This window comes from Panthera onca, chromosome B4 (assembly GCF_046562875.1).
Source record: "Panthera onca isolate mPanOnc1 chromosome B4, mPanOnc1 haplotype 2, whole genome shotgun sequence".
Classification (NCBI taxonomy): domain Eukaryota; kingdom Metazoa; phylum Chordata; class Mammalia; order Carnivora; family Felidae; genus Panthera; species Panthera onca.
In genome coordinates, this window is record NC_138345.1 from 68,799,315 (window position 1) to 69,087,672 (window position 288,358).

The window sequence follows — 288,358 nt, forward strand, 5'->3', positions numbered from 1 at the left end:
CAATGTTTAGCAGAGTTCTTTATTGCAGCACTTCTCAGAGTTTTCACTGTGCTAAAATGAACTGTGAGTATATCTCTGGTGTTGTTTTCTACCAAACAAACCCTCCACCCACTCCAGAACTCGTGTTTTTCTTCGCTTCCAAACTTGTGCCTTCCCACTTCAGCGCATTTTCTCTCAAAATCTCCATGGTCTAAAATACCATTCGATCTTCACAAAAACCTAGTTAAGAGTTCCCTATCCTGTAAAGCCCAGTTAAATACATACTTTTCTAAGAACTCATCAGAAACCACTCCTGCCCCTGTTAACCTATCTTTCCTCTAAGCAGCAGCTACATTAATTGTCTTCATCAAGGCTCTGATACATAAGATAGACTATGCTTTGTTTTTTTCTGTTTGGCAGCATGTATCTCCTCTACTTAAGAGCTCTGCCTTTTAACTCAGTGCCTTCTTCATAAAGAAAACTCATATCAGTGATTTTCATGATAAAATAAGTTGGAAACCTAAATGTGTATGACCAAAGATTCTGAGAGGTGAATGGTCAGAAGTGACCACTGGTGTACGTGAGGTTTTAGAATAGCACAATTTTCCCAGCAAGCAGGTGTACAAGAGAGTTTTTGTCGCTCTGGAAATTAAGACTTTCAAAATAAGAAAGAGGACAAAACCTTCGAGAAGGGGAAAGAAAACCCTACCTGCAGGGTAGAAAGCACCCTCTCAGGAAGAAAATGTATGCCAAGACATCTTAATCACACCTTAGCAGTTTTTAAGTCAAAGACTATAACACAGAGTAGAGTCACATAACCAACTCTTGCTGCGGTCCAGTCTGCTTCTCCTGGGGATTTAGTATATGTTGTTTTAAACAGAGTCAAAAGCTGAAAAAGTACCTTCTGGAGTCTTGCAAAGGCCATACAGTCAAAGAATGTTTGCCAGAGCTCTCGCAAAATCAGGAAAAAAATCTCCTTTTACCTGCAAGATTTCAGGGATCTAGGCAAAACAAAACATCTGGGGGCTACGAGTGACGAATAAGAATGGAGGACTACTGCCAAAGTGTGTCTCTTCAAGATCCATGTAAAGGACAGCCAGGGAGAGAACAGGGGGGCGTGGATGGGGAGGGCTCCGGGAGAGCTGGTACCCTAGGAACAACCTGAAGACCATCTGGACCAAGCGTTGTAAGTGAAGCCCTTATTGTTTTTTCTCAGCGCTGGTATATCCTGGGGAAAGCAGGTTACACTAGAAAGCAGAACTTCATTTCCCAATGAAGTAAATGTGGGAGAGGCAACAAATTTATTTTGCTTACAGTTTGATTTCCTGGCCTGCTAATTTCTCAGAAAGTAGAAAAGGAATTTGAAAGTGAGAAATATTTACTTATGTGGGAATAAATATGCATGAAAATGCTAAACAAAAGTGCAAAACCAGTATTTATGCCCATTTGCCTGAATTTAAAAGCAATATGAATCAAGAAAGCTCTAACATCATCATTCTGACTCTCCGTAATGGGACAGAGAGTAAAGTAATATATACATTTAAAATTTATTCTATGTATGAATAGATGCACATTATGTGGATGAATTTCTTTATGAAATAATTGACTATTTTTTTCTTGTAAACCTAATAAAAACAGTTTGAGATCATCAAAATTAAGAGATCGAGCTAGTGCATAACAAAGTGAAACATTCTAATCTGTATATGTAAATGAGGTAACTGCAACACATTTAGCATCTGTTAAACTCACAGTATATAATATTCATTCCATGAGGCTTGAAATATAGGCAGGAGTGTTACGAAGGAGAATACCTGCCTGAGAGAACCCTATGTGACATTTGTCATCTCTTATTTACACTCAGCTATATGTGCAAATAAGCAGGTATTTTAATATCTGTACCAAATGAAAAAATATATTGCACTAGTTTGAGTTTTGATGCACATGGTTTAGATACATGGTTTAATTTTGAAGAAGAAAATGATGGAGAGCCTGGAGATTTTCAGTTGTACCTAGAAAAATGAGAAATTATCACCTTAGCCACCTTTCCCATTGAATAGAAGCCCATCTGGAAATGCATCCATTTTTTATATCAACAGAAGACATTCCATTGCCTGGTAAATAGTTACATATTGTAAAATGTGGATTCTCTCTAATTAACAAAAAGAAAGACATTGCTTTTCAAAGTCTGGGAATGTTATTTTGTGATTTTGCCATAAATGATCTTTATTTAATTGTTCCATTCTGAGGATTATTTGTCTTGCTTTCACCTCTTTGATCGCCTCCTTCCAGTGCCATGTAAATCGGAATCACTATTAGCAACATCACTAATTTCCCCTAAAGATCATGTGAGCTTTCAAGCCGAAACATTGCACTCCATTTTATTTTTCATAAAATTGAAATGGTTTTAGATGGCTAATATTATCATCTTTAATTCAAGCCTCAAAGGTAGCCAATTTTTTTTTTACGAATAAGTAATTGCTTGGACTGAAAATCTTAACTGCAATATTTCAAAGGAAAGATAGTGTTGAGATGGTGTTGGTTATAATAATTAAACCCTTTGTTCAATCAAAAATAGACTCTTTAGCTAAAGGGCAGTAAACTTCAAGAGGTATATAACAAACCATGTTTCAATTTATTGAACACAGATTTTTTTTCCTTCCCCATGTTTAGTATTTGTCGTTTAGATACATAAATAGAGAATTAGATTCTGAATAAATTAAGCATAGCGATAATTTGTAACAGCTCTGATAAATCACACATATATGCACTGTGATTACATGAAATGAGAGGGGCCATCACATATAAAGCTGATAGATTGCTCTCAGTCCACAAAGGGTTTGATCTGCAGACCAGCTCTCTCTTCTTTCTCACTCAGGCAACAACATTAACTGTTGAACTAGAAAAGCTTTACCTAATATTTCAAATGAATTTTATAGTATCACCTGAGTTAGGTGATGTTCAATTACTAGCATTAAACCACAGCAAGATAACAAATATTATTCAAAAAACAGAAGTGAGAACTAAAGGTATCTGACACATTTCACTGAGAAGCAGGAGAGAGACTTACCTGGCTGCAGTGGACGGGAAATGATAGGTATAAAGGTTGATAAAATCAGAACAGAAAGCTGTGGCCATGGTGTGAAGGGGGAGGATGAAGTATCTAATCCATAAGCAGTGGGGGGGCTGCCTTAGTCAGTTTGGACTGCTATAATAAAGCACCATAGATGGGTGGCTTATAAATAACAAAAATTTGTTTCTCAGTCCTAGAGGCTGGAAGTCTGAGATCAGGATGCCAGAGTGATAAGATTCTGGTGAGAACCCTCTTCTGGACTGCAGACTGCCAACTTATTATATCCTCCTGTGGCACAGAGCAGAGAGAGGAAGCAAGAACTCTCCTGACTTTTTTTTTAAGTTTATTTATTTATTTTGAGAGAGACAGCGCGAGAAGGGGAAGGGCAGAGAGAGGGAGAGAGAGAGCATCTCAAGGAGGCTCCATGCCACCAGTGCAGAGCCCCAACTCACAAAACCCAAGAACATGGCCTGATCCGATATCGGGCGCTTAACCGACCGAGCCACCAGGTGCCCCAGCTCTCCCTTGACTCTTGTAAGGATCCTAATGCCATTCAGGAGGTTCTCACCCTCACGCCCTTGTCTAATCCTAATTGTCTTCCAAAGTCTCCACCTCCTAAAACCATCACATTTGAAGGGCAGAGGAGTAGGGTTTCAACATATGAATTTTGGTAGAGGGGGGTGGGGAGACACAAATGTTCAGGCCATAGCATACCACATTGGATTCTGTGTAGGGCAGCATTTTCTGAAGAGTGATCTAGCACCTGTTGGCAGGGGAAACTGTACAGAGAAGGGTCTGAGTGTAGCAGCACACTTCAAGAATAAATGTAGTAGCTCAAGAGTAAAATGAGAAGTTGCTGAACATAGATGTTGGCCATGGTAATTGCTAGGAAAGGATATTTTGAGAAATATTGTGAAGGAAACACGAGCAGGCCTTTCTACCTAGTATATAAGAATGCTTGAGATGATTCTAGCATTAACCAGGGAGGTGGATTTGAGGACAAGAAAGTCTATTTCTGCATATTGAGATCCTCTAAATTGTGCTACAGTAATGGAGTCACAAATCTCCTATGCTTGAAATACCAAAGTTGTTTTTGTTGTTACCACCATTGGTACAGTTGTTTTTGTCATTACTGTTTGCTTGTATTTCCTACTCACACTACGTGCCCATCGTGGTGAGCTGGGTCCCTGATCCTCGTTGTCAGCCTCCCTCAGGGACACGCAATGCTGCTGACAACTGACTGCTGCCAAAGGAAAAGAGAATTTGTCTCCTAAGACATGTTGTCTCTTAAAGTTTCCACTGGAAAGGGCACACGGGACCTCCTGTCACATTTCATTCGTCAAAGTAAGTCACATGGCTCTGCCTGAGTTCAAGGGGATGGATATTGGAGATTAGTGGTACAATCTACCACTTTCTCTTTTTGTAACCAACTGGGCATTTGATGTGTAAGAATATTTTATTCAGACTACGTTCTATAAAACATGAAATGCAAAGCTATTTTCTTCTCTTTGATGACAAATAAATAATTTCACATGGACCAATGTGGAAGGAAATAAAAATGTAATTAAATACTAAAAAATGTCCCTAGCTACGTACAGTTGGTTTCATAAATACCCAATCTCCAAAATATGTGGTTTGCCATGTAATAGGGCTTTCTACAAATCAGTTTCTTATGGGTGCTACAACAAATTTCCACAAACCTGGTGGCTTAAAATAACAACATCTCTTCTCTTACAGTTCTGGATGTCGGAAGTTCAAAATCAGTTTTAATGGGCCAAATTCAAGGGGTCAACAGAGCCATACTCCCTTGGGGAAGGCTCTAGGGGAGAACAGGTTACTTGCCTCTACCAGCTTCCAGTGGCGGCCAGCATCCCTTGGATCTTGGTTGCATCACTCCAGGCCCTATTTGTATGGTCACATTGCCTTTTCTTCCTGTAAATTATCCCTCTGCTTCCCTCTTACAAGAATTCTTCTGATACACTGGATTACACCACCCAGATAATCTAAGTCCCCACCTCAGGATCCTTAACCTAATACCTCTGCAAAGTCGCCTTTACCATGTCAGGTAGTATTCGCAGGTTCCAGGGATTAAGACTTCCATATCTTTGGTGGCTATTATTCAGCCTGCCATGCTTATCATGGCACAGTGCATTAGTACCTCTTGTGGCCCCCATTGTGTTTAGATGAGCACATGAAAGAAAATCGACCGAAGCACTATTACCATAAACCTGTATTCAAAAATGTCAGGCATGAAAATACTCTGAAGGGAAGGAGGGTGTAACTTTGTGTAGGACTTATGGAGGAAACAATCAGTCAACTGAAGTTCACTTGGCTTTGGAAATTTGTTGGTCAAAATGGTTCTTCAAAGAGAGAGGATTGCTCCTACAGATTAGCAGCCATTATTTGCATAGTACGGCCTCTACCTGAATGGATGGAAACACAGTCAGGAACTAAACTCTTGTGCAAGATCAACTCGCAGATGAAAGAAAGCTGCAGGTCAATAGGCCAGGTGTGAGGGCCACAGTGAAAAATTCTCAGGTTTTCTTTCTTTTACAAATAGAGCAGGGATAAAAAATTAATCTGTATTTGTTCATAGACTTTCCAATTGCAGAAGAACCATTGTCTAGGGAATGGAGTGGCTTCCTCTACTATCCAGGAAGTTTCTGTGTAAGCTTGACTCTTTGCTTTCTGAGTCTTTTATCATATTGATCTGAGGAGAAATAAAGAACCCAGAAAAGCCAGGCATCCACATGTTAGAAAACATAAAGGGCTTTCCATGTAAGAAAATAATAAAGCAGAAAGTAAAAGGAAGAGTTAGGACAGGTTAAAGAATAAGTGGGAGAAATGGGCACAGATAAATTTAAATAATCTTTCTTTCTGTTAAGGATGTAATTTTTATTTACTCCTCTTCTAAAGACTTCAAAAAATATATAAATTGCCAAGACTAGATGCAAACTCTCTGCAGAGAAACTTTCCTCTGATTATCTGCACTTAACGCACTAAAATCTGTGGAATGATGTATGTTCCAAACTCTAGCAACTCTTCTCTTGAATATTTTTACGTGACATATTGGAGGTTATATTCTTCCTCACTGGGCAAGTGTTTTCCAATTATAATCTTACCTTTCTTCACATGTAGAAACCCGTTAATGTTTGTGTATGAAACCATTTGAAGCATTTAGACATATCTGAATGACCTAGTCAGAATAATCAAGCAAGGATCTTAATGATTACTCAGCAAGTAGCCATCATGAAGCAAAAACTCAAATCATAAATTTGTTCATTTAAATAGACAAAATGTATGATTTCATTTGTTCTTGGACATCATATCGGTCCTGAATTCAAAGGATGCTAATGAATAGTACATTCCAATTATATTCTTAAACAATCTCTCAGTCCCCCTAATTCATCAAATAAAATACTGTGTGTGGAGTAAAGGTGATAAGACTCTGCCTAGGTTTGGAGGTAAAGTTTACTCTGGAAAGTAACCAGATCACGGAGATCCTTGATGATATATGATAACATATATTATATTTTTGGGTTTTTCTGGAAATTTGTTTACAGCCCTTGATATTTGTTATCTTATTTGGAGCTCGCTAAATCCCCAGGAGTTAGTCTGATATTTGTTATCTTATTTGGAGCTCACTAAATCCCCAGGAGTTAGTCTGAGTAGCCAATGCACTCTGTTTGGTAAAGGCACAGTATCAGAAAAGTGATGTCACTTTTGCAGAGCAAGTTCAAGAACCCAGGTGTCCTACTGTTCCAACACTGACTCATAACTAACTCTCCAAAAAATAAGCATTGTCTTTTCTGACTGGCAAATAGCTCATTCTTACAAGTCCCAAGGGCGTACCTCAATTTCACAGTCCACACAACCCCAAAAATTCAGCTGAAAATTGGTCTCAGAATACAAAGGCAGTGCTGGTCAGAAGTAAATTCTAGGCTGGTAGGCCACAGAAATCCAGGCTCATTTCCTATGCATAAGACCCTTATGCTGTATGATTTTCTGTACAACTCAAGTGCATATTCTTACCACTCAGATTCTGAATATGAACAAAACCCAAGAAAAATGCACAGTCTTTCCCAATGGCTAGTTATGGGAGCCTGTTCATAAGTCACAGAAACCCTTTAACAGATAATTCTAAATTTATTACGTATTTTTAAGAAAATGGCAACTTAAAATTTACTTATTTTTTCCTTATTTAAGAAAATCTCTATTTGATGTAAGTTTGCATTGGGGCATGTCGTATTCTCAAGAACTTCCTTTTTTTATTTTTGGTCACTTTTTTACATTAAAGTCTTGAACTCTCCTGGTTGAACTGTGGGTATGAAAATAGCTATACATGTAAATAGTAAACAGCTGCAACTGGGTGACAACTTTAACATGAGGTGGACATTCATAATTACTTATTGACCTCCCGCTTACATACACACACACACCACACACATAATCTCCGCCTCATTCACTACTCTATTTATTGTGCAATATATTTTCTGCATCGATTATTATATACTAATGGGCTGTGTAATATCCTTTCCAGATTTCATTGTAGGTATTTTATAAAAATGAATAGATTCAATTATAGAAAAAAATCAAGTCCTTGCCTACTGCTGTTTATTTTAATTGTAAGTAGTTAAAAATTTACAATTTGTACTCTTTGGTTTGGATCTAAGCTATGCATGGGCTCCGACTCCCATTGTCGACTCTTTGTGCGTTACTTTTGTTTTTTAGGTAGGCTAGGATGTGAATTTCTGAGGTTATGTTGCACACATTCCATTCATAGCCCATTAATAAGCATCTGTCATCTTCAGATGTTGCGGTTGGAGAAAGGAAGTTTCATTTATTCATTCATCCATTCCACAAACATTTATTGCTTGCCTGCTACATGCTAGGCATTGTTTTAGGCACTGATGATAGATCAGTGGGGGAACAGCAACAACAAAAAAAAGAAAAATATCCCTGCTGTGATGAAGCATCCATTCTAATTGGGGAAGACAGACAATAAATAAACAAGTAAAACATATAATATGTCAGATGATGATATATACTAAAGAGGAAACAAAGGTCTAGAAAGAGCTGGGAGTTCCAAGGGTGGATAAGCTGTTAAAACTGGTAGTAAGTTGGTGGTATCATTTCTGAATAGACCCAAGGAAGATGAAGGAGCAGCCATACAAATACCTGCGGTACACTGAAGGCAGAGGAAATGATAAGAAGAAAGGTCCTGAAGAAAAAATGTACATGGTGTACTAAGGCTAGCCAGAGGCAGTATTCCAGTAAAGTGAGCAAAAAGAAAAATAATAAGAGTTAAGGATAAAGAGGAAACAGTGAAAATAATATAGGGTCTTTCAGGCTACTCTAAGAACTTTGGGTTTTACTGAGTAAATCACAAACACATGATTTGACTTACCTTCATTCAAAATTTGGTATAATTCCAGTGATGCTTCAGGTGGCTATCTTCTGCATGGTGATTCAGTGATCCAGGCTGCCTCTGCTTGTCACTTTATTATTTCAACACTCAGCTAACATCTTCACTGACAAGGGGAAAGTGAACTGGAAGGTCCACAGGGGACTTTTGCTTCTACTCACACTCCATTCCCAAGAACTAGCCAGAAGCCCCAGAAAATATAGTCCTCCCAGGAGGGAAAGAAACCTAATTTCAGCGAGCAGTCATAATGTTTACTACTGGGTGCAAATGCAAAAACAGCAAAGCCAGGTAAGAGAACACTGCAATTATCCAGAAAAAGAAATAACAGTTGCTTGAACCATGCTGGTAGCAGGAGTCAGATTCTGAGTGTATTTTGAAGGTAGGAATAATAAGATATATTGATGGGTTGAATGGGGATTTTAGAGAGGAGGTAAATTGGAAGAATGGAGTTGCCATTTACTGATCAGAGAAGACTTCAGAAGTAATATGTTCAAGGCACACTAGCAAGAGTTTGGTTGTGAAACACTAAATTTTTCATCTAACTTGAGATGTTGAATAGATAGTTGAGTATATGTGTCTGGAGTTAAGAGGGAGATAAATTTAGGAATCATCAACATCGTGATAGAGCTATCCGACACAAGAGAGATAGATACCTGAAGGGCTGGTGTAGTTAGAGAAGAGAAAAAGTCCAAGGGCTGAGGTAGGGAGTTCCAAGGGGCACTAGAGCTCTGGGGCACCCATCTTTGTAAGTTTGGTAAATTCCCAAGCTTCCCAAAGGAGCTTGGGAAGTAGCAGCTATGAATTAGGAGAAAAAACAGCAGTGTGTAGTGTTCCAGAAACTATGTGGAAAAGGTGTTGCAAGGAAAGAGTTGTCAGCACTGTCAAATTTTGCTGATAGACCAAACTAAATAAGGGCTAATAATTGACCTTTGGTTAGCAACATGGAGGACATTACTAACCTTGAACGGAGCCATTTTGTGGAATGGTGAGGTCAAAAGGCAATTGGAGTTCTTTAGGAGTAGAAAAATGGGGTGGGAGTTGGGGTAGGATGTGGGAGAAACTCAGCACAGCTCTATGCTGATGAGAATGATCTAGCAGCGTGAGAACGAAGGAACACACAGGAGAGGCAAGGGGGATCCCTGGGGTATTGTCTCAATCAGTGTAGAAGGAATAGGATCTGATATATTGGAGAGGGTGTTTGTCTCTGAGAGGCGTGTAGTGACTTCATCTATTGAAGTAGAAAGATGTCAGAGTGTGTGGGTACAAATGCAGGTAGGCAGGAAGGTATGCTGGTGTGGAATGTGCGGGACACGCTTCTGATTGGCTCTACTTTCTCAGTGAAATAGGGATGAAAAGCAACAACTGAAAGGAGAATGAAGGAGGTTTGAAGACAGAAAAGGTGATGACTTATCATCTAGAGTTGTAGATGAGTAAACATGATTTCCAGGCTGCTCTGAGGGACCCCTTAAAGTTGGAGCAGTCAGTGAACTTGCTTCACCCATGCCATCATGAACTGAGCAGGTACAGGGGCAAATGTGACATAGGAAGAATTCGGATTTTAAGGAGTCTTATTTTCATTGACCATGATCTTGCCATTAATATTCTTGATTGTTCTAATTGTCTCCTTTCTCACAGATGCTGTTGAGATTGGTCAATCACTAAATTTTTGCCTTTCACATTCTAGTCTAAATTCACTTGCTCTTACTCCTTTGGTTCCAAACCTATTGTCAACACCTGGTTCTCCCTTAGCACCCACCTCCTTCACCAAGGCTTTTTTTTTTTCCCCTTCTTGACCTGTGAAAGGCATGGTTCCAATTTTTCTCAAGGGCAAGCTCAGCGGCCTCTGCCCACTTCTCTGCCTCTCCCACTCTTCTCATGTTAAACCCCATCTGTAGCTCCCAGTCTGGGTTGTACTCTGATTCAGAATACAGACTTGAGCAAAGAGCCCTACCACAGACAGCTAGCCTCTGATAAAGTAGGAATGAACTGAACCACTGAAGGAAGAAGCAGGGGTTTCCAGGACCGCATCTCCCCCCTCCACTTTCTGAGCTTCGGCTGTTTTTCCAGAAGCCAGTTCAGAGGCAGTGAGGACCGTGAGTGCCATGGGAGGCCAGACCGCATCACAGAGTCTGTGCTTCTTACCTCAAATCGGACCAGTTCTTTCACAGTCCAGATGGTTAACACTGCTGCGAAGGCCTAGTCAACATGTTGAGTTTACCATCCCGGGTAACTTATTCCTGGGGAAATGGGAGAAATTGTTATCCAAACAAATAGGGGGTCAGCTTATTTGGTTTAAAAGAGAGAGAGAGAGAGAGAGAGAGAGAGAGAGAGAGAGAGACTCTCTACAGAAACATTTGGGCAGGTTTCAATTTAAGCAAAAAGCATTTCATTCATTTCATGTTAACGGTTTCTGTTGAATAAGCATGAAAAATGGTTTTCATTAGTCCTTCCTCCACATTAGGCCTGACAAGCAGGAGGAAAACATGAATTTTTCCTGTACTTAACAAATATTCTAGAGTAATATGGAGCAGCAGGAGAGATGCAAAAGGAATAGTAATTTTGCAAAATGAAAAGGCTTGGGCCAAAACAGATCATTTATTCCCAGGAAGGAGCAAGAATATGCTAGCACATGATAAAAATAAACTGATGAAATTTCTAATACTGGAGATTATGATTAAAGACAATTTATAATCGGTCTGGAAATGAAGTGGGGAGGAATGCTTCGTTTTCATTATTTGCTTCAACCTTATTTATTTTCTCACGCCCCATCCATTCAGCAGGGGACCTCCAACAGTCTCTCCATAGGTAGAACTTTTTGCTTCATGCCCTGGCTGATGCTTGCTACCACATAAATAGCTTATTTCCACAAGCTACGCTTCTTGCTGGGTCTAGGATTTTAACACTAATATGATTTTCCTTTCTTTTTAATGCTCTGAGATTAATTGTACTTGTGGAATATCTAGTTTTGAAATGTAAATGCCTTTGACATTTTACTTTAATTCCAATTTGGATGGTAATTTAAGGGTTTAATTAACAATAAAGATGAATCAACCTATAAAATGAATACATAAACAGGGAGCAGCGATTGACAAAACTGAAAGAAAATTTTTCTAACGCATTCTCCACAGACTCTTACTGGTGTGGGCGAGTGTAGTGTGTGTTTCTGCGTCTTGCCACACAACTAAGAGTAGAAAACACCCAGTGTGGAATGTTGCCTATTTGCCAAACAGTTTAGGCCAGTTTAGCGGTTGTGAACACCAGTAGTAATAAATGGGAAGAAGAGGCCTATTTTGAAGAAAGAGTGACTACAGTAAATAAGCAGTCAGAGTCTAAAAGGAAAGCCGGTCAAGTGTGCATAAACAAAAACAAGTAACTCAGTAAAGAATTTGTACAGTACGGAATTTGTTCTGTATTCTAACCGTAAGCCCAGGCATGTGCTAAATACTTTACTTGTCTTGCTCAGTAATCCTCATCCAATTCAATGAGATAGATCTTATTATTATTCCCAATTTGCAGATGAAGAGGCAGAAGCTCAGAGAGATCAAGCAACGTGCGCTAGATCACACAGCTGATAAGTGGCCCGGCCAGGATTTAAACTCAAGGTCGGTCTGACTCCAGATTTATTTTATACCAATAGATCATTTCTTAAAATCAATGTTTTTCTTGATTAAAAAAATCCTCTTAAAATGTATAGAATAGTTATTAAGTCTAGTATAAAATAGTATTAAGTCTGATCATGAAACTGCATGCATGCCCATTCAACGTCACATATATATTGGCACAATTTGTGCACAATTTGAAAAAAAATATTTCCCTGAGGTCACACTGCCCCTCCTAAACTTACTTGTACCACTTAACTTGTGCCTCTTAGAAGCTCACAGGAAAGCGTTAGCAGTGGGTACTAGCCTGCTTCGAAGACTGCAGTTTTCTCCCCAGAAAGTTGGAGTATTCACTCTGGGACTGAATCTCACCATGTGCACCACGGAAGCTGGCCTCATCGGTTCAGTGTGGGGCATGCACTCTCCAACTCCGCGGGAATGATCTGGTACAGTGTAGTCCACAGAGTTGTTCTGGTGAAGGGGAATTAGAGTAGCCGTTTCAGCTAACACAGGCAAAATTGCGTTTTTCTTTGCATCAACTGACATGTCAAGAAAAGATTCAAGTCTTTTTCCTTCGGAACGCAGGAGACAGAGGGTTTTTTTTTTAAAGAAATATAGAACATAAATAGGGAAAACCAAGCAGATAGCAAGTTATAAAGTATTCATAAGCTCTTACATTACTATAGCACTTGATAGTGTATACAGTGCTTTCAGATAAAATTCATGCATTTTGCTAATGATCCCTTGAGTTAGGCCAGGGCAGATGTAATCATGCTCATTAGTGGAAGAGACAGAGGCTCTAGAAGGTTAAGCTGTTTGTCCAAGGTTATGTGGATTTGACATGATAATATTGGGCTCCAACTCAGGTCTTATGGCTCTGTTAAGACTTCATATTGATAAGATGTTTATTTTCTGAAGGCTTCCATGGACAATTATTTCATTAAACAGAAAGCTCTCGGGGTTTTTCTTGAAGATCAATGCCTCTGCCTGCATAACTACTCATGTAGGCATTCGCAGTATGAAATTCTAATGATAGGACATCATCATCACCCTCATCTCCAGCTCACAACAAGTATTGATCAATGCCAATAATGGGGGTTCCTCTTCGTCAGACACTTTCAAATATTAACTTTTTCAGTCATCACAAAAACTCTAATGAGGTAGGTATCATTGTTATCCCATTTCCTACAGGAGAGGCTGGGGGAAGGAATTATCTTAAAAATGCTATTAGGTAGTATCAGTCAGGCAATGCTGTGGTTAAAATTAAAAACCAGTAATAATAAAAACAAACGATGAACCCTCTGTGGTTTTTAACTACATGGGTGCATTACTTGCAGGGTCTGCTTCCTGCCCCACTTATTCCAGGATCCAACTTGTCAATACATCCCTCTCTAGATCATTGCTGGTCTCATGCCAGAGACTGTAATGGACCACAGGGTTCTGCTCAGAAACTCATATCTGTTCCTCTCACAGCCCAAAGCAAGCCACCTGAGCAAGTGTGACATCAGTAGAAGGGAGATGTATTCTAGATGTTTTCTAGTAGAATGTGGGTCCCATACAGAAGGACCCAGAGAGAGGCAGCACATAGTTCGGACACTATTACATTTCATCAAAGTCTATAAGGGGGTACAGATATTAGGTTCTTTCTTTATTGGAGTCAACCCCAAAGTTTTATCTTAACATAAGACCAGACTGAAAGTCTAGGATTTTGTGATAGTCTCTATATCAGGTCTGGGTATGGCTCCCGTAGTTTTGAGACCCACGAGCAATCAATCAATCACAAATAAAAATATGTCAGTCTGCTTCAGGCACATACCAATGGTGTGCGGGAGCTGGCTTGGGTCTCCGTAAGAGAGTTTATTGTTACATTTTCAGGAATTTTGCAAATGTCACATTAGTAGCTTAAAGTTGCCCGTGGTTGGAATTATCTAACACAGAAATGGGCAAATGCTATAAATTGGGGCTTTTCCCCCAGATAGAGAGCTATTACATTTACCAACATATCACTGCACATCTGGCATATTTTGGTGGCACAGGAGCAGATTAATAGCAACAAATTCTCCTGTTTGGAAAGAATAAAGATGGAAACCACACAGCAGTCATTGACCAATAAAAACTCTGGAATATCACTGGGTACTTGTTGCAAAGAAGCCTCCTACCCCAGAGGTGGGGAACAGTCCTTTGTTAACTGCTTTTCTTCCCTAGAAGTAGTTCCCCAGACTACTGTTCTCAGTGACCTTGCCTCTGCCCTCTGGGTGATCCTTTGTTTTCCTATTTCTCCTTGGCTACACCTAAAATAAACATTGGACACTGCCCTCCTTAGAAGCCCTGTGACTATTGCAACCTGCTTCTTGCCTACAGAAGACTCACTCTGTATCTGTTTAAACAAATTCCACTCAGTTCCATATGCTGAAAGAGCGGACCTACGCCGGCCCACTCCATCTTGTTCTGTGTCCTCCACCTTGAGTGACTATGTCCCCGACATGGCCCCTTTCTGGGAAAATCGCAGAAACCTCAGACCACGCCTCCTCCCCTTGAGTAACCTCCCACTCACCTGTTGAAACTTCCCGATCAAAACACGCCCAGCGACCTGCCTAATGGGACTCCGACCCTTCCCCAGACAATCGCCAGAGGCCATAGCCATTACCTCACCAACTGCCCCTAGACCCCCTATAAAACCTTTGTGCTTTTGAAACTCGCTCTCTCTCCCAGGCATCTCACCGCTGTGTCGGTGCAGGTGGGGGATTGAGCTCGCGCTAGCTCGAATAAAGGCTCTTTTGCTTTTGCATCGGACTAGGCTCCCTGGTGATCTTTGGGGATCATGAATTCTGGGCATAACAATGCCAGTAGCCACACCTCCAGTTCTTTTCCAGATATGCCCCTCTTTAATTACTAATAATTCTAGCCATCAGGCTTCTGAGGGAGAGCCTGGAAGTCTCTTGCCCTGAGCGGTGTTTTCCATTTGAAAAGATTTTCTGGACACCAGTTGAATTGATTCAGATTTCAACAAAGAACATGGCAGCCATACCTCTGCATTGGTTTTTACCAAAAATCTGGGTTTAATCAGTCTTTGTAGTTCAAAGATTTTCTCAGTTTTATCATTTTTTTTTTAACACTAATACTAACTGGACTCTCTCCATTGCTTTTTACATCTTGCAAATCAATCGATTCTTTCCTAAGCACATCTCAGTAGCTTGTCAAATACAACTTACAGTGAACAATTTATGCTACAAACATTCTATTTTCCAATTCCTTCACCTAAAGCCACAAGTTAATTAAGTACATTACCTGCTTTCCAAGCTACTGTGGGCAACAGTGTTGCTAAATGTTTCACTACTGCATACAATGGCTTCCTGCCCACAATAACAGCATCTTTACCACCTTCTGGCCAGCCCCAAAACATTTTACTTATTTCAGGCTTTTTTTTTTAACAGCAGGGTACTCTACTTTCGGCACGATATCTATAACACTCTGAATAGGCTAGTTTGATAGTGAGTAAATCCCAAAATTTCAGTGGATTATACTTACAAAATTTATTTAAGTTTATTTCACTTATGTTAATATTGGCTACAGGGAGGTTGTTTCCCTGCTCCAAATTGCATTCACTCAGGGATTTGAGTTAAGGAGTGGCCTTTATCTGGGATATTGTTGGCCTCACAATAGAGGAAAAAGAGTCTGTGCAGCTGACCATAAAATGGATCTTAAAGTTCTGTCACGTTCACTCACCTTCCATTGATGAAGAAAGTAACATGGGTGATGGGCTTTGGATAGCCCCCATAGGGAGGGCCCATAAGGAAGAATCTGTAAGGAAGCAGATATTTTGGAACAATATACAGTGTTTCATGGTAATAGAGTCTATCTGACTCCAAAGCCTGTGTTCTTAACCACTATATGATACTATTGCCTCTCCGAAATATGGCTTGGCTTCATTTTGGTGGTAGACTAATGACAACGGTTCCAAGAATACTTTGTGACACAGAGCAAATACTGCTGGGCTTTAATTGCTACAGTTCTCCACATGACCCAAGGGCAGTAACAGTCAAGGCTACCAGTCATGACTGAATTTGTCTCAAACTAGCCTGAGACAAAATTCATTTTGACCAAAGAGATTTAAGGGAAGGCTATTTTCCCACAGTGATATAAGATGTCTTTTTGCACCTTCTTTAGAGCAATGAAAAATTTAAGTCATAAAAATTATGTTCTTAAATGATGTTTTTCATCTTGAGAGATTACTTGTAATTACTTATCATTAGCTATGATTTAAAGCAGTTAGAGAAATAAATACTTTATCCCTCCTATTTTATAAGTTGGAAAATGTAAACCAGGTCTGTCATTTATATTGGTACAATAAAGTAGGAGTTTAAAACAATTTTACAGATATGTTTCTTTGTACGCGTGTGTGTATGGATATGGTTATGGATATGGATATGGATATGGATATAGATAGATTATAGATAGACATAGATGATAGATATAGATATAGATATAGATATAGATATAGATATAGATATAGATATATAGATGATATAGATATAGATAGATATTTTTTTTCCTCCTCTTCATTTAGCAGGGACAAATCCAGCCCAAAGATCCGGAGTCTCAAAAGTACCTTTTAAAAGAAAGAAGTTTAGACTGTATGTTTGGAGCATTGGTTTTACTGAAACCTCGGTTTGGAAGCCAGAGCATCTCAAATTCTCTCCCTATTTTCAATACACCTTGGGTCTATAGAGTAATGTGTGACTTAACAGGGGCAACAGGTATGTAGGAGTCTGCATTGTGTGAATAGAGGTCTGAACTCTTGGATTCCTGAAGAAAGACACGAGGATCTGCGCATGAATAAAGACAGCCAGAAGGAAAGTAGCAAGCACAAAGCCATTTTTTTAATGTTTTATTTACTTTTGAGAGATAGGGCAAGTGGAGAAGGGGTAGAGAGAGGGGAAGACAGAGGACCTGAAGTAGGCTCTGTGCTGACAGCAGCGTGAGCCGGACGTGGGTCTTGAACTCATGAACTGCAAGATCATGACCTGAGCCGAGTTTATTAAGGACAGTACACACTTAAGGTGGGAGAGTGGGCAGGCCCAAGGGTGGCAAGTGCACCAGATCAGCGGTACTGTCTTTCTATGTCTGCAGAGGTTATGGGTAGCAGCCGGGGCGGGCTCCCACTGAGTTGTTTCCAATCACCTAACGGACTCCTCCTACCAGTTGGAAGTGAGGGATCAAAACCAGGTAAATACATTATAAGGGAGCTACAGGCTACCGTGTGGCAGAGGTGGAAGACAAGAGGGTATGTGCTCCGCAGGTGTCACTCTGTCTGTCAGCCCAGGAGTGTTGGAAGGCTGAAGCCAGGAGGTTAAAACCCACAGTCAGGATGTTGTGCACTCAGGCTTCTAATGTGTCACCCGTTTATCACCACCTTTGCCTCCAATTCCTGTCTAACTGCCTGTTCCATCAGGAGTTTCAGTGTCAACATTAGAGCTAATTACATGGGCAACAGGTTTAGTTCATAATTTTTATCATAATGAGAATGCACTTTTACACTTTTCTATAGCTACCAGGAGTTTGTCCAGGAAGTAAAGTCATATTTGGGCATTAGAGGCTTAGTGTCTCTCAAAAGGGTCTTCGACCATTTTTTTAAGCCCGTAAAATAAAGTCTGGGAAGGAAGTTGGTTTTGGCTTGGTGGGAGTACTGATGACCTAGAAACAAAATCAGCCTATCTGACCAACTAAGATCACTGGTTTGTTGGTCCCACCGTGCTCTCCTGAGTCCCACATTGGAGATAGTATTGACTTCCGATATTTCCTGCCACTTTCCTGGTACTGATCTGCCTGCAAAAACAGCTTGTCCCACAGGCAATTATGCAGCTATTTTGTTTAGTGATCTTTAATAATGGCTTCATTCTTATCTAAAACAGTTTCTAAACCATAATTAACTAACTCTAAATATATTTTCTACAAATGGAAAATAGATACTTGGAATTTGATATTCTCAATAGGCTATTTAAACCCCATACTAAGTACATTTACATCATAGATTGTACTAGTTTATTAGACACAAACAAGAGATATGTGAAAATAAATAAAAAATTACTACTTGGAAAATATCTCCTCCCTCTTAAAAGTCCTCCCTTAATATCATTCTAAATGGTCTAGCCTGGATCTAACTGGTCATTTAGGTGAATTCTGGCACCATGTTTTAGAGTCTTCCTAGATTAGTAATTCCCATGAATTAATACTTGTCTTTTGCTTTTTGTTTTCTGTCTTTTGTCTTTTCTTGTGTGAGTTTTTGTTTGTTGGTTTGTTTTTTGGCTTCTATGTAGGCTCATTATAAAGTAGAGATCTGAAGTAATTACCCAGAAATTTAAAACCCTCAGATATATTTTGATGAAAATATTTTCTTGTAGTGAAAGCATTAGCATAAAATGTAACTGAAATTTTTAATCAACAATAAGTTCATTATGTGGAAGCATTAAACACTGGCCTCACAAACCATTGGCCTCATGTTTTCCAAATATGTTCCAAATAAATTTCCAAGTATTTTTTTTAATTCTATTTATTTTGAGAGAGAGAGAGTGAGAAAGCAGGGGAGGGGTAGAGAGGGAGAGAGAATCACAAGCAGGCTCCATGCTGTCAGCACAGAGCCCGAAGTGGGGCTCAAACCCACAAACCATGAGATCATGACCTGAGCCAAAACCAAGAATTCGAGGCTTAACCAACTGAGTGACCCAGGTGCCCCACTATAGTATTTTTTTTTACATAATCTCTACACCCAACATGGGGCTTGAACCCACTTCCCCAAGATCAAGAGTCTCATGCTCCACTGACTGAGCTAGCCAGGCACCCTGGCTGTTTGGTGCTTTAAAGGTCACTCTGAACCTGAAAATATCCATCATGGCCATTTACAGCTTTGAGTAATGTCAATCATCAGACCACTCCTCTCTTACTATTGGCTGCTGAGCATTACAGGAAAAGTCACACAATCATGCCAGCTGCCGTTAAAACTAAGCCATGTTCTCCAACATCCACTGACCTATCACGACTGCTGGGCAATTATTTATCTCTAGTTGACTGTAACTACCTGCAAGTTTTGCCATACTACTTTCCTGGTCTCCCTACTCTCATAAAGTTCCCAAATCCATGTGCATCTCCTTCACTCTGCAAATGGGAGTCTTGCCTCCTCCTTGAGGAAATAGACTGTATGAATATGAATTGTCTCCTCAATTCAACCACCATTTCTATCACCCTTCCTTCTCTCTTACTTTTCTCTTGCCCCGGGGTTTTCCTCTTTCTCTCCCTCCCTGGTGATCTCATTCATTTCTACAAGAGGTAGTCTCACTTCTACATTTTCCTCCTATGCTGTCATTTGACCACTGGGTGTCCTCAACTAGATTATTTGCTTAAGCTTTAAACTCGGCACCTTTAAATGTTTTAAATTTCCTTCCAGTACTATAAAATGTTGTGGGTCCATAAAATTATCTGAGTGGTTGTCTTTATTCTCCAATTCATTTATTCTGGTCAAGACAGATAAAAAGTTCTTTTTTCCTATATCTGGCACAACAATTCCATAATCCTTTTATTGTGTAGAGCCTGATACCCTATGAAATTCTTCCTGCAGGACTTAGTCCCAGAATGCGTTCACTCTGGCCATCTCAATTATGAGCTTATTCCTACTCTAAAGTGAAGTTGAATTTTTCTGCTTCTCCAAATGACAAGCTAAATGAAAAATCCTTGCCAATAGATTTCTTAAATGATAACCTCAAGTTGCCAAAATACTCTCCTGAGAGATTCTCCCTTCACTCGGACAGGATCTAAGTCCAATAGGCATGAGCTCCCTGAAGGCCGTACCTGCCAGCTGTCACTGAATGCTTCCAGGTGGGCATCTCAGCTAATCGACAGTGCTGTTGGAGAAATTGGAATCCAATTACGGTGACTCACAGCAAAGGCAATTTACCTTTCTTTCAGGAATGGAAGGACAAAGTGCCAAACGCAGCAGGTTGCATATTTTTGCTCATAAAATACATAATTTGTCAAAATCATTTTTCTCTCAACACTTTAATGGAAATCCTTGGCAGGACTGCGTGCTAATGATTTCCATATTAATTTGGTACTCAGTTCCTCCATTTTATCCCAAACTCTCAGCATCTCTAAGGTAGGGCTATTATTCTTTTATTATAAATCACATAAGTAGACCATTTTCCAAGGAAGTCGGTATCTCTGTTGCATTTAAAAGTGCTATGTGTGGGGCGCCTGGGTGGCGCAGTCGGTTAAGCATCCGACTTCAGCCAGGTCACGATCTCGCGGTCTGTGAGTTCGAGCCCCGCGTCAGGCTCTGGGCTGATGGCTCGGAGCCTGGAGCCTGTTTCTGATTCTGTGTCTCCCTCTCTCTCTGCCCCTCCCCCGTTCATGCTCTGTCTCTCTCTGTCCCAAAAATAAATAAAAAACGTTGAAAAAAAAATTTAAAAAAAATAAAAATTAAAAAAAAAAAATAAAAGTGCTATGTGACTCTCCTTGGATGGCCTGTGCTGAAATTAGTAATAACAGACCAGACTGACTATGGAACAATTTTGAATGGCTTCTTGCATGTTGAATTATGTAGAGGCAGAATAATCGAAGAGAAGCATTACAAAGCAAAGGGAGTGGGGAAAGGGAGTTTTCAAAGTTATGAAATCTCTTTTGTCACATTTACTTTATTACAAGTGATTTGTACACTTTAAAAATATTGGAATTTCATTTTACAGATTTTCTCTAGATATTTAAAAAAAAATTTTTTTAATTAAAATGTTTACCTCGCCCTGTAATGGCAGGGGCAATTTTGTTGCCAAATTGATAAAATAATAGAGAGGAAGGGGAGATGTGCTTTAAGAGAAAAAAACAGTCATCTCCCATTATAGTAACAGACAAGGAAAGCAGGCTTGCGGGCTCCAAAGTCTATGTGAGCTACATTAACGGTCATATTAAAATTCATATCACATCATGGGTTTGTTTCTACTGAAAACTGCTCGGCTTGAACTAATATGTTATCAGTCAGATTTTAAGTAGCTCTCCTCTTACTTTTAAGAACGTGATAATGAGTCCTACTGAGCCATCAAACTAATTTTGTGTTTTGGTAAACCCTTCAAAATGTTCTTGCCAGAAGGGTAGGGATTCCGGGTGAAACGTGCTGGCCGCCCCCTCTTCAGGTATGCAGGATCTTCTAAATTTTCCTTGTCAAACACAAGCTATTCAAATTTCCCAGCCACAACAGCTTTCCTGCTCCTTTTCCCTCTTTGCCCTCAAGATAGTCTCAGAGGGGTTTTACTCAATGCCATAGGATGCTGGAGTTGTACAGGAGCGATATGGTAATTGCATGCGAACTACAGTTAAGGCCTAATGAACATTATGTTTATGAAGAATGTAGCTCTGATTTCTAAAAGCACTTTGGTAAATTATACAAATTAAATATTCATTACTTCGTACTTCATTAGTTCACATTTGGAACACTTTTTCTTCATTATAATAGCCTGGAGTAAAAGCTTTTTGTGATTTTTTAAAACATTTTATTCTGTTATTTTTCAGAAACTCCTTACTTACAATATTAGTGCAAAGTCGTATTTTTTTTTCCATGGGGACCATAATATTCAATTTTCTTTTAAAAAAAACTATGTATTTATTTCACACAAAGAAAGTGAAGATGTGTTTGTTTGCAGTTTTTATTTCAATCGTCAGCATGAAAATACGTAAACTTTTAACTCTGATTTTCACTCAAAGTTTACTAACTGCTCTTATTCCTATAAAAAAAATTGCTATTTCATTAAGGGAAAACCTTGGTGTTGAGTTAAAAGTGTTGCAGAGTTATAAAGAATGTTTATTTTCCATGTTGGAATAACTTTACAGTGATTTATTGGTCATCAGGTTCTGAGAAGTTAAACATCCTTTAAGTAGTAAGGTTGTTTGTCTGAGATAGGTGATAAATAGACAACCTTCCTCAGCACGTGGATATTAAAATAGAAAAAAGAATTATGATTGGAGCTACTCTTTTCCACTGCTAAATACCTAGTCAGCTAAAATGTATACTTTCCTCAATGCATTCAGCAAATGAGAGTGTGTACGAAATACTGAAATTAAGTAACTCCCAAGATTCTATCAATTGATAGTCTGTGGTAGGCAGTCAGGTAAACAATTGGAAGCAGGTGACTTAAAGATGTGATTTTAATCAAATTAAGTGTCTCTACATTTAGAGATCTTCAGATTTTTTTTAAGATTTCCATAAATGGCAATTAACAAGGGGTTTTTATTAAAAGATGCTGGTGAGAGAAATAAATTCTAAGAACACATTTCAAAAGATTACAGAGAAAATGGTCTGCATGAACTGGAATGAAATGATATTTAAATGTTAAGGAGCAGTGGGCCAGAAGACAGAAGACATGAATTTGAGTTCTGGATGCATCAGATAGTCTTGCAATTCTTCATAAAATCCCTTAATCTTTTTAAACACCAATGATTTAACCTGGTAAATGGGAATAATAACACTTGTTTTACCCACTCCTTTGGTTCACGGTGAATATACCATGAGGTTATGAAGCATTAAAAAAAGAAAAATCATGGGCACCTGGGTGGCTCAGTCGGTTAAGCATTCGGCCCAGGTCATGATCTCGCATTTATGCTGACAGCTCAGAGCCCAGAGCCTGCTTTGGATTCTATGTCTTCCTCTCTCTCTGCCCCTCCCCCACTTGCACTCTGTCTCTGTCTCTCTCTCTCTCTCAAAAGTCAATAAACATTAAAAAATAAATAATAAATAAATAAATAAGTTAAAAAATAAAATATTCTACAGGTTTATGACATTAAAAATCCAAGTCACAAACTCTGTAATTTCTACACACTAAGATATCAATAATAAAATCTCAACTCCATTTTTTTCATGTTTATTTAATTTTGAGAGAAAGAGAGAGATACGGAACATGAGTGGGGAAGGGGCAGAGTGAGAGGGAGACACAGAATCTGAAACAGGTTCCAAGCTCTGAGCTGTCAGCACAGAGCCCGATGTGGGCCTGGAACCCACAAACCATGAGATCATGACCTGAGCTGAATTCAGATGCTTAACCAACTGAGCCACCCAGGAGCCCCATCTCAACTCCGTTTTAAAGCACGCAGGGTGAAGAGAAAATTGTGGTCCAGGCAATTAATGATATGTTACCTTCTCTTGAGCACTAACCATATCACGTGCTCTCAGCAAGTTTCAGCAGGATGGTTGTTACATCTCTCACGTGAGAGCTCATTCATTATTCTATTTGCTTCTAGTATTTATTTTAACTGACTTTTCTTCCTTAGGGAATTTAAAGAAAATAATAGAATCATAAGAATGAGATTTCAGCAAGAATCTGAAAAAAAAAAAAAAGACAACAGGTGGCTTTGTAGGTATTCAGTCTGCCTATTTCAAAGTGAAAGAATCCTGAGAATGTCATGGATTGAGGAAAGGAAGAGTGTGATGACCCAAGAAGCTTGGAGAAGAAAACAAAATAGAACCTAGACTGGGAAAAAATGTTGACAATTTTTTTGTTGTTGTTTTTTCATGACGAGTCGGAAAAGAAGGTCTTGAAAGCAACTGAGAAAGAAAAACAAGTAAAAGTAAAGATTCTACATCAGAAAACTCGGAAAAATTTTGATTGGGATCGCTATATTTTGCATATATCAAAGAGAAGATTACTGAGTCTCAGAAGCCAGAAAAGCAATCTACAAATCGATTCTGACATGTTATAAAGAAACAACATCTGAATTTGTCAGCCGGATTCATTTGAGGAGAGAATGGTAATTGTAAAGAGTCAGAGATAATGGGGAAATTGGCCGTTAAAGTAATGGGATGGATAGGGAGTTTCCAAGAGGTAAGAATGACAGGCAAGGATAAATATTAGGACTAGCACAGAGTTCTACAATAATGCCTGTTCCTGTTCTTTATTGATCTATATTCATTCCTGACATTAAAACTTATTTAAAATTCCCATTATTCAATGACCCTCTTCAGAAAAATCACAGAACTCTGATAGCAAGATATTATAAGTAGTTCTTCCAGCCATTCACTCCTCAAATTCTTTCAACAGCTTTCCAGCCAATGGGAATTACATGTAAACACCTCCTGGGATGAGATAGTCACTATTTCCTGAAACAACATATGCCACATTTGGTGAACTTTGTATGCTAAAGAAGTCTTCCTTATGTTAAGCTGAAATCGGCATCTCCCCACTGGGCCCTATTCTTCCTTTTTAGGGTCACACAGCCCAACCACTATCTGTTCTGCCCAGTTCTGTATTTCTTTCTTTCTCAGACTAATATATTGAACAAATATTTACACCAATATTATGTACTATGCTATTAGTTTTAAAAAAATTTTTAATGTTTATTTATTTTTGGGAGAGAGAGCATGAGCGGGGGAAGAGCAGAAAGAGAGGCAGACACAGATTATGAAGCAGGCTCCAGGCTCTGAGATGTCAGCACAGAGCCCAGCGTGGGACTCAAACTCACAAGCTGTGAGATCATGACACAAGCTGAAGTCGGAAGCTTAACCTACTGAGCCACCTAGGCACCCTATACTCTCCCCTTTTATCCTTATAGTGGGAGCAGAACTCCCCTTCCCCCCTCCCCACCAAGGCCCATGTTTTAACATCACCACAAATCCAAGGTTCTGTGACAAATCCACATCTCAATTTCCCAAGAGGAAGGCAACTTACACATGATGTACCCTGTGATGTGCCAGGGATAGGATATAGACCACATCATTCAATCTCCTCATCAACCCTACAAAACAGGTACTGTTATCAGCCTCTTTAAACAGATACAGTAGTCAGTTTTATCCTTTTACACTTAGAGATTGACTATACTGTAGTTCTCTCTTTTCCATGGTTTCAATTCCTGCAGTTTCATTTACCTGTGGTCAGTCATAGTCCAGAAGCAAATCATCCTCCTTCTACCAAATTGTCGGAAGGTCAACAGTGGCCTAACACTACATCTCAATGCTACACCAGTCATCTCACTTCATCTCATCATGGGGGATTTTTATCTGCTCACATCATCACAAAAAGAAGGGTCAGTATACAGTACAGTAAGATATTTTGAGAGCCCACACACATAAGTTTTATTAAAGTGTATTGTTATAATTGCTCTATTTTATTATTTGTTATTGTTGTTAACATTTAACATGTCTAATTTATAGATTAAACTTTATCAGAGGTATGTATGTGTAGGAAAAATATATTATTATATAGGGTTCTGTATCTGTGCTTTCAGGCACCCACTGGGGGTCTTAGAATGTATCCCCTGTCGATAAGGGGGAGTCTACGGTATTATTACTTTCCTAGGAACTGATTTCTCTATGTGTGCTCTGAATTCTCTAATATATATTTTCTTTTAGTGTTTATATTTTTTATTATTTTTAATATTTGCTCTTCTAGAAGTGTTTTTCAATTCTTTCTCGAATGAGGCAAGATATAAATAAAATAGATGGTATTTTAAATTGACATTTCACAGATGGGGTGCTGAAACTCAAAGAGGTTGAATAACTTGACCAAGAGGTGATCAGACTCTGGAAAATGGATTCTCAGTAACTGAACTCTTGAGAATCTGATTTATAAACCCAAAATCTCGTTTACTACTTTTAATGGAAGGTCTCTGTGGAAGGATAACTGATGCCCATCGCTGCACAAAGCACTCAAAGACCAAGTCACAAATCAAATCACATATCAGAAGACTGCTTAGTTAGAGTCACTGGAAAAAGAGTCTATGATATCAAAATGATATTTACATAAATATAAAAGAGCTCAACTGTTAATCTTCTTTGTCCAGAGATATTTCAAACTAAAGGTTTTAATAAAAATACTCCTTAAAATTATAGCACCAGGTCTCTTAGACCTTTTTGAAGTGAGGCTACCTAGATTTTATTTCTCAATTTTTTTTCTCAATGTTACCAACTAGTTACCTACATTTGCAGGCACAAGACTTCTTAATGATGTCATTCCAAAACCCATATTAAATTTTAAAAAACTTACATTAAATTGAATATATTTTAAATATGTGTTTTTACTTAGGGAGAAAATGCTGCTAATATTTAAAAATACCACAGATGCCTGACTAGCTCAGTCGGTTAAGCATCTGACTCTTGATTTTGGCTCAGGTTATGATCTCACAGTTCATGGGTTTGAGCCCCACGTTGGGCTCTGCACTGACAGTGCAGAGCCTGCTTGTGATTCTCTCTCTGCCCCTCCCCAGCTTGCTCACGCGCACTCTCTCTCTCTCTCAAAAACAAATAAACTTAAAAATAATCTTTAATATACCATAAAGATACCACATCTATTTAGGTAGAACTTTTTGGGTTCCATTTCACGGAGCAATATTTTATGCCCTTATTCCTAAACAGTAGGGATAGGCTTTGTCAGAAACAAAGGCCTGGTAAGATCCTGTGAAAGGAGCAAAATAGCTTCCTCTGAAGAAAATGGATGTCACTATAAGATGGAAAAAGATCTGGAACCAGGGGCCACAGGACCGTGGAGTCCAGGGTTGGAGGAAGTGTTCAAAGAGGCCAGATTCCAGGGAATTAAAGAGACCACGCTCATACACCAACATACCCTGGGACTGTGGCAACTCTCACAGTAGAAGGGTCAAGGTAGATGAACTCAGGGAGTGCTGATTTCTCTCATCGAACTCTGAATTTTCATATTCTATTGTGTGACCATGTTACGGAATCCTCAAGTCTTCAGGGAAATTTTCTGAAAAGGTCTTTGCTTAAGTATTGTGTTTGGTGAATTTATGGGAAATACAAAGTTGGAGCTCCTTAGGAAGAAAGAAGGCAATAATGAAAATGCATAAGCAACTAACAGTATTTGCCTCGGAAGCTGAACCACAAGAACTACTGGGGGTGGGGGGGAAGCAGTGTTTCTCCTGATGGTATCTATAAATATTGTTTTGCATCTGAAGTTTTGACAGTCTCCATTGAATTTTTCAAATTATGATCATAATAAGCCAAGCTCCCAAATGGATATCTTATCAGCTGTGTAAAATCGGGAACACATCGTTTCAGAAAAAGAGATAAGTACTGCAATTTGTTATACTTACATTCATAAAACAATACAACTAATAGAAAGTATACTCCTGTTCTTGTTTTATAATTGTGAAAATGAATAATAAGAGAGCATAAAAGGGAACTTATAGCCATTTTAAATTCATTATAAAATGAGTTGTTGCATATTTTGAGATTTCTATTAAACTAAAGCATCTTTTATATTTGCAAATCAGGTTTTTAGTCTCTCAAAAATCAATAAAAATTCACATTTCCAAAATGTGCAAATTATGAAACTGATTTGGAATTTTTACATACTCTTCTGCTATTATACCACAGAAACACATAATAACATATTAACTTATGTTATCCTTTAACCTGTAGGAATTAGAAAATTAAAATTTTAAGTAGACTGAGTTCAATAGCATTTCAAAAGCTAATCACTGCTTTCAACTCTTTTATCTTTCTTAGTCCTGTCGTACAAATATATGTTATCAAGAATATTAAGGTCTCAGAGTTAAAATTCTGAGATGAATACAGATTTCTTGGGCTATGAACTCAAATGTGCAAATCATGTCGATTTAATTTTCTATAATTGCACTTACTTTTTATCTTGAATCTCCATTCTACCTGCCGATAGCAACTTAATTTTGGTCAATTCAGAGTAAAAAAAATAATAATTCAGAGTTTTCTCAGTCAATTTATCCTTTTTCTCAGTCAACTTTTATTTCCCTTGCAGCTCCTATGGTGGTGTACAAGTTGTGAGAAGAGTTCACATGGTTGAGTCTTACTTACTCATGCCAGCTCCTCCAGCTGCCCTTGAGCCTGGATGGTCTCCAGGTTTTGGAATCTGCAGGACATCTAATTTCTTATCCACTCTCCAATCGCAGACTGCAGGCATACTTGCTGCTGCATTATTCTCCTTAAAAAAAAAAAAATGCAATGCTACTCAATCTACAAGATCTTTCTCAATTGCTGCTATATCTCTCTCTGAAGCATGGGATATATTCAGATGCTCTCCCAAAGTCCTCTGGGTCCAAGAGAGCACACTGAGATATCTCCATCCTTCTTTGACCTGATACATGAAGATTCGCCATTTGACCTAGGTAAGGGCTCTTAGTGTGACTCCCTAGGAAGTCTGGGTAACTGACTCTGATCTTCTTCCACCAACACTGGTTCAGGAATGTGCTCACAGCAGGCTGCATTAGTGTGGGGAGTCTAAGTGATGGCTGAGAAGTATCAGCCCCCAGGACGCTGTGTACCATTCTTTAATAACCATAAGCCCATTGTATACTCAAGATTCCCATAACACAAGTCCAGGTGGATGGTTCATTTTCTTGTACCTAGGAAAACGCTGAGTTCTTCCTAGGTGTTCACTAGCATCTAAGCTCCCTCTTGCTCAAGATTTACCCCCCATAGTTTCTCTCTGGAATTTCCATCATCTTGAGGACAGGAGACATTGCATGACATCATGAACTTCTCTTAAAACAATGTTTATGGAAAAAACTCTTAGCCATAGGTGCTCCAGGGCCATGGATTTTGAGATCAAAAAGGAAAGACAGTGTAATCATTTCATAATGTATATGAATATCAAATCATCACATCGTAGACTTTAAATGTACACAATTATAAGTGTCAATTATTCCTCAATAAAATTGGGAGATGGGAAAGATGAAAGACATTGAGACTCAAAAACATCCTGTCAAACTTTTGTCTCTGCCAGAATTTCAAAAATCATTAGTTGATTCAAGGATTCATAATTATATTAAATTATATTAAATTATAATTTATATAATTGAGCATTTAAATTCAACCAATTTTGATATCCAATACTCTTAGCTTAGTAACCAGCAATTGTATAGATAATTTCCTCTGAATTATAAATAGTTTCAACTTACATATTAATTGTGCTTACTTGATGGAGAAAGAAAAAAATTGTGAAGTCTGTTTTCAAATTCTCTCAACATAACCTGTTTGCCAGTATTTAGAAGAAATTTCCTTTTTTTTTCATGGTAGAGAGTTTTAATTATAGAAATCAGTTTTATAACACAGCTTGGAAAATACTCTATGGAATCTAACTTTTAGACAATTTTCTTGCAATTTTCAGTTTCTCACATAGTTACATTTGCACCCTCACTGGTAGTGGGTTATTTCTAGTATTTTTGTATCACCCATGCTTGTATTTCTTCAAAGGTTTGGCTTTATTTTATGTCAGCCAACTACCCTACATAGAGAAGAACTGAGCCTAGCTTTTCCTACTTATTAAGACTGTGGATAAGATTTCTGTCCCATAATATAAAAACTACTTTCCTAGCCACTTTCTAGAATGTTAATCTTAGGTCATTCCTTAATAAATCAGCAGTAATTGCGGATTTACATTTCTCAAAGCGCTCTTCGCACAAATACTGCCCTCCCTGCAGAAAACAAAAACATGCAATTCTGATATATGTCAAAAAAGAGATTAAATGATTATGGACTATCAATACTTTCTGGGTGAAAATCACTGCTGTTGGGAATATCAAATGGTATGATTACTGGAATAAATAATTCAGCAGCATCTAGGAAAGTGAAAATGATTTTACCCAAAGACCCAGAAAACCCACGTGTAGGCAAATACCTTGAAGGGACTCACATATGTGCATGGGAGACACTTACAAGGATGACATCCCAGCATTATCCCAATGGTGACACCAGCTAGAGGGTGGTGTCAATAGAGGGATGAATAAATAAAAGATATCAATACTTAAGGCAGCTAAAAATGAACTTGATCTCTATAGACCTCAAAGACATAATGCTGAGTGGAAAAAGCGAATTGTAGCTTGGGATTAATACACAGAGTGATACAAATTGCATGCATTTAAAAATACACAGAAATAGAGGGGCCCTGGGTGGCTCAGTCAGTTAAGCTGTCCAACTCTTGATTTTGTCTCAGGTCCCAATCTCAGTTTGTGGGTTTGAGCCCTGCATTGGGTTCCATGCCGACAGCGCAGAGCCTGCTTGGGATTGTCTCTCCCTCTCTCTCTGCCCCTCCCCCACTCACACACAGGTTCTCTCTCTCTCTCTCAAAATAAATACATAAACTTAAAAAATACACAGAAAGAGGGGCGCCTGGGTGGCTCAGTCGGTTAAGCATCTGACTTCGGCTCAGGTCATGATCTCACAGTCCGTGAGTTCGAGCCCCGCGTCTGGCTCTGTGCTGACAGCTCAGAGCCTGGAGCCCGTTTCAGATTCTGTGTCTCCCTCTCTCTCTGCCCCTCCCCTGTTCATGCTCTGTCTCTCTCTGTCTCAAAAATAAATAAACATTATGGGGCGCCCGGGTGGCTCAGTTGGTTAAGCGGCCGACTTCGGCTCAGGTCATGATCTCACGGTCTGTGAGTTCAAGCCCCGCGTCGGGCTCTGTGCTGACCGCTCAGAGCCTGGAGCCTGTTTCCGATTCTGTGTCTCCCTCTCTCTGACCCTCTCCTGTTCATGCTCTGTCTCTCCCTGTCTCAAAAATAAATAAAACGTTAAAAAAATAATTTAAAAAATAAATAAATAAATAAATAAATAAATAAATAAACATTAAAAAAAATACACAGAAAGAAAAATAACATATTATTTGTGTGCACAAATACTTATATACTTACATAAAAATATATAGTTATATAAAATTGGATACACATTGGGGCACCTGGGTGGCTTAGTTGGTTAAGCTCTGACTTCAACTCAGGTCATGATCTCACACTTAGTGGGTTCAGGCCCCATGTCGGCCTCTGTGCTGACAGCTCAGAGCCTGGAGCCTGCCTCAGATTCTGTGTCTCTCTCTCTCACTCTGCTCCTCCCCTGCTCATACTCTGTCTCTCGAAAATAAGTAAACATTAAAAAAAATTTTTTAACAAAAAAAGATAAAATTGGATACACATAAAATTCTTCCTCTAAAATGTAAAATATTCTTGGTCAGAAATGTTTCTTCAAAAAAAAAAACTGATGTATTTCAAGCATCTAGAACTCTGCCTGACACATAGTAGGAGCTCACTAGATACTTACTGAAAAATGCATTCATGATAGTGGTTGCCTGGGAGTGTGAAATTGAGAAACAATTTTATCTGTAATATAATATTCCTCTTATTTAGAAAGAAGGAACAAAACAAAGAGGGGGTGGAGGAAAAAGTTAGGGAAGAAAAGACTCCCCCAAATTAAAAAAGTTACCAAGTTTCAGTAGTTAATCAGTTCATGCATGTCTTTTATAACCATCCCTATGCTTTTCTGTATTTAAAAAACAAAAAAACCAATTTCATGAACTGCAAACTGTATTTTAGAAGCCGTATGCCTTAAAAATTAATGAGAAATTTTAAAAGAAATTCCATGGGAACATTCTCACCCTTAATCCTAAACCCTTGCCACTTTTGTAATGATGTTCTTGCTCCGTGTATATTTATTTTGCTTTCTTCTTTAAATTGTGAGCAACTCATGGAGAACCTCTCAATCTTTAATTTGTCATGTTTCTCCTAATCTCCTGATTCAAAAGTCAGAATAGTTGGCTTCTAGCGGTCGTTCTACCTAAAACAATCTGTGTGACCTTCAAGTTGCTCAATCACTGTGGACTTTGCTTCCTCATTTGATAATTAGAGACATTACGAATGATCTCTCTTATTTAGGATTTAAGGACTTTATCATCTACATTTCCTTTTAGTTCTAAAATTTGATGCTGATTTTCTCACTAAATTCCTATTACAAAAGTTTTGTACTTTTGCTATTGCATCAAGCACACTCTCTCCTACGATGACTACGCAGTACCTGGTAGGACACAATAATATTTGCTGTTTTAAGATGAGTAAGTTCTGGAATGCTAATTTAAATTTTTGAAAGAATCAAATCCAATGTCAGTTTTGTATATTCATAAATGCTGCATTAATTCAAGCCACAAAGTTACAAAAGAATAGGCTATTCGTTGGATTGTTTGCTTATAGCGAATCAGCAGTGGGATGCACACTGTTTTCTTAATGTTGCAACATATTGATAGGAACATGCATATTGCCTACGTCTTTCCCTGTGCCTTTCAGTAATCATAGATCAAATGGCATGTAGTCCATGAACCTCTGCGTCTCTCCAACACGATCCTTTTGAAGCCAGTGCAAGTTAGACCTGTTTCGGTGTGACTTTTAAGTTCCATTTCGACAGCCCTGCTTGAAAATCCAGTTACTATGGTGATATGTACCACTGCAAATAATCTCCTTCTCAACAACTAAAGTTATACCCTACTCAGTAAAAGCAGTATCTATGGCTTAATGGTTCGGCAAAAGGCTGACAGATCTACAGTCTTATTTCCAACTGAGAGGTTTTTAATAAGTAGTTTGAGCTCCTGGAATCTGAGAAAATTGAACAAGCTCTGTCTAAATTTAGCAGGGTCAGTCTGTTGACACTTCCTCAACAGACCAAGTACTGTATAAATTGGAGTATGTTGCATTGGCATACCAATATTTGACTCTTTTTCGAGGTAATGGAAAGAGAGACTACCCCCTTTCTTTTCTTTTTTTAAATGTTTATTTTGGGAGAGAGAGCATGCGATTGCATGCAAGCGAGGAGCAGAGAGAGAGGAAAAGAAAGAATCCCAAGCAGGCTCCATGCTGTTGGCACAGAGCCTGACATGGGACTTGATCCCATGAACCATAAGATCATGACCTGAGCAGAAATCAAGAGTGGGGCACTTCACTGACTGAGCCACCCAGGTGACCCCCTCTACCTTTTTTTCAAAAGATAAGACAACTGATCTTAGTTGTCACTCCCTCCTTAGTGTCACTCCTTAGTGTCACAGGTCACTCCCTCTGTCAGGAGCCCTAACTCAGGCCAGTGCTCACCCAGCTGGACTCCCAGCAGCCTCTTGGAGCTATGCTTCTCCCTCTCTCCCGCTCTCAAAAGATGAGGGGAGTGGACAAAGGGCAAATTTTCTATTAACACAGAGAAATGATCTTCCTGGCATTCTGAGTGGCGTCTCTTGAGTGCATTTTCCTTAAATACATGTCATTTCACATAAGAATTAGATTCAGTAACAGCACATTTCATGCATTACATAGGATTGTGGCTGGCTTGTTGCATTAGCAACTTCTAGGTCTTAGTTATATGGCAAACTACATCCTTAGTTCCGAACAACTGCCTCAGGTGGAATTTTGAAAAAATATGTATTAGATAACTTTGTAAACTGCTACCCTAGGAATATCTCAGAGGTCAGAAACTGCCTTCTTCATCTTCACACACATCCGGCAATCAGCATATGTCTGATGAGCATAATGAAAGGCACATGGTGCTCAACAGTGTTTTGGGGTGAATAAGGTGAGTGGCTAAGACGTGAGTAAATTTAATCCAAAGTCTTCTGATATGGGAACCATCTTCAGAAATGTTCCATATGTTTATCACAGTTCATCTTTAGCTGTTCTCAGGACAGATTTTTCTAAAGCTCAGGTAAAACTACTGGTCAAATCCTAGAAACTACCAAATCCTCCTGTAAAGGGACCAGCAAATAAAGGAAGCAAACAAGCTATGTGTTCGTAAAATGAACCAATAAAAATTACGAGTATAATCACGGACTGCAAATTAACAGGGTCGCAGTCTGTAAATAAGAACATCTGATGACATAAGCATTAACATCTTAAATTAATATCTGCTCTGAGAGAACTACACAGCTTGAGGCAAAATGCAGGCTGCTGGCAATCCTCTAGCGTGCACTGTTGGCAATAAGGTCTGAATCAGCAGATATTTTTGTCATTAGATGATACCTCTACCTTGGAGACTATGGTGTTAATTGTTATCTCTGTTTATAATTACTAGTCAAAATGCTGTGGACTAAAAAAAAAAAAAATCTCTTAATCATGTGGCACTGTTATTTTACTTTGATAAAAGACTTGGGTCTTCTCTTTGTGTGTGTTTTTTCCAAGATTAGCTACACAGTTTCAGGAAGCCATGACTCCCTGTTTATTTGAAACCCTTCCTAGGTTGGTAAATTGTAAATAAGTCCAGATCACAGTGCTGAGAAACTTGTTACCTAAGCTCAGTGGCCATTTTCCCAGATCACCTCCCGATAATCACAGTTTCTTGGAATTGAACTTAAAACAAAACAAAAAAAGCTTCCTGGACACAAAACTCATGAATTGTATGATTTTGCATCAAATCATGTCGCAAAACATGTTTAAAACAGGTTTCTAAAGCATTCGGTTGATTTAGTTTCTATCCTTCCTTAGCTTCCCAAGGAACCCATAATCCTAATTTTTTTTCTCTCTTGCTGTGGTCCCTCTTCTTCCAGTTTCATTTATATAAGATTCATTTACTGTACTGTCCGGAACTCAATAATCCACATTTTTTTCCCTCTGCCATCTCATCAATTTCCCCACGTCTTCAATTATGCTATAGATGCCACTCCCTAAATTTTCATTCTAATCTAATCCCACATTTTCTTCAAACTCCAAATCTGCCATCTAGAAACCTTTATGAAAATAAGGTATCTGGAGTGCCGGAAGATGGCGGCGTAGGAGGACGCGGGGCTCACAGCGCGTCCTGCCGATCACTTAGATTCCACCTACACCTGCCTAAATAACCCAGAAAACCGCCAGAGGATTAGCAGAAGGGAGTCTCCGGAGTCAAGCGCAGACTAGAGGCCCACGGAAGAGGGTAGGAAGGGCGGCGAGGCGGTGCGCACTCCACGGACTGGCGGGAGGGAGCCGGGGCGGAGGGGCGGCTCGCCGGCCAAGCAGAGCCCCCGAGTCTGGCTGGCAAAAGCGGAGGGGCCGGACAGACTGTGTTCCCACAGCAAGCGCGACTTAGCGTCTGGGAGGTCATAAGTTAACAGCTCTGCGCGGAAAGCGGGAAGGCTGGAGGACAAAGGGAGGGAGAGCTGCTGAGCCCCCGGACGGCAGAGCTCAGCTTGGCGGGGAACAAAGGCGCCAGCGCCATCTCCCCCGCCCATCCCCCAGCCAAAATTCCCAAAGGGAACCAGTTCCTGCCAGGGAACTTGCTCGCTCAGCGCAAACACCCAACTCTGTGCTTCTGCGGACCAAACCTCCGGCAGCGGATCTGACTCCCTCCCGCTGCCACAGGGCTCCTCCTGAAGTGGATCACCTAAGGAGAAGCGAGCTAAGCCTGCCCCTCCAGCCCCCGTGCACCTTGCCTACCCACCCCAGCTAATACGCCAGATCCCCAGCAACACAAGCCTGGCAGTGTGCAAGTAGCCCAGACGGGACACGCCACCCCACAGTGAATCCCGCCCCTAGGAGAGGGGAAGAGAAGGCACACACCAGTCTGACTGTGGCCCCAGCAGTGGGCTGGGGGCAGACATCGGGTCGGACTGCGGCCCCGCCCACTAACTCCAGTTATACACCACAGCACAGGGGAAGTGCACTGCAGGTCCTCACCACGCCAGGGACTCTCCAAAATGACCAAACGGAAGAATTCCCCTCAGAAGAATCTCCAGGAAATAACAACAGCTAATGAACTGATCAAAAAGGATTTAAATAATATAACAGAAAGTGAATTTAGAATAATAGTCATAAAATTAATCGCTGGGCTTGAAAACAGTATACAGGACAGCAGAGAATCTCTTGCCACAAAGATCGAGGGACTAAGGAACAGTCACGAGGAGTTGAAAAACGCTTTAAACGAATTGCAAAACAAAATGGAATCCACGATGGCTCGGCTTGAAGAGGCAGAGGAGAGAATAGGTGAACTAGAAGATAAAGTTATGGAGAAAGAGGAAGCTGAAAGAAAGAGAGATAAAAAAATCCAGGAGTATGAGGGGAAAATTAGAGAACTAAGTGATACACTAAAAAAAAATAATATACGCATAATTGGTATCCCAGAGGAGGAAGAGAGAGGGAAGGGTGCTGAAGGGGTACTTGAACAAATTATAGCTGAGAACTTCCCTGAACTGGGGAAGGAAAAAGGCATTGAAATCCAAGAGGCACAGAGAACTCCCTTCAGACGTAACTTGAATCGATCTTCTGCACGACATATCATAGTGAAACTGGCAAAATACAAGGATAAAGAGAAAATTCTGAAAGCAGCAAGGGATAAACGTGCCCTCACATATAAAGGGAGACCTATAAGACTCGTGACTGATCTCTCCTTTGAAACTTGGCAGGCCAGAAAGTCTTGGCACGATATCTACAGTGTGCTAAACAGAAAAAATATGCAGCCGAGAATCCTTTATCCAGCAAGTCTGTCATTTAGAATAGAAGGAGAGATAAAGGTCTTCCCAAACAAACAAAAACTGAAGGAATTTGTCACCACGAAACCAGCCCTACAAGAGATCCTAAGGGGGATCCTGTGAGACAAAGTACCAGAGACATCACTACAAGCATAAAACATACAGACATCACAATGACTCTAAACCCATATCTTTCTATAATAACACTGAATGTAAATGGATTAAATGCGCCAACTAAAAGACATAGGGTATCAGAATGGATAAAAAAACAAGACCCATCTATTTGCTGTCTACAAGAGACTCATTTTAGATCTGAGGACACCTTTAGATTGAGAGTGAGGGGATGGAGAACTATTTATCATGCTCCTGGAAGCCAAAAGAAAGCTGGAGTAGCCATACTTATATCAGACAAACTAGACTTTAAATTAAAGCCTGTAACAAGAGATGAAGAAGGGCATTATATAATAATCACAGGGTCTATCCACCAGGAAGAGCTAACTATTATAAATGTCTATGCGCCAAATACCCGAGCCCCCAGATATATAAAACAATTACTCATAAACATAAGCAACCTCATTGATAAGAATGTGGTCATTGCAGGGGACTTTAACACCCCACTTACAGAAATGGATAGATCATCTAGACACACAGTCAGTCAATAAAGAAACAAGGGCCCTGAATGATACATTGGATCAGATGGACTTGACAGATATATTTAGAACTCTGCATCCCAAAGCAACAGAATATACTTTCTTCTCGAGTGCACATGGAACATTCTCCAAGATAGATCATATACTGGGTCACAAAACAGCCCTTCATAAGTTTACAAGAATTGAAATTATACCATGCATACTTTCAGACCACAATGCTATGAAGCTTGAAATCAACCACAGGAAAAAGTCTGGAAAACCTCCAAAAGCATGGAGGTTAAAGAACACCCTACTAACGAATGAGTGGGTCAACCAGGCAATTAGAGAAGAAATTAAAACATATATGGAAACAAACGAAAATGAAAATACAACAATCCAAACGCTCTGGGATGCAGCGAAGGCAGTCCTGAGAGGAAAATACATTGCAATCCAGGCCTATCTCAAGAAACAAGAAAAATCCCAAATACAAAATCTAACAGCACACCTAAAGGAAATAGAAGCAGAACAGCAAAGGCAGCCTAAACCCAGCAGAAGAAGAGAAATAATAAAGATCAGAGCAGAAATAAACAATATAGAATCTAAAAAAACTGTAGAGCAGATCAACGAAACCAAGAGTTGGTTTTTTGAAAAAATAAACAAAATTGACAAACCTCTAGCCAGGCTTCTCAAAAAGAAAAGGGAGATGACCCAAATAGATAAAATCATGAATGAAAATGGAATGATTACAACCAATCCCTCAGAGATACAAACAATTATCAGGGAATACTATGAAAAATTATATGCCAGCAAATTGGACAACCTGGAAGAAATGGACAAATTTCTAAACACCCACACTCTTCCAAAACTCAATCAGGAGGAAATAGAAAGCTTGAACAGACCCATAACCAGCGAAGAAATTGAATCGGTTATCAAAAATCTCCCAACAAATAAGAGTCCAGGACCAGATGGCTTCCCAGGGGAGTTCTACCAGACATTTAAAGCAGAGATAATACCTATCCTTCTCAAGCTATTCCAAGAAATAGAAAGGGAAGGAAAACTTCCAGACTCATTCTATGAAGCCAGTATTACTTTGATTCCTAAACCAGACAGAGACCCAGTAAAAAAAGAGAACTACAGGCCAATATCCCTGATGAATATGGATGCAAAAATTCTTAATAAGATACTAGCAAATCGAATTCAACAGCATATAAAAAGAATTATTCACCATGATCAAGTGGGATTCATTCCTGGGATGCAGGGCTGGTTCAACATTCGCAAATCGATCAACGTGATACATCACATTAACAAAAAAAAAGAGAAGAACCATATGATCCTGTCAATCGATGCAGAAAAGGCCTTTGACAAAATCCAGCACCCTTTCTTAATAAAAACCCTTGAGAAAGTCGGGATAGAAGGAACATACTTAAAGATCATAAAGGCCATTTATGAAAAGCCCACAGCTAACATCATCCTCAACGGGGAAAAACTGAGAGCTTTTTCCCTGAGATCAGGAACACGACAGGGATGCCCACTGTCACCGCTGCTGTTTAATATAGTGCTGGAAGTTCTAGCATCAGCAATCAGACAACAAAAGGAAATCAAAGGCATCAAAATTGGCAAAGATGAAGTCAAGCTTTCGCTTTTTGCAGATGACATGATATTATACATGGAAAATCCGATAGACTCCACCAAAAGTCTGCTAGAACTGATACATGAATTCAGCAAAGTTGCAGGATACAAAATCAATGTGCAGAAATCAGTTGCATTCTTATACACTAACAATGAAGCAACAGAAAGACAAATGAAGAAACTGATCCCATTCACAATTGCACCAAGAAGCATAAAATACCTAGGAATAAATCTAACCAAAGATGTAAAAGATCTGTATGCTGAAAACTATAGAAAGCTTATGCAGGTAATTGAAGAAGATATAAAGAAATGGAAAGACATTCCCTGCTCATGGCTTGGAAGAATAAATATTGTCAAAATGTCAATACTACCCAAAGCTATCTACACATTCAATGCAATCCCTATCAAAATTGCACCAGCATTCTTCTCGAAACTAGAACAAGCAATCCTAAAATTCATATGGAACCACAAAAGGCCCCGAATAGCCAAAGTAATTTTGAAGAAGAAGACCAAAGCAGGAGGCATCACAATCCCAGACTTTAGCCTCTACTACAAAGCTGTCATCATCAAGTCAGCATGGTATTGGCATAAAAACAGACACATAGACCAGTGGAATAGAATAGAAACCCCAGAACTAGACCCACAAACGTATGGCCAACTCATCTTTTTTTTTTTTTTTTTTTTTTTTATTTTTTTATTTTTTTTTTTTTTTAATTTTTTTTTTCAACGTGTTTTATTTATTTTTGGGACAGAGAGAGACAGAACATGAACGGGGGAGGGGCAGAGAGAGAGGGAGACACAGAATCGGAAACAGGCTCCAGGCTCCGAGCCATCAGCCCAGAGCCTGACGCGGGGCTCGAACTCACGGACCGCGAGATCGTGACCTGGCTGAAGTCGGATGCTTAACCAACTGCGCCACCCAGGCGCCCCCAACTCATCTTTGACAAAGCAGGAAAGAACATCCAATGGAAAAAAGACAGTCTATTTAACAAATGGTGCTGGGAGAACTGGACAGCAACATGCAGAAGGTTGAAACTAGACCACTTTCTCACACCATTCACAAAAATAAACTCAAAATGGATAAAGGACCTGAATGTGAGACAGGAAACCATCAAAACCTTAGAGGAGAAAGCAGGAAAAGACCTCTCTGACCTCAGCCGTAGCAATCTCTTACTCGGCACATCCCCAAAGGCAAGGGAATTAAAAGCAAAAGTGAATTACTGGGACCTTATGAAGATAAAAAGCTTCTGCACAGCAAAGGAAACAACCAACAAAACTAAAAGGCAACCAACGGAATGGGAAAAGATATTTGCAAATGACACATTGGACAAAGGGCTAGTATCCAAATTCTATAAAGAGCTCATCAAACTCCACACCCGAAAAACAAATAACCCAGTGAAGAAATGGGCAGAAAACATGAATAGACACTTCTCTAAAGAAGACATCCGGATGGCCAACAGGCACATGAAAAGATGCTCAACGTCGCTCCTTATCAGGGAAATACAAATCAAAACCACACTCAGATACCACCTCACGCCAGTCAGAGTGGCCAAAATGAAGAAATCAGGAGACTATAGATGCTGGAGAGGATGTGGAGAAACAGGAACCCTCTTGCACTGTTGGTGGGAATGCAAATTGGTGCAGCCGCTCTGGAAAGCAGTGTGGAGGTTCCTCAGAAAATTAAAAATAGACCTACCCTATGACCCAGCAATAGCACTGCTAGGAATTTATCCAAGGGATACAGGAGTACTGATGCATAGGGGCACCTGTACCCCAATGTTTATAGCGGCACTCTCAACAATAGCCAAATTATGGAAAGAGCCTAAATGTCCATCAACTGATGAATGGATAAAGAAATTGTGGTTTATATACACAATGGAATACTACGTGGCAATGAGAAAAAATGAAATATGGCCTTTTGTAGCAACATGGATGGAACTGGAGAGTGTGATGCTAAGTGAAATAAGCCATACAGAGAAAGACAGATACCATATGGTTTCACTCTTATGTGGATCCTGAGAAACATAACAGAAACCCATGGGGGAGGGGAAGGAAAAAAAAAAAAAAAAAAAAAAAAGAGGTTAGAGTGGGAGAGAGCCAAAGCATTAGAGACTGTTAAAAACTGAGAACAAACTGAGGGTTGATGGGGGGTGGGAGGGAGGGGAGGGTGGGTGATGGGTATTGAGGAGGGCACCTTTTGGGATGAGCACTGGGTGTTGTATGGAAACCAATTTGACAGTAAATTTCATATATTAAAAAATAAAATAAAATAAAATAAAAAAAATAATGTATCTGAACGATATATATCTTTCCCCCAAATTATCTCTTCTTGACATCTCTTGCATTATAAATGCCTTTTCTAGGGATGCCTGGGTGGCTCAATCAGTTAAGCAACAGCTCTCGGTTTCAGCTCAGGTCATGATCTCACAGTTTACAAGTTCAAGATCTGTACTGACAGCACGGAGCCTGCTTGGGATCCTCTTTCTCCCTCTCTGCTCCTCCCTGCTTGTGCTCTCTCTCTCTCAAAATAAATAAATAAGCTTTAAAAAATGAATAAATAAATACCTTTTCTAGGTACTACAGCCCCAAATCTCAGAATCACTGTTCATTCTTTCCCTTCCCTGACCCTCACATCAAATTAGTTCATCCTGAGGCTATGAATGCAGTCTCCTCTTTCTTTCTTCTTGATCATTTCTGGCCCAGCTGTCTTAGTTCAAATTCTCATTACCTTCCACAGATGCTCTTGCTGGTCATCTAACTGGTCCCTGGATTCTGTGCTCCAATTAGCTAAGCCAACGGTGCCTAAGGTAACTCAGGTACATAATATATAACATTATATAAAAAGTTGAATTTGGGGGTGCCTGGGTGGCTCAGTTGCTTAAGCATCAAACTTCGGCTCAGGTCATGATCTCATCGCTTGTGAGTTCGAGTCCCACATCAGGCAGGCTCTGTGCCGACAGCTCAGAGCCTGGAGCCTCTCTCTCTGCCCCTTCTCTGCTCATGCTCTTTCTCTCTCTCAAAAATAAATAAAAACATTAAAAATTTTTTAAGTTGAATTTTTAAATCATTCCCCCTGTTGTGGGTGAACCTCTACTTATAACATTTGGTTGCTTTCATGTCATTTGCTCTAACAACTGGAAGTGTTGAACACTGCTGGTGGAAATGTAAATTGGTACAATCACTCTGGAAAGCTGGAAGTTTCTTATAAAGTTAGATGTACACCTACCTACCCTATGTCTCAGCCATTCCCTTCTCAGGTATTCACCCAAGAGATATGATTTCAGTCATTTTGAAAATCACCCTAATGTATCAGATTAACCAGTTTTTAAAACAGTATTTTTCAACCTATAACAATGATGCACAAGTGCACTTTTGGAATGTTTCACAGCTTTTTAAATCAAGCATTTTAAAGTGCTTGCAAGAAACAGAACCCAAAGAACGGTATAATTGGGGGGGGGGGGGAATGTCGTATCCTCTTTAGTTACATTTTATAAAGCAGGCAAGGGGCGCCTGGGTGGCTCAGTCAGTTAAACGTCCTACTCTTGATTTCAGCTCGGGTCATGATCTTGCAGTTTGTCAGTTCCAGCCCCACGTCAGGCTCTGCACTGACAGAACAGAGCCTGCTTGGAATCCTCTCCCTCCCTCTCTCTCTATTCTCCCACACACACTCATTCTCTCTCTCCCTCCCTCCCTCTCTCTCTCTCAAAATAAATAAATTTAAAAAAAACACATAAATAAAAAACAGGCAGGAATATGGTGCTAACTTTATTATTTCTCCCCAAAGAAATTGAACCTGTCTTCAGTTTAATTGGCAGATTTGCTATATGTGAGTTTACTCACTAGCTCATTGATGTGACTGGCTGCCTTTACAGTACACAAAACTAATGAACACAGGGAAGGGGTGATAGTCGGGAAGTAGCAGACAGGACTTTTCAGTCATTAAACCTGTGTAAACTGTACCAAGCTCCTTTCTCTGAACACCTCAGAGTGTTTTACAACCACCATCTATTAAATCCATCCAAAGTCAATGCAAATCAGAAATAACGGCCGCACACTTCTTTTTTTAGAGTTAGGGGAAAAATACCTCTGGCCGAGAAAAAAGGAAGATACCTATCACTTATTACTGAATGAGCTAAGAACAGGGAACGCCCCAGAGCCTGTGCCAAGACCATGGCCTCCAAACCTCAGATGTCTAACGGTGACTTCAGTTAGGCCAGTTACATGGGACACAGGGAAGGGAGTTAGCTAACATTTGACCCAACCTTTTAGTTTTTCAATTATCATAGCTTTCTTCATATCTCCCAATATGTGGCACATGGTGGATACTCCTTTCTAAGGCGGCGGGGGTGGGGATTAACAGTTTTATTGAGGCATATGTGACATATCATAAAACTCACCCATTTAAAATACACAGAATGATTTTTAGTCAATTTACACAGAGACAAAACTATCATTGGATTCCAGAATTAGAACATTTGTATCATACCCCCAAATTCCACCATGTACATTTGTAATCAATTCCATTATCTCCCCTGGGCCCAGGCAAACACCGATCTGCTTTCTGCTCTTATAGTTCTGCATTTTCTAGAATTTTGTATAAATTGATTGATGCAATACATAATACTGTGTCTGCATTTTTTTCACTTAGTATGATTTTTAGGTTTATCCATGTTTTTGCATGTAAAAGTTTTCCTTCATTTTTATTAAGTAGTGTTTGATTGTACAAATATACCACATTTTGTTTATCCCTTTGCCAGTTGATGAACATTGAATTGTTTTCATTTTTTGTCTGTTTGGAATGCAATTCCTACGAACATTTGCATTACAAGTCTCTTGGGTATGTGTTTTTATTTCTCCAGAATGAAATCACTAGGTTGAACGTTAATTATATTTTTAACGCTTCATGAAACTGCCAAACTGTTTTCCAAAGCAACCATTTTGCACTACCACAAGCAACATATGAGGGTTCCAATTCCTACACGTTTTCTCCAACACTTAGTATTTTCATTCTTTTTGATTATAGTCTTTCTAGTGGGTATGTAATTGGATCTTATTGTGTGTACTTTACTAGTAGCTTTATAGAGATCTAATTAAGATACAATAAATTGAACATGTTTAAAGTATTATAATCAGTTAAGTTTTGACATATGTATACAACCCTAAAATAATCACCACAATCAAGATACTGAAGATATTCATCTCTAACAAAAGTTTCATTTTCCCTTATAATTCCTCCCTCCTGTGTTGCCATCCCTACTCCTTGCCCAGGAAAGCACTGACCTATTACTATTTCTATTACTATGAATTGGTGCTTTTTCTAGAATCTTATATAAAAAATTAAACCATACAATGTACTCTTTTTTGTCTGGCTTATTTCACTCAGCATAATTATTTTGAAATTTATCTTTGTTGTTGATTCTGTCATAGTTCAATCTTCTTTGTTGCTGAATGTTATTCCATTGTATGACTATCCCATGGCTTACCCGTTGACCTGTTGAGCACTTGGGGTTTTTCCCCCAATTTTTGGCTGTTGCAAATAAAGCTTCTATGGGGTGCCTGCCTGGCTCAGTCAGTAGAGCTTACGACTCCTGATCTCATGGTCATGAGTTTAAGCCCCACACTGGGCACAGAGCTACTTTAAAATAATAATAATAAAAATAAAGTTTCTATGACTATTAATGTATAAGGCTTTGTATGGACCTATGTTATCATTTCTCATGAGTAGATACCTAGCTGTGGAATGGCTGGGTCATGTGGTCTGTGTATGTTTAACTCTTTAAGAAACTAACAAGCTGCTTGCCAAAATGGCTACATCATTTTATGTTCTCACAAAAGGTATTAGATTTCCAGTTACATCATTCTTGCCAACACTTGGTACAGTCAATCTTTTTAATTTTAGGAGTCCCAATAAATGTGTAGTGGTATATCATCTGTGGTTTCATTCACATTTCTCTAATGACTAATGATGTTGGCCATATTTTCATATCCACTTAAAAAAACATTTGCAAATCAATATCTGAAGAATGTGAACTTTCAAAACCCAGTAATAAGAATACAATCCAATAAAAAATAAGCAAAATATTTGAAAGATGAAATACAGAGGACAAATAAGCCCAAGAAAAGACCTAGGCTCACTCATATAATCTCCTCACCTCAAGATCTTTAAGTTAATCACATCTACAAAGTCTTTTTTGCTGTGTGAGGTTCTGGGGATTAGGACATGGACATACCTGAGGAGGTGGCTATCCATACAATGAGAATCTTATAAATTATGATCTGTTATGTTTTCATGTTCATTCTATTCTAAATACTTTCTCATTTCCTTTTTGAGGTATTCTTTGGTCCAAGAATTACTTAGAACTTAGGTTACTTAGAAGTATGCAGTTATGCTCCAAATATTTGTGGACTACACAATATATATGTGTTATTGATTTATTTAATTCCCTGTTGTTAGAGAACATTCTTTGTATGATCTGAATCCTCTTAAAATTTTTTAAAGTTTATTTATTTATTTATTTATTTATTTATTTATTTATTTATTTATTTTGAGATAGAGAGAGAGAGAGAGCAGGGGAGGGGCAGAGAAAGAGGGAGACAGAGAGAGAATCCCAAGCAAGCTAGGCATAATTAGTGTGGAGCTTAACCAGGGCCTGAACCCATGAACCATGAGATCATGACCTGGGCTGAAATTAAGAGTCAGTCACTCAACCAACAGCCACCCAGGCTCCCCTCCTCTTCAATTTTTTGAGACTTGTTTTATGGTTTAGAATTCGTTCCAACTTTGTAAGCGTTATATGTGTGCTTGAAAAGTTCAGTATCTTATAAATGTCAATTAGATCAAGTTGGTTGATAGTATTGTTTAATTCTTCAATATTCTTACTGATTTCCTGTCTACGTGCTTGGTCATCTATTGATATTGGCTGTTGAAATCTCTAGCTATAAATGTAAACTTACCTATTTGTCCTTGCAGTTTTCACATCATATATTTTGAAGCTCTATTATTAGCTGCATAATATTTAGGATTGTTACATGGTCTTAATGAACTGGCCCTTTTATAATCTTCCAGAGACTCTCTTTATCTCTTATAACATATTTTTCTTGAGGGGTGCCTGGGTGGCTCAGTCAGTTAAGTGTTTAACTTCAGCTCAGGTTATGATCTCGCGGTTCATGAGTTCGAGACCTGCATTGGGCTCTGTGCTGACAACTCAGAGCCTGGAGCCTGCTTGATTCTGTGTCTCCCTCTCTCTCTGCCCCTCCCTCTCTCTCTCTCTCTCTCTTTCTCTCAAAAATAAATAAACAATAAAAATTTTTTTTTAATTTTTTTCTTGAAACTTATTTTGACTGATAGTAATCCATATTACCCTAGCTTTCTTTTGCTTCGTGTTACCATGGCATACCTATTTGTGTCTTTGTACTAAAGCATATTTCTTATAAGTATCACAGAGTTGGATATTCTGTTTTACTCACCTGACATTTTCTGCCTTTTTATTGGAATATTTACACATTTACATTCACTTTTGTTGTTCTGTAGCTTTATTTAAATCTGTCATCTTGATATTTTTCATTTGTCTCATGTTTTCTTCATTTTCTTTTTGCTATTTGCCTTTCTTTTGAATAAAGTATTTTTTATGATTTCATTTTATCTCTCTTTTTGCCTTATTATCTAGAACTCTTGTGTTGTTTTAATGGTGGCTTCAGGATTTATAATACATTTTTAACTTATTAAAGTCTACTGTCAGGTGATGTTATATTACTTCACATTTGGTGTAAAAACACTAAAACAATATTCTTACATTTTTATCTCCTGATTTTTGTGTTATTATTGTCATACATTTTATTTTTACACATGCTATAAATACTGTAGTATTATTGCTATTTTGGCTTTAAACGGTCCTCTCCTTTGTGTAGATCCATGTTTCTGACTGCTTACATTTTTCTTGTGCTTAAAGGACTCCATTAACATATCTTGAAGCATATGTCTGCCCTCAACCAATTCTTTTAGTTTCTGTGTGTCTAAAAAGATCTTTATTTCACCTTCATTTTTAAAAAAATTAATGTTTATTTATATTTGAGAGAGAGTGTGTGCAGGGGAGGGGCAGAGAAAGAGGGAGAGAGAGAGAATCCCAAGCAGGCTCCACACTCTCAGCGCAGAGCCCAACATGGGACTGAAACCCTGAGATCATGAGCTGAGCCTAAATCAAGAGTCAGATGCTTAACTAACTGAGGCACCCAGTCATTCCTCACCTTCATGTTTTAAACAGCTTTACTGAGGTATAAATTACATACCAAAAAAGTCACCCATCCTAGATATTCAGTACATTAATAAAATGGTGCCTTTGTTCTAAAATCCAGTTTTGAACTTTTCCATCATCCCCAAACTTCGATCACCCCCCTTTAAGCCCTGCTCTACTGTTCAGGCCCAGACAAACACCAATCTGCTTTATGGCTATAAGTTTGCCCCTTGTAGATATTTCATATAAATGGGATGCTACAATAAAGTATTTTATATCTGCCTACTTTCTTGTGGTGTAACGTTTTTTTTTGGTTCATCATTTGTGATATGTATAAGTAGTCCATGCCTTTTCATTGCTTAGTATTATTTCCTTATATGGATTTCACTTTCCATTCACCAGCTGATGAACATTTGGATTGTCTGCAGTTTCTGGTAATTATGAAGAACGTTCCTATGAACATTTGTATACCTGTCTTTGTGTTGACATATGTATTATTTCCCATAGGAGTGCTACCTTTCAAAATATGAAAGGTATTTTTACTGGGTAAAGATTCTAGTTTGATGGGTTGTTGGTGTTTGTTTTCATTAATTTCATGACATTGCACCATTGTCTTCTAGCTTGTCCTCTTTCCCATGAAAAATCTGCTCTCCTCCTGATCTTTGTTTCTGTCTAGATAAAGTGTCCCTTTTTCCCCACTCTGGCTGCTTCTGTGATTTTCTACCTATCACCAGTTTTAAGCAATTTGATTTTGAAGTATCAGTGTAACTTTTTCATGTTTCTTGTGCTTCAGGTTTGGTGAGCTTCCTTTATCTGTTGGTTTATACTTTTCATCAAATTTGGAAATTTTTTGCCGTTATTTCTTCAAATGTTTGAACAATAATCTCTCACTCTTTTCCTTCAGGTTCTCCAAATACATGGGTGTGTGGCTGCTGGGAAGTTCTCCCACAGTTCACTGATGCTCTGTTAATTCTGCTCCTTCCCTTTTCTTTATTTGTGTTTCATTTTGGATAGTTTCTATTGCCATTTCCTCGAGTTCACTAATCTTTTCCTATTGAATGTCTAATCTGCCATTCACCCCACTTGGTATGCATTTCATGTCAGATATTATTGGTTTCAGCTCTAAAATTTTGACCTATGTTCTCTCTGTCCTGTATCTCTACTGAACATATTCCATCTTTATGCTCAACCTTTCCTCTAGCTTCCCGAATGTATGAGGTTAGAACTCTTTTTAATAGTCTTGTGTACAGATTCTCATCGCTTTCATTTATTTTTAGATAAGTTTGATTGATTTTTCTCTTTACTATAGGTTATATTTTTTCTGCTTCTTTGCAAGCCTGATAACATTTTATTGGATTCCAGAAATAGTGAATTCTGTCTTTTTGGGATGTTCTGTAATGTCAAGGAATAAGTGCTTCCCATAACCCATTTACCTAGCACCCTTGGTAACTGATCATAAGGGCTAAAGTGTTTGTCTAAATAAAGATCATAAAAGAAAAGAATAAGGCTCGGTTACATAGCTATCATTTCATTCATTCTGGGGCAAAAATGCCAGCGTCATAATTCCCCTTAGGGATGGACCTATCTTCATTAACATTGATGATAAATGATGAGACTAACAAAGCATAAGTTAACAGGAAACAATGCAATAATAGAAACAGTGAAACTGCTTTCTATTATAAATGACCATGGAATTCAAGGGTGGATTTTGAAAGGAGAAAGATTAGAATAGGAGAGAATGGAGAGATGGGGTAACTAGGAGTGTAATAGTGTTTAAATAGTATTCAAGGTCAAGAATGACTGGCATTTAAGTTCTTTGCATTAATGAAAAGCAAATCTGCTGTTTCCCTAATCCTCAGTAAAGTCTGCTGCTTACCTGTCTCTTGAAAGTGTTTTGTTTGTTTCTTTTTCCAATGAAATGAATTAAAGACTAAGTCCTATATTTGACATAATGCCAAAACAGGGAGAAAGAAATAACCAGAAGGCATAGAAGAAAACAAGGATTCAGTGGAGGCAGATAACCAAAGCCAAATTGATCATGAGAATATCCTTTTTCCTCCTTCAGTAATTTTCAGTAATCTTGGGGAAAGAATGGAAATTTCTAAACAAAGGACTGAAGCAACCAAGTGGAAATATGAACGGAACATAGATCTCTCTACTAGGCTTCCTTACTTTCACCAAATAGAAATGTTCACTTCTACTACGAGTTGAAAGCAACCACAATCATTAATTTATCCACAGTACTAATTCTCAACAGTCCCAATGTACACTATTCCATTCCTCCTCATTTTCAGACACTGCCTTCTACTAACTAACCTCTCATCACAGACATTTATACCTACCAGATGGTGGTTTGTTCCTTTCCTTCTTTGCATTCACACTCCCTCCACTGTGCACTGCAGAAACATTGAGTGCAATAAACATTTCAGCTGTTCAAAAATTGTTCTAAAATGTATGGCAGAGTTAGCTCAATTTAGGAAAGGCAGCACAGACAAATCCATGTAATAAAAGAAATATTAAAATAAAAATACCAATTAACAGAGCTAAAGTTAGCAACATCACTTCATGTTTTATTTTCTGTACCTCCTCCCACCTTCATGTTAGTAGAAAAGACAAGGATGTTGGAAATATTATAAGATTATTAACCATGCTGGTTGTCATGAAAGATTGAGTTTTGGTTCACCCCAATGACTTCTTCAATGATAATAAGTGATACATTTTAAGAAAGAAAGTGAAATACTTTAACAGAGTACTTAACATACCAGAATGAGTAACTCCAGGCATGGACTTGTGTAAGATTTTCTTAAGGAAACTTCATGGGAGAGGTAACACTTGAATTGCATCATGAAGGAAGAATAAGAGTTTATCAGACAAGAAAGGGAATGACATTCTAGGCAGAGCAAACACTGCATTCAAGACTCAAGATTCAACAAAGAAAAGGACGAAGTGTCTTTTGTGAACAGTGAAAAGTTCAAAAATTCTGTAATACATGGAGAGATTATAAGGGCAAGTTGTTGAAGGACCTATTCCAAAAATGACTGTCTTCTTAAATCCCTTTTAGAAAGTTTGTTCAGTCTATGGTGTGCTAAAAATATTAAAACAAACAAAAATTAACACTGCAAGATTTGCATTCTGGGTCTGAAGTTTGTGCAAACTGACAGAAACTAATTGCCCACCACAGATCACTGTTCCAGGACTCAGGAAAGCCCAGACATTTACTACCACCTTCTTTCAGACTACCCTTTGTAGAGTGGGCAACCTGCTTGATCTGATGACTCGGCCTCATGCTGATCTCTCCTCAGAACTCGACTTCAGGTATATCCCTTCTGGTTCTTTATGCCCTCCTTTTACCACCTCACTCATCACACACACGCACACACACACACACACACATACACACACCACCTTGCCTGGGATTATGTAGCGGTTACTTACTGACTCTCCACCTCATCCAGTCTTCCTCATCAGAGAATGGAGTCAGGCAATTAGCAATAAAAAATCAAAGCATTTTCAAGGAAAGAAAAAGATGCGTTTGAATTATCAAGAGTATTAACACTCACTGGACATTTTTTCTTATTAAAAACAAAAGCAATAGCCATTAAATAGCTGGACTTCAAAGAAAGCCAGATAATGAAACTTTAGCATATTTTCTCAAGTGATAGGCCTATGAGTGGGAAGTTTTTACAAATTAATTGAAGGTATAAGAACACACTCAATAAAAATAGTAACCTGTTCTGATTTTTTCAGAATTAAATACTTGCCTAATATCCATCTTCTCCACCACCCCCTCCACCATCCATCTGTATGGATTTTATCAACCAAAATACAAGGAGAAGCTGAGGGAAAGAGCCAGAGAAGGAAGAGTGTGGTGGAAGATAACAGACATGAGTATTCATTATTAGAATGCAATGCAAAATAATATTAAAATTTAAATCCCCCTAGCATGAACTTAAAGAGATTTGCATGATATCAAGAAGTCATTTATTATTAGTTTTCTGCACTTACAGATAAATGAAGCCAAGAAAATCTCCATTTCCCAGCTGTGAGTTTTCTGACTATGGTGTAATATTAAGCTACTGAGTCGAAGAGTGTTGTCCGCTTTAACGACTAGTTTTGAATATAACATGAGTAATCAGCATGGAATAGTATTCTTAGACCCCTCATTGTAATCAGCATGTCATTGTTACAATATTATGGTACCCAAATAAAGTATTCTCCTCATTCTTAATTTTGGAATAAGTGTTTAAGGAATAAATTATAATAATTTCCAAACACATGAAGGACAGCATTGTAAGATTGCATCTTTCTCCTAAAAATGATAAGAAATTCACTAATGAGTCCATTAGACAGAGTCCATTAAAGGTGACAGGACAAAGATCTCTTGGAGACCTCGTCAAGCGGAGACAATATGCAGGATTAATGCAGTGTCCATCCAGCTTCCCTGTGCTCAGATGGAAAATGAGGTTTGAGTGACAATTTTATTTAGCGAGTCAAAGACTGCTGAAAATTTTATGAAGTGATGCAACTCACATGCAAAACAGAGCAGAGCTTTATTAGGAGAGTCTGATGTGATACTGTGAAAAATGGGAGTAATTCTCATTAGATATCAGTTAATAAAATGCATGAAATATAAATTAGCTGCAAGCTTGATCTGAATGAAGTTGACTTTGTGTTTGCAATAGTAGTCTTATCACTGTATGCTTATTAATAGAGATATCATTTATTGTCCTGTCTCCTTTTATATTCAACTCATTTGAAATCATAATGGTTCCTATTAGTTAGGCTTCATTTAAAAGTATCATTGATTGTTCAAACATCCATCCTTAGAAATTTATTTATAACTTCAATTTTTGGTGCTCGGAGATTTTGCTTCACTCAAGAACAAAATTTTTAAATTAACAAAATAAGCCTTATATATATAAATGTACAAAGGAAAGGTTACTGATACTTGGGCAAGTCAGAAGATTGAATTTTAAATTTTTAAAGGGTTAGTCCCATATAAAAGTTCATGAACCTGTAGGACCTAAAATATATTGGGGATAATAATGCACATGTGTAAAATTTTATGATAAAAATACAAATCTTATTATATTATATATTCTTTTATTATATATTATTATAGAAGAAAGTAAATTTTTAAGAAAGAATATAGAGACAAAACAAAACATTCACAGAATTATAAACATAAAACATAAAAAACATTTTACATTTTTAATGTCTCACCAACATGTAAGTTCAACAGATATTTTTATGTTTAAACATGTTTTGACAAAGTAATTGCTCTCCTATAACCATTTCTTAGCTTTCATTATGTTAACCAAAATAGCACTATTCAAAGAAGAAGAAGAAGAAGAAGAAGAAGAAGAAGAAGAAGAAGAAGAAGAAGAAGAAGAAGAAGAAGGAGGAGGAAGAGGAGGAGGAGGAGAAGAAGAGGAAGAAGAGGAAGAGGAAGAAGGAGAAGGAGGAGGAGGAGGAAACAATGATGTGGTTGGAGGATTCAGCATATGCTGTTTTTAAAAAAGGAAAGGCTTAATGTTAGGTCCATTTTGGAGTATTTTAGGTTCTTTGACCATTGGCAACCCATGCATTTTATATTCCAGTGTGTCCCAGAACATAAGTCCAAGATACGTAGACCTAGGAATTCCAATGAGATCATGTTCACACAGGTATTCCCATCCCTAACGCTCTGACCTCACACCTGTTTAGCCATCAGGAAGTTGACATCAGGCCAGTTGTTTGATGAATGTCCCATGGTCTAGATGCGATCAGTTGTTTGCTGTGATATCATTAACTAATTCATCTGGCCTCTATATCTTCCGTAAATAGTAGTGAACTTGAGTTAACTATGTTTGGCAAGAGTATTTCCTAAGGGATGTTGTGTACTTCATACTACGTGACACCAGGAGGGCCATGTTCGCTTTTCCCCAGCAATGCTGTAAGTTAGATCACTGGTGGGAACACGTGGATCTCTCCATTACCAAGGTAAGTTTTTCCTTTTGGTATTAGAAAGCCATCTAATAGTGTGATGCTTGGCATCATATGAAATCTTTTGCCTAATGGTTTAGCAACAAGTAATAATGCTTGTTTGAATCAAGTATTTTATTAGGGGTTAAAAATGATTTTTTTAATTGCATCATTACTTCTGCATCTTGGTTGGTGTTACTCTGTAATCTTCCTAAGAAAACTTCAGCTGAAGCTATTTGCTTACCATGAACTACAGCCCTAGCAAAATGGTAAGATAAATGCTTAATTCTTTCCTTTTAATTACCAACTTCCAAGCTAAGGAGTTAATTTAATCATACTTGCCAATGAGGACAAATGAGGGTTTAGTTTTCCGATATGTTGTTGTTTGTTAGTATCAATATGGACTCATGAAATTTTTTATATTCATTAACTTTCAGTTAATGATATTATTCACGATGATCAAATTTGATCAGCTGGAGTACTTTCAAATTGGTTCCCTTATCCTTTTTTAGTTGTTGTTATTCTCATATCCTTTTGATATAATTTATTTGCTTTCTTTCTTACTTCCTGCCATAAAATATCCTAAACCTGGAAACAGCTATTTTTCTAAGAATTTTTTAATACAAAAGGTGTTTAGAATCCGCCATTAAGATACCAAGAGTTTCATTGCTCCTGTGTTAGCAATGATTCTAGGCTTTCTCAGTGGATGGAGCTAGAAAATGTATACATTTTAACATCGCAAGTTCATACTGATGTTTCCCATTCAAACTGAACATGTCAGAGTTTTTCCTTCATTTCTTTAATCCTACACTTATATCTCGTTTCATTATACTAAAAATTTTGTTTCCTGTTAACCTTAATATTTTATGCTTGCTTTATCCTACATCAACAAAAATAGTTTCAAGATAACAATACCAATATTATTAATAGTAATAATAAAGTTGATGTCTAATATTTTTCACAGGTTTTAATGTCCTCAGAATATGAAGCAGGGCTCTAAAGTCATTTGAAATCTTTCCTTGGGGTTCAGTTATGTTTCCAGTGTGTCTCAGAGGAAGGTACATTCGTGTCACTTTGCATTCACTCTGAAGGCTTGTATTAGTTATGGCTACGAGCACCCCATATTGCGACCCATCTTTTGTTGTTGCAAACACTTTGCCTTTAATTCCAATGTCACAACACACCTAGGATATAATTACATCTATTTTAATGCTATAAAACTGAGGTTCACAGAAATTGAGCATTTTACCCCCGTCCATTGAGCTGCCAGAAGCCTGAATTTTACTGTTAATTTCTAAGTACAGTGTCTCCTCGGCATCCCCATCACCACCTTCATTGACCGTTTTCTGTACTCTATTGCTTCCAACCATCTTTGTGAACACGAACAAACAAATGAACAAAAGAAGAAAGAGCAAGTCTCCACTTGCATGTTGGGATCCAAACAGATGTGTGAAGAGGGCCTCAGTGAACTTACAGCCAGAACTACCTGCTGAACCTCCGCTCCTACCTAGCCACATCCTAACGCAGGAGATCGTTCATTACACACCCACGCATTTGCTTAACCAAAATGCCTATCTGGCTGCCAGAGAAGTGGAGTGTAATGTACGAATCTTTTGTGAGGAGGGATAACGATCATATTTGCTTTGGGATCAGTGCACAGAGTTGCACTGAAATACTACAGTTTTATCAAAATCTCCCTCTTTGATAGTGATATCAATAAAATACCTGATTTGAGTGTCAGTATAATATATGAAAAGACCGTGTATGATTAAGAATTGCTTTGTAAGTCCTAATGAATTTCCTGGCCATGGACTATTTTACACACGACAGGAATTAGACAGAACTTTGAAATGGCCACTAAGATGTTATTGTTTCAGAAACAGCAACAAAACCCCTCCCCGCTGTATGGCAGTGGCTTGCTTTCTTGTAGGCACACCCCTCATACAGGGTGAGGGAAGCATTCTGCAGAACTCTTTCCACTGATGCTTTTAGGATAGAGGCAGGGAGCTGATTGTTCCTCTGCATATAGAAATAAAAAAGAAACTCCTCTTAGCTTGAATTTATATTTAATTTTCATCAAGCTCACTTTGTCCTAGAAGACGTGTGTATTACAAAGTTTCACCTCTGGGACCCATGATGGGAATCCGTCTCCTTGTCACATCTAACGCTACACTTGGCAGAATTCTCCTGATTCCATGAACTACTTTTAAATGACATGCAGGAGAAGAAAGACACTGTAGTTAAATATATAAAAATAAATTTTCTTGGCTTACTGGGGTAGCAAACAAATATCTGTGAGTAATGCCCCTATATCGCCAGCTAGCAGGGCACTTAATAAAACCCAAACAACTGTCACACACAGGTTATAAGGTCATTTCTCACATATAAGATAAACTAGAAATCTATCCAAAGGATAGAACCAAGGAGACTGTTATGAAGTTTGCTGGAAAATAAAAAATGAGTTTCACATGTTATTTCATTTCCTAAGGGCACTTTGATAAGCATACACACATATTGTCAATGCATACTAGGACCCGAGTGTGTGTGGAGGACACAGAAACCAGCAAGTTCAAGACCATAAATGTCATTTAGTAACGAATTAAATATTTGCCACAGGTGACAGGAAAACAAATAAGTAAAATAAAGCTGTATTTTTTTTTGGCTGCCAACAATGTGGAAAAAGACAGAAATGTAAAATATGAAGACACTGTCCTTCAGGAAGGTAATGATAAGGTTTATATTTATAACACTTCCATTTAAAGTAGTCACAGAGGCTTGTCCCTGTCAATGTTTGTTGAATGAATGAATGAATGAATGGACAAAAACAAACCTTGTAGCAAAGTGAGTTTATATGGCTTATGAAGAAGAAATGGGAATTCATGGTTGTGGTTTCAGAATGGTTTAAGAAGCAATAACCATATTTCCAAATGAAGTCTAAAGTTAATGAAACCAAAAAAATAAATAAATAAAATCAATAAAACCGTTAGTCTTTAACACTTTCCAATACTGGGAATACTCACACAACTGAAAAATTCTAGCCTAGTTGTGTTTAAACTTTCGTGTGCATTAACATTCACTGGGGGGGTGCGGGGGTTGCTAAAAAAGTAGGTTCAGATCCAGGCCCAGGAATCAACACCTACATATTGCACATGATTCTGAAACAAAGTGGTCCAGAGATCGTATTTTGAGAAACACTTCTCTATACCAAGTGGCAGGACTGAGGAGAGGTTTGGTTTTCCCCTCTTCTTTTCTTTGTGGGTTTTCTCTGATAGCAGGTGTCTTTCTTTTGTTTTGTGTTGTTTTTTTAAGTCTGCACCACACCTCCATGCCCCATTACCATAGCTGAATTCAGCCTTCTTACATGGAAATACTATTTAGTAAGCTCAGAATTCATATTTGGAATAAATATTCAATTAAAATAATTCCCACAAAACCAATATGTAAATAGGGAAAATCAGTAGATCAAGAGTTTAAGTTCTATGGTAATTAAATGCAACGTGTAAGGTAAGGAAGGCAGAAGGAGGGAAGACTAGAAAGATACATTAAGGATTTTTGTTAAAGAAAGACACTGTAAAGAGACTAGAAAAACCTTAATACACAAAAAATATTCTTCTTTGTGTTAAAAGCAAATTAAAAGTAACTAAAATGCATATTAGGGTTGCCAGATACAATTCATGTGGCCAGTTATTTTGAATTTCAGGTAAACAATGAATAATTTTTTCATATAAATATCAAATTTCCCTGGGTGTCTTGTCTTTTTATTTGTTAAATCTGGTAACTCTAATATCATGTAAAACTAATGTTAAGAGTTACTTTTCTGAGTACCATAGAGTGAAGAGCATGGATTATGTATCTTTGAGTGGATCATTGACATAATTGAGGTTTGACTTCTTGAAGGAAATCTTGCAAGATGTTTCCCATGGCCTATGAACTGCCATTTGTATCAAACATCTGAGAAATTTCCCCAAAGACTATTTTACTCAATCAATGTGACAATTCTCTACCAGAGAGATCCTTTTAATACCCCACAGACTCTTTAATGAGAGATTGTAGAAGGCAGCTCAGTGCACATAACCATGTTCATTTTCTAAACATTTAAAATTACCTAATAACAATGTTGTATGTATTTTTCTTTTCTTTCCCATAGAAAACCCATTGGTGCCTTCCTGCTTGAAACAGTCTCAAATTCTGAGTAGTTTTGGTATGTCTCTGGTTTTCTCAAGGCATTCTATTTACTTCTTTACAATAAGAATTTTTTTTTTTTTCAGTTCAACCTGATTGACATTTTGGGCCACATAATCCTTTGTTATAGGGACTGTCCTATGTACTATAGAATGTTTAGATAGTACTAGGCATCTCTGCCTCTACCTACTCAGCAGCAGAAGCACTCCCTAGTAAGACAACCAAAAATACCCCCAGACTGCAAAATGTCTCCTGGAGGACATAATCACCCCTAGTTGGTCACTGCTCTACATAGGTTGTAATCCATTGCAGCTTTTTTTTCTTTCTTCTTCTTTGCTATTTTCTTCCTTCCTTCAATCTCTCTTGCTTGCTTGCTTTCAATGGGAAAGCATAGTATTCTACCTGGCTTCTTATAGGAAAATGAAAAAAATTCTTTTTAGAATTTCAACTTGTAAAGATACCACAGTTGAGGGAGGAACCAAGACAGCGGAATAGCATGGAAGTTTTTTGTGTGTCTTGCGTCCATGAAATACAGCCAGACCAACACTAAACCATCCTACACATCTAGAAAACTGACTGGAGGATTAATACAACAATCTGCACAACCTGAACTACAGAATTCAGCAGGTACTCAGTGTGAAGTGAACTTGGGGAGCGAGAGGCGCAGGAAGGCAGGTGCCTCTGCGAGTGGAGAGAGGATAGAGACTGGGGAGAGGGGAGAATACGGGAAAAGCACCCCTCCCCAAAAGCAGCTGGAGAGAAAGTGGAAAACTGGAAACAGCTGCAGGGTCTAAACTAAAAAGGGAGAAAGGAGAAAGGAGGGGGGTTAAATTCCATTAACTATAAACAGGGGGAGCGCAGTCTGCAACTCCACAGCTCCATACCTGAATGTGCTCTGGTGGGAAGGGCGAATCCTCAGGAGCAGAGTGGGGTCCAGGAGGGTTTCGGGCCACATGAAAGGACTGCGGCCACATGAAAGGACTGAAGCAGTTCCACTGCTGGGAGGACATTTGGTGGAGATGGTTGAAGCCATCTGGTCCCAGCAGACCCCAGAGAATGGCCACATTCGCTGATGCTGGAACAAGGTCGTTGAGGGTGAAGCCTGGCGCCAGATGTGTGTTGTGATTTTCCATAATTCCTGAAACTCTGCTGCTACACTATCTTGCGAACTTCTTCTGGGGCGGGCTGGCATCTGGCCGTAGTCTTGGGGCACCGGCAGCATCAGGGTCCAGCAAGCGTTCCTGGTTGCAGCCGGCATTCGGCCACTGTTTGTCCATTGCTTGGTGAGACCCTCCTGCAGAGGGGCTGAATGGGTCAAAGCCGCAGTCCTTCAGAAGTAATGGGCCAGGGAAAATAGCCGCATCTGAGACAAAACTCAGGAGAGAGGTACTGCCTGGGACCTGGTCACGTACAGTGAAAAAGCAGGGAGTGGACAAAAGCTGAAGACAGAGGACGGATACCCGATTGCTGTTCCAGGAGAATAGACTGGGTAGCTGGGTGGCACCATTTTGACCACTCCCTCACATGCACATATGCACCTACGAGCACAGCAACAATCAACCCCAGTAAGCTAGCAGCGCCCTCTAGTAGAGAGTGGAGCTGTTACACTGAGCCCCGCCCAACTGGGCCAACTTCGCTCTTCAAGAACACAAGTCTCACTGCCAGCTTAGTTTATGGACTATAAAGCGCTACATAGACTGACTTCTAGGGGAAAATGAAATAATTTCAGTCCTACTTCAATCTGTTAGCAGGTCCATCTATTCAATTTTATTTCCTTCTTTTTTTTCCCCTCTTTTACATTTCTTTTTCTTGAATACAGAAAAAGAAAAAACTCAATTTTTATTTTCAATTTTTATTAAAAATATTTTTCTTTAAATTTTATTACTATATTTTTTACTTTTGTGTAAATTTTTTCAAATGCTATTTTACTTCCATCATTTTATATTAGTCTACTTCAGTGTATTCATCTTTTCAAATTTTTAAACAATTGCTTTTTCTTTCTTCTTCCTTTTTCTTTTTTTCTCTTTTTCATTTCTTTTCTTTTTCTTGAATGAAAAGAAAAACTCCATTTTACCTTCAATTTCTATTAAAAATATTTTTCTTAAAATTTTAACGATTTTTTTGCTTTTATGTAAATTTTTTCAAATTCTATTTTACTCCCATCATTTTAGTTTAGTCTACAGTGTATTCACTTTTTCAAATTTTCAAACGATTTCCTTTTTTCCTTTCTTTTCTTTTTCTTTTTTCTCTTTTTTGTTTCTTTTCTTTTTCTTGAATATAGAAAAGGAAAAATTCATTTTTATATTTAATTTTTAATAAAAATATTTTCTTTAATATTTTTCTACTATACTCTTTATTTCTGTGTATATTTTTTCAAATTCTATTTTACCCCATCATATCGTTTTAGTCTACTTCAGTGTTTTCATTTTTTCAAATTCTCAAATTATTTCCTTTTTTTTTCTTTTCCCCTGCCCTTTTTTTCTCTAATCTGTCAAACCACTTTCAACACCCAGACAAAACACACCTAGAATCTAGCACCATTTATTTGATCTGTGTGTGTGTTTTTAATTTTTTAATTTTAATTTTTTAATTTTAATTTTTCAACCTCATTAATTCCTTTCTCCCTTCAAAATGACAAAAAGAAGGAATTCACCCCAAAAGAAAGAGCACAAAGAAACGACACCCAGGGATTTAACCAACACAGATACAAGCAAGATTTTTGAACCAGAATTTAGAATCACGATAATAAGAATACTAGCTGGAGTTGAAAATAGATTAGAATCCCTTTCTGAAGAGATAAAAGAAGTAAATGATAGCCAGAATGAAATTAAAAATGCTATAACTGAGCTGCAATCACGGATGGATGCAGCGGTGGCAAGGGTGGATAGAGAATAACGAAACAGAAAAAAAGACGAAAATTAAGGCAAAAGAGCATGATTTAAGAATGAGACATATCAGTGACTCATTAAAAAGGAACAACATCAGAATCATAGGGTCCCAGAAGAGGAAGAGAGAGAAATAGGGGTAGAAGGGTTATGTGAGCTAATCATAGCAGAAAACTTTACTAACCTGGGGAAAAACACAGACATCAAAATACAGGAAGCCAGAGGGCTCCCATTAGATTCAATAAAAACTGACCATCAATAAGGTATAGCATAGTCAAATTCACAAAATACTCAGGCAAGGAGGGAATCATGAAAGCAACAAGGGAAAAAAGTCCCTAAGCTACATGGGAAGACAGATCAGGTTTACACAGACCTATTCACAGAAACTTGGCAGACCAAAAGGAGTGGCAGGATATATTCAATGTGCTGAATCAGAAAAATATGCAGCCAAGAATTCTTTATCCACCAAGGCTGTCATTCAAAATAGAAGGAGACAGAAAAAGTTTCCCAGACAAACAAAAATTAAAGGAGTTTGTGACCACTGAACCAGCCCTACAAGAAATTTTAAGGGGGACTCTCTGAGATGAGAAAGATGGAAAAAATATATATATATATCTATATATATATATATATATATATAGATATATATATATAGCAAAAGCAACAAAGATTAGAAAGGACCAGAGAACACCACCAGAAACTCCAGCTCTACAAGCATCATAATGGCAATAAATTCAAATCTTTCAGTACTCACTCTAAACGTCAATGGACTCAATGCTCCATTCAAAAGACATAGGGTAACAGAATGGATGAGAAAACAAGATCCATCTATATACTGTTTACAAGAGACCCAATTTAGACCTAATGACACCATCAGATTGAAAATAAGGGGATGGAGAACCATCTGTCATGCTAATGGTCAACAAAAGAAAGCCAGAGTAGCCATATTTATATCAGACAATCTAGATTTTAAAATAAAGACTGTAACAAGAGATGCAGAAGGGCATTATATCATAATCAAGGGGCCTATCCACCAAGAAGACCTAACAATTGTAAACATTTATGCGCTAAATGTGAAACACTCAAATATATAAATCCATTAATCACAAACATAATGAAACTCACTGATAGTAATACCATAATAGTAGGAGACTTCAACACCCCACTAACAGCAATGGACAGATCATCTAATCAAAAAATGAAGAAGGAAACAATGGCTTTGAATGACACACTGGACCAGATGGACTTAACAGATATATTCAGAACATTTCATCCTAAAGCAGTGGAATATACATTCTTATCCAGTGCACATAGAACGTTCTCCAGAATAGACAACATACTGGGACACAAATCAGCCCTAAGTAAGTAAAAAAGATCGAGATCATACCATGCATATTTTCAGACCACAAGGCTATGAAACTCGAAATCAACCTCAAGAAAAAATTTGGAAAGGTAACAAATACTTGGAGACTGAATAAAATCCTACTAAAGAATGAATGGGTTAACCAAGCAGTTGAAGATAAAATTAAAAAGTATATGGAAGCCAATGAAAATGATAACAGCACAACCCAAAACCTCTGGGATGCAGCAAAGGTGGTCATAAGAGGAAAGTATATAGCAATCCAGGATTTCCTAAAGAAGGAAGAAAGATCTCAGATACACAATCTAACCGTACACCTTAAGGAGCTGGAAAAAGAACAGCAAATAAAACCCACAACCATCAGAAGACAGGAAATAATGAAGATTAGAGCAGAAATTAATGCTATCGAAAACCAAAAAAACCCAGAACAGATCAATGAAACCAGAAGTTGGTTCTTTGAAAGAATTAACAAAATTGATAAGCCACTAGCCAGTCTGATCAAAAAGAAAAAGGAAAGGACCCAAATAAATAAAATCAGGAATGAAAGAGGAGAGATCACAACCAACACAACAGAAATAAAAACAATAAAGAGACTATTATGAGCAATTATAAACCAATAAAGTGGGCAATCTGGAAGAAATGGACAAATTCCTTGAAACATATACACTACCAAAACTGAAACAGGAGGAAATAGAAAATTTGAACAGACCCATAACCAGGAAGGAAATCAAATTAGTAATCAAAAATCTGCCAAAAAACAAGAGTCCAGGGCCAGATGGCTTTCCAGGGGAATTCTACCAAACATTTAAGGAAGAGTTAATGCCCATTCTCTTGAAGCTGTTCCAAAAAATAGAAACGGGAGGAAAAGTTCCAAACTCTTTCTATGAAGCCAGCATTACCTTCATTCCAAATCCAGAGACCCCACTAAAAAGGACAAGTATAGACCAATTTCCCTGATGAACATGGATGCAAAAATCCTCAACAAGATATTAGCCAACCAGATCCAACAATACATTAAAAATATTATTCACCATCACCAAGTGGGATTTATCCCCGGGATGCAGGGCTGGTTCAATATCCATAAAACAATTAACATGATTCATCACATCAATAAAAGAAAGGACAAGAATCATATGATCCTCTCAATAGATGCAGAGAAAGCATTTGACAAAATACAACATCCTTTCTTGATAAAAGCCCTCAAAAAGTAGGGATAGAAGGAGCATACCTCGAGATCATAAAAACCATATATGAACAACCCAATGCTAATATCATCCTCAATGGGGAAAAACTGAGAGCTCTCCCCCTAAGGTCAGGAATGAAACAGGGATGTCCACTCTCACCACTGTTATCCAACATAATATTGGAAGTCTTAGCCTCTGCAATCAGACAACACAAAGAAACAAAAGGCATCCAAGTTGGCCAGGAGGAGGTCAAACGTTCACTCTTCACAGATGCCATGATAATCTAAATGGAAAACCCAAAATATTCCACAAAAAAACTGCTAGAATTGATTCATGAATTCAGCAAAGTTGCAGGATATAAAATCAATGCAAAGATATTGGTTGCATTCCTATACACCAACAATGAAGCAACAGAAAGAGAAATCAAGGAATCAATCCCATCTACAGTTGCACAAAAAACCATAAAATACCTAGGAATAAATCTAACCAAAGAGGTGAAAAATCTATATGCTGAAAAATATAGAAAGCTTATGAAAGAAATTGAAGAAGACACAAAAAAATGGAAAAAGATTCCATGCTCCTGGATAGGAAGAACATATTGCTAAAATGTCAACGCTACCCAAAGCAATCTACGTATTCAATGAAATCCCTATCAAAATAAAACTAGCATTCTTCACAGAGCTAGAACAAATAATCCTAAATTTGTATGGAACCAGAAAAGACCCCGAATAGCCAAAGCAATCTTGAAAAAGAAAACCAAAGCAGGAGGCATCACAATTCCAGACTTCAAGCTATACTACAAAGCTGTAATCATCAAGACGCTATGGTACTGGCACAAGAATAGACACTCAGATCAATGGAACAGAATAGAGATCCCAGAAATGGACCCACAAACATATGGCCAACTAATCTTTAACAAAGCAGGAAAGAACATCCAATGGAATAAACAATCTCTTCAGCAAGTGGTGCTGGAAAAACTGGGCAGCGACATGCAGAAGAATGAACCTGGACCACTTTCTTACACCATACACAAAAAGAAACTCAAAATGGATGAAAGACCTAAATGTAAGACAGGAAGCCAACAAAATCCTAGAGGAGAAAGCAGGCAAAAACCTCTTTGATCTTGGTTGCAGCAATTTCTTACTGAACACATCTCTGGGGGCAAAGGAAACAAAAGCAAAAATCAACTACCGGGACCTCCTCAAAATAAAAAGCTTCTGCACAGCGAAGGAAACAATCAGCACAACTAAAAGGCAACCAACAAAATGGAAGAAGATATTTGCAAATGACATAGCAGATAAAGGGTTAGTATCCAAAATCTATAAAGAACTTATCCAACTCAACACTGAAAAAACAAAGAATCCAGTGAAGAAATGGGCAAAAGACATGAATAGACACTTCTCCAAAGAAGACATCCAGAGGGCCAACTGACACATGAAAAAATTCACAACATCACTCATCATCAGGGAAATACAAATCAAAATCACAATGAGATACCACCTCACACCTGTCAGAATGGCTAACATGAACAACTCAGGCAACAACAGATGTTGGTGAGGATGCAGAGAAAGAGGATCTCTTTTGCATTGTTGGTGGCAATGCAAGCTGGTACAGCCACTCTGGAAAACAGTATGGAGATTCCTCAAAAAACTGAAAATAGAACTACCCTAGGACCCAACTGCACTACTAGGTATTTATCCACGGGATACATGTGTGCTGTTCTGAAGGGACACATGCACGCCCATGTTTATAGCAGTACTATCAACAATAGCTAAAGTATGGAAAGAGCCCAAATGCCCATCGATGGATGAGTGGATAAAGATGATACAATGGAGTATTACTTGGCAATCAAAGAGAATGAAATCTTGCCATTTTCAACTACGTGGATGGAACTGGAGGGTGTTATGCTAAGTGAAATTAGTCGGAGAAACACAAAAATCATATGACTTCACTCATATGAGGACTTTAAAGGACAAAACAGATGAACATAAGGGAAGGGAAACAAAAATAACATAAAAACAGGGAGGGGGACAAAACAGAAGAGACTTATAAATATGGAGAACAAACTGAGGGTTACTGGAAGGGGGGATGGGCTAAATGGGTAAGGGGCACTAAGGAATCTACTCCTGAAATCATTGTTGCACTATATGCTAACTAATTTGGATGTAATTTTTTTAAAAATTAAAAATAAAATTAAAAATAAATAAAATAAAAATAAAGATATCCACAGTCAATGACACCCAAAAAATGAGTTAGGGAAAAAAAACCAATGAATGATATTGGAAGATACTGATAAGTAATTTAAGAAAAAAAAGTTAGGCCACTAAATAAACTACGTACCTTTTAAATGATAAAATTTTTAGTCTAAAATGTATAAAAACTGGTTGAAAACAGCATTGGGTATTTGCCAGTATTACATATTAATAACTTGGCAAACTATTTGAGTGATAAATCATAAAGGAAAACACTGAAAGATTAAACTCTGAAGACATTAACTATCTACAGAGCATAATAAAAATGAAAACACTGCAAAAATACATCTGCTAATATACAAAAGGGTGTAGATATTATTTAATATATAATAGCAGCTCTCTTATCTGAGGCAATTGGGACTGTAGTTAGTTCATCAAAAAGTTCAGGTTCATATTATTCACAAGTACCTTAAATATTTCAATTTAATTTAAAACCTGTAGATGTAGTTACTCATCAATCTTTAATATAGAGTCACCTCTTTCAATTTGAATATCCGTCCATGGATAGGAGTTCCACATTCATTTTCTTGCAGAAACCACACCCATAAGGCATCTGCAATGATTTTCAAGGTATCTTCCTGTAAATAAGTTAGGATTCTTCTTTAAATAGGAGTGCAAACGTCTTTCTCAATGTTTATAATGTCGTTCCATATGTTGTAATTATGTATCTCACTCTAAAATTAAAAGCATTTGTCATTGAACAATTAATCTTCATTCTCTTTCTGATTCATATTTCACTATTTCCAATAAAACAAAATTGAACAATAATTACATGTTACAAATAGATGTTAAAAGGCATGATGAATGTGGAAAGGGCACACAGACCTCAGGTAAGAACACAAGCATACTTTAAATAGAACTGCACAATTTGTTAATCATTTTCTCTTTAGAGACCATGCTTTTGGGGTCACATTATGAAAAGCCATAAGATTTTTCTTCTATATTATCTTCAAGCTGTTTTTTCAGTCTTAATTTTTACACTTAGACCTATTGTCCATTTTGAGTTCATTTTTTTCTCCATAGTGCAAAGAATGGATTGGATTAAAATTTTCTACTATTCAAAATACACTGTTAAGAACATTGAAAGGACAAACTACCAACAGAGAAATGCCTTTTGCGTTTTCACTTTATTTTAAAAATAAGTTTGTCAAGGGCTACACAGGAAAAAAAAAACTTGAGATTTTGACTGGAATTGCATTCATTCTTTAGATCAGTGTGCAAAGAATTGATAGCCCTAATATATGGAATCCTCCAAACATTAAATGTTCAATTTATTTAAGATCCTTTATTTATCTCAAATAAAAAATAAAAAATATCCTTTATTTATATCAATAATGTTTTATAGCTTTCTGCATAGAGGTCTTACAAATATTTTGTAGTTGTAGTCGTAAGCATTTGATATTTATTAAATCTTGTTGGAAATAGCATATTTTAAATTCTTTTCTCTTTCTGTATATTTCTGTTAATTTTCTTATATATTTTCTATATGTTAACTTTCTTCTAATGCTGTGAATTATATTGATTTTTTTTGTGCTAAGCTTGAATTTTTTTAATAAACCCAACTTGGTCATGGTGTACTTTTCATGTAGATCTAGTTTCAATCTGACCGCATGTTGCTTAGAATTTTTACATCTATGTTTATGAATAAAATCGACCTGTAATTTCCTTTCTTATAATGTCCTTGTTAGGTTTTGATATCAAGAATACACTAGTCTTGGGGCACCTGGGTGGCTCAGTGGGCTGAGCGTCTGACTCTTGGTTTTGGCTCAGATCATGCATGATCCTAGGGTCCTGGGATGGAGCCCCATGACAGGCTCCACCCTGAACACTGAGCCTCCTTAATATTCTCTCTCTCTCCCTCTTCCCCTCTCCCCTGCTCATGTGCTTGCACTCTCTCCCTCTCTCTCTCTCTCTCTCTAAAAAAAAAAAAAAGGAAAAGAAAAGAGACAAAGAATATGCTAGTCTCATGATATAATTGGGGATTGTTCCTTCTTTCTATTCTCTGGGACCATTTACTTAGCATTGGTGTTATTTCTCCTTTAATGCTTATTAAAATTAGCCATTGAAACTGTCTCACAGATCGAATCCTTAATTATTAGAAGTGTATTCTAATCTTCTATTTTCCTTTGTACCAGTTTTAGTAAGTTGTATTTTTTAGAAATTTACTTTATCAAAATTTTCTGATTGGTATAAATTTGTTCATATCTAATTAGAATATTGATAATTTTTGCATATCTATGGTAATGTCCTTTTTGTTTTTTATTTCTGTTGCTATCAGTTCCATCACTGCTCTTTACTGATCAGTGTAGTAAAGGGTTACACATTTGCTTAGTTTCTTACACATTTGATTAGTTTCATACAAGAGCCAACTTTAAGTTGTAGTTTTCCTCTGTTGTGTATGTGTTGTCTATTCTAAAAATTTCTACATTTTTTAAAGTTTTATTTAAGTAATCTTTACATCCCACATGGAGCTCAAACTCATGACCCTGAGATCAAGAGTCCTCCTCCAACTGAGCTAGCCAGGTACCCTTAAAATTTCCACTTTGATCTTTTTTTCCTTTCTCTTCTACTGAATTTTCTTTCTCTTCTACTGAATTCTAATGAATTATGAGCTCATTACTTTTAGTCTCTTTTCCATATTTTTGGCTATATGTTTTTCTTTAAGAAGTTTTTATACACAGTATTTTTTTTCATTTTGTTAAAAATATTTTCAAATTTCCATTCTAATTTCTTCAACTCAAGAGTTATTTATGATTGTATTTCTTAATTTACAAAGAGTATGGGTTTTTTTCAATTTCTTTTATTAGTTGTTTCTAGTTTAGCATCATTGTGGTCAGAGAACACATTGTTTTTGTTATTAAGTGTTAAGTATATTTAAGTGTGATTTATAGCCCAAATCATAAGCATATTTTTATAAATGTTTTACTTATATTTACTTTATTTTTTATTTTTATTTGTATTTTTTTGAGAGAGGAAGCATATAAGCAGGGAGGGGTTAGAGAGAGAGAGAGAGAGAGAGAGAGAGAGAGAGAGAGAGAGAGAGAATCTTAAGCAGGCTCCATGCTTAAGGTAAAACCTGTCATGGGGCTCAGTCACACAACTGTGAGACCATGACCTGAGGCGAAGTCAAGACTTGGACACTTAACCAACTGAGCTACCCAGTTGCCCCTACATATACTTATTTTAAGAGAATGTGAAATCTTCACATTTTGTGAACATTGTTTTATGTATGTCAAGTTTTCTCATAATCTTATTCAGATATTTAGTACCCTTGCTAAGTTTTTATCTGACTATTCTGCTGTTTAGTGAGAGACCCACATATTTACCACATATTTATGTTGTTTTTTTACCATTGTTTCTACCACGCCAATCCTCCATCTAAAATTATTTTTATTCTGCCTGAACACTTTGTTACTTTTTGAAATGTGTATCTACTGTCAAATAATTGCTTTATTTTTATTTGTCTAAAAATGCCTTTATTTTGCCTTCTTTCTTAGAAAGTTCTTTTGTTTTGGGCTCGGTTGGTTGGGTGGATGATTGGTTTTTGGTATTTGGGGTGTTTTTGCAGACAGTTCTGTCAGCATTTGTAGACATCACTCCATTTTCTGCTTTCCATTGATTCTACTCAATGACAATTATTAATCTGAATGTCGTTCCACTAAAAATCTGTTTTGCTTTGTTTTGTGTTCCTTAACTGCTTTTAAAATTTTTGTATTTGTCAGTTTAGAGAAAACTGACATTATCTTTTTACATATTGCTTCCATTTAATTGCTTCTCTCCTCTCCTGTGGATCTCTAATCACAAGTGTACTAGACCTTATCACTCACTTATCCATGCTTCTTAATCTTTTCTCCTGTATTTTCAATTCCCCTATTTCTCATTACTTGATTGTTATATTCTTCTGACTCATCTTCCCATTCAATAAAATTCAGTTATATCTAATGTGCAGTTTTTCTCATATTTTGCTCTTAATTTTGATTATTACATTTCCCAGTATCAGAATTGACATTTAATATTTTCCCATGGTTTCCAAGTCTCTGATAAAATACTTGATCATTCATCTTTTCAATTATAATCATATATTTTTTAAAGTCTGTGTCCAATAACTTTATCCCTCCAATATCTGAAGCTCTTATTTGTCTCTCTCTATTATAGTTTGTTATTTCTACTGTGTTTGTTCTAGTGTGTATTGTCCTCTTGTGTGCCTGATTTTTTTTAACTGTATGCCGGACATTGTATTTGCAAAATTCTTCGTAAAATTAACTTGAGTCTAAAAATTATGCTATCCACTGGGTGTTGTATGGAAACCAATTTGACAGTAAATTTCATATATTAAAAAATAAAAAAAAATAAAAAAAATAAAAAAAAAATTAATCTGGAAAAAAAAAATAAAAAAATAAAAAAAATAAAATAAAAATTATGCTATCTTTCTCTAAAGAGAATATATGTTGTTTCTGTCAACTATTTGGGAACCTCACAATCTGGGACCACCTTCTTTTAGTTCAGAAATAAAAAAGATCTGCAGGAAATCCAGTCCTTCCCAGGGCTATTTCCTCTGGTCTGTCTTTACTCCTAGAGTGTAGCCCTATGGAGTATGAACCCAAGCCAGAGATTTTCACCAGAGCCCTCTCCCCTCTTTCCAGCCCTGAATTCAAATTCATATTTCCTTGTAAGGCCATCAAGACCAGTGGTCAGGCTCTCAGCCCCTTATTTCTTTTCTCCAGAACCAACAACCTACCTCCTTCAAAGGAAAGCAGCCCCAAACAGGGAACTCACTTCCTCAGGTCTTAGTCCTTCCAGGTTCTAGTCTGATTTAACTCTGGTTTCTTTCTGGCTCTCTGACATTTGCTCGAGTCAACCCTTTGGTTGCCCCTTGGAGCCTCTGAGCCCAGCAGAGAGCTTGTACCAGCTGTCCTGTGGGCCCTTAAGCAGAAAGCATCATTGTAACATCAGTGACAGTACAAGGTGAGGATGAGATGTCCTTCCCCAATTTTCCTTAACCATGTGAGCTCCATGTTTTCTCCTTGTTTTCAGTGGAAGAATTTCCTAAATTATTTCACAACACAATTTACAGCACTGGAAGCCACCTTGTCTATGGTTTATGTCTTTTTGGTTTCCTTTGTTACAACACTTTAGCTTTCAGATTGACCCATAAAAAATTTGACACACCAATCCTATTTCTTGAGAAAAAGCAATGCGCTTCATAATATGTATGGTAGGAATACAGAGGAAGGAGTTTGTAATTTACAAATTACAGTTGTCTGACAAAGGATGGGAATGAAAGCTGGAACAATCAGATGCGTGAGTTAATGGTGGAAGTCCGCAAGGACACATTTGGGTCTGCAGGCTTTTGTTTGGGAAACCATGTATGCGATTGAATGCAGTGCTCCAGGAGGAGCCAACACCTTGAGAGAAGCAGAAGGAAAGTGGTTGCATATCAGCGGCCACCAATGGGCAGGGTTTCTAAGAACAGACATCGCTGCTGTCATTTAGAGAGAACGTACCTGCAAGACAGTAAGGATCAGCTCTCCACATGTGGATTTAAGGAAAAACAAAGGGAAGCAAAGGGACCTGAAGATTAGGATCCCTGCCCCAATTTCCTTGAGTCACATCAGCCCCAGGTCTCTGGTAAAGCCAATGAGAGGTACAGAAGCTGTTTCAAAATTGACTGAGATTGGATTTCTCATTAACCTTCACAGGTGGGAGCCCTAGCCAGATATCATTTGACTTAGAAAAACAAAGAAATGTGACCTTTCTTGTACTGGAGTGTCATGAAGCAATTCATTTAAGTTAGATTCATAATAGTAAAATATAGAAAACAACCTAAATGTCAGACAACAGGGCAAAGAGCAATCACGGATAGCACCTCTGTACAATTACATGAAGTTATTAAACACTGTAACTACTCAGACTATTTAGCAATATAGGGGATGTTCACATAGCATTTTAAATGCAAATATAAAGCAAAATGTATCTATCTATGATAGCGGTTTTTAAGAAATTGTGTACAAATAAAGATGAAGTCTGAAATAGAAGAGAAAAATATACAGATTTGATACTTTGGGTGATTTACTTTGGTTAATGCTTTGCTTTTCTGCTTCCTTCACTGTTATTTTTTTATCCCAAAGTTAAATGATTTTTTTAATAATACCTGATTGATTTCTTTGCAAAGATTCAGGACTGCTGAATTTTATATTCAGTTGCTTATTAATCATCAATTTACTCAACAAATGTTTATTGAGCCACTCACATAGGTACAAAACACTATGGTAAGTGATAGCATTACAATGGTAAATAAAACTGAACAAATCTCACATCATAGGGAAGGAGTATATGTAAATAAGCACAAATACACATTTCAACTTTTAACTTCTATTCTCTAAATTACTCTAATAATGAGTGATATATAAGCTTCCTCAGGTAACTTTAGAATTGATATTCAAGCTGAAACTTAAAGAATATAGAGCCAGGAGGGGGCAGGGGGGAGGGGAAGGGAAAAAACATATCAGAAAGAATTAGGCCCTATTTTGAGGCTACAAGGAGCAGAAATAGTAATAGAATGGGAGCTGCTTGCTGAGAAGAATTTCCAGGGAGTGCATTATGTTTTCTCAGATGAAGTATTAGTCAAAACACAACCTCCATGACCATGTCCTTTCACACAATTTTAATTTCTTTCCTCTACAAGTTGGTTACTGGAGGAGAGTTTAATAATAAAATGGGCAGGGACATATAAAGATGGGATATAGGGAAATCACAAGGGATAGTGCAGTGCCCTAGGACAAGTAATTGTTGGGGGCTGTAAGTGCTCCAAGCCTGAAGTAGTGAGGGAAAGAGCAGTTAACAGAACCTTGAAAAAGTGCTGTGTGGAAAGAGTCAGCTAAAAGAGGCTGTGCCCTAAGGCCTAAATATGACCAACTTTTCGCATCCTTGAAGGGAAGGAATAATTACCTTCACCTTATCCTCTTTCTCCCCATTGATTTCCCAATGGTGTTCCCTATTGGCCAAACCCGATGTGAAGCCAGAGAACAAGAGAAAACAAGTGCAAAGAGCAGTGGGGAGAAGGGTAGGGAGTGGATCTGGAAAGGCAAATGGAAGACATCCAGCGTGGATGGTAGGTTGACCCAACATGACTCCTTAGCTTTGTTGTTTGCTAAAGAACCTAAGCAGCCATGAAGCGAAGGTCCAGAAAGAGTCACTGTCATTGCACCCATTTCTGGCCACATCCAATCAAGGTCTCTCTGGTCCTGAGATAATTCTGCTTCCAGGGGTAAGAAATTAGAAGAAACACAGTTGATGTCACCTCTGCTTTTTATATTCTCTGAACCTCCTAATTGGCTTCTATTCTGTGAACTGCCTCTATTCAATTAACTCACATGGTAGGTTAGAAAAATTTAGGATTAGCTCTTAGCCTATCTTCCCAACAAAGGGCTCACTGGCCAAATCTAAAGTCTCCTTTGCTCCTAAAGTTTGGGTCACAATTTTTTTCAGTTTTCAATAGCTTCTCAATAGTTCTTCTGTCATCTAATTATGGATATATTCTCCTTCCCTGCTTTCTTACATGCATTCTGAAATGTTTTTATTAGTTCATGTCAGGGTACAAGAAAGTTCATTCGTCTCTGAATCCACACCAGTCCATTTTAAGAACTGATGTGATTTTAGTGCACTGCAAATGAGTAGAGTCTGTAACAAACACAATCACTGCACCCCTTCTGGAAGAGGTACAGCACTGACATTGTCAAAAAGGACTCTTTCCCCACAACTAAATGAAGGATTTGGCTCCCTAAATTGGGCTTTGAGAATTAACCACTCAAGCTGCTGGTTCCTGAATGTAATTTGCAAAATATCCACAGAACCATAATCAAAAACCTAATCCCATATTATAATGGGCAAGGATTTGTTAAATAGGATGCGAAAAGCATCACCACAAAAAAAAGTGATAAATTTGCTTTCCTTAAATAACTTTCATCATCAAAAGACATTATTAAAAGAGTAGAAACGTCACAGACTAGGAAAAAAACTTTAATACACATAGCTGACAAAGGACTTGCATCCAGAATATAGAAAGAATTTCACTTACCAGTGAGAAGGAGATTAAAAAACAAAATTTTTCCAAGTGGATATCAGACAAATAGGTACTTTATGCACACATATGCACAGCACACACACACAAATGATCAACAAACACATGAAAAGGTGCGAAACAATATTCAACAGGGAAATGTTCCCTAAATGGAATTTATGAATATAGCACCAATCCTTCACCAGAATAGCAAAAATTTTAAAAGAATGATATTTCCAAATGGTGGTGAGGCTATGGAGCCAACTGAACTCTTTCACACTACCAGTGGGAATGTACACTGGGACAGTCTCTTTGGAAAATTACTTGGCAGTATTTATGAAAACTAACCATATGCCTGCCTGCCCTATGACCCAGCATTCCTGCACCAAAGTGTATATTCAAGACAAATGAGTGCAAATGGCCACAAGAAGATGCACTCAAGAATATTCATAACAGCAGGGCATCTGGGTGGCTCAGTCGGTTGAGCATCTGACTTTGGCTTATGATCCCACAGTTTGTGGGTTTGAGCCCCACATTGGGCTCTGTGCTGACAGCTTGGAGCCTGCTTCAGATTCTGTGTCTCCCTCTCTCTCTGCCCCTCCTCCACTCACGCCCTCTTTCTCTCTCTCAGAAAGATATACATTTTTTTAAAAAAGAATATTCATAGCAGCTTTATTCACAGTAATTCCAACAAATGTGGGTTCCAACAACCCAAATACCCAACAAAAGAATGGATAAATAAGCTCTGCTATATTCATATAATGGAATATTAACTCAACCATAAAGCAAAGTAAGTTATTGCACTCAACAATATGGATGAATCTCACAGACATTATATTGAATGAAAGAAACAAAACATGAAAGGGTATATGATATAGGGTTCATTTAAGATTCACTTCATGAAGTTGAAGAAGAAGCAAAGCTAATCAACGGTGATAGAAACTCAGATAGTGGTCACCTCTTGTAGTGGGAGTATTGCCTGGGAAGAAGCACAGGGAAGATTCTAGGATGCAGGAAATGTCCTGTCTTCTTCACGGTGATCATAATGGGTATATACATATGTAAAAAATCACTGAGCTATGTACTTCCAATCAGTGCCCTTTCCACTTGTTACTGTGTATATGGTACGCTTCAGTTTTCAAAAGTGAAAGTGATCAGGGCCCCTCCCCAAATGTCCTCGATCAGGACAGCCTTGTGTGGGTTTAGCAAAACTAAAATGAATGCACGTTGCAGTTCCCTCGGGTAAAACTCCAACATGACAGACCACCTCAAATTCCAAGGGTAATTGAATTGACTCAATATCCTTTCATAATGAAATTCTGCAAGTTTGGATTTAGTTGAGAGCACAGAAAGACTCCAAAGGAGCTGTTAAGAGCGATGGTTGAACAAGCTGTTTCATTCCTTCTCAACATATTTTTTAATGAAACAGGTATTTGAATACCTATTTTTAAATGAAATAAGTATTTAAATATACCAGTTAAGTAGGTCAATGGAGATCCATTATTGTCAAACTAAATCAAGTACTCAACAATGGGAAAGAATGAGAAAAAAAAGAATTTTTTTGAAGGTGCTTTGTGCTCATTTGCAGCCAAATTCAATAGCTTTCATGCAGAAACCCAAGGGAGTTTTTATTGAATTCAATCCCTGAATTGTTTCTAGCTAACGGGCTCACTTCTATTTACAGCATTATTTTCTATTAAAGGACAAGGCTGGAAAGTCAAAGAATTTAGAGCTACTGTTTCACTTGAATAATCAACACTTCCTAGGCTGCCTTTATCATTCTCTCATAAAAGGATGGAAATCAAACTGACTGCTTTTTATCAGCTGAGCTTAAACTTTCCAGGAATAGGGATTTACATAAATATATAGAGACAGTAACTATAAAAATGTAATCAGCCATGAGAGGAAGCCAGTTATGGTCCTATAATGGAAACAACTAGAACCAGTGGCCTTCTCACAATGAAAGATGGTAAGAAAGAGGCTCAGTTAAAAACTCAGCACTTCTCCATGTGAGCAGCTCTCACCTGAAGACATTTTGACACTAAAATGCAACCAAAATAGGGGCGCCTGGGTGGCTTAGTCAGTTAAGCGGCCGACTTCGGCTCAGGTCATGATCTCACGGTCTGTGGGTTCCAGCCCCGCATCAGGCTCTGTGCTGACTGCTTGCTCAGAGCCTGGAGCCTGTTTTCGGATTCTGTGTCTCCCTCTCTTTCTGACCCTCCCCCGTTCATGCTCTGCCTCTCTCTGTCTCAAAAATACATAAACGTTAAAAAATTTAAAATAAAATAAAATGCAACCAAAATATTTGACACAAAGTTACCTTCTAAATTCTGAAATAATCTTAGGTTAAGTGAGGAAATCCAAGGTAAGCCACCTCTAGTCACTCACTAATCCAGGAAACAACCAAGTAACACATTTTTTAGAAAAGCAAAATTTAAACAAGATTTTGATTATTCCAGAATACATACCCTTGCTATTAAACCCTAAAGACTGGGGCGCCTCAGTGGCTCAGTAGGTTGAGCGTCCGACTTTGGCTCAGGTCATGATCTCGTGGTTCATGAGTTTGAGCCCCGCATTGGGCTCTGTGCTGACAGCTCAGAGCCTGGAGCCTGCCTCAGTTGCTGTGTCTCCCTCTTTCTCTCTGCCCCTCCTCCACTTGTGCTCTGTGTCTCTCTCTCTTTAAAGTAAACATTAAAAAAATTAAACTAAAGACTGAAAAATCCCATCCCATCACTTACTTTGAGGGGGTGATCTAGGTCTTTATACCAAAGCCCTCCTTTTTTATTTTTATGTTTAAGAGAATTATACCATTATAAATGGCAATCAAACCATGGGTTTAATGACCTTTCAGAAGTAATTTCAAAATCCCCAAGAAGACATATATCAGGACTTCAAATCCTGTGTTTAAACATATGATGGCCTTTACGTTAGTTAGCTGTCAAGGTACTGGAACTAAAACTCAGATGTGATCATTCCCAGACTAATACTTTCTCTACTGACTACAAGGACCCTCCCTCTCCAAACATCTCTACAAAAGACCTTGAAATGTTTTCCATGTTAAAATGTGAAGAAGTATCTGGGATAAAGAATTTATTAAGCTACCGTCCATTGTTATGCTTGATCACCATGAAAAGAAAAATCATCCTTGAGGTATTGAAGGTTATTGTCTCCGAAAAGTGGGTGCCTGTCCCTCCTGAGAGCACTGAGAGCAGCTGTCATCAGGAAGGTGACCTAGTGGCCAAGTAGCTCCATTGTCTGAGAAGGTGGTACAATCAGACCTTTTTGTGTTCTGAGAATCAAAAGGAGATACCACCAGACCCTCATGGAAGGGACTAAAAGAAAGAAAAGCATCTGCGTTCTGGTTAATCCAAACCTATGCTCTGAAGTCAGTGTCCTGAAGGTTCTGTGTACATGAACAGAGAAGAATTTCTGTAAATGGTCACTGAGTATGTGACAATAGCTATAATAGAAGACCCAGCTTGACACAATTGTATACTGATAATGTTATTACTCTTGCTAGACTATCACTACTACTATTGGTTCTGGTTCTGGACTGTATTCTAGACTTCTAGAGTGGGAACCTGGAATCAGCACCACTTTGTTCTAAGATCTCAGTGGAGGAGTCAGGAACTACATTTGCCAGGATTCCTTCCCTATATGGTTCCAGGTTAGCATCCACTAATAAGAGACACTTACGTTAGACTCAAAAGGTGGAAAAGGAAAAGCCATTATTTTCCAGAGGCAGCTGCAAGCAGATTTGAGCTTTTCGAAGCAGCTTTTAAGCTTTTAAGAACTCCCTCTTCAGTTCTTCAGACTGGTAATCTTACTGAAAGATTTTTTGACCTTTGTTCCCATAGCCTTTCTAAACATTGCAACTTTAATTTCCTTATTAAAATTTTTTTCTGTATTTGAAATACTTAAAGTGGCTTATGTTTTCCTGACTGAACCTTTACATCTCAAAATTCTGAGATGAGCTACCATACCATTGTGAGTTGTTGATATTACCATTTTCCTTTACAAAACAATTATACAATCAAATCACATTATTCATGGTAGTTATGCTCTATAAAGTTATCACAAACTTTCAGTATTTGTGAATGCCGAACCATCATTCAGTGAGCCTTTCTTCAGTCACATTTTTACCAACCAATCAATATATATTACTTTATTTTATGTGTCTTTCTGTTTAGAGATACTTTATTTAACATATAGTGCTGTTTGGGGTGCATGGTTGGCTCAGTTGGTTAAGCGTCCAATTTCAGTTCAGGTCATGGTCTCATGGTTCATGAGTTTGGGCACCGTGTCGGGCTCTGTGCTGACAGCTCAAAGCCTTCAGATCCTGTGTCTTCCTCTCTGCCCCTCCCCAACTCATGCTCTGTCTCTCTCTTTCTCTCAAAAATAAAGAAGCATTAAAAAATTTAAAAAAAAACATATATTGTTGCTTAATTAACATTGGACTCATGGCTAACAGCACTATATATAACTCATGCCTGAATGAAACTTAACTAACCCACCTGTTTTTCTCCAAAAGGCACATCACAGCCTTCCTTCACCTAGGAACACTTGGCCACACTTCACCATGCTTGAGGGCCATTTTAAATAGTAGAGTTATTGGGGTGCCTGGGTGGCTCAGTAAGTTAAGTGTCTGACTTTGGCTCACGTCATGATCTCACAGTTTGTGAGTTCAAGCCCCGTGTTGGGCTCTGTGCTGCTAGCTCAGAGCCTGGAACCTGCTTCAGATTCTGTGTCTCCCTCTCTCTCTCTGCCCTGGAACCTGCTTCAGATTCTGTGTCTCCCTCTCTCTCTCTGCCCCTCCCCTGCTCACCCTCTGTCTCTGTCTCTCAATAATAAATAAACATTAAAAACAATTTTTTTAAGTAGCAAAGTCACCAACAAAAATGAAAAAAAAAATGTGGCACTAATAGACCATGCAAGGACATTTGTTTCCAGGATAAGAGCTGGGACAAGAATGCAGAGTCTCACCTTGTTGGATCCCAGCTGGGAATGGGCACTTAGCGTGATTCAAATTTTACGCTGTTCTGCTCATGTCCACAAATAGCTGTAAAAGTACTGTGAGTATTGATTTGGGGACTACAAATAAATTGTAGCAAGTAGGTGAATTCCATGAATACGGGATCTGCAAATAGTGAAGATCTACTATATTTGAGAAATCAAATCAAATGTTGATACATTTAGTCAGTGACAGAATTAGGAGCAGAATCTCTGCTCTCTGCTTCCATACCTATTGTCTGCCCTTCGTAATTTAGGTACGCATATCTAGATGCTCTCTCCTCTTTTTATTGTGTCTTGTAGGCCAAAGAGCGGGTCTTACTATGTTTCTAGCTTAAGAAATGAATTTATAACTAGAAATTACTCTGAGAGACAAAAACAGAAACAAAAGAAAGTCATTCAAGACACACTGGCTGAGAAAGCATGTGGAAAACTATCAACAATGGTACTAGTTTATGCACACTTGTTCACCATCCGATCAAGGAAGTAATGAAGAAATTGTTAGGTATGAATGAGTTAATGCTAATGACCCAATCACTGGCCTATATTTCTAAAAGTATCTAGTCTATTCTGATCTATCAATAAAAGATATACGCGTGGAACCAGTTTTCCTAGCAAAAAGGGAGAGAACAGACCAGATATTCCCCAAGCCCATCCATGAAAAGGCTGGTGGACTGTGATTCTCCTTCACACTACACGTAAAGAATCCATACAATACACACTGTACTACCTTAGTGCCACGATGCCAAATCACATTTTCTTATAGTTTTTAGCCTCCCTTTTCCAATAATCAAAATAAAACTTTAGTGTGTTTCATCAACTAGTAACATGGTAGTTAACAGAACATCTATTGATTTATACCTATATTTTTTTAGAATTTCACGAGCTACTTTTAATGCTCTGGGGTCAATTGCTCATATAAAGTATTTAAAACAGATTGCGTTCCAACTCCCTGATACCTGAATACTAAAGGAGATCCTGTCTATTGAGCTAAAAGCATTTGAAACCTGTGAAATGCAATGGGATGAATCTGTCCAGAACCAAAAGAAAACCTATATTTATAGCAGCTGATTTATTTGGTTGATATACAGTATGTGCTGTGGTTTATAATTTTTAAGGCGTGTGAACTGGGACACATTAGATATTACAGAAAGAGTGAGTTGATGATTTACAAGACTTCATATAAGGCCTATTGACCTTCTCAATAAGAAAGGTTGGTGGTCGTAACAGCACTGAAAAATGCAGCCCTCGGGAGTCAATTTAATGTAGAATAAACTCTTTAACAACCAGCAAGATGGCCATATCAGCTGCTCTGTCTGCAGATTATGCTGCTGTTGTAAAAAGCAATTTTTAATAAAAAATGCATAGGCTTTATTTTTTAAAGCATATGTTCCCCCTACCAAACCAGCAGTTTCTCCCACATAGGCACCCTTGCATTATAAGAATTTGGGGTCTAAAACTGACAAAAAAAAAAAAATAGTGTGGCCCGGGCCCCTCCCTTATAAAAAGTATACTGGCAGCAATTTGCTCGGTGTCTTTCTAAAAATTAATCATGGGTCACAAAACAAAGATGTACCTGTGTACCCTTTGTTCTGGTTAAACACAGTCATCTCATCCTCAATGCAAACAGTATTAGTCCGTGTACAACCTGATACAATCAATAAATGGACTTAGCAATTGGTGACGCTTCATGTTAACACCATCACGCTGAAGCTGATCTTTTGAGAACCAGATGTCTCACTTAATTACCAGAGTCATATGTCAAGGGAATTCCCAAAACAGTCAATCTAAACATATCTCGAACACAGTAAATCAAGGTAGGAAAAAAATTCTAAAAATGCTCTTCCTTATTAGCACAGGTTTTCTGGGAGAGCATTCACCTCTCTGCCATTGGAATGGAAAGATAAAAATGGGTTGCAACTTGCTTGATCATTGAAGTTGTTTTTTGTTTTGGTTTTGATTTTTTGGGTCTTTTGTTTTTTGTTTTTTCCTATAGTATTCCATAAGCGATTAGCTAAAATCACTCAGGGAAAGCAGAAAAAGTCAAGCTTTAAAAATAAAAAAAATTTTTTGTATCTGGAAAACTGATCCTATGCAGCAGTTGAGTGAGATTGAATCTATAAACACAATAAAGGGTCAGAACGCAAAGTGACAAACTGATGGATAATGTAATCTATTATCTGTCTGGCAATTAGTTTGGTTGAGTCTTACTTTGTCAATTGTTGATGATAGAAACAAACCTTACTTTAACTTCCCTTCAGCATTTTTCTTTTTCTTATAGATTTCTGTACATGCACTAATATCCTAGAATTCATGCCATTGCATAATGTCATCTATTTGTGTCCCTGTCTCTGTATTATATTGTGAGCTCTTTAACATTATGACCATTTCTTAGTGATCTTTGCATTCTACAAACCTGGTACAGTACCCAGCATGTAGTAATCATTCAATAAATATATTTCAAATTAAATTAACTGTATATATGCATGTCTTTTACATACTAATGGTCTTGTGTAAAGCCACTGGTACTCAACAAAGGGTTTCTGAAACTCATCTCCTTTTTAAAATATCCATTAAACTGGGGTGCCTGGGTGACTCAGTCGGTTAAGCATCTGACTTTGGCTCAGGTCATTATCTCATGGTTCATGAGTTTGAGCCCCACATCAGGCTCTCTGCTGTCAGCACAGAGCCTGCTTTGGATCCTCTGTCTCCCCCCACTCTCTCTGCCCCTCCCCTGTTTGTGCTCTCTCCCTGTATCTCTCAAAGTAAATAAATAAACTTAAATTTTTTTAATTAAAAAATAAAATAAAATATCCTTTAAACCAAAATTTAATCAATATTTATTCATTCAACATATATGTACAGAGTAACTACTGTTTGAAATCATGCAAACAGGTTATATGGAGGATAAAAAGAATGTCAAGATGTTGTTGCTGCTCTTAGTAATACTTTATTCAGAAGGGGCATATAAAATTTAAAATCTGATAAAGCAAAGAATACAAAACACTTCAATGTCACTCAAGACTGCATGGCTATTTACTAGGTGAATAGTGTAGCAAGAATTACCAAGGAGTGCAAAGGAAACATTTCTTTAAGCTGAAGTTTGGATGATCAGGAAATGACATATGGCAAAGAGGGATAAGAGGTGGTTCATAAGGGAGAAATTTGCTGCACTTAGTTAAAAAAAAAAAAGGAGGGGGGTGCAGCTGAGTCACTTGAAGGGATTATATAACCTCTCCAACTTCCATTTCCCCTTCATTCCATTTCCAATCAGGACTGAAATGGAATAGTAGCAGAGTGCATGTTTTAAAGCAATAACAAATATGTTTGGGGGACGTGAGTAGAAAATGGATGCTGTGCTGGTTCTGGGGCTTTTCCTTCAGCAACAAGCAAGGGTGTAAACGGTCCACAATGGCACTGCCTTTGTGGTGCACCCTCAAGTTTGGAAAAGCGTCCATGCTTGGCAAAGCAGGGCTTCCTTCAGGATTGTTCCATAGCTCCCTGAGGGCTCTTGGAAAGTCTACTTTTCTAACATGACTTCTGGTTAGAGTTAAGCTTTCAGAAAGGCAAATATCATAAAATGTGACTTTTGAAAAGACAAAAATGTATTCTAAAAATGTTTGGTTTAGTTTGCAACAATGTAGCCTGGCAGATACATTCATAACACTTTGTGTCCTATAATAATGCCCAGGAATTTTTCTCTTCTCAGTTCAACTACCTTAAATCTCAATCTCTCTCTCTCTAAACACTCACACACACACACACACACACGCACACAGACATATGCACACACACACACACACACACACACACACACAAACGTACATGCACACAGATTTCCTGGAGCAGTCATCCAAGGATCTTCAACAAATTATTATGAATCCTTGATGAGACAGTAATGTAAAAAAGAGAAGAAGGGAAATTAATTTTTTTAGGATGGAAATCTGCAAAATATTTTCATCCCTATGCATATGCATATATATAATTGATATTTAAGTACATGCTTAAACTTGTTCTTAACTTGGATATTATCCAAGATGGCCTGTTTCTCCAGAGAAGCCTGTCAGTTTTCATGATGCAGGTTACTAAGCATTGGAAAAGTCTGACTCTGATCTTACTTGATTATCCAACCCTGGATTTGAAGCCAAGTTATCTTGAACAAGCACTTCTCATTCTCTCCCATTGAAGTAACTCTAATGGCAGAGGGTAAACCCATTCCCAAAGGGGTCTGAGGATATGAATTGCTTTGAAGTCTCCTGTTTCACACTAAAATTTCTTGCTTAATATAAAATCAATGTTGTTGCAAAAGGTCCCACTCAAAAGGAGCCAATTTTTGAGATAGTATGAATGGGCTTAAATAAAACTTTAGAATGAGAAATACATGGCAGTTAGAATTGTGAAAGCCTAAAAGATACTGGGTTTTTCTTAATATTGGGAACGATGAGAAAAACAATAGTTTTGTTTTGTTTTTCCAGTGATGCTGCTAGCACAGACGGTGATACTTAGATTAAGTTTAGATGATTCACAAAGAATTTTTCCTAAGGAAAAAACAAAATAAAAGCCCCCTTCCATATTTTTATACAACTGGCGATCTGAGTTACAATCTTTCCATTACCTTGTTTGATATTTAGATATTTGATATTAAATATTTAGATATTTGGGGTTGCCCCAAAGAAAATTCATGAATACACAGTAGACAGTTAATGAGATGAATCTCCGAGGTCTGGGGCCTGAGAATCACTATCCTAATCACCTGAAAAGATGGAAATACTTAGGTCTGTACTGGAAGCACAAGACATTTTTAGTCAAGAGACTTTCACCATGTGCTCAAGAACCTATGTCTCAGGCCTCTCAGTAGATGGGACAGGGATGGCATGCAGGGATCCAGGACCTGTTTCACTGGAATAGGTTTTAGGACCAACCTTTCTCCAACAGATTTGACAGTATCTCCTTTCCCTCTGGACTCAATAGAATTCTTCTATCGTCTGCTCTCTACTGAAACTATGATTTAAGCGTAAAGGACTCCAGTCATTTTCTAATTATTCTATGATTTGATGAAATAACAGCTGCTTCCCCACAGTGTGAGGAGATGTGGAAATATTGGGGTTTGGAGTTGAGGGCCAAGAAAGAATTCTTGAGACATCTTTATTGCAAAAAGGTGGTTTTATTAAAGCATAGGGACAGGACTCATGGGCAGATAGAGCTGCACTGAGGTTGTGACAGATGACTGACTGATTACATACCTTCAAGTTGGGAGGGGGTCAGGACAGCATAAGTCTCTAAGGAATTTTGGAAGCAAGGTTTCCAGGATCTTGAGGAGGTTACTTATTGTTAGGAAAAAGGTCATTTATTAATCTCTAATAAAATCTTCGTCATGAGACCCTTAAGATGTATATCAGTGGGCCATATGCTTAGAAGATGATTACTAACCTATAGTAGGGTGGGGGGGCAGGGCGGGTAGAGAAAAAGGAAGTTTCCAAAGGAATTTTTATATGTCAAAGTAGACTCACAGGATCCTGGAGGTCAGGATAATGTTAAGCTGAGATTGCCTTTTGCCCTTAGAAAAGTATTAACCTCAAAGCAGCTGGGTTTTTAGAGGAAGGTCACTCTGCTAGTTTCAAGGACTTGTCAGTGGGCTGTAAGTAGTAAAGAAATATAATTTTTTCTTTTGCCTTTGTTTCCCACATCATCAGCCATGACCAAATGATTAGCAGGAATTATACTGAGGTGTCTAGACCTTATACTTTGTGTGGGGCAATTGCTCATCCATTTTTGTGAGAGCTCCTATGTATTTGTAGATCCTGAAAGAGTGTGTGCAATGAATCTCCTTGGAGAATGTCATTAGTTTGATGTCTCACCTGTGTTCCTGGGAAAGCTGGATGTGTTTGAACTCTTGCCTGCAAAGATTGTGTGCACTGCAAGGATGGTGAGATGCCCTACAGGTAGCCGGGTAAAGTGTGTCCCTTCAAAGGTGAAGACAATTTGTGGCTGAGAGGCTGTTCAAATAGACACTGAATAGAACATATTAGTCACATCTACAGTAGCAAATATTTCCCAATTGCTGACTGGATGGAGTCATCATTTCAATAATAGTGGGTCTGGGGATCTTAATGAGGTACCATGGTATTAAAGTTGTAGTAATCTGATGTTGGGTGCTATTCATTTGTACCAGGTTTGAGGATTGGCCAAACTGAGCTATTAAAGGAGATGGCAGTAGGAACAATGTCTCCTTTCTTCAGTAGATCTTGATTCCCATGATTCTTGTTTTAACCTTTAATGGGCCATATTCACTATTTTAACGGGGTAAGCAGACAGCAGGGGAAGATCTTTGGTGTCTCATTTTGTGAAGCTAGTTGTCAGTGCTAAAGACAATTTTATTTCAGTTTATTACTCATTGGATCAAATCATCCATGCCCACAATGGGATATTTTAGAACACTGGCCATCATGAACACGGGGAGTTTAGGCAAGATAATTGTTTCTTTGGCTAAGGTGAGGCATAACTGCTGCCCCCTATTTTATATTCTCTGGTACCCCTACAAGTACAGAGGTGCCTTATTTAATTGCAATGGGATCACTAGATATAACTGTAGTTTGAGTCCCAGTGTTGATTAAGGCCACAAAAGTTTGCACTAATTAGTGCATCTCAACAGATGTTAAAATAAATTTAAAACCTATGTTATAGAGGTTCAAAAGCCAGCTGGTACCCTTTTAATCTGCTTAGTTTTTGTTTCCTTCCTTTTTTATGTGTTTTAGTTTTGTTTTGTTTGTTTCCTTGTATCAAGCTAGTTTTGTTCTGTTTTGTTCTTGGTGATTACTGGATACACTTTATAGTATAAGAGGGGCTCTCTACTCTGACCACATTTACAGATTTCTTCCTCCAGAGATCTCCAAATCAATATCATCAGGGTAAGGGGCCTCCCCCATGGCAATTATTGCTTTGCTAAATTTAGGGGCCCTGGGCTTAAGTTGGGTTTGAATTAAATCGTTGTCATGTTGATAAGATATAGCATTCAATAGAATACAGAGTCTTTGTCAGCCATTTTGCATTTGTTCAATAGGCCAATGGTCTTTGGGTCCTTTAAAGGACAAGGGGTGAAAGATTTAGAGCTGTTTTTCATAAGGCTCTGGACAATGGGTATATTCTCCTAAAATCCTAAGGATCGCAATCTTTTCTGATGACAGAGACATAGGCAGCAGCAGAAGAAGAAACGTTTTATAGAGTCCTAATGAGCCACCAGCTTTTTGGAGTGCGCACCTCAACACTCCACGTGGTAACTACTCTTCTTCTTCACATGAATGATCATCTGATGACCTATATACTGCAGAGAGTAGAGTCTTTCCCCTGAGCAGTCTGCAGAACAAAGGCCAGTGCCTACTTGAGACACAACCAACAATCACAGGGTAAGTCGTTCCCCTGAGCCCTACATCAGTCACTGTTTATGCTGAAGTCAAGACATGCAAGACTCACACATGGGTCTTGACCAAAACACATAGCCCAGGACCACTTTAAGAAAGGCCTCACACCTCGGTGGCTCAGTCGGTTGAGTGACCAACTCTTGATTTTGGCTCAAGTCATGATCTCAGGGTCATAAGCATCAAGCCCTGCATTGGGCACCATGCTGGACATGGAGTTTTCTGTGCTTGCTCATTCTCTCATTCTCTCTCTCTCTCTCTCTCTCTCTCTCTCTCTCTCTCTCTCCCCCTCTCTCTCTCTCAAAAGAAAAAAAGACAGAGAGAAAAAAAGGAAAGGAAAGAAAAGAAAAGGCCCCAATCTCATACTTTTGTCTCTAAGCACCCATTACCAAAACTTTCAACTTGGGTCACTGAAATCTATAACAGATGATTGGTAGGACTTGGACTTGGCAAATGTAACATGAAGTAATACAGCTCAAAACACACACTAACCATCTGGCAGCAGCTCAGAGTACATGGTCAGCAGCAGGCAACAGGGACAGTCAGCTAGTGGAGAGCAAGAGAAGATCCCTGGGTGGTGCCTGCCACCACTTAAACCATCCTGCTCATGGCATCAATAATTTTGTGGTTGCAGGACCACAGAAGCAAGCCCTCTCCCCCAGAATTGGTTCAGATATTGTACCACAAAGGTTTGAGAGGTTCATAGGTTCATTATTCACATAATACAGATTTCTAAAGAGAATGGGACAGACACCCAAGATGGTGCTGAAAGGCTCCAATAAAGGGAAGAGTGACTTTGGTTTTTATTATGATTAGAAAGTAGAGCCAGGATGGCACAAAGGAAGGAGTACATGAGCTTTCCTATGGGCTTGCCCTGAATTTCCAGAAATTTTCCTAGTGCCAGGAGCAGACATTCAACTGTACATGTACAAATAAATAAATAAATAAATAAATAAATAAATAAATAAATGTTTCGAAAAAAATCTTAAGGCCTCAGTAGAATGTAATTCAATGATTTAAAATTCCAGCAGTTGATTTATCCTGTTCTTATGGTAGAACTGAGAGTAATTAGGAATTGTTTTTGTATTTTTCCCCATCAAAATCAATACATTCTTTTTATTTTGAAAGGAAAGTTTAAAAATCATGAATTTTGTGGGGCACCTGGGTGGCTCAGTCAGTTAAGTGTCCAGCGTCTGTGCTGACAGCTCAGAGCCTGAAGCCTGCTTCAGATTCTGTGTCTCCCTCTCTCTCTTCCCCTCCCTGCTCACGCTCTGTCTCTTTATTTCTCTCTCAAATATAAATAAACATTTAAAACATGTTTTAAATAATGAAATAAAATAAAAATCATGAATTTTGTGACCCAGAATCTAGATCCAAAAGACTATGAAAACATTCAGAGAAATAAAGCATTTTGTTGTCATGAAAACTATTACCTTTCTGAAGGAAAAAATAAATAAAATTCCAAATTAGAGATATCAATAAAGACAGTCTGCAAAGAACATAAGTCGTGTTTTTATGTGGTCACTGGCTCAGACGGTGTCCAGCTTAATTGTTTTGTTTTGTTTTATTTTGTTTTGCTTTTCCACCCAACTTAAAAGACTTCTTCACAATCAATGAGATCAACAATATGGTCAATTCAATTTAATTATTAAGACAGGCAAAAACAATGGATTGACTATATTTTCGATCCAGTTGTGTTATGGGAGATATTTCCATCAGAAAGACACAGTAATAAATTTTCTTTGAGAGGAAATCTGGGTGGGAAAAGAAACGGCAGCGTTAGCTAATAAATGTTCCTTTTCAAACCTGCTAATGCTCTCAGATGATTTATCACTGTTTGAAAGTGTTGGGCTGCTTTACCAAGAAAAATGCACCATCCCTTAAAATTGTGTAAAAATTTTTTCAAAGTCACATTTATAAAACTTAATACCACCTGAAACCAGCAAACTCCAAGTCGTCCAGCCAATCAATACCTGATGGCTTGCACCAGCAAGGAAGCCCCAAGCATCTTCTGCTCATTCCATTTCAAAAGGTGAGACCTCACATATCACCTATCTCCAGATGTGGCTTCCCGTGCCTCTCTCAGAATGGAGTCTAACTGGTGATGGGTATTTAAATGGTGTTCACAGAAGTCTCCCCAGAGGTGGTATCTGGAGTATTCACTGTTATATGATGAGGAAAGATGAAAGAAGGACCCTAGGAGACAAGAGCCCTTGGAAGACACTATTTTGAGGGCTTTTATATCAATGCCTGTGTGGTTCGCAGAGAGAGAGCAGTTCTACCCCATGGAGTCCAAGCCAGGCTTCGTGGCGTGAGGCAGCCCACTGCAGTGAGATAATCCATGGGAGGGCAAAGGAGTCTAAACAAATCCCTCAGGCTGTGTTTTAAAATCAAAGGTAAGATTTTCAAATGAGACAGTACAGCATTTGGCAGACATAGTTTGCATCAGTAACATCGACAGAGGAAGCTTCATCCACTCCGAATGAAACAGTTTCATGGGTCATCCACTGAAAGGTCAATGATATTTCATGGTTTACCTTTACTCTTCTTAGCCCAGCTACGATTCATCAGAAATACACTTGACCTTCTGAAGTTTTATAAAGAGGCCACGGCTCCTGGCTGAAAGAAGAGAACTCCCCCAGCCAAAGAGATGGCGGCAGGGGGCGGGGGGGGGGGGGGGTACAGCCAGGAGAAAGATATGAAAATACGTGGCGAGATTTTAAGCAGTTAAGCTTCCTACTATTTCCTACACAAGTCCAAGCTTAGAAATCCTTTTCTTGTTCGGCAATAATTACTGAGCACCTCCCATGTGAAAAAGGTAAGAGGGGGCTCCATGGGGAATACATAAATAAAACAGAAAATGATAAATATGTCATTATAAATATTAAATAAATGATTAAGTAGATCATGGAGGTAAAAGACTATTGCTTGAAATGGAAAAAGTGAAGAGTTGTACCATGAGATTAGTTATTCCATTCATTATAAATAATGATTCATGGGCTCATGGCTCTTTATTTATTTCACCCTATGGATTAGGACCTCTTATTATTATCATTCATTTTGTTGCTAAAAGTGTTGCAGTTTTGGTCATTAGGAGCTCTTTCAGGTTGGCTCCTGTGTTCTTTTAATAAGCACCACCATCCCCATCTTTTTTTAAGCATTTCCTTACTTTCTGGCACCACAAGACATCCCAGGCTCAGTTCTTATTTTACCTGCATTTGCCTTGGAATCAACCACTACTCCAAGGATTCCTGGCTCCTTTAATTGGAGAACCAAGGTCTTGAGTCAGTGTTTCTTGATCCGCTCAGCCAACAGAGCTGGGAAATACATGTATGTATTCTAATCCATTCCTACACACATGTCTATATTTAGGTATTTATCTGTCTGTCTGTACATTAAAAACATGAGTTCAGGGGTGCTTGGGTGGCTCAGTTGGTTGAGTGTCCAACTTAATTTTGGCTCAGGTCATGATCTCATGGTTCATGAGATCGAGCCCCACATTGGGCTCTGCTCTGACAGCATGGAGCCTGCTTGAGATTCTCTCTCTGCCCCTACCCCGCTCACACACACATGTTCACATGATCTCTCTCTCAAAATAAATAAACACTTAAAAAAAAACAATATCAGTAAATTACTCAGGCATAGTCATTTAGCAAGTAGTCTTGAGGGCCTACTGTATGCCAAACATTGTTCTAGGTGCTTAGTATACATACATCAGTGGCGAAAAAGAAAGATCTCCAGCCTGGTGAAGCGTACACTCTGGAATTCCTTCAATATGCAAGGTACTATACTAAAAATTTAAAGGACAACGTAGAAATAATTCCCTGCCTTAGAGAAGTTTACATTCTTGATAATAGATAATATGTACACATGTTCTTAATGGGAGGCAATGTGCACATTCATGAAAAATACAGAGTGATTTATCCTAAATTCCAAATTATAAACACTAATTTATGTATTCTTTCTCTTTATTTATGAAGCACCTACTGTTGAAGGTAGGTGTATGAAGCGGACACTGCCAGGCATTAGGAAGCAGTAAATGAAATAGAAAAACAAACAAACAACCTGATTTCAATGAACTTACAGTTTTGTGGCAATAGAAAGATGATTGATCAATCAAAAAATAAAACTTTAGGGGCGCCTGGGTGGCTCAGTCGGTTAAGCGTCCGACTTCAGCTCAGGTCACCATCTCGCGGTCCGTGGGTTCGAGCCCCGCATCGGGCTCTGGGCTGATGGCTCAGAGCCTGGAGCCTGTTTCCGATTCTGTGTCTCCCTCTCTCTCTGCCCCTCCCCCGTTCATGCTCTGTCTCTCTCTGTCCCAAAAATAAACAAACGTTTAAAAAACAATAAAAATAAAACTTTAAATATTCCAATGTCAGGTAGTGATAAGGGCTCTTGAGACAAAGAAAGCAGAAAAGGAAGACAAGAGGGTGTTAGGATACAAATGGAGTTGCAAAGTCCCAAGAAGTTCATTTCAAGGGGCAAAGATCTAAAAGATGTGACAACTGAGGCAAGGGGGAGGGGGTCGCATGCCAGGCAGAAGGAGTGGTCTCCAGTAATTTGGAAGGAAGGACATCACCCACAGCTTAGTTTCCAGGGAAACCTCACAGGGGAGGTGCAGTGCGGCTAGGCTTTGAAAGATGACTAGTCTCTAGGATGTGGGGATGTGGAGAGAACAGGAAGAGCAATTCTAGGTGAGCGGTAATATAAGTAGTCATGGGGCACAGGAAGGTCCAAATTAGTCAACCCATCTGGCTGTGGAAGAGTTTGGGTAAGGCCAGAAAAGCCAGCTGGAGACAGTTCTGAAGGCTTGGAGCATAAACCCTTATAAATAAAATACCCTTAGGTATTTTATAAATGGATCTAGACTTTCTGTTATCTTCGTATTTTGAAGTCAGGAGCCATGTTCTTAAGTTCTGCTGCCTTTGCCCATAGCCAAAAAGTGTTATACACATATTCATCACTCAGTCAATCAATATTTATCAAGTAGCTCCCATATATCAACCACATTTATAAGCCCTCAGGAATAGAAAGGTAACAAATAGATTATCTCTAAGCTCAAGAAGCTCGCAGCAGAGCAGCAGAGCAGATGAGACACGTGCATAAACCTAACAAGTGCAGTGACCACAGTCCTAGCTGACTATGGAGGTACATGTGCACACAAAGACAGGAGCTATGCTTTTACCTGGAAACACAGATGTACTGAGGAGCCTTCTCAGGTGAGGCAGCATTTAAGTGGTAGCTTAGAAAACAGAGGTGTACAGATAAGAAGAAAGAAGCTTCACTCCAGAGAGGAGGAAAAGCATGATGGTGAGTACGGTATGTAAGGGGAAAGCTGGACTCTGGCTTAGTGTTGTGTGGAGGGTGGGAAAAGAGGCAAGGGGGTGCTGGAAGCATGGAGAAGTATAACCGGACAGGTCGGTTGGGGCCAAATCATGAAGGGCCCTGACTCCTGAGTGAAATGCTAAGAAGTTTCTGCTTAATATTTTAGATCTTAGGCTGCTCTCAGGGATAAGAAGGGAAGTGATCCAATTTGTATTTTGTAAAAGTAAGTCTAGAAAAAAGATAATATCAGAAATAGAGATTGCAGATTAAAGGAAAATAGCGAGGAGATTATAAAAATGCAGCCAAAATGGAACAAGGGAGGAACAAGGGAAGGGACAGAGAGAATGGAGAGGAGGAACGTGTGATAGAACCACCTGAGTTTGGAAACCGTATGTTTGTGATTCGAAGTCACTGTTATGTGATTTTCTCTAACAAAGGTGACTAAGTAACAGAACAACCAAAAACTGGGAAGTTTATCCTGAGTGTAGGATGAGAAAAGTAGGTGCTTCTGAAAGTTGAAGAGTCATTGGAACTGGGGACATCAGTGAGCGTGTCGTGTAGGTGATTTCTCAAGGATCCAAATGGGCGCGGGCTGGAGGGAAGAGAGACTTTGGGAATAGCAAAGACTCATGTCAGATCAGACTAAAGAACTGGTTGCAGTGAGGAAGAGAAAGCAGAAAGGGATTTCCAGACTGAGGATTTCAAATATTGAGCAGTTTTATATGTGACAAGGCCCAGGGGATAGCTACTTAAGATGAAACTAATCCATTAATGTGAGATTGTGGTGAAAATTTTTAAAGAAATTATTTTAAGCAACTGAGACATTCAGTTGTTAAATAGGTCATCACATAGGATACTGAAGCCAGGATAAGGTCATGGGCTGGGGAACAGAGGCAGCCTGCAGGAAAAGGACCATAGTCCTCAAGAGAAATTGGGGAAGACTCTATAAGCACACAGATGAAGTTTTGAAGGACCAAAAGAATCCTAATTTCAGCAGTTTCACAAGTGCCATGAAAGTTGCAGAAGGAAGGTGTGAAAGCATAAGGGAACACCATGAAAGTGCAGATCCTTCCTTCTGACCCTAGCAAACATCTAGTGACAAGCCTAGGAGGCTGCCGCCAACTCCAAGTCTAGGGTAGTCAATGTTCCAGAATCCACCACCTCTGGGATTCATCCAAACATTCCACAGTGCTCTCTGAGATCAGTGCACTTGGCTACATCCTTGATATCTTCTTGAAATGCCCCTTAGTGAAGCATGGCTGACTTCATTTTAAGGTAGGTTTTTTTTTTCTTTTGCTGCAATTCCTCATGTGTCTTCCATTGCCACTTCAGACCTTTCTTTCCCCTCCGTCCTGAATAAAACTCCTGATCTTTGCAGAATGGACCTTTAATACTATACCCTCTTCCCTTCTTCATTGCCATCAATAACCTACATCTTAGTATTTTCCCAAGGCTTAAATTTTCTTCTTGGGTCCCCAAAATCTTCTCTATAATTCCTTTCCTCATTCTTGATGAATTTAGAATCCCTGAGATGAATGATCCAACACCCAAGATTTTCATTTCCTTGAACTCCTTACCTCCACCCTTCCGTCACTCAATCCCATGGTCACATTCTGGACCTTATAACTTCCAAAAACTGCACCCATCTGTACTTTTTATTTCAAATACGTCCTCAAGCATGATCCTAACCTTTCAGTTCACTACTCAGTACCTTTGTCTCCATAATCCTCCGGGATGCTAGAGATGTCAAGGTGAACTCCACCACCTTTTCACTATCCATTATCTAGTCCTAGTTTTGTATCCCTACTTGTTAGGCCTAGATTCTTTTATCCATCATTACAATCCCCACCTTGCAAAGAACCTCAGCTTTCTTGCTCCACCCCCTCCTTTGTAGCCATCTGCCTCATCCTACTCCTGAATAAACCCTCCAACCCACCTTTTCTGTGCCTGCACCCAAAAAGCTGGATGTGGATGGAAACAACACACACAAGGTAGTTGACTAATCAGTACTGCCAAAAAAAAAGCCTACCACATGTCTTTAGTTGACTCACACTGCCTTCTGCTACACAATATTCCATACCTCTTTCACTCTCTCCAGTTCTATCATACCCCAATCCAACATCTACTCATAGCTGATGACTTTGCTTTATACTCTAAGAAAATACAAACCATGATATCTGAAATCTTTCATCTGCCCCTCCCAGACCTACCAATTTAGTCACACATGTAGTCATTTTCTTTTCTCTTGGTACCATGGGGAAGGGTAATTATATCCACTCTCTTTTTCCTTCTCAAGGATTTGATTACTTTAGTTATCCCTAGCTATTCCCTTTCTCTAATTTGAATTAGTATATATATTCTTGAGTCTCTCTCATTTTTTAAAATAATGTAACACATACATATGTGTGTATATATATATATATATGTATATATATATATATATATATATACACACACACACACACACACACACATACACACACATGTACACATACACATATTCCCACATCCATTTCCAGCTACTAACCCATTCCTCTTCTTTACATTTCTAGAAGAAACTGCCTACAGAGGCTGTCTTGGCTTCATCTCCCATGTACTCCATATCTGACCACATATCATCCCCTATCCAAGTTCTCCACTGAAACTGCTCTTGTCAAGGTCATCAGAGATCTCCATGTTGCTAGAATGAATGAAAATGTCTCTGTAGGCTGAAACATTAGGTGACTCGATCAGTTTCCATCAATGTATACACCATCTGTGTGCTAATGAATCTCATACTTCATTTCTAGTTTAGACCATTTCTTTCAACTCTAGAATTGCCTTTTTTATTGCCTAGTTGATACCTTCCCTTGGATATCTCATAGATTTCTAAAATAACCCACAAGTGTTCTTTTCCCACCTGAGTCTTCCTCTTCTCAGTAAATGGTACCATTGCTCACTCAATTCACAAGCCAGAAACCTATAAGACATTATTTTTTTTCAATGCTTCACCTTCACTCTGATCAATACCCTGCCAGTTTATAGTTCCAAGTATATGTAATGTCTGTACTCTCTGCTCACCTCCACTATGAGTGGAGCCTCTTTATCTGTGTCCTGTGTGACAACATCTACTTATCTGCTTCTTTTACTTCTTCTCTTACTCATCCCACTCCCCACTTGCCTACCAGAATGATCTTCTTAGGATGAAAACAAAATCACACAAGTCCTTCTTCAATGGATTCCTATTCCTATTGCATGATCCTGTCCCCACATTTCTCTCTGACTACCTCTCAAAACCATTCTTAACATATTCACTGAGCTCTAGTCACAATATTCTTCTTTCAGTTTCTAGAATGGATTAGGCTACATCTCACTTCAGGACCCTTATCCATATTGTTTCTTCTCCCCAGAATCCTCTCTTTTTCTTCTTTAAATGGCAAAATTCTTTCTCATGTCTTGTATCTTGGCTCTTGAAAGGATGAAAAATTAATCTTCAGTTTTACAGATTTCAAGAAACATGTACATTAAGGTTGTAGTCAAGACAAGAATATAGAATGAATATCAAGGAGGAGAAAGTGGAAGAGGAAGAAGAAAAACAATTGGGGATAATAAACATAACTAATCAACACTTATCACGTATTTCAGTGCTATCTCTTTAGCAGATAACAGAGATGCAGACAGGAACAAAATAAAACGTAAAAGGGCACCATGGAAAGGTGCATTCACTCAGAGATGCCTTCACTCAGAGAAGTTCCACCTGTCAATAAAAACAAGAATGGCTGCTGGAGAAGGTAGAAACTGGTAATGAGCAAGAGAATGACTGATATTACCGACCAGCATTGGAATTTCATTTAGAACTTCAGTGTAGACTCATCATAGCTTCTTTCCAAGTGCCAGGAGAGAACCACCATGCTGGGAAGATATGTATATGTGCCATGTTCAGATAGGAATCTAGGATGTGACCAGTGGAGCATTATCCCCCTGGCTGGTGGGACAAGAGGGGTATGTGATAGGGCACACAAAAATCAAAGGGGATGGGTAGGCAAAAGGAAAAACATTTAAGCCCCATCTCAGAAATAAATACATACATACATACATACATACATACATACATAACCTATCCAAGAGTAACTGCTCAGTAAGTAGCTGTACAGCTCCCTAAGTCCTTAGCACAATGAAGATCCTTAGTAATTCTTAGAAAATCATTTTTAGGAAATGATGTAACTAAAGTTTCATAATAGAGTTGTATGGTTCTAGGAAGCCACACCTCAAATCCACCTTTCCTTCAAAAAAATAGCAAATTAGAAAAAAAATTCTCTGAATATTTTATATTACCTAGTTTTTCACTTTTTTGTGTTTATTTTGAGAGAGAGAGAGAGAGAGATAACGGGGAGAGGCAGAGAGAGAGGGAGAGAGAGTCCCAAGCAGGCTCCATACTCAGCAGAGAGCCCCACAAGGGGTTCAATCTCCCAACCATGAAATCATGTCCTGAGCCAAAACTAAGAGTTGGATACTTAACCAACTGAGCCACCCAGATGCCCCAGTTTTTCACTTTTTACACCAACAATATTTTATAGAGGTACAATTTACATCGAGTCACATACACAGCTCTCTAGGACACAGATCTGTGGATGGTAACATCGGTACTCACCCTGTATCACGACTGCCCAGCTCAAGAAGCTGATGCAACACTAATATTTCTATTGGCTTCAAGGTGAGCAACACAAATCCCTTGTGCTAGATAATCCTCATGACTAGTGCCCTCCTCCATCCTCAGTCTAAAGACCCAAGGTAATTTTGGTATGGTGGAGTTAATTCCTGGAATAGAAAAGCCATTTGCACTGAAGTTATCTTTACAATGTCAAAAACCTAAAAGATATCATTCTTTTCTAAAAGAAGTACCAGTCATGGTAGCTCTATATTCAGAGGAAAATAAGAAAAAAACATTATTATGCTTTGGAGAGTAATTTGTGACCCTGCTCCTCGGATGGGATTTACCCAGGTTATTCTGTTCCTGAAAGCCACTAATAACCCCAACTCTACTGGTTTGCTTTTCCCTGTGTCCCCAAGAGGGACGTATGTTTGGTCCTGTCAGGTGTGAAATCAGAGGTACCGGAGCCTAAAAAAAAAAAAAAAAAAAAGTCTGTTATTAACACTGCTTTTGCTTTTGTGTGTGTCTCACCCTAGTGGGATAGTCTGTGGTTTCCATGGCAATGATATCTGGCAACAATGCTGGGCAGCCTTCCAGGAACTGGGGTTGGAAGCTGTGAGGCTAAAATACGTCTGTCAGAGGTAATGAAGAGTTCTCTGTGTAAACATTTCTATTCGACTGCTCTGCTCAGCCACCTGCACAGGCCCAGAAGGTAATGAGTATGATGCAGGGGTAGGGATCTGGGGGTGGGAGTGTCAGCCTGAGACTAACATATCACATATCACACAGACCATCTTTATTGCATGTATCGTGACAGAGCCAAGATTCCCACCCAAATGGTTGGCTTATTTATCCAGATAATAAATTAAAAAGATGATGCTGGATGACCTCTGGCAGCTTTGAAAAAGATCTGCAACAATTCTCAGATTCAGCTTTAAAAGCTGAATTCCTCATATTTGTACTCCCTGCCATCTCTAATAAGTTGCTTTGCCCCAAATATTCTATTTATGTTAATGCTATCACCATTTTCTTAAGCATCTAAAGCTTCCACTTGAGCCTTTAACCCATTCTTCTAATTGAGCCAACAAATCCTATCAGCCCTTCCTTCCCATTTTTTCTATTAGCCATTTATACCAATACATTTATTCATGCGTTCGCTCATTTAAATATACTGAAGATGCAACAAAGAACAAAATAGAAAAAAAAAAGTTCAGTGTCTGTGGACAAGCTTAGAGCACAGAACAAGGCAAGTCATGATTCTGTATTGTGACAACTCACGTCAGATTTCTACCTACTAGACTAGGATTCTTTCCTGTTATAAACATCAAGTGATGCTCTAGTAAGCTGCCCATTTCTTTCATGCCTATGGACATATTTTGAATTAACCACCATTGAAGATCCTTTTAGGCACAACTATTCTGACTGCCATTATATCCCTATTGCTATTTACTCCTACTCTGCTGATGCCTTCTTTCTGGAAATAAGTATTGGTGCTTGACCTCTGCCTCTGTAGGATCCCTTCATAATAGCATCTCCATCATAATGGCAATATCCTCACGATAGCACCAGGCTACAGAGGCAACTCCCATTGAATTTTTCTAGAATTCTGGTGTTCCATTCTCTAGTTCATTTTTCAGTGTCTTCAGGAAGTGCGTGTCTCATAGGATCACCAAAAGACATCCACCACAGAAGAGGCTCTCAATATCCAGATATTCAAGGTGACATGTTTTGTGGCAAGTAGCCTCTCCCCAGCCATTTCAGGGCATTTCCTTAGCGGCAGGGATGGAGGCTGTGGAAGAGCTTATCAACATGCAGTGCCACTTTCCGAACCAGAACTGGCAATTGCTACTGCTGAATGTCCAACCTGCTGATAGCAGAGACAAATACTGAGTCCACTGATATGCTATCATTTGCAGGGAAGTCAGAGCACCACCTAGTAGCAGATTACTTATATTGCAACTCTTCCTCATAGGGTCAACCACTTCTGCTCATTGGAATACAAACCTATTAGAGCATGGACTTTTCTAACTGCAATGTTTTCCCCATACCATTAACCTTGGACTTACATAATAATGCCTTATCCACCATCATGGTATCCCACGCCACATTGCTTCTAACCAAGGAACTTATTTCATGACAAAGTAGCATGGCAATGGGCCCAGGCCCATGAATATACTCATCTTATTTACATATCACATCACCCCCAAATAATTGTTACGATCAAATGCCCTTAAATAAGAAAACCCTGAAAGATAGGTATTCTATCCTATAGTTGAAATATATGCTCTGAACCAGTGACCAATACGTGGTGCAATTTATTCCATAGCCAGAATCAAGGTGTAAAATTTGGGAATGGACTCACCTACAGCTACACCTAATTAACTACTGAGATAATTTTTGTTTCCCATCTCTACAACTTTGAGCTTTGCTGGTTTTGGGATCTTAGTTCCCGAGGAGAAATTATCCTATTTAGGCTTATCCAACCATTTGGGGTTTCTTGTGCTAATGAGCCAAAAGCCTCAAAAAGAGTTTTATAGAATGTTTGGGAAAATTACTCCTCACAGGGGCAGGAAGAACTGTGTTTGGAAACTATAGTCTTCTACAGGTGCCTCACATACTTCCATGTATAAAACTTGTGGGAAACTACATCCCAATAAAAGCAAGACTATGGGGCTTCAGACTCTACTTCAAATGCAGGCTTGAGTTGTGCTTCCAGTAAAGGTTTGTCACCTGAGTGGCTATTTTAAGATGAAGGAAAAATTGGGGCGCCTGGGTGGCGCAGTCGGTTAAGCGTCCGACTTCAGCCAGGTCACAATCTCGCGGTCCGTGAGTTCGAGCCCCGCGTCAGGCTCTGGGCTGATGGCTCGGAGCCTGGAGCCTGTTTCCGATTCTGTGTCTCCCTCTCTCTCTGCCCCTCCCCCGTTCATGCTCTGTCTCTCTCTGTCCCAAAAATAAATAAAAAAACGTTGAAAAAAAAATTTTTTTTAAAAGATGAAGGAAAAATCAAATAGCTAGTGGAAAAGGAAGTTATAAATATCAACCATGGCCTCTTGAGCAATTAGAGAAAAGTATCTGTTATGAATATTCTCTACCTTGTCTATAATGTGTATTCTAATGTTAAGTCAGTTTTCTCCTTCCCCTTCCTTTCTCCTACTATTTTACTTGAGTACCACTGCTGTTCGCTAAATCTATGACTCTGTCTTTGTGTTACAGAATATTCAGACAGATATGGATATGATTGCTGTGGGAGATCTTTCCTTTTAGGAAGAGCATCATACAGGCTTCATCTGTATGAAGGATAACTGCATCTTATTGGGCAGATGCACAGAATTCCAAGTCATTAGAAGGATAGGTATGGATGCTGATTAGCCAAAGGCATTGACTTTACTTGTTATTTACCTATTTTCTCTGAGCCCCAGACCCTGCTATGCTCTATAACTCTGGGCCTAGATTTGTACCCCTGTTCCTCATACTAGCTTGCCAGTTGGCATTTGATTACGTTGTGCTAATGGGAGGCACCAAAGGATTAGAAGGTGGCAAGAAGACAGAAAAAAGCATTCCTCCCTTCAGGTCCTATTAGCAATGCTCCAGCACCACAGATGGTTCACTCCAGCCTTTCCGTGCCCCTCCAGAGGTACCTGCAGTAGTGAGGTCCATGATTCCTATTAGTGCCAGTATCAACAGTGATATGTTCCCTCTCCCACTGGGCTTGGCCCATTTCCACAGTCTACACCCACCAGATGATGCCCTCTCCTCAGAAGTCCAAGCACCATGATGCCACACCCTGTCCTCAGAAGTTCAGTCCTCACTGAACTCTACTCCTCCTCAGAATTCTGACCGCCAACAGTGGGGGTACCACAGGTTCTGGACACCTACCTCTTTCTTCTAGTCCCCTAGTCCTATAGATAGCTGATTCCTGCAGTTAGTAACACCAAAGTTACCTCAGTATCTCTTCCAATGTTGTATAATTAACTACATCTACCTTTGTTTCAAATGTCTAGTTTGTTAGGCTTAATGGTTTTTTTTTTTTTTTTTAAGTTTATTTATTCTTGAGAGATAAAGACAGAGCTTGAGCAGGGGAGGGGCAGAGAGAGAGGAGGAGACACAGAATATGAAGCAGGCTCCAGGCTCTGATCTGTCAGCACAGAGCCTGACACTGGGCTCGAACTCATGAACCGCGAGATCATGACCTGAGCTGAAGCCGGACGCTTAACCGACTGAGCCACCCACGTGCCCCAGACTTTATGTTTTTCATTGTTTCCTTTCTGACTGGACCTTTCTTGATACAGACAAGAGTAGTAAGCCTGGAGAGAAAATTAACACCACCATGCATCCATTGTTACTCCGTTCATTAATCCCTCTATTTTCCCACCCATTGGATGTTTATTGAGTACTTCTTAGGCACTCTACTAGGCTTTGGGACAATAAAGGTCAAGCAGGCACGGTTTACTCCAACCATCAAAGAACGTAGAGTCTAGTGGAGGAAACAGCAGTGAAAGCAGCAGTAACAAGAGAATGTAGTAGATGGTAGAGGAGCACAAACCTAAGTCAGGGTTTGGGGATGGGGGGTGGTCAGCATATGCTTCTAGAAGCAGTGACATCTGAATAGAGACACAAAGTGTGAATAGGAATTAGCAAGGTATAAAGAGGAGGCTGGGGAGAAAATACTCTAGCAACAAGTGTGAAGAAAAAGTGTTGAAGAAAATGTGGCAAGTTTAGTAGTTTGATATGGATGGAGCTTAGATTACACAGTGCGGCAAGGCAGAGCTTGAGGGGGTGGAGGGGAAAGCCAAGAGGCAAAACCAGGCAAAAGAACAGAGACTGGGTGGGTAGCAGGAGGTGAGTCTGGTGGCTCTTGTAAGCCTCTCGTTTTCCCTGTCTTATTCCATACAATGTTCGGTGTTGCACAAAAGAAGTCATCTTACCCATGGAAAGGAATAGTGCAATGGATTGAAGGTTTGTGTCCCCCCAAAATTCTTACGTTGAAACCCTAACCCAAAGTAATGGTATGAAGAGCTAGGGCCTTTGGAGGTGATTAGGTCATGAGGGTGGAGTCCTCATGAATAAGATTAGTGCCCTTATAAATGAGAACTCCTAGAGAACTCCCTGTCTTTCCACCATGTGACTTGGTTTACAGCAACGCAAACTAAGACGAGCAGAGTGAGGCGAGAGCCCCTTACCCCTCTGCAAACTCAATACAAAGCCACAGTAACAACAATTCTGCAGTAAGTCTTTTCACCCCCAGGTTACTTGGTTTCCTCCCAAATGTGGTTCTCCACTTCAGTTTCCTTCTAGGTCTTTCTCTCCTTTGTCTTTCCTGGATTCTTTCCCTCTAAGTCTCTCCCTCTTCCTAATGCAGGGCAATTGTGTCCCCTCTCAGCCCTGCCAAATGTGCATCATCATCCCCACCAGCTACCAGGGCCCATCTTCTTTAGCAGGCAGTCAGATCATATGTGACAAAGAATATTTTCTTACCATAGAATGGAGAGACTGATCATTTAAGTAAGTATTAGAAGTGTGTTACAAAGTTGTTTGAAGAAACACTGTGTAAAATAACTACTCTTTTTGCTGGGGCCACAGTAAAGTTGGTGACGGAAGGTGTTCTTAATAACCTGGCAGGAATTCCCAAATCCAGGAAGAGTAGGAACCCATGTAATTACTATTTAGTAAAAACTTTGTGTAAACAGAATACAACCTAAGCACCTTAAATGATTTTTAAATCCATTTCAAATGCAGCTTTTGAAGTTACAGGATTCTTTGACTTATGTGAAGGATGTAGTCCATGTATAATTAAAATTTTGTTGCTGGGAATCTACCCCCCACTGATTGCCACATTTAAGCCACGTGCATTTCCCACACAAACTACACCCTGGCACCAATATTTATATATTTTTGTCATACTGTCAGAATGCACAGCAATCATTCCATCACTGGAAATCCAGAGCAAAGGCACAACGACACAACCATCCAGTCAGTGTTACAAAGAGAATCACCAAAATACAATGCCAAATTATGTGTGTAACAATAAATCCATCTTTCTCATATGACCTCACTTTGGGACTCCCTCTTTCCATACATTCTGTATTATTAAGTGTGAAGGGATGCTGAGCAAGCATATTTTTGTATTTTCCAAAAACTCTACAATGCAGAAGTATTCCTTTTATAATTATGTGGTAGAGCCTTTACACAACATATGCATATATCTGGGGCTACCTGGCATACAACAGCACTTGGTGTTGTATGAATTTAGTGATGATTTAGATTTAGTAATGAATCACAAGTCTGACTTGTGGGGTCAGACTGACTTCCCAATCTGTATTTGCACAAAGAATCAAGAAGGTTTCTCAGAGAAAACAATGTGAAAAAGAGCCGAGAATGTGTCCTGACCCAGCAAACAAGCCATGGTCATTAGAAGACAGGGGTGATCCCGAGTGCGTGTTGATGTGCACTTTTTGGATGTCTCTGTCAACTTTGGCTTTCTATATGAATTCTCTGAAGAAAGGGTGGTTAACACCTCTATTGCTGAATATTCTTTATGACATCGGGGCACAAGTCACCCAGGTTCCTCAATCCAGATGTAACACAAAAGCAACTATTCTTCTCCCATTCACAATGCAACTGCTTTAGCACCAGGAAGAATCTGGGAGGAGACTGTGGTGCCCAGCAAGAGGATGTTGAGTCTGGAAATCACAGGGAAGAGAAGTGACTCCGCAGAAGCAGTGGTTTTGCATCGTGATTCTCACAGAAGAAGCGAGAGTGTCCACTAGGAGGAGAGGTGCCAGGTGGACCCAGCAGTGGGGTTGAGAAGCAGTGTCAGATGCAGTGGGATGCCCAGCAGACATGGCAAGCCGCTAGTGGAAGAGAGTGCTGGGATAAGATGACTAAAACCCCAAGCCACATGGGAAGATGTGAGGCCCTCCTTTGGGACTCCCAGGAAAAGAAAACAAAACAAAAAACCAGAAAGAATCTTCAGGACACTAGAGGAAAAGTTAGTAAAACACAGAGGTGAGGAAGTGCAGCTCACGTTGTCTCACACAAGGTAGGCTTCCAAACGTTTTCTCGTACAAGTGTGAGTTTAGGTGTGAGTACAGCTGGTTTAGAATATGATAGAAAATGAGAGAGACTCACAATTATAAATGTATTCTCTTAATAATGTTACAATCTGTCTTAAGGAAATTTCTATCTGTTGATCCTTTCTCTGCCCTTTATGGCAGTGGTTAATCAAACCATGTGTAATGGAGTCCTGGGATTCAACTGGAAATGCCTTAGACAGAAAGTGGAGGTCTGTGGGAGGGGCTCGTGTATGATTCCATCATGATTTTGCTGGGGGGAAAAATCTCAAGACAAAGTCACTGCTCAAAGAGATAAAGAAGATGTGATATATATATACATATATATATATATATATATATATACGTATATATATATATATATACGTATATATATATATATATACATATATATACGTATATATATATATATATACGCATGTATGACAGAATACAACTCAGAGATCAAAAAGAATGAAGTCTTTCCATTTGCAACAACATGGATGCAACTGGAGTGTATTATGCTAAGCGAAATAAGGAAGTCAAAGAAAGATGAATACATGATTTCACTCTTATGTGGAATTTAAGAAACAAAACAGACAAACATCGGATAAGGGAAGCAGAAATAAGATAAAAACAGATAGGCAGGCAAACCATAAGAGACTCTTAAATACAGAGAACAAACTGAGGGTTGCTGGAGGGGTGTGGAGTGGGGGGAAGGGCTAAATGGGGAAGGGGCATTAAGGAGGGCACTTGCTGGGATGAGCACTTGGTGTTGTATGAATTTAGTGATGATTTAGAATTTAGTGATGAATCACTAAATTCTGCTCCTAAAACCATTATTACACTATATGTTAACTAACTTGGATGTAAATTAAAAAAAAAAAAAAGACAAAGTTACTGCTTCATGGTAATATAATTCTAGATAACTCATTCCCCAAAACAATAACCCTTAAAATATTTGAAGACAGTCATCACCTCTCTGCTTAGTCTCTTCTCCCAAGGCTAAACACCTCAGACATCTGCTTCTCAGATGAGGCCTCAGCCGCTTCATCATGTCAGTTGCTTTCTTACATTGCCCTCTGGTTAGTTAACCTGTGTCCTTTTGAATATGTGTGTGGATGAATCACAATTCACAGGACTTGACTTTGATGCGTTTTCTTTTTTAGCTTTGTATTATCTGCAATTCATTTTATCGTGCTCATGAGCCCTGTTCGTTCCTGATCATAGGGGGGAAAATTAAACTTTCCAGATAAATCTATTTCTTCCAATTTAAAATTCTGCTACAATACACATCTCTATAACATCAATTACTATCCATGATCAGTTAATAAGATGATGTCAGTATAATGCAGAAATCGCTTTGATTCATACATTATTTCTGCTGGGCAAGGGAAGCAGAACTAGCATTGTAACCATCAGCAAGGAAGGAAAACACCCTCAGCTTAATGGTTGTGTAAGCAGGAGCCTTTTAATCTGCACTTTAAGAAAATTAAAAGCAGGTATCTGCTAAAGAATTGTGGGTCTTTGTTTGCTTGTTTTGAATGAGTATCTATACCCAGGACACCTCCCCCTTGCTCAGGACTCCATGGTCACCTGCCTTGTCTCACCACAACAAAGTTACACCTTTGCAATATTTTTTCTCAGAATTTTGATTCCCTGAGGCAGCCTGAAGCCACTGGTCCACCTGCCTGCCTGGGCAGTCACGTTCTCCCTGAAATACACACTATTGTTTTGTTAGTGCTCTGGTTTTGAGTGGTTTTCCCTTAAACTTATTTTTCCTACAAATCTTGCTATTCTTTCTGAGCAATTGTACAGATTGAGAGGTTTTTCAGGCACAGGTACATGGAGTTATAGCAGAAAGACCCATGTCTCATTCAGGTCAATATTCAATCAACTCAAAGTTTAAATTCTCCGGGTAAGGGTGTTTCTCCCCTCAGAAAGGAATCCCTACCTCTGTACTCCGTGGGTTTGTAAGTTCAGAGGTAGCTTTTATATCCTAATGGCAGTGGAGATGTACAAAGTCTTCTGATTTCATTCTGTGGTACCTCTGGGTCATCAGTGTCCACCTGTCTACATGTCCTCTCCCACCTGGTTTCTGGTCCTCTGGGCTGGCATAGGGTACCCCATCCTTCCTAGCATCTTCCTAGATGTTGTGTAAGCTCCACTGCTGAAAACCCTGGTCCTTCCTATGGCCCTCCCTCAGTTGCAAAGTCCCAGCAGTGCGCCCTCTGCCACCTGACCACAGACCTTGCCTGGTCTGCTGGCTTCCCAGCCCATCTCCATTCCTCTACTGGAAGAGGCAAGAATCTCTGGTTGCATTGCTTAGTCTGTGCAGAATGCAGTTGCCCATGACCACTAGCCCAGATCCTTCCACCTAGATGCCTCCTTCCACCGTGCTGCTCTTCTGATCTGCACTGTGTCAAACAGCTTGGCAGGAAATTTGTTATGTCTTATCCTCCGCCATTCCAAAATATGCCTTCTCTGAGGGTTCTGCCACAATCCACACTTCATATGTGAAGAGAAACATGTGAAAGTTTGAAACCCCTTTTGTGTCTCAACAAAGATTGGCTTTCAAGATTATTTTATCTCTGTAGGTTCAAGAAAAGTCAAATTTGAGTTCTGATACTGAAAAATATTTTTTCCCATTTTTATAGGCTGTTATTTTTCTTTCCCCTGAAATGATGAGTGGTGACCTGTGATTTGGGGTAAAGGAGCTCTGGGACACTGAGGAGCTCAGAAGTAGCAGGAATCAAAATACTTTGGTTTAGGGGCACCTAGGTGGATCAATAGGTTAAGTGCCTGACTTCAGCTCAGGTCAGGATCTCGTGGTTGGGGGATCAAGCCCCAAGTCAGGATTTGTGCTGGCAGCTCACAGCCTGGATTTTGCTTCAGATTCTGTGTCTCCCACTCTCTGCCCCTCCTGTGCTCGCGCTCTGTTTCTCTCTCTCCCTTTCTCAAAAACAAATAAATGTTAAAAAAATACTTTGGGAGTGCCTTGGTGGTTCAATCTGTTGAGCATCCAACTTCAGCTTAGGTCATGATATTACAGTCTGTGGGTTCGATCTCCGCATCAGGATCTGTACTGACAGTTCAGAGCCTGCTTCAGATTCTGTCTCCCTCCCTCTCTGCCCCTCCCCCCTTATGCTCTGTCTCTCTATCTCTCAAAAATAAATAAACATTTAAAAAACTTAATTAAAGGGACACCTGAGTGGCTCAGTTGGTTAAGCATCGGACTTTGGCTCAGGTCATGATCTCAGGGTTTGTGGGTTGGAGACCCACATCAGGCTCTGTGCTGACAGCTCAGAGCCTGAAGCCTGCTTTGGGTTCTGTGTCTCCCTCTCTCTCTGCCCCTCCCCTGCTAATGCTCTGTCTCTCTCTCCGTCTCTCTCTCTCAAGAATAAACGTTAAGGGGCGCCTGGGTGGGTGGCTCAGCCGGTTGGGCGTCTGACTTCAGCTCAGGTCATGATCTTGCGGTCCCTGAGTTCCAGCCCCGCGTCAGGCTCTGGGCTGATTGCTCGGAGCCTGGAGCCTCCTTCCGATTCTGTGTCTCCCTCTCTCTCTGCCCCTCCCCCGTTCATGCTCTGTCTCTCTCTGTCTCAAAAATAAATAAACGTTTAAAAAAAATTAAAAAAAAAATAAACGTTAAAAATTTTTTTAATTTAATTAAAACATACTTTGGTTTGATATGTTTCAAAAGTTCACCAAGGTTTCATGTGATGTCCACAACTGAACATGTAGGTCTGACCAACAGAGTTCAGTAGGACTAGAACTGAGAGTGAGCTGGCCTCTATAATGGGCATTCCTTTTGTACCACCCATGTTAGGTTTTTGAGTCATGTGACTGATTTAAGTAGCTTTTGGGAATGGAGTGCCCACACTAGTAGTTTTCTGGGCCAAAGATGCTGTTGGGATTTCTCCATCTGCTGTTTTCATTGCCATAAGGAATCTACCCCTGCTCCAGCTGTGGCCCTGGGGATCTATTACTTTTATTTGTTCTGTTACCTTAGTAGCAAAGTACCTTTGCTCACAGGACTTCCCTGCAGATGCCAAGCACAGGGAACAAATGATACAGTGTTATCTGTTATAGTGGGCCCCAAGCGTTCCCACACTGGGCACCGTGGCCAAGGAGAACCTGACCGTTTAGTAGGGAAGGCTGATATGCCACTTGCTAAAGCTATCCAGCCAGTCTGCTCTGCTCCCCATTGGGTACCTTCTAGCACCTATGCCTGCTCCATGCCTTTGCAACCTGACTAAATACTCTTGTTATTTATTCTTTGTTTTCAATTAATAAACTTCTAGGGGCACCTGCGTGGCTCAGTCAGTTGAGCATCCAACTCTTGATTTTGGCTTAAGTCATAATCCTTGGGTCGTGGGATTGAGCCACACATTCAGCTCCAGGCTGAGCATGGAGCCTGCCTGAGATTCTCTCTCTCTCTCTCTCTCTCTCTCTCTCTCTCTCTCTCTCTCTCCCCCACCCCTGCTCTGCCCCTCTCCTCTGCTCCCACTCGCTCTCTCTCAAATAAAAATAAGTAAATAAAAAATAATAAAAAATAATCTTCTAGAAGAGGGCTTTGACACCTAGAAAAGGATATACCAAATGCAAATGTACAATACATAAGTTTCTCCACTCTTTGTGTGAATTCCATAATTTCTTCTACATCTACATAGTCTATGCACTGATGGTAAACATGGAGTAGCCAATACAAAAGGATGGGAGAGATGGGGCAAAGATTTACTCAGACCTCTGAGGAAGCCTGGAGTCTTTTGTCTTCCACTCTTTGAAAGTCAGATTTCTACAGTCAGTTCTCTACACTACAGCCAGATAGTCATTTCACAGTGTAAATCCTGCCACACATCACTCCTCTACTCAACCGTCCAATGGCAGGGTGCCCAGATGACTCAGTTGGTTAAGCCACCCACTAGTGATTTCGGCTCAGGTTATGATTTCACAGTGTGAGATCAAGCCCCACATCCAGCTCGGGGCTGGGCATTGAGCCTCCTTAAGATTCTCTCCCTCTCTTTCTGCCCCTCCCCTGTTCATGTTCTCTCTCTCTCTCTCTCTCTCTCTCTCTCAGTCTCTCCAAAACACAACAAGAAGAACAACAAAACTGTCCCATGGCTTCTCAGCACAGTTACAACATAATTGCATTCCTTACTCTGGTCTGTGAGGTCACATATCTTCTCACCCCTGCTTCTCTCTCAAACTCCACCTCCTACTCATTATACCTTGGCACACTGGCCTTTTGCCCATCATCTCTGTTCCTGCCTCGGAGCCTCTGCCCTTGATCTTGCCTCTTCCTGAAACACGCTTCCCTCGGAAGATCTCATAGTCTACTTTCTCATTTGAAGGAAAAATTTCCAAAATTCTCTTGGTTCACACGACCTTACTGCTCAGTAATTGCTTCATGTGGGTTATAGGACAAAAGAAATACCTAACAGTTTGATGTAATTAGGAGTTCAGGCCAAACTATATAAGTATTTATGTCCTAACAATTTAGTAGCCATTTGAAAAACAATAATACACATACATTGAAAAGAAATTGTATTGCTTTTATAAATAACCAGAATTAATCACTGCATTAGTTTTCTAGGGCTTCTTCCTAGGGCATTTTTCAAGGTCACAAATTACCACTTATTAGGCCACTTAAGACAACAGAAACTTACTCCTCATGGTTCCAGAACCCAGAAGTCTGAAATCAAGGTGTCTTCAGGACCATATTCTTCTAGAGTCTCTGTAGGAGAATGTACTCCATGCTTCTCTTATCTTCTGGTAGCTGGCAGTCCCTGGCATTCCTTCGCTTATAGCAACATTACTGCCATCTCTACCTGTCTTCACATCACCTTCTCATCTTTGTATCTCTAGGTTGAATCTCCTGCTTCTCTCTTATAAGGATACTTATAATTGTTTTTAAGGTCCATCCAAATAATCCAGGACAAATTCACCCTCTCCTGTCCTTAACTTAATCACGTCTTTTGCCATATAAGGTGATATTCACTCTTTTGCCTAATGAGGTAATATTCACAGGTTCCAGGATTAACAAGGGAATATATCTTTGGGGGTTCATTTTTTCCACCTGCCACACTTACTAGTGGGGTGTGTGTACCTTTGTGCACTACACAACTCCTCAGACCCTGGAATCACATTGGGCCCTGTGTCTTCTTAATTTTTACTCAACACTTGCTTTTTATCATGACAACAGCCTAAAACTCAGCTTTGCAAAGATAAATATCACCACTGAAGAAATGAAGCATAATCTAATATTGGAACTGTGAGAACTAATGCAAGCTAGTAGCTCATGTGGTAACTACTAGATGCTGAGTATTTTCCCCCAAAACTTTGATAAAGTGTCCTGTGAGTTCACTGAAGCACTCCATGGCACTTTAAAACACAATGTGGGAACTGTGGCTTTAAGGTACTTCTTTTGTTTGGGTGTTTGTTTGTTTGTTTGAAAGAGAAAGAGAGTGGGGGAAGGGCAGAGGAAGATGGAGAGAAAGAATCCAAAGCAGGCTCCACACTCCGTACGTACGGAGACTGACACGGGGCTTGATCTCAAGACCATGAGATCATGACGTGACCTAAAATCAAGAGCTGGATGCTTAACTGATTGAGCCACCCAGGCACCCCTTTAAGGTATATCTTCAATGGCACTCTTTAGAAAGACTGTTGCTTACCAATGTGTCAGTACTCTGCCCATTCATTCTGCTATATTTTTCTTCATAGCATTTAGCATTTTCTTATCTTACATTGTAAATTTCTTATTGTCGGTTTCTCTACTCTGAAGTAAGTTCTTTGAGATCTGAGACGTTGTCTGTCTTCTTCACCACTGTGCCCTCAGTCCTTAAAGCAGCACCTGGCACAGTGTAGGCACTCAAGCAATATTTACTGATTGAATGCATAAAACATAGGAAAGGAGACCTGTGGTCCCCATATGACAACAAGTAAATTACAGGTGATATATTTTCTCCATGTGATTTTCAGGTATATGTCTTCTGATTCTATACATTTCCATCTTTAAAAAGTGTGTGAACCCTGAATGCATAGCCTCCTTAAGTTTCCTCAACAATATAAAATTTATTTCTCTGAATTGTGGCTCTATGGGAAAGTTTGGTTGATCTCATAGTGAGAAAGTAAAAGTGTAAGAACATTCACTTAGAGTTGCCCTACCCATGACGGAACAAAGAATGGCAACCTAAGGGCTAAAATCAGGACTCTGTGAAAGAACAGTTGGAAGTTTATGTTGGAGAGTAAACAGCAAAGGGATGGAAGCTTCGGGAGAGGCCCTGCCGGAGTTTCCCAGGTAGCCTCCTTCTCTGTCCCTAAATATGCAATTTTCCTTCCAAATAGCCTGCCTGTCAGAGAGCAAGGGCCTGACATCCAGAGCTGTGTTGTCAGGAGCTAAAATGTGTTTTTATAAAGTTTTTAAAAACTATTAATATCTTATATTGTCTTCATTTTAGTAGGTGATTTCATTTCAAATGAAATAATCGCCTATTTTTTTGGTTAGCTTTGATTTCATTGGAACCAATATTACAGTAAGGACATGGAGGCCTCAGGCAGTGAAATGGCTGGTGTGTTCACTCATCTGTTGAGTCTTTCTCTCCATATCCCCTTGAAATGACGGGGAAGAAACTGTATGACAGAATGAATTCATTAGTGACAAAATGAAACCAAGATAGGATTTTGCCCTCAGCACTGAACTCGTGGAGCCCAAGAAATAAACTCTAACGAAAGTGCGTGATCTGCCTAACGAGGAAGTAAGGGTATTTGGCAAGGGTGCCGAGACCTAAGACAGAAGCCAAGTTTGAGGCAGGTCTAGGAAAGATACAGAAGGGAACAATAATGAGTAAGGAAAGGCAGTGAAACAGGAAAGAAGTGAAAAAAGAATAAAGCCCTGTATTCTCAGAGTCAAGTTGCCCTGCTCAGGTGCCCTGCCAGGAAATCTATTGTGGGATGTGTGTCCCCAGCTATGCAGACTCTTCAAGCAGTTCTCTTCAGAAGAGAAGCTTCTGGGGGCACCTGGGTGGTTCAGTTGGTTGAGCATCTGACTTCGGCTCAGGTCCTGATCTTATGGTTTGTGGGTTCAAGTCCCATATGGGGCTCTGTGCTGACAGCTCAGAGCCTGGAGGCTGCTTCAGATTCTGTGTCTCCCTCTCTCTCTGCCTCTCTTCAGCTCATGCTCTGTCTCTCTGTCTCAAAAATAAATAATAAATATTTAAAAAAAGAGAGAGAGAAGCCTCTGGAGTCAGAGTCACAGACACCAGCTATCTGTCCTCACCAATACACCTTGCCACTCACGGAAATGAATGAAAAACAGAAGAGCATTTGATACCCAACAAAATCCAAAAGAAAATAATAAAGACCAAGAGGAACAAAAAGAACAACTAATCCAAGAAACAATGAAGGAATCTGACTTTAAAAATAACACTTTAAAAAATATTCAAGAAGATATCACATCCTGGAGCACCTGGGAGGCTCAGTCAGTTAAGTATCCGAACTTTGGCTCAGGTCGTGATCTCACAGTTCATGAGTTCGAGTCCCACATCAGGCTCTGTGCTGACAGCTCAGAGCCTGGAGCCTGCTTCAGATTCTGTGTCTCCCTCTCTCTCTGCCCCTCCCCCAGGCATTTCTCTCTGTCTCTCAAAAATAAAAATAAATGTAAAAACAAACAAACAAAAAGAAGATATCTCATCCTTAACACGAGGACAAGGATGAACTGCCATGAAAAAGGATCAATCAAAGAGCAAGAAAGACTGAAGTAATGGATGGACTAAATGATAATACCAAAGTGGTAAAAGACAGGATTAGAGATACACAAAACAGAGCTGAGGAAATTCTCCAGAATGGAGAACAAAAAGACAAATACTGGAAAATATGAGAGAAAAAATGACCATGGTGATACATTTTCAAAATTCAATATTCATTTGATAAGTTCTAAAATCACAAAACAGAAACAACAGTGTACAAGATATATATATAATATATAATCATAATAAATATTAAAATTATAAATAGTAAAATAAGATGATAAAATAAATAATAAAGATAAAAATAAGAAGGAATTTGCCTTAGCTGAAAAAACCATGGTTCTAAGATTCACACAACCATCTCCTGTTGAAATTTCAAGGTACTGGGGTGCCTGGGTGACTCAATTGGTTAAACACCTGACTCTTCATTTCTGCCCAGGTCATGAACTCACGGTTCATGAGTTTGAGCCCCACATCAGGCTCTGCTCTGTCAGTGTGGAGCCTGCTTGGGATTCTCTCTCTGCCTCTCCTCTGCTTGGTCTCTCTCTCAAAATAAATAAACAAACTTAAAAAAGAAAAGAAAAGACATTTCAGGGTAGGGTAAACTAAAGGTCTGAGAAACTTCCAAAAAGAAAAAGAAAATGGCTAATAAAGTAAGGCTGCAAAATAAGGAGCAGAGTCCAGAGTGGAAAGTTTTCTTAAATCTAGAAATTTATATATACAGCCAAATCATTAACCAAGTGTGAGGATTTTTGAGTGTCTCTGATGTGGGATATCACAAATTTTAAAACCTATGTTCCATATTTGAAAAAAATATTCAGAAATGTATACCAGCAAAAGTAAAAAAACAAACACAAAGCATCTGACAAAGAAATTGTATAGACTACTTGGAACAAGAGCAACTTTGACACAGAATAGGAAAGGAAATGAGACAGAAAACAAAAGAAATTTCTTAGGCTGACAAACTTGGAAGACTTTATAGCAAATAGCAAAAATTTAATTTGCTAAATCATACTTTCATCCACCTGTATCTAATTGTTCTACTTAGTTCTGGAGTAAATAATAGTCATATAATTATAGTATTAAAATGTTAATTATTTTTCTTGTTTTAGAACCAGCCATATATAGACAGAATATAAAAGATTAAGTTATAAGTGCAGAACTGCAGGACAGAATATAAATGTTATAAATAATGTACACTAAAATCAGTAAATAGATGGAGAAAACCAGGTGAAGAATTACATAAGTACACTACATTGATCATCTTTCATACGAAAATCAACATATAATGTTTAAAGTTGGAAAATCAAGAAATAGAAGCATAAAAATATTATTTCAACATACAAAGGGAACCTCCAGAAGCACTAAAAAACGATGAATCTACCCACCATAGTACCCTCCAAGAACTAAGACCGGGGACAAGGACACAGAACAGCAAGACAAGGATATTCTACTTTTCACTTTATACTGTCTTGTCCAGTTCAAATCATTTACCATTTGGATGCATTCATTCCATTATTTAGTACAAAAAATATGGAAAAGGAATCATTATGCATGAAAAGCATACTCTTAATCCTGAGTGTAAATATTTTGGCCATTTAAACAGAAAAATGAAATAAGTCCCACTATATTCTTAAAACCTTATTGTTATAAATCCTGAGTTTTTAGAATAAAGTCTAGGGATTTTTACAGCAGGATCCCAAGTAGCCATAGGGACCATGAGACCTGTATACCAACCACTATTTGCTGCTTTAGATTGTGACATGGAAGGCATTGGCTAAAATATGCAGTGGTCTTCAGGAGCAAGGTAACTGATGGTTAACCCTTTGTTAAAGGATTAAGAATTCAGCACAAATTGGTCAATCAGATTAGCTGGTGAGTCACAAGGGTACCTAAAATTAATTGGATTTTGGTTTGGAGACAAATGAGAGAGTAAAAGGGAAGAGCCACCCTAGAGAGAATGCCCCATTAGGGACCAAGAAAATGCCATAGCATCATTTGACACCTAAAAGGGAAAAAAGATCAGGAAGAAGTTACCTGTCTCACAGTATTGCTTTGGGTTAGCCCTGACTGAAAACTCTGACAAAAGCTAAAGTCTCAGTTGAGTTTTGAGTGTCACTTTCTAGGTCACTTCACTAAAAATACCATTGACTGCATTGCGCAGTCCTCTAAAACAAAGCTTCATCCAGTCATTCTCAAACACTAGGGCAGTCGTTTAGGAGTAATAGTGACCAAAGGCAGATATTTTGTAAATAGCAAAGCTGACCCCAAAGCACATTTCGCAATGAATCTTTAATAAGAATGAAGATTATCAAAAGTGCGGTACAAGTTATTGAAGTAATATTCACACCATATTAGGTAATTGCTATTAAAGCCTTGAGGGATAAAAATATTTACCAACCTGCTGGTATGTTAGTTTTTAGTGTAATTGTACAAGATCATTTGCACAGAGCTCTTTCCATTTACGGCCTCCATGTCTTTTTTTTTATTCTTTTAAAATTCATTTCAGCTGTGTAACAGGACCTTGCTGGATACCAACAGCAAAGTCAATCTGAGGATGACACTTAACACAAGAAGAAAATAGGTGACAAGCACAGATCAAGGGTGTTAATATAAATAACATGTGATCGCTTGAATGAGAAAATATATTAATAAAGGGACTGAAATTTCCATCATTCATATTTATCCCAATGCACAAGAAAAAGTAGGTGTTGGACGAGCTTGATCCTGAGGTGCCTCTAAAGCTAAGTTGCACGTTGACTTAATGGGCAAGAGAGGAAACAGAAAGGCATCTTGCTGACAAACAAAAAGAAGACTTTCCCAGAGCTCTCAATCTAGTGACAACTGACAGAGCAGGAGCTGGCTGCGTAAAAAAACTCTCAACCTCCATCCAGCTCCTTCTGAGGTCCCATGTTGTCCTGTAAAGACATCTAGCACTCCCCAGTTGCCTCTACAGTTTACCTTGTAATTCTGTTTTCTTTTATGTTTCAGAGATCCTCATTTGGACTTTGGGAACTCACCTATAACCCAGGTAATCGAGAGAATTCCTAAAGAATAAATCCCCAAGAAAAGAGAATATCTGGCTGACTCCATAAAGATGACAAAATTTAAAGCAAGGGAAACTCTTGTTCCTCTATTATTCCTATTTATTTTAATTTCCATTTTGAAAGCAAACGGGACATTTTCTATTAGCGTATCTCCTTTAGTACAACGATGACATAGCTTTAAAATTGGCTACAACTGATTCATTTTCACCCATGTTTCTCTGACTCTTTCCCTGTATAGTTGTCTGCATAGGGTCTGAATTTCTGTATCATATTTATTCAATAATTCACCACACACCAATGCCAGCATCTCATGAGCACATGAGAGCTCTGCTAATTACAGATCTAAAGCATTCATTAAACTATTCTGAAACATGGCAAGTACCACTCTATCACATAAAATAAGGCACAGGGTATACACACATGCCTGCTTGTTTAGTAGTAATATGGATTTTAGTGTGCACTTGTCACCCACGTTAGGTTCTCATTATTGTCCTGCTCGCCCTAATTCAGCGATGTATCATCTTCCTGCATTTGTCTAAATCAGTTCAGCAGCAGATAAATCAAAGCTTTTCTTGCCCTTGCCCTTCCAAGCTGTTCAAGTCATCCATCTGACCATGGAGGAAAGAAAATAATCACTTGCTTGGGAGAAGAAAATATCTGCATTAACTCTAAAGTAAACCACCTCTGTCTGCATCAATGGGTGCTGCATCAAATACGCATGTGGGGTGTGTGTGTGTGTGTGTGTGTGTGTGTGTGCGCGCGCGCACATACACATAAATGTGGAAGTCACACGTCTTGGGGGCAGATTCTGAAAGAAAAATATCAAAGTGCCAAAATGTTGTGTTTTTTTTCCTTTTAGAAAAGAGAAAAGCCGGTTTCAATTCTCTTCTTTCAAGAAGAGAGTACATCCAACATTTCAAAAGCCATAGAAGATCCTATTTTTATAGCCGCATGAGCTGTAAGAGCTGGAAATTAATTGGTTCTTTAACTGGCAAACCCTTTGACAGACAATATACCCTGGTATTCAGAGGCCTAATACATTTTTCTCTTTGTGGTTCAACAGAGGAAGAATCATAAACCAGGAAAGACATCCTGGGTAGACCTAAAGAAGGCAGAGCCCCCTCTTGCCCCTTTTATTCCCTTTCTTTAAACCATCCCCACTTTTTGATTTTTTTTTTTTTGCACTTTTTTTTGCCTTTGGAGCTTTTGCTTCTTTTTCTAGGGAGTACATTACAAGAAAAAAATTATGAAAAGGAGGTCTAGGACTGTGACAAGGGAGACCAGAATGCAGCAGTCCCCACCCCACCTCTACCTGCCTTCCAGAAAGGAAGCTGAAGAAAAGGGGCCCAGGGATCTGCTCCATTTCCAAGGTCTCTGTGAAGACAGGAGCTACATCAACTCTTCCCGTGCCTGCAGAATCAACTCCGCTGTTAGAGGATTTGCTTGCATGCCAGAAATGAAACCAGGGCATTTGTCTTCTCTCACATTATACAGAGCATCCTGCAAAACCCCATGTTTCTAGAAACAATACAGGAGTCTTACTTGGATTTCTAAGGGATCTAAGCATGCTTCTATGAACTGGTTTTACTGTGTCACTTGTGTACTAGATAGAATCTAGGTTGAATTTTTCAAACTAGAATTTTGAATTTCTTTTCCTAGAAGCAAAAGTTGCAGAAAGTGGTTGTACCTTCTATTTATTTCAATTTATAATTTGAGTAAAAATAGTACTCTCTCCCCACCCTACCTATTCTTTTTGTTTTTATTATTATGTGGTAAAACCTTGGATTGTGAGTAACTTGCTCTGTGAGCATTCTGCAAGATGAGAAAACGTTTCTAATAAATTTTAACTTGATAAACGAGTGATGTCTTGCAATATGAGTAGTACATGATGCTGAACATCACATGATCGCAACTGAGCCAATAGTTCTCGAAATTCACTTTGATATACAAGTGCTTTGGATTACAAGCATGTTTCTGGAATGAATTATGCTTGCAGACTAAGGTTTTGCTGTATATATTTGTCTACCTATGTTCTTTCTCCCTTTTTTTTAAGATTTTATTTTTTACAGCAGTTCTAGGTTCACAACAAAATTGAGAGAAAGGCATAGAGATTTCCCAAATGCCCAACACATGCATACCTTCCTCCATTATGAACATCCACCACCAGACTGGTGTTTATCTGTTACAATTGAGGAACCTACATTCACATGTAATTGCCCAAAGTCCATAGTGTACATATAGTTCACTCCTGGTGTGGTGCATTCTACAGGTTTGGGCAAATGTATAATGGTATGTGTCCTCCATTATGATATACAGGGTATTTTCCCTGCCCTAAAAATCCTGTTGTCTGTCTATTCAGACTGCTGCCCTAACCCCATCCCTAGCAACCACTGGTCTTTTCACCATCTCCTTAGTTTTACCTTTTCCAGATGTCATATAGTTTTCATCATACAGTAAGCATGTAGATTTCTCAGATTGATTTCTTTCACTTAGTAATATGTATTTAAGTTTCCTCCAGGTCTTTTCATGGCTTCATAGCTCATTTATTTTTAGCACTGAATAATATTCCATCATTTGGATGTACTACAGTTAATTTGCCCATTCACCTACTAAAGGACATCTTCTTTGCTTCCAAGTTTTGGCAATTATGAATAAAGTTGCTATAAACATCTGTGTGCTGGTTTTTGTGTGCACACAAAATGCCCAGGAAATGCCCAGGGAATGGAAATGCTCAGTCATGTGGCAAGAGTATGTTTAGTTTTTTAAGAAATCCCCAGACTGTCTTCCGAAGAGGTTGCACTGTTTCGCATTCCCACCAGCAATGAATGAGAGTTCTTGTTGTTCCACATCATCATCAGTATTTGTTGTTTCCAAGGCACACTACTTATTTATTTTTGATATAAATTATTAATTTTCTCATCTATAAGCCTAACTTTTTGAAAGTTAGGCATTAGAAGTAATGTTATATACTTTCTTTTTTAAGTTTTCATGTGACATATCTATAGGTACAGTACTGGATACACAAACATATACATTCTCTCTTGCCCTGGTTTTGGAAGGACTTCTTGTTTCCTTATGATTTCAACATCCCCAGGCTCATTGCCTCTGTATTATTCCCTTTGTATACTAATTCCATCTTATCTTCCTTGTCATAAGAAATTCTGTTATATTTCATTAAACATTACTCAGAGGAGCAAAAGCCTGGATAACATTGGAGGTTCATTTCCTCCTTTGATTTGGTAGTAAGGAGAGAGCTGGCTCAACAGATCTGAGTTAGCACAAGAGAACAGGCTGATGTATAGCATCACAGGGTCCGTGTTCCCATCTATGGGGCGTTGGTCATGATGCATGCAGCCCCCCTCTGCTCAGCATAAACTGTGGGATAACAAGATTTTGATGGACTGCATGCACTCTGCTACTTTTCTGCTTATAAACTTTTCCTCAATATAATCTATTTTGTCTCTGCAGCCCCAGAGGCTCTGGTGGTCTATTTCCTGACCCCCTCCTCACACAATCCCTGCAATCTCTACCTGGGAGCTCTTTACCTGGTTTTCCATGAGGCATTCCTCATGGTCTACAGGAGTGGTTTATAAACTGTCTTGTACAAATTTCTCAGGCTAATCCCATGGCAAACATCTTAATAGCATTAATACTTATTTTGCACAATGACCTTGTTTCTGATTTGAGCAGTTTTCTGACCGTATCCTCCACCTGTGAATCATCAAAGCAAGTTGGGTTCTTACAAGAATTTGGGGGTTACGAGCACAGAACTGAAGGAATGAGCAGTGCAGATATTGTCTTGCCACAGTTGTCCACAGATTAAGAACATTTGACTCTGGCTACCCACATTTCTTCCCTTGTTCTCCTTTTACCAGTTAGCTCATTCTCTTGACCTAGGGCAAGCATGTGTGCTGGGGACAGGGTGGGATGATAACGTATGCTAGTAATGATGTCAATGGTTTTCAAGTTGTTGAAGTTGGTATTTAGAATACTCACAAGTTATTGCTCGTTGCCTCTAAAAATATTTAGCATGTTTCAAACCAGGCAGAACACAAAGTCACAAAGTTATCATACATTCTCCTTTATATAAAAACTCCAATTAAAAATTGTAGCTAGAGGTGTCAAACATAAAGATAAAAATCAAGTAATGGTCTGTGTTTGAAAAAAAGTTTAAATAAAGATATCAGCAACTCACCAAATATTTTATGTACGAAAGGGAATTCAAGGAAACAGAATTCTTTATTCTTCATACGTTTCAGTGAAATCTTACAGTAGCACATGTTCCACACAATTTAGTCAGAGATCTCAGAGGATTCAGAAATATAATCATGGGAAGAAAGCTGTTCCAGAATGAAGGCTCGACAAGAAGTGAAAAGAAAATAAATGGATTACAACAAGCATACTAAAAAGGAAAAATAATGTTAGATAAATTTTCCCAAGAAACTAGTGATAAAGGAGTAGATTTTTGTCTGTTTTTTTAATGTTCTTTGTTTTTCATTTCCAAATAACATGTTCAGTTCAAAAAATAAGATAAAATCAAATGAAATTATTTCACAGTTTATTCCAGGAGAGCTTAGCATTTTAAAATAACAATAACAAACAATAGCACATCTCTGGACTTGGGGCTGATTTATTAAGAGATTCAAGTTACAGGAATCTAAAAGGAGGGGTGGGACAAAGGGTATGGTACATTAATAATTCTTTGTAAGTAGCAAGCATCCCTAATGGGAAAATAATTTAATTAACATAAAAGCACTGAACAATTAGTGGTCCTTATCTATCTCAGGACCCATGAACTCAATTATCACTAGTCATGCCATTAGTTAAAATTAAGTATTAAGAAACTTTGGAAACTGTTTAACTTTTAAGGTAGAGAACAAGAGCTATCTAGCGTGTACTGTCAGAATATGTAGTCACAACTTGACTACATTCTGCAGAGAGGAATGTGATTGAACTTCAGGATCCACCAAGTTTGCACACAAAGTACCAGATAAGGGAGAACAGAGTGCCAGCCCACATTTTCACTTCTGCATATTACAGCTAAAATGTAGCATTGGTGCCAACCAAAGTGCTGATGCTATTGAAGCATCCATCCAGGGCTGAAAAATGTGAGGGGTGGGGGTAGGGTTTATTCTACTTTGAGAGGCGGAGCTTTGGGAGACAGTCATGATCAGCTCAAAAAATTATTCACCAATATACATCACTGTTACTTCCTCTTAACCTTTTTGAGAGCCAAACCTGAAGACCCTTGGGACCTCTGTGGTGGCACTGACTTAGAAATCACTGGCTGGATAGCAAGAGCAACTGGAGAGAGTGTCATGGATGGAAGTGTAAGAGGATAGGTAAAGGAAGCATTTCTAAAATCCTCTGCTGAAGAAGAAAAAAAAAATGGTGCAGTGTCATCATCCCATCATATCAAGAGCATTGTAAGCCAGGTTAAAGCTTTTGGTCACCCTCCTAAAAGCACCAGGATTTATGTGATAGGACTCTGTCTCACTGACGATTCATTGGGTGTGAAAACAGTCAGATACTTGAAAGCATAAAATCTGTCCACAGATGGGCCATTGGAATTCTGCCATGCTTTGTGTATGGCCAAGAAGCCCAGACTGCCATCCCTTTAGGCAGTGTGACATGTGCTGCTTGTGCAAGATAACACGCCCACAAGAGAGGTTAACAAATACATCAGTGCTACAGAAATGGAACCAGAGGAACGGAGTCCATCTGGAATGTCATCGCTACACATGATTCAGAAAATAAGACAAAACCACAGTAATGGTTGCTTAAGTACTTTAGAAGCCTGTCTGCATCAGGACCACATTACAGGCATCTTGCAGAGCGGGTGGAATGTCCACAGGGACAACTGTGGCCACCCTGAAAGCTTTTCATTAACAGAATATGTACAGGACCCATCAAACCTGACTCCACCATGTACTCATGTCCAGAAATAGGCTTCGTATAAAATTGAGAATCACTTATCTGAAAAGTGGAACAATCAGGGGAGCAAAATTCTTAAATCGTGGGGCTGTATCTTCCAGATTCTAACAAAGTGACAATTCTGTAGTGAAGTTGCCTCTTGTTTTAGCTTAAAATTTTATTATATAATTCAATACTTGGATTAGAAAAAGTGGGTACTGCTTTCATTTTAACTCAAATGTATATTTTCTTGATCATATTTCCCCTTACATTGATTATGCAAATTTGCGTCTTTCAGGGTTTTTTTAAATTAAGAGCTAGAAAAACTGTCTTTTCCAAAACTTTCTTAAGCATGGGATACTGTATTAAAAAAAAAACAAAACAAAAACAAAAAACAAAACAAAACAAAAAACCTACCACAGGTCAATGTGGCAGCTTGAGTATAGGTATCCAAAGGCAATGATGTTCTTCTTGATCTAATCTGAATCAGGCTCCTCTATGACATCCTTTGGACTAGACTTTGACCTTGGGTTCTGTTCTTGGCATACTTAGTCCAGTTTTAGCAAGAATCCTGGCAGGTCAGTGCAATGGAAATCCCAATATCTGATCAAATTCCTTATCTCCCCATCCTTGATACCTTTTCACCCAGGCCTGCCTTCTAAGAATCTGGTCAAGCTGGTTTAGCCAGAATCCTCTCTTACCCCTGATATTTCCTCTTAGTAATTTTCCATCACTGCCCCCCAACCCCTGCTCCCTTGCTAAATCCCCACTTGTTTTTGTTACATTTGGGGTCCAACCTTGTCTTTCCCCTTACTGCAAAACTCCCATTGAAGTACTCCCTCTTGAATGAACTCTTCCTTATCGTTTTTAACAAGTGTTACTTACTTACGAAAGTAAGTTTCCTCTAACGCCAGGATTCTTCAAAATTCATACAAAAACAACCAGAGGAAAATAGTTACCCTTACTCCAAATCAGGAATGGCTGTCATCCATATGCCAGAGACCCAGATGAATTTCAATCAGATGCAGTCCCTATGGTGTGAATTGGTGGAAGACAGGGACCACTACTGTTAGCATCCCATGGAGAGCGCAGTGTTGCAACATAAGCCCAAGGCAATGCCAACACTTACAAAAACCAAGTCCGAGAGAGGATGAGATCAAAGCAATGAGAAGGGTATGTAAGAAATCCAGCACTTTGGCTTCTAAAGTAATGTGAGCCCACCAGTCAGAAATGGGCATAAAAGAATATTTCTATGGAAATGCCATTCATGTTAATCTCCTAGGAAACCTCTCAGCTGTGACTCTGGTTCAGGGGTTACCTAATCTCCAAAACTGTTAAACCTATAATAGTTGTCTCCTGCTTTTTTCTTTCTCTACCTTCTGAATCTAAAATTCTTTCTATAAAAATCATGGCAGAGAAACGTACATCCATGCATGTTAAGAACTCAACCTAATCCCACTTAATAAAAAGTCAGCAAGACAGTTTCTTATAAAGTTAAGCAAACACTTACCTTGTGGCTCCCAGGTATTTGCCCATGTATTAACATCCTATGACTGCTGTGACAAATTATCATTACTTCAGTGGCTTAACAGAACCCAAACTGATTATCTTACAGTTCTGTAGGTCAGATTCAGCACAGGTATCACTGGGCTAAAATCAAGGTGTTAACAAGGCTGCATTTTTTCTGAGGTTTCTAGGGGAAAATCTGTTCCCTTGCCTTTTCTAGCTTCCAGAGGTTGCCTGTATTCTTGGCCCCTTCTACCTTTAAAGCTAGTGACAGTGGGTCAAGGGCTTCTCAAGCTGCTATGTCTGTTCTTTACAGCAGTTAGAAAAGAACCTCATCTTTTAATAACTTATGTGATTAAATTGGGTCCACCTGGAAAATGTAGGTTAGACTTTCTATTTTAAGGTCAGCTCACAAGCAATTTTAATTCTATCTGCTAACTTAATTCCCTTAGCCACATTATGGAACATATTCACAGGTCCTGGGATTAGGAAACGGGTACCTTTGAGGGCTGTTATTCTGTTGTCACAACGCAAGAAAAGTGAAGATATGTGTTCATACAAAGAGATATTTGAATGTTTATAGTGGTTTCATTCATAAAAGTCAATAACCGCAAACAATCACAATGTCATCAATGGTGGCATTGATAATGTGAATGGTTAAACAAATTGTGGTACCTTCTTATAATAGAATGCTACTCAGCAATAAAAAAGAATAAACTATTGATACACACAACTTGAATAAACCTCAAATGAATTCTGCTGAGTGAAAAAACTAGATACCAAGGCTTTATAATGTATAATTCCATTTATATGAATTTCTAGGTAAAGCAAAACCATAGTGACAGAAAGCAGATCATAAGTTGCCAGGGGTAAGGAGAAGCGACTTACACAAGCCAACTTTTTGGAATTCTGGGCATGGTTTATATCACAAGTGTGGTGGCAGTTACCCAATCATATGTATTTGTAAAAACTTATCAAATCACACCTTAAAATTGGTGAACTTTATATAAATCAATTAAAGCAAATTAGATATATAACTATAGAAAATATATAATAAAATACATAAGTATTTTAAAATTAAATTAAATACATAAATTAAATAAAATAGGATAAAAAGTGATTTTTAAAAGCCAATAAGAGGGCAATCATAGACTTCCTAGTAAGAACTAGTAAACAGTCATGAGGTACATGAAGATTCTACAAACCAAAAGATAAATGCAAAATAAGACAATTCTGGAAAATAATTTCCTCTGCAGTAAATTTTCTAGAAATACCAAAAAAATCAAAATAATACCTGATTTTTATTCACATCTAGAGACACTGCACCTATGAAACTAGAGAAAATCATCATGAAAAAGGAGCCAACCAAGACAAGGAAGAGCTGGATAGAGATGTTAAACAGCCAATATCACATCAAAATTTAAATCCACAAAGACGACACTTTTCTCCACATAAACTAATCATGTATGCTCATTTGTTTACTTGGTGATTGTTTCTTCCTCCAGATGACCTGGGAGCTCCCTGAGAACCAGGATCTTTTCTTCTGTGTTCACCCTTCTGCCTTTGGTACCCAGAACAGAGCCTAGCATTTGGCAGGAGCTCCATAATACTGGCTGAATTAAGAGATGCATCACTTACTTTTTTTAAGTTTATTTATTTATTTTGAGGTAAAGAGAGAGAGCACAAGCAGGTAAGGAGCAGGGAGAAGGAGAGACAGAATCCTAAGAAGGCTCTGTGCCGTCAGTGCAGAGCCTGATGTAGGGCTTGAACACACAAACCGTGAGATCATGACCTGAGCCAGGATCAAGAGTCAGATGCTTAACAGACTAAGCCACCCAGGCACCCCGAGGGATATATCATTCAAAATTAGAAAAAAACAAAATGAGTTATTCTACAAAATGGAACAATACACAACAACAATAACAACAACAGACTCCTCCATAATAAGTCAGTGCTGTTACTTACAAGTGATTAGAGAAAGAAAACAAAAGCCATCTTCTTAAGGTTTTACAGGCAGCCCTCTGAGACCCCTTTCAATTTTTTTTAAATGCTTATTTATTTTTGAAAGAAAGAGACAGAGTGTGAGCAGGGTAGGAGCAGAGAGAGAGGGAGACACAGAATCAGAAGCAGGTTCCAGGCTCTGAGCTGTCAGTACAGAGCCCAACGCAGGGCTTGAACCCATGAACTGTGAGATCATGACCTGACCCGAAGTCAGAGGCTTAAATGACTGAGCCACCCAGGCACCCCTGAGACCTCTTTCAAATACATGAGACCAGTACTCTTCATGAGCAACCTATTGGAAGTTGACTAAATTATGATTATAAGATTCCCCTTCCTTTTCCCTACTGAGTATGAAGTCTCATCTCCTGAATCTGAGTGTCTTCTCAGTAGAGAGGGTGCAATCACAGACCCCTTCTCCCCTGCACGTCACAAAGCAATCTTGGATCCAGTCATATTTTGCACTCAGGTGTGAAAGGGAGCCTGCAAGTTTGCTAAGTTAGAAAGCTGGAATGTGGTGATGGCCACCTGCCAGCTTCTGAACCTCCTTTCCTTCCTTTCTCCTGCAGTGCTGCTCTTAATACATAGTATCTTCCTTAAACTGTTAGATTGTGCTCTTATTTTCCACAAGGGTAGCTATTAAGATAATGCTTATAAAAATCTTTCATCAGGAAAATGCTTAAGATGTGACATTAAACTTTTTAAAAGCACTAAATAAAAATGCACAGGAAAGGGACCTGGGTAGCTCGGTCAGTTGAGCATCCAACTCTTGATTTCGGCTCAAGTTCATGAGATTGAGCCCTGCATCAGGCTCTGCTCTGACAGCATGGAACCTGCTTGGGATTCTTTCTTTCCATCTCACTCTTCCCCTCCCCTATTCATTCTCCCTCTTTCTCTCTCTCTCTCTCTCTCTCTCTCTCTCTCTCTCTCTCTCTCAAAATAAACTTTTTTTAATTTAAAAAATTAAATTTAATTAAATTTAAAAACGCACAGGAAAATACTGGGAGAAAATTAACTACATGGAAAATAATTATTTCTGGATGGTGGAATTTGGGCTGTTTGTATTTTTTATCTTTATACCTGTTTAGAGCTTTCTCCTTCATTATAATAAAAAAAGGAAGAAAGACAACGGCAAACAAAATTATATGAAAGTTCTAAATGAGGTGTGATCTACAAAAGAATATCAATTCTTTTTCATTGTTTTGTTTAAATATTGAGCACCTGCTATGTCTAAACACTGTGGACTCCCAGTCTAGAAAAGGTGCCCACAAATATACATGTATACTTACAGTAATAGGTAGAATGTTATAAGTACCACAGATAATACTCCATGGGAGTTTCAAGCAGGAAAACATGAATATGTATGTGAGACCTTTTAAGACAGTATTGAGAATTGTATACTTGACATATAGGAGATGATGAGGAATTTTTATGTATTCAATAAAGTAGTTTGGAGACCGGGAAAAGAATAGAAAGGGACATAGAGTTCGACTAGTGGTTTTCAACTAGGGGTGACTGTCCTCCCAGGGGACAATTGGAAATATTTAGAGAAATTTTTGGTGGTCACAACTGATGGGGAAGTGTAACTGGCGTCTAATATGTTGAGCCCAGGGATGCTGCTAACATCCCACGATGCACAGGACGGTCCCCACTGCAAGGAATTATTCAGCCCAAAATGTCAGCAGTGCCGAGTTTGAGACACTCTGAGTTAGACAGATAATGCAAAGCATGCATGTATTCATATAGTGAAAAATTCATTTGGGGGAATTTATACTTTGTTGGCTGTATAGAATTAATGACTTCATCACGAGATCACTAGTAGGCCGTTGAGTAATACCGCCAACACATACACTAGTCTCAATGACCATAGACTAAAAAATTTCAAAGGACTCAAATTCCTACACTAACATCAGATTAAAACATGAAAGATTGCTTAACACAATGTCATGGATATTGGCTGGAAATAACATAACTAGATATGCAAACACGAGCAGAAGAGAAAGAAGATGTGTCTGATTTGTCACAGATAGGATATTTATCCTACAGTTATAGATTAGGAGGCGAAAGAGGAGAAAGAGCCCATCAGTGTCTAGAGACATTTTTCCGTGTATTTGTAGTTTGCTGGGAGTAACCTTTTTTTGCTAGATAGCAAAGTTTGTGCAGCTTGCTGAGTCGGTCATTAAACATTTGCCTTTAGATCTGAGTGTTAGCATCAATGACAGGGTTTCCTAAACATGTCACATTTCCTCTGGCTGTCACAAAGAATTATAGCTTCTGTGACTCACACTGTAATAGCAGCTATTTGTGATATTTTAACCTAATGTACAGCCCCAGAGGAGAAACAACAAAAACAATAAAACATCTGCCAGGGACTTGCTCGAAGGAAGGGATTCTGAGTGTTATGAGGATTCCAAATTAAAGAGTAAAGGCTTGGGTGTCAAATACTAAAGGGTCTGCGTTCATTAACTTCCTGGTAATTAACATCTCGGTTGTCCTCAATTCCCAGAGGGGAACATTCTAATTCACCTATGTTGGCTTTATTTGGTAAAATTATTCTCAAAGCCAGAAAATGTAAAGAGCCGAATTTTGATTTTCTACCTCTACAGGCTGTGTGTGTGTGTGTGTGTGTGTGGGGGGGGGGGGGGAAGGACCACAAAAAACAGATACAAAGGTTCCCCTTCAATAAGAACGTATTCTTCTGTGTGGATTCTTGCCATGGCTTGATTTCTGTTTTGTGGCAGGAAGGGAGGGTGGCAGGGGAATTGGCTGTTTTCTTTTTTAATGAGAGACCTAGTGTCAAAACTACTGTCAGGATTTCTCCTTTCTTCCTCTCCAACCTATCAGAGTCAAATGTTCACAACCGGCCCAGGAGAAATGAGCACCAGCTTTAGAAAGACCAAATCTACTAAACAAAATAAACCGTGTCATTTCATGCTAATTCGAAGACTCATTCCAACTGCTGTGTGATGAGGGAGCCAAGAACTGAACTGTAACCCAAACACAAATACATCACGTTGCCAGGAAATGGCTAATGCGTCCTCCCATCACACGGAGCTTTCAAAATGTTTTAAGCATCGATGACTACATGGTTTTGGAAAGAGTTCAGACATATGCAGCTTTAATTCTACAAATATATCTTTCTTATAAAAATAATCCCACTTGCCTTGGAATGTGAATGGGGAAATGTGTCTCTGAGTTGAGGCATGTAGATGGGTGCTTCTCTGTAATTTGCTCATCCCTCGTCCTGCACTTAGTTACTGCCGCTTCATTAGACGATCTCCTCCTCCATTTATCTCCCTTCCAGAGAAAAAAAAAGCACAAGCAAGCTAGAATCTTACCCTTCAAGAATGAGAGACATATTAAAGACCTCTTTACAGTGCTCTGCACAATCACAAACTTCAGAGATAAAGACACAAGTGTGTTCACTTAAAATTCATTTTGGGGGACTCCTGGGTGGCTCAATCAGTTAAATGTCCAACTCTTGATCTTGGCTCAGGTCATGATCTCACGGTTCATAGGATCCAGCCCCGTGTCAGGCTCTGCTCTGAATTTGAGGAACCTGCTTGGGATTTTCTCTCTCCCTCTCTCTCTGCCCCTTCCCCGACGCATGTTTTCTCTCTCCCTCCCTCTGTCTCTTTCTCTCTCAAAAATAATTAAACATTTTTTTAAAAGCCTCATTTTTGGATAGAAATAAATGTGATTTCCCTCTCCCATAAAAAGAACATGTGACAACTGATAATTCTCTTTGTGCCCGTTTGTAGGAAGGTGTAACAAAATCCACAAAGGCTATGAAACATAGTGAAGGGCACATGGCACCATTTGTAAAAATAAAGCTGCCCCTAAAAGTAGAATTGGCCATACAAGGTCTGGTATAGCAAAAATATTCTCCTGTTGAGGTCCAAACACTTATTAATACCAGGCCAGTTTGAAACCATTTCAAAATGAGCTGAGCCCTGGACTTATTTTAGTCTAGATCTAGGTAGCTAGAGCTAGTCTTGACCCCAATGTTACCCTGTATGTTAACTAACTAGAATTTAAATAAAAACTTGAAACAGGAAAAAAAAAAAACCCTCATATGAACCCAAGAAGTCTTTCCTCCCAAAGGGCTCTAACTAGGTACCACCAAAGCCAAAGGCAAGATCCCAGCCAGGACTCTGTGGTTGAACTGAGGGAACCATCCAGGTTAAGTTAAGGAGTGCTTATGTTGAAGGAAGGGTGAGCAATCCAACCTGCCTATGCCAGTTATTTCCCTGTTTTTTCTCCACACTGTGTCTACTCTTCTATCCTCTGCTTATGAAGCTGAAGATGGAATTCTACAAACTGGCTTCCATCAGGTCCAGGTGAAGCACAAGAGTGAACACGGAAGATGGGAAGAGGCATAAAGACTTCTTCCGTCCTATTTGTCCTGTTTTGTCAGGTCACTGTAGCAGTGGAGGCTGGCGCCAGCCCCCACATTTGGCTACAGCCCCCCAGACCAGCCTGGGTGCCCTCCCTTACCGGCGCAGCAGCATCCAGGTGGCTCATGGGAAATCTGAACACCATCTGGATGGAGCTTCCTTCCCAGTCTCCTTGTTTCTGGTGACTCTACATCTTTGTTTTATTTTCCCTCCATCCCCATGGTAGTAGCTGCTTGCTGTTATTATCTCAGCATTCCCTTTCTGCCTTCAGCCCGTTAACACCTATGTAATGAATGCTCTGTGTTAAATCCTGTCTGTTTGCAATATCTTGTACCACCCGAGGTATTCTATTTTCCTGGCTGGATCCTGATCTATACAGGAAAGCATGGCAGAGGGTGAGGTTTTGGAAGAGAGGAAAGTAAAAGAAACCAGGGTTTATGGAGCCATCTAGGTTTTCCACTTGTTAGAGGACCCGCTAAAACTGAGGTTCTATCCCTGTGGTGTCCAGTAAGGGTAGCCTTCGAAATATGGCTGGTGTGACTGAGGGATGACATGTAAATTATTGTTTTGTATTCAATTTGGTTATTGAACACCTTTTTAGTATGTTTGGGACAACTTAGGTAAATGAATCTACTTTTTAACTGTAGGCTTTATAAAATGTAAATAGAGATCAATTATCTCTGATGAAAAGTTAGCAGAGGAGCTGAGATGCTCTAAGTATAAAAATATGTGCTGAATTATAGAGGCTTCAGATTTTTTTTAAATGTAAACATCTCATTAATAATTTTGCACAATGATTATAGGTTGAAATGATACTTTTAGGATACATTGGGCTAAATTAAGTATATTATTAAAATTAACTTTAACTGCTTTTTTTGTTTTTTTTTTAAATTTTTTTTAGTGTTATTTATTTTTGAGAGAGAGAGAGAGAGAGAGAGAGAGAGAGAGCAGGGGAGGGGCAGAGAAAGAGGGAGAGACAGAATCCAAAGCAGGCTCCAGGCCGTGAGCTGTCAGCCCAGAGCCCAATACAGGGCTCGAAATCATGAACCAGGAGATCATGACCTGAGCCGAAGTTACTCAACTCGACTGAGCCACCCAGGCACCCCTGCTTCTTTCTGTTTTTAATATGCCTGCTAGAAATTTATAAATTACATATGTGACTGGTGTTCTATTTCTATTGCACAGCATTATACCCTCTTATTCCTTATACCCTCAATGCCCAGGGCCCTCATGCAAACACATTGTGTTAGTTATTGTTCATTTAGTAGCAAATAACAGAAACCAACTCTGAATAGTTCAATAAGAACTAATTGCTGGACACACACAGATAGCAGCAGCAAATAGCGTTGAAACCTGAAGTAAGAAGAATAATATAAAAATGTCTGAAGAACACAGTACTAGTCTGAGTTTGACACCAAGGAACTCAGCCGCCGTACACATCCTAACTTCCCAATGTGTTATCGTTGGGCCAGATGGCAAGCAAAATAACAGAAACATATAAACAGCAAAAGCCAGATAAAAGAATATCCCCCTAAATTCAGTCTAACAGTTGTAGATAATTAGCTTACAATGTCTGAATCATTCAATATGCTTTCAAATTTCACAACAAAGTCATCCAAATGATTACAACTCATTTGTTATGAGTCAAGGTTCGCAGGTAAAATGGAGTGAGGATTTTGGATCGGGGGTTGTAGAAGAAGAAATATAGTAAGATAGCATCAGTAATTATACCATACCCTTAAATTGCACATTTCTGTACATTTCCACAAGACAGGCTTCCTATTAATGTTGTCTTCTTTCTAATTATAAGGAAATGAGTTTGCATATAGAAGTTTTCCATGTTATAACCAATATGTCTCCATTATAATTTTTTAAATTCTATAAAAATCTATAGACCAATCAAATAATAATGCAAATGCTTATTAAATGTCCACCATAAAACAAAGCACTGGGTGAGGAGATATGTGTGTTGAAGAAGAAAACAATGTCTTCTTAGCAAAGAATTTGCAAATGAGGGAGAGAGAGAAACCACAGAATACTATAGCTTTGGCTTTGGAAGGACTTTGGAGGTCACCTAACACAATCTTTTGGTTGATGGATAATTCAACTCCTGAAACTCTCCCTATAAGTGTTCACCTTCTGCTTAAAGCTGCTTAAACAGGAACAGATAATTCACTACCTGAGAGCCTGTCTACTCCATGTTTGTCCTGCTTTGATTTTTAACAAGATCTTTATGCTAAATCAAAGAATGCACCCTTATAAATTTCTACTTGCTAATTCTTTTCAGGTCTTCCTTTACAAATAATAGCCTTTCCTGCATTTAAAGCCCCCTATCATATTCCCTGTCCTCTTTTTTTTATTGGCAGTATTGTCCTGGGATGTTTCACAGAGGGGAAAATCAAGCATTCCAAGATGAGATACATTTAGAAAACAGAAATTAGAAAATATTCTAATATTATCTTGAAAGCATGCTTTTTTAAAGAGCTCTGAGATTTCCAGCAGCAAGGAAACCCATCTAAATTCACTGTACCAAGTACTTTTCAAGCCTATTTGACCAAAGAAATCTAATTTCTCCCAATTTCTCCCTATTAACATCATACAGATTTATGATTTGATGGAAAAATCTGCCTATTCATTCACCCACTCGACAAATATTTATTAACATCTATTTTGCACCAGGCATTGTGATATGTGCTGAAAACACTATAGTAGACAAAAGAGAAATGATTCTTGCCATCTCAAAGCTTAGAATCTAGTATGGAAGATGAACAATTGAACAAACAATAACAAAAGTTAACTGGAATTGTTGGGGGAAGTGCAGTTCCATGGGAATACACTTTGGATACTGCTGCTCTGGGCTGAACAGTCTCAGATCTTTTGATGGTTTTCTTTACATCATAGTTTGCGGACTCTGTGCTTCCCAGTCATCATCCTTCACACATGCTCTAGTTTGTCAATGTCACTCAGAAAGGACCAAACTAAACCTAATAGTTCAGAATGATTTGACCAGTAGTAGTTAGTACTAAATAGCCTGATCCTATTGCTATCTCCTGACCTCACACCACCTGAATGCACCTGGTAACACTGAAGGACACAAATGTCCTGATATAATTGGCCACAACTCATTGGTTACACATGAGAAGCCTAATGTTTACTTTTAATTTGAGTTTCAGAAACTGTTCTATTCATCATCAGTGGAGAATCCACAAGGGCAAACTGAAGCTGTATGCCAAACCTTGGAGAATGAACATTTTAAACAATCACCTGGAAAGTTATTTTTAAAGCCCAGTAAAGCCTTCAAAAGTGTGGATACTTCTAGATCGGTGACCAAATTTTTCATATTTAACTCAGTTGTTTGGCCTCAGTATTTATTTATGTTTTCCTAGTTGAGTATGCCAATAATCTAAGTTAGCTATGAAAACAACCAGTAACAATCAGGTATACTTCATTTCCATCCAATTGTTTTATAGGCTAGGAGAAATATAGTTGGAAGGAAGGAAGGAAGGGAGGGAGGGAGGGGGGAAGGAGGGAAAGGAGGAAGAGGGAAGGAAGAGAGAATTGATGGAGGCTGATGAACAGAGGACTATGAAATGGAAGAGTGAGGAGAAAGCAAGACAACCAACAAGGAAAGTGCAGAGAAAGATATTTGTCACAGGTCTCACATGTGCATGACAGGTACAGCCAAACTTCCATTAGTTTTTCCATGTGTTTGCTCATTTAATTGATGAGATTTCCTGTTGTTCTCTTCTATGTGTAAATCAGTAACACTATGAATGGATACAAAAGGAAATGAGAGTTACTGTCTTGATCTTAGGTAACTGAAAAGGTAAGTGTTGGGATTTTTTATCACTATATGGTAGGCTGACTAATGGCCCCCAAAGATATCCAGGTCCTAATCCCTGGGACCTGTGAACATTACCTTATATGGAAAAAAGGTCTTTGCAGATGCGATTAAGTTAAAGATCTTGAGATGAAAAGATTCTCCTGGTTATTCAGGTGGCCCCTAACTGCAATCATATATGTTCTTGTAAAACGGAGGCAGAGGAAGACTTGACTATAGACAGAAGAGAAGGCAGTGTGATGTGGAGGCTGACACTGGGGTGATGTGGCTACAAGGCAAAGAATGCCAGCAACCACCAGAATCTGGAAGAGGCAAGGAAAGATTCTCCCCTGGATCCTCCAGGTGGAGTATGAGGCTATCAACACCTTGTTTTTGGTCCAATGAAACTAATTTGGACTTCTAACCTCCAGAACTGGAAGAGAATAAATGTGTGGTATTTTAAGCTACCAAGTTTTTAGTAATTTTTGATAGCAGTGTGAGGAAACTAATAAACTCCACATAAAAAAAAGGAAGCATCCAGTAGCTTCAAAAACCATTCCAAACTATCAAGTATCCCTTGGCAAAGAGGTTCCTCTCCAGGGCCTCAAGCCACAGAACCCACAGATGCTCTGTGTACCCACTTGAAGATCCAAATGACCACTGACCTCCTGGAAGAATAGCCAGTGCAGGCCACCCATCAGAAGTGATGAAATGATAAAGGTGAATTGAATATAGAAATAGTGAGGGGGCACCCGGGTGGTTCGGTCGGTTAAGCATCTGACTTCGGCTCAGGTCATGATTTCATGGTTTGTGAGTTTGAGCCCCACATCGGACTCTGTAATGACAGCTCAGAGCCTGGAGCCTGCTTCTGATGCTGTGTCTCCCTCTTTCTCTGCCCATTCCCCACTTGTACTCTGTCTCTCTATCTCTCAAAAAAATAAATAAACATTAAAAAAAAAGAAATACTGAGATTATACAGAATACATTTCTAACGACGCTTTATGAGTCAAGAAGACAAAATGCCACTGGGAAGTTATGAAATAATGAAATTTCAAGAAAGGATAAAGACATATGAGTGAAGTAAGAAAGAAATGTCCTATAAATGCATGAAATAGGAAAAGAAAACATTTGAGTGTAATTATGCTCAGGACAGGTACTGATCAATAATTCTGAAGAAAATTCCAATTTCCTTATGAAATCCTCCCTAAGGGTGAATCAGATTTTCCCTCTTATCTCCTCTGGAATGCACTGAAACATGTTAGTCAGTGATTGAGAGGGAGCTCAATTAAAATGCACAGCAAAAACTCAGAAAGCTGTGCATCTCGCCACTGGAGTTTTCCGTAGGAGTAAAGATGCCTGGATTTGAAACAAATCATTTTACAGAAAAGAAGGGTTATTTCCTGCAATAAATCCCCATCAGGAAAAATTCTCACTAGTGCCAGCGTGGTGATGGATGACGCTCTCTAGGCTGGCTGTGTGGATTGGATTTGGATAGGCCACCAAAAGTGCAGATGCTTATCGAAAACTTATCTGAACAAGCCAAATCTCATGGGCCTGCAAAATTATGCTGGCATTCTTTCAAGATTAGTCTCTCTCTTGAGATTGCTGGCACTGTAGCTGGAGGACTTGGCCACATGTCCAGTGAGGATGGATTATTTTCTTTACATTTTTTGGCATACCTGGTGCAGGAAAAATAAAGCACATTTGTCCACAGACATTGATAGCAAAGCAGAGTGAAAACTACATTGATAACATTTTAAAACTACAAGCATATGTTTATTGAGAGCCTACTGTATACCTTATGGTTCCTGCTTAAAAGAGTTTATAATCAGAATGGAAAAATAACAGTCATGATCAAATATCAAAAGAAACTCCTCAGTTACAAATGGTCAAAAAAAAAAAAAAGGAGAAGAAGAATCAATACAGGACATTTGAGAAATGTTCTTCACAACATACAATTTAAACTGGACTAGAACCTAGAATAAAACTGAGTAGTCAAAGAAAAAAAAGACTCGCTTATACAAAAAAAAATCACTATTGTTTGTATGAAAGCCTACTATGTGACAAGCACTGTTTGAAAACACTTTATTTCTTTCAGTTATTTCAACATTGCTGGCCTCATCTTACCCATAAAAAGAGCCAAGACATGGAAAAGCCAATTTCCCAAACCCACTCAGCTAAGAAGCAGCAGAATCAGGATTTAAATCTAAGATTCAAAAAATCTCTTGATGAGTATTCTTCAGGATGCAAAATCACAGTAGGCGGCTACTTTTGGCAAACAAAATGTTAAGTGCAGTGTAGACAAGAAGGAAATGGGAAAAGGGGGACTCATTTTTGTTGTTGCTGTTGTTTCTAAAATGACTGCTACAATCTCCATTTGAGAAGTGGGATCTTTGGAGACAAATTATCTTTTCTTATTTTCTTTTTTTTTTAATGTTTATTTATTTTTGAGAGAGACAGAGACAGAATGTTGAGTGAGTTAGGGGCAGAGAGAGAGGGAGATGCAGAATCAGAAGCAGGCTCCAGGCTCTGAGCTGTCAGCACAGAGCCCGATGTAGGGCTCGAACTCACGAGCCATGAGATCATGACCTGAGCTGAAGTCTGATGCTCAACTAACTGAGCCACCCAGGCACCCCCAAATTATCTTTTCTTAAGTATATGTTCTTCTTGCTAAACGGATAGAATTTTTCTTTCCGAGGATACACAGAAAGCCCAGTGTTATCACTGTGCTTGTTGTGTTTGTTTTTGGTTTTGTTGTATCAGAATGCTTTAAGGACATTCTTTGAGCATTTCCAATGTTCTAAGAGAGGAGAATTAATATGGCTGTATTAAGTTCCTTTGCATTTGTATTCATTTGCTTTCACTGCAACAAGTTGTCACAAACTTAGTGGCTTAAGGCAACACAATTGTATTATCTCCCAGTATCTGCAGGTCAGAAGTCCAGGTTGACTATATGCTTAGAGTATCACAAAGTCAAAATCAAGGTATCAACAGGGATTTGTCCCTTTCTGGAGGCTCAGAGGATGAATCAGTTTTCAAGATCATTCATACTGTTGGCAAAATTCAGCTCCATGTTGCTACAGGAATGAGGCCCCCATTTCCTTGCTGTTTGTTGAGCGCAGGAAGGTCTTTCTCAGCTGTTAGAGACTGCCCACATTCCTTAGCTCTTGGGCCATGTTATCCATCTTCAAAGTTCAAGGTCAAATCCATCTCACATGTCTAACCTCTAGGACACCCCTTTTCTGCATATCCCATCTTCCCCTCTGCACCCCTCTTCCACCATATCTAACTCTTGTTTTCCTTCCTTCTCTGCTTCCCCCTCCCTTTTTTGACAAACAAAATGCTGTACATATTTAATGTATACATGTATATCCATAAAAACATCACCACAATATGTAGAGCCATATACCTATCCATCACCTCCTGCCTTTTTATCTTCCTTCTGTGCTCTTAAAGGCTCATGTGATTATACCAGGCCCACCCAGATATTCCAGAATAATCTCCTTATTTTAAGATCAGCTAATTAGTAACCTTAATTCCATCTAAAAAGTTCCTTCCCAGCAGTACTTACTGTTTGAATAATCAAGGGGCAAGAATTTTGGGGGGCCATCTTTACAATTCTACCATGGCATTTAACAGCTATTTTTTTCATGGCAAAAATTTTGATTTAAGGATAACATAAAATTAATTGGATTCAGCAACCTTATGTGATTTCTACTTCTTCCTACAATACACTCTCTACCACTATCCTGACTTCAGGAAGGTTGAAACCCCTTCTATGAATAAATGGCATGAATTTTAAGAAGATGGGAAATCCCCCAAAACAAGTCAATACTATCCGATAAAAAAATTTTTAAAGCAGATCATTCTCTAGAGAAAATGTGATTTCCAAAACTATATCCTACCTTAATTTCCCAGATATTCCCTCTTGGAAGTCTTAATTATCAAAATAACTCAATTATTCACTCTGTGTTCTGACTGAAGCCCATTTACATGCTTCTACTTGGGAAAAGTACCTGTTGTATTGAAAATCCCTCATTCTAAATCTACTAGTTTATTTCCTATACAGGAAACCAGGGGGTATTTCTGTGCTTAAGGTGCTTAATATTTGAATCACCCTCCTTTGGTCCTTCCTTCTAAAGTTACCCCAGATAGGGGTGCCTGGGTGGCTCAGTCAGTTAAGCGTCCAACTCCTGATTTCGGCTCAGGTCATGATCTCACAGTTCATGGGATCGAGCCTGATGTTGGGCTCTGCACTGACAACATGGAGCCTCCTTGGGATTCTCTCTCTCCCTCTCTGCTCCCCCCTGCTTGCTAACTTTCTCTCTCTCTCAAAATAAATAAATACTAAAATAAAAATAAAGTTACCCCCGATAATGGTATGAAAAAATTTACCTTTAGGTAAAATGTTTGCCAAGTTTCAATTATTTATTGGGGTACTGGTGGCCCCTACCGATGGAGTGTATGGACCTTTCACATGTTTGTTGTTCTTGGAGTAGAATACATGTCTCTTCCCCCCACCTCGTCCCCCAACACACAAGTATTCCTGGAATGATCTCAGTTCATTGCTCTAAAAGGACTTCCCTTCAGCCACTAATCAGTTTAGCATGTAATTAAAAGAGCTTTAGAAACCATCAGTCATCTTGCTCAGAGTAAGTAATAATTTATGCCAAGGGAGTTGAAAAAAAGTGCTGATTTCATTTATTTTATCTCCTTGGAGGGCAGGTAGACTGATAAAACCATGTACAAGACAGTAAATGGTTAGACTTACTCAGAAGACTGAAACAGCAGTCCTATTGATGATTTCTGAATATTCTTTAATCTCTCTCTGTTCTCCTTTTTGAGAGGAATAAAGGTTTTACATACAGCCCTTCTAATTCTCCATTATCTGTGGTGATGGTCTAGCTTTTAAAATTTTTTTTAAATTTTTCCAAACCAACATCCCCTTCTAAACCAGAATCCTCTTCTTTCTTTTTACATTAGTGAACAAATAATATATATCTAGCAGATATTTGAAATTTGTATACACTTAGATTGGGTAAGTGCTGGTTTGCCCATTTATTTTCCTTCTAAGAAATAGTGCTGCAGCCCCACTTAGGAGAAACCAGCTCTCTCTGTAGTTAATCATTTGTGCAAGTGCAAGGTGTGGGCCCAGAGATAGGACACACATGCTTCAGGAGCCTGGCAATGCCAAGGGAAAGCGCGTGCTGAGGGTTATTAATTTGCATGGAGTGCACAGGGTGAGTAGGATAGGCCTACCTAATTAAACCATCTCACTAGAGTGGATTCAAAATCAGCCTACTTCAGCATTAAAATTAGCTTTATCCTATCTTGATAAGAAATATGTTCGAAGATCACTTTTGCAATGTTAGAAATACAAAGGTATTAATTCTGTGGCTGTATCTGCTTTTTTGGAAAAAAAGCTAAATTAAAATATTTAAATTAAGATTAAAATGTATTCTTTCATTCATTGAACAAATATCAACTGAGTGTTAATGAGCAAAGAAATGTGCTATGGGGTATTCAAAGATGTGGAAACAGCAAATGATTGCAAATCCAGGTTTCCCCACTGTGGGTTCTTGGACACTCAAATTTCTTCACATGTCTCTTCACTCTTCTCTAAAATGAAAGTGTTTGCATCTTAACAGGATGCACATGCTTCAGAAGCCTAGGGTATGACAGAAAACCCAATTCAAACAGGCTAGCGCAGAAAAGGAAGCTAACTGTTGAGCAGCCCAAGCATCATTCCAGCAGGTTCAGTTTTATGCAAGAACTTGAACAATGTCACCAACATTTGCCATCACGTGGCTTTGCCTTGCACTGTGTTAGTTTTGTTCTGAGACACCACATGGTGACCCCTGGTCTGGCTCACATCATCCTCACTGCTTGCAGTACCAGCAGAGAGAGCACCTGCCTCTTTGCTATTATCCAAGTAAGTCTCTTTGCATCTCATTGCTCTGATAGGATCGTGTGCTTTTCACTGACAAATCCCCATATGGAGAATGCAATGCCTATGCGTGAAGTCAGGGATGACAACTCCCCCTGAAGAGCGTAGGCAGAGTTAGTTATATAGAGAAAAACCAGGCTTCTGTCCTGACAAAAAGAGTGAACAAATGCTGGTTTACCAAAATGAAAGGTTCAGACCTGATAGTCTCAATTATTCCTCCAGTGCTGTTCTATTGTTGTGGGCTCAAGTGTGTCCTACCTGTTTCTCCACTAAATTCATATGTTGCAGCCCTAACCACCAGAATGTGACTATTTGCAGAAGGGAGGTAATTAAGGTTAAATAAAGCCATTTGGGTGCACCCTAATCCAACCTGGTGTCTTTATGAGAAGAGGAGATTATGACACATAGTGACACCAATGATGTGCCCAGAGAGGGAAGACCATGTGAGGACATAGCGGGAAGATAATCTGCAAGCCAAGGAGAGGCCTCAGGGGGAAAAAAAAAAAAAAAAAAAAAAAAAAAAAAAATATATATATATATACCAACACATTGATTTTGGACTTCTTGCCTTCAAATTTTAAGAAAACTACTTTCTATTGTCTAAGCCACCCAGTCTGTGGTATTTTTTAATGGCAATCCTAGAAAATTAATACAATCTTTTGAATAACACATGATCTTTTCCTTCCAGACTTTCTGCTCTATTTTAGGTCTTTGAAGAGAGCAGTGTATAGTCTCAACCCTTCCCTGCCACACACACACACACACACACACACACACACACACACACACACAATATCCAGATATAAGGTAGGTTTGTTGTTGTTGTTTCTACAACTGCCATGCAAGTGATGTAACAGGCCAAGAGAAGGCACAGTTCCCATTTCCAGGTGCTTTTACTTACAGCTTGACCTTAAGGAGAAGATTAGGCTAGATATATAGATTAAAGAAATAGTTCTGGGGCACCTGGGTGGCTCAGTCAGTTAAGCATCCAACTCTTTCTGTTCAGATCATGAGCTTATGGTTCATGGATTTGACCCCTGCTGTCAGGGCAGAGCCTGCTTGGGAATCTCTCTCTGTCTGTCTCTGCCCCTCCCTCACTTGCTCTCACTTTCTCGCTTTCAAAATAAATAAATAAGCTTAAAAAAATAGTTCTAAACCTTCTGGGGCTCAAGGCACACTTTCAAGCACTAGAATTTTGGGCAGCCTTCATGAAATATTTGGATTGCATTCATACTCTTCACAGTACTTCCTTGAATTCCCCTTTAGCTCAAGTCACCATAGTGGACATTCAACCATCCTGCATCTTGAATAATCATCTTCTTCTTCTTCTTCTTCTTCTTCTTCTTCTTCTTCTTCTTCTCCTTCCTCTTCTTTTTACAGGCTCTATGCTGACAGGCTCATAGCAGTGAGCATGATGTTGGGCTGGAAATCACAAACTGGGAGATCATGACCTGAGCTGAAGTCAGATGCTCAATGGACTGGGCCACCCAGGTACCCCTTGATTCTTCTTTCATTTGGAGAATTGTCCACCTTATAGGCCCCACCAGAGAAGCTGATAATGCTGGGTCTTTGCCTTCTCAGCCTTCCTTGAGGCTGGATATGGGAAGAGACCCAAGTATCATGGGTGCTATGCAGACACACTTACATGGACTACATCTATAACTAGTGATGTGAACAACACAGAACTGGATGAAACTCTCTGAAAGTGGTGGCAGTTACAGGTAGTAATGGGGGGTTCCTTGGGTAAACAATGGCAGCAGTACCAGCTGCACTGGACAGAGTCAGATGTCAGCTGGGCCCATGGTATAAATTACAGTACCTGGGCTCTGTCCTGACAGGATCAGCTCTGCTGTGTGATTCCAGAGAACATTCCTGGCTGCTTCCCAGCTTCCATGACTGTGTGAGCCCCTGAAAATTCTTTTAATACATTCATTTCCTGTTCAAAATCAATCAGAGTTTTCAGTGATTGAACTAAAAACCCTGACTGACAGTATTGCTATTTAGGTAGAGCTCCTTACTGCCCCCACTGTCTAAAGTGAGAACTTTCTGAGAAACATTCAACTCTCCATTATTTCTATGTATTTTCCTTCTTATCCTGAACAAGACCATGTCAGTTACTTGGCTTTCTACCATGAAAGGATATATCATATCTTACGTATATGTTCACCTAAAGTAAAAAATAATAATATATTTAAAAATATATCTTCATTTAAAGCAAAAATTTATTTTAAATATATGGTTTAAGAATTTTAAATATATTGTAAATATTGATATGGGTTGCATATCTGTGAACTCTGTGAGTTACAGAAATATGAAGAAGCACTGAGTTAGACCATGGAGGACAGATCTCCTTAATTTCTGGAGGAAGAGAAGATGTAGCCTGGGACAATGGTTTCCAATCAGATAATTATTAGAATTGTCTGAGAATCATCTATTTTTTTTAATGTTTTATGTTTATTTATTTATTTTTTGAGAGATAGAGACAGCATGAGTGGGGGAAGGTCAGAAGGAAGAGAGAAAGAGGGAGAGATAGATAGAGAGAGAGAGAGAGAGAGAGAGAGAGAGAGAGAGAACCCCAAGCAGGCTCCACATTGTCAGCACAAAGCCCAATGCAGAGCTCGAACTCACAAAACCACGAGGTCATGTCCTGAGCCAAAACCAAGAGTGAGAGGCTTAACCAACTGAGCCACCCACGTGCCCCTGAGAGCTTCTATTTTTAAATATAGATTACCAAATCACTCAGAAAAATCTCAGAGAAACTTATTTTGTACATCTAGGTTATAGCCCGGATACTAGACTTTTTATAATGCATAGTCAAAAGAGTCTGTCCAAATTGACTAAATAAGAATGGTGGCTCACTTTAAAAGGGCAATCAAAGGACTAAAGTATAATAAAACTAACAACACTTGGGAGAAGTGTGATAGAGTAGGAAACCATTATAGGAGAGCTAAATACCTCAACTTTTATGATAAGGAATCAGTAGGTAATGATTAAAGATGATAATTCAGGAAATGGACTTACAAGCATTATCACCCAGAATTATGGCAGCAACCATCTGGAGAAACTAAAACCAAAATTTTTCAAAGTTCTGGCTTAATTAGTTCCTACTATCCCCAGTCACTTCATGCCCATTATGCTCTTTTATTTTTCTGTAACTCTTCATACTTTCTACTTTCTATCTGATAATAGTTTTTTATTTGTTCATTTCCAAAGTTACATAACTGTCATTAGGCAAAGATCTTGTCTGGGGTATTTGTTGTATTCCCACAATTGGAACAGTGCCTGGTATACAGTAGGTGCTTAATAAATATTTAAGGAAGGAAGGAAGGGGAGAAGATTAAGTAAAAGTAAACACTCTTGGGGAATGGAATAGTGATGGCAGAGTTTTACATTATATTTAATGCTATTCTGAATCATTTGAGCATTTTTTTACCATGAAAATTACTATTTTCTAATACAATTTTATCTATCTATTTATTTATTTACTTACTTATTTATTGAGAGACAGAGCATGAGCAGGGGAGGAACAGAGGGAGAGGGAGACACATAAACCAAAACAGGGTCCAGGATCTGAGCCGTCCGCACAGAGCCCGAAGTGGGGCTTGAACTCACAAACCATGAAATCATGACCTGAACTGAAGTAGGATTCTTAACCAACTGAGCCACCTGGCTGCTTGCCCAGCTGAACCACCCAGGCACCCCTCTAATACACATTTGCATGCTTCCCTAGTAGTTCTGATGTGTACTCAGGTTTGGGCACTAGGGCATGAAAGAAAATATGTAGATAGAGGAGAATTTAGAATCAGCTACAGACAAGTGGGGGAAGATTACTGATTTGATTAGTAGGCACTTTTTTCTCTTAATATTTTTCCATGTTTTATTTTATTAATGTTTTGGTACTAGTCTCTCCCCTCTTCATGTAACGTGAAAGGCAGTGCCCAATCTTTGCTTTGCACTGTACAATTGTCCATTCCTTTATTCAAAAAATTTTCCCAAATTGTTTACTCTAGTTGGATGCCCACCTCAGACCCCTTTTAAAATTCAAACACTCTGGGACTCCTGGGTGGCTCAGTTGGTTAAGCGACCGATTTCAGCTCAGGTCATGATCTCGCAGTTTGTGAGTTTGAGCCCTATATCGGGCTCTGTGCTGACAGCTCAGAGCCTGGAGCCTACTTCAGATTCTGTGTCTCCCCCTCTCTCTACGCCCCACCCCCCAACTCACGCTCTGTGTCTGTCTCTTAATAATAAATAAATGTTAAAGAAAAAAATTTAATGCAAACACTCTACAGAAGAGTAACACACATTATGTGATCAGTATCTTAGCATGAATTTTTTGCATTGTTTAATCGCTTCCTCACTCTGTTTAAATCACAAAACAGAAAAAGGAGATAAATCTCTCTACAGGATTCCAGCCATGAATGTTTTTGTGTGATGAATGATGAACTTGATCTTCTTTTTCATCATTTATAATCACACACAGGCTGAAAGTAAAGATGGAACTTACCTCTCCACCCTTCTTTCTCTTTCAAGAAACTGATTTTAATATCAAGGTAGTAGAGCTCTTTACAAAGTTTGCCTCATAGCCACATAATCCCATTTGGAGCTAGTATCATAAATTCAAGTGTGCTGATGAGTCAGTATTTTAAAGGGAAGAGAAAGTAAGTGAGTTTCATGGCTTGCTTCTGCTGGAGAACTCACACATCTACTTTGCTCTGAAAGAAATGAAGGTTAACCTAAACTGAAAATCCTACCATGTCTATTGGTTTGCATACTGGGCCCGGTACATGCAGGGCAGGGAGAGACCAAAGAAAGAGGCAGACCACTACAATTTGGTAGGTGGCATGTTTAATAAGCAAGGGCACTCGGACGCTTCTCTTAGGCAGCCACAAAAAGAGTAGATCTCCACAACCACCTGCCAGAAGCTTGATAGTTTATATAGAGGCCCTAACTGGATTTAGTCACATACTGTTCAGATGGTCTCAACAACACATCACTATCTCAACATATGTCCTTGCAGCAGCATCTGGGAGTGTAGAAGACAAGCAGAATGCACACTCCAAGGAAAGGGGACAGAGTAAGGAGCCTTTGATTACCCAGGTCCAGCTCATGGGTTAAGTGGCAGTCACATCCTTTCAGTGACCTCCCCCAACACTTGCAGAGACTTCTGCGGTGAATTCTCAAAATCACTTTCATTCTAAATGGAATATCAGGAACCTTTCTGTCCACAGTCCTGATTCAGGGCTAAGGACTTCAGAGTGATCTAAGTCTCCAAAAGTACAAGGGTCAGGTGTGAGGACTAACCATCCAAGTTCCTGGAAGTAACAAGGTCACATCACTTTTAAATGTCTGTTTCAGGAGCATCTGGAGAAGATGGCAGCATAGGAGGGCGCTGGGCTCACCTCCTCCTGCTGATGGCTTAGATTCCACCTATATCTGCCTAAATAACCCAGAAAACCGCCAGAAGACTAGCAGAATGGACTCTCTGGAGCCCAGTGTAGACAAGAGGCCCATGGAAGATGGTAGGAAGGGCAGAGAGGGGGTGAGCACTACACAGACTGGCAGGAGGGAGCCGGGGCAGTGGAGGGGCAGCCCGCCCAACAAGGCAGAGCCACCAAAGTCTGGCCTGCAAAAACAGAGGGGCCAGACTCTGCGAGTTCTGAAAGCCAGCGGGACTTCACATCTGGAATGTTATAAGTCAACAGCTCTGCTCAGAGAGCGGGGAGGGCAAGAGGACACTGGGAGAGAGAGTTGTTGAGCCCCAGAAGACAGAGCTCAGCTCAGCAGGGAACAAAGATGTTGGCAAGCTCCATCTCCCTCTCCCATCCCCCAGCTGAAATTCCAAAGGGAATCAGTTCCCATAACTGAACTTGCTTGCACTGCACAAACGCCCAATGCTGTGCTTCTGTGGATCCATTCCTGTGACGGGTCTGCCTCCTTCCCATTGCTGCAGGGCCCTCCCAAAGGGGACCACCACTGGCAAAGTGAACTAAGCCTGCCCCTCCTGCCCCTGTGCAACTTGCAGATCCACCCCAGCTAATACGCCCTAGGCCAGATCCCATCGAAGCAGCACCACAAGCCTGGAAGTGTGCAAATAGCCCAGACAGGGGCCACACCACTCTAAAGTGAGTCCTGCCCCTGGGAGAGGGGAAGATAAGGTACACACCAGTCTGACTGTGACCCCAGCCAAGGGCTGGGGGCAGACATAGGGTCTGACTGCAGCCCCGTCCACCAACACAAGTTACACCGGACAGCACAGGGGAAGTGACCCACAGTTGGGAGCCACCATGGGGACTACTCAAAATGACAAAACGGAAGAATTCTCCTAAAAAGAAACTCCAGAAAGTAGCAACAGCTAATGAATTGATCAAAAATTATTTAAGCAATATAATGGAACAAGAATTTCGAATAGTAGTCATAAAATTAATCACTGGGCTTGAAAAAAACATAGAGGACAGCAGAGAATCTATTGCTACAGGGATCAAGGGACTAAGAAATAGTCATGAGGAGATTAAAAAATGCTATAAATGAGGTGCAAAATAAAACAGAGGTGGCCATAGCACGGATTGAAGAGGCAGAGGAGAGAATAGGTGAATTAGAAGATAAAATTATGGAAAAAGAGGAAGGTAAGAAAAAGAAAGATTAACAAATCCAGGAGTATGAGGGGAGAATTAGAGAACTAAGTGATGCAATCAAACAAAACACCATCCATATCATAGGAATTCAAGAAGAAGAGAGAGAGAAAGGGGCCGAAGGTGTACTTGAACAAATCATAGTTGAGAACTTCCTGATCTGGGGAAGAAAAAAGGCATTGACATCCAAGAGGCACAGAGAACTCCCTTCAGACGTAACTTGAATCGATCTTCTGCACAACATATCATACTGAAACTTCCAAGATACAAGGATAAAGGGAAAATTCTGAAAGCAGATAGGGATAAACAAGCTTTAACTTATAAGGTAGACACATAAGGGTAGTGGCAGACCTATCTATTGAAATTGGCAGGGCAGAAAGGAATGGCAGGAAATCTTCAATGTGATGAACAGAAAAAAATATGCAGCCAAGAATCCTTTATCCAGCAAGTCTGTCATTCAGAATAGAAGGAGAGATAAAGGTTTTCCTAAACAAATAAAAACTGAAGGAATTCATCAGCACTAAATCAGCCCTACAAGAGATCCTAAGGGGGATTCTGTGAGTGAAATGTTGCAAGGACCACAAAGTACCAGAGGTATCACTACAAGCATGAAACCTACAGACACACAATGACTCTAAACCCATATCTTTCTATAATAACACTCATTGTAAATGGACTAAATTCTCCAACCAAAAGACATAGGGTATCAGAATGGATAAAAAAACAAGACCCATCTATTTGTCATCTACCAGAGACTCATTTTAGACCTGAGGACACCTTCAGATTGAAAGTGAGGGATGGAGACCTATCTATCATGCTACTAGAAGTCAAAAGAAAGCTGGAGTAGCCATACTTATATCAGACAAAATAGACTTTAAATTAAAGGCTGTAACAAGAGATAAAGAAGGGCATTATATAATAATTACAGGGTCTATCCATCAGGAAGAGCTAACAATTATAAATGTCTATGCACCAAATACGGGAGACCCCAAATATATAAAATAATTAATCACAAACATAAGCAACCTTATTGATAAGAATGTGGTAATTGCAGGGGACTTTACTACCCCACTTACAACAATGGATACACAATCTAGACACAGGATCAATAAAGAAACAAGGGCCCTGAATGATACATTGGATCAGATAGACTTGACAGATATATTTAGAACTCTGAATCCCAAAGCAACAGAATATACTTTCTTCTTGAGTACACATGAAACATTCTCCAAAACAGATCACATACTGGGTCACAAAACAGCCCTTCATAAGTATAAAAGAATGGAGCTCATACCATGCACACTTTCAGACCACAATGCTATGAAGCTTGAAATCAACCAAAGGAAAAGTCTGAAAACCTCCAAAAGCATGGAGGTTAAAGAACACCTTACTAAAGAATGAATGGGTCAACCAGGCAATTAGAGAAGAAATTAAAAAACATATGGAAACAAATGAAAATGAAAATACAACAATCCAAATGCTCTGGGATGCAGCAAAGGCAGTCCTGAGAGGAAAATACATTGCAATCCAGGCCTTTCTCAAGAAACAAGAAAAATCCCAAATACAAAATCTAACAGCACACCTAAAGGAAATAGAAGCAGAACAGCAAAGACACCCCAAACCCAGCAGAAGAAGAGCAATAATAAAGATCAGAGCAGAAATAAACAATATAGAATCTAAAAAAAAACTGTAGAGCAGATCAATGAAACCAAGAGTTGTTTTTTTTTGAAAAAATAAACAAATTGATAAACCTTTAGCCAGGCTTCTCAAAAAGAAAAGGGAGATGACCCAAATTGATAAAATCATGAATGAAAATGGAATTACAACCAATCCCTCAGAAATACAAGCAATTATCAGGGAATACTATGAAAACTTATATGCCAACAAACTAGACAACCTGGAAGGCATGGAAAAATTCCTAAGCACCCACACACTTCTAAAACTCAAACAGGAGGAAACTTGAACAGACCCATAACCAGTGAAGAAATTGAATCAGTTATCAAAAATATCCCAACAAATAAGAGTCCAGGACCAGATGGCTTCCCAGGGGAATTCTACCAGACATTTAAAGCACAGATAATACCTATCCTTCTCAAGCTGTTCCAAAAAATAGAAAGGGAAGGAAAACTTCCAGACTCATTCTACGAAGCCAGCACTACTTTGATTCCTAAACCAGACACAGACCCATTAAAAAAAGAGAACTACAGGCCAATATCCCTGATGAATATGGATGCAAAAATTCTCAACAAGACACTAGCAAATCGAATTCAACAGCATATAAAAAGAATTATTCACCATGATCAAGTGGGATTCATTCCTGGGATGCAGGGCTGGTTCAACATTCACCAATCAATCAATGTGATACATTACATTAATAAAAGAACCATATGATTCTGTCAATTGATGCAGAAAAAGCATTTGACAAAATTCGGCATCCTTTCTTAATAAAAACCCGAGAAAGTTGGGATAGAAGGAACATACTTAAACATCATAAAAGCCATTTATGAAAAGCCCACAGCTAATATCATCCTCAATGGGGAAAAACTGAGACCTTTCCCCGTGAGATCAGGAACACGACAGGGATGTCCACTCTCACTGCTGTTGTTTAACATAGTGTTGGGAGTTCTAGCATCAGCAATCAGACAACAAAAGGAAATCAAAGGCATCAAAATTGGCAAAGATGAAGTTAAACTTTCACTTTTTGCAGATGACATGATATTATACATGGAAAACCTGACAGACTCCACCAAAAGTCTGCTAGAACTGATACATGAATTCAGCAAAGTCACAGGATACAAAATTAATGTACAGAAGAAATCAGTTGCATTCCTATACACTAATAATGAAGCAAAAGAAAGACAAATAAAGAAACTGATCCCATTTACAATTGCACCAAGAATCATAAGATACCTAGGAATAAACCTAACCAAAGATGTAAAAGATCTGTATGCTGGAAATATATAAAGCTTATGAAGGAAATTGAACAAGATATAAATAAATGGAAAAACATTCCGTGCTCATGGATTGGAAGAATAAATATTGTTAAAATGTCAATACTACACAAAGCTATCTACACATTCAATGCAATCCCAATCAAAATTGCACCAGCATTCTTCTCGAACAAGCAATCCTAAAATTTGCATGGAACCCGAATAGCCAAAGTAATATTGAAGAAGACCAATGCGGGAGCCATCACAATCCCAGACTTTAGCCTCTACTAAAAACCTGTAATCATCAAGACAGCATGCTATTGGCACAAAAACAGACACATAGACCAATGGAATAGAATAGAAGCCCCAGAACTAGACCCACAAAAGTATGGCCAACTAATCTTTGACAAAGCAGGAAAGAACATCTGATGGAAAAAAGTCTCTTTAACAAATGGTGCCAGGAGAACTGGAAAGCAACATGCAGAAGAATGAAACTAGACCACTCTCTTACAGCATTCACAAAAATAAACTCAAAATGGATAAAGGACCTGAATGTGAGACAGGAAACCATAAAAACACTAGAGGAGAAAGCAGGAAAAACCTCTCTGACTTCAGCTGCAGCAATGTCTTACTTGACACATCTCCAAAGGCAAGGGAATTAAAAGCAAAGTGAACTATTGGGACCTCATCAAGATAAATGCTTCTGCACTGCAAAGGAAACAATCAACAAAGCTAAAAGGCAACTAATGGAATGGGAAAAGATATTTGCAAATGACATATCAAACAAAGGGCTACTATCCAAAAGCTATAAAGAACTCATCAAACTCCACACCCGAAAAACAAATAATCCAATGAAGAAATGGGCAGAAAACATGAATAGACACTTCTCTAAAGAAGACAACCAGATGGCCAAGAGGCATATGAAAAGATGCTCAACGTCACTCCTCATCAGGGAAATACAAATCCAAACCACACTGAGATATCACCTCACACCAGTGAGAGTGGCTAAAATGAACAAATCAGGAGACTATAGATGCTGGCGAGGATGTGGAGAAACAGGAACCCTCTTGCACTGTTGGTGGGAATGCAAACTGGTGCAGCTGCTCTGGAAAACAGTGTGGAGGTTCCTCAAAAAATTAAAAATAGATCTACCCTATGACCCAGCAATAGCACTGCTAGGAATTTACCCAAGGGATACAGGAGTGCTGATGCATAGGGGCACTTGTACCCCAATGTTTATAGCAGCACTCTCAACAATAGCAAATTATGGAAAGAGTCTAAATGTCCATCAACTGATAAATGGATAAAGAAACTGTGGTTTATATACACAATTAAATATTACTTGGCAATGAGAAAGAATGAAATATGGCCTTTTGTAGCAACATGGATGGAACTGGAGAGTGTTATGCTAAGTGAAATAAGTCATACAGAAAAAAGACAAATACCATATGTTTTCACTCTTATGTGGATCCTGAGAAACTTAGCAGAATATCATGGGGGGAGGGGAAGGAAAAAAACAAAAGAGAGGGAGAGACCCAAACCATAAGAGACTCTAAGAGACTGAGAATAAACTGAGGGTTGATGGGGAGTGGGAAGGAGGAGAAGGTGGGTGATGAGCATTGAGGAGGACACCTGTTGGGAGGAGCACTTGGTGTTGTATGAAAACCAATTTAACAATAAATTTGATAATAAATAAATAAATAAATAAATAAATAAATAAATAAATGTCTGTTTCATCTATTTTCAGGTAAACCAGTTTGTTGTCATTCTATATATGCTACTTTTTCTCACTTTCTAGTAACAACCCAAAGAGATCGGTTCTACACTACAAGGATGATTTTTTTTATCAAACATTCTAGACTTCTCTTTCCAAATAAGGCTTACTTAGTTAAATATTTATCTTGGAAAGCCAAACATTCATTCTGTTGGTGTGCCATATCTCAAAACATTTTCAGAAGTCCTTGGAAATTGTCTTTACGGCCTGGAGTACATTTTTTAAAAAGTTCACAATGGCAGCAAGTAGGATTTTAGGAATGTAATTGACTTAGAGGATCTCAAAGAGTTTGTTTATGTGAATTGTTTTATTAATTTTGCCATGTTAGAAATTAAAGTGAAAAGTTTTAAATTTGGGGGGGCACTGGGGTGGCTCAGTTGGTTAAGCATCCAACTTCAGCTCAGGTCATGAACCCATCACGTGGGTTTGAGCCCCGCAATGGGCTCTGTGAGGACAGCTCAGAGCCTGGAGCCTGCTTCAGATTCTGTGCCTCCCTCTCTCTCTGCCCCTCCCCTGCTCTCTCTCTCTCTCTCTCTCTCTCTCTCTCTCACACACACACACACACACACACACACACACTCACTCTCTCTCTCTCTCTCTCTCAAAAATAAACATTAAAAAATTTTTTTAAGTTTTAAATTTTCCATTGATTAGCTTATTTTGAAATAACATAAACCCATTTAATATATATTTTTTAACTTTAGAGAGAGAAGGAGAGCACAAGCAGAGGAGAAGGGCAGAGAGAGACAGAGAGAGAATCCCAGGCAGACTCCACAACTCAGCATGGAGCCCAATGCAAGGCTCAATCCCACAACCCTGGGATCATGACCTGAGCTGAAATCATGAGTCAGATGGTCAAGCGATTGAGCCACCTAGACACCCCAAAATCCATTAAATATTAAATAACATATTTTATGAAAACAAGTACCATGTTCTTTCTAACAAAGAATCTTTGTGAGAAAAGTAGCATTATTTTAATGTCTGGGCCAATAGGACACAGCCAGATTTTTATATCTGTTTTTGCTTTCAGTCTGTTGCAGTGTTATTTTAAGTATTTGAAGAAAATCCAGACTCACACAAAAGTAGTTGGAAAGGAAGGATTATTTAAATAATTTCAGGGGCGTGTTGGTGACTCAGTCAGTTAAGTGTCCAACTCTTGATTTCGGCTCACGTCATGATCTCACAGCTTATTAGTTTGAACCCCACATCAGGCTCCATGCTGAGAGTGCAGAGCCTGCTTCAGATTCTCTCTCTCTCTCTCTGCCCCTCCCTTGCTCTCCTCCTCTCTCTCTCTCAAAATAAATAAACCAACTTTTAAAAAAAGAATTTTTTCAGATAATTGTGATATTATTCTTTGATACTATGTCAAAACTCAACAAGTAGTAGTTTCTTAAAGGTTAGTTGCAAAGTGAAATCTGAAACCATATCAATAAACTTTTCATATTATGCTACATTAAAATCCATTGATCTGTCTTCCACTTTAAAAGAATTCTTTATTCATGCATAATTTTGTAACATCATGCATTGGTTATTTTGAAAATATTAATTCATTTAGTTGTGCAGATCTCCCAAATATCAATACATTTCAGTTATACAAGACTGTCATATGCCACAAAACCTCTGGAAAATTCCACTGTACTCTGGTGAGAGACCAAGAATTAAAAAGGCAAATAATATCTTAGTGTTATTATAAAAACTAGTTTTGACTTCATTAATCCCCTGAAAGAGTCTTGGGATCGTCTGTGTCCCCAGACCACACTCTGAGAACCAGACTTAGAAGATGACCAACAAATCTTTTACAGTCAAGTCTTACAAAGCATGTTTCCAAATTAACCAACATGAACCATGCAATTTAAGAACTTGTTAACTGCAACTACTTAAGCAGCTTTTGTGGAAAGATGTGTTTCAATGATTTTTTTGTTGTCATTGTCAGGTATTTTGATTAATGTCGAGTTTTATCCCCTTACATCACATCAGAAAATTCATGATGTTGGCCCACTTTAGGTGCTAGAATTGCCCCAGCTCACATAGCCAATTAGAAACTGAGCTGGGTCAAAGTCCACAACGGTTAGCACTGTCACAACAAAAACATTTTCATTTCCAAAACCTTACATGATGACCCGTTTCCTTCAAGCAGTATTCAAAAGAACATATTTAGCATAAGGAATAATTTGGCTATCCCATGGGGTTTACTGAAAAATGACTTTCTATAGCTCTAATGCAAATGTTCCTGCTTTCTCTTTTTAAACTGTTACTTATGATATTAGAATTTAATAGCTATGAAGAACTAAGAGGCAATCGAGTCCAATAATCTAATTTTACAAATGATGAAGGTGAAAATCAGAAAATCAAAACTGGATAGCTACTCAGAGGCTAAGCTGAAACCAAAATCCAGGTCACATAAAATCCTGCCCAGCTTTCTCTGCATAGACTGAGAAGATTCTCAAAGGAAAATATCTCATCTTATCTCAGCTTTGTATTTCCCAGTTATTACCCAACCCAAATTGGAGACATGCAAAATGTGTCTACTAATTCAGAAATATTTTAAACTTTTTTCTTTCAAAACCAGGTACATAAATTTTTAGGATATCCACCCAGAATCACAAGTGACATTTTATTAGCAAGGGACAGAGAAATATGAAATAACTTAGTGAAATGCCCATATACTGCAAAGCTAACCACAATCAGAAAATTATTATCTATTTTATCTGCCTTGGTGACATTCTTCCAAATGTAATAAACTAAGGTTCAGGGTCTTAAAATAGGCAATAAAAATGATACTCACAAAAATGACTAAGGATAGGTGGAGTGCCATTAATTAAGCAATAATCCCTTTGAAATCAGTCATTACCAGCAGTTTTTTGCTATGGGCCATTAACACTCTAACTAGCAAGTCATTAATAGTGGTGATAACCAATTCTGAGGGGATTATTGCTCGAATAAACTATATATAGTGATTTTTAAGCTTTGTAAAAATTTTCACACTTTTATGTTAATCTTTAAATGATAAGTAAGTATGGGCAGAATTACCTGAGAATATTACTGGCTCATTTTTTGAAAGTGTATTTCTCTCTCTGTCTGTTGCAATACATTTGTCTATCACATCCTTCGTGTTTAAGGATGGTGTTCCTGATATGTTAGTATGTAGAGGGTTTTTCTCTCTTCTTTTCATACAATATCCATAAAGACTGTGTGGTGGTTTGCAATTGCCCTCACTCATTTAGAGCCCAGCATTACCATTGACTTCATCTATAAAATTCGAAGCCTATTCAAAGTCATTTTTTGTCCAATTTCACCTAGGTCACTTTGATGATTTTTTTTTTTTTTGCATGTTTGTAACACTGAATTTGTTCAGTAATATAGACAATCTCTGTAGCTTGCTCTCGGTGCAAAAGGCCACACCCAAGATAGAAACAGACCCAATGTAGAGGAGGACGCAGGTAAGAGTGTTCCTGATTATTTAGTCCATAATGGTAGCTCACAAATGGAGCTCAGGGAATACAGTCAATAATATTGTAATAGCACCATATGATGACAGATGGTGACTACGCTTATTGCAGTATTGAGTAATGTATAGATTGCCAAATCATTGTTTTGCACACCTGAAACTAATATAACATTGTATATCAACTATACTTCGATAATAAAAATTAAAGAAAAACACTGTAATGGTAGACCACAGGTAAACACCCTAGCCCTGGCTCCCTCCTATGTTCCCAGGCCACTGGGACTCCAGCAGGGCTTATGGTGGTGCTTTTCCCATAGTCACATAGCTGTTGTAACTTTTCCTTATTTTTCCTTCACTCTGGATCTAGGGCTGGGGCTGGGAGATGTTGGATCTCTCTGATATACTTGGTTAACATCACAACTTGACTCTTAGATAATTTTAAAAATTATAAAGCAATATTGGGTAAACAGAGATCCCTTCTAAAAGAATGGGTCATATAAGGAAAAATCATGGGATACATGAAAAGATACTGGGAGAAAACAAAAAATAACATGAGGACAGGATTCTTCAAAAGAATTTTTAAAAATCTTCTTTGCTCAGAAATAGTATTAAGGCATATGAATATTTTATTAAGTGTAAAATTCATGTTGTCTATAATACTTGAGGGGATACTGCCTCTATGAAATTGATAAAACAGACAAGAACAACCAAAAATGAAGAGTACCAACTTAAAGCCATAATAAAAGAAATGAAAAGCATGTTCAACACTAGAGAAAGGTAACAAATGAACTTGAAGATAATTTTTTAAAGTTTCTTAGATAAAGGGATTAAAATGGTGACTAAAAGGTAAGAATACACAAAAACTGGAAACTTTTGTATATAACCAAATTTCAAAAATTTAAAAACTGGAAAAACATTTATCAAATAAATAGAACCATTTGCATTCTGACAAAGAACCATTTGCATTAATTTTAAGGAATTCATGGCAAACAATTAGAAGATTCTGGCTATGCTTAGTGGACAACAAACAATTGAGAACAGTGACAAACATATATAAAACAATTATCTTCATTAGTAATCAGACGTACAAAATAAATTAAAACAAATATCATTTCCCTATCAAATTAGAAAAATATCAAAAATCTATAATACAACGAGCAAAACTTCAGAGTCAGGAACAGTTATGCCCTCCTGGAGAAGTGAAAGGAATCAACCCACTTTACCTTTTCTCCAAAAGGTACATGTTCCAGCTACATCCTCAGCCATTTTAGTCTACCAGTCAACCACCAGCATCAACTATCAGATATCCTATGAAGCTGAGTGAAGCAAAGATGAGCTTTCCCTACTGCGGCCACCTCAAACTGCAGATTCATAAGCAAAACAGTGCTTTCTTCCCATCCCTACAACTTTAAACTGTGTTTGTTGATTTAAAAGTCTCAATCTCCAAAAAGGAAATGCTTCCAACAGGGAATACAACAGTGGTCCCAAGGATCTGGAAGTTAACATGATCACTTATTCTTTCTGGCTTCTCCATGCTACTGAACCAATAGGCAAAAAAGGGTGGTGGAGGGGAGCTACTGTACTAGTCTGGGAAATTAACCTTTATTAATAATGAGGAATTGGGTTACTGCTTTACCTCGTGGGTAGAATGAACTATGCCTAGAACTCAGGAGATTCTCTGAGGCTTCTCTTAGTGCTTGCTGAATAATGCTTAGGATTACAGTTACCAGACGTTTATGAACTTCCAAAGTAACATGCCCAATCTTTTGGTTCAAGGCAAAGACCAAAGGAACAATCTGTCATCAATTTTGTACACATAGCCAGGAACACAAAGGGCCTGTGCACGAGAAAGGACAACCCAGGCCACCTAGGTCCTGAAAGAGTGATCTCTCAAGCTCAAGAGATTCCAAAGAGTTCCAAAAACTCCAGGTGGCCAGATGGATGAAATGAGGGAGAGGGACAAAGTGAGCTTGTCACCTACCACTATATACTTCCAATTTCATCAGTTCTAATTCCAGTGATGCAAACATTTTTATCCTCCCTAATCATAATAGCTCAATATTATTTATAAAACCATCCTATATATTATGCTTACATATAAAAACTGATTTCCTCTTTCTTTATGAAGATGTTCAAATACTCAGAATCTGGTTGCTAAAAAGGATTTCATTACTAAAGAAAAGAAACTCTTATATTTCCTGCAAGTTTTAAGTAGAGAAGCTGAATAGATCTTTAAATAGAAATTCTTCCTCCATTTGGATTCAGCAGAAAAAAATTATTTGATTTCCCAATATACCTGAGTGCATCATGTTTAAAAATCAATTGTTACATTGCTATCTATTAAAAAATAATAATGAAACCTTATTTTCTGAGCTGAAAGACTTTTGAAAAGTCAGTCAAAGCCATAGCTCAATACAAAATTGCTTAGAAGTTCAAAGACAATATCATATTAAAAATCAAAGCTTTCAGACATTTAGCTTTACTTAAAAGTCACCCAATATTAAACTGGAATGTTTCACTTATTTAAATTCCCTTTAATGAAGATCTTTTTACATCTTCTCATCTATATTAGTCCCTGATGACTATACCCCAAGGATATTAAAATCCCAGTCTGTCAAAATCACACCAGAAACCATCTTCAAATGTACACTTGGCAGTCTTTGCAATATTGAGTTGGTAATGTGAAGGATTATTTATAACTAGGATACTGCATTTTCTACTTTGCAAATGAGCTTTAAATTAGTAACTCATTTGCTGACTTCAATTGGGTGGCTGAATCCAAAGAAAAGTTAGAATCATCAACCTGGAGTAACTGTTGAAGATGTTAAAAAATGGAGAGGGTCAAGCTCATGTCAGAACAGCCACAGAAACACAAATGAAAGTTGTCAAAAGCATACAGAAAGTGAGACATTTGAGAGACATGTAGGAAGGAAAGGAAATACTTAGCTGAATATATGAATTTCCTTTGTCTGAGTTTGTCTGAATTCTTTTCATATACCTTGAAAATTGATAACTCATCTTAAACTGCCATCCCCAGCCAAAAATTAACTAAAATATGTAAATAGTATTTAAACAGAAGAATGTTATTCACTTTTCAGTCTTTCCTCACTTCATGGGTCACCTTCTCTACCACAGTGTTCATCACATTTTTTTACTAATTTGTCCTTTTTACTAATTTTGTACCACCTCACCTATTTGTTTATCTCAAAAGTAATATTTTTATCGGTTTTATGGTTTCAAAGGACCCACTTTCTATTGCGTTTGAAATAGCCACATTTTTCAAATATAAATTATAACCTCAGTCTTTTAAATCTACCCAACGGATTCTAAGTATTATGCTCTGTTTTTTCATATTTTAACATCTCAGAAATTGAGATGAATCTAATTATTACTCTGGCCAGGTGGTAGCAATGCCTGTGGGTGTCAGTCACTTGAAACAAAATTCTACAGATAATAGCATTTAAGAAATGCTATACCGGGGGCGCCTGGGTGGCTCAGTCGGTTAAGCGGCCGACTTCGGCTCAGGTCATGATCTCACGGTCTGTGAGTTCGAGCCCCGCGTCGGGCTCTGTGCTGACAGCTCAGAGCCTGGAGCCTGTTTCAGATTCTGTGTCTCCCTCTCTCTGACTCTCCCCTGTTCATGCTCTGTCTCTCCCTGTATCAAAAATAAATAAAATGTTAAAAAAAAAAAAAAAGAAAGAAAGAAATGCTATACCAATGTTTTTGATGACTCAGAGGAAAACAGAGGATGGGAAACCACCAGACATTGACAACTGAGCAGAAATGTGCATTCAAAGACTGAAACTGTGAAGGTAGCAAGTTTTCGTAATAAACTGTTCTGGTACCAGGGTGCCTGGGCTCAGTCAGTTAAGTGTCCAGCTCTTGATTTTGGCTCAGGACATGACTTCACAGTTGGTCATGAGATTGAGCCCCATGCTATCAGTATGGACCCTGCTTGGGATGCTCTCTCTTTCTCTCTCTCTGTCCCTCCCCTGCTTATGTGCTTGCTCACTCTCTTTCTCTCTCTCAAAATAACTAAACTTTTTTAAAGAAAATGTTCTGGTACCAAATCTAACATGTATGTTAGGAGAGGGATATAGGGGGAACCAAGAAATTCTCCAACACCATCTTGGTGTCCTACAACTCAATTCAATCCTGACACTATTTATCCAGAGATAGCATCAGATCACACCCATTATGAGCTCAGCCCAACAACACCACCCCTACCCCCATTTCAGATACCAGTCTCAAGTTCAGGTTGTCACCTGTGCTTCTGCTGACTGAAGGTTCTAATCATCCACTCCTTTGGTAGTAATTTGCTAGAGTGGCTCACAGAACTCAGAGAAACATTCACTTACTAGATCACCATTTGGAAGAGATGCATACGGCAGGGTATGGGAAAGAACAAGGAGGTTCCATGCATTCTAAAGGGATGACTCTTTTCCTGAATCTCTGCATATTCACCAATCTGGAAGCAATCTGAATCCCATCCTTTTGGGTTTTTATGGTGACTTCTTTACTTAGACATGATTGATTAAGTCATTGGCCATTGGTGATTGGTTTAACCTCTAGCCCTCTCCCCTCCTCAGAGTTGAGGGGGTGGGATGGAAAATTCCAACCCTCTAATCACATGGTCGGATCTTCTAGAAACCAGCCTCCATCCTTAAGTGGTCCAAAGGTCCAAAATTCACCTCATTAACACAACAAGGGTCCGTTTTTTGCTCTACTCACTTAGGAAATTTTAAGGGTTTTAGGAGTTCTGTGCCAGGAACAGTGGACTAAGACCAAATATATACTTATTATGAATCACAATATAACTAATTTTATGTTCATATTTCCACATATATGGAAGCATATTTGATGGTAAAGACCCAAATAAATCTAAAAGATCTCTTTCAAAAACAATAGAATAAAATTTTTAAATGATAAAAAGCATCATAATTTAAATTATAGAATTTTCTTGATAGTTATACAAAAGTAATAGTAGCCTCTAACAATCACTGCTATTTAAGATTTAATAAAAGATGAAACTATGGGGGGAGCCAAGATGCCAGAACAGGATGGGAGTTTTTTGTGTGTCTCACATCCATGAAATACAGCCAGACCAACACTAAACCATCCTACACACTTAGAAAACTGATCTGAGGATTAACACAACAATCTGCACAACCTTAACCACAGAATTCAGTAGGTACTCAGCAAAGAGAGGTGAACTTGGGGAGCAAGAAGCGACAGAAGTGCAGGGAGATGCTTTTGCAGGTGGAGAGAGGCTGGAGACGTGGGGGGAGGGGGGGAAGGAGGAGGGAGGAGAATATGGGGAAAGCACCCCTCCCCAAAAGCAGCTGGAGAGAAAGTGGAAAATTGGAAACAGCTGCAGGGACTAAACTAAAAATGGAGAAAGGAGAAAGGAGAGGGCTTAATTCCATTAAGACTGTAAACAAGGAGAGCACAAAGGCTGCAACACTGCAGCTCAATACCTGGTGGTGATCTGGTGGGAAGGGCGAATCCCCAGGAACAGAGTGGGGTCCAGGAGGTTCTCAGGCCACACGGGGAAAAGCAGTTCTACTGCTGGAAGGACATTTGGTGGAGACTGTTGAAGCCACCTGGTCCCAGCAGACCCCAGAAAACGGCCACATTCACTGGTACTGGAATAAGGTCGTTAAGGGTGAAGCCAGGTGCCAGATGTGTGTTGTGATTTTCCATAATCCCTGAAATGCTGCTGCTACACTATCTTGCGAACTTTTTCTGGGGCAGGCTGGCACCTGACTGCAGTCTCCGGGCACCGGCAGCAGCAGGGTCCAGCAAGCATTCCTGGGTGCAGCCAACATTCGGACATTCAGACGACATTGTTTGTCCATTGCTCAGTGAGACCCACCTGCAGAGGGGTGGGGCAGGTCAAAGCCGCAGTCCTTCAGAAGTAAGGGGCGGGGGGAAAAAAGCCGCATCTGACACAAAACTCGGGAGGGAGGTACTACCTGGGGCTTGGTCAGAGACAGTGAAGAAGTGGGGAGTGGACAAAAGCTGAAGACAGAGGATGAGTGCTCATTGCTGATCGGGGAGAACAGAGTTCTGATACTAGAGACTGGGTAGCTGGTGGTGCCATTTTCACCACTCCCGCACATGTGCATATGCACCTATGAGCACCACAGCAATTTAACCCAGTGGGCTAGCAGGGCCATCTAGTGGAGAACAGAGCCGTTACACTAAGCCCTGCCCAGCTGGGCCAACTTCGCTCTCAAGAACAAAAGTCTCACTGCCTGCTTGGTTTATAAACTATAAAACACCTCATAGTCTGACTTCTGGGAGAAAAGGAAGTCATTTCAGTCGTATTTCAATCTGTTAGCAGGTCTATCTATTCAGTTTTCTTTCTTTCCTTTTTCTTGTTCTTTTTTCCTCTTTTTCACTTCTTTTATTTTCCTTGAATACAGAAAGAGAAAAATTCATTTTTATTTTCAATTTTTATTGAAAATATTTTTATTTTTTTACTATATTTTTTACTTTTGTGTCAATTTTTTCAAATTCTATTTTACTTCCATTATTTCAATTTAGTCTATTCCAGTGTATTAATTTTTTCAAATACTCAAAAGATTTCCTTTCCCCCCCTTTTTTCTCTAATCTATCAAACCACTTTCAACACCCAGACAAAAACACACCTAGGATCTAGCATCATTTATTTGATTTTTTTGTGTTTGTGTTTGTAATTTTTTAATTTTAATATTTTTTTAATTTTAATTTTTTTAATTTTAAATTATCTACATCACTAATTCCTTTTCTCCCTTCAAAATGACAAAACAAAGAAAGTCACCCCAAAAGAAAGAGCACGAAGAATCGACAGCCAGGGATTTAACCAACACAGACACAAGCAAGATGTCTGAACCAGAATTTAGAATCATGATAATAAGAATACTAGCTGGAGTCAAAAATAGACTAGAATCTCTTCTGCAGAAATAAAAGAAGTAAAAAATAGTGAGGATGAAATAAAAAATGCTATAAATGAGCTGCCATCACAGATGCATGCAGGGGCGGCAAGGATGGATGAGAGAATTAGCGATATAGAGGACATATTTATGGAGAATAATGAAGCAGAAAAAAAGGGAGATTAAGGCAAAAGAGCATGATTTAAGAATTAGGGAAATCAGTGACTCATTAAAATAGAACAACATCAGAATCACTGGGGTACCAGAAGAGGAAGAGAGAGAAATAGGGGTAGAAGGGTTATGTGAGCAAATCATACAAGAAAACTTTCTTAACCTGGGAAAGACACAGACATCAAAATCCAGGAAGCACAGAGGACCCCCATTAGATTCCACAAAAACTGACCATCACCAAGGCATAGCATAGTCAAATTCACCAAATACTCAGGCAAGGAGAGAATCATGAAAACAACAAGAGAAAAAAAAGTTCCTAACCTACAAGGGAAGACGGATCAGGTTTGCAGCAGACCTATCCACAGAAACTTGGCAGGACAGAAAGGAGTGGCAGGATATATTCAACGTGCTGAATCAGAAAAATATGCAGCCAAGAATTCTTTATCCACCAAGGCTGTCATTCAAAATAGAAGGAGAGATAAAAAAGTTTCCTAGCCAAAAAAAATTAAAGGAGTTTGTGACCACTAAACCAGCCCTGTAAAAAATTTAAGGGGGACTCTCTGAGGGGAGAAAAGATGAAAAAAAAAAAAAAAAAATATATATATATATATATATATACATAGATATAGATATAGATATAGATATAGATATAGATATATATCTCAAAAGCAACAAAGATTAGAAAGGACCAGAGAACACCACCAGAAACTCCAACTCGACAAGCATCATAATAGCAATAAATTCATATCTTTCAGTACTCACTCTAAGCATCAATGGACTCAATGCTCCAATCAAAAGACATAGGGTAACAGAATGGATAAGAAAACAAGATCCATCTATATGCTGTTTACAAGAGACCCACTTTAGACCCAAAGACACCTTCAGAGAGAAAGTAAGGGGATGGAGAACCATCTGTCATGCTAATGGTCAACAAAAGAAAGCCGGAGTAGCCATACTTATATCAGACAATCTAGACTTTAAAATAAAGACTGTATCAAGAGATGCAGAAGGGCATTATATCATAATCAAGGGCCTATCCACCAAGAACACCTAACAATTGTAAACATTTATGTGCCAAATGTGGACCACCCAAATATATAAACCAATTAATCACAAACATAAAGAAACTCATCAAGGGTAATACTGTAATAGTAGGAGACTCAATACCCCACTCATAGCAATGGACATATCATCTAATCAAAAAATCAACAAGGAAACAATGGCTTTGAGTGACACAATGGGTCAAATGGACTTAACAGATATAGTCACAACATTTCATCCTAAAGCAGTAGAATATACATTCTTATCCAGTGCACATGGAATGTTCTCCAGAATAGACCATATAATGGGACACAAATCAGCCCTAAGTCAGTAAAAAAGATCGAGAGCACACCGTACATATTTTCAGACCACAACACTATGAAACTCAATATCAACCACAAGAAAAAATTTGGAAAGGTAACAAATACTTGGAGACTGAAGAATATCCTACTAAAGAATGAATGGGCTAACCAAGATGTTAAAGAGGAAATTTAAAAGTATATGGAAGCAAATGATAATGATAACACTACAACCCAAAACCTCTAGGACACAGCAAAGGCGGTCATAAGAGGAAACTATAGAGCAATCTAGGCCTTCCTAAAGAAGGAAGAAAGATCTCAGATACACAACCTAACTGTAAGCCTTAAAGTGCTGGAAAAAGAACAGGAAATAAAACCCAAACCAGAAGAAGACAAGAAATAATAAAGATTAGAGCAGAAATTAATGCTATCAAAACCAAAAAAAAAAGAAAAAGAAAGAAAAGAAAAGAAACAGTGGAATAGATCAATGAAACCAGGAGCTGGTTCTTTGAATAATTAACAAAAATGATAAACGACTAGCCAGTTTGATCAAAAAGAAAAAGGAAAGGACCCAAATAAATAAAATAAAGAATGAAAGAGGAGAGATCACAACCAACACAACAGAAATAAAAACAATAATAAGAGAATATTATGAGCAATTATATGCCAACAAAATGGGCAATCTGGAAGAAATGGACAAATTCCTTGAAACATATACACTACCAAAACTGAAACAGGAAGGAATAGAAAATTTGAACAGACCCATAACCAATAAGGAAATCGAATTAGTAATCAAAAATCTCACAAAAAATAAGACCCAGGGCCAGACGGCTTTCCAGGGGAATTCTACCAAACATTTAAGGCAGAGTTAACACCTATTCCCTTGAATCTGTTCCAAAAAATAGAAATGGAAGGAAAACTTCCAAACTCTTTCTATGAAGCCAGCATTACCTTCATTTTAAAACCAGACAGAGACCCCACTAAAAAGGACAAGTATAGACCGATTTCCCTGATGAACATGGATGCAAAAATCCTCAACAAGGTATTAGCCAACCAGATCCAACAATTCATTAAAAAAATTATTCACCAAGACCAAGTGGGATTTATACCCAAGATGCGGGGCTTGTTCAATATCCACAAAACAATTAACGTCATTCATCACATCAATAAAAGAAAGGACAAGAACTATATAATCCTCTCATTAGTGCAGAGAAAGCATTTGAGAAAATACAGCATCCTTTCTTGATAAAAACCCTCAAGAAAGTAGGGATAGAAGGAGCATACCTCGAGATCATAAAAGCCATATATGAACATCTCAACACTAATATCTTCATCAATGGGGAAAAACAGAGAGCTTTCCCCCTAAGGTCAAGAATGAGACAGGGATGTCCACTCTTTCCACTGTTATTCAACATAGTATTGGAAATCTTAGCCTCTGCAATCAGACAACACAAAGAAACAAAAGGCATCCAAGTTGGCCAGGAGGGGGTCAAACGTTCACTCTTTGCAGATGACATGATAATCTATATGGAAAACCCAAAAGATTCCACAAAAAAACTGCTCGAACTGATTCATGAGTTTTGCAAAGTTTCAGGATATAAAATCAACGCATAGAAACTGGTTGCATTCCTATACACCAACAATGAAGTGGCAGAAAGAGAAATCAAGGAATCGATTTACAATTGTACCAAATTTACATTTACAATTGTACCAAAAACCATAAAATGCCTAGGAATAAATCTAACCAAAGAGGTGAAAAATCTATACACTAAAAACTATAGAAAGCTTATGAAAGAAATTGAAGAAGACACAAAAAAAATGGAAAAAGATTCCATGCTCCTGGATAGGAAGAACAAATATTGTTAAAATGTCAATACTACCCAAAACAATCTACATATTCAATGCAATCCCTATCAAAATAACACCAGCATTCTTCACAGAGCTAGAACAAATAATCCTATAATTTGTATGGAACCAGAAAAGACCCCGAATAGCCAAAGCAATCTTGAAAAAGAAAACCAAATCAGGAGGCATCACAATCCCAGACTTAAAGCTATATTACAAAGCTGTAATCATCAAGACAGTATGGCACTGGCACAAGAACAGACATTCAGATCAATGGAACAGAATAGTGAACCCAGAAATGGACTCACAAATGTATAGCCAACTAATCTTTGACAAAGCAGGAAAGAATATCCAATGGAATAAAGACAGTCTCTTCAGCAAGTGGTGCTGGGAAAACTGGACAGTGACATGCAGAAGAATGAACTTGGACCACTCTCTTACACTATACACAAAAATAAACTCAAAATGGATGAAAGACCTAAATGTAAGACAGGAAGCCATCAAAATCCTCGAGGAGAAAGCAGGCAAGACGTCTTTCATCTTGGCTTCAGCAACTTCTTTTTTTTTTAATATTTATTTATTTTTGAGAGAGAGAGAGACAGAGAATGAGCCAGGGAGGGGCAGAGAGAGAGGGAGACACAGAATCTGAAGCAAGCTCCAGACTCTGAGCTGTCAGCACAAGCCCAATGCGGGGCTCAAACCCACAAGCCGTAAGATCATGGCCTGAGCTGAAGTCGGACGCTTAACCAACTGAGCCAACCAGGTGCCCCAGCCTCAGCAACTTCTTACTCAACACATCTCCAGAGGCAAGGGAAACAAAAGCAAAAATGAACTACTGGGGCCTCATCAAATAAAAAGCTTCTGCACAGCAAAGGAAACAATCAGGAAAACTAAAAGGCAACCGTCAGAATGGGAGAAGATATTTGCAAAGGACATAGCAGATAAAGGGTTAGTATCCAAAATCTATAAAGGATTTATCCAACTCAACACACAAAAAGAAATAATCCAGTGAAGAAATGGGCAAAAGACATGAATAGACACTTCTCCAAAGAAGACATCCAGATGGCCAACCGACACATGAAAAAATGCTCAACATCACTCATCATCAGGGAAATACAAATCAAAACCATAATGAGATACCACCTCACACCTCTCAGAATGGCTAACATGAACAACTCAGGCAACAACAGATGTTGATGAGGATGTGGAGAAAGAGGATCTCTTTTGTATTGTTGGTGGGAATGCAAGCTGGTGCAGCCACTCTGGAAAACAGTATGGAGGCTCCTCAAAAAACTAAAAATAGAACTACCTTACAACCCAGCAATTGCACTACTAGGCATTTATCCACGGGATACAGGTGTGCTGTTTCAAAGGGACACGTCCACCCCCATGTTTATAGCAGTACTATCAACAATAGCCAAAGTATGGAAAGAGCCCAAATGTCCATCTATGGATGAATGGATAAAGAAGAGGTGGTATATATACACAATGAAGTATTACTTGACAACAAAAAGAATGAAATCTTGCCATTTGCAACTACGTGGTTGGAACTGGAGGGTATTATGCTCAGTGAAATGAGTCATTCAGAGAAAGACAAAAATCATATGACTTCACTCATATGAGGACTTTAGGAGACAAAACAGATGAACATAAGGGAAGGGAAACAAAAATAATATAAAAACAGGGAGGGGGACAAAACAGAAGAGACTCATAAATATGGGGAACAAACTGAGGGTTACGGGAGTGTTTGTGGGAGGGGGGATGGGGTAAATAGGTAAAGGGCACTAAGGAATCTACTCCTGAAATCATTGTTGCACCATATGCTAACTAATTTGGATGTAAATGTAAAAAAGTAAAATAAAATAAAATATAAATAAATAAGTAAATAAAAAGATGAAACTATGATGATTTAATGATAGATGAGGAAAGAAAGAAAGAAAGAAAGAAAGAAAGAAAGAAAGAAAGAAAGAAAGAAAGGAGGGAGGAAGAAAGAGGTTAAGGAAGGAAAAAAGGAAGAAAGGAGTGAAGGAAGTAAGAAGGAAGACAGGAGGAACTACTGAGAAATTTTGTTCATAATAATTGTCCCTCCAGGAGCATTCTTCTATTACCCTCACCAATAAGCAATGTGGAGACTAGCAACCTCTCAGTGGAGAGACCCACCCAACTCTCCTTGCATCACTGAATCACATTGATGCCTCAGCCTCCAGGGACACAAGCCAAGCTTCAGCATTGTCTTTATTATGCTCATGGTAGCAGCTGCAGCCCACTTCCAACACTCCTCACCCAACTCATAGAGCCTCTGCCTTCCTCAGCAGCTGCCCAGAAGGGATGGGTACATAACTTGAAAGTGCATGAGGTCAGCACTCCATGGGGCAAACCCTGACCAGTGAAAGACAGGATAGGAGCTCATAGGTAAATTCTTTTCCTTTCCCCTTCCTAACAGACTATTCTAAGAAACAGTAGCTCTAGATGAGCTCTCCAAAAATGCAGAAATGTCCCATGTAACTGAGCAACCAATCGGGTTTCTTGTGAAACTGTGGCCAGTAAAATAATGCACCATCCTATATTAACTTTCTTCCCTTTGCTGCCTCACTTCCTGTTGTCCCTCACTCTCAATGACCAGGAATTTGTCCACCTACCCACCCATCAAAAAAAAAAAAAAGTTTGGGTCTAATCTTCGTTTTAGACTTTGTTTTCTGGGGAATTCAGACTCAGATAATGATAAAAGTAAGCAGAAGAGAATGGAAGGGGTTCTTTTCTAGCAATTTCACTCAATATTTGAAACTCTTTGCTGGATATCAGCAAAAATAATACAGTGATTTATCACCCAAAATTGTTTTTAATAATTATTGTAAGGCACTTCAAGTAGACTTTCCTTCAGTGCTTTTGAAAGCAAGGATTAGACACCAACTTACTAAAAAAAAAAACTCACAAAAAGTTGTGTTATCAGCCATTAGACTATCCACTTGCTAATACCTACTCCAATATTTCTAATTGTACCTTTGATGACCTAAAAGTTTAAAAACCCAAGGACAGTGTTCCAAGCAATGCATCATAAAATTTGAATGGATGAGAGATTTGACTTTCTTTTGTGAGTTGGGAGGAGGAAAGTTCATGGCTCTGGTAAATCTAAGAGAAAATGGGAACTTGTCTCATATCCATCAGAGGCTCAGCTAAGCAATTGTTCCTTCTCATCTCCTCAGTTCCTCCTTGGGTATCCTCCAGCTTCACCATGGTCATATTTTAATCAACAAACTATGTTTATCTTTGATGGTGCTGGCCTTACTGGAGGGCTGATATGGGAAAGTCCTACACTTTCCTTTGCAGTCTAATCCCTAATTCCCTTCAATTATGCCAACATGAGACTTTATAATAACTGGCTTGAGGTACTGAGACCCTATGGTCAACCACAACCAAATTCAGAATTTCAATTCCGAAATAGTAAATCAGAAGAAAAAACTTAGAACTGCACTGTTCACACAATCCAAAAGAAAAAGCAAAATAAAACAATCAAATAGCCAGAACCTTCTTCAGGTGCCATAATGAACACACTTGCACTCTAGAGTCAACCTTGTCTCGTGTCTGAAACAAATCCATCCTTCATTTTTCCCAACACAAATATCCATGTATTACTGCACTTGGAAAATTCAATCTTCTACTCAGAAGGGATAGACATATTTTAATATCTGTTTTCTCTTCCCTGGGGGTCATTCCAAGGCAAAAATTGCAATCAACAATACCTTTCCCCAGGATAAATTAGTTAACTGAGAATAACGTCATGAAAGCCTTCAGGTAAACAGTCCAAGTTGGCTTTGTTACCTTAAGTTTTGCTCCATTCAAGATCTTTCTGTAAATGAGATATGTTTATATTCATCCTCATTCTTCTTAAAGTCTTTGGTAAGTAAGGACTGGACCAAGCATGCCTACACACACACACACACACACACACACACACACACACACACACACACACATACATCCTAATGAAAAAAAATTTTTGCAGAGAAAGTACAGTCTAAATCCATATTGAAATGGTGTATCCATTAAAATAAGGATTACCTATATATAACTGAAAGCCCAAAGAAGTGGTTTTCACAAGGTAGAAGTTTATTTCTTTATCACAGCAAAGAAGTCTGGAGGTAGGCAGTCCTGAACTGGTATGGCTAGGGCCCGGGCTTTTTCTAGCTCTCCACCTCCCTAAAGTCTGATCTTCATCCCTATGGTAAGAAGATAGCCACCCGCACTTCAGCCACCACATCCAGAATCCTGGCCACAGGATAGTGAAAGGCCCTCCCTTTGAGAGAAGACATCTCAGGGGCACCTGGGTAGCTCAGTCAGTTAAGCATCCAACCTCAGCTCAGGTCATGATCTCACAGTTTGTGTGTTCAAACCCCTCACTGGGCCCTGCTCTGACATCCCAGAGCCTGGAGCCTGCTTCACATTCCTACCCACCCACCCCCACCCCATCCCTCCCCAGTTTGTGCTCTCTCTCTCTTTCAAAAACAAATAGATAAACATTAAGAAAAAAATTAAAAGAGGGGTGCCTCGGTGGCTCAGTCAGTCAGTTGAGCATCCAACTTCGGCTCAGGTCCCAATCTCACAGTTCGTGGGTTCGAGCCCCTTGTTGGGCTCTGTGCTGACAGCTCAGAGTCTGGAGCCTGCTTTGGATTCTGTGTCTCCTTCTCTCTCTGCCCCTCCCCCACTTGTGCTCTGTCTCTCAAAAATAAACAAATGTTAAAATTTTTTTTTCAAAAAGAAAAAATTAAAAGAAAGAAGGTACCTGGGAAATCTTACATTACACTTTCACTTACATGCCATTGGCCAAAATTCTCACAGCTTCCCCTGCCCACAAAAGAAATCACGTTTTCCATTACTATACCAATTCTTTTATCAATACCTGAGGCCTCTCATAAGAATAGTCCATAATGGTGTCCTGCCAAAAGCAGAAATGTTTTATCTCATGGCCATTTTAAATTACACTTAAGCTGGCAGAAACATTGATTTTCTTTTTATTTTGGGTCCAAGCTAAATCCCAATGTTGAGCATCCTTCTCTCACTATCCTTTATAATCTGAAAAGATCCATCACACTCTTTTACAAAGGAAATCCTCAATGGCCAGAGAGAAAGAGGAGGAGGGAAGCTCATTGTGGGAACTCACATCTTGCCAATTTCTTAGAATTTTATTTTACACTGTGTATGTCTAATGAGCAGCAGCTTTTTTTTTTATGGTACGGAATATACTCCCAAGGGCAACACCCTAATAAACAAATTTTAAGTAGTTCATTGGGTAAATTTCAGACTACTAAGGATGAGAGATGACAAAAAAGAGAAGTTGTAATAATGCAGCAGTGAGTCAATGACTTCTGCAAAAAAGAAGATGCTTTCAGTTAACCATCAAACTAGAAGTTTTCTACTTCTCACCAAAAGCAAAAATTATCTATATTAACCTCTGCCACTATTGCATCACAGAAAATAAGATAAACTCTCTTCAGGCCTGAAGAACCTACATCAGGCATTTTTCAGAAAGCTCACTGAAGCAGTCTTCAGCATTTCAGCATTGCATACATCTGCACAGTAGCAAAATGGAAAATGCAGAAATAAAGTTAACAAATTCCCCATAATTAAAGTGTGAATTTTTAACAAATAGAGTTTGTGCAAATTCTGTGTCCAGCAATGAATGACTGAAATTTGGACAAGCATGGAAGGAGAAAAGTTAACTGGCAGATAATAAAAAACCCCTTGCAGGGATGCCTGGGTGGCCCAGTGGGTTAAGCATCTAACTTCAGTTCAGGTTGTGATCTTGCAGTTTGTAAGTTTGAGCCCCACATTGGGCTCTCTATGGTCAGTGCAGAGCCTGGTTTGGATCTTCAGTCTCTCTCTCTCTCTCTGCCCCTCCTCTGCTCATGTATAGTCTCTCTCTCTCTCTCTCCTTCTCCCTCTCTCAAAAACGAACACTTTAAAAAGAGTTGTACACTTAAAAAAAAACCCTTGCAGAAAAATAGAAAACCCAAAAGAGTTATAACACATATATTTCTCTTAAACAAATGTAACAACAGATCAAGATTAAAAAATAACAATATACCACATTGTGTGTGTGTATATACATATAGATATATTTGTACATATATATGTATATATTTGTACATATATATATGTATGTAAATGTGTGTGTGTATATATATATACACACAAAAACAAAACAAAACATGTGTGTGTGCATATATGTATATGTATATATGTACACACACATTTGTTTTGTTTTGTTTTGTTTTGTTTTGTTTTGTTTTGTTTTTACTTTATTATGTCAGGGCACCTGGGTGGCTCAGTCAGTTAAGTGTTCAACTCTTGATTTCAGCTCAGGTCACGATCTCATGGTTCATAGGATCCAGCACCACACTGGGCTCTGTGCTGACAGCACAAAGCCTGCTTGGATTCTCTCCCCCCGTCTCTCTCTGCCCCTTCCCCACTCGCACTTGCTCTCTCTCAAAATAAATAAATAAACTTTCAAGAGAAAAAATAATAATATACCGCATTGTGTGTGTGTGTGTATATATATATATATATATATATATATATATATATATATATATAATTTTACTTTATTATGTATAAATCAATTTGAATCCAGTAGATAATGGGGATGAAAACTCTAGGACCCAGAATAGGCTGCAATACTCAGCAGTGGATCTTAATCTCTTTCTGAAAGGCCACATCTTCCTGATGCATGACATTGAATATATCCAGAGCCCACACAATTCCCAGAGCACCTATGCAACTTCACCCTCTCTCTCTCAATCAAGAAAACATGTCAGAACATAAGAAAGTATAAATGATGGTTAATTATAGATAGAAACTTGACAGTGCCTTAATCTACTAAAGTAATAAAATATTCACAAGCGTTAGTTCCTCCTTATTAAGAAGACATTACTTGCAACCCACTGCACCCATACTTAGAAGTGTATCACGCTCCTATGACAGTGAGCCCCAGTACCTGAATAAGAACCAACTCATCACGATTTATCCACTTACAAAGGACAAAAGCCCACATCAGATGTGGGGAGAAAAGAGAATTTGTTGAAAGTATGCAGGAGACTCTCATATGAATGCAGCCAGGGCAGGGTAAAGCTGGGCCCCAGAGACAAGCTGAGGGCTGCCTAGACTTCTCCTTGTCTTTGTCCTTCACAGCTGCTCCCGCCTTCCTAGAAACCAGTTTGCAGAGAAGGTGAGGTGGCCGCAGGAGATCTGCGGCTCCCACAGCCAGAGAGGGGTCTCTCTCCTCTGTTACCATGTGCAAATCCATGGAAGGACAGTGACTGGCAGCACTTCTGTCAGATGGCTACCCCCAAGTCAATCAGCAAGGCCCATAGGGCCTGGCTCCCAGGGTACAGACACCCTTGCCACCCAGAGCCAATCCAGAGAAGGGAAAATTGTTGAGATCTATTACAAAAATACATTTTGTCTAGATGTGGCATAGTTCTATTCTGATTATGGCATTCACCGAAAGCAGGGGGTAAAACTAATAGCCACAAAAGAAGCCAAAATCAAAACCTAGGAAGTGGAGACCAATAAGTGGTTTTCTCAGTTAAAATAGCCAGACATTAGGTTTAAATCAGAGTTGGATTGAATATCACAGCAGTCTGAGAGTGAGTGAAAGCAAGTTGTTTGTGACAGTCTGATGGCTCCCCATGATAAGCCACTGATCCCCATCTTTAATAATAACCAATAATAAGCACACTGCACGACTCTCTTCTACTTCTAATATTATGGGTAAAATTGTGCAGGCCAAATCAAATGCAATTACTGCTTAAGGCAGAATGGATGAAAACCCACAGCTCCTACACATTAAAAAGATTCAGTGGGTAAAAGACCTAAAGAAGAAAGATGTAATAATGCTTTTTATGATTATTACTTCCATTGTTATTATTTTGGTTTGGGTTATTATAATTATTATGATAATTACTTTTTTATTGATACTTCTCGTTACGTTTGTCTTAAGACGGAAACAATAACTGCCCAGCTCTCCTTGTAAAAGTGCCAAGGGAGTAGTTGGGAGTAATGATGAAAAAGTCTTTTTCTTTTATATTAGTCCTGCTATAAAAGGGGTGGTTACTCTTTCTATAAAGGTAGCTTATGTCGCATAAAATATAGTCGTATATTTTTCCCAAAGCTGTTCACTCAAATCTGGAAGTAACTTCTTCCTTATGAAATGGCATACTTGAGTGATTATCCATCAAATCTTCTGAACTTCCCTTCCTCATATAATATGCGAAATTAATAAAGAGGCCTGGCCCCATTTCTATGCCTGGGTCTCATTTCCCCCCACGTTCCAGTGCTCCATTGACTCCATTGATTAAAGAGCTCACATAACAGGGTTTCTTGTGAACGGTGTTTTTCAGGAGAAGAACAGGGATTAATTGATCTTTTGTCCCTGAATAATACTATATGATGGAAATTTAATAGGAACTGGTAGATTTCAATATCACCAAGAAGCCATACAGAACTTGACATTTCAATTTGTTTCTGAATCATTCATATAGGAGAAAAGCCAGGAATATACATACGTTAATAAGCTTTCTGACAGAGCAATGAGGAGGAGAGAAGGAAAGAAAGAACTACACGGATCATTCATCCATGGGAGACTCAGCAAGAAATGAGTTTGAGCTGTATATAGAGATTTCTTTTCAGTCGTGTTTACGAGCTGGGAATAAATAAATGTATGACTCTGGTGGATTGTATCACCAAGAACCTAAAGTTAAAGTAATGCATATTTGCAAGATTTTAGGGGCTTGGGGAGGTTCCTTGATCCCTGCCTCCTCCCCAGCTAGGGTAGTCCCAGCCACTGCGCTGGGCAGTGATGAAGCTGGTGCTGGTGCCCAAGGGTCGTCCTCCAGAATCCTCCTCATTAACCCCTTAAGTCTCAAGGCAAACTCAATGTCCAGTGCCTCTGATCACAACAGCAAGCAACCTATATGATCCTCCCTCCTCAAGGCAATAGGGACTGAATGCGTTACCCTCTGGAGTATTTGCACTCTAAATGGGGAGGATCGTTCTTAATTACCAAGAATGACCTAGTTATGAGGGTGCCTGGGTGGCTTAGTCGGTTAAGTGCTGGACTTCAGTTTAGGTCACTGCATGAGTTCGAGCGCGGCATCAGGCTCTGTGCTGACAGCTTGCAGCCTGGAACCTTCTTCAGATTCGGATTCTTTGTCTCCCTCTCTCTCTTCCTCTCCACTACTTGCTCTCTCTCTTTCTCTCCCTCTCAAATAAACATTTTTTAAAAATTAGGAAAAAAAAGAATGACTTAGTTACAGATTTTCATGCCTCATACAGCCTAATACCTGACAAGTCCCACCACAGAGACACTGCCTCCTGCAAGCCAAGGTGCCTTTAGAGTGTACTCTTTAGCAAATGTAGCTTCTAATCTGAATAAAGATAGATTTTTCCTACTTTACCTTTCACACCAGATAAGCCCTCCTTAACTAACCTTGATAATTGACATTTTAGAAAAATTTGCTTCAAGGTTGTTAAAGGGTGAGAGTTAAAAAAGTTCATTTAAGGGAAGCCTGGTAGCTTAGTAGGTTAAGTGTCCCAACTCTTGGTATCTGTTCAGGTCATGATCTCATGCTTCCTAGGGTTGGGCTTTGTGCTGGCAGCATGGAGACTGCTTAGGATTCTCTCTCTCCCTCTCTCTCTGTCCCTCACCTGCTTCTCTCTCTCTCTCTCTCTCTCTCTCTCTCTCTCTCTCTCTCTCTGTCTCTGTCTCCTGGAATAAATAGAGAAATTTTCTTTAAAAAGTTCATTTAGGTATTTTGTTTTATTTAAAAACTTAACACCACTTTTCAAAAAAACAAATCCATTGCATAAAGAAATGTTTGTGAAGCACACATGCAAACACCCATACTTGTTAAACCCAAAAAGATAAAAAATGGACAATTAGACCACATCCATTTAAGATTCTTCCATCCCAGAAACTAATAAAGCAGTGATGCCATCTCTGGCCTAATGAGGTCCTTCTACGTGGGACAGCTGTGCAGATTGTAATTAATCACTATATGCCTCAAGCTCACTCACTACCGAACAGTGAGCCCTCTGCAACCTTCACAGTTTCCCCACGTTTATTCAACCGTGGATTCATTTGCCCTTTGGAGTACCACACATTGAGTGAGTCTGCATCTCGAGTAACTTTTCTCAGTTTGCCTTTTTGTTTGAAGTAATATTAGCCACGGGCAGTAAGCTGAATAATGCCCACCCACCCCCAAGGTGTCCACATCCTAATTCCCAGAGTCTGTGAATATGTTTCCTCCAAAGAGGAAGTGAAGTGTGATGGCAGCAGAGATTGGAGTGAGGCACTCTGAAGATGGAGGAAGGGGTCACAAGACAGGATATAAGTGGCCACTAGACACTGAACTTGGCAAGCAAATGTATTCCCCCCTCAGAGCTTCTAGAAAGAACCATCCACACCAACGCCTTGACATTAGCCCAGTGAAACTGATTTCAGAACTCTGACTTCAAAAACAATGAGATAATAAATTTGTGTTCTTTGGAACCCCTAAGTTCGTCATAAACTTTTACAGCAGCAAAAGGAAACTAATATGCTAGGCATGACTGTGTTATTATTCTATCCTTAAATGTCCTTAAAACTAGGAGGATATTTTTAGCCTCTAATGACCTATATTATTTGGGAAGCCTATAAATAATATGGGCATTCAGGATAAAAATGAAAACAACCCATCTGTTTTCTATGGTTTTTCTATGGTTTCTATGGTTTTCTATGGTTTCTATGGTCTATGGTTTATTGATCAAAAAGTATTTATTCAATACTTAGTTTTTACAGGCATGGTTCTATGAGAGACAGTTGAATAAGGTAGTTTTCCCTTGAAGAGTTTTTTTTGAAAAAAACAGTGGGTGCAAGAGGAATAGTAGACTCAAGTCTAGAATACCTCACATATAAGAAGGGTGAGTGTGAGTAGTTTTAAAGTTTCATCACGAATTGTTTGGTTGTAGTTTTCTGTAGCCATACCACAAGACTAGCTATTTTTTCTGAACTGAATCCAAGGTAAAATAATAGCTAACTTTTATTAAGAACTTACTATGGACCTAGAGAGTAGTATGCTAAGTGAAATAAGTTGGGCAGAGAAAGACAAACACCACATTTCACTTACTGTGGAATCTAAACAAACTGACTCATAAATACAGAGAACAAACTGGCCGTTGCCTGAGGTGGGAGAGGAGGAGGGATGGGTGAAATCGGTGAGGGGGATTACAAGGTACAAACCTCCAATCATAAAATAAATAAGTAATAGAGGTGAAAAGTACAGCATAGGGGATATAGTCAATATTGCAATAACATTGTATGGTGACAGATAGTGACTACACATACTTTGGTGAGCATTTACTATGTGCTACACTTACTATGTGCTAGCTACTAACTCAATGAATCTTCCCAACAATCCTATGCTAGTATTACTCCAATATATAAGTGAATGAATGGAAGCGTAGGGAGACTAGACAACTTGCCCAGAATTATGAAAAGAATAAGTGGTGGGTCTCAGGTTAACTTTCTTTTCCTGAGCTGTCAACATCATTATTTTAATCCTCCTGTTATTTCTAGACCATGGCAATTCATGACTTCATCAGAGCAAGTGATCTGGTCCACCTTCAACTTAGATCCAAAATCTGACTTTTTTTTTTTAATTACCACCTTCACTGTTACTACCTTAGCCCAAGCCATCATTTTGTCTCACCTGGCTTATTAGCATAGGCTCCAAAACTAGTCTCCCTGTATACTTGTCCCTTTATGGTGTGTTTTCAACACAGCAGTTATAGCAATGGTTTTCATATACTTCACAAAAGAATATATCCAAATGACCAGTATAAATATGAAGAAAGCGTGTTAAATATCATCACTCATCAAGGGATTGCAAAACTGAACCACCATGCAATGTCACAGCACATCCACCACAAATATCTAAAATGAACCAGTAGACAAAACCAAGTGTTGGCAAACACGTAGAGCAGCTTGAAACTGTCACCTACTGGTGGGTACAATTGCACCAAAAAACTATTTGGCAATATCTGCCCAAGGTGAACACACCCTATGACCCAACCATCTTACTCCTGGGCATATATCTAACCAAAATATATACATATGTTCACCTAAAAGCTGACATAAGAACGTTCAGAGCAGCATTACTTTTAATAGCAAAACCCAGAAAAACTCATAAGTTCATCTACAGTAGAATGAATAAATATGCCCCATGAAATTGCATTGTGCAAAAAAGTCACATAATAAAAAGCTATATAGCAATGAGAACTAAAAAAAAATTAAAAAACAAAAACACAAACAAACGAACAAAAACTACACCAATGCTGAAATAAAAGGAGCCAGACAAAACAGGACATATTATTTGAATCCAAAATGAATTTTTTACGTTAGAAGTTAGAGTAGAATTACCCCTGTGGAGCAGGAAAGTTAGCAACTGGAAAGAAGTTGCAGGAGTTTCTTGGGTGCTGAATCCCATAAATGGTGCTTAACTTTATAGATCCACTTCCACCTTGGTATTTTCTTATGTTCTTGAAGTTTACTCACTTTTACATACCTAGATATAGTTTACCTATTTTTACCTGCTGTATGACACTCCATCATATGATTATACTGCAACATACATATCCATTGCCTGTTACTAAAAACTTATGATTTTCCAATATAATATTTCTGCTCTAAATTACTTTTCTAGAAGTTGTCATTATGAGCATGAGCATCAGGCATGTTCTAATTCATCTCTGTTTGCCCGTTGCACTTCCTTGCTACCCTTCCCACTGACACCAGTATGGCTTTTCCGCACATAAATCACACCCAACCACTCCTAAAGCACTTTTTCATGTCTAAACATATAATCTGCACTCTCTGCTTGGCATGTAAACCCTTTGAGTGTTTGGCTTTTGTCCAATCTTTGTTTTCTGCCATTCCCTGCTTCACTTCCTATGCTCCCCACATGTCAGCCATGGCACACTACTGCAGATTCCTAAAGGGACCGCGCGCTCTTCTTCAGTTCTCTGCCTTTGAGTTCTACGCCTTCTATTTCCTAGGAAGTCCTCCTCCTTCTTCCTCCCTCCCCCCCTCACTTCCTTCCTTCCTTCTTTACATTTTCCTTCCTTCATTCCTTCCTTTCTTTCTTTCTTTCCCCCCCTTGGACTGGAAGCCTCCTCTGTCCCGCCCTGTTCTAGCTAGGGTTTCATTGTGTGTTACTGTTTTGAATCAAGGGATATAATTTAATTGTGGTATGTCTTAACATGTGTAATGCTAACTAAGCTATAACACATTCTAACATACTTAGGCAGGAGGCTGATTGCAATTATGTTCATTATGACTTCCTCTCACATGGTACTGTGGTGTGCCCCTATGCCCCATTTTCATTCCCACCATGGCACATGTGCCATTTATAGTTTCTGAACCTTCAAAGAGCTATTCCATGTCAACAGACTGCAAACTTCCAGGAAAGGCCTTAAGGCACTCATTCAGGGACTGCTGTGTGCTAATAAGTGTTTTTGAAGTGACATGGGAGCTATGTGTTAGATGAATGGTGCACTTATTCATAAAGAGGTCATTAATGAAGTATTCCTAAAACTAAATGTGTCTACACGTATAAAATCAACTGGGCAACAGCTCAGAAACTTGTTGTTCATTCTGCTCATTTTGAGGAACAGGCAGTGACAGATGACAGCAGATTTCAGAGTTAACAGTCTAACAAAGTTTTAATAATGCTGGCACTTATGGATGGTGCTTGGGTAAGTACTTCATGAACATTATTTCATTTCATTTCATTTCACCACAAATCTGAATCTCCATTCTTACGAGGTAAGAAACTGAGCCTTAGATGGGTTAAAAAACTTGTTTTTGGTCACATCATGCCTGTGATGGAAGTGGATTTTCACCAGGTTTTTCTGAGTCCAGCACCTTTGCTTTAAGCTGCTATTATGACATTATGTCAGCATCTGTTTCCACCACGAGAGGCTGCCTCATGTATGGGGCCAAATCCAAGCTGATGTTTTTCATCTTATCCACTGTTCAATTAAGATAATTACTGAAGCATGCTTTGGATGCCCAGGCTTCATTCCATCCTTTCTAATAGTATGCTAGCTTTCCCATTACTGAAACCAAGAGTTTCTGGATGTTTCTTCCATTTGAGTCTTCTCAGTATAGTCAGCAGATAGCCATAAGCAAAACTCAGTTCTGTCAATCTCTCTCCCAGGGATCTGAATTACCAAAGGGCCTCAAACACCAAAGAAACCATTGGAGTTAATTCATTCTAGGCCCCAGCAGGGAATATTACTGAACAGGTCTTACTAAAGAGACCCGTGGAGTTGCCTGGGCCTGTGCCTCCCAGCCCTGGTTCTTCATTCTTCCTGTCAATCTTGTAAGACTACATCTTCTTCTAAGGTACTCCATTTTTGCTTTTAACATATCTAGTCATTTTCTGTGACTTGCAACCAAATAACTGAATTACCTGTGGTATTTTCCAACACCTATGAACATTTGCCTTAAATATCCTCTTACGGAAGACAACATACAATATGAGTACTCTAAGACAGAAAAATGAACTTAATATAACACTCAAAGCTGTGTGAGAGGTAGTTCAAGTCATGGAGTGTTCTGTTATGACCTCAACATCATAATCTTTCCTACTGTGACCACAGACTGCTCTTAACCCAATATTAGAAGAGAATCCAGCATCTACCTCCCCTAACCTGCTAGCTTCCTTGCTGAGCAGTGCAATGAGACTTTAAACTTCTTCTGCCAGCTGCTTTGGACAGGGGGGAGACATCAGAGGAATAGCAGTGGTGATCTCAACTCCAAAAGCCCTAGCAAGTAGGTTAGAGAGACAGAATACAACTTGTATGCTAGAAAGAATAAATCAACTTATTGATCTAAAGACATCTGATCTAAATGACAAAAGACATCTCAGAACCTAGACCAGGAAAGTGAGGCAAGAAACAGGCAATGGGCAAATGGGAAAATGGGCTGTGTTCAGGAGTGTAGGGGCTAAGAACAGAAAGCCTTTGGATGTCAAGATACGGCAAATAGTAAATATGAGTTAGGGGCAGCAAACCAACAATCCTTCTCTGTATGGGGGCATAGCTATCACACATCAAACTTCATTCCCTTCAGTTAATAAATCATTATAAAATGACTGATAACTGGGCTGAATATAGAATAAAAGACTTCAAGGACCAACACGACTATTTTAATAATAGTCATTCATTCTAGGTGATGATGTCATAGGTGATTTTTATTTTATTCTCTATATTTTCTTTTTTTTTTAATTTTTTTAATGTTTATATTTATTTTTGAGACAGAGAAAGACAGAGCATGAGTGGGGGAGGGCCAGAGAGAGAGGGAGACAGGGAATCCAAAGCAGACTCCAGGCTCTGAGCTGTCAGCACAGAGCCCAACGCAGGACTCAAACTCATCAACCACAACATCACGACTTGAGCCGAAGTCAGACGCTCAACCGACTGAGGCACCCAGGTGCCCAATTCGCTATATTTTCTGAATTCTTCAATAGTCAATGTTCACTTCTATTTTTCTGAATTCTTCAAATGTTGTTCAACAAGAACATTTTTTTGGCAACTATATGACATTAGTAAGCTGGTTCCAGAATGCTGTAATCACCTAGCACATCAGATTAGCCCAAGACTTGGGATGATCACTGTGTATGGAAACTTATGGAATATTCACTTGCTTAGGAAGTGTATTTGTTATTTAAAGGTTGGGGGTCACCTTTAAAGTGGAAAAATAAATTACCCCACAACCTATGTTTCTCCTAATCCTATTCTGCAGCCCCCACCCCCACCCCAAGGACCTGCGGATAAAGTTGGCCAACTTAGCCATCCTCATCCTCACCATTTACTTTCCCAATAGCTGTAGAACGTATTCTCCTTGAAATAGTTGTCACTCAATATACCGGGCCTCACTATGAATAAATTTCCCTGGATTTTCACAGCCTTAATTCATTCAACAATCACTTATTTGAAACTTTTATTGGTTGAAAATGTTAACTCTTCTTTACTGCATGCAGAACAGCATGGAAGATTTTTGTGTGTCTCGTGTCTGTGAAATACAGCCAGACCAACACTAAGCCATCCTACACACCTAGAAAACTGACTGGAGGATTAACACAACAATCTGCACAACCTGAACCACAGAATTCAGCAGGTACGTGGCATAGAGAAGTGAACTTGGGGAGTGAGAAAGTGCAGGAAGGGAGGTGCTTTTGTGAGCAGAGAGAGGACGGAGTCTGGGGTGGGGGGGGGTGACAGGAAAAGCACCCCTCCCCAAAAGCAGCTGGAGAGAAAGTGGAAAATTGGAAACAGCTGCAGGGACTAAACTAAAAAGGGAGAAAGGAGAAAGGAGAGGTTTAAATTCCATTAAGACTTTTAAAAAAGGGGAGCACAAAGGCTGCAACTCTGCAGCTCAATACCTGGCGGTGCTTTGGTGGGAAGGGCGAATCCCCAGGAACAGAGTGGGGTCCAGGAGGTTCTCAGGCCACACAGGGAAAAGCGGTTCCACTGCTGGAAGGACATTTGGTGGGGACTGTTGAAGCCACCTGGTCCCAGCAGACCCCAGAAAACGGCCACATTTGCTGGTGCTGGAACAAGGTCGTTAAGGGTGAAGCCAGGTGCCAGATGTATGTTGTGATTTTCCATAATCCCCGAAATGCTGCTGTTACACTGTCTTGCGAACTTTATCTGGGGTGGGCTGGCACCCAGCCGCAGTCTCAGGGCACCAGCAGCAGGGTACAGCAAGCGTTCCTGGTTGCAGCTGGCATTTGACCATTTGGTGAGACCCTCCTACAGAGGGGCTGAACAGGTCAAAGCCACAGTCCTTCAGAAGTAAGGGGCTGGGGAAAACAGCCTTATCTGAGACAAAACGTGGGAGAGAGGTACTGCCTGGGGCCTGGTCACGGAGAGTGAAAAAGCAGGGAGTGGACGAAAGCTAAAAATATAGGACTGATACACCATTGCTGTTCCGGGAGAATAGACTGCATAGCTGGATGGAGCCATTTTCACTGCTCCCGCGCATGCACATACACACCTACTAGGGCCGCCACAATCCACCCTAGTAGGCTAGCAGCGCCATCTAGTGAAGAGTGGAGCCGTTACACTGAACCCTACCTACCTGGGCCAAATTCATTCTTCAAGAACACAAGTCTCACTGCCAGCTTAGTTTATGGACTATAAGAGCTACATGGACTGACTTCTAGGGGAAAACGAAACAATTTTAGTCCTACTTCAATCTGTTATCAGGTACATTTGTTCAATTTTATTTCCTTCTTTTTTTTTCCTCTTTTACACTTCTTTTCTTTTTGTTGAACACAGAAAGAAAAAAAAACAATTTTTATTTTCAATTTTTATTAAAGATATATTTCTTTAATTTTTATTACTATATTTTTCACTTTTGTGTAATTTTTTCAAATTCGATTTTACTTCCATTTTATTTTAGTCTACTTCAGTGTATTCACTTTTTCAAATTTGTGAACAATTCCTTTTTTTATGTTTCTTGAGTGCATAAAGAGAAAAACTTCATTTGTACTTTCAATTTCAATTAAAAATATTTTTCTTTAATTTTCTTACTATATTTTTTATTCTATGTAAATTTATTCAAATTATATTTATGCCCATAATTTTACTTTACTCTACTACAGTGTATTCACTTTTTCAAATTTTCAAATGATTTCCTTTTTTTCTTTCTTTTCTTTTATCTTTTTTCTCTTTTTCATTTCTTTTCTTTTTCTTGAATACAGGAAAAGAAAAGATTCATATTTATTTTTAATTTTTATTAATTTTCTTTCATTTTTTTCTACTTTATTCTTAGCTTTTGTGTATATTTTTTCAAATTCTATTTTACTTACATTATTTCAATTTAGTCTACTCCAGTGTATTAATTTTTTCAAATACTCAAAAGATTTCCTTTTCCCCTCTTTTTTCTCTAATCTATCAAACCACTTTCAACACCCAGACAAAAACACACCTAGGATCTAGCATCATTTATTTGATTTTTTTGTGTTTGTGTTTGTAATTTTTTAATTTTAGTACTTTTTTATTTTAATTTTTTTAATTTTAAATTATCTACATCATTAATTCCTTTTCTCCCTTCAAAATGACAAAACAAAGAAAGTCACCCCAAAAGAAAGAGCATGAAGAATTGACAGCCAGGGATTTAACCAACACAGACACAAGCAAGATGTCTGAACCAGAATTTAGAATCATGATAATAAGAATACTAGCTGGAGTCAAAAATAGACTAGAATCTCTTCTGCAGAAATAAAAGAAGTAAAAAATAGTGAGGATGAAATAAAAAATGCTATAAATGAGCTGCCATCACAGATGCATGCAGGGGCGGCAAGGATGGATGAGAGAATTAGCGATATAGAGGACAAATTTATGGAGAATAATGAAGCAGAAAAAAAGGGAGATTAAGGCAAAAGAGCACGATTTAAGAATTAGGGAAATCAGTGACTCATTAAAATAGAACAACATCAGAATCACTGGGGTACCAGAAGAGGAAGAGAGAGAAATAGGGGTAGAAGGGTTATGTGAGCAAATCATACAAGAAAACTTTCTTAACCTGGGGAAAGACACAGACATCAAAATCCAGGAAGCACAGAGGACCCCCATTAGATTCCACAAAAACTGACCATCACCAAGGCATAGCATAGTCAAATTCACCAAATAGGCAAGGAGAGAATCATGAAAACAACAAGAGAAAAAAAGTCCCTAACCTACAGGGGAAGACGGATCAGGTTTGCAGCAGACCTATCCACAGAAACTTGGCAGGCCAGATAGGAGTGGCAGGATATATTCAATGTGCTGAATCAGAAAAATATGCAGCCAAGAATTCTTTATCCACCAAGGCTGTCATTCAAAATAGAAGGAGAGATAAAAAAGTTTCCTAGCCAAAAAAAATTAAAGGAGTTTGTGACCACTAAACCAGCCCTGCAAAAGATTTTAAGGGGGACTCTCTGAGGGGAGAAAAGATGAAAAAAATATATATATTGATATATATATATACGTATATATATATATATGTACATATATATGTATATGTACATATATATATGTGTACATACATATATATGTATATGTACATATATATATATCTCAAAAGCAACAAAGATTAGAAAGGACCAGAGAACACCACCAGAAACTCCAACTCGACAAGCATCATAATAGCAATAAATTCATATCTTTCAGTACTCACTCTAAGCATCAATGGACTCAATGCTCCAATCAAAAGACATAGGGTAACAGAATGGATAAGAAAACAAGATCCATCTATATGCTGTTTACAAGAGACCCACTTTAGACCCAAAGACACCTTCAGAGAGAAAGTAAGGGGATGGAGAACCATCTGTCATGCTAATGGTCAACAAAAGAAAGCCGGAGTAGCCATACTTATATCAGACAATCTAGACTTTAAAATAAAGACTGTATCAAGAGATGCAGAAGGGCATTATATCATAATCAAGGGGTCTATCCACCAAGAACACCTAACAATTGTAAACATTTATGTGCCAAATGTGGACCACCCAGATATATAAATCAATTAGTCACAAACATAAAGAAACTCATCAAGGGTAATACCGTAATAGTAGGAGACTCAATACCCCACTCATAGCAATGGACATATCATCTAATCAAAAAATCAACAAGGAAACAATGGCTTTGAGTGACACAATGGGTCAAATGGACTTAACAGATATAGTCACAACATTTCATCCTAAAGCAGTAGAATATACATTCTTATCCAGTGCACATGGAACGTTCTCCAGAATAGACCACATACTGGGACACAAATCAGCCCTAAGTAAGTAAAAAAGTCGAGAGCACACCGTGCATATTTTCACACCACAACACTATGAAACTCAAAATCAACCACAAGAAAAAATTTGGAAAGGTAACAAATACTTGGAGACTGAAGAACATCCTACTAAAGAATGAATGGGCTAACCAAGAAGTTAAAGAGGAAATTTAAAAGTATATGGAAGCAAATGATAATGATAACACCACAACCCAAAACCCCTAGGATGCAGCAAAGGTGGTCATAAGAGGAAAGTATATAGCAATCCAGGCCTTCCTAAAGAAGGAAGAAAGATCTCAGATACACAAGCTAACTGTAAGCCTTAAAGTGCTGGAAAAAGAACAGCAAATAAAGCCCAAAACCAGAAGAAGACAAGAAATAATAAAGATTAGAGCAGAAATTAATGCTATCAAAACCAAAAAAACAAAACAAAACAAAACAAAACAAAACAAAACAAAACAAAACAAAACATTGGAACAGATCAATCAAGCCAGAGGCCGGTTCTTTGGAAGAATTAACAAAATTGATAAACGACTAGCCAGTTTGATCAAAAAGAAAAAGGAAAGGACCCAAATAAGTAAAATAAAGAATGAAAGATGAGAGATCACAACCAACACAACAGAAATGAAAACAATAGTAAGAGAATATTATGAGCAATTATATGCCAACAAAATGGGCAATCTGGAAGAAATGGACAAATTCCTTGAAACATATACACTACCAAAACTGAAACAGGAAGGAATAGAAATTTTCAACAGACCCATAACCAATAAGGAAATCGAATTAGTAATTAAAAATCTCCCAAAAAACAAGACCCAGGGCTACATGGCTTTCCAGGGGAATTCTACCAAACATTTAAGGAAGAGCTAACACCTATTCCCTTGAAGCTGTTCCAAAGCATAGAAATGGAAGGAAAACTTCCAAACTCTTTCTATGAAGCCAGCATTACCTTCATTCCAAACCAGACAGAGACCCCAGTAAAAAGGCCAACCATAGACCAATTTCCCTGATGAACATGGATGCAAAAATCCTGAACAAGATATTGGCCAACCAGATCCAACAATACATTAAAAAAATTATTCACCACGACTAAGTGGGATGTATACCCAGGATGCAAGGCTTGTTCAATATCTGCAAAACAATTAACATGATTCATCACATCAATAAAAGAAAAGACAAGAACTATATAATCCTCTCAATAGATGCAGAGAAAGCATTTGACAAAATACAGCATCCTTTCTTGATAAAATCCCTCAAGAAAGTAGGGATAGAAGGAGCATACCTCGAGATCATAAAAGCCATATATGAACGACCCAACACTAATATCTTCATCAATGGAGAAAAACGGAGAGCTTTCCCCCTAAGGTCAGGAATGAGACAGGGATGTCCACTCTTTCCACTGTTATTCAACATAGTATTGGAAATCTTAGCCTCTGCAATCAGACAACGCAAAGAAATAAAAGGCATCCAAATCGGCCAGAAGGTGGTCAAACGTTCACTCTTTGCAGATGCCATGATACTCTATATGGAAAACCCAAATGATTCCACCAAAAAACTGCTAGAATTGATTCATGAATTCGGCACAATTGCAGGATATAAAATCAACGCATAGAAACTGGTTGCATTCCTATACACCAACAATGAAGCAACAGAAAGAGAAATCAAGGAATCAATCCCATTTACAGTTGCACAAAAAAATCATAAAATACCTAGGAATAAATCTAACCAAAGAGGTGAAAAATCTATACACTAAAAACTATAGAAAGCTTATGAAAGAAATTGAAGAAGACACAAAAAAATGGAAAAAGATTCCATGCTCCTGTATAGGAAGAACAAATATTGTTAAAATGTCGATACTACCCAAAGCAATCTACATATTCAATGCAATCCCTATCAAAATAACACCACCATTCTTCACAGAACTAGAACAAATAATCCTAAAATCTGTATGGAACCAGAAAAGACCCCGAATAGCCAAAACAATCTAGAAAAAGAAAACCAAATCAGGAGGCATCACAATCCCAGACTTCAAGCTATACTACAAAGCTGTAATCATCAAGACAGCATGGTACTGGCACAAGAACAGACACTCAGATCAATGGAACAGAACAGTGAACCCAGAAATGGACCCACAAACATATGGCCAACTATTCTTTGACAAAGCAGGAAACAATATCCAATGGAATAAAGACAGTCTCTTCAGCAAGTGGTGCTGAGAGAACTGGACAGTGACATGCAGAAGAATGAACCTGGACCACTTTCTTACACCATACACAAAAAGAAACTCAAAATGGATGAAGGACCTCAATGTAAGACAGGAAGCCATCAAAATCCTCAAGGAGAAAGCAGGCAAAAACCTCTTTGATCTTGGCCACAACAAGTTCTTAATGGCCATGTCTCCAGAGGCAAGGGAAACAAAAACAAAAATGAACTACTGGTTCATCAAAATAAAAAGCTTCTGGGGCGCCTGGGTGGCGTAGTCGGTTGAGCGTCCGACTTCAGCCAGGTCACGATCTTGCAGTCCGTGAGTTCGAGCCCCGCGTCGGGCTCTGGGCTGATGGCTCGGAGCCTGGAGCCTGTTTCGGATTCTGTGTCTCCCTCTCTCTCTGCCCCTCCCCCATTCATGCTCTGTCTCTCTCTGTCCCAAAAATAAATAAAAAACGTTGAAAAAAAAATAAAAAAATAAAAAATAAATAAATAAATAAAAAGCTTCTGCACAGTGAAGGAAACAATCAGGAAAACTCAAAGGCAACCGTCAGAATGGGAGAAGATATTTGCAAAGGACATATCAGATAAAGGGTTAGTATCCAAAATCTATAAAGAATTTATCCAACTCAACACCCAAAAAACAAATAATCCAGTGAAGAAATGGGCAAAAGACATGAATAGACACTTCTCCAAAGAAGACATCCAGATGGCCAACTGACACATGAAAAAGTGCTCAACATCACTCATCATCCGGGAAATACAAATCAAAACCACAATGAGATACCACCTCACACCTCTCAGAACGGCTAACATGAACAACTCAGGCAACAACAGATGTTGGCGAGGATGTGGAGAAAGAGGATCTCTTTTGCATTGTTGGTGGGAATGCAAGCTAGTGCAGCCATTCTTGAAAACAGTATGGAGGCTCCTCAAAAAACTAAAAATAGAACTACCTTACAACCCAGCAATTGCACTAGTAGGCATTTATCCACGGGATACAGGTGTGCTGTTTCAAAGGGACACGTCCACCCCCATGTTTATAGCAGTACTATCAACAATAGCCAAAGTATTGAAAGAGCCCAAATGTCCATCGATGGATGAATGGATAAAGAAAAGGTGGTGTATATATATAGAATGGAGTATTGCTCGGCAATGAAAAGGCATGAAATCTTGCCATTTGTAACTACGTGGTTGGAACTGGAGGGTATTATGCTAAGTGAAATGAGTCATTCAGAGAAAAAAAAAATCATATGACTTCACTCATATGAGGACTTTATGAGACAAAACAGATGAACATAAGGGAAGGGAAACAAAAATAATGTAAAAACGGGGAGGGGGACAAAACAGAAGAGACTCATAAATATGGAGAACAAACTGAGGGTACGGCAGGGGTTGTGGGAGGGAGGATGGGCTAAATGGGTAAGGGGCACTAAGGAATCTACTCCTGAAACCATTGTTGCACTATATGCTAACCAATTTGGATGTAAATTTAAAAAAATAAAAATGCCCTATGTAAATGGCCACTCCAGTGGTTAGAAAAACCAACTTTAATTCCTTGCACCTAAAAGAAAAGGGGGACCGATGGTGTGACATAAGAAGTGGTCCATTATTTATTACCTTGTCTCCTGGGCTGCCTCTGCTCTGTTGAACATGGTAGAAACCCTATTATATGAAAAACTGGGATCAATATTTAGGGGTGGCAGTCCTGCTGATTTCAGCTCTGCATCAACAAACCACACCTAGAATGCAAGTTTATCAATGACACTTTTGCTCTTTAAAAAATGTAACAAGAACTTGGGGCACCTGGCTGGCTCAGTCAGTTGAGCATCCAAGTTCGGCTCAGGTCATGATCTCACAGTTTGTGAGTTCAAGCCCCACTTCAGGCTCTGTGCTGACAGCTCAGAACCTGGAGCCTGCTTCAGATTCTGTGTCTCCCCCTCTCTCTGCCCCTCCCCTGCTCATGCTCTGTCTTTCTCTGAGTCTCAATAATAAAAAACGTTAAATTTTTTGTTAAATAAATAAATAAATAAAAATTCAAGAAAATGTAACAAGAACTTGAAGATACTTGCAAAGCTTCTGATGAAATGAAATCTTTTACAGGTATCTTACCTGCACCTAACTCAATATATATTCTTTGATACTGACTCATCTTTAAAGTCTTTTATCTGCTTTATGTTATTTCCACAATAACACTCAGAATCACCCATTTGTGTAATATTTAATTAAATAATATATAATTACAAGTGCAATTAGAAACAAAAAAGCTTAGAAACAAATAAAACTGACTCTTGGGCAAGAAACCATTTCCTTGAGCCTGTTAGCCTCCAGGATTGAGCATGCTCTGGGCCCACATCAGTCAATAAGACAGTTGGTTAGACTTAGTTGGACTAGGTCTGGTTGGACTATTAGACCTAACAGGTCACTTGGGTAAGTGGCATTGGTTAAGAGAATATCTAATGTCCATGCTTTTGGCTTTGTAAACACCTACTCCTTAACTCTCAGCTGACTGTTATTCATTCTCTAATTCCTACAATTGAAGAAGGAAGTATAGTAACTGCCCAGACCACAGGTTGGCAAACTATGTCCCACTGGCCAAACCCAGGCTGCTGCCTGTTTTTTTTTTTTTTTTAAGTTTATTAGAACACAGTCATGTCCATTGTTTACCTGTTATTTCTGACTGCTTTCACACTACAAAGTCAGAGTTGAGTAGTTATAACAGATACTGTACGGTCTATAAAACCTGAAATATATACTATCTGGCCCTTTACAGAAGCTTTGCTTACCCCAATCCACCCCAACCAAAAAATGAATTATAGACAGTAGTGTGCTAGTCAAGCTTAAACAACTCTGCTCTCTGCTAACTGAAACAGACATTTACTTAAAGATGTAGATGATTGATGGTGGCTCACAACATTATTTTGCAAGCTTATAAGATATCATTTTTTAACAGAAGTCAATGACTATTCACTGAGCTCCTTTTAAGGGCAAAATTCTATTCTAGATACCTAAGGAATGAATATGTGGAATTGTGATTTATAGACTCCCTGTATCAATGGGGCAAACACCTGGGAGGGGCAGAAGGATGCTCCTGTTACATCTTGATATCACAAGATAAATGCAATTTCCTTTGTACAGATAGAGTTGGTGTAAGCCTTACCCTATATTTGGCTATAAGCTGGTAATGACAAGAGTCTCCATTCATGCATCGCAACCACTATACTTAAACATGTAAATAAAGATGATGCCTACACCATATTTTGTACATTCGGTTTTTTCTATCTAAAGTTTTACTGTGATCTTGGCATTTTCTACAATGGCATCACCATGCCCACCACCCCCAGGCTCCACTCTTGGGCCTCTTAATAACACCTTTTTTCTTTCCAGTATACACTGCGAAATATTTTACATCAAAATCTAGTCATCTCAAAGAGCTTTGTTCTCTGCCCTCAGGCCATTCAATTTTAACCACAGCATATGGCCTTGGACCCCCTGCTAAAAGTTGGACCAGGAAATACTGGCCTTCAAGTCAATCTGCTTTGGGTTCAGCTGCTTTAACAAAGAGGTAAATTTAACAACCTGGGCCAAATTTGTATCCTCTGCCGGTTTTGGCATCATTGGATTTAAATGTTTACAGACTGAGATAAAGTAATGGAAATGACAGAATTTCTTAGCAGCTGTTGGTGCTAGATTAGATTTCTCCAAATTTGTGATGACTTGTCAATAAGTCTTTCATAGGAGTTCTGTTAATTTCCTTCCACTTCACCCCATGTCTTTATAGCCACCAAAACAGCTCTACCTGATTTTCTCTTTCCTTATTCCCTTTATTCGAAGAATCATTTTTCCGGTGGCCATTTGCTTTCTTCTAAATTGCTAAATTTTCTTTGGCAGCTACAAGAATAATTCTACCATGGCTCTTGCTTACTCCCCTTTCCTCCCATGGGACAGTCACTTCAGGAGCCCAGGCGGGAGGTGTTCCTGTAAGTGCAGTGTAGTGTCACATGGGGCTGCTCACCTCTGGTTTTCACATAACTAGCCCAGAGCTGCAGCTTCCCTCATGTGCACATGGAGTCAGCAGGCTGCTCCATTTCCACCTCCACAGAGGAAGTCTGAAGTGATTCCCACTGGGCATGGGTTCCTCCTCTCCCTCCAGCCCTCCTTCCTCACCCTTTCCTGAAGGCCCTCATTCTTACCTGCAGGTAATGCTGAAGGCTAAACTGCAGCAGATTAATGGCTGGTAGGACCATTCCTTTTCATTCTGCAGATGCCAAAAATAAATGATGAGGCCCTAGGCTAATTAACCTGGCAATCCAGAGAATCAGGGATTCCAGGCAAATAATGACACTTTTCAGCAAAATGACTCAGCTCTTGTATGCTGGAGCCCCTGGTTTCCAGGAAATGAGGAAGGAATTAATATGAAACTGGAAAATGACCTCTGAATCTGTTTTCTCTGAGTATTGGTTTGGTTTGAAAGTGACAAAGTTGGGATAAATGTGGCATTTATCCTGTGTCTGTCTTGTTTGCTCTTCAAACCCTGATCCAGGGGACAGCCCCTGGGCTGGGGAAACTGTAAGCTGGCCTGCAGGTCTTGGGCCTCAGTGCTTAGAATGGTATAACAGGGTAGTGGGAAATCATTTGGGGAGGAGACAAAGGAGTCCGTGTGCCTGGGTAGCTGTAGGGACTTCCAAAGAACTGAAGGTATTCTACTGCTGTGTCCTGCTCTGCCCTCTTCCATAAAGCTACATAAATGTGGTCGTAGATTAAAACCAGTTGTGTCTTGTGAGTTTGTTTGATTGTCAGCTAGAACATGTGTCAACCACTATGGAGGGCAAAGAAATAATTCAGCACTCTACATATTTAGGAAAGTGTTTGTATTAGAAAGCAATGAAACATCAGTGACATAAGAACACTCTGGTTCTATCTACATTCAATTCCTATGGTCCTTCTCAGTTTTCCCCCTTTCCCCTGGCCCCACTTCCCATGGCTCCACACATGAGGGCGAGGCTTTCTGTCAGTCTTCTCCATAGCAAAAGCCAGCTTCTCAGAGCTCTCTAGGGATCTGACAGGTCCTGTGTCCTTCCTCAGGGGCCAAGACTAATATACAGGCCTTTCTCTCCTGCCTTGCTCATTCTGTCTGGATCCCAGTTTCCTCACCTTTAAAATGAAAAAACTAAAGCAGTGCCTGGGTGGCTAAGTTGGTTAAACATCCAACTCTTGATTTCGGCTCAATGTCATGATCTCATGTTTGTGAGATGCAGCCCCACATCGGGCTCTGCAGTGATGCAGAGCCTGCTTGGGATTCTCACGCTGCCTCTCTCTCTTTCTCTCTTAAAATAAAGAAATAAACATTTCAAGAAAGTGAAGAAAGCAAGAATGATGAATAAAATAAAACAGAACTAGAAGTAAATTATTCCATCAACTGCTTTGATAAAATTTGATTCATAGAAGTCTCCACATTTTGAAACTCTAATTTAACATTCATAGAGAGTAACTGCTTCCAAGGCAGTGACCATGTATTTTGTTATTCATTCAGTGTGTATGAATCTAATGCCTAAATCAGCTGGTACTAAAACAGTGGTGGGGGCAGACAGGAGGCAAGAAAAGTTGCTTCTGTTTCGTTGTTGTTGTTGATGATGATGATGATGATGATGTTTAGAGCCAGTGAGCTTTTGTTGTTATCTTGCTTATAGTCTTTGAAGAGTCAATAAGATACTTGTCTGTGGCTGGGGGTGGGGTGGGGGGCAGGACTCGAGTTTATCAATATAATGAAAAAAAAATCAAGTGGAAATGATTCTAGATAATGGCTGAGCTGGAAATATTGGTCCCAGTTAAACAACATCAGAAAGATTCCGTTTCCCCTTTGTCAATAGCAAACTAAGTAGCTCTATAGCTGACCAAATGCCATTTAAACCTATAAAGAAAAAGAACAAAAGAAGGAAGCGCCCACCAGTTATTTCACCTACTCTGACACTTGCTTGCCATCTATCACTTTTACCAGATACCCACATAGATCAGAACTGTTCGGTCCTTTCAAACTTTTTTGACTACAATCAACTAAAAGAGATTTATTTTATGTCTTGACCCAGTATGTTATATTTTCCATTTTACTTTTGAATGCAGGCTATGACCCACTAAATTGATTTCATGACCCCACAAATAGGTTGTATCCTATAGTTTAGAAATCACTGGACCAGACCATGTGAGAACTTTTCAGAAATTGTGTTCAAATTTATTAATTATCCTCACCCAGTGTTGGTTTAGATGACTTAGTTGATTGGCCTCCAGGGAAAAGTCAAGACTCTAACCTTCCCATTCTTACCCACTCTTCTTCCACGAAGGGGGATCCTTCTCTGGATTGATCTAATGCCAAGACAAGGCATTGAGACCCAGCCTGGTGAGTGGAGTGTCCTAAGGGATGAAGTGGATGAACACAAAGAAGAGAGGCACTTCCCCTGGGAAGGTCTGAGACAGGAAACTGGACTCCTTCCCTTTGCTCTTTGGATCTGACTCTCTTAGCGGTTTCTTGTGGCTCTTCTCTCTGCTGGGAGATATTTGGGGTGGTTCTTCCACACATTGGAGTGGTACAATCCAATGGAAATGGGCAAAGTAGTTATTTGAACCCAGTGGGGCTTTGGCCATCAGCAGGGCCAGAGTAAGTATTGTTTCTTAATGTGGTGATGAAGTGCCTAAGAGTTCTCAATAATGTTACAAATTACTTTTCTCAAACTGGCAAAATTTCAGTCATTAAAGAGGCCCTATGTTCTGAGTGTTCTATCCTACCTCCTACCTACCCCATCCCCAAGGGCTTGAAGGCTTCTGGGGACAGCATTACTGGTATATAGTTGTGTCGGCCTGGGAAATCATTTTTAATTACCGTCTATCTCATTTGTAGTGAAGAAAGTGATTGTTCCTGACAAATTTGAATGTAAGACAAAGACAAGCCAAAAAGAATCTTTTTTTTTAACCTCCTAAAATCTGACATCTGTAGATTTTTTTTATTTCCATGGTCTACTATCTAAAAATTAAACATTTATAAGCAATTCTGTTGTGCTTTAACTTGTCTCTATCAGTATACCTAAATATGAGACAGCTATCCAGGCTAAAATACTTTTTAATATGACTCTATTCCAAGGTATGCATGCTTGAGTAATCCTCTTTGGTTCTGTTGAGATAAATTTCAAGATCCAAGATGTAACTCACCCTGCCCAGGGTGCCATGACAGCAAACCAAAACTTAGGTAACTTTTGTGTTCCTGTAAATGTTTTGCTTGATCAGAAAGACAGTAAATCCAGTCAGCCAATCCCTAAAGGCTGAGCCAGTTCTAGGATCCATACTTATTTCTTTGTTCCTTCGTCATTTTCTGCTTTTCTCTCCCTTGTTCCTTATTCTTTATGTTATAAATGGTTCCTGCCCTCCACCGCATTGTGCTCTTCTCTGGAGCCTAGGGGATGGAGACTGCACTCTTTATGGAGTGTTAAATAAAGTTTGTTTGTGTCACCTAAATGTTCTCTTTATTCATTTTTAATAGTTCTGACTCACCCTCAGGAGAAAATGCAAGCTCCATGAAGACAGGAAGCGTGTCTGTGTTCTCCATCACTGAATGGTCAACTCACCACGCAGTGCCTGGCTTAGAAAATACTTCCACTATGTCTTTATTGAAATAAATAAAAACAGAGCAAATAAAACACAGATAAAAGGTGCAGAGAAGGAAGGGGAGGAGTTGGGTCTAACAAAGTGAGCCAATAAGCAAGAGATCCAGGAGCCCTGAGGGTTTATTGGACCAGGACCCACAGGCTACTTCAGAGCTGGCACTTCTACTGCTGCTGCCCCTGGGTGGAGCCCAGCAATATGGAACCAGAGGATGAACTGGGTATCCTGCCAACTTCCATCAACTTTCCAGGCCTCTAAATAACTGCAATAATTGCAAACATTTATTGGACTTTAATGACATATTGAGCCCAGCTCCAAACACAGAATTAGACTCAGTGTCTCCCCATAAAACAAATCCCAAGAGCTACCAAAACACCATCAAATAATGACTTTCAGCTCAATATCTCGAGACAAATATGTATATGACCACAAAGGTTAAGAGCTCTGCTCCCAATTACTTAAGAGTGCCAGTCTTCTTCATTTTTAATCATCTGTTTTATTGCTACTATGTTGTCAGAGTCATCACCATGGTGCCTAGCACATTTTTTATACAGTTAATGCAGATCTTTATCAAGTGTGAGAAGTGCGCTCATTTCCCCTCTTAATGCCAGGCTCCCTCCATGAATTGTCTCTGACGGCTGCAATGGGATGAATGCTGTGTGGGATTAATGAGAAGCCACTGGCCCCTCTGAAATCCTTTCATTTATGGGCCCACTTGAACATTAATATGATCAAAGGATTTCAAAGAGGCCAGGACCACTATTCACACTAAAGCAAGAAACCCATCTAAGACAGAAAGGCTTTTAGAAACAAATGGAAAAGCCTGTTCTCAAAATTTAAACAGAGTGGTGAATCTTAAACATCTTCACATGCAACTCAGTGTTTGTTAACCAAAGGACAGAGATAAAAAGATGAAAAGAGAGATTTGTTCATCCTCATTCCTCGGTTTTCTCCCCACAGCCCAAAGACCATTTTTGCTAGCTGTACTTTGACATGGAGCTACATGTCACACTGAAAACACAGCATGGTGAATTCAAATTGGTAAATCATATGCGTGTGTTGGTATCCTAATATATTAAATCACCAAAGCAAGGCGATATTTCAATGCAAGCACATGAGCGGGCTTTAACATAAAACTTCCAGCAATCAGTACTATACACAAAAGGGAAATGTCAGGGACAGAAATTTTTGCCCTTCAAATAAATAAAAGAACTTTAGTGAAATAGGCGATGGCTCATTTCTATCTTGACTTCTGGCTGCCTAATGGCTGCTGTCCATCTTCTGGGTTTTTGCATTTGCTGTTTGGAGAGAAGCCAACTTTGCTTCACAGGGTGATGTGACTTTGAATGGACCCCATGATATTTTGGGTGGGTGAAGCATTGTTGGCTGAAGGTAAAGGAAGCTGTTATTTTTAAGTCTCAAAGTAGTTTTGCTACTTTTCTAGATAGGAAGTCTTAAATTCTTTGGGCACAAACTGATCTTATGATTTAAGGAAATCTTTTCAATGAACTTTTTTGTTTATGCAAAGATAAAGCAGAGATCTTATTCTGGAATAGAGATAACAGACTTGGTGCTATTGAACAGCTCAAGCCGGTCATTGTGATGGGTATCTTTATAGGAAGATAGTGGAGGTTAGTGGTTTACACGAAGATCGTGGAGAAATATCTAGGTTCAAATCCGATCTTCCTCCATTTACTAGTTATGTGACTTCATCACAATTTACCAATTTTTTGTGCTTCAGCTTTCTCATCTGTAAAATTGGAAAGCAGTCCTCCTCATAGGGTTACCTGAAGATTATTTGAGTTGATACATAAGAAACTTAGAACAGAACCTAGAAATTCATGATCTCTACATATGCACTAGTTTATTATTTTCTCTTGGCCAAGCTTCATCTCATAGATTATTTCCTTTTAGGGAAAAAGGATAAACAAGCTCAAGAGCATGGGGATGAAGGGACATTGGAAATGGGGCAGGGGTCTCGGGCTGGCAACACAGTCGACATAGTAGCCCATGGATGGGGCTTCCTACAAACAGCAGCCATGACTGGTATCCATTTAGATTTTCTCAATTACAACTTTGATTAGTTTCAAGTACTCAGTTAAATCTCTTCAATTTTGCAGCCTCACCCGAACCATCACTGTGGGAAGGATGATCTTGTGGAGAAAAGAACAAAGACCTACAGTCAGACCTTGGGCTGAGGGAGCAAGGAACAACCAAAAAGATCAGAGGAGCATGGACACATGCCCTGAGACTTTCCCAGGACAGGTGGATTGAAGATTCTGGTAAATGGCTTACAAGCAGGATGGGGACTTATACTCTAAGGATTTGACCACAAAATGGAAGCATAGTCTTGCTCCATGGTCGTGTGTGGATATTTACCCTCTTGGCTGCCTCGTCTCGTTTCCAATGTTTGAGGGATTCTCATGAAGCTTCAAATCAAAATAATTGCCTTCCCCTCCCCAAAACTTTAGAGCCAAATTTTGTGTGACTTCCACTGGCCTGACTGCCTTCATCTGTAATTCTTAATCTGATGACACAAAGAAGCAAAGCAGAAAGGATTCACTCTAGGAAAGGTGGCAACAACACATAGTAACATTGGAAGCCCAGGCTGTGGTGTCTCTGGCAGCATAGTCCCCTGCAACCTGTTCCAGACTATGGCCTTGACTATGGTCATGATTTCCAGGCCTCCCTACATTCCTGTCCTTGCCCAAAGCCTGGATATTTAGACATCTTATCATTTCTGGGTCCTACCCAATGTCTTTCAAAAAAAAATTTTTATCTACATAAGTTAACACAAGTTGATTTTTGTTATTTACAGCCAGGAATCTTAACCACTACAATCAGGCCACCTGGATTATACTTGAAACATGAAAACAATTTGATGTGGGTCTTCCTCATAAGCAGAAAAATAAAGCACCAATAATAGAATAGCTTGAAAAGAATGATTTAAGTTTGGTTCAAAAATATAGTCTTACAAAGAGGACCACAGAATTATCCTCCCAATTGCATTGCCAGGTCCTAAATATTTCTGCAGGTTCAACAATTTTCACCCAACATTACCTGCCCTCAGCAGGTCACTGTGATGACCTCTCTTATTGGAACATCATACGCCAAGAAAAGCATTGTACATCATCAAATCCACAATTATGTACGACTCCCTGTTAGCCTGGATGGCTGGCTGGCTAGCCACACCCCCCATCCAAGGGATGGCCTGTGAACCCCAGAACCTCTGCCCCATTGTGCCTCCCAGCCATCCAGTTCAGACCAGAGTGGTTGCCCTATAGTTATTGGGCCATGCCAAACATTTTGCTGCAATGAAAAAATTTTTTTAAAAAGTGATATTTTTATAAGAGTTGAATTTATTCTGCTTAAAGAGCTGCACTTTTTGTTAAAATAATTACGTCCTGCATGACTTTTTACACCAAAAATGTCCAATTCTTTATGAAATAATAATGAATGAAAATCAGAATTTGAACAGGATTTTAATCTCATTATTTGGCAAAGTAAAAAGTTTGAAACCATTTTTTTTTCACTTGATCAAGAAATTCAGAGGACTTGGAGCCCCTGACGGAAGGAACACAACTACTCACTATTTCTTGTCATTATTCTTGTCATTATTCTCACTCCGTGATTTCTCTGGTGACCAATGCACTTGAAGAGAAGGACCTCAATTAAACGGAACAAATTGTATTAGACTGAGACAAATATGATAATTAGAGACCCACTCCATAGAGCGTCAGAGACCTCAAAATGAGAGTGGAGACATTAACAATGGCCAGAAATGGACTCCTGTTCTCCTTCCACAGAATAATTACACAGCACAGTTAGTGCCCAGTAGACCTCTATTATGAGGACGCTTTTTACTCTGTGATTTCATTTGTGACTATTTTTGTATTAATTTCTTTTCATTGGCTGAGTCACCCAGGGAAGAAACATTCAGTTCAAATCTCTCTTAGCTCTACCTCCAATGCATGTAAGAGGCTACATGTTATGAAAATAAACTTACCTTAATTTTTTTTTCCTTCCTGGCACAGGCCAACCACATCCTGCTGCTTTCCCATCATCCAAACAAGTAACTATGAGATGTTTAAGACATTGTTCTTGTCCTCATGAATACAAGTACTTGTGTAGAAGTTTTCCTTTGCCTCATTTTTGCATGTATTCATTCAACATTAATTGAACACTTACTATGTGCCAGGCACTGTGGTGAAAGAAGCATATAGGACACAAAGTCCCTACCCACCAGGGGCTTGTAAATACCTTAAGGGTTAATTTGATATTCTTCAACTAGCACCCTTAGAATCACGCTATTGTAGAATCAGGTTTGAATAATAAAAAATCATGTAAATATTTATCATTAATCACTTCTTCAGAAAAATTTAAAATTGATTTAATATAAATCTTAAATACACTGGCTAAAATTGGAAGACCCCAGAAAAGCTTGTGGGATGGGTGAGGGGAAATATTTGAATATTTGAAGTGAGGCTAAGGACACCTCTTTTCTCCAAATTGAGGTAAAACCACAGGAGATATCTGAGGAGATTGCTGGCAGGTAGGACAGACCTCAGGAAAAGTTAAAATATGGTTGAATCATTACAATTTGTTACTATCATCAGGGGAGCAGAAAAGAAAGAAAGGAGCAAAGGTCAGGAAAAGGAACAGAATATCTACAAAGGATATCTGCTCTTCTGTAAACCCTACATATGAGCCAAGGAGAAAGGAGATAGACCCTGTCATGCCACAGAAAGTATAATTAGGACAAACAGGACTAAGTGTGGTGTCTCATTTGAACAATTACCAAAGGAGAGTGCTTTCAGAGAAAGTGCCTCCAAAAGTGATGAGCCACCCATTACTGGGATTAGTAAACTGGGACTAGATGAAGCCCAGTAGGCATATTGCTGAAGAGATTCACACTCTGGGTAAGAAGGTAAATAGCACAATCTACTCTTTCAGTGATAGAAACACTTAGTGGAAGTGCCTAAAGAGTTAAGCCACCTAATTTTACAAATAAAATAATCTCTCCCAATATGGAGTTTTTTTAGTTATGAATAAAGAGCCACGTTTTTAAATATCATCACAAAACAGTGACTCTCTCCAAGGGCTCTGCCACTAGAACATTTGGACCCAAAGGGAGTGCAGACCCTGGAAGCCATTTATTACAATGTCATCTCTTTTATGAAACAAATATTCTTTAGTATTCCTTTCATCACAAGAGACCTTCTTAGAACGAACACTTTAGTTATGAGCATGGTAACTAGAGCCAGCCAGGGACCTGAGTAAGAAATCTCATTTTGTCACCATTTGCTCTATTCATTATTCCTCTCTTCATATTTAAACTCTTCACCAAATTAGAAGACATTCTGTAACAGAGTTAGTTACTATATGGCTGCATCTGACGGCTACAATGAATAAAAACAGAAGCCTTTTCAAAGCCCTGTTATGTCCCAAGAGCTCATCATGGATTAAGTGACAATTAAGGAAAAGTAAAGCCAACGTACTTTTTCTATGTTGTAGAATGAGGCATGATATGCCAGTATATAGAAGATGTTTAAAATGGGTCAAATAAGACATTCAATGTATCAACATCCTCATTATTTTGTGTGCCTTCCCATTTTACAAATACTCTCACTTAATTGTCTCATAAGATTCTCAGAATAAAGCTATGAGTTGTCAAAGAAAGTATAGTTATCCCCATTTTAAGTGAGACTTGAGAGGCTGGTGAGCCTAAGATTGCAGAATTACTACCATTTCAAACCCAATGTCCAGGATCCTTTCCATTGACCTTAAGTAAGGAGCCAGATCTGTATTTTTAAAAAAATATACAAAGATGTGTACATCTGATATGATTATTAAATCTCCTTCCCAGTGGTCACAGGTGGATACTCAGTGACAACTATTTGTGCTTTATGAACAAAATTACATATGTATTAGCCAATAGCTCTTCTAAATCTACAGGATGGTCTTTGCATTTTTTTCAGAGGTTGCAAATCTTTGTCCACAAGAGGGAATAATCATATTTGTAGCTGGGCTACCTGGGGGCTAAATACACTACTGTTCAATGTAGTTTTGGAATTGATAAGAAACTAAATGTAAGAGTTACCTTGTTCTTATTTTCCTGTTCCATTTGTTTTCAATTACAGACTAAAAAATACACAATCTAATAAATATTTGCAGCTATTTTATTACCTTCCTCGCCACTTAGATTTTTCTACAAACTTCTAAATTTAACATGTACAAGATGCAAATCATCTTCCCTCTGAATCTATGAGTCTCCCATTTTTCTCTGAATAGACCTTGTAGCCTTCCAAATTATTGACACTTTCTTCCCTACAATTCCCTCTCCCCATCCCCATGCTCTCTTGCCCCACAAAGCCACCCATTTTAATGTGTTAAATATAGCTTTAGATATGTTTATATCCTTGAAAAATATGTTTGTCCAACTTATTCAACAAAATACTATTAATCATACCTTTTATCTGCCAGGTACTTTTCTATACACTGGTATAGTTGTTAGCTTTTGTTGCATAACAAAATACCCCCCAAACTTAGTGACTTAAAAATGACCATTTGTCTAGCTCATAATTAAGTAATTCAGCATTTTAAGCTGTACTCAGCTAAGCAGTTCTCTGCTAATCTTAGATGATTTCTTCTGGGCTCTCCCATGCTCTGCCAGGTCATCTGGGGGTTGGCTCTATCATATCACTGGAGCCTTGGCTGATCCAGATGTCTCTCATCACCCATGAGGCTAGATTGGGCTTCTTTACACAGCCACTTCAGGGTCCAATGAGCAGCAACACAGAATAAGCCCTAAAGCACAAATATTTGCAAATCTGTGACTGAATCACATTTATTACTTTACCAGTAGCCAAAGCAAGTCACATGGTCAAGTCCAGAATCAGTATGAAAGGGGATCACCCCAACATATAGGTACAGGGAGGTATGATTAACTTGGCATATGACTGCAAAAAATCTATTATACTGGAGATTCAAAAATGAGCAAACAGACAATGTCCCTGTCCTCATGAACCTTCTTTTCTCACATCCTCCATCAGCATTTTGTATTTACCCACTTCCTAAGTCTAGCCAAGCAGATAGGTATAAGCCAATAGTCTTTATGGTTTTAATTTATCTGATAAATGATAAGGACAAATATTTCTTTACACACTTAATAGCCATTCATATTTTCCTTCTATCTTTACCAATTTGTGTGTCTTGCCCATTTTTCTATCAGATTTCCTGTGTTTTTCCTACTGATTCTAGGAATCCATTGTACAGGTGATGGACTCATATATTCATAGATGGAGGAAGCTGTGTAATGACCAAAAGTCCCCTTAGCTTGCTAAACCAGGATTCTCACCATTGTATATTATTTGATTGTGAATATATCATATAGAGAGGCCTATGTATAAAACACATATGTAGAATTTAAAGAATAGTTATAGCAATCCCTATCAAAATAACATCAGAATTCTTCATAGAGCTAGAACAAACAATCCTAAAATTTGTATGGAACCAAAAAAGACTCCGAAGAGCCAAAGCAATCTTGAAAAAGAAAACTGAAGCTGGAGGCATCACAATCCCAGACTTCAAGACATATTACAAAGCTGTAATCATCAAGATAGTATGGTACTGGCACAAAAACAGACACTCAGATCAATGGAACAGAATAGAGAACCGAGAAATGGACCCACAAACGTATGGCCAACTAATCTTTGACAAAGCAGAAAAGAATATCCAATGGAAATAAACAGTCTCTTCAGCAAATGGTGCTGGGAGAACTGGACAGCAACATGCAGAAAAATGAACCTGGACCACTTTCTTACACCATACACAAAAATAAACTCAAAATAGATGAAAGACCTAAATGTAAGACAGGAAGCCATCAAAATCCTCAAGGAGAAAGCAGGCAAAAACCTCTTTGACCTCGACCACAGCAACTTCTTATTCAATACGTCTCTGGAGGCAAGGGAAACAAAAGCAAAAATGAACTATTGGGACCTCACCAAAATAAAAAGCTTCTGCACAGCAAAGGAAACAATCAGCAAAACTCAAAGGCAACCGATGGAATGGGAAAAGGTATTTGCAAAGGATATATCAGATAAAGAGTTAGTATCCAAAAACTATAAAGAACTTATCCAACTCAACACCCAAAAAACAAATAATCCAGTGAAGAAATGGGCAAAAGACATGAATAGACACTTCTCCAAAGAAGACATCCAGATGACCAACTGACACATGAAAAAGTGCTCAACATCACTCATCATCAGGGACATACAAATCAAAACCACAATGAGATATCACCTCACACCTCTCAGAACGGCTAACATGAACAACTCAGGCAACAACAGATGTTGGCGAGGATGTGGAGAAAGAGGATCTCTTTTGCATTGTTGGTGGCAATGCAAGCTGGTGCAGCCACTCTGGAAAACATTATGGAGGTTTCTCAAAAAATTAAAAATAGAACTACCCTACAACCCAGAAATTGCACTACTAGGTATTCATCCAAAGGATACAGGTATGCTGTTTCGAAAGGACACATGCACCCCCATGTTTATAGCAGCACTATCAACAATAGCCAAAGTATGGAAAGAGCCCAAATGTCCACTGATGGATGACAGGATAAAGAATATGTGGTATACATACACAATAGAGTATTACTCAGCTATCAGAAAGAATTAAATCTTGTCATTTGCAACTATGTGGATGGAACTGGAGGGTATTATGCTAAGCAAAATAGTCAGAGAACGACAAAAATTATATGACTTCATTCATATGAGGAATTTAAGATACAAAACAGATAAACACAAGGGAAGGGAAGCAAAATAATATAAAAACAGGAAGGGGAACAAAATATAAGAGACTCTTAAATATAGAGAACAAACAGAGGGTTGTTGGGGGGGCTGTCGGATGGGCTAAATGGGTAAGGGGCATTAAGAAATCAACTCCTGAAATCTTTGTTGCACTATATGCTACCTAACTTGGATGTAAATTAAAAAATTAATTAATTTAAAAACAAAAAATAAGATAAAAAATAAAGAATAGTTATAAAGACTCTTGTACCACTTCATAGAGAACTTACCATTTATTTTTCCTCTCTGATTTGAGAAGTCACCTTTAGCATATATGATTGTCATTGTATACTTGGATCTATTTCTGGACTTTATGTTTTGTTTATTTTCCACTTTTGAGTGCTTTTATCAAGAATAAATGCTGAATTTTGTCAAACGCCTTTCAGCATAGATGACAATGGCCATATGATTTTCTTCATATGATTTTCTTCATATTGAGCCACATTTTGCATCCCTGGAATGCATTCCACTTAATCGTGTTATCTCATTATTTTAATGTTCTGTGGAACCCTCCTTGCTGACATTTAACTTAGAATTTTGCTTCAATATTTGTAAATGAAACTGATTCAGCGTTTTTGTTTTCTGCATTATCTGCCAGAATTTGTTATACTTATCATAGATTGTTAGGTTCATTTTACTATGAGCTGGAGAAGTTTAAATAGTTTTGGAATTATCTACATTTTAAAGATGAAGTACACTTCCGATGTTTTTCCAAAGAAGAGCTCCTCAACAATTCTGTATCTTTAATGACAATTAATCAAAACTGTTCAGTTTTTTTTCTGGACTTATGATAAGTAAATTACATTTTCCTAGAAATTTTTCATTTTTAGCAAACTCTCCATTTGTTTACAAAAATTTGAGCAAAGTCATCTCTTGCCTTTAATTTCTTTTGTTTTTTGGTTATTTGCCTTTTCACCGCTTTTCATTTTTTCATATTTGCACTTTCACCCTTTTTTCTTATGTTAGTTAGTCCTCTGTTTAAGCTAATTTATTGTTTATTTCAAAGAACAGACTGTTGACTGTATTTATTAGTTCTGCCATTTTCCTTTTTTCTAACTTATTTATTCTTATATCTCTATTAATTTTTCTGTGCACTTTCTTTTTATTAATCTGGTTGTCCTTTTCAAACTTTTTGAGTTGAATGCTTAATTCCATTTTGTTTCACTCTTTTAGATAGATATTTAGGTTGTATCTTCTGGAAACACTGCTTAGCTGTGCCCCACAACTTCCACTACACAAAATTTTCCTTACCATTATTCTCTGGATGGTCTGCAATTTTTATTTACATCTTGTCTTTGAACCAAGAGTTGTTTTAAAAAGAATATCTTACTTTCTAAGAGATAAAGGCTTTCATTTTTTGAGATTTTTTTTCTTAATTTCTAGTTTTTCTAGTTTATCAAAAAATGTTTTGTACCATTTTTACTTCTTAGTGTATTGTGATCATTTTTGTCAGTTTTTTTTACTATGGCTCATGAGTATTTGAAAAGAAAGGATGTTCTATGTTTGCATGGTATAGAACTTTACACAAATGTAGGTACACATAGAAAACATAAGAATATTAATGTTGATATTACCATGCACATATTAATGACCTAATTAATATCCACTTAATATCTTATTAAAGTCTCCTATGTTCTTACTTACTTGGTAATTTTTATTTTCAAATGTTTTTAGAAGCCTTTATAGTAGTAGTCATAGTAACTGTGCTAATGGTGGAAGCTAACTTTATTTTTTTAGGATTTGAAAACAACTTTTTTTTTTAAGTTTATTTATTTATTCTGAGAGAGAGAGAGAGAGAGAGAGAGCGTGCGCGCATGAGAGGGAGAGGGCCAGAGAGAAAGAATTCCAAACAGGCTCCACGCTGACAGTGTGGAGCCCAATGCAGGGCTCAAACTCATAAGCCGGGATATCATGACATGAGCTGAAACCAAGAGTCAGTGCTTAACCAACTAACCCACCCAAACACCCAGAAAACAACATTTACTGGTTATAACATTTACAAATGTAAATTTTCTTTTTTTTCTTTTTTCCCAGTTTTATTGAGATATAATTGATATGTTAACATTGTGTTAAGTTTAAGGTGTACAACATGTTGATTTGATACACTTACATATTGCAAAATTATTACCACCATATCACTAGCTAACATGTCCATCCTGTCACATAATTAACATTTCTTTTTTGTGGCAAGAACATTTAAAACTTACTCTCTTGTCAACTTTCAAATATATAATCAGTATTATTAATTATAATCACCACACTATATGTTGCATCCCTTGGACTTGTTAAACTTATAACTGGAGGTTTATACCATTTGGCCAATATCTCCCCATTTCCCTCACCTCACCCCAGCCCCAGGTAACCACGATTCTACTCCCTGTTTCTCTGAATTCAGCTTTTTAGATTCCATATATGGTATCATACAGTATTTGTCTTTTTCTGTCTTAGTTATTTCACTTAGCATAATGCTCTCCAGGTGCATCAAAGTCATCTCAAATGGCAGGATTTCCTTCTTTCTAATGGATAAATAATATTTCATTATATATATGATTAAATATAATATATATAAATATAATATATATGATTAAATATAAGATTTATATGTAGGTGTATATACATTTATATATACACATGTGTGTGTAAATACACACATACACACACACACACACAAACATATATATATATATATGTATATATATATATAAAATCTCCTTCATTCATCCATTGATGGACACTTATTTCCATATCTTGATTATTGTGAATAAGGCTGCAAAGAATGTGGGAGTGCAGATATCTCTGCAATATCCTGTTTTCATTTCCTTTAGATATATACTCAAAAGTGGGGTTGATAGATCATACGGTATTTCTATTTTTAATTTTTTGAGGAACCTTCATACTGTTTTCCATAGTGGCTGCACTGATTTACATTTCCACAAACAGTGTACAAGTGTTCCCTTTACTCTACATCCTTGCCAACAGTTACCTCTTGGCTTTTTCACGATAGCCATTCTAACAGGTGTAAGGTGGTCCTCATTGTGGTTTTGATTTGCATCTCCCTGATAATGAGTGATGTTGAGCATTTTTTCCTGTGTCTGTTAGCCATTTGTATGTCTTCTTTGGCAAGAAGAGTCATGCAGTTTCTCTGCCTATTTTTTAATTGTGTTGTTCGGGGGATTTTGTGCTATTGAGCCGTATGAGTTCCTTGTGTATTTTGGATATTAGCCCCTTATCAGAACTACAGTTGCAAATATTTTCTCCCATTCTATGGTTTACCTTTTCATTTTGTTGATTGTTTCTCTATCTGTGCAGAAGCTTTTCAGTTTGACATAGTCCCACTTATTTATATTCGCTTTTGTTGCTTGTGCTTTTAGTGTCCTCCCCAGGAAATTGCTGGCAAGACCAATGTCAAGGAGATTTCCTTCTGTGTTTCTTTTTAGGGGTTTTATAGTTTCACATTTTATGTTGAATTCTTTAATCCATTTTGAATTAACTTTTGTGAGTGGTGTAAGATAGGGGTCCAATTTCATTCTTCTGCTTGTGGTTAGGTGAAGGCTAACATTTATTGAGTACCTGCTATGTGTCAGATGATGTTCTAAATTCTTTAGCCAGATTATCTCATTATCGTGCTGATACCAGTCTTGTCCCAGCCTTCATCTTTCACCTAAACTACCACAATGCCCTAAATTTGTCTCCCAATCTGGCTATGTCCCACTCAAACTCCTACTTCACATGACATAGCATCTAAATGACCACCTAGTTGTGCTCTGAAAACGTCAAGGCGTGTTATGCTCCAGCAATTCAAATTCACTGAGGGTAGAGCCAGGGAAACTTCACTTTTAAGAAATACCGTGGATGGACATTATGCAGACCAAAGTTTAGGACCACTAGCCTATAGGATAAAGGCATAACATCTGTTAGATACAATATATTATCCTATTTTTAAGGAAAAATATATACTTATAATTACTTATGCAATGAGTTAATATTGGGTAATGTTACTGGGTAATAAGTTAATATTACTTGGGTAATATATAATACAAAATATAGAGGGTGAACAATGAATGTCTCCCTCTACCATCCCCCAACTCTCATTCCTCTCCCCAGAGATAACTAGTGTTTGGTGGGCACCCATTCAGTCTTCTTTTTCTTTATTTAGATCTATATATGTCTACTTATATGCACATACTATACTCCACACCATATATATACATATATACATACATACATTGTATATGTATATAGTATATACATATATGTATTGTATATAATGTTTATGTTTAGTAATAGAGGTCTACTTTGTTCTGTTTAATAGCTGTATGATGTTGCATGTATGGATCTATCATAATTTATTTAGTGACTCTTCAGTTGGTACATATTTAGCTTATTTCCAATTTTTCACTGATTATAAGCGGTGCTGCATTATACATTCTTGTGCATTTGCCCGAGGATTTATTTACAGCAGATTCATAGAAATTAAACTACTGAGCTAAAGCATATGTGCATGTATCAATTGGGAATCTTTGAGCTACAAGTAATAGAAAACTCAATCCAGCCCACTGTAAGTGAAAAGGGAAATTATAGGCTAGTTTAACTCAAACTCCAGGGGAGGAACTTGCTTTAGGAAAGACTTGATCCAATGGATCCCATTTCTTCCCATCTATCTCTTCTGCCTTCCCTAATATTTACTTTCTCCTTAGGATAATTCACCTCATTAATTCCAGTTAGCTGCCAATATGGGACATCATGTTTCTCTACCTACTTCCAACAAGACAAGAAAAGGTCTTTTGTCCTGAATTCTAAGAAAAAGTCTTGAGATTCTCTCTGATTTGATTAGCTTAGGTCATATGCCCACTCCTGCACTATCACTCATTGTGGCCAGAGAGATAGAATGTACTATGGACATTTAGAATAGCTAGTCATATGTCACTTCTCTGAAGTTGTAGGTAGAGTCAGCTTACCTGGAAGTGCTTTGATTTTGAAACAGTAATCAGCAGAGTGAATTATATATTTGGATAGATCAATGCCAAAGTGCCTTCCAAAAATTTCCACTAACACCAACTATGTATGTAAGTAGCTGTTTCTCAATATCCCTACCAAAATTTTCTGTCATTTATATTTTATTTACTTATATTTATTTACTTTTATTTATTTACTTCCGTCATTTATATTTTATATACTAATTTAATGTTGATGAGCATTTTTCCATGTATTTATTGGCCTTTTATATTTCTCCTATAAATTGCCTATTTATAACCTCCGCCCATATTTCTATTTTTGAATGATTTATAGAAGCTCTGTATACAATCTACACAATAATCAGTCATCCATTAAATATGCTGCAAGTAGTTTTCTTTGTATGTTACTCATATTTTAGCCTTATTATGCCTTTCATTGTGCAGAGATAATTTTTAATTTTTATGAGGTTATATCTGTCAATCTTTTGTTTTCATGGCTTCTAGTATTTATGTCTTGTTTAAAGAGGCCTTTCCACCTCCAACTTTACTTTAAAAAATTATCGCAGTATGGTCTCCATATACTTTTATAATTTCTTTTGTATTCAGCTGCTTAACTCATCTGCAGTTTATTTTTATGGATGGTTAAGATAATAGTCTACTTTTCCTTTTTTCTGAATCAATAACTAATTTTTCACACACTATTTATTGCATAGGCTATACATTCCCCCATGGATTTAAAATACCATTTTATTTTAACCTAAATTTCTACAGATGATACATAGATCTGTTCTGCTCTCCCTATTGCACTGATTTGTACTTCAGTCTATGACACCATCCTAATCATGTCTTTAGCATGTGTTTTTAACATTGCTTGGCAATGTCTATAGGACATGCCGAGACCTAACTCCTTGGCATGAGATATATGAATCTCTAAGATGTGAGCCTTATTTATTTCTCCAGCATCCTCACCCATCATCAAGTCTGTCATCTTTTAGAATTTAGTGAAGCCAAACATAGATAATTCCAAACAGTCATGATTCTGGAGCATGGCTTTGTTTCTACTGTTTCCTCTTTGAGTAACATCCCCCTCCCCCCGTCTCTCCCTCCTTAGTGAGTGACTCTTACTCATCCTTTTAGAACTCAGCTCAGTCAACAAAATTACTTGCTTACTTACTAACCTTTCCTGAACCCACACTTTCCCTGTTCTCCAATTGTGTCACATGCTTCTATTAGACAGAGATAACCTCTTCATATGTGTGTCCTTCCTGCCCGCTTTCCTGTGGTAGAGCTGATGTTTATTCCTCTTTATACTTCCAGCACCTGGTACAGTCCTTGTACATAGGAGATGCTCAAAAAATATTTGTTGAATTGAGCTATGTTCTTTTCATTTTATTATAAGTTATATTCTTTAAACTTTACACCTCCGTCAGTAGAATAAATTAGTCTTTTTCGAGACTAAATTGGAAAGACAAATTATATTTTTAAAGTTCCTGTCTGGGGCGCCTGGGTGGCTCAGTTGGTTGAGCGTTCGACTTCGGCTCAGGTCATGATCTTATAGCTCATGAGTTCGACCCCTGCGTGGGGCTCTGCTGACAGCTCAGAGCCTGGAGTCTGCTTCCAATTCTGTGTCTTCCTCTCTCTCTGCCCCTAACCCACTCGCATTCTGTTTCTGTCTGTCTCAAAAATAAATAAACATGAAAGAAAGAAAGAAAGAAAGAAAGAAAGAAAGAAAGAAAGAAAGAAAGAAAGTTTGTGTCAGCTTCATCCACCAAAAAGTATCTTATGGTTGAGAGAATTTCCTTTCCTCTAGCACATGCTACAGAAATAGGTTTTAAATACAGCCCTAGCTCAAGTATCTGATAACTGAAAACAAATATTTTCTTAAATCCAAATCACAATTGTTGTAATTCATTCTGCTTTTTGTTAAATTGCATTTTATTCTTCTTCCTACATACTTCCTTTAAAGTTGACTATGTGAAATCCATCACCTAAAAATGTTGAGAAATTTTAAAATTCAAATCAATCATTGATAATTTGCTGGGTTTCCTATATATATGCTGGAACTATATCAGGGGCTTAAAAATGAAGATAAATACCCTTGTCTATTAAAGGAAGAACCCCATGAAAACAATAAAAGTAATAATGACTTATCAACACTAGACTAAATGTATGTAGAGGGTTTGGAGGGACGTATAGAATTGTTAACATTTCTTATATTACAAGGTCAGGAAAGTAGACTATAAACATAATACTCTAAAAAACAGTTACTGATCTTCTTGAGCAAAAAGCCTTTATGATATACAGTATTCTTTTCTTGCCATAAATACTTATTTTTAAAGTTTTATCACTGAAACTTGAACTGAGCTACATTGATTCTAGGATTCAGGCATGTCTGAGGATGGGTGAGACAAACCCATAAAAATTATCTCCATATAAGAGAACCAGGAACCTCCTGAGAAGGAAATTCTAGCAATGAGGATGAAGGAGGAGATGTCTCACTCATCCGGGGACCAGGGGTGAAAGTGAGAGGGGAAGAGTGACTTTGAGCACAGCATTGATTCTGTGAATCACGTCACCTGTGCAGATCCATTATCAACTGTGTGAATCATTCTCCTTCCGGATTCACCTCGAATGGGCAGTCATTTGAGAACAAGTGTCATACTCCTCATTATCCCCTTTTTATCTCCCATTTCAGTAAGAGGAAACCTTTTCCAATAGGTCATGTTCTTGGACACTGATCTGTTGTATGGCCTTGAACAGTTGCTTAAACCATTCTGTACCTCAGTTTCCTCATATGCAGTAAAAGGTTAATAATAGTACTTACCTCCCAAGATTAAAAGATTAGTCCAAAATAAATTTTAAGAGAAAAGGTAATCCAAAAAAGATTAAACAATTAATCAAGGATTAAGAGTTAATTAATACGTAAAGAGCAATTAAAAGAGTTTAATACATAAAGCACTGAGAACAGAGCTTAACACATAGTAAGCTCTCAGCAAATACAATTATTATTTCCCTTCTTCCTCCTCTTCCTCCTCTTCCTCCTCCTCCTCCTCTCCTCCTCCCCACCCTCTTTCCTTTTCCTTCCCCCTCCTCTGCTCAGTAAACATTTCACCCACTCCTTACTTTCTCTTTCTCTATTCTTCACTCCACATGGTAAAATGGAAAGGACAGGAGAGGAGGAGAGCAGTGAAGCACTATCTGAGCATTTTTCCATATAGTCTCTTATATACATATCATAAAAAGTCCTATCAGATAAGTACTGTTACTAATTTTTTTTCATTTTACAGCTGAAAAAAATGAGGCACAAAAAGGTAATTAAGTTGTCCACGGAAAAGAAAATTAATAAATGGAATGTTTGGCCTCTGAAATTTCCATTTTTAACAATGCAAAATTTTGGCTATTTTTTTCTCTCTCTCTCTCTTTTAAAATTCAGATATAATTGACATATACCATTATATTAGCTTTAGGTGTACAACATACTGATTTGATATTTGTACGTATTGTGAAATGATCACCACAATATATTTAATTAACACCTGTCATCATACGGAGTTACAAAGTTTTTTCTTGTAATGAGAACTTTAAGACCTATTCTCTTAGAAACTTTCAAATATGCAATATAGTATTATTAGCCATAGTCACTATGCTGTACCTTATCCTCATAACTTACTTGTTTTCTAACTGGAAGTTTATACCTTTTTGACCCCCCTTAGCAATGTATTTTTGAAGTCTTTTTCATTTGCCTAGTGTTTTTAAGTGCTTTATTATAATGATGATTTTTCAAGAGTATGTTGTCATATTGCTAGATAGGGGTTTATGGTCAGAGTTTAAAGGCCGAATTGTAGAGGTGGGATTGATTGCTTTCTTCCTTATTAATTTTTTTTTATTTTTTAATGTTTATTTATTTTTGAGAGAAAGAGAGAGCAGGGAGGGGCAGAGAGAGGAAGACACAGAATCCAAAGCAGGCTCCAGGCTCTGAGCTGTCAGCACAGAACCCAATGTGGGGCTTGAACCCACGAACTGTGAGATTATGACCTGAGCCGAAGTCAGATGCCTAACCAACTGAGCCACCCAGGTGCCCCTCTTCCTTATTAATTATTAATGTTTCCCTCTCAATGAGGTCTTTTCCATCCATGAGAAACACATTGTAATATCTCCTCTCAAATAAATTCTATGTCCCCTATAGGGAGTGCTATTGTCTTCTCTCCTCGATCCTTTTCTTTACCAAGTTGGTAAACCCATCTCCAGCTGCAATACTAGCTGCTAATAGTTGACGGATACCCCTGGCATGAGACCTGCTCTGCCCCAAAGGCTGCACACCTCCAACTGAGAACAGTTCACCACTCATGACTAACAGATGTGGGAGTACAGAAGTCCTACCCTTTGCAACCAGGTAGGACCTACTCTGTGGTGCAATTCATACCCCAGGGTATCCCACAGGATCAAGGTGAAGTAGACTCCAACTGAAATCTCATCCTTGATTAGCTCCTTCCCCTTCCCTCTCCTGCTTCCTTCACTCCTTCAACCCAAGTCATTCCCTCTATAAATTACATTCTCCCACATCTCCAGCTCCAGCTCATCTGTGAAGAATCTCAACCTAACATTTTCTCTAGCTACTACACCATTTTCTGCTACAGCAAAACTCTGAAATAGTCATCTAAACTTGCTGCCTCAGACTCTTTGACTTTTGTTCTCTCCTAAACCTACTCCAATAAAATTTTTGTGCCCACCACTTTACCAGAATAGCTTTTGGTCACAAATGATCTCCACATTCCTAACCCTAATGTCAGTGTTCAGTACTCACCTTACTCAAACAGTTACCTATATTTGACAACTGAAGATTCCTTCCTTAGAATACTGTCTTCTTCTTGCTTCCATGACACCACTCTCAGTTCTGTACCTTTACCAACTTTACTACTTATTTCTCTACCCTCTGATCTCCAAATCTTGGACCTTTCTCAGGGCTTGGTCCTTGAACCTCTTCTATTTCTTCACTGAAATTCACTCCCTGTGCAGCATCATCCAGTGTCCAACTGACACTCCCAAATTTATATCTCTGCCACTGATTTCTCTTCAAATCCCAAAATCATATGTCCAACTGCCTTTTCAAGATGTCCAAAGCCAAACCTACAAATCGTGACCCACATTCCAGCCCAAATATGTTTCCCTCACATGTCCTTCTTTCTCATATTCCCACCTTTCCAATTTCAGTAACTGTCTACCTTTCCAGTTACTCAGACCATAAACCTTGGAGTCATTTTTTTATTTCTTTCTTTCTCTTACACTTTATACATAGAATCTGTTGTGAGATCCAATAAGCTCTGTCTTCAAAGTGGATTACAAATAACCCTTCTCCATTGTCCACTGCTGTTACCCTAGTCCATGGCACCATCACTCTAGCTTTAATTATTATTGAGATAGTATCCTAACTGGTCCCTTGCCTCCACCCTTATACCTGATACCCTATTGTCCACAGAGTACCCAGAGTGATGCTATTAAAATTCAGAATACATCATTTCTCTACTCAAGTCCCTCTGGTAACAAGTCCCATGTGGTAGTGTGATGGCTGAGAGCATGGACTCTAAGCAGCTTCCGGTCAAACTCCAGATCCTTATCTGTTTCTTATCTGTAAAATATGGATAATAAAATACTTACCTCCTAGGTTTGTTATGATGATTAGATGAGTTTGTATTGATAACAGAGCCTCATATCTGATAAATAAAATAGTCGCCCATCTTGCTCAGAACAAAAGTGTAAGTCATCTCTTTTCTTACCCCCATCCACTCCATTTCAGTGAATTTGGCCTATTTGCTTTGGAGGGTAGAGCTGGACAATGAACACACCAAACCTGCCCCTCCCTCTGCTGTCACATCAAATATACACATGGCTCATTCCCTCAGTTCTTTCAGGGTTCTGTTCAAAACTCACCTTATCAGTGAAGTTTTTGCTGCATATAAATAAAATAGTAACCCTTGTTCTCTGACACTCCTTTTCCACCTTTCCTTGCTTTATTTTTCTCCATATTGCTCATTACTTTCTAACATATTATGAGTTCTCTTGTCTTTTTTATTGTGCCTCCTGCCCCACTGTAGCATATGATCTTTCATGGGAGAAATTTTTTGGTCTGTTTTGTTCACAGCTATATTTGAGTGCCTGGTACATAACAGCATTCAATATTTACTGAATAAATGCATCGGTGAATGAACAAGAAAGGCAACAAGGAGGTTCTTAAAACATTTCACTGGATATGAATGAGATATGCATTAGGAAAGTAGCAGTGGGAATGGAAGGGATGAAGTGGCATGATCAAAGAGACACAGTAAATAGGATCAACAATACGGAGTATGGGAGAGAAGGAATTGGGGGAAATTATTTTGAGACGCTAGCCAAGGTGAAAGGCAAAATAATATGGTGGTGCTCAAAATCAGAGTAGAAAACACAAAAGGAGAAATCCATTTGAGGGGGAATACAACAAGCCTAAGTTACAAGAAGCAGACAAACATCTGTGGCCAGCAGGTGGTTGAAAACTGGGCTTTATTAACAAGGCAGATCAGCTCTGTAACTGATTTTGAAAGTTACCAGGATACACTGCCATTCAAAACCAAATGATTGAATGCCATTGCCCGAGGGAAAAGAGTCCAATCAAGAAAAAGGGAAGACAAACCTTGGGGAACATCCGTGTAACGTGCAGATGAAAGAGAAGTTAGTGAAAGAGATGGTAGGAAGGAAACATAAATAAGAGTGTCTTAAAAAGTACTGAAATGTATGAAAAACTAATATGGATTGAAAAAATACAATTTTTAATGTAATATTCGGCAGTTGATGAAATGATATAAACTATATCAACTAGAAACTTTTCAATGCCATCAAAAATCACTACATTCAAACTTGCAGGACGTCGGATTGCGACACCTCCTGAAACGATTGAGCCAATGGGGCACTGTTGCCTCTGTCTAGAAACCAGGAGTTCCCCCGAGCTCCTCTCCTATCTTCCAGGTCAGATCAGCCTCTAATGCGTTTTCTGAGACCCTCAGGATTTCTGTACATTCAGTAAAGAACTATGCTTTCATTATCTCATTACCCTTTGCCTTGGCTCTCAAGACTCTCTTCCTTAATAACATTCTTACAGGTTCTACAAGGTCCCATTTCATTAACTCTTCTTTGTTCCGGAAATGTAATGATGTTATGGTCACTGCTTTCCCACATTCTTAGCTGAAACCTTTTGTTTTCTGTGTGTGATTAGCAGCATTTTCAGGATTGACTACTTCTTTCTGCCTCCTCCACCTTTGGCATAAGAGATTATCCTCTCCCTCTAAGGTCTCCAATAGTAAGTAATTCACAATGTCTAACTACTCACATATTTTGTACCTAACAAGCTATCTTAAACAGTGATGGAAATGGTAATTATTTACTCAGGGACTCCTGTCAAGGTTACTGTAAAATCATTGCCATGCTGTTAAATTGGACTTGGAGGTTCCTCTCTTTTCCACTATTGATCTTATATGGGTGAATTACCCCCAAAAAACTTTCCAATGTGCTATTGGCTAATTCATTGTCAGTGTAATATATATTAAGTGGAATGGGAACAGCATACATCTTATTTGTAATATGTTTTAGATGCACAAATTTGAAATTTATAGCAATGTTCTCAAGCAATGTAATATAGATGAAAAAATACAATTTCTAATGTAATATTCAGTGTTCATAAATATGCCAACTTGGAAATTACAACAGGCAATGTACAGAGTAAGAAAATCAATACACTCTGGGCACTAATACTATTTCTCAGGACAAGGGTTTATCTTGTGTGGCAATAAAATGCCTCTCTATTCTAACAAGGAAAGTTGTACCATGATAAAAACATGACTATACCATTTACAATCTCTATGTTTTCATGCCCTGGTTACCAAGTGTACAGGTGGGGCAGGGGCAGGTCTTCTTAGCTGCTCATTCATGTGTTGTCACACTGGGGTGGAGGGTTGTTGAGGTGGTGACACTATGGTAATGGAAGTAGTGAGGGGTCTGCGGACCTGAAGAGAATGGGGGCATGTTCCCACTAATGTTGTACTCTCAATTCATAGAACATGAAGCCTATCCAGCAGTTTTCAATTGACTTGTAAAAATTCCATAAATATGTGATATATATATATATATATATATATATATATATATATATATATATATATATATATGAATATGATTTTTTGGCCAGGAAATTATGGCTTCAGTCATTAATTCCATACACATTTATTGGACATCTCCATATGATAGACATCATGATAGATTCTGGGAAGGAATCAGTGAACATTGACATCACATAGCTTACAGTCTAGACAGACTGAGAAAGTTTTGTGTACATGCAAAACATGATTAGGAGAATAGATGCAGGGGCATTTGTATATACACTTATTTATTCAGCAAGCACCATCTGGTTCACATTTAGTGTATATTTAAAAACAATGGGGCGCCTGGGTGGCTCAGTCAGTTAAGTTTCGGACTTCAACTCAGGTCATGATCTCGTGGTTCGTGGGTTTGAGCCCTACGTCAGGCTCTGTGCTGACAGCTCAGAGCCTGGAGCCTGCTTCAAATTCTATGTCTCCCTCTTTCTCTGACCCTCCAGCCGCTCATGCTCTGTCTCTCTTTCTCAAAAAAAAAAAAAAAAACATTAAAAAATTTAGAAACACTAGTAGTGCAAAAAAATAAAATATACAGCCCTTGTCTCGTGATTTCCAACATATTAGAGGAGAGAAATATTTGTTCGGTAGACCCAGGAAAAAAAACCCTAAAGGGCAATGTATGTATGGTGTATAAGGGCATGCTAGAAACATCTGGAATAATAGTAACTCCCCTTCTCACTCACTCAACTCTGCCCATACCCCCCATGCCACTCCTGCCTCAGGACATTTACATCAATTATTACCTCTGCCATGAGTACTTTTCTGCAGATATCTGCATGATCAGCCCTCTCATTTACTTCAAGGTTTTGCTCAATACCTTTTTCATTGGGGTCAACCTTTTCCACACCATATAATATAGCAATGCACCGGCTTGTGGTATTCTGGTCTTCCTTACACTGCTCTACTTTCTCCTTTTCCCATAACACTTACCACTTTCTAATACACTAGATAACTTGCTCACATATTATGTTTACAGTTTATTGTTTGTGTCCCTCTTAGAATATAAGCTCGGAAACAAAGACTGGGATCTTGTTTTTCCCCCCAGTGAGTGCAAAGCACCTAGAGTAGTGCCTAGCACATAGTAGGTACTCAAAAGGTATTTGTTAAATGAATGATAGTGATGATCATATTAATATCAACTGAGTATTGAATATGTGCCAGAGAGTATACTAAGCACTTTAAATACATGACCTCTTTAAATCCTCATAATGCAGTATCCCTTCTTTCAACTGAGTAGATACTAGTTCCAGTTTTTGTTTACAGTTAACAGAAAAGAATTCATTAAGCATTTTTAAGAAAGTTCAAATGGGTGTGAATGCTGGAGAATCTGGCCCATGAAAGAAACAACTGACATGAAGCATTCCTGGGATACCACCAGAGGCTAAATCTGCTGAAGACACCATCCTTGGTACAGCCACCACAGGGCGTTTCCAGCCACACAGCTGGACTCTGCTGTTCCTAGGACCTCAGCACCAAGATGCCAATACTCTTCATTGTTTGTTGGAGATCTGAATTTCCATCATGCCATGATATCCTTTCACCCTTTATATGTGGTTCTGCTGGTGACAAATTCTGTTTCAACTTATGGGAAAATGTCATTATATTTCCTTCATTTTTAAAATACATTTCCACTGGATATAGAATTCTAGGTTGATGGTTGCTTTCTGTCAGCCCTATAAAGATTCAACTCCCCTGTTGTCTGGTTTCTACTGTTTCTAAAGAGAAGTCAGTCATTACCGTTATTAACATTCTCCTGGATGTATAATGTCTTTTTTCCTCTGGTTGCTTTCAGATTTTTTCTTCTGTATATTTCATTACTGAACCTCCTTGGTATGTGAATTGAGTGGGTCTTTTTTTTTTTAAATCAAACTTGGGAAAATTGAGAAATTATTTCTGACCCATTTTCTGTTTCCTTTCTTTCTAAGTCCCATTATACATAGAATGCTTGATAATTTCCCCCAGGTCATCAAAGTTGTCTTTTCAATATATTTTTTTCTGTGTCTTTATAGCAGCACTTTCAACAATAGCAAAATTATGGAAAGAGCCTAAATGTCCATCAACTTGATGAATGGATAAAGATGTCATTTATATATATAATGAAATACTACTTGGCGATGAGAAAGAATGAAATCTGGCCATTTGCAGCAAGTGGAGGGAACTGGAGTGTATTATGCTAAGTGAAATAGTTTGAATAATTTCTATTGAATTGTTTTCTGTTGGGTCTAATCTGCTGTTAATCCTATGCAGTGATTTTTTTTCTTTTTAATTTTCGAGATTATAGGAGTGCCTGGGTGGCTCAGTTGGTTAAGCATTCAGCTCTTGATTTCTGCTCAGGTCATAATCTCACAGTTCATGGATTGAGCCCTGTTGGGATCCACACTTACAGCAGAGAGCCTGCTTGGGATTCTCTCTCTCCCTCTTTCTCTGCCTGCCCCCTGTACCACTCAAGCACAAATGTACTTTCTCTCTCTCTCTCTCTCTCTCTCTCTCTCTCAAAATAAATAAATAAACTTTAAAACATTTCATGAAAATGACAAATCTCTAGCAAGGCTTATAGACACACACACACACACACACACACACACACAGGTGGAGGGAGTGGGGGAGAAGAGAGAGAACAAATTACCGATATGAGTAATAAAAGCAGGAAATTTGCTACACCATCCTGCAGACACTAGGACAATATATTGAACAATACTATGCTAACAAATTTTATGACTTAAATGAAATGTACAAATTCTTTGAGAAACACAACTTTCTAAAATCAACCAAGCACAAATACAAAATCTGAATAGCCTAATATTTATTTTTAAAATTGAAGTTGTCATTTAAAACCCTCCCACAAGAAAAATTCAAGGCCGATATAGTTTCAGTGGTAAGTTCTAACAACTATTTAAGAAAGAAATAATACTGAACTTAAACCTGCTCTTTCATAAAATTTAAGAGGAATGAAGACTACCAATTCATCGTATAAGCTCAGTATGCTGATGCCAAACCTCACAAAATTGATACAAGAAGGGGCACCTAGGTGGTTCAGTCAGTTAAGCAACCGACTTCAGCTCAGGTCATGATCTCATGGTTTAGGTTTCAAGCCCCATGTCAGGCTCTGTGCTGACACCTCAGAGCCTGGAGCCTGCTTCAGATTCTGAGTCTCCCTCTGTCTCTGCCCCTCCCCCACTTGTGCATGTGTGCTCTCTCTCTCTCTCTCTCTCAAAAATAAATAAACATTAAAAAAATTTCTTTAAATTGATACAAGAAAACCAACATAGTTCAAGATCATAAGTACAAAATTCCTCAACAATATGGTTGCATATCAAGTCCAGCAGTATATAAAAAATAAAATAAAGCATAATCAATACAGATGATCTCAATAATGAACATTTATAGTTCATCAATCAATGTACCTCACTACATTATGAGAATTTAAGTTATATGATCACCTCAATAAATATAGAAAAATCATTTGACAAAAATTAACACCTATTCATATTTAATGGTACAAAATGAATGCTTTCCCTCTAAAATCAAAACAAAGAAAGGATATCTGCTCTCACAACTTCTATTCCTTGATTAGTTGGATTTAGACTGAGAAATTAATCAAGCAAAGGAAACAAAAGTATAAAGATTACAAAGAAAAAATAAAACTGTGTTTATTATCAGACAACTTGTTTGCATGAATGGAAAATCCTAAGGAATCTATATGCCCTTAGAACTAACAAGTGAACTTAGCAAGATCTTAAGACACAATATCAATATACAGAAATAATTACATTTCTACCTAAGAATATCAGATAATTGAAAAATAAAATTATCAAACAATGCTCTTAGCAGTGCCATCAAAAAATGCAAAATGTCTAGGAATAAATTTAAATACAATACTGTTATACTATAAAACATTGCAAAGGGAAACTTTTTAAAATCTAAGTGAGACCAGAGATGTATTATGTTCTATGGAATGGAAGAGATTTTGTAAGATGTCAATTGTATGCAAATTAATCTATGGATTTAATGAAATCAAAATCAAAATCCCAGGAGGTTATTTTATATAAATTAACAAGCTGATTCTAAAATTTATATGGAAATTCACAAGAAAGCATAGCCAAAATTATCTTGGAGAAGAAGGGCTTATACTACCTGATTTCAAGACTTATTATAAAGCTATAGTAATAAAGAGAATGTGGTATTGTGTGAGAATAGACATATATATAGATCAGTGGAACAGAACAGAAACTCTAAAAATAGACCCATACGTGTAGTCAGTCAATTTCCAACAAAGGTGTCAAGGTAATTTAATAATGAAAGATAGTCTTTTCAACAAATGTTTCTGGAAAAACTGGAGATATATGATACACATATATATCAGACAAACATAAATGAATGACTCTATCCTCTGCCATGCACATAAATAAACTCAAATTCATACAGAGATCTAAATAAACCTTCTATAAACCTTCTAGAAGAAAATATAAAAGAAAATCTTCATAATCTACAGGTAGGTAATGATTTCTAAGATAGAATGCAAAAAATATAAATCATAAAGGCAAGAAATGGTAAATTGCATTTCATCAAAATTACGAACTTTTGCTCTTTGAAAGATATGACTAAGAAAATTAAAAGGCAAGCCATAGACTTGCAATATACATATGCTTGGAGAAAGATTGGATCCTGAATATCTAAAAGAACTCATGTATTAAAAACCCACAGCAAACATCATATTCATTGGTGAAAAACTAAGAGCTTTCTCCCTAAGATCAGGAACAAGACAAGGATGTCCACTGTCACCACTTTTATTCAACATAGTACTGGAAGTCCTAGGAACAGCAATCAGACAAGAAAAAGGAATAAAAGGCATCAAAGTTGGTAAGAAAGAAATAAAACTTTCACTATTTGCAGATGATATGATACTACATATGGAAAACCTTAAAGACCACCAAAAACTACTAGCACTGATAAATGAATTCAGTAAAGTCACAGGATACAAAATTGATGTGCAAAAACCTGTTGCATTTCTATACACTAATAGTGAAGCAGCAGAAAGAGAAATTAAGAAAACAATCTCATCTATAATTGCTCCAAAAATAATAAAATACCTAGGAATAAACTTAGCCAAAGAGGTGAAAGACCTGTACTCAGTAAACTATAAAACACTGCTGAAAGAAATTGAAGACCACATAAACAAATTGAAAGATATTCCATGCTCATGGATTGTAAGAATAAATATTGTTAAAATATCCACACAATCCAAAGCAATCTACAGATTTAATGTAATCTCCATCAAGATACCAACAGCTTTTTTCACAGAACTAGAACAAATAATCTTAAAATTTGTATGGAACCACAAAAAACCCTGAATGGCCAAAACAAGGTTGAAAAAGAAAACATAGCTGGAGGTATCACAATTCCAGGCTTTAAGTTATACTACAAAGCTCTAGTAATCAAAACAGTATGGTACTGGCACAAAAATAGACACATGGATAAATAGAACAGGTTGGAAAGCCAGAAACAAACCCACAATTATATGGTCAATTAATCTTCAACAAAAGAGGCAAGAATATGTAATGGGGAAAAAAACCTGTCTCTTCTACAAATGGCATTGGGAAAACTGGACAGTTACATGCAAAAGAATGAAACTGGACCACTTTCTTACACCGTACACAAAAATAAACTCAAAATGGACCTAATTAAGAACCGAAATGTGAGACTTGAAACAATAAATATCCTAGAAGAGAACACAGGAAGTAATTTCTCTGACATTGATCATAGCAACATCTTTTTAGATATATCTCCTGAGGCGAAGGGGAAAAAAAGCAAAAATAAATTATTGGGACTACCTCAAAATAAAAAGCCTTTGAACAGTGAAGGAAATAATCAGCAAAACTAAAATAGAGTCTACTAAATGGGAGAAGATATTTTCAAATGACATCTGATAAAGGGTTAATATCCAAGATCCACAAAAAACTTATACAACTCAACAACCAAAAAACAAATAATCCAATTAAAAATGGGCAGAAAACATGAACACATATTTCTCCAAGGAAGACATCCAGATGGCCAATAGACATGAAAAGATGCTCAACATCACTCATCCTCAGGGAAATGCAAATCAAAACTACAATGAGATATCATCTCATACCTGTCAGAATGGCTAAAATTAAAAACACAAGAAACAATAAGTGTTGGTGAGGATATGGAGAAAAAGGAACCCTTGGGCACTCTTGGTAAGAATGCAAATTTCTACAGCCAGTGTGGAGAACAGTATGGAGGTTCTTCAAAAAATTAAAAAGAGAACTACCCTATGATCCAGTATCACACTACTGGGTGTTTACCCAAAGAATACAAAAACACTAATTCAAAAGGATATATGCAACCTTATGTTTATTGCAGCATTATTTACAATAGCCAAATTATGGAAGTAGCCCAAGCACACCCATTGGTATATAAATGGATAAAGAATAGGTGATATATATATATATACACACATATATGTATATATATACCACCATTCTATTATATATATATATATATATATATATATATATATATATATATATATATTAGAGTATTATTTAACCATAAAAAGGAATGAAATCTTGCCATTTGCCACAATACACATGGAGCCAAGGAGTATAATGCTAAGTGATATAGGCTAGTCAGAGAAAGACAAATATCATATGATTTTACTCATATGTGTAATTTAAGAAACAAAATAAAGAAAGAAAAAAAAAGAGTGAGGCAAACCAAGAAACAGACTTTTAATTATAGAGAATAAACAGATAGCTACTAGAGGGGAGGCAACTGGGGGTGATGGGTGAAACAGGTGATGGGGATTAAGGAGTTCACTTGTGATGAGCCCTGAATGATGTATAGAATTGTTGTATCACTATATTGTACACCTGAAACTAATATAACACTATATGTTAACATACTGTTATTGTATAGTAAATAAAACAATTAAAAATTTTTAACAAAATAAAAAATAAAATAACTTTTACAAAATAAAAAATAAATAAAAGAGCTCTGATAAATTAACAATAAAAGGATGAACAACCAAATAAACTAATGGGCAAAAGATTTAGTAGACATTTTACAAAAGAGTCTATATAAATGCCTGATAAACAGATAAATAGAGGCTCAATATAACTGATCATTTAGGGAAATTAAGTTAAAACCACGATGACATATTATTTCACCACACACTCAAATGCTTAAAACTAGGAAAACTGACAATACAAGTGTTGGTGAGGATGTGCAGCTATTAAAATCCTCACCCTTTGTTGGTAGGAGTATAACATGGTATATAACTTCTTTGGAAAACATTTGGATAGTTTCTTATAAATACATGTTAGTATGATCTAGCAATTCCACTTCTAGATATCGCACATCCAAGAGAAATGAAAAAAGTTTTCACAAAAAAATGAATATTCATACATTTTTATTTGCAAGAGTTTCATACTGGAAACAATTTAAGTGTCCATCAACAGGTGAACAAATAAACAAGTATAGTCATAACGATGAAATACTGAAATAAACGGGAACAAAGTCCTGGCAACCCGGATGAACCCTACTCAGCAATCCACTCGTAGGGACAGGCCCACCAGTATATACCTCAGTATTTACATGTGCACTAAGATACGGTACAGGTATGTTTATATCGACATTATCATATACTGGAATCAACTCAAATAAACTTCAAGAACAGAATGAATAAATGGTGATAGAGTCATTTAATGAAAAAATATAACCGCTACACACAGCAATATGAATGAATCCCATAGTACAGTATTGATGGAAAGAAGCCTTCGTATGATTTTATTTATATAAAGTTCAAGGGGTGCTTAGGTGGCTCAGTTGGTTGAGCTTCAGACTCTTGATTTTGGCTCAGGTCATGATCTTAATGGTCGTGATATCAAGCCCCACATCGGTCTCTGTGCTGAGCATGGAGCCTGCTTGAGATTCTCTCTCTCCACTCTCTCACTCAAATAAATAAATGAATGAATTAATTAATTAATTAATTAGTTAACATAAAAATGAAATTCAAAAACAAAACTAATGTGTTGTGATGAAGTGCTCTAAGTAGAAGGCACAGGAGAGGCTTCTGGGTGCTATGAATCTGGGTAGTGATTCTATAAGCTTGATCTGGGTAGTGATTCTATAAGCTTGATCTGGGTAGTGATTCTGTAAGTGTGTTTACTTTCTTGTACACTATCAAGCTGTACACACTTAAGATCTTTGCACCTTATAGTATGTATGCCATATTCAACAACAACAAAAAGTGAAATGAGAAAAAATAAAGCAACTGATACTTTTACTTTCCTATTTTAGCCCCATGTAAAGCATTATAGAGGATATTAGAAGAGCACAGGGGTCCCTATTCTCTAGAGACTTGGGATATACTTAAACAGCCAAGGTTAACACAGATCCATTAAATAAAAATTAATATAAGGTTTATTAGTTTCTTATGGTTGCTGTAACAAATTAGCATAAATCTGATGGCTTTAAACAACAGACGCTTATTCTCCCACAATTCTAAAGGCCAGAATGCCAAAATCAAGGTGTTTGTAGGGCCACACTCCCTCCAAAGGATCTAGAGAAAGGTCCTTCCTTGCCTCTTCCAGAGCAGATCCCAGCATTCCTTGGCTTGTGACAACATCACTCCAATCCCTGCCTCTGTCTTCACATGGCCTTCTTCCCTGTTTGTGTCTCTGTGTGTTTTCTCTTATTCTAAGGACACCACTCCCTACATTTAGGGCCCACCCTAATCCAACCTCATCTTGACTGTTTACATCTGCAAAAATGTATTGTTTGTAAGTTATAAAGAAGTGCTGAATTGTTTGACCATTGAAATTCAAAGAAAAATACAATCCTTGTGATCCGAAAAAGTGAGAGGCAGTGTCACTGGTCATTTGGCCCTAGAGCTCTGCTATGGAAATAGCATGATTCAATTCGGGTGAGCCATAGCATAGCATGATCTGCTGATGGAAGGGAGGGACACAGAGGCAGGCCTGACTGACAGGGAGAGTTCTGGCTGAGCAGAAGAAAATGAGACTGAATAAATAGAGTGAAGCCAAGTTATGAGAGTCCTTGAAAGCCTGGCAGATGAATTTCAACTTGATCCAATAGGAAATAAGAAATGACTATAAATTCTTGAGCAGAGAAGTGACATGGTGAAAGCAGTGTTTCAAGAAGATTATGTTGGTGACAGTATGCTGGATGGATTAGAGCCAAAAGAGACTGAAGGCTGATGCACTTTGTCTTTCTGTTCTGGATGAATCTATGGTAGCAAGAGATATGAAGTCTAATTTTAAAAAAAGAAAATGCACCACTACAATGACTCTCCCAAATCTTAATAAACTTCCTAAGCTCATTCTGAAACAGAAAAGTAGCCCAAGTAGCATTGCATTTGAAAATGCTAATTGTTCCCCAGTTTGAAATTCCTATTTGGGGAAGAAAAGGTAAGAGCTTACCATGGATCCTTACTACTCAAAGTGCAGCGTCAGAATCACCTGGGACCCTGTTAGAAATGCAGAACCTCTCAGAGACTTGGGATATAGTTAGCAGCCAAGGATAATACAGATCCATTAAATAAAATTAATACAAGGTGTATTAGTTTCTTATGGTTGCTATAACCAATTACTATAAATCTGATGGCTTTAAACAAGAGAAGCTTATTCTTCTGGGCCCCATCTCAAACCTGCAGAATCAGAATCTGCACTTTTACCAAGATCCCCAGGAGATTCATATGCCTTTAAACTTCATATTAAAGTTTGAGATGCACTGTCATGGTCAATTTCTGTTGAACTTCTGTAGTTGGTGAAAATGTAGATATATGACTACTGAAACTGTTATGGTAATTTGAAAAAAAAAAGGATGAACCCAGTGCTTCCCATGACGAGGCTGTCACATTAGGCACTTGCCAGTCCTGGAGTTGTGGGGCTCGCTCACCCACTTACCCGTCTCATGGGGAATAACGGTTACACGGATGAAATGGAGCATCTGGTTGCCTTGTGAAATGTGTCACTTAGTACATGTAGTTGAAATTGAGACATCTGTTTGTCTCCCCACCATTCTGTGGTCTCTTGCTCTGAAGTGACACTTTTTTCTCATTTGAAATGAAGCTTCAACCTGCAGTGGCTTCATTGCCTTGCTGTGAAAGTATGAGAGACGGGAGTACCAGATTGGTGCAGATAATGAAAATCAGCAGATAATCCACTTATCCAGCGCCCTGGCAGGACTGCTTGTCTTGAAAACATGGTTCCAACCCAGCTGCGCAATTTTTTCACTCCATTCCCCGATTGCAAGTGTCAGTGGTTGCCCCAGGACACCAACAAAGTGAAAAATATTTGGTAACTGTCCCCTCTGTGTCCCAGTTGCTAAGAGAAACTGAGTTTGCAAGGCCACACAGAAGCAGAGCTTCTCAGACTTTGACATATATACGTGTCATCTGAAGATCTTGTGAAAGCACACGTTCAAAATCAATAAATTTAAAGAACTGAGATTCTGCATCTCTCTTTTTCTGTTTTTAAATTTTTTTAATGTTTATGTTTTTGAGAGAGACAGAGAGACAGACAGACAGAGTGCAAGTGGGGGAGGGATAGAGAGAGGGAGATACAGAATCCGAACCAGGCTACATCCAGGCTCTGAGCTGTCAGCACAGAGCCCGACGCGGGGCTTGAACTCAGCAACCGCGAGATCATGACCAGAGTCGAAGTTGGACACTCAATTGACTGAGCCACCCAGGCCCCCCGAGCATCTTTATCTTTTTTTTTTTTTTTAGCTTTATTGAGTTGTAACTGACATGTGAAAATTGTGTATATTTAAGGTATACAACTTGATGTTTTGATGTATGGTAGACATTATGAAGAAAAGCAAAATCAAGCTAATTAACATATCCATCACCTCATATAGGTGCCATTTTCTCATGTGTGTGTGCACATGTGCGTATGCATGCAGTGAGAACACTTAAGATCTCCCCTCTTACAAATTACAAGTGTACAATATAGTATTGATAACTATAGTCACATAACTGCACATTTGATCTCCAGAAATTATTCATCTTGCATAACTGAAGTGTTGTGTTCTTTGACCAATATCTCCCCGTATCTCCCTGCATTTTTAAAAGGCTTGCAGATGACCCTGGTGCTGGTGGTCTAAGTATCACACTTCAAGTTCCAAGGCTACTTACTTGGCAAGGTTATATCAGGCAAACGGAGAAATCAACAGCAAAATGGAATCATGGTAGAAATATCTCTGTGGGCTGCCTGGGTGGCTCAGTCGATTAAGCGTTCAACGTTAGCTCAGGTCATGATCTCGTGGCTCGTGAGTTCTAGCCCAGTATTGGGCTCTGTGCTGAAAGCTCAGAGCCTGGATCCTGCTTCAGATTCTGTGTCTCCCTCACTCTATGTCCCTCTCCCACTCACATTCTGTCTCTGACTCTCTCTCTCTCTTTCTCTCTCTCTCAAAAATAAACATTAAAAAAAATTAAAGAAATATCTCTGTGAGTGGGAAAAAACAAAGTCAAAGACAAGAGGAGAAATGAAAGAACAGAAAAAGTATTTTAAAAAAAGAAAGTTGATAAAAAGAATTTATAAATATGAAAATGTCAAAGGAGCTTTAAATATATTAGAATTGGGTTAGTCTAGTAACCTAGAATCTGGTTAGCGATACTTCTGCTAGAGACATCCACAGTTAGCTACTCTTGATAGGGATTTTCAAATCCCTGGGCCAGCAGGATGGTAGGGGTAAAATATTGACTCTGGCAGGCAAGATCTTCCTCACTGATCCTGGACATCTGGTCACTAAATCTTTCAGAAGGGCAGATTAGAGATGGTGAGTCGAAAACCCCTCCAGCAGAGGCCCCAATAGTGATTTTTAAATGAGTATGGAAGCTAGCCAATCTCTTGCCATCAGATCTGCAAAAGCACATTATATATTAAATCTTGCAAATAGAAGCAAAAGAAGAAATTTTACCAGACCACATTTTTTTAAGACCCTGATGTGTTACAAGGGCAACAGAGGAGTGAAATAAAGGCTTATTAATTAATTGACTCAACTAGGTCAGGTAACTTTTAGTAAGGTAACTTCCATGTGGCAATAGGGAAACTGCAATAAGCTCTACACTGAAAACAATTACTGTGTATCTTGAAGACGCTCATGGGATAATGACTTTCTTCACTGGACATTTGGCTACCAGCAGCATTTACACTCAGGTTTTTGTAATGAAATAAACAGCTACACATACTCAGCTCATAATTTTATTTGAGGTTTTATGAGACCTTTACAGAAACTGAGGGCAGTCCTAAACTCCACTCACAACTTGTCTTAACAATGCTGCAGACGGAAGGGATAAGACAATGTAAAACTCAAAGATCAGTCAATGCCGAGAAATCCCCCAATGCCATCATCCCACCACCTAAATGCTGTCACGAATAGGAGAAGCAGGTGATGGAATCTGATGAGCAACACAAGGCAAGCTGTCAGTAAAACTCTATCTTCCAGTGGGAACAAGCTCTCCTTTAAATTGAATGGTGGATGAATTTACATGCCTTCTTATATATTCTGCTTTTGCCTTTCCTTATTCAACCTGAAGGCTAAAAACAGGCTCTGACCTATATTACTCTAAGGAGCCTAACACAACACATCCTGTGCCCTGATCCCCCGATCCTGCCACAGCCACCCCATGGTGGTGACTCAGTGTCAAAGTCAGCCAGTGTAGGCTTGCTCCTTCACCTCATCCCCACTCACGGACTCCCATGGTGGAGCTTTAATGATGGAGAGAAACTAGTGGGATGGGCCACAAACTGTAACCTTCCCTCTCACTGTGCCTGGCAGAGACAGCGTGCGAGACCACAAGAGCATTCAGCCCCCCTTTCTCCTGACATTCACACAACCCAGTTCTTGATTCAGATGTGAAACTGATTAGGAGGCATACCCCCACATCCAAAAACAGATACAGTCATATCTAGTATGGGAAGTGGGGAGCACCAAGAAGTGCGACTGTGATAGAAGAATGTAGACACCCAGACACGGGGTTCAGATCCCAGTTCTGTCACTTTGCAGCTTTGAGAAAAGAGCACTGGACATGACTTCTCTGAGTTTCTCTTTTCTTCTTCAGAGAGATCATGGTGCCACTATCACAAAATTTGAGGATCAGATGAAGAGATTTTAAAGCCACCTTGTCTATAAAATTTTTTTCAAAAGATTCAGTGCAAGAAACAAAAATAGAACGGAGCTTACAATTGGAATCAACAACTTACTTAAAAAAAAAAGAAGAAAAGAAGAAGAAGAAGACGAAGAAGACGAAGAAGAAGAAGAAGACGAAGAAGACGAAGAAGAAGCAGCAGCCTTGTCTTAAGAGTTTCTTCTATAAAAGACGAAAATGTCCAAAACTTGTCTCTGATGTTCTATATTCCTTTGATACTACTTAATTAGATCCTTTTTTCTAAAGACGTTACAATTTTTTTCTAAGATCCTTTAACATTTTCCATTTGAGAATTTGATCAACCTTGAAATCTCTGTGAACGTATTTGATGGATTACATGAATGATTATTCCACCAGTTAGGTGTCCTCTTACCTAGTATTTGAATTAAACTCTACTTCTAAAATGATGAGAATTTCTTCTTTGTTCATTATTCTCTGAAAGTAGAACATGAGTCCTTCTCTCCTGTCACAGCCTCACAGACAGTGAATTATAGTTCCTCCACCTCCTCCCAAGTGCAAGGACAGCACTGAACAGATTGGAAAGGCTGCTTTGGGGGAGGAAACCTGCAAGTCTCAGCCTCGTGGCTTATGGAGGGATTCAGGCACTTGTGCTGGAGGCGGTGCTTGCCAGCAAAGCACCAGACATGCTCACGGTTCAGCAACAGAAGCCACACAGCATGCCTCCAGTGTCCAACACGTGGCATCCCTCAGGCCGGCCTGCTCACCACACACGGCCCTCATCCCTGGTCCCCATCTGGCCAGTCTTCACAACAGCTTTGCTAACTTCATCCTCAATATCTTGGCCTTCCTGCCATGGGCCACAGGACCTTATTTAGAGCCACTTCTTCCCACTGAGGAGTTAATCATATGTGTTTTCAACAAGGCAACCATCTGGGCATCTGACGCCAGCCACCAAGTAATTAGTGGGAAATGTTGCAACATATCCAGGGATATTTAATAAATATTTCTCAAATGGATAAACAAGGCTTGGCAGCTCCATATTTGCTCACTCCACCAGAGAAAAATTGAGACACTTCCTATATTCCTCTGGGCGCCGTAAGTCTTGCCACGTTCTAGGTGTTAGCTGTCCCCTAGGGTCCCATCCCTGGGCTACGGCTGTCCTAAACTCTTCTCCCGCTCCTCTTTGGCAATCTCATCCATTGTTTCTGCTCTACACATCACCCGGATTCCAAAAAGTGCCAACATTTATTTCTAGTCCACAGTACTTCCCCAACAGATGTGAAAATCACGCTTCCTAATGGTCATTTTCATCAGACACTCATGGACACCTCAAACTCCACACACCCGGTACTGAATTCATTATATTACCCCTAAGGTGCTCTTTTACATTTATAGTCTCTCAGGTGGTGGCTTATCATCCACTCCAGAAATCCTGGGAATATTCCTCAACTTCTCTGACTACTGCCTCCATTCCCACTCAATCATTTTTCAAGTTCTGCTAATTTGACTTCCCAAGTGTCATTGGAAACTGACCCTTCTCTTCCCTTCCAACCTCCCAAGCCCTGCCTCAGACTTTCCTCATCTCCAGTCTGGAGTGTTGCATTCACCTCCTAACTAATCTTCCTGTTTCCTGACTTGAGGCCCAAAGTAAGAGTAGTCTATATCAACACAAACCTGGCTCTATTTTTCTCTTGGTTTCTCACCCTGGAGGGGTTATGTGCCAGGTTATATATAGACAGCTTCCTGATCTATTAGCTTTTCACAAAGAGTTGTCGGGGAAAACTTCATTTTTTTATGAAAATAATCACTGTTATATAATGGAGTACAATGCAAATTTGCATTAAGCTTGATGTCAATTCTCTCTCTCTCCCTCTCTCCCTGCCCCTCCTCCACTCTCTCCCTCTCTCTCTCTCAAAATAAATAAATAAACATTTTAAAAGTGGGGGGCATCTGGGTGGCTCAGTCAGTTAACCATCCAACTCTTCATTTCAGCTCAGGTCATGATCTTACAGTTCGTGAGTTCTAGACCCACTCAGACTCTGCACTAACAGTGCAGAGCCTGCTTAGGATTCTCTCTCTTTCTCTCTCTCTCTCTCTCTCTCTCTCTGCCCCTCCCCCTCAATCTCTCTTTCTTGAAATAAATAAATAAACACTAAAAAAAAAAAATCTTGATGTCTCCATGGCCCATACCTGTATGGTAACATAACTTCCTTCCTTCACGAAGTTCCATTTGTTATTTCTTATCATTTTCAAGGGCTATCTCCCATGTATTCCACAGAAACCAGTAGTTGTACATGTTTTATTCACCGCTGTAGTCCCAGAGCCTAGCATAGGACTTGCCACATAGTAGGCACTTAATAAACATTTACTGAATAAATGAGTCCACTAACCAGTCTGCCAGCTGAAGCCACCACCAGGCTAGATGGCTACCTGTTCTTTCTCTTTGCCTCTGATTCCCACATTCCACCTCTGTGGCCTGCATAGCCACTCAGAGGAACTTCCTGGCTATCACACACCATTAAGATTACACTACTGTTCATGCCAAAGAGGTAACCCCAGAATGAAACTGAGTTCCATGCATACACAGGAAGACGGTCACCTGAGCTCTAAAGCAGAGCTGTGCCTGGAGCCCCAGATACCCTTGAGTTTCTACCAGTTCCTGACTCCCTTTTTCTACAGGGGAATCAAATTCAATCCCCAGGACCCTGTACACTCCATCCCAAACTGTTTTTCCCAATAATAGTTATAAAATTAAGACATTCATGCATAAAAATGGGAGCAACCTTCTTGAAGGAAGCAGGTAACCAAATGTGCCCTATGGTGAGTACAAAACTGAAAAATTCCATGATTTGGGCAAGCCCATCCACAATTTGGAGAGTTTATCTGGAAAACTCCTACTCACCCTCCAGACCTCAGCTTGCATGTTCATGCTGCCTTTCCTATACTGTCTTCACCAAACCTGCAACCTCCCTCATCAGCTAGTGCCCACGTCTATTACCAAGGCAACTCCAGGTTTGTGGGGCCTGAAACTAATAAAATTTCTGTGCCCTCTGTAAGCAAAAGAATATAAAATTACCAATACAAAATTAGACACAAAACTGAACATTACTTGTAATGAGAAAAATCACATCAAATTATAAATTTTCTTTTTTTTTTTAATTTTTTAATGTTTATTTATTTTTGAGGGAGAGAGAGACAGGGCATGAGCAGAGGAGGGGCAGAGAGAAAGAGGGAGACACAGAATCTGAAGCAGGCTCCAGGCTCTGAGCTGTCAGCCCAGAGCCCAATGCGGGGCCCAAACTCATGAGCTGTGAGATCACGACCTGAGCCGAAGTTGCACTCTTAACCAACTGAGCCACCCAGGAGCCCCTTAAATTACAAATTTTCAAAGGCTAAAAAACATACTATTTATCAAAAATAATAATAATAACATTATCTTACTTGCTTAACTGCCTGATACCTTTCTAATACCTTTGCGATGCGTTTTCCTACTTGTTAGTTGCATAGTCTTTATCCCCTCTTCATATGACAGTGATTTTGTAAAAGTTTTCATAGGGAGAGGAGAAATAAAATTCTGTCTTTCCTTTGGCACAGTTGATCAATATTTGTTTTTTATTATTGGTAGCTGGGCTTCATAAAACATGCTACATTATATACAAACTCTGTATTGCTACAAACACAGAATTTCTGATAAATTGTATTTCGCACAATTCCCATTCAAAAAACAACATATGGTGTGTTTACAGCTGTATAGAAAAGAGCTTCCATTTCAACTAGACATCAATGAGAATTGAAACCTTTGCACATTGGGTGACTGGAAAAATTTTCCACAGAATAGCTTCTGGCTCCATTTATTTCCAACTTATTTTTCCTCTACCCACATTCTTTTGTGCCAGGACTGTGGAACACATTCATGTCATCTTACAAACTCTGGTCCTACCCTAATATCACAATGTCAGGTGAGTTGATACAATAGACAATATAAGCATTCCTAGAAGCCATTTCTACACCAAGATGATCAGTAATAGCTTAATTATACATGGAAGTGACTGAAAAAGACATAAATATATTCTGCTAAACACCCCCCTAAATATATACTCAATTTGACTTCCCCTTATCCCAGTCTCAAAAGTTTCTGCTGCTAGTTTTCTGCTACTGGCCACAAGTGAGGGCGAGATGTGGTGGAAGTCAGGGTAGAAAAAGTATACTCTTATCTGAATGCAGTTAAAATACCTAACATTTGCAAATTTTATAAAAATATATAACCATGTAACATTGGTAAGGCTTTGGAACAGGTCCAGAAAGTGGGAGTTCTGAAGCTTAAGTTTCATCATCTTTAAGAAAATTCATTTCTAATCACTGTGTTTACCAGATTGTATGTTAATTAATTAACTGTGTGTCTGTTTCCCTCCCCAGATTCTAAACTTCTTAAAAGTGGGATTATGGGAGCGCCTGAGTGACCCAGTCAGTTGAGCATCCAACTCCTGATTTCAGCTCAGGTCATGATCCCAGGGTCATGTGATCAAGCCCCTTGCCAGGCTCTGTGCTGACGATGGAACCTGCTTCAGATTCTCTCACTCCCTCTCTGCCCCTCCCCCAGGCACTCGCGCTCCCTCTCTCTTTCTTTCTAAATTTAAAAAAAAAAAAAAAGTTTAAGTGGGATTATGTCCAGGGCACCTGGGTGGCTTGGTCAGTGGAGCAACCAACTGTGGTTCAGGACATAATCTTGCAATTTGTGAGTTCAAGCCCCACGTGGGGCTCTCTGCTGTCAGAGCAGAGCCCACTTCAGATCCTCTGAGCCCTCTGAATATATTCTATTCCAGTGCAGAAGCTAGAATATTTAACAGTGGCCACCTAGGTCATTTTTAAGGCATCAAATCTTTCCCCGCCCTAGAAAGAAAAGCCGGTTGGTGTCAATCAGACATTTTGCATTCACTGAAAGGTGACTGACCAAGTACAAGCTTAAGAAGGGAAAAACAATACATTTACCTAAAACATCATGAGAGAATCATGAATCTCAAGCTGCCTTACCAATAGGCAGTGTCATACTCATCTGGCCAAAGTACTGAAGAACTGTCAGCCTAGCAAAGCAGCATATGCCTAGACCAAAGGCAACAGAGTAAAGAAAGGACTCACAAAATGGTTGTAAATGATATTTGGTAACTGTTTTCATCTAGTCTGTTTATTCATTTGGCAGGTATTTAGTGAGTTCCTGCTATATGCTAGGTACTGTGTGCTACAGCCTAGGGATTACAGCAGCAGTTAGATCAGATGTAGTTCACAGTCATATGGAGTATGCAGCCTTATGAAGGAGACTGATATTAGTTAAATTGAAATTATCACACTAATAGCAAGATAATTACAAACTGAGATAAGTCCTGAGAAGGAAAGGAACTGGACTCCGTGAGGACATAAATGAAGGGCCTTGACCTGAGTTGATTAAAGATTGCTTCCCTAAGACACAGACACTCAAGCTGAGGTTTAACGGATAAAAAAGAATTAGCTGGTTGAAGAGGATCAGCTTCAAAGAGGGGAGAGGAACAGAGTATGTCAAACTGCCATGGTTAGAAAGAGCTGAAGATAAAGCACGGTCCTTCTTAATCCACTCTTTACCCTTTTCTACACTGCTCTGCACCCCAAGAGGTTAACTTCTATGTATCACTTAGGTCCTTTGCCCTCTGGATTCCAATCTTCAAAGCCAATTGTTTGGGAGATTTCTCCCTGTGTGACGTGGGGTTGGCAGTTGCTATGCAGTCTATCTAGGAGCACAGCTCCTGTTGGGTAGTCTTATCCCATAGCTACAGCAAGTGCCATCTCAGGAACAAGTCATCATCCCTTCCTAAGACACCTACAGGGACCTACATTCTTGGTAACAGCTCTCAGATGCATCATCATCTCTTGTTGGTTTCCCTTAACCCTTACTATACCTTTATACATAATCCCTCCTCAATTATACAATTTGAATGTACCAGCTAGTTCCTGCTGGGAATGTGATATAATACATATGAGAAAAAGAAAGACAATAGTTAGAGTGAGAAATAAGGAGAGTTGGTATAGGATATGGCTGGAGATCTCCATATGACCCAGACTGGCTAGGGCCCTATAAGCCATTTTGAAAATTTGGACTTTTATCCTAAGAGCACCAGACAAATACTGAAGAGTTTTAAACAGAAGGGACATGATAGGGTTTGCTGTTTTGGTCCAAGCCAGATAAGAGTGGGCTGAAAATAAGTGGGAAATAAGAAAACCAAGATAACAAGGATTGTCATTGTTCATAAGAAGTTTAACTTTGAAGGAAGGAAAGCTTTAAGGTAGTAGCTAAAGAAGGGATGTAGGATTAATGCAGAGTTTATTAACAGGCAAAAGAGAAAGAGAATGGGAATGTGTCAGTAGGGGAATATAGCAGAATGTGGGGGATGGTTAGTATACCATATAATGGCCCTGGCCATAAATAGAAAGAGGAGCCCCAGTTCCAATTTTAAGGAAAAGGATTTTAAGGGAGGCATAGAAATGTAAGCCCTTGCATTTGCATAAGTGTTAGGTAGCAGGAAATTGATGGTGGGGCTCTCCATCTGTTGTGAACTTTCTTTGTAACACAGAAGGAAAGGACATTTATCACTGAGAGCCAGAGAAAAAGCGAGGAGGAGGGGGAGGGAGACGAGAGGTTTGATAACAGTAGTGATGATTTAAGATATTTGTTGTTAGGAGCGGACATGCAATTGGAACCAAAAGAGTGTAGTAAGACTGCCAAGCTGTTTTGAGAACACTCTTGAGTTTGATTATTGACATGCATGTTCCCCTCCCCCACTCTACTGTAAGCCAGCTCAGCCCAAGAGATTCAAGTGGACCTGGCATGGACTGGGACCCTACAGGTAGACTTAGGACTGAGACTTGAGTTACTGGTCCAAGGATGAGCATGTGACCCAAGCTAGGCCAGTCAGGTTACAGTCTAAAATTTTCACTACCATTCTTTCTCTCCCACTGCTCTTAAAAGTACACAAATAGTGTAAGCTTAGTTAAGGCGGCTAGATGTGATCTTTTCACCAAGCTGGAAAGAAAGCAGTGCTCTTATGATACTGTTTGAATGTCTAGAGCCAGCCATGCCTAAAGCTTGACCACCTCTTTAGCTTTCCACTTACATAAGCCAATAAATTTCCATTTTTCCTTAAGCTAGCTAATTGTATGTTAATTACACAGTAATCACAAAATTTATAGTCCTACCAATCTCTCACCTCGCTTTCTCCAATATGCTTCACTGCTTACATACAGGCATGGAAAAACATAAGATGATACCAGAGTTCATTGAGGAGAAAGATTTTGCCAAGAAAGCACAGCAATAAGAAAAAAGGCACAAGAGGGTCAGCATAAGCCTCACAGCCAACTTTCTTTCTTTTCATCTATATGCCTGAGGTGAGGATTGCATATATTCAAAGGTAAGTCTCTGTTGATAAAAATGTAATCTGGGCAGCCCTCCCACCCCCACCGTCCCCAGTGCCACTCTCACTGGCCAAGGCAAGGAGACTCCTGGTAATATACTACAAGGTTCCTTCTGAGAGACATGCTACTAATATTAAGGAAGGAAGAACACAAGGAGGAACCAAAAGGTGGGGATACAGAATATAAAATGACTCCAAAATTTTTCAACAGAACTCAGTCTTTTTGTGTCTTCGGGTATACCAGGCACACCAAAAGTAACAATCAGCAGTTGTTGGAATCAAGACAAAGTGTGAGGATTAGTCTTCCCAACAGCATACTCTCCAGAGCTTCCTATCAGAGAACAGAGGAAAGCGCCATACGTCCATGAATCATCCGCACTTGTGCCTGGCAGTAAACTTCTAATAATTTATACATCCCATCTGGATGCAACTTAAAAGACTAATTACCAGTGATACCAACTAATACCTGGTAAGATTAATGGATGAGGGTCTTAAAAATGAGGCCAACAGGAGCCCCACACTCAGCATGACGACAAACAGACCAAAAGTTTTTCTGTGGTATAAGCAGATGGTATTTAGAGCTTCTAATTTGATACAAGTGAACGACAGTCCCTTTGTTGAGTAAATTATTTAAATTTCACTCCAAGATCAATAATTTAATTTAAAATGTCACTTGTATCTTTGCATTATCACCTCTACCTTTTGAAACTAAGAACATAAAGAAGTTTTGAAAGGAGGAAAGGCCATCTGGCCCACCCTAGTTACTGCTTATGGTTAATTATTATTAATATTAATAATTTTACATAAAAGCACACAAACCTTGAGGCTTAAAGTCCTTCAGCAGACATTATAGATCAGGTAAGTCTTGCCAAGCTACAAAGCCAGAGAAGTAATTAGCTAGTAAATCCCACTGAAAAAAAGTATTTAATCAAAATAAAAGTTGAGCTTCTGTACAGTATGTAATGACCTTTTCCTGAAAGACCATATATTTCCTAGTCCCATTTTCATACCAGATCCAATTCCCATTGCCCTTTGAAGTCAAAGTCACCTTTGTACACAGAAGGTACAGATGAAAACTCGGAAGCAAACGGAGAAGAGAGTTCTAGTTTTATCCCAGCTAGCCTTGTGGAGCATTGTCCAACCTTGAAAAGCATATCTTTGATCCTTTTTAAATCATAAATAATTTGTCTTATTAATGCCATTCTTCAGAATTAGGCTTTGCCATGTATACCTGTTCTGATTATTTTCAAAATATTTCGTAGAGTAGATAACAGCAGAAACTTCATTTCGTCTTACACTGAAGATCAGAGAATTTCCGTGATGTGACCTGTTACACTATCGGTAATCAGGGTTTATGTAATCTTAGTGCATTATTCCAACCACTGAATCAACTATTCTTAAAGGTTTTTTTTTTTCCTATGCACTTTTTTTCTTTTTAATTCACAATATCCATGTCTTTATAGCTAGTATTCCACTAACGGTAGGCATACAAAAATTTTAAAATTTACCACATTGGTAATGTTCTTGTAAAATAACTTAGAGCACAGAATGAGGATGAGACAATCTCTTCACCCATAAAGTGGAAAAAATAATCTTATGGGAAAATACAGGGAAAACACCTACACAGTGCATGACATAGTGTTTCCTAAATAGTGGTAATTGTCACAAGCATAGTTTTATCTCTTCCCCCCCTTCCTTTGGTCCACTTTTCCATATTTCCCCTCATCACCTTGAGTTATTTTGTCTTACACATTGCATACCTCCCAGCTTCCCAGAGAATTATTATCCCATGATAATTATTATTTACTTTCTTTTTTTTTTTTTTTTTTTATTTTGAGAGACAGGGACAGTGCAAGTGGGGGAGGGGCAGAGAGAGAGGGAGAGAGAGAATCCTAAGCAGGATTCACACTGTCAGTGCAGAGCCTGACACGGGGCTCAGACTCACGAAACTTCCAGATCAGGACCTGAGCCGAAACCAAGAGTTGGCCGCTTAACCGACCGAGCCACCCAGGTGCCCCTTTCCTCTTTTCTTTTTAGCAAGGTCCCGCATAGCCTTTCTTTAGACCCAATTCTTACTAATTGCTGTCAAGTGTCTTCTGTTCATAAAGAATCTCCAAAGGTCTTTTGCAACTCTATTTTCAAAGGACATTTGTCCTGTATCACTGTCATCACACTCCTGCTTTTCTGCTGCACCCCTTGGGAAGCCAGGTGGCTGCTCTCCACCTGTATAAGCTACAACATATACTTACTGGCTGCACTCTCGACTTGTTCTCTTGACTCAGTAATCTACACACTTGAAGTCGGTGGGAATTCATCTCACAGAAGCAGATTTTACATCCTTCCCACAGCAGCACTGTCCCTGCCCATGCCCTTCTGGCCTCCACTACTTTTCCTGCTGCTTAAAATGGAAAAGGCAGGGGTGCAGGATCGCTGAATCAAAAGGAGGCAGCATCTAAGCCCAGTTCTGATTACAAGTGTCAAGTTCTTTCTGAAATATTTCTGAGGAGTGAGAGAACAAGCAGATTTATAGGGTACATACTTCAGTGGTTTTTATTTTGGTGGTGCGTGTAGATGAGAAAAGATTAAAAGCCCAAACAAATGTCTAAATCATTGTGCACACCACTGCAGTACATTTCCCCGCCACAGGCACCTCGGACAGCCCCCTGCAAGGGAAAACAGTCCCAGTAAATGTAAGGAAAAAAGATCCCAAAGAATTAGGAGGGACGTTCCAAATTGTCAAAACTGTATTTCATGAGAAACAGTGATTCTATTTTTAACAGGAGTTTTCTTTGAAGTATTAAGTACCAGAAACTAATTCAAAGGTTTGGGTATGGTGTGATTCAAGGTATGATTTATATTGAATTTGGAGGGCCTGGGGTATTATTTCTTCCAGAAATACGAGTCTAGAGGAAGAATAGTACAGTGATTAGAGAACAGAGTTTTGAAAAGCATGGTCCTGAATTCGAATCCCTGATTGAGCACTTTCTAACCAAGTGAGAGCAAACAAGCTACTTCATCTCTCCAGCCTCTAAGCATCATCTGTGAAATGGGGGAATTAACACTTTGCTCTTAGATATAAACAGTGCAATGTATGTAGTGCTACTTGCCATCATTAAACTAGCTGACAGCAATCGCTATATAAAATTGACTTTGCATAGGAAAATGGTGGTCACAAACAAAGAAACGGATGCCTACAACTAGAGTTTCTATTTTACTGAGAGTAATAGTGGGGGCAAAGCAGCCTTCCAGAGCTTTTCAAATGACCTCAAACCAGAAGTAGCTACTTTTTCCACGTGAAATTAGGTCTCCCTTCTGTATCTATGTCTAAATCAGTCTCATCCACCCCTGGCATCCAACACCTCACCACTTTCTTTCCTTCCCAGCTGATGAGGTTCCTGCCTTTGATACTGGCTTCCATTTCAGTGCTGAAATACTGGTCCACTGTATGCAGTCACCTCTCATATACAAAAGAATCCAGCACTCGGTATGCAAAGGAAGGATGTTTATTTCCAGGGGCTTGGGGATGGTGTAATAATAAGGGTCAGATTACATGTGTGATCAATTTTGGCCTTTTGCACGTCAATTAACATATCGCACTTGGATGTTTTATTGATGGCAAAATCCTATAGTGGGATGTTATTATGCTCATATTTTAATGTCTTTGGGGTCAGCATCTTGCACACAGATATCCACTGGCATATATTCAAATGCAGAACTGCTAGCTTTATCATTTTAAATGATTTAAGCCAATGAAAGGACACTCCATTTGTTTGCTCAATAGTCAATTGAAATGGAAACGGTTAGCTGAGTGCATCCCCCTTGAAAGTCTCTTCCCCTCTAGTGCCAATTACAGAATATGAAAGGTGCACTCAGCACAGCTTGCTCGGGATAATAAATCACTAAATTGGAAGCTTCAGTTACCTTGCTGATTTTGATAAGGAAATTAATAGAATTAGCAGCTTATCTGCCCTACCAGGAGATTCACATTATGAAAAAGAAGAAAAGGAAAGAAAAAAGAATGAAAAAGAAAAGAGAAAGAAAGAAATCTGTTTCCATGGCCAGGGTGCCTGTATTTCTTCCTGGTGACAGAGAGACAGTTTGGATAGTTTCTTTTGGCCCCCTATGGTGATAAAGCTCTGCTGAAAACAATACAAGAAGCACTATCAATTATTGTCTACTTGTTCAGCTTTCATGCATAATTAAAGCTGGACAAAGCCGGTGCTGGATCAGACATTAAATAAGGCTGCATCAAGCAAAGTCCAGCAGCGGTCCTACTACTGATAAACAAAAATTCTGAACAGCCTGAAACGGAAGAGAGGTGAGACTGAGATTATTTTCAAAAAGAGGATTTACAGTCTTGCATTTTCTTGGCGAGGGGATGGCTTCTTTTCTTTTTGTCTAGGGAAGGATAATTGTTTGCAATAAAACTGCTGCTCTCAAACCGGAATGAAAGACAAGAGTCGTTTGTTAAAAGAAAAAAAAAAAAAAAAAAGATCCTTAGTAGCCTTCCCCCTGCTCCTTTTTTCCCTTAAATATATATGAAAATCTGTAATTATTTCTTTGAAAAACATTTTTCAACAGCTGTAAATGATAATGAGCCAATCACTGTGGCCTCCTTTTTTTCTCCAGCAGCTGCAGAACTCCCCATTCAAAGCAATTAATTGATATTTGTAAAGTGCTTTGAAATTGAGAAGTGGAGCCTCATAAGTGCTAAATATTGTTCTTGTTGCTGCTGCTCTAGGAATTAGGGAAACCAGTCCCTCTTCAGACAAGCCTCAGAAGAACAGCAGTAATTCCGAGTGTCGAAAACAATCATCTAAAACTCCAAGACACCCAAAAAAAGATTCAGATGAGCAGACCTTTTGAAGAAACATCAGAGGGTAATTACTAAAGATAACTTCACTGAAATTATATTTCAAGTGTTGAGCAGAGTAAAGCTTTAGCTGTCTACTACATTATCATTTTCACACATTTATACCAATATGTCAGCTTGCACCACACTTTTTCCTACAGCACACTTAAGCAATATTCATTTGAGAAGACAGTGCTTGTTTATATAATGTGTCTAAGACTTTCATAGATCATCAGGTCAATTTTGGGAAGGTTTGTCTTTGTATTACTGTTTGGGGATGGAAAATCACTCTACTAAACTGAAATATACTCTAGATTATCTCGAATATTTCTTATTTTTGGACAATATATAGATTTCAGAAATGCTCAAGCACCAGATATTGCTGTGATTTCCAGCAGACTTTACTGTTTTCATTCAATATTTCCAATTTTTAGGAAATCTTTACTGATGCAGGCATCTCTGCTATCTACATCATCAACAGTGTTGGTCATCAGAAGGGCTGATCCATTGACAGTATATGTTTCAAAGCACAAAGTAAAAGAGAATCTTTATAGAGATATCTCACAGAGATAGCTACAATTGAAATATTATTTCTTGGGGCAATAACTCTAGAGACAGAGTCATAAACCTGCTGGCATCCATTGCTGTTAAAAAGAGCTATGGGTAGCAAAATTCTGCCCCAATCATTGAACAAGCACATGGATAGGTCTTCTTCCCTCTGGTCCTAAAAATCAGCAGCTTGTTTAAAAGTCCTATGTTGCTAAGCAATTAATTTTTGACCATCTAATACCATTTCTTTACTGAGAAATAAAGAAAATTACAGATGGTTAGCACAACCCAGTAATGCTTACACACACGTTTTGAAACCAAAGATAGATATTTATGAGTCAAACAATGAGATTAGTGAGCATGCATACATAACATCTCTGCAGGGAAAAAAAGATCACAGAATATTACGTGATAGCCATTTATAAGGCAATCCGTTAATTTTGATGCCGTTAAAACAAAACTGCAATCCATGCAGTTTGTTTTTAAAAGCTGTACCCAAGCTTGGCATTCTTAATTATAAGAAGATAATTCTTTCAAAATAAATGGCTTCAATAAAGATTTTGAACACCAGGGAATTTAGGGTTTAAAAACAAAAGCCACGACTTTCCTATTGTCAATTTAATTGTCTAAACAAAACTACGAAGTTTTACCAAATTAAAGCAAAGACCTGCGGTCTCCTTTTTCCTGTTGTCCTGGCAATCCCAAGTTTGGCAAAAAGGGCCAAACTTCATCTCTATTTAACCGTACAAGAGTGGCCAAGAAAGGTCAATGAATGACACTTCTGAACTATGCACTAGTTAAAATGGAAAAGAAGGAAAATAGTATTAGAGTTCCTCCTATTCCAAATTACTTAAAACTCTCAAAGTAGCTCCCTGGAACAAGAACTCTGTGCCTGATCATATGCTTTTAGAAAATTTATGTCCTTTCTCCTCACATACTTTATACCAGTGTCTCTCCTACAAAGAAGTGGTTTTATTCAAAATGCTGAACCTAAAAAATGTTGATAGTGCTCTCTGCTATGGAGTCATGTGACAGAAAAGAGAATTACCTAACCAACTTCTCCTCCAACTGAAGATAGGTTTTAGTTTAGGAGCTATGTTTTTAGTTTAAAAAACACATAATCATGGAACCAAAAAAATAAGATTTGAGAGAAAGTGTAGGAAACTAATTTTGCTAGAAAATTAATTTGGAGCCAGGCACTTTACAGTAATAATCTGATTTAATCCTCATGATCCCGGAAGAAAGGTATCATTGTCCACATTTCAAAGAGAGAAATCTGAGGTTCTCAGATTAAAAATTTTGCCCATGAGAGCACAGAGATGACACTCAGATGTGAATTAGGGACCATATGATTACAAAGTGCATGCACTCCCATGAAACCATACAGTCTTCCCACCTGCTAGAAACCAAAAACCTTGTTTTTTAATTTTTTAATGTTTATTTGTTTTTGGGAGAGAGAGAGAGAGAGAGAGAGAGAGAGAGAGAGAGAGAGAGAGAAAACATGAGTCGGGGAGGGGCAGAGAGAGAGAGAGAGACGCAGAATCCAAAGCAGTCTCCAGGCTCTGAGCTGTAAGCATAGAGCCTGACATGAGGCTCAAATCCAGAAATTGTGAGATCATGACCTGAGCTGAAGTTGGACCCTTAGCCAACTGAGCCACCCAGGCAGTCCCCCAAACAACTTTTTAAATTCATTGTCCATAGCAAATACCTGCAAAATAAGAGGCATCAGTGTATTGTTGTGGTTAAGGGACTGTGTTTTCCTATCATGATTTCCTTAATAAAGAACTGCTATTAAGTTTATTTTTAACTAATAAAGAAACTGCAAGTAGCTCGGTGGCATCACCCAAATGTCTGACTACTAATCTGTTGAAACATTTTCCCAAATAGCAGCAAATGAATTCAACTTCAAGAACAGTTTTCATCCTTTCCTGGATGAGCATACCTTTCAAGACTTAGCACATTTGTTCTGCACTAATAACAAAATTAGATTATACCTATTTCACAGAAGCAATGAAAAGTTCTTTTTTGAACCATGAATCAACTAATCTGCTGACCAAGAAATCTCACAAATGCCTAGTGAATATGACTCCTTACCTCATAATTTACTTCCTGCCTCTGTTCATTTCCCATAGATGAACTCAAATCACACATGAAGCATGTTGAGCCTGTGCTCATAAATTTCAGTTGACCTGTAATTTGTGATACGAAAAAGTCAATACAAGAGAACTAGATCCTTCCTTCATAACCTCAAGAACTTTGCAGGTTCATTAAAAACAAATGAACAAACACCTGTTGTAGAAATGTGCCAGCATGTTCAGTCATGCCTTGATCTTGTTTGCTTTGCTATGTCTACAGTGAAGAGGATTGGGAAAAAAATTAGTGAGCAGTATGCACTGCCTCTAAATCCCTTTAAAATAGAGCTAAATAGGAACAAAGATAAAATAATCCTGTTCAATCCTCTGGAAATTGTGAAAGGTTTAATTTTGGATTGTGACTCTCAGCCCAGAATCTCTTTAGCCACACAAATAATGATAACTCTCAATGCTCTTCCACTATCAGTCAATGTTTTTAGTGCAGAACTGCTTGACCCTGACAGGGCTGCCTTTACAGAGAGCTGAAGAGTTTTCCATGCACAACTTTACTGAATGCCACTGTTATAAGTTGATTTGTCTCCCGCATCTCTCTATTATATGTTGAAGTCCTAATTTCTAGTACCTCAGAATGTGAATTTATCTGGAAAGAGGGTCTTTACAGAGGTTATCAAGTTAAAATCAGTTCATTAAGGTAAACTCCCATATGACTGGTGACCTTATAAAAAGGGGAAATTTGAGCATACATAGATATGTACACAGATTTAGATGTACATAGATACAGACACAAACAGAAGTAAAACAGTGTGAAGACCTACAGGGAAAATGTAATTGGAATATAACCGGAGAGATGCATCTCCAAGTCAAGAAATGCTAAAGATTGCCAGCAAACCCCAGAAGTTAGAAGAGTCCAGGAAGGATTCTCCCTGAGAATCACTGGAGTGAGCACAGCCCTGTTGACACCAGACTTTTGAACTTGTAGACTCCATAACTGTGAGGACAATAAAGTTCTACTGTTTTAAGCCACTGAGTCTTTGGTTCTGATAGTCTGAGGAAACTAATACAGCTGCCATCATGGTTCCATTTCTTCAATGCCTATTTCTCCCGGGAAAAGAAAACATATTCCAGGGGTGGAAAACTAATTCCAACCCACACACTAATTCTGATGAAGTGTTAGGGACTCCTGGAGTGCTGTGTTGAGAAGATTCTCGGGTAAAGCCCAGGAGCTGCAAAAAAGTACACCATGACTACTTACTTTATGTAGGTGCAGGAAGATACACATTGATTTTAAGCCATGCATTTGCCATGATGACATTAAATCTCTATCAGTCAGTCATCAATCCCTTAGTATAAATTATTTTCTCAGAGTCTTTCCAATACAGACTAGTTGAGAGTAGAATTTGGAAATGATTAAAAAGTAGGTTTACAGAAACAGGTATTGTCCCCGAGAAAGCAGGCTTGGGAGAGAGTCCAGCAGAGCCGGGGATTGCACGAAGACCCTAGAAGCCCAGAAATCTAAAAAGGTTGTTTAGAAGAAAGGAGAAAAGATCCCCTACATCATAGTTTTGTCCAGAGAGCCCTGCTGCTCAATTCTATCATGCTATATGCTTGTCATTAATGTACCCAAAAGCATTAGATTCCTATCTGCTTGCAATGGCCTATCATTATAAAATACAAGGCAGTATTTTTGTCACACTGTAATTCCATATTAATTACTGCATATCACAGTAATTTAAAATTGGGGCATTGGTGCAAGAAAATAGAAGACTTATGTTTATAAGAAAAAATTATATAATAAGGTTATATTTCAAATCAGAGGAAGTAGATAGATATTCAATAAAGAGTGGTGAGTCAATTTCCTAATTACCAAGAAAATTAAGTCAGATCCTTACCTTCACACAATAGAGAACAATATGTATATAGATAGATAGATAGATAGATAGATAGATAGATAGATGAATTAAGAGTTTAAATCAAATATATAAAAATACAGGTAAAATTATCCAACAATATTTTTATAATCTTAGTTTGGGAAGGCCTTTCTCAGCAAGACTCAGAGGCCTAGAGAAAACACCTGACAGATCCAACCAGTAACAAAATTAAATATTTCTAGAATTAAAAAAAATACTACAGGAGAGGAGCCAAGATGGCAGAACAGCATGGAAGTCTTTTTTGTGTCTTGTGGCCATGAAACACAGCCAGATCAACACTAAACCATCCTACACACCTAGAAAACTGATCTGAGGATTAACACAACAATCTGCACAACCTGAACCACAGAACTCGGCAGGTACACAGCAAAGTGAGGTGAACTGGAGTAGAGAGAAGCCGTGAAGGGCAGGGAGCTGTTTTTGCTTGCAGAGAGAGGATGGAGACAGGGAGGGGGAGGGGAGGAGAATATGGGAAAAGTACACACCCCAAAAGCAGCTGGAGAGAAAGTGGAAAGTGGAAACAGCCACAGAGACTGAACTAAAAAGGGAGAAAGGAGAAAGGAGAGGGTTTAAATTCCATTAAGACTATAAACAGGGGGAGCGCAGTCTGAAACTCCATAGCTCAATACCTGGGGGTGTTCTGGTAGGAAGTGTGGATCCCCAGGAGCAGAGAAAAGTCCAGGGGTCTTCGGGCCACAAGGGGGGAGGCGGTTCCCCTGCTGGGAGGACATCTTGTAGAGCCTGTGTGGCCCCCCCCACAGGCAAAGACCCCAGTGGACCAGGGATAAAACCACATTCACTGGTGCTGGAACATGGTTGTTGGGGATGAAACTTGGTGCCAGATGTGTGTTGTGATTTTCCATAATCCCTGAAACGCTGATGTTACACCATTGCTTGAACTTTCTCTGGGGCAGGCTGGCACCCAACTGCAGTCTCCGAGCACTGGCAGCAGCGCAGTCCCTTGAGCATTCTTGGGTGTGGCTGGGACTCAGTCATTCTTCAATGAGATCCTCCCACAGAGGGGCAGATCGGGTCAAAGCTGCAGTCCCTCAGAAGTAAGGGATCGGGAAAAACAACCACATCTGAGATAAAACTCTGAAGGGAGGTGCTGCCTGGCAACACCAGGTTTGTGACAGCTAGGTCACAAACAGTGTAAAAGCAGGAAGTGGATGGAATCCACAAAGGACAAGTGAACAATTGCTGATCCGGGAGAACAGATTTCTGATACTAGAGACTGGGTAGCTGGATGACGCCATTTCTACCCCTCCCACACACGCACATACACACCCACAAGTACCACAACAATCCACCCCAGTAACCTAGGCAGCGCCATCTAGTGGAGAACGGAGCCATTACACTAAGCCCCACCCAACTGGGCCAACCTTGCTTTTCAGGACCACAAATCTTTCCACCTGCTTAGTTTACAGACTATAAAGTGCTTCATAGTTTGACTTCTAGGGGAAAATGAAATAATTTAAATCATATTTCAGTCTGCTCACTGGTCCATCTATTTAATTTTCTTTTTTTTCTCTTTTTTTCTTTTCTTTTACTTGAATACAGAAAGAAATAATTTATTTTTATTTTCAGTTTTTATTAAAAATATTTTTCTTCTACTATATTTTTTACTTTTGCATAATTTTTTCAAATTCTATTTTACTTCCATCATTTCATTTTATTCTATTTCAGTGTATTCATTTTTTCAAATTTTCAAAATATTTCCTTTATTTCTTTTTTCTTTTTTATTTCCCCTTTTTTCTCTAATTTATCAAGCCCCTTTCAACCAGACCAAAACACACCTAGAATCTAGCATCATTTATTTGATATTGCATGTGTGTATTGCTTTTTATTTTTTAATTTTAATTTTTTTAATTTTAATTTTTTTTACCTCATTAATCCCTTCTCCCTTAAAAATGACAAAATGAAGGAATTCACCCAAAAAGAAAAAAACATGAAGAAACAACAGCCAGGGACTTAACCAACACAGATACAAGCAAGATGTCTGAACCAGAATTTGGAATCATGATAATAGGAATACTAGCTGGGGTTGAAAATAGATTAGAATTCCTTTCTGCAGAGATAAAAGAAATAAAAGCTAGTCAGGATGAAATTAAAAAATGCTATAACTGAGCTGCAATCTCAAATAGATGCCACAGCAGCAAGGATGGGCGAGGCAGAGGAGAGAATCAGCGATATAAAGGGCAAACTTATGGAGAATAATGAAGCAGAAAAAAAAGAGGAAGATTAAGGCAAAAGAGCATGATTTAAGAATTAGAGAAATTAGTGACTCATCAATGGAACAACATCAGAATCACAGGCATCCCAGAAGACAAAGAGAGAGAAAAGGGGGAGAAAGGGTTATGTGAGCAAACCATAGTGGAAAACATTGCTAACCTGGGGAAAGACAGACATCAAAATCCAGGAAGCACAGAGGACTCCCATTAGATTCAACAAAAACTAACTATCAACAAGGCATATCATAGTCAAATTCACAAAATACTCAGGCAAGGAAAGAATCGTGAAAGCAGCAAGGGAAAAAAACCCTTAACCTACAAGGGAAGACAGATCAGGTTTTCAGCTGACCTAGCCACAGAAACTTGGCAGGCCAGAAAGGAGTGGCAAGATATATTCAATGTGCTAAATCAGAAAAACATGCAGCCAAGAATTCTTTACCCAGCAAGGCTGTCATTCAAAATAGAAGGAGAGATAAAAAATTTTCCCAGACAAACAATAATTAAAGGAGTTCATGACCACTAAACCAACCCTGCAAGAAATTTTAAGGGGGACTCTCTGAGGGGTGAAAAGACAGAATAAATAAATAAATAAATAAATAAATAAATAAATAAATACCAAAAGCAACAAAGACTAGAAAGGACCAGACAACACCACCAGAAACTCCAACTCTACAAGCATCATAATGGCAATAAATTCATATCTTTCTGTACTCACTCTAAACGTCAATGAACTAAACACTCAATCAAAAGACAGGATAACAGAATGGATAAGAAAACAAGATCCATCTACATGCTGTTTACAAGAGACCCACTTTAGACCTAAAGACATCTTCAGATTGAAAGCAAGGGGATGGAGAACCATCTATCATGCTAATGGTCAACAAAAGAAAGCAGGAGTAGCCATACTGATATCAGACACCTAGACTTTAAAGTAAAGACTATAACAAGAGATGAATAAAGGCATTATATAATAATTATGGGGTCTTTACACCAAGAAGACCTAACAATTGTAAACATTTATGCTCCAAATGTGAAAACACTCAAATATATAAATCAATTAATCACAAACATAAAGAAACCCATTGATAATAATACCATAATAGTAGGGGACTTAAACACACCACTTACAACAATGAACAGATCACCTAAACAGAACATCAACAAGGAAACAATGGTATTGAATGACACACTGGATCAAATGGACTTAACAGATATATTCACAACATTTCATACTAAAGCAGAAGAATATACATTCTTCTCCAGTGCACATGGAACATTCTCCAAAATAGACCACATACTGGGACACAAATCAGGCCTCAACAAATACAAAAAGATGGATATCATACCATACATATTTTCAGACCACAACGCTATAAAACTCAAAATCAACCACAAGAAAAAATTTGGAAAGGTAACAAATACTTGGAGACTGAAAAACATCATACTAAAGAATGAATGAGCTAACCAAGAAGTTAAAGAGGAAATTGAAAAGAACATGGAAGCCAATGAGAATGGTAACACCACAGGCCAAAACTTCTGGGATGCAGCAAAGGTGGTCATAAGAAAAAGGTATATAGCAATCCAGGTCTTCCTAAAGAAGGAAGAAAGATCTCAGATACACAACATAACCTTACGCCTTAAGGAGCTGAGAAAAGAACAGCAAATAAAACCCAAAACCAGCAAAAGACAGGAAATAATAAAGATTAGAGCCAAAATTAATGCTATTGAAACCAAAACAACAGTAGAACAGATCAATGAAACCAGAAGCTGGTTCTTTGAAAGAATTAACAAAATTGATAAACCACTAGCCAGTTTGATCAAAAAGAAAAAGGAAAGGACCCAAATAAATAAAATCAAGAACGAAAGAGGAGAGATCACCACCAACACAGCAGAAATAAAAACAATAATAATAGAATACTATGAGAAATTATACACCAATAAAATGGGCAATCTGGAAGAAATGGACAAACTCCTATTAACATATACACTACAAAACTGAAACAGGAAGAAATAGAAAATTTGAACAGACCCATAACCAGTAAAGAAATTGAATTGGTAATCAAAAATCTCCCAAAAAACAAGAGTCCAGAGCCAGATGGCTTTCCAGGGGAATGCTACCAAACATTTAAGGAAGAGCTAACACCTATTCTCTTGAAGCTGTTCCAAAAAATAGACATGGAAGGAAAACTTCCAAACTCTTTCTATGAAGCCAGCATTACCTTCATTCCAAAACCAGACAGAGACCCCACTAAAAAGGACAAGTATAGACCAATTTCCCTGATGAACATGGATGCAAAAATCCTCAACAAGGTATTAGCCAACCATATCCAACAATACATTAAAAAAATTATTCACCATGACCTAGTGGGATTTATACCTGGATGCAGGGCTGGTTCAATATCCACAAAATAATTAATGTGATTCATCAAATCAATAAAAGAAAGGACAAGAACCATATGATCCTCTTAATAGATGCAGAGAAAGCATTTGACAAAATACAGCATCGTCTCTTGATAACAAACCTCAAGAAAGTAGGTACAGAAGGAGCATACCTCAAGATCATAAAAGCCATATGTGAACAACCCAACGCTAATATCATCCTCAATGGGGAAAAACGGAGAGCTTTCCCCCTAAGGTTAGGAACAAGACAGGGATGTCCACTCTTGCCACTATTATTCAACATAGTCTTGGAAGTCTTAGCCTCTGTAATCAGACAACACAAAGAAATAAAAGGCATCAAAATTGGCCAGGAGAAGGTCAAACATTCACTCTTCACAGATGACGTGATACTCTATATGGAAAACCCAAAAGATTCCACCAAAAAACTGCTAGAATTGATTCATGAATGCAGGAAAGTGGAAGGATATAAAATCAATGCACAGAAATTGGTTGCATTCCTATACACCGACAATGAAGCGGCACAAAGAGAAATCAAGGAATCGATCCCATTTACAGTTGCACCAAAAACCATAAGATACGTAGGAATAAATCTAACCAAAGAGGTGGAAAATCTATACACTGAAACTATACAAAGTTTATGAAAGAAATTGAAGAAGGCACAAAAAAAGGAAAAATATTCCATGCTCTTGGATAGGAAGAACAAATATTGTTAAAACATCAATACTACCCAAAACAATCTACATATTCAATGCAATCCCTATCAAAATAACACCAGCGTTCTGCACAGAGCTAGAACAAACAATCTTAAAATTTGTATGGAACCAGAAAAGACCCCAAAGAGCAAAAGCATTCTTGAAAAAGAAAACCAAAGCAGGAGGCATCACAATCCTGGACTTTAAGCTATATTACAAAGCTGTAATCATAAAGACAGTATGGTACTGGCACAAAAACAGACACTCAGATCAGTGGAACAGAATAGAGAACCCAGAAATGGAACCACAAACATATGGCCAACTAATCCTTGACAAAGCAGGAAAGAATATCCAATGGGAAAAAAAAAAAAAACAACAGTCTCTTCAGCAAATGGTGCTGGGAGAACTGGACAGCAACATGCAGAAAAATGAACCTGGACCACTTTCTTACACCATACACAAAACTAAACTCAAAATGGATGAAAGACCTAAACGTAAGACAGGAAGCCATCAAAATCCCTGATAAAAGATGAGTAACTTAAGTATATCCTAATATAAACATTCCAAACTGAAAGACAGAAAAAAAAAATTCTAAAAAGAAAGAAAGAACATCCATGCCTCGGGCCCTGTACTGACAGTTCAGAGCCTGAGCCTGATTCAGATTCTGTGTCTCCCTCTCTCTCTGCACCTCCCAGTTCATGTTCTCTCTCTGTCTCAAAAACAAATAAACACTAAAAAAATTTTTTTTTAAAAAAAAGGTAAGGGAAAGAAGGAATATTTGAAGAAACACTGATTAAATGTTTTCTAAATTTGACGAAAATTTTAAACTGGCAGATCCACGAAGCTCAAGGAAACACAAGCGCAAGAAACACGAGGAAAACTGCCAAAGCACATTATAATCAAGTTGCTTAAAACCAGTGATAGAGGAAATCTTAAAAGCAGCCAGACTTCAAAAGACATGTTAGATACAGAAGACAATAAAAAAGATGACCTCGGATTTCTCATTTCAAATCATGCAAATTAGAAAACAGCCGAGCAACATTTTTAAAGTACTAAAAGAAAAGAATTAACCCAGCATTCTATACCCAATGAAAAAACCTTACAAAAATTAAGGCAAAATAGGCTTTTACAGACATGAAGTAGCTGAACAATGTATCACAAGCAGACCCACATTACAAGAAATGCGAAAGGATGTGCTTCAGGCAGAGGTAAATGATACCAGATGGAAATATGAAGAAATAATGGTCAAATGTTTGCTATACAAATAAGAGCACTGAAAAATATGTCTCTGTTAGTAATATATGACATTTTATTATTTATATATCATTAAAAGATAATTGGTGACTCCTCATAGGTATGGGGTTTCTTTTTAGAGTAAAGAAAATGTTCTGAAATTAGATACTGGGGAGTGTTGTACAACCTCACAAGTATATTAAAAACTACTGAATTGTGCACCTTAAAAAGGTGTGTGAAGGGGAACCTGGGTGACTCAGTCAGTTGAGTATCTGACTCTTGAACTGCGCTCAGGTTATGATCCTAGGGTCATGGGATTGAGCCCCAATTCAGGCTCCCAATGAGGAGCCTGCTAGGGATTCTCTATCCCTCTTCCTATCCCTCCCCATCTACCTCGCATGAGCACACACATGCACCCTCTCTCTCTAAAGTGAAGGAAAAAGAAAAAAATAAGTTACGTGAATTATATGGAATGTGAATGTGGATTATATGGTATGTGAATTATATCTCAATATAAACAATTAATAAATATTTATAATAATTGATTAAACAAAAATAATAAGGCATAGGATTTATTACATAGTAGAAGAAAAATACATGACAATAATAGATGGTAATTCCCCCACAAATTAATCTATAGATTCAATGCATTCTCATTCAAAATTCCAGCAGGGTATTTTTGTAGAAACTGACAAGTAGATTCTAAAATACATATAAAATGCAAAGGACCTAGAACAGTCAAAGCAGCTTTGAAAAAGAAGAAAAAAGTTGGAGGACTATACCCTTAACAGAATACAAAAATTTTAAAGATTGAAAATACCCACTATTGACAAGGCTCTAGAATAACAGAAATTCCAGTGGTGTTGGGAGTGTATATTCCATATCCTCTGCTCTGACAATTCCACCCCTAGTTATACACCAACAGGAATACATGTGCATGTACAGCAGAAGGTATATTCAAGCATGTTCAAAGCAGCACTGCTCATAATAACAAAAAAAACAAGAAACAACTCAAATGTTCATAGGCAGTAGAATAGGTGAATTGTGGTAGATTCATACAATGGATTTCTAAGCAACAAGGATAAATGACATGGATAAATCTTGGGTATAATGCTGGCTGAAAGAGATCATACATCCCTCAAGTGTAATTCTGTAAAATTCAAGTAGAGGCAAAACTAACCCATGGTGTTTATACCTACTTGGATGGAAAAGCACAGAGAAAGCAAAAAAGTGATTACCCACCCCCCCAAAAAAGGATATGGGTTATCTTTAGTGGCAATGCTCATTTTCTTGATTTAGATGATAGTTACATGGCATTGTTCTATAACAATTCGTTAAGTTTTTATGTTTTGTTTTAAGCATATTTTCATAAGTGAGGCATATTGCAAAACAGAAATCCTTGGAGGAAGCATCCCTTTGTTTTCATTGTGGTGGAATTTAGACTGTGGTTATGGGTTGAGTCTGCTCTCCCTATTTCACAGATTATAACAGTTTACTCTATGTAATTCCATACTATGCAAGCTTTTTAAAAATAGTCCTGTATTATTCTGATTAAAACCAATAAGGTGTGAAACATACAAAAAAGAAAGCTTCTGCAATTTCTGGAAGTGAATAAAAGTGGATAAAATGATAGAGAATGGAAGTTTAATCAATAAGGAAAAATAGCTCCTATTCTCAGCCAGCTTAAAACCTTTGGAAGAATGGTGGTAAAGAACAAACAATTCTTATATGCCTCTTTCTTTACTCAATCAAAAGCACTTAAGCTCTTTCTAGCAGTATAATGTAAATATGAGTAATGGAATTGATTTTTTATCAAACATACAAGAATAAATCAGATGAGTTCTATTCCCTTCAAGGTATTCATCTCAGAAAGTTAGACACTTTTTCCAATGAAGCTTTTATTAATGCAAACATTTTGGCATGCCTCTTGGAGAATTGCTTTCAGAGCCCATGGCATTCTTTTAATAACCTCAAGGATGGTAAATTCACCCTTTGAGAATGAACTGAGAAAGTTATTTGGATCTATGCCTGATAAATAACATAAGTAAACTCACTCATTCAGAGGGTATTGATTTGATACAAAAATTGAAGTATGGCTGCAAAGGAACAGCCCTAGTTCTAAAGGAAATTCCCAAAGAAAATTTCCTTCCAAAAAAAATAGTTTGAGCAATGACAGCATTATTGAAATAAGTGTTTTGCATCTTAAGTAACCACGTGGGGACAAGTGCATATTCCATACACTATTCAACAAATGTTTATTGAAGTCCTGTGTATCAGGCATTGTTCCAGACTCTCTAGGGATACAGCCGGGAGCACAATGGACAAAAACACCCTGCCCTCATGTAGCTTATTTGAATATATGCTTATTAACAATTCACCACATAATTTAAAGTTATATTTTTACTTTCTGGATTTGCATATTTAATGATTATAATGAATATCTCTGCATCATCTTTACAGCATTTTTAGTATTACAAGTCTTCTGAGGGCAGATCAAGATTTAAATCTCCTTGCCCAGCACAGTGCTATATTCATGCATGCAGATGATAAATATCCAAAGTGCTTTTCCAGTGTTAAGTCAAGAGTTGCTTATAGTTAAGTTCAGAGTTTTTAGTAGAGATGTATTTGGTACTCAAAAACTTTTTGGATTGACAGGATTAACTTTAAAACATCACTAATGAAGGGACGCTTGGGTGGCTCAATCAGTTAAGCCTCCGACTTCCGCTCAGGTCATGATCTGGAGGTTCAGGAGCTAGAGCCCTTCGTCAGGCTCTGTGCTGACAGCTCAGAACCTGGAGCCTGCTTTGGATTCTGTATTTACCTCTCTCTCTGACCCTCCCCTGCTCGTGCTCTGTCTCTCTCTCTCAAAAATAAACCAACATTAAAAAAAAAAAAAAAAAAAAAAAAAAAACCTCACTAATGCATTCATAAAAATAAGAATATGATCAGTTCAACTGAGCCTCAGTAGGGAAGATTTGGTCAAGTCCTCTCATTGTTTCGCAATCATTGGTAAGGGTTTTTTCCAAAGTGACCAAGGAAAGAGGATCACACTAGTCTTCTGCTAACTCAAAACTTAAGGAAAAGTTTGGAAACACACTAGTCTTCTGCTAACTCAAAACTTAAGGAAAAGTTTGGAAACCTGCTGTCAGCGTCCGGAAATTAGTGGCTGTATCCCTCAGGCTCTGAAAAAGAGGTTAGTGTACTAACCAAACTCTCAGAACTGAGGTGTCAGAGTTTCTGGAGTCCCCGCACCCATAGCCGCCACCACCAGCACGTCATCATTCTTAATCCTACCTTATCAAAAACCTTTTGTTCCATTTTAGAGTTAATGGAGAAAGCTCTCCTGAGCATTGGAGCACCGTTGCCCCAACCTCTAGGCAAAGAGGCGTGGAGTTTTGTTTATCAACCCAGTGAGCGCTGCATTTTAACGAAATCTGCAACGAGGAGGAAATCGACAAGAATGCAGCGCGCTGCAGGCTTCCGCGGGTGGGGGCTCGTCAGCCCCAGGCCCCTGAAGCTCATTGCGGCCCGGGAGCTGGGGGGCAGAGGGTGCGCGCCGCCCCCGGATCCCGGGGCGGCCCAGCCACCTCCTCCGCGCTGGCGCTGAGCCCGGCAGCGCGCTCGCCTCCTGCCGTGCAGTTCTGCTTCCTGCTTCCCCAACGTAAGTACTTTTTAATTAGCCTTCTTCACTTCCCCAGATTGACTACAACCATTTCGGGCTCCTTGTTGACAGCAGGCATACCTGGCATCCCCCGCGCCTCACCTTTACCCAGAACAGGCCCGCCTGGCCGGGTTCCAGGTATTTAAAATGCTCCTGAACAACCAGCGACTCCATGGATTTTGTTTGCATTTGTCCCTCTTTTCCTTGCCCAGGATCTTCGTACTTTTGAAGGACAAGTTCTTGCAGGCGGAACGCTATTGTTATTTGTCTGGCATGACTTTATTTCTTGCCAAGTCTCCTGAGTATTTTCAACACTGTATGGTGGGGGGAGGGGAGAGGGATGCCCCCTGTATGACTAGAAAGCAAAAATGCAATACACAGAATTGGGAATTGATTTTTAAATTCACATTCAGAGGTTTTGGAAGGCGATGTTTCTTTTTGCATCTTTAATTTATTGTTTATTTTATTTGTTTAAATTGTAATTACAAGTGTTATAATTTATGATTAATTTGTTTAAAAACTAAAAATCCTCCCCCCCCCCCCCCCCCGGGGGAAGAGAATCAAAGTATGGGCAGTTTAGATGGGGACCTATTGTGACCCAAAGCCCTTTCCCTTACTAGGATGATTTTCCCTGGCCCCGCAAGAGTCCACTGAGCACTTCCCCATGTTGCTGCCTCCCACCTGCCCCTTAGGCCCCCCACCCACTCTCTATCATCCAGTACAGCCCCAGAATTGCAGCCAGTAAGGCCTGGACTGGGGAGGCCTCTATTAGAGTTTTTGCTTAGCCTTATCAGTAAAAAGAAGTACACACACACACACACACACACAGAGAGAGAGAGAGAGAGAGAGCGCTAGTCCCTTAAAAGCAGGAACCTGTCTTTGGGATAGGAACCATTTTTCTGGGTATTTTTCTCACCAGTTCCTGGGACAGTAGATGTTCTACAATGCTTGAGTAATGAGTGAATTGATTAGTGATAAAAGAATGAGTGAATGATGAAAAATGAAAGAATATGCAACTCACCGCATTTAACAAATATTTCTTAAGCACCTACTGTGTATATGGTCAGGCACTTTTCAAGGAGCAGTCTTTGCCATTGAGGAGCTTACAGTTCACTGTAGAACATAGACAAGCAATAGTATTGGTTTACTGGGGTTAAGTGGCCTGGATGCTATCAGAACACTGAAATAAAGGTCTGGACTGGGGCAGGGAGATGAAAGGAGAGGAAGAGGAGACAGCAAACTAAGATCCATCACTACAGCATTAAGTGTAAGGCTAGGGTGATGAAGAATGAGGATCAAGAAGTAAAGAAAGAATTTTGCCTTCAGTTAGGCTGTAGAAGGTCACAGGACAGGGATAAGCCCTTTGCAGGTAAGAAGGGGGCAACTGCCTTCATCTCTGGGAGCAGGGCAGACATAGGCACTACCTGCTGCTGGAATGTTCACAGCCATGCCTGAACTGGCGGGAACAAGATGGGACCAAAAAAAAAACCACATGGCCCATCCCTTTTCCATGGGGCTTTCACAGGATAGAAGGCTGTGGAACACTGAGGACCGGCAGCCAGGCACAGAGACACCTCCAGAGGCACAGGAAGCTGGGGGCAGAGCTGCACAGTGGTGCAAAGCTCCACAAACTTCTAGGTGCTTAGATCTCAAGCCTGCTGGGGAGGAAGGAGCCAGAGTCTCCTGCAAAACCTGCAAAACTCTGGAACCCACTGGTGAGCTGAAACTCACTAGAGCAGCCCGTGTTAGCTCTGGGGCCCGCCAAAGAAACCACTCCTCATCCTGTGGGAACGAAGAGGGGCCAGTGCTCTTCTGGGCAAATGTTATCTTCTTGAGTCTCTCCCATTCATACCCAATGACCAGCATATATGTTTTTTAAATATGAGACCATCAGGACCACGGTGTGAACCACAATTTTTTTTTTTTTAGGTGGGGTATCAGTACTCCTATGTCACAGAGACTCTCCTTTGACCAAACTTTAGTCAGTTTCCCCTTTTTCACCAAACCTCACCCTTGGGCTCTGTTCTTGGCCCATCTACTCTTTTAGCAAGAGTCTTTCTGGGTCAGTTTAGTGAAATCCCTCCACCCTTGATATCTGACCTAATTCCTCATCCCACCTTCAATAGCTTATCACCCTGGCCTACCTTCAGCAAAATCCTGTCAAGCTGGTTTAGCAGAATCTCCCCTTACCCCTGAAGTCTCCTCACAGTTGTTTTCTACCCACTACCCCCCACCCTACCCTTCAATTGCACATCCGCATTTGTCTTTGCCGTATTCAGCATTGAGCCCAGTCTCTCTATTGCAAAGCCCCATTGTAGTCATCCCCCAGAATAAAGTCCACCTTCTCCTCTTTAACAAGTGTCAGAATATTTTCCTTGAACTTCTCACATGGTTATCATGATAGCACCTGAAACAATGCTTGGCACGCTAGAACATGCTCGACAGGGCAGCTTCATGGGGTACAATCTAGCATCCTACACTTGGAAGGGCCCTGAGTTTGGTCTAATGTTCTGTTGTCACATGTTGAAATTCTTTCTAGCTTTTTCATAAGGGCCCTGTATCCTCATTTTGCTTTGGGCCCACAGATTCTATCACTAGTTGTGATGCCATACGAGTGCTTGCAACTCTCTGGGCCCACTCATCATTTGCTTGGGAAGATTTCTTCGGATGCTCCCACCCAACACCCAGGTCTGGCTCATGAGTGATAAACTGTCATAAAATAAACAAAAACTCCCAAAATTGGGTTTCTCTCCGTCTCCAAGCATATATCTTACTTTGTAATTATGCTTTCATTAGTGTGATTATTTAAATAAGACTTATCTCCCCACTTGTAAATGAGTTCCATGAGAGCAGAGGCTATGAGTATGTTCACCATTTTGTTCCATTCGTAGGTGTCTTAATGAAAAGCTCAGCAAATTTTTTGTTTTTTTAATGATTACTAAAAAAAAAAAAAAAAAAAAAAAAAAAAGTCTCTTTTTCTCTATCTTCTGTATTGTAAAGAAAAGAAATTACCTGGTTATTGATTACTTTTTTACCTATGTTGGAATGCATTACATATTAGAAAATACACCTTCCTCTGAAAGGTTGAAAATTAACCAAATGAACATTATTTTAGTGCTTTTAATGTAAGGATTACCATGAGCATATTTTAGTCTTTCTGAGTACTTCCTGAACATGTTTAGTGTTCACACAAAGTTTCTAACTAAATGTAAACAAGATCTTAACCTCTTTGTGTTTTACTTTTCTCATCTCTAAAATGAGCTGTTGGAACACATGGTCTTCACCCCTACTGGTGTGTCAGAGCACAATAGTGAGCCTATACTAAAGAAAGCATAGGATGAATTCCAGAAACAGGCTGCTTTGAAAGAAAGGAAACATCTTTTTAAATGTGAAAACAATTTAGGGTTTTGAATGCCACCAGAACAAATGCTTTAAGATTAAAAGCAAAAGTCATGATTTTATTACCAGTTATGTAGCAACAACAAAAAAGGAAATCTATGGAAGTCATTATTATATTTGGAAATAAAATTAATACAGAGTTCTTAGAACATGTAGCCTTGTTGTAGTAACTGGTACTGAAAGATAAAATTTCCTTTAGTAAAAAGAAATGCAAATATGGTAATCTTTGAATTATCCATTGACAATTTGACTAAACAAAATAACTACATACCCAGTCAGGCTTTCAATTTGGATAAAGGTAAGTGAAGACAGATCTGCCAATGGCTTAAGTCTGTATTCATAAAAATATGGACAGGGAAGAAAGAATATAAATTGTGTAGCTAAATAAATAAACAACTAAAAGCCATGAAAATATACAATAAAGGGAAATTTTTAGAAACCACTAGCATGGAGCTGGTTAAAATAATAAGATTGTCTCTTCTATGAAATTCTCTGTATAATCTCAAAGCTCTAGATAAAATGAATTAAAGTGAGTCAATCACACACTCGGCTGGTGGGAGAGTAAAATAGTACAGTAATTCTAGAATGCAATTTGGCAATATAGATCAACTGCCCTATACATTTACATATACCTCTGAACCAGAAATTCTACATTTAGGAATTTAGTCTAAGGAAATAAATATATATTATTTTTATATACAGTGTTTATATATTTAAAATAATGTAAATGTAATATATTAATAGATAATATATTATCCATTAATATAATATATATTATAAATAGTGCTTTGTGTGTGTTTATGTCTCTCTCTCTCTCTCTCTCTCTCTCTATATATATATATATATATATAGTGTTTAACACAATGTTGTTTAAAATAGTAAAACCTTGGAGATAACCAACTGTCCAAAGTAAGGAATTGGTTACATGTACATGTAAATCATTAAAATAATTATTTTTATCTACATTATTAACACATGAAGACCTCACATATTAATCACAATAAGAATTTTTTCCCTGGAAAAGATATTTGCAAATGACATAAATCTATAAAGAGCTCACCAAACTCCATACCCAAAAAACAAATAATCCAGTGAAGAAATGGGCAGAAAACATGAATAGACACTTCTCTAAAGAAGACATCCAGATGGCCAACAGGCACATGAGAAGATGCCCAACATCACTCCTCATCAGGGAAATACAAATCAAAACCACACTCAGATACCCCCTCACACCAGTCAGAGTGGCCAAAATGAACAAATCAGGAGATTATAGATGCTGGAGAGGATGTGGAGAAACAGGAACCCTCTTGCACTGTTGGTGGGAATGCAAACTGGTGCAGCCGCTCTGGAAAACAGTGTGGAGGTTCCTCAAAAAATTAAAAATAGATCTACCCTATGACCCAGCAATAGCACTGTTGGGAATTTACCCAAGGGATACAGGAGAGCTCATGCATAGGGGCATTTGTACCCCAATGTTTATAGCAGCACTTTCAACAATAGCCAAATTATGGAAAGAGCCTAAATATTCATCAGCTAATGAATGGATAAAGAAATTGTGGTTTATATACACAATGGTATACTATGTGGCAATGAGAAAGAATGAAATGTGGCCTTTTGTAGCAACGTGGATGGAACTGGAGAGTGTTATGCTAAGTGAAATAAGTCATACAGAGAAAGACAGATACCATATGTTTTCACTCTTATGTGGATCCTGAGAAACTTAACAGAAGACCATGGGGGAGGGGAGGGGAAAAAAAAAGAGGTTAGAGAGGGAGGAAGCCAAAACATAAGAGACTCTTAAAAACTGAGAACAAACTGAGGGTTGATGGGGGGGTGGAAGGGAGGGGAGGGTGGGTGATGAGTATTGAGGAGGGCACCTGTTGGGATGAGCACTGGGTGTTGTATGGGAACCAATTTGACAATAAATTTCATATTAAAAAAAAAAAAAGAATTTCTTCCCTGGAAAGCGCAAGTTTAAAACTGTTATGTAAACTAATTGAATTTAGAGCCTGTGCATTTCACTGTATTTAATTTCACCTCAAATAACTAAGAGCAACTTAAAAATACCGAACCCCAGTTTATGGTGTGCATGTTAAAATGTTTATGCTTAAGTTACTAATATTTGCAACTTAAAAGGGTTTCAAAAAATAAGGTGGAGTGATGAATGGGCAGAAAAAAGGACAGATACAAAGATACATATTAGAGCAAATATAACAAATGTTTAATTGTGAGGAAGCAGCTGTATACAGTAGTAGCCCACTTCAGTTATGAGTGTTTATAAAATTATGGGGCCCCAGGGTGGCTCAGTCGATTAAGCATCCAACTCTTGGTTTCTGCTCAGGTCATGATCTCAGGGTTCGTGAGATGGAGCCCCTGAGTCAGGCACCGCACTGACGGTGTGGAGCCTACTTGGGATTCTCTCTCACCCTCTCTCACACCCTCTCTCTCTGGTCTTCCCTCCCTCCCTCTCTCAAAATAAATAAATATTTTTAGAAATAATAAAATTATATATATGATCCAACTTTTCTCACAAGTCCATAAAAATTGAAGCTTTGCAAACAGGGTAAAAAGAGAGGGGCGCCTGGCTGGCTCAGTTGGTACACCATGCAACTCTTGATCTCAGGGTTTTGAGTTCGAGCCCCATTTGGGTATAGACCTTACTTCAAAAAAAAAGAAAAGAAAAGAAAAAAAGAGAGAGACTGAGTTCTAGACCAAATGTTAGGTGTGCTTAACCTCTTTTGACTTTTCTATTCTTTGTGTATATTTCTTTCATAATTAGGAAACTAAAATTGTGGCAGAGACAACCATTTGCCCTCCCTATGCAGCCACCCCTTCTCCTTGATGAAAGAGCCTCAGTGTTTTAAATGGGCTTATTACTGGCCCAGCAGCAGAGGCCTCAAACAGCCTCTTGTTCACTTCCATGTGGCCTTGTGACTAAATTCTGACAGAGACACAAGAGGACACGTTGTATAGTGATTCTCGGAGGAAGCACACCTTTCTAAGAATGGAAACAATGCATGGCAAAGCAGGAAAGAGGCTGGGTCTCTGACAAAGTAGGACCACTCCCCAAGTCCTGGACCACCCACTTCTAGGATTCTTTTATATGTGCATCGGGGTTTGAGCCATTATTTTTCAGATCTTTGTGGCTCACAGATGAATGTATACCTAGCTTATACAAAAAGATCCATTTTGAAAAAGTTTTTTTAAGCATAAATGATCTTTAAAATTTGAATTTCTTAACATTTAGGTTGAAGACCTGCAAAAATCAAAACAAACCAGCAAACAAAAAAAAAAAAATAGGAAAAAAAAGTGGTATTTGAAAGCAAGGCTAAATTTAAAGAAAACAGGATAAAATGTGAAGGTAAGCCAGGACTCAACTAAATGGATGTCTACTCGGTACAAATGAGAGGCTGTGCAGAGCAGTCATCAGTCACCGATAAGCCGTCCTACATTAGTTTATCTACACTGCACTGGAAATCAGCAGAGTGCTGAGGAAAAAGAGCATTGATTAGTGAAGCTGATGAGGTAAGGAAAGACTCAGACTGGTTGAGACATCTCAACCACTGAGGTGAGGCCGGGGGCCTCTGCATGAAGGGCCTATGTGGTTGGGGGAGGACCCGGGAGATTTAAAAGGGAAAGAAAAATAAAAAGAAGGAAGGGGAAGGAAAAGACAAACACTTAACCACCTTTACAGTCTTTCCCAAAGCTCTCTTTTTCACTAAATCCTACCACAACTTCTGGGATAAATAATATCAAATAATTTACTCAAGATCTCATGGTACAATAAAGGATAGGCATGAAATAACACACCACGGTACTGAATATGGAAAGAAAATGATGCATCGTAAAGAAATTCTACAAAAAGAAAGGGTTTTCATCAGTTAAAAGGATTTTCAACTTCAACAATAGAAAATCTTGTGACCTGAGTTAGAGGAGGGAATGGTAAAAGCACCATTTGAGGGACTAACTAATGATTCATTTAATCCTCACACCTACTCTATCAAATGGTAGCTGAAGAATCCTGAAGTTTCTTTGTACACACACACACACACACACACACACACACACACACACACACACAGGGATTTGCCGCACCATTTCCACAGGGATTTGCTGCCTGGGTGTGAAGTCACCCAATGCTTCACTGTGTGAAGTAGGTGGCAGGGTTGGGAATCAAGCCCAGGCATCAAACAGGCCCAATTTTGGTACCACATTCCCAGACCTACTATTGGTATTAGCATCTCCCAAGAATGGAACCTGGAGAATGTAAGCAGGGATCATACTACAGATTGAGCTGAAGAGACTCCAACCAGTGATAGGAAATGGTGAAAAGGAAATGGATTAGGGCCCAGGAAGACATGAAATCAAGCCTAACAAAGAAGCCACATGGAGAGTCTTATGTGGGAAAAGAATAGTGGACGGGGCTGTGAGGAAAACTGCCGGGTAAAGCTGGGCTTAACTGTATTCAACCTCACAGATGAATGGGTCCCTCTAACAAGACCTGGGTTTCTGTTGCTTGGTTTGTGTTAGCTTGGAGGAGCTGTTTAGAAAATCCTGCTGATGACTGGTTTGCTGCCAATTAGAAATAAAACATTACAAGTGATGCTACATTTGTATGTCACTTGAACAGTATTAAGTTTTATATCCCTTTGGTGCAGAAGTTCCAAACTCTAAAGAATCTACTCTAGGGGTGTCTGGGTGGCTCAGTCAGTTAAGCATCTGACTTCTCCTCAGGTCATGATCTCATGGTTCATGAGTTCGAGCCCGCATCGGGCTCTATGCTGACAGCTCAGAAGCTGGAGCCTGCTTCAGGTTCTGTGTCTCCTTCTCTCTCTGCCCCTCCCCTGCTTGAGCTCTGTCTCTCTCACGCGCTCTCTCAAAAAATAAATAAACATTAAAAATTTTTTTTAATCTACTCTAAAAGATAAATAGGATATGATTTCACTCATATGTGGAATTTAAGAAACAAAACAGATGAACATATGGGAAAGGAGGGGGGGGGGAAGAGAGAGAGAGAGAAACCACAAGAGACTCTACGTTAGAGAATAAACTGAAGGTTGATGGAGAGATGGGCGGGAAATGGGCTAAATGGGTAATGGATATTAAGGAGGACACTTGTTCTGTTGAGCCCTGGGTATTATCTGTAAGTGAAGAATTACTAAATTCTGCTCCTGAAAACAATATTACACTATATATTAACTAACTAGAATTCAGGTAAAAATTTGAAATAAATTAATAAATAAGCTGTCTTTATATTTCCCCATCACATGGCCTTCGTTCATATATTTTTCATCTGAACTCTCTTCTCATCTGCCCTCTACTTCCTGTATACCACAAAAAATCGTACAGACTCACATCATCTCAAGACCAGGTTCATACTCATTTCTTCCAAGATGATTTGCCTAACACTCTACCCCAACTTTGATTTAAAAAATAATAAAAATAAATAAATAAAGAATCTACTCTAAATATACAGGCCACATATTTAGGGTCTCTTAGTCAAAAAGTCTGAAAAACATTAAGCAACATTAAACATTTTTCTAAAAGACTCCTCAGAGCCCTTGCTATACTGATGTGCCCTGTGATGACCAAGGGGAGGATATAGTCCAATCCATTTTATCATAGGACCTTGGCGGGGGGTGAGGGAGAGCACCTCAGTAGACAGGGGTTTCACAATTCAAACTTGGTAAAACACTTGTTTAGAGTGTGAGGAAAAAGCACAAACTTGTTTTCAGGGCTCACTTTGTATAAAAAAAAATAAGTAATAATTAAATTGTTGTCAGTACCTGAAGATGCTTGTGCTTGCAAACCATAAGCCAGGGCCCTCAGAAGAGAAAATACAAAGCACGTGTCCTTATAAAAGGATCTTATTTGGAGGAAGTTCTTGATCAAAGATCTAGGAACATTCTATATTTATAATAGATTCTGTTTATATGCAGTGAATGAATGGCAAAGACTTCCAAGAGATGAACATCAGAAACATTTTATCATAAATTTATCTCCCCAGAACACGTTTCCCCCAGAGATCTGCATGGCTCACTCCCTCACTTCATTCAGACTCCACTGCAAATGATAACTCCTTGGGAAAGACTTTATTTGTCTAGTATGGCAACCCAGTAACTATCTGGCCACATACCTTGCTTTATTTTTTTAAAACACTTCTTCATCTGTATGTTATATATTTATTTATCTGTTTATTGTCTGTTTCCTCACTTGAAGGTTGGCCCACTGAAGCCAGGGATTTCATTAACCACCTCTGTATCCTGAGTGCCTGGAACAGTGCCTCTCTGTCACATAGTAGGACTTCAAAAATATGTGTTGATTAAATACTCAAGATAACACACATTGGTTTCTTAGTCCTCTACAAGCAATGTTTTTTCTTGAAATATTTCATATATCCCAAGCATTTAAAATTCTAAACCCTACTCTCTGAAAGAGTGAAGAAAATGGTTTGTCCACGGTCAGGCTGTCTAGACTTGTCAGGATTATGATTAAGGTTGGATCTTTTATTCTTCAGATGATTGGCAGTGATAGCATCCAGTGACAACATCACCCTTTTTTGGGGGGCAATGAGAGATAAATATATATATTCCAAGTAGTGAGCAAACAAAAATTCTCATGACACAGAGCAAATACAAAAACTGCAGAACATCACAATATTGTGTTACCTCTTGTGGACTGAATTGTGCTCTCCCTTCCCCAATTCATATGTTGAAGTTCCCTCAATGAGACTGTATTTGAAGATAGAACCTTTAAGGAGATAATTAGGGTAAGTGAAGGTCATAAGGGAGGGGCCCCTATCCTATAGGAAAGAGGACAAGACACCAGACAGAGCTCAATCTCTTTCTGGGCACACACAGAGGAAAGTCCATGTGAACACACAGAGAGAAAATGGCTCTCTGCAAGCCAGGAAGATCTCACCAGAGATCAAATTTTTTGGCACCTGGATCTTGGAATTCTAGCCTCCTGAATTGCGAAAAGTAAATGTCTGCTGTTAAACCCATCCTGTCTGTGATATTTTGTTGCGGCAGACCAAGCACATATACCTCCTTTTGTTGAGATGTATGTACATTGTCTTGAGGGAACAAAACAACCCAATCCCTGCAAATTCAAGCTTTCCTCATGATGATTTGCCTAAAGGTCCATCTTTTTCATGGAGGAAAAAGTATGTTACATGGCAAATGGCTGGAAGTGTTTTAGGCAGGACTGTAGAAGGTAGTATGTTTCTCAGCACTGAGTAGAACCATCCAAAGCGTTTGTACAGGGAAACTTCAGATAGATTGATGTTTCAAAAGGGCATGTACCAAAGATAGAAAAAAGGGCAAGTGAGTAGCATCGGTAAGATTAGGACAGGAAGGTTAAATAGCACAATAAGCTGAAGCTTAGGAGAAAAAGCTAAGACAATACAAAGGTTAACCATGTTCAATAAATCAATGAAAAAAGAAGGAATAAGCCCACTTGAGAAAAACTGCACAATAGTAATATATGGCTGAGAAAGAGGAGAGCACAAGTCCTGACAGCCTTTGTGTTCATCAAAAAGAAAGACACTCAGATTAGGAAAAGAACAAATATGGTTAACAGGAAATTGAACAGCTAAGTAAATTACAGTACTTCCATCTTTAGCTTATTAGGCAGCCACTAAAAATTATGTTTATGAAGAGTTCTTAATGGCATGGAAAAAAAACATGGCATAAGATTAAGCGGGGTGGGGGGGAAGCAAGATACAAAATTGAATCACAAATAATCTTGATTTATGAAAAAATAAAATCAGAGAAAAAATACCAGATGGTTGTCTGTGATTGGTAAGATGATGGGTATTTTCTCTCTCTCTGTTATATTTTTATAAACCTTCAAACAATGCACATTTATTACTTTTCTCATCATAAAGTAAAAGTGGAAAAGAAAAAAGGAACACAAAAATAGGAACCCAAGACACTTGAGGTTATTATTATAAAGCAGCTTCAAGCCAGTATTAAATAAGGCCACTATTCCAGAGTCAGGAATTGCAGTTGAGAAATCAGTATCATTAATAAGAGACCAGAAACATTAAGAGACCAGAAATCTCTGGTTTTCAAAATTATGGGAACCTTAAACCCTTGGGCACAGTATCTCAGAGAAACTCCTGATGGATGGCTTTGCAAACCCAGAAAAGGTGATAGAATAGGAATAGGTTTTGCTTTATTCTGCCCACCATTCTCCTCCATGTGAGCATCATCCTGCTCACGACTAACATCCACACCTAGTAGAGATAAGATGAGAGGCCCCCACACACTCCAGCGCTGTGGTCTTTGAGTCCCGGCACAGTCTACTTAAAATTGATGGCATCTGGGAGTGAAGGCGTAAACTCAGTTTTTGTTTTTGTTTTGGAGCTTTTCCCCCCCCACCCCATGCTTCCTCCTGTGTCTTCACAGCATTCTACAGTCTCCCTCTACCGGCCTTTTCCGGCCTCACCGGTGTTCTAGTCTGCCCCAACGCACACCTTCCAAAGCTCTACTTAACCACAGGCCAAGGAGAGCCAGCCCTGACATTTTAGGGTTTTTCCTCATGTGTGTTTCTTGTAACTAGCCCTGAAAGATATCCATGACTTTCTATGGCAAGGAGACTTGATGACTTAAAATCTAAAAGCCTCCCTTTGGAAGATTCATAGTGTCTATTCACATATTTAAAAAGTGTTTAAAATGCCTACAGTAAAGAAACTTGCTTAAATTTCACCATGTTTTATAAAAACTTTTTTAAAAATCCTGTTAAATCCAATAAATTAGTGATCTTGGAGTACGCTTTGACAAGAGTGACATGAGCAGTTTCTTCCCAAACACATTTACGGCTTAGAAATAATTTGCAGCTCCTGTGACTTTATCTAATATCCCAATGCTATAATAAGCACACTGAGGGCCCTTGAGAACATCAAGCTACAGCCTCTACATCACCTCATGATGGGTATCCAACCTTTTCAGATGGAAATGAATCCACCCTACTGTAACCAACAGACTGGGGCCCTAGTCCTCTCATCTTATTTCTTCTCTTTCTCTTTACACTGTGTTCTCCTTCTCCACAACTCATAGCATCCACCAAAGACCCCAATGCCTAAAACGTCAGACAACCAGCAGATACTAGCAAAGAGGCAATCAGCCAAACAATCTATTTCCAGGCTTTCCCTCTACCTATTTTTTAGAAGGAATCTCAGTATCCTTTTTCTTAACACTTTTTCTCAGCTAACTCGTCACTTCTTCAGGAATACCTCCTTGATCAGATAAGATCCCTTGCCTTTTCCCCATGAAAGGTAACTTCTTTTTTTTTTAATTTTTTTTAATGTTTACTTATTTTTGAGAGAGACAGAGACAGAATGCGAGTGGGTTAGGGGCAGAGAGAGAAGGAGACACAGAATCTGAAGCAGGCTCCAGGCTCCAAGCTGTCAGCACAGAGCCTGATGCAGGGCCAGAACACATGAGCTGTGAGATCATGACCTGAGCCGAAGCAGGACACTCAACTGACTGAGCCACCCAGGCACCCTGAAAGGTACCTTCTACTGGTACCACATACCTCTGCATGGAGTACCTATCACAATTACCATTTTACATTCGTTGTATGAACATAGAAGTAATGTTGGTCTCCCCCACTGATTAATACACAATAAATTACTGTGTTCCACATACTATGTTAATTGCTTTCCACTTAATTTTTTCCCATTTAATCCTTACCACAATTCAGTTAAGCATAAAGGTTTGGAAGAACAATGACTATCCCATTTTATAAATGAAGAAACTGAGGCATAAAGTGGTCAAGGAACTTGACCAAGATTACTCAGCCAATAAGTGGCAGACCAGAATTTGAATCCAAGCATTCTGATTCCATAACTCTTATGCTAAGTAAAATAAGTCATACAGAGAAGGACAGATTCCATATGTTTTCACTCCTATGTGGATCCTGAGAAACTTAACAGAAGTCCATGGGGGAGGGGAAGGGAAAAAAAATGTTACAGAGGGTTAGAGAGGGAGGGAGCCAAAACATAAGAGACTCCTAAAAACCGAGAACAAACTGAAGGTTTATGGGGGGTGGGAGGGAGAGGTTGGTAGGTGATGGGTATTGAGGAGGGCACCTGTTGGGATGAGCACTGGGTGTTGTATGGACACCAATTTGACAATAAATTTCATATTAAAAGCAAATAAAAATACAAATTAAGCCAGGGTTATGAAAAAAAAAAAAAAACTCTTATGCTTAACTACTAGTGTATATGATCTGGTATAAGTTCCATGAGGGAGTGGGCTATATCTGACTTTGCTCACCACTGTATCTCTAGTGCCTAGCAATATAATCTTTCACTATATTTGTGAATGAATAAGTGAATGGATGAATAGATAAGTGTAATTCAAGAATTTCAGAAATATACGCTCTATAAAGTAAGTCATCCATAATCCTACCACCACCCCTCCCAGAGAAACCATCTCTCAGCTGTTTTCTAACTGTCTCTTAGAAAGCAATATTTCATTGGACAGTGCCATGAAGTAAATCAGGGATATGGCTGATTCCAAGAATTTTTTAAACTTTGTAAGAATAAGAACTCTTCCCCTCAGGACAGTGTCATTGTGTTGCTACATTATTTAATTCACATTACCTCTCCTACTACCACAAACATTCATGTTTTGCTCCATATTAACAGATGATGGATAAGAAGATGTTTATCACCTAAGCAATAAACAATATCATTCACAATATCTAAAATCAAGAAAAAGAACTATAGTCTGGATAAGAGTACGGATATGTAGAATCAAAAGTGAATAAGTAATAAAGCCCAGAATGGAATAATTAATAAAGGTTAAAACTAGAGAAAGAATCATGGCAGGGTGCCACATAAGCTCTGTCCCTGGTTCTAGCCTGTTCAACATTTGTAGTAACCATCTCAATGAAAACAGAAAACATGTTGATCATTTCTGAAGATAGCACTAAACAGGGAGAGGCAGATAATATTTCAGATGACAAAACCAATCTTTAAAATTGTTCCAACAGATGGAAGATTAAACCGCAGGATTTAATCTAAAGTCTGAATTTAAGTTCTGAAACTTAATAATATAAATTTAGAATGGGGGCTCCATTTTGTCGATGGCTTATGAACAAAAGCCTATACACAGCCAAAGAATAATTAAGCAAACTGCACTTATGCAGCAAATATAAACGCCAGTCAGCAAACATAGATGTGCAGGTAATATCTATTTATTTTCTATTACTCTGTTTGGCTTATGATTTAGAGATCTAAATCTGCCAAGAAGGCAGAAATTTTAATCACATTCATTCTTGAAGATTCTTCACCACCCCAGGAAGGTTTGGGAATTTTTTACAAGGGCAAGGCAAGGGGAATAGGGCTGCTTCTCCTTTCCCTAGTCTTCCATTTGCACAGCCTATAGAGACCCAGGGGCCCTGCTGCTTCACGGCACTCTTGCGCCATCAGGATCTTCATGAAGACTGAGAACCCTGTGTCTGAGCCCCCCCTGCTTTCCACTTCCCTGGCTTTGATGCCAAGAAGTAGGACTGGATCCTCACTTCTCAGGAACCCACAGACTTCTTTCTCCTACTCTCTCTCATCCCCTGGCATTTTTGGTCTCAGGATATCCTACCTCACCTTGACATACATCTCTAAGGCAACCAGGGGAGTGCAGGCTATTTGCTTGAATTGGAGGAAAGAACCTGGGAAAACACGAAAACAAAACAAAACAACAACAAAAAAAAAACCTAGTAGCTGGAAACATGCAGCCATAGAGACAATGGAGTACTATTATATGGCATTAAGGACACCTATATGGGCTGTAAAATTAGAAGAAGGTGTGTATATGAGATAAGTGAGAACAGTACATAAAAATGACTTTAGTGCAGAAATATATGTTTTTATTAGAATCACAAACTAATGTGAAATGACATAAATTGATTCAATATTTTTATGTAAAATTGAGTGCATAATAACTTTTGAGGGAATAAACTATACCAAAGAAACACAAGACCAAAAATATATACATTTTTGTGATAATTTAATTATTATAAACTCAGTGTGAGCTAATAATGAAACAAGAGGGTTTTTTTTTTTTTTTAAGGAAGGTAATGCATTTTTGAGATGTATGGCAGAAACTGTAAGCTATCTGAAAAAATCCATTCTTCCTTTTCTCCATTGTAATTTAATTGTAGCAAGTGACATGGCTGTCTAACTGGACTACACTTCCCAGCCTCTCTTGTAGTGGGTGTAGTCATGTGACTTTCTTGCCAATGGTACCTAACTGAAAGTGATGCGTGCCACTTCTGATCCCACAGTGATTCTGCCTTCCCCTTATTATCCTTCCCTATGTCTCTAACTAGAACCCACACATGGCTGCTAACAAGCTTCAACCAAGAAGATGACAGCCAACCACTATGTTCACCACTGACTGTCACACGAAAGAGAACTTAATGATTTAGGGGATCTTCCATTTCCACAACTTTAGTTTACCCAAATCAATGCAATGGGGCATCATTAGGAGTCTTACATTTAGCCGTCTTCAACTGATTATATCAGGGTACTTGTTTGATGATCAAATCTGTTCCATTGATATCCTGAAGAAATAGGTTCATTTCTGGGTGCCACATGTTAAAAGGGGTCCTAAAAAACAAAAGGATGACCCAAAGGGGAATACTAGGATGGACTCCTTCTGTGAGGCAGAAGGAAACAAAATAGGGTTGAAGCAAACATTCTTATTCATTCGTTCATTCATTCATTCACACTTTGCAGAGCATTTCACTTCTATTATGCCAGTCAATTCTGAGAGCTAGAGTTGAGCCAGAAGCAGAAAATATCATCTTCAAATATTTGGAGGGCCATTCTAAGGGAGAGAAAATTCTCTCTCTTTTTAAAATCTCTTTGTGTACTTTTAATTATGCATGAATATATTCTCACTATAACCTATTCTAAAAATATAAGAGGACATAGAATGAACCATGGTAGTCCCTGATCATCCCTCTTTTCTCCCTCCAATTCTCCTCCTCCAGAGGAGTAATCCTTGTTAATAGCTCCAGGTATCTATCCATAGCTTATCTGCAGTTTTATATAAAAACCAAGGAGTTCATGGGTGCCTGGGTGGCTCAGTCACTTGAACATCCTATTCTTTGTTTCGGCTCAGGTCATGATCTCATGGTTCATGAGTTCAAGCCCCATATCAGGCTCTACACTGATCATGGAGACTGCTTAAGATTCTCTGTCTCTGTCTCTCTGTGTCTCTCTCTCTCCCCATCTGCCCCTCTCCACCACTCGTGCTCTCCCTCTCTCTCCAAAAAATAAAAATAAAAATAAAAATAAAGGAACAAGCAGTTTAAATGTCATGACCTCCGGGAATCCTTTCTTGAGCTTCTTCCTTCAAAATGAGCTAAGGAAGCTTCTCTTGTATCATCATAGTGCTGGTACCATTCTCCATATGTGACTTAAACATAATGCACAACTTTATGTACATATCTGTCTTAGATAGTGTGTTCTTGGAGAAAAAGAAGACTTTTGTTTATCTGGATAAATGCATGGAGACTACATTGTTAGTTCAATAAATGTTTGTCAAACTGGATAGAAGTGAAGTTAAAGAGAGGCAGATTTTGTTCAATAAAACCAAACTCAAAGATTTAAGTGATTGCTGTTCACAATAGACTCAAATGCTTGTGAATTAATCATCTTTAAAGTCAGAGTTTTCAGTCAAAGAGTTTTTTTTTTTTAAATGTTTATTTATTATCGAGGGACATAGGGAGACAGAGCATGAGCATGGGAGGGGAAGAGAGAGGAGGGGATCCAGAATCTGAAGCAGACTCGAGGCTCTGAGCTCTCAGCACAGAGCCTGATGTGGGGCTCGAACCTACAAACAGCAAGATCATGACCTGAGCCAAAGTCGGAGGCTTAACCGACTTAGCCACCCAGATGCCCCATACAGTTTCTTACATTGTGAGGGAATTTGGCTCTCCATGACCAATACCTCTTAACTCCAAAATTTTAAACCCATGTAAATACTTTCTCAACTTAAGACATTTTTTTTTTATTTTCAGAGAGCTATAAAAGAAAATCACAAACATAATATGCTATTCTTTTTCAATTATGTAGCTTCTCTGTGTTCATCCCCAACCCTGAGTCTTTCTTCAAGATTCTAAGAAGAGACTAGAAGTTAGACCTCTCATCATTAACAGATAAGAACATCTAGGTCCTCTTTTCCTTAAATAAGTTAACTACAGTTTCCTCTCTTCTTCCATGGAAGACAATGACCATAGTTACCCAATAGAATTTTTCAACCATTATTCTAACATATGTAGAAAAATAAGCATGTTTTTCTACTTACATATTCTTTTTTTAATGTTTATTTATTTTTGAGAGAGAGACAGAAAGAGAGCGCAAATGAGGGAGGGCAGAGAGAGAGGGAGACACAGAATCTGAAGCAGGCTCAAGGCTCTGAACTGTCAGCACAGAGCCTGATGTGGGGCTTGAATTCATGAGCCATTAGATCATGACCTGAGCAGAAGTTGGACGCTTAACCAACTGAGCCACCCAGGCGCACCTCTACTTACATATTCTTAACTGTTAATTTTATTTTTCCAAAATAATTATTTCACAAGAAGCTGCAGTGTAATAAAAGTGAAACACAGGGCACCTGGGTGGCTCAGTTGGTTAAGTTTCTGACTTTGGCTTAGGTCACGATCTCGTGGTTCGTGAGTCTGAGCCCTGCATTGGGATCCGTGCACTGACAGTGTGGATCCTGCTTGGGATTCTTTCTCTCTCCCTCTCTCTCTGCCCCTCTCCTATTCTCCCTCTCTCAAAAATAAATAAACATTTAAAAAATAAAAGCAAAACATGGTCATTTTCTTCTTTCATGCATAAAGATGAACTAGTTTATATGTAATTTAATAGTCTTTTCCTGCTCTTTGCTCTACTCTTTTACTTACTTCTTCTTCTAGATCTATTGTCCCCATTAAATTTTCATAATATTCCATCAACTCAGTGCAAAGAATCCTGCAAGGTATTGAGGTTGAAAGGAAAGCAGTTCCTTTCATTATTATCATGAGAAATTTTTTTGACAAAAGATTTTTTTTCTTTTTTCTGTGGACCTTTAGTTTGCTCTCTTCCAGGATTTTCATAATTATTCTACCATTATCAATTCCCCCTTAAGACCACCGCTTGGTTTTTATATAAAACTGCATTGAATTGCTTTGAGTTTATCTCCGACCTTTAGTATTACTTTCAAATTACTGGGTATCTAATTAGAGAAGGTTTTTTTCATAAATGACATTTCAAAATTGTACTACTGGATGGCCAAATACCTGCTGTTCACTCCTCAATCTTTTTTCTGAGGTTCTCCTAAAACAGCTTTAGCTGAACAGTGAACACTGTTGCTGTGTGGCAGATATGAAAGCAAAATTGCATGTGTGAAACCCAAATTGAAATCACAGAAGGCAGGATTCACACTGCTAATTGTTGCTTAGCAATAAAATGTGCAAAACATGCTAATGGACTGGTGACATCAGGCACCAGAGGCCTCTGCAAATCAGAGAATTAGAAAGACAACAGTAACAGCAAGAAAAGAAATTCTATCCCTGAGGAACTGGGGGAAGGTTTCTGCCCTTCTTCCTAGTTAGTGTGCTCGGTTGAAGAGAGTTCCTGCATCTATCAGATACTCCCGTGGTAGGTAGTACTTGAAGATGGCCATGGAGATAGACACTCAGAGGTTCATATTACCCTGATGGAATTGTTCATATCTACAAGAACACATAATCGTTTTCTTTTCCCTGTTAAAAACTCTCAGTTCACATGGTTTGCTAAGGGTGCGAGTGGGACTTCAATCAACTTCTATCCCAGTCACCCTCAGCCTCATGCTGTTTAGGGGACAGTTATGTCTGTCTGACATAACCATGTCTGAAGAAACAAAGCAAAGATCCCAGTGTATAGGAGCAAACTGATAATGGAGTCTTAACCTGAGAACTGAATTCAGCTTTTTCTAGTTGTGTTTTGTTTTGTTTTGGTTTTATTCCATCTTCATTTGTTTCTGAAAAGGTTTCCAAGATACAGTGTTCCAAGCTGCCTTAAAAGAAATCTGAGTCTACCTATTATCTCTAATCTCACAGGTGACATTTCAATGAACAGTATGATGATGGCCAGGCAGGGATGTTTGGGGATCTAATAAATAGAAACTCCGTTCACATTAAATCAGTTTTAAGGGGAAAAAATCATGCCAAAAAAAAAAAGGCAAGTGCTTTCAGAAAGAGGTAAAGACTCCTGTATACCACAAGGTGATTGTTGAGCAACGTAATCCCCACAAGGCAAGCCACAATTTGCCTCTCCTTAGTGTCTCTCTCAGGATATCTTTATTGAATATATATGTATGTCCTCTTGTTTACTAGGTGCTTAAGCTATACAAATATTTTGCACATAGTCTCTAACTTATTAGCAGTGTAGGAAAGATAATATGCATGAACGAATTAGGGACATGCAAGAGACTATAATATAAAAGCTAAAGATCTGCATACTGAAAACGCAGTTATTTTGCAAACTTATCTAACTAATAATAATCTGCTATTCCCTAAATTGATGGATAGAAATATCCAGATGCTTAGCACCCAACAGACACTTTCTTTAAACATTTTTTATTGAAATATAGCTTACTGTAAAGTGCACAAATTTTAATGGCATATAGTTCAGTGACTTTTTCACTTATATAGTATATACCTATCTAACCACTATACAGATCAAGACCGAGAAATTTCCAGCACTTTATTTTTTTTATTTTTTAATATATGAAGTTTATTGTCAAATTGGTTTCATACAACACCCAGTGCTCATCCCAAAAGATGCCCTCTTCAATACCTATCACCTACCCTCCCCGCCCTCCCACCCCCCATCAACCCTCAGTTTGTTCTCAGTTTTTAAGAGTCTCTTATGCTTTGGCTCTCTCCCACTCTAACCTCTTTTTTTTTCCTTCCCCTCCCCCATGGGTTTTTGTTAAGTTTCTCAGGATCCACATAAGAGTGAAAACATATGGTATCTGTCTTTCTCTGTATGACTTATTTCACTTAGCATAACACTCTCCAGTTCCATCCACATTGCTACAAAGGGCCATATTTCATTCTTTCTCATTGCCATGTAGTACTCCATTGTGTATATAAACCACAATTTCTTTATCCATTCATCAGTTGATGGACATTTAGGCTCTTTCCATAATTTGGCTATTGTTAAGAGTGCTGCTATAAACATTGGGGTACAAGTGCCCCTATGCATCAGCACTCCTGTATCCCTTGGGTAAATTCCTAGCAGTGCTACTGCTGGGTCATAGGATAGGTCTATTTTTAACTTTTTGAGGAACCTCCACACTTTTCCAGAGCGGCTGCACCAGTTTGCATTCCCACCAACAGTGCAAGAGGGTTCCTATTTCTCCACATCCTCTCCAGCATCTATGGTCTCCTGATTTGTTCATTTTGGCCACTCTGACTGGCGTGAGGTGATATCTGAGTGTGGTTTTGATTTGTATTTCCCTGATGAGGAGCGATGTTGGGCATCTTTTCATGTGCCCGTTGGCCATCTGGATGTCTTCTTTAGAGAAGTGTCTATTCATGTTTTCTGCCCATTTCTTCATTGGATTATTTGTTTTTTGGGTATGGAGTTTGGTGAGCTCTTTATAGATTTTGGATACTAGCCCTTTGTCCAATATGTCATTTGCAAATATCTTTTCCCATCTGTTGGTTGCTTTTTAGTTTTGTTGAATGTTTCCTTTGAAGTGCAGAAGCTTTTTATCTTCATGAGGTCCCAATAGTTCATTTTTGCTTTTAATTCCCTTGCCTTTGGGGATATGTCAAGTAAGAAATTACTGCGGCTGAGGTCAGAGAGGTCTTTTCCTGCTTTCTCCTCTGGTGTTTTGATGGTTTCCTGTCTCACATTCAGGTCCTTTATCCATTTTGAGTTTATTTTTGTGAATGGTGTAAGAAAGTGCTCTAGTTTCATTCTTCTGCATGTTGCTGTCCAGTTCTCCCAGCACCATTTGTTAAAGAGACTGTCTTTTTTCCATTGGATGTTCTTTCCTGCTTTGTCCAAGATTAGTTGGCCATACTTTTGTGGGTCTAGTTCTGGGGTTTCAATTCTATTCCATTGGTCTATGTGTCTGTTTCTGTGCCATCCAGCACTTTAGAATGATCCCCTAATCAATACCGTCCCAAAGGTAACCATCATTCTGACCTCTACCACAATAGATTAATTTGCCTGTTTTTGTTTTAATCTTTATTCATTTTTGAGAAAGAGACAGAGTGTGAGCAGGGGAGGAGCAGAGAGAGAGGGAGACACAGAATTTGAAGCAGGCTCCAGGCTCTGAGCCATCAGCACAGAGCCCAATGTGGGGCTCGAACCCACAAACCATGAGATCATGACCTGAGCTGAAGTCAAACGCTCAACTGACTGAGCCACGCAGGTGCCCCTAATTTGCCTGTTTTTAAGCTTCATATAAATGAGGTCATAGAGTATTCTACTCTTTGATGTCTGGCTTCTTTCACTCAACATTATGTCTGTGAGATCCATCCATGTTGCATGTAGTGTAGCATGTTATTGTTCATTGAAATGTAGTAGTCCATTGTGTGAACATACCATAGTTTATTCTCCTTTGATAAACAGTTGGGATTTTTTTTTCCAATTTTGAACTAATGTGAATAAAGCTGCCATAAACATTCTTGTATATGTCTTTTGGTAGATGTGAACACACATTTCTGTTAGGCATATATGTATGTATATATATGCATCAAGGAGTAGAATTGCTAGGTGGGTATCTGCTTAACTTTGACACATACTAACAGTGTTTCAAGTGTTGTACCAACCCCTGTACCTACTAGAGATGGAGTTTCACATGCCCTACATACTTGTCAACATTGGTTATTATTAGTCTTTTAATTATAACTATGGTGGTGAAGTATTGTGGGTTTAATTTGCAATTTCCTCATGACTGGTAATGTTGAAAACCTTTTTATATACTCATTGGATATTTGAATATCCTCTTTTGTAACAAAGCTTCAAAAGATGTTTGAGAAGCACTGAAGTTTCAAGGCATCAGGATGTAGGTCTGCTGATCTTATGATGTCCCGATTAGCACAGGATGCTGGGGCCATGACTTTTATAAAAGGAGAACCCTCAAGAATGAGCTGCCTGACACCAAAGCTATTTAATCAAAGACTAGACAAAGGAAGAAATGAATAGAGGAATGGAAATGCCAGCTGGACGGTGAGACTAAGTGAACTTAAATGTCTCTTCCAACACTGGTAAGTGCCACAGGGATGCAACTACTGGTAGGTCATTGAGAATGGAAAGGCAGAGGATGAAAGGCAGAGGACAAAGCCTTTAATTTATGAATATTTATTGCATGCCAAGGGCTCCACTAGGCCTTTACATGCATTGATTTATTTAATTCTCACAATAATCATATAAGATAGTATAAGCAAAAACCTTCCACTTTTCCTCCTCTCTACACACAACATTCATATTTCTGGTCACCAAATGTGTGGGGGATTTTTCCACACTGACCAATTCTCAGACACCAGCTGAGTGTGTCCTACAATTCAATTCAGTTTTGACACTATCTACATGGAGTTGGCATCAGATATCACAAGTTAAGTGCTCAGTTCCACAAACTGCCTTGACTTCAGATGCCAAGGGCAAGTCCCAGTTTGTCACTTGAACTTCTGACCAACCAAATATAAATTGAGGTTTGAACAATCCACTCCTTGGGTTCTATAATTTGTTATAATTTGTTATAAAGAATATAATAAAAGATACACATGGACATCCAGTTGAAGAGATACATAAAGCAAGGTCCAGAAGGGTCCCAAGTTCAGGAGCTGTTGTGTAATTAGGATGTGCCACCTTCCCAAAGCATGGATATGTTCACCACCTAGATGTTCTCTGAAGCCTATTGTTTAGGATCTTTATGGAGTCTTACTACTTAGGATGATTGACTAAAATCATTGACTATTGTTGATGGACTTAGCCTGCAGGCTTCTCATCAACCATCCTAAGGCTGTCCAGGGGGCGTCAGTCACCGGTCATCTTGACAGCATACAAAAAGACACCTATCACTTTGGAGATTCCAAAGGAACTATATGCGGGAAACAGGGACAGAGACAAAATATATGTTTCTTATTATGTTACAGGTAGATATTAATTTGTATTAGTTATCAACTGCTTTATAACAATATTACCACAAACTTAGTACCCTAAAACAAAGCACGTGCATTATCACATAGTTTTACGGGTCCAGAGTCCAGGCATGGCTTAACCAGGTCCTCTACAGTCAGGGGTGGGCCTGAACTGGGTTCTCACCTAAGGCTTGACAGGGGAAGATTGCCTTTGAAGATCATGTGATTGTTGGCAACATTCAATCTTTGCAGGCTGTCAGACTGAGGGTTTTAGTTTCTCCTTGGCTGTCAGCCACTCTGAGTTCCTCACCACATGCCCCTCTCCACATGGTGACTCACAACATGGCAGCTTGCTTTTTCAAAGCCAACAAGGAAGAGAGATTCCTAACAAGACAGATGTTCCAATCATATGTAACAGAATCATGTATATATAATCCTGCAAATTTTGTAACCTTTTGCATATTCTCTTGGTTAGGAGCAAGTCACAGATCCCATCCACACTCAGAGGGAGGGCATTATACATGGGTATAAACACCAACAGCAGGGGTGATAGGAACCACCTTAAAAGACTATCTACTATACTAGTATTATTTTCACTTTATGGATGAAAAATAAACTAAGAAACATAAAATAAATTGCCAGTCAACAGCTAAGGCAGGTTTTAAACACAAGCATACCTAACCTAAATCCAGAGTTCATCTTCTTAACCACTATAGTGCCAGGAAAATGTTCAAAGAGTAGGTGGGACTAGAGCCAGAATGGTTTATTCTGAATAACCCGAGAGAATGGGTTAGGGAGCCAACATGAGCAAAAAGACAGGAAAGAATACATGTATTACAGGAGAGTAAGGAGATGGTTCAATTATAAGAAGTTTAGTTTATTCAGATGCGTAATGGTGGGGGAAGCAGAAGGCTGGATAGCTAGAGTTAGCACCAGAAATCTAGAAAGTCAAATGGACATGCATTGATCTGATGCAGTATTCAACAGGGAATTATTGCAGGTTTAAGCAGAAGTTTTTAAAGTCTTAAGATGAATCAAGTATCATAGCCTCATTCTAATCAATATCTGAAACTTCTCAGAAGAATAAATCTTGATGTTAACCAAGGTAGATAGCTGTCTATACTTGGCAATGCCTTTTAAAACAAGGTTGTAAACGATTTAAACAAATAAATATCGGCTATCAAGTTAAAAATATTTCTCACAGGAGCATCTTTGGTTAGATCCAAATGGAAGAAAGATCTTGCAATAAATTGAGCAACTCTTTTTAGGAGGCCTTTACCACCCTCGTCAAGTCATAAATCCTAGAATCTGTGCTCTTGGCTACTCTGCTCATTGGTGAGCTATGAGACAGGATACTATGGAAATCAGTTACCCTTAGGCATTGGGTTGCTAAGCCCTCCAACTCATAGGGCAGCCAGAAAGACACAGGCTGATCTGACCCTGTACTGGTCTTACGGTGCAGAATGGAGGGAAAACTTGGGGTTTGGGGGGCAAAGGCTGCTTAAAAGAATCACTGGAAATTATAAAATGAAGTGTTCCCTCTGTCCATGCTCAGGTTACTTGCTTTCACTCTGCCTAAATCAACAAATATCACCATAATGTTTGTTATAAGATGAGATGATTGGTCATCTGTCCAGTCACAATCCAGAATATAGACGTACAGTCACACTGCCTGGGTTGGAATCATCTATCCTCCACTTGCAAATTTTGTGACCATGAATAAGTTACTTCACTTCCTCAGACCCCAGTTTCCTCATTTCCAAAATGGGGAGTAAAAATGAGATAATGCATAAGGTTTTCAGGAATAAAAAGTGAGTTGACATATGTAAAAGGGTTTAGTATCAGAAATAAAAGGTAGTAAACACAACAAAACATTCATGATTTATATCATTAGTGCACAGTATAGTTTTTGGCTAGCAAAAGTACAGTGAATTCGTTGAATAAAAAAATCCAATATAACGAACACAATCCTGTATCCTTTTCCATCTTGTGATTTTCCTGCAAGGGAACATGTGCCTCCAGGGTACACAGTCATAGTGTAAATGAACATGGAGTTTCTTCCTGGAGTGTCTACTTTGCGAGAAGATTTGGGGAAAGGAAAAGAAATTTAACTCAAGAAAAATTTTAGTTGTCTTTATACTAATGTCATAAGAGAGGTTTTATGTGGTTGAATCTGTGTTATTTTCTGATTAATACTGATTTAAATATACATAGCTGCACTTTTAAGTCCGCAGTTTAGAACTCATACAATGTATATGAAAGTTATAAAACATCATTTTTGTATTAAGTGTCTGGAGGAAAGATTCCATTCAAAACAAAGCTTGGTATTATATACGTGTTTTTCTCTGTACTTTTTTATTTTAAACACACTAATTTTTGAATTATACTCATCTTTTTTCATCTAGTGGTAAAGTACTAGTACAAATTTGTTATCAAAATAAATCTACTACATAATCAATCGTTAAATTGTTTAAAAATCTGTTTTCTTCACTAGAGAAAGAATTGGTGGAGTAGCAGAATAATCAGACAGACCCTCTTGGGGATCAGAGTACTTAACCTGAAGCTGAATAGATTGGACAACTCACTAAAATTCTCAGAAATTTGATTTTAGGAATATGACCTACTTCCTAGAGATGCTGAGAAATTTATATCAGATACATATGTCAACTGATACACAGGAAGCTCTCTGAAATTTTACCTCCATTTCCTAGCTACAGTTCACACTACTTCCTGCTTCAGTAACCACATCTTCCTGAAAATGCTGACCTCTTGTCTCACCAGCCACCAATCATCATGTTTTTGCCTTCTTATTAAATGTGACCTTATCTCTATTTTTTTACTTTCTTATTTAATATTGGAGTTTTAAAAATTTCATGAAATAGATAAGCCACAGACTGGGATAAAAAGTTTGCATAATGTATATTTGACTAAGTATTGATATGCCGGATATGTAAATAACTCTTAAAACTCAATAATAAAAAGAGGACTCAATAAAAAATAGGCAACAAACTTGGACAAACACTTTAAAAGAGAAGATATATGAATTGTCAGTAAATGCATGGAAAAATGTGCATTGTTAGCCATCATAGAAATGCAAATTAAAATCATAATCTATACACCTATACAAACTGTTAAAATTTAAACTGACACCAAATGTTGCCAAGAATATGGAATAAACAGAATTTTCATACTCTTTGAACCAGGAGTTCCATTCCTAACTCTTCATCTAAGGGGAACAAAGCATATATGTTTATAGGAAACTTGAACAAGAATGTACATAGCACTTTTATTCATAATGGACAAAAACTGGAAATGGCCCCAGATTTCCATCAATAGGAAAATTGATAAAGAAGCTGAAGCACATTCATACAGTGGAACATAACTCAGCAATAAAAAGGAACCAATTACTAATACATGCAACAGTGTGCATGAGTCTTAAAATATTCTGATTGAAAGAAGAGCACTATATACTATAGAATTCTATTTATATGAAATCCTGGAATAAGCATATGGTGAGGATTGCCTGAAACAGGGCAGGAGGGAACAGTCTGAGATGGTGATAATGTTCTATATCTTGATATGGGGTTGCTTTATATAGACATTTGCATTTGTCAAAATCCAATAAATATACACTTAAGATTCATGCATTTCTTTGTATGTAAATTTTACAGCAAAAGAAATATAACAATAAACAAACATTGCAGACTATGTACTGATGTCTGCAGTTTACTTTGGAATGTGCCAAAAATTTTAATGGACTAAAAAATGAGAAGGGGACAAATAATTAAATAGATGTGTTTTAAAACAAATACAGGAAAATGTTAATGGTAGAATCTAGGCAGTGGTTGTATGGGTGTTTATTGTAAAATTAGTTGCTTTCATAATAAAATTTTGGGAAATCTATCCGGGATAATGCAAAACTGAAAACTGAACGTTAAAACCCACTGGTGGGAAAAACTTCACATTGATTGCCTAAGACATTCCATGAAGAGCACAATTTTTTTAAATCACAGACATATATACATACATACAGCCTTTTAAATTATAATTGGAGCTTCTTAGAGCATTTATAGTATTGTTTATTGTATAATTATTTAATACCTCCAAAAGCAAAATTAAAAAGTTTTTAAAAGTTACAGTGATCATGACATAAAAATATAATTAAAAGAGTATTAGCACAAGATCTTAATCCTGGAAGGAGTGTGATAGATTATTTTATCACCAAAAATATTCTTTAAAAAGGAGCAGATCTGTACAGAAAATCAGACTACAAATATATTCTACAGATTACATTAACATCTGCAGTTTCTCAGGTCAGACACTGTGACTTTGAAGTGTGTTTTTAATGCTTTTTGCTTAGTTTAGTGCCCATATCAGTGTTTTCCAACAGATGTAGTTCTTGACCTCCTGTATCAAAATCAGAGGAAAACTGTTGAAAATTCAGATCTGTGGGCCCAACCACCAATGGAATCAGAATCTCAGAAAGGTAGGGTAATTTTTATGTAATTATTTTTCAGATTTTCATATGTGATTGAGCCAGAATTGAGAACAATGGCTCAAAAGCATGCTATTGCTAGATATTAAATATGATCTGCAAGCAATGGGCACAGACTAAAGACTCACTGGCAATCTACCCACTTACTTGTTCCAACTTCTAACAGCACATAGTGTGTGTTCCCCACTTCTCCCCTCTTCACTAACACACTTCTTAGTGGTCTCTTGTGTACCAGGCACAAGCTCCTTAAGTGCAGGCTTACTTTCCAGCTGATTTATAGAGTAAGACTGATGGTTACATTAGAGGGTAATACGGGATCACTTGTGGTGCTATTTCTACCCAGCCAGGGCTGGTATAATGGGATATGCAGAAAAAGCTATACATAGGGATCCCCTAAGAGGAAAGGACTCAGACTCTCATCACAGCTCTTATTCATTTAGTAATAAATTTTTTTGTGCATCTACATCACAGGCCAAGTCTCCTCCTTTTTTTTCTTATGTTCCTTAGAGAATATTGCTCCATAGTTTCCAATGGAGTCATGCATATTGCAGATCCAAGTATATGATTCAACAGTCATCTTTCATCAAGGTAAAAATTGACTAAAATGTAAGTTGAAGTGCAATCCTAAAGTGGAGATGGAAAAAAATACATGAGCCAGGATATATTTGGTGGTAGGAATGGGGATAAAACCAACTGCAGACTCATGCATGTAAGAATGCCTTTGGTCTACTGGTAAAGAGCAATGACGCCATTCCTTCTACTAACCAATCCATAAGCTTAGGTCCCAAAGCTACTGCTAGTAGCAGGCTTTATTTCCCTGGGAGCCTGGAACTATTTTCTCCATTTGTCAAACTGTGTCCCAAAACTGTAATCCAAAGAATACTTGTGCCCCCAGACCAGTAGCCACAATTAAATGGTTTCCGAAATGCTGCAAATGACCTCCCATTTGGGTTAGTCACAGTGCTACAAATTAAAGACTGAGAGGTTCTATCCTAAGGAAACTTACTTAACTTTCCTTAGAACATTTCTGAAATTTGACTACTAACACCTTTTCACACATAACTCATATGTGAAATGCCCTGAATTATAATATTCTGGAATTGCTGCCTCAGGGATGGCTTTACCTCCTTGTATTCCCTTTCTTACCTGCTCAAGTTATCTTAATATCCTTATACCACCTCCTGCCTATTCAAATTCCCTACTGAGATGTAAATCCCAAACCCAGGACCCAGCTAGCTCATTTTTAGGGCCACCCAATGTAAAATGAAAGTGTGGCACCCTTTGTTCAAATATTAATAAGAATTTCAGATTGGCAACAGAAGAGCATAAAATCAAGCATAGGTTCCTTCTGAGTGTGGCCCTTACCTGCTTTTCTTCCCTCATTTTTAGAGTCACTCATTAAAAAAGGAAAGAAATTAAATTAAATTAAATTAAATCACGTGAGTTAAAAAAGTAGTTAAACTAATAGATGGAAAGATTGAAGAGATTTTCTTGACAATGCACACACACACACACACACACACACACACACACACTAAAAACAGCCTGCTTAGAAGATGGTGGCATAGGAGGGCACTGGGCTCACCTCGTCCTGTTGATCACTTAGATTCCACCCACACCTGCCTAAATAACCCAGAAAACTGCCAGAAGACTAGCAGAATGGGCTCTCCAGAGCCAAGTGTAGACAAGAGGCCCACAGAAGAGGGTAGGAAGGGCAGAGAGGCGGTGCTCACTACAGGGACTGGCGGGAGGGAGCCATGGCAGTGGAGGGGCAGCCTGCACAGCAAGGCAGAGCCCCCAAAGTCTGGCTTGCAAAAGCTGAGGGGCCAGACTCCATGAGTTCTGACAGCCAGTGGGACTTAACATCTGGAATGTTACAAGTCAACAGCTCTGCTCAGAGAGTGGGAGGGTGAGAGGATATCTGGAGGAAGAGTTGTTGAGCCCCGGAAGACAGAGCTCAGCCCCAGCGGTGGAACAAAGACGCTGGCAAGTGCCATCTCCCTCTCCCATCCCCCAGCCATAATCCCAAAGGGAACCAGTTCCCATCACCAAACTTGCTTGCACTGGGCAAACACCCAACGCTGTGCTTCTGCGGATCCATCCCTCCAACGGGTCAGACTCCCTCCCAGTGCCACAGGACCCCTCCCGCAGTGGACCACCGAAGGCAAAGCGAGCTGACTCTGCCCCTCCCGCCCCTGTGCACCTTGCAGATCCACCCCAGCTAATACACCAGATCCCATCGAAGCAGCACCACAAGCCTGGCAGTGTGCAAGTAGCCCAGACAGAGGCCACACCCCTCCACAGTGAGTCCTGTCCCTGGGATAGGGGAAGATAAGGTACACACCAGTCTGACTGTGGCCCCAGTGGTGGGCTGGGGGCAGACATCAGGTCTGACTGCAGCCCCACCTACCAACACAAGTTACTCCAGACAGGACAGGGGAAGTGCCCTGCAGTTCTTCGCCACCCCAGGGACTATATCCAAAATGATGAAACAGAAGAATTCTCCTCAAAAGGAACTCCAGGAAGTAGCAACAGCTAACAGATTTATCAAAAATGATTTAAGCAAAATAACAGAACATGAATTTAAAATAATAGTCATAGGGGCGCCTGGGTGGCTCAGTCGGTTGAGCGTCCGACTTCAGCCCAGGTCATGATCTTGCGGTCCGTGGGTTCGAGCCCTGCATCGGGCTCTGTGCTGACAGCTTGGTGCCCGGAGCCTGTTTCAGATTCTGTGTCTCCCTCTCTCTCTGACCCTCCCCTGTTCATGCTCTGTCTCTCTCTGTCTCAAAAATAAATAAACATAAAATTTAAAAAATAAATAAATAAAAATAAAATAAATAAAATAAAATAAAATTTAGTCATAAAATTAATCACTGGGCTTGAAAAAAGTATAGAGAACAGCAGAGAATCTATTGCTACAGAGATTAAGGGACTAAGAAACAGTCAGGAGGAGATAAAAAATGCTATAAATGAGGTGCTAAATAAAATGGAGGTGACCACAACTCAGATTGAAAAGGCAGAGGAGAGAATAGGTGAATTAGAAGATAAAATTATGGAAAAAGAGGAAGCTGAGAAAAAGAAGGATAAAAAAATCCAGGAGTATGAGGGGAGAATTAAAGAACAAAGTGATGTGATGGAACGTAATAATATCTGTATAATAGGGATTCCAGAGGAGGAAGAGAGAGAAAGAGGCTGAAGGTGTACTTGAACAAATCATAGCTGAAACTTCCCTGATCTGGGGAAGGAAAAAGGCATTGAAATCCAAGAGGCACAGAGAACTCCCTTCAGACATAACTTGAATCAATCTTCTGCACGACATATCCTAGTGAAACTGGCCAAATACAAGGACAAAGAGAAAATTCTGAAACCAGCTAGGGATAAACAAGCTCTAACATATAAAGGGAGACTGATAAGACTAGTGACGGATCTATCTACTGAAACTTGGCAGGCCAGAAAGTAATGGCAGGACATCTTCAATGTAATGAACGGAAAAAATATGCAGCCGAGAATCCTTTATCCAGCAAGTGTGTCATTCAGAATAGAAGGAGAGATAAAGGTCTTCCCAAACAAACAAACACTGAAGGAATTCATCACCACTAAACCAGCCCTACAAGAGATCCTAAGGGGGAGGCTGTGAGACAAAGTACCAGAGACATCGCTACAAGCATGAAACCTACAGGCATCACAATGACTCTAAACCCATATCTTTCTAAAATAACACTGAATGTAAACGGACTAAATGCTCCAACCAAAAGACATAGGGTATCAGAATGGATAAAAAAACAAGACCCATCTATTTGCTGTCTATAAGAGACTCATTTTAGACCTGAGGACACCTTCAGATTGAAAGTGAGGGGATGGAGAATTATCTATCATGCTACTGGAACTCAAAAGAAAACTGGAGTAGCCATACTTATATCAGACAAAATAGACTTTAAATTAAAGGCTGTAACAAGAGATGAAGAAGGGCATTATATAATAATTACAGGGCCTATCCATCAGGAAGAGCTAACAATTATAAACGTCTATGCGCCAAATACAGGAGCCCCCAAATACATAAAGCAATTAATCACAAACATAAGCAACCTTATTGATAAGAATGTGGTAATTGCAGGGGACTTTAATACTCCACTTACAACAATGGATAGATTATCTAGACACAGGATCAATAAAGATACAAGGGCCCTGAATGATACATTGGATCAGATGGACTTGACAGATATATTTAGAACTCTGCATCCCAAAGCAACAGAATATACTTTCTTCTCGAGTACACATGGAACCTTCTCCAAGATAGATCACATACTGGGACACAAAACAGCCCATCATAAGTATAAAAAAACTGAGATCATACCATGCTTACTTTCAGACCACAATGCTATGAAGCTTGAAATCAACCAAAGGAAAAGTCTGAAAACCTCCGAAAGCATGGAGGTTAAAGAACACCGTACTAAATAATGAATGGGTCAACCAGGCAATTAGAGAAGAAATTTAAAAATATATGGAAACAAATGAAAATGAAAATACAACAATCCAAATGCTCTGGGATGCAGCAAAGGCAGTCCTGAGAGGAAAATACATTGCAATCCAGGCCTATCTCAAGAAACAAGAAAAATCCCAAATACAAAATCTAACAGCACACCTAAAGGAAATAGAAGCAGAACAGCAAAGAAGACAGCCTAAACCCAGCAGAAGAAGAGCAATAATAAAGATCAGAGCAGAAATAAACAATATAGAATCTAAAAAAACTGTAGAGCAGATCAACGAAACCAAGAGTTGTTTTTTGAAAAAATAAACAAAATTGACAAACCTCTAGCCAGGCTTCTCAAAAAGAAAAGGGAGATGACCCAAATAGATAAAATCATGAATGAAAATGGAATTATTACAACCAATCCCTCAGAAACACAAGCAATTATCAGGGAATACTATGAAAAATTATATGCCAACGAACTGGACAAACTGGAAGAAATGGACAAATTCCTAAACACCCACATACTTCCAAAACTCAAACTGGAGGAAATAGAAAGCTTGAACAGACCCATAACCAGCGAAGAAATTGAATCAGTTATCAAAAATCTCCCAACAAATAAGAGTCCAGGACCAGATGGCTTCCCAGGGGAGTTCTACCAGACATTTAAAGCAGAGATAATACCTATCCTTCTCAAGCTATTCCAACAAATAGAAAGGGAAGGAAAACTTCCAGACTCATTCTATAAAGCCAGCATTACTTGGATTCCTAAACCAGACAGAGATCCATTAAAAAAAGAGAACTACAGGCCAATATCCCTGATGAATATGGATGCAAAAATTCTCATGAAGACACTAGCAAATCGAATTCAACAGCATATAAAAAGAATTATACACTATGATCAAGTGGGATTCATTCCTGGGCTGCAGGGCTGGTTCAACATTCACAAATCTATCATTGTGATACATCACATTAATAAAAGAAAAGATAAAAACCATGTGATCCTGTCAATCGATGCAGAAAAAGCATTTGACAAAATTCAGCACCCTTTCTTAATAAAAACCCTCGAGAAAGTTGGGATAGAAGGAACATACTTAAAGATCATAAAAGCCATTTATGAAAAGCCCACAGCTAACATCATCCTCAATGGGGAAAAACTGAGATCTTTTCCCTGAGATCAGGAACACGACAGGGATGTCCACTCTCACCGCTGTTGTTTAACATAGTGTTGGAAGTTCTAGCATCAGCAATCAGACAACAAAAGGAAATCAAAGGCATCAAAATTGGCAAAGATGAAATTAATCTTCCACTTTTTGCAGATGACATGATATTATACATGGAAAACCTGACAGACTCCACCAAAAGTCTACTAGAACTGATACATGAATTCAGCAAAGTCACAGGATACAAAATTAATGTACAGAAA